This window comes from Nerophis lumbriciformis, linkage group LG29 (assembly GCF_033978685.3).
Source record: "Nerophis lumbriciformis linkage group LG29, RoL_Nlum_v2.1, whole genome shotgun sequence".
NCBI classification, from domain to species: domain Eukaryota; kingdom Metazoa; phylum Chordata; class Actinopteri; order Syngnathiformes; family Syngnathidae; genus Nerophis; species Nerophis lumbriciformis.
The window spans coordinates 5,915,001-6,140,000 of NC_084576.2; the positions used below are offsets into that span (position 1 = coordinate 5,915,001).

General features: G+C 41.7%; 3 protein-coding genes across 3 annotated transcripts in view; all 3 read right to left on the reverse strand.

The window, feature by feature from the left end:
• Positions 1 to 65,009, reverse strand: part of atrn (attractin) — a 323,662-nt gene extending 258,653 nt beyond the window's left edge. Inside the window, exons 1-7 of the mRNA XM_061925143.1 lie at positions 64,550 to 65,009; positions 41,509 to 41,592; positions 33,343 to 33,456; positions 33,151 to 33,279; positions 9,177 to 9,373; positions 6,042 to 6,210; positions 5,874 to 5,964 (exon numbers count right to left, since the gene is read on the reverse strand). Coding sequence (XP_061781127.1) covers positions 5,874 to 5,964; positions 6,042 to 6,210; positions 9,177 to 9,373; positions 33,151 to 33,279; positions 33,343 to 33,456; positions 41,509 to 41,592; positions 64,550 to 64,779 — 1,014 coding nt within the window. The 5' untranslated portion in view covers positions 64,780 to 65,009. The remainder of the gene's footprint in view (positions 1 to 5,873; positions 5,965 to 6,041; positions 6,211 to 9,176; positions 9,374 to 33,150; positions 33,280 to 33,342; positions 33,457 to 41,508; positions 41,593 to 64,549) is intronic.
• A 10,486-nt stretch (positions 65,010 to 75,495) lies between these two features.
• Positions 75,496 to 176,659, reverse strand: eif2ak3 (eukaryotic translation initiation factor 2-alpha kinase 3). Its single transcript, XM_061925144.2, has 18 exons — positions 176,098 to 176,659; positions 129,295 to 129,424; positions 100,565 to 100,759; positions 100,352 to 100,482; positions 95,242 to 95,503; positions 95,012 to 95,177; positions 94,815 to 94,940; positions 93,105 to 93,227; positions 92,805 to 93,034; positions 91,433 to 91,545; positions 90,981 to 91,103; positions 90,706 to 90,855; positions 82,498 to 83,050; positions 82,252 to 82,425; positions 80,062 to 80,235; positions 79,899 to 80,000; positions 79,764 to 79,826; positions 75,496 to 77,321 (listed from the first exon to the last, which is right to left on the reverse strand). The coding sequence occupies exons 1-18, from the start codon at positions 176,481 to 176,483 to the stop codon at positions 77,139 to 77,141; spliced, it is 3,384 nt and encodes a 1,127-aa protein (XP_061781128.1). The 5' UTR covers positions 176,484 to 176,659; the 3' UTR covers positions 75,496 to 77,138.
• A 3,113-nt stretch (positions 176,660 to 179,772) lies between these two features.
• On the reverse strand, positions 179,773 to 200,767 carry rpia (ribose 5-phosphate isomerase A (ribose 5-phosphate epimerase)). Its single transcript, XM_061925142.1, has 9 exons — positions 200,509 to 200,767; positions 188,513 to 188,573; positions 188,355 to 188,410; positions 188,218 to 188,277; positions 183,390 to 183,454; positions 183,254 to 183,322; positions 183,033 to 183,174; positions 180,623 to 180,722; positions 179,773 to 180,562 (listed from the first exon to the last, which is right to left on the reverse strand). The coding sequence occupies exons 1-9, from the start codon at positions 200,701 to 200,703 to the stop codon at positions 180,465 to 180,467; spliced, it is 846 nt and encodes a 281-aa protein (XP_061781126.1). The 5' UTR covers positions 200,704 to 200,767; the 3' UTR covers positions 179,773 to 180,464.
• Between the last annotated feature and the right edge of the window lie 24,233 nt (positions 200,768 to 225,000).

The window sequence follows — 225,000 nt, forward strand, 5'->3', positions numbered from 1 at the left end:
CAGCTAAAAGCAACTGCGTGAGAATCCACAGACCTGTGGATGTGTTGAAGGTGTGCTGAAAAATGCGGAACGGAAATTAGGGAGCAGCAGAAAAGTGGAATGTATTATTTAAATCGGTGTGTTGGAAAACACGGAGCGGAGTTTTTTTTTTTAACCGGATCTGGATCGGCATTTTCCCATGCCTTGCCGATACGCATTTTTTTGCAAATATCGGCGGCCGATCCGATCCAAATATCGGATCGGGACATCCCTACCTTATAATATGGTGCGCCTTATAATGCGGTGCGCCTTATATATGAACACAGTTTTAAAATATGCCATTCTTTGAAGGTGTGCCTTATAATCCAGTGCGCCTTATAGTGTGGAAAATACGGTGTATAATATATATATTATATATATATATATATATATATATCAAATCAAATCAACTTTATTTATAGAGCACATTTAAAATTTACCACAGGGGTAGCCAAAGTGCTGTACAATGAGCAGGTTAAAAGATAAAACGAGTACCGAGCAAACACAACACAACACAAACAGAACACGATAAAAAATAAATAATTAAAATAGAATTAATAAAAACATAAAAACAGGATCACAGCAGGTGTATTATGGGGCGCCATTGCAGGATGGATATCACTCAGTGTTAAAAGCCATGGAATAAAAGTATGTTTTTAAGAGAGATTTAAAAACAGGAAGAGAGGAGGCTTGTCTAACACTCAGGGGTAGGTCGTTCCAGAGCTTGGGAGCAGCAACGGCGAAAGCTCTGTCACCTCTAAGCTTCAGCCTTGTGTCAGGGACCGTCAACATATATTATATATATATATATATAATCTAGTATCTTCTACATATATATACACATATATTCATAAACATATAGACATATATATTAACATATACATATATACACATATATACATACAGCATATACATATATATATATACACATATATATACACATATATATATACAGTATACACATATATACAGTGTACATATACACACACACATTATATAGACAGACAGACAGACAGACAGACAGACAGACAGACAGACAGACAGACAGATAGATAGATAGATAGATAGATAGATAGATAGATAGATAGATAGATAGATAGATAGATAGATAGATAGATAGATAGATAGATAGATAGATAGATAGATAGATAGATAGATAGATAGATAGATTGATAGATACATACAGTCGTGGTCAAAAGTTTACATACACTTGTAAAGAACATAATGTCATGGCTGTTTTGAGTTTCCAATAATTTCTACAACGCTTATTTTTTTGTGATAGAGTGATTGGAGCACATACTTGTTGGTCTCAAAAAACATTCATGAAGTTTGGTTCTTTTATGAATTTATTATGGGTCTACTGAAAATGTGACCAAATCTGCTGGGTCAAAAGTATACATACAGCAATGTTAATATTTGCTTACATGTCCCTTGGCAAGTTTCACTGCAATAAGGCGCTTTTGGTAGCCATCCACAAGCTTCTGGTTTCATTTTTGACCACTCCTCTTGACAAAATTGGTGCAGTTCAGCTAAATGTGTTGGTTTTCTGACATTGACTTGTTTCTTCAGCATTGTCCACATGTTTAAGTAAGGACTTTGGGAAGGTTATTCTAAAACCTTAATTCTCGCCTGATTTAGCCATTCCTTTACCACTTTTGACGTGTGTTTAGGGTCATTGTCCTGTTGGAACACAGGTTTTTTGATTTTAAGTTGTCCTGAAGAATTTAGAGGTAATCCTCCTTTTTCATTGTCCCATTTACTCTCTGTAAAGCACCAGTTCCATTGGCAGCAAAACAGGCCCATAGCATAATACTACCACCACCATGCTTGACGGTTAGGCCTGGTGTTCCTGGGATTAAAAGCCTCACCTTTTCTCCTCCAAACATATTGCTGGGTATTGTGGCCAAGTCTTGTTAATCTATCTGTGGTGGTGGGTTGAGGAGGGCGTAATAATGAGATTATACGATTTGCATAATTGGCCATAACGCATATGCAGGTGTCCTTTTTATGGCTGCTGCGAGAGAGACAAAAATTGGGCAAAAAGCTCGCCAAGCAGAACAATACGTTTAGGAATTCAGTGAACTTCCCTCTTTCGTTTTTTTAATGCAACCAACATGCTTCTCGTAGAGAAGAGCGAAACGTGCCTTCATGTTAGAGAGTCTCCAAAAGTCTTCTGAAGGTTAGAAAAAACTAGAAAAAGACTCTCTTGGAAAAGCAGTGCTGCACCTGCCTCTATACCTCTCTACATTAATCATGATCAATCATCTCCTCTTCCCGCTTGATTGGAATTTTTTCATTGTACCAACATGGCACATTTGTGCTATGGCGCCATGTTTTGGACGAGTTTGCTCACTTTAGGTGCAGCTGTGCATCTGTTTAGACTGAGCCTTGAACTGGAAGTAGAAGTGCAAGCAATTCCGTCTTCAAGCCATCCATAGCGTTTTTACTTGTATGGATTCTTCATTCATCACTCCAAGCAACGTTTGTAAGTTTTACAATATAACTAAAACAATTCTTACTTACTAAAGCGTCCCATGAGTGATGTCAGTAGGAGTGTTTTCATGCATATTTGTACCTGCTATCGTAATGTAATGAAGCTAGCGTCGTTAGCATTAGCTAACATGTTAACCCGTTTACGAGTCTCTGTGTTAGTATTATCTTACAATGGCATTCTTTTTGTATTGTTTCAGTTTCATAAATTCACCCAAACGTCACTGTGGAGTCATTGAGTCTGTTTCGCTGATTCCTAGCTTCCGCAGCTAGTGGGTCCATGACGATGACTTCTGTTTTGTTTGAGCATCCCGTTTTACTGCCGTGTTACAGACACCCGTTTGGAAACAACTAAGGTACCGTATTTTCCGCACCATTAGCCGCACCTAAAAACCACAAATTTACTCAAAAGCTGACAGTGCGGCTTTTAACCCGGTGCGCTTTATATATGGATAAATATTAAGATTCATTTTCATAAAGTTTCGTTCTCGCAACTTCGGTAAACAGCCGCCATCTTTTTTCCCGGTAGAGCAGGAAGCGCTTCTTCTTCTACGCAAGCAACCGCCAAGGTAAGCACCCGCCCCCATAGAACAGGAAGCGCTTCTTCTTGTACTGTAAGCAACCACCCGCCCCCGGAAGAAGAAGAAGCGCGCGGTGCATGCTGGGATATGTGACGTTTCATTTCCATTTGTGTGTTTATGTAAAGACCCCAAAATGGCTCCTATTAAGTGTGTTGTCTGTCTAATTATAAATAATGCAGACGAGGCGTGTTAACTGAGTTCTCAACGTTTACTCACAGCGTGCTCATAACCACATTCTAACTGCCAGCATACAACAACGCTTCTCAGGGCTACCGCGCATGCTCGTAACTATCGTTGCATGCTGGGTAGTGTAGTTGTTATATTTGCTAGCTCATAACATCAGATTAAGAGACACGCTTACGCGCTTAATTCAATACTCGCCGTCATTCCGGGTGGATTGACAAAAGACCTCCAGCCGCTAGATATTGGTGTCAACAGGGCATTCGAAGCTAGACTGCTAACTGCGTGGGAACAATGGATGACAGAAGGCGAACACACCTTCACTAAGACAGGGAGGCAGCGCCAGACGACGCCAACATCTGCCAGTGGATCGTAAATGCCTGGGCAGATATTTCGGTCACAACTGTGGTCCGAGCTTTCCGGAAGGCAGGATTCACAGAACTGCTGGATAACAGTGACACTGACTCCGATGACTTCGACGAGACGGAACCGGCCATTTTGGATCTCACATTTGCCCAACTTTTCACTTCGGACACCGAAGACGAAGGATTTACGAATGAAGAATAACTTCAGAAAGTGAGCGCTATGTTTATTTTGTGTGTTGTGACATTAACGTTCGAGCAACATTATGTTGCTATTGCTCTGCACTATTTTGAATTTTACTATGTTTGTGATTGCACATTTGCGTACATTTTGGGACAGAGTTGTTAGAACGCTGGTTTTTAATATATTATTAAAGTTTGACTGACCTATCTGACTGTTTTTTTGACATTCCCTTTAGCGCAGCGTAGGCGCGGCTTATAGTCCGGGGCGGCTTATTGGTGGACAAAGTTATGAAATATGCCATTCATTGAAGGTGCGGCTAATAATCCGGTGCGCCTTATAGTGCGGAAAATACGGTATGTAAATAAACATCTACAGACTATTACCGTATTTTCCGCACTATAAGGCGCACCGGATTATTAGCCGCACCTTCTATGAATTACATATTTCATAATTTTGTCCACCAATAAGCCGCCCCGGACTATAAGCCGCGCCTACGCTGCGCTAAAGTGAATGTCAAAAAAACGCTGCGCTAAAGTGAATGTCAAAAAAACAGTCAGATAGTTCAGTCAAACTTTAATAATATATTGAAAACCAGCGTTCTAACAACTCTGTCCCAAAATGTACGCAAATGTGCAATCACAAACATAGTAAAATTCAAAATGGTGTAGAGCAATAAATAGCAACATAATGTTGCTCGAACGTTAATGTCACAACACACAAAATAAACATAGCGCTCACCTTCTGAAGTTATTCTTCATTCGTAAATCCTTCGAATTCTTCGTCTTCGGTGTCCGAATTGAAAAGTTGCGCAAGCGTGGGATCCAAAAATGGCCGGCTCCGCCTCGTCGAAGTCATCGGATTCAGTGTCGCTGTTGTTGTGCAGCAGTTCTGTGAATCCTGCCTTCCGGAAAGCTCGGACCACAGTTGTGACCGAAACTATCTGCCCAGGCATTTACGATCCACTGGCAAATGTTGGCGTATGTCGACCGGCGCTATCTGCCCGTCTTAGTGAAGGTGTGTTCGCCTTCGGAGCTGTGTGAAAAAAGCCACCCGGCCTCTTCGCGTAAACTTCCCTTAACCACTCGCTCATCTTTTCTTCATCCATCCATCCCTTCGAGTTAGCTTTTATGATGACGCCGGCTGGAAAGGTCTCTTTTGGCAAGGTCTTCCTTTTGAATATCACCATGGGTGGAAGTTAGCATGGCAAGCTAGAACCACAGTGAAGGATGACTTCTCATTCCCTGTGGTGCGAATATTCACCGTACGTGCTCCCGTTCCACAGGAATATCAGTTGCTGTGAAATACGGTAGTAATCCGTGTGCGGATGGAGAGATTGCGTCTTTTTATGAACCGGATCCTTGTCCTTTGTAGGAGCCATTTTGTGGTCTTTACAGATGTAAACAGGAAATGAAACGTACGGTGATATCCGCGCGTTTTTTCTTCTTCTTCCGGGGGCGGGTGGTTGCTTAAAGCGCTTCCTGTTCTATGGGGGCGGGTGCTTTCCTTGGCGGTTGCTTGCGTAGAAGAAGAAGCGCTTCCTGTTCTACCGGGAAAAAAGATGGCGGCTGTTTACCGAAGTTGCGAGATCGAAACTTTATGAAAATTAATCGTAATAAAGCGCACCGGGTTATAAGGCGCACTGTTAGCTTTTGAGAAAATTTGTGGTTTTTAGGTGCGCCTTATAGTGCGGAAAATACGGTACTGTGTAAATAACTCATTTCACAACATATATATCTGCGGTAAATAGTTTGGTGCGGCTAATATAAGGACAAATATATATTTTCCCGAACATTTAGTGGGTGCGGCTTATATCCCGGTGCGCTCTATAGTCCGTAAAATATGATAACTCTATTACCATCTACATACCAGATAATATATCCTGATATTACGCAAAAGGCTGCAATATACATCGCGATATAGGTTTTAGGCCATATTGCCTATCTCTAATTTGAAAAATGTTTTTTTGTAAAATACACATTGAGGCTATAAAGTGTGTTTTCGATCCGATTAATCCAACAAATTAATCGATAGATTACTCTTGGACAAGTACCCACGTACCTCATGGAGGGCCAAAGAGTGTCCATATCGCGGCGTGACTGTGTTGACAGAGGGGTCAAGGGTCATCCAGGTTTTGCTGCTTAGGTTGTACCTTAACCATGGCGGAGAAGACAAGTCAGACATCACTGAGAGGAAAGCCCTCTCGGTAAGACTGAGAAGTTGACTCACGCTTTGACCATGTGGTAGTCGGAGGCGTTGAAGACGTAGCCTCCGATGACCCACATGACGTCCTGCTCCACCACCGCCTTGTGGGACGCCCTGGCGAGGCCGGGATCGCTGAACGCCTCGCGGCTCCAGAAGGCCGAGTCGGCGGGGACAGAGACGGAGCAGTCTGGACCTGAAGGTCAAAAATGATAAGCAGGAAAATATGTGAGCAATGATTAGTTATGTAGTATTTTGATCATGAAGAACTCCACAATGTGAAGACGTGCAAATGTATCTTTGTGTGCACAATTACTATATTTAAATATTCTTCTGTTAAATTGACAAAACATTTATTTGACTAACCACAGTCTCCTAAAGTTGTCGGGTGCTTGGTTTGCAAAAGCAAATAACTGCAAGGGTCTCTCCATTTTTGAAAAAAAAAAATCATTGTTCTTAACAGCTGTAAGTAGCAGAGGTGTGGACTCGAGTCACATGACTTGGACTCGAGTCAGAATCGAGTCATGAATTTGATGACTTTAGACTCGACTTGACAAAATGTAAAAAGACTTGCAACTCGACTTAGACTTTAACATCAATGACTTGTGACTTCACTTGGACTTGAGCCTTTTGAATTGACATGACTTGACATGACTTGCTACTTTCCCCAAAACCCAAAGATGAAAAAGTTATTCGGGAGCGCTCCGTATTTTTCATTGTGTACTTGTCTATCAGCGTTGCGTGTGTCAGCTGGTGTGGTCTCAGTACAACAGCCAATCAAATTAGATCTACTTTGTTTTCATCACACAGCATTCATCCAATCAAATTGCAGGACAACCAACGAAGAAGACATGTCCAAACCACACGCCAGTGAACAAAAAATGATACCTAAAATAATTTCGTTTGGGTATAAAAATTACGAGGTGGTCAACACAAAACGGTTTGCAGTATGCAACACATGCGGTTCGAAAATGACTGATGGAGAGGCAACAACTTCCAACTTCGTCCGGCATTTGAAGTTGCACAAAGAACGGTAAGTTTTGAATGTAAGATAACGTTTATTGTCTAAGTAACGTGACTTTTATTTGCTGTGTAGTTAAATCAGTGAGGCTGTAAACTCACCGCTAACGTTATAACGTTATTGCAAACACGGGAATCTGTTGCAGTTCACTACCTTATTCATACTTTTTGTTCAGTGATTTTTTTTAAGCAGGGTTACGTTAGTCAATATATCACACGTAACGTTAGACGGCGGTCAGCAGCACCGCGTATTTTAGCCACCTAAAAAAAGACAAAAATAGTAAAATAAAGGTCAGTTAAAATGTATACTATATTATGAATATGTGTACCGTTTTAGCTAGCTTTCTGACATACTGTTGGTTGTTGACCTCAGTGGTCCCCAACCACCGGGCCGTGGCCCGGTACTGGTCCGTGGATCGATTGGTATCGGGCCGCACAAGAAATAATTTTTTTTTTCTTTCTTTTTTTAATTAAATCAACATAAAAACACAAGATACACTTACAAGTAGTGCACCAACCCAAAACAACTCTCTCCCCCCTTTTGTTCTGGGCATTGAACATGAAGACTCTTCCTTCACTGTTCCGAGTGGCCATGAGAGTCTTGGCAGTGCCTGCCTCCAGTGCTCCAGTGGAGCGAGTTTTCAGCCATGGTGGCATCATACTACGCCCCCATCGTGCACAAATGACTGACAGACTCTTGGCTAATTTGGTCTTTTGCAAATGCAATGCAGCATAGGGCCCTGACATATAAAAAGTACAACTTTTTTGTTATGTTCACGTATATGTCATGTTTTTTCAATGTTAACACTTTTGTACAAATAAGTACATTTGCACTTTATTTTTCAATGTGTTTGTTCTGTAAAGGAATGAGTTAATGTTTAAAATGACTGGTTAATAGTGCTATTATAAAGTGCAATGTCAGCACAATTTTCTTTCCTGCAATTTAAAATGCACTTGTTTTAATAAATAAATACAGCGTTTGAAAAGCATACACAATCTGTGTTAATATATTAGTCTGTGGTTAAAAGGACTTGAAAGGACTCGAAACTCAAAATGCAGGACTTAGGACTTGACTTGAGACTTTCCAGTCTTGACTTTGGACTTGACTCGGGGCTTGCCTGTCTTGACTCGGGACTTGACTCGGACTTGAGGGCAAAGACTTGAGACTTACTTGTGACTTGCAAAACAATGACTTGGTCCCACCTCTGGTAAGTAGTCAATTGTGTTTATAAAGCGCTTTTCACAGATAGAAATCACAAAGCATTGGTGAATTAAAACGACAAATACTGTACATTCAAACAACAGCGGCAACATCATAAAAAATATGTTTTTCAAAATGTAAGTCCATAAAGTAAAAGTTGTACTAAAAAGCAAAGTCTTCTAATGTTTTTAGACAGGTTTTAAGAGTGAGTTTTTGGGCTCTTTAGCGGACCCTAGCCTGTAGGCACAACAAATCAGTAGCCGTGTGTACATGGTAGGGTTGTACAGTATACCGGTACTAGTATGGTATGGCGGCACTAACGAATAAAAAACGGTACAATACTGTTTGAAATGTACCGGTTCCCCGTTTTTTTTTTCATGACATTGCTGGTTATACGAGCAGAGGAGCATGTTCGGCAGCGCACATACACAGAGTACTTACAAGCAGACACAGTGTGTAGACAAAAGGGAGAAAAAGTAAAGATAAAGGTGAAGTTATAACACTGAAACGCCCTCAGGAAGAGGTGCTTTAAGACATGGCTAGCTAGCTAGGAGCAATCATCCATCCGCAGTCGGCAGTGTTTTAGCTACTTCTAAATCACTAATACTCGCCCCCATGGCGACGAATATAGTAAGTTTCTTACAAGTATTATTATCACAGGAGGACGAGAAATAGGTAAACATGCTTCACTACACACCCTAGGAGGATACAATAGCTCACCGCTACCAGCAAGCTAGCACCCCTGAATCTAACAAGGCTAACATTCTCTTCTTGGAAGCTAACAGGATGCTAACATTCACTTCTTGGAAGCTAACAGGATGCTAACATACTCGTCTTGGAAGCTAACATGATGCCAATATACTCTTCTTGGAAGCTAACAGGATGCTAATGCTAATATACTCTTCCAGTACTATAAATGTAGCAAGCCAATGGCGACCCACCTTGCCAGCCCACCCCGCAGACGCACGTCTTGTCCCTGCAGCGTCCTCTCTCAGAGTACCCGCAGTCGTCCAGGCAAGAAGGAACGTCACAGGCATCCCCTTTCCACTTGTCCTGACAGTCACAGTAGGGCTTCCCCGTGTCGTTGGACAGGCGGCACTCTCCACTGCCGGAACAGTTGTTAGGACATGTGTTCACCCTGTGGAAGAAGAACAAGTCCCTGAAAAGCAAACTCTACATAAATTAAAGCTGCAAGCAGCGTTGGTCGGGCCCGCGTATTTGGCAGGTGCTAGTCCTAAGTGTCCCAATACTTTTGTCCAGTTTTAGTCCCAAGTGTCCCAATACTTTTGGCAAGTTGTAGTCCTAAGTGTCCCAATACTTTTGTCCAGTTTTCGGCCTAAGTGTCCCAATACTTTTGTCCAGTTTTCGGCCTAAGTGTCCCAATACTTTTGTCCGGTGGTAGTCTGAAGTGTCCCAAGACTTTTGTCTAGTGTACCTACCTTGTCTGCATTGTGTGGGCACGCTGGTGCTTCCTGCTTTTAAGCAGCCATCTTAAAAAAAACAGCAGCGCAGCAGCATCAGCCCAGCGGGTCTTTGAAGGGTCATAAAATCAAAACCGGAGCAGGTATTAAAACGCTGTTCTGTTATTTTATACACAAGGGTTTAATCTCTCTTCTGTGTTAGTTTGAAGCCGAAACGACAAACGCGCTCAGAGGAGATAGATTTTGAAGAAAGGTGACCGTTTTTTACAAAAAAATTGTTTTGAGGGGGGAATAGCAAACTTCCTGTTGATTTTTGCTGGGGGTTGTCAATTTATGAAATGTAGGCCTAAGTGAGACCTACATAGAGGTTTTTGTTTCATGTCTCTCCGACCTTCCCAGTGGGAGTTACAGGCAGTTTTGTCAGTTTTTTCATCCGAGGAGCAGTTTTTTTGTGCGTTTTATTAAAAAATTGCGCTAGAGCACAATTTTGAGATTTGGGGTTAGGTTTTTTATTAGATCACAATTTTTGCCAGTCCTGATGTGTGCGTTCAGTTTGGTGAGTTTTGAAGCATGTTAAGGGGGTCAAATTACAGCTCAAAGAGGCAAAAGTGACTGTTTTTAGTACTTTTTTGTCTTGAAGGGGGAATTGCCAACTTCCTGTTGATTTTAGCCCGAGGATGTACTATTATGAAATGTAGGTCTAAGTCAGACCTACATAGAGGTTTTTGTTTCATGTCTCTCCGACCTTCCTAGTGGGAGTTACAGGCAGTCTAGTTTTTTTTTTCCCTAGGGGGCACTAGAGCGCAATTTTGAGTTTTGTGGTTCGTTTTTTTTTTTTAAAAGGCAATTTTCGCAGGTCCTGATGTGTGGGTCAAATATGGTGAGTTTTGAAGCATGTTAAGTGGGTCAAATTACAGTTTAATGTGGCGGCGGAAGAATAAAGAATAAAGAATAAAACCTTACAAATTCAATAGGTCCTTATGGCCCATTGCATAAGGAATCCCTGTGGGAGTCCTTATGCAATGGGCCATGCGGGCCCTAATAAAACATGTCTTTAATAATTGAAGTACACCTTTGCTCTTTTGGAATTTGTGGCCTGGTTGTCACTGGAACAAAAAACACTGCGGCGTGAATTCTGACTTATATGTGTTTAGACTGAACTCTGGACTTTCACAATACACCTTTGCGTTTTGAGGCAAAACGGTGTAAATCCCTTGTTGATCTATAAAGTGTATCTGGGTGTCAGGGAGTGCTATTTGAAATATGAAAGGTCAGGTTATCGTCCTCCGCTAGGCAGCAACATAAAAACAAACGCAGGAGACATAAGTCAATGATTGACAGCATGGCTGTACACTTTGTTCAATGTTTGCTTTCAAAACAAGGTCCACAAACCTCTCCTAAGCACCAATACCAACACGCTCTTCTGCAGTCTGATGGGCTCAGAGACACCACTTTTATCCAACCAACGTTGGTCCCCTTTGTGCATGTACTGTATACTGTAACTATCATCACATGCTACAACGTAACAATAAGGAGCGGGACACGCGTTATGGGGTCTACGCGCTAACAATTACATTCAACTTCATGCTAGGTCAGGGGTCGGCAACCTTTACCACTCAAAGAGTCATTTTGACCCGTTTCACAAATTAAAGAAAACAATGGGAGCCACAAAACTCTTTTGAAATTTAAAATGAAATTAAAGCTGCAAGCAGCGTTGGTCGGGCCCGCGTATTTGGCAGGTGCTAGTCCTAAGTGTCCCAAAACTTTTGTCTACTTTTAGTCTGAAGTGTCCCAAGACTTTTGTCTAGTGTACCTACCTTGTCTGCATTGTGTGGGCACGTTGGTGCTTCCTGCTTTTGAGCAGCCATCTTAAAAAAACAGCACCGCAGGAGCATCAGTGCAGCGGGTCTTTGAAGGGTCATAAAATCAAAACCGGAGCAGGTATCACAACTCTTCCGCCGACTTTTAATCAGAAGGGTTCAATCTCTCTCCTGTGTTAGTTTGAAGCCGAAACAACAAACACGCTCAGAGGAGATAATGTTTGAAGAAAGGGGACGGGTTTTTACAAAAATGTTGTGTTGAAGGGGGAATAGCAAACTTCCTGTATATTTTTGCTGGGGGTTGTCAATTTATGAAATGTAGGTCTAAGTGAGACCTACGGAGAGGATTTTGTTTCATGTCTCTCCGACCTTCCCAGTGGGAGTTACAGGCAGTTTTGTAATTTTTTTCTTCCGAGGAGCAGTTTTTTCTCCGTTTTATTCAAAAATTGCTGTAGAGCGCAATTTTTAAATTTGGGGTTAGGTTTTTTTACTAGATCTCAGTTTTTGCCAGTCCTGATGTGTGCGTTCAGTTCGGTGAGTTTTGAAGCATGTTAAGAGGGTCAAATTACAGCTCAAAGAGGCAAAAGTGACTTTTTTTAGTACTTTTTTGTCTTGAAGGGGGAATTGCCAACTTCCTGTTGATTTTAGCCCGAGGATATACAATTATGAAAAGTAGGTGTAAGTCAGACCTACATAGACGTTTTTGTTTCATGTCTCTCCGACCTTCCTAGTGGGAGTTAAAGGCAGTCTAGTTTTTTTTTTCCTAGGGGGCGCTAGAGCGCAATTTTGAGTTTTGGGGTTTGGTTGTTTTAAAAAAAAAGGTAATTTTCGCAGGTCCTGATGTGTGGGTCAAATTTGGTGAGTTTTGAAGCATGTTAAGTGGGTCAAATTACAGTTTAATCTGGCGGCGGAAGAAAAAAGAATAATAATAAAACCTTAGAATAACAATAGGTCCTTATGTCCCATTGCATAAGGACGAGTCCTTTTGCAATGGGCCATTGCGGGCCCTAATAATAACTAGTCCTAAGTGTCCCAATACTTTTGTCTACTTTTAGTCTGAAGTGTCCCAAGACTTTTGTCTAGTGTACCTACCTTGTCTGCATTGTGTGGGCACGTTGGTGCTTCCTGCTTTTAAGCAGCCATCTTAAAAAAACAGCACCGCAGGAGCATCAGTGCAGCGGGTCTTTGAAGGGTCATAAAATCAAAACCGGAGCAGGTATCACAACTCTTTCGCCGACTTTTAATCAGAAGGGTTAAATCTCTCTCCTGTGTTAGTTTGAAGCCGAAACAACAAACGCGCTCAGAGGAGATAAGTTTTGAAGAAAGGTGACCGGTTTTTACAAAAATGTTGTGTTGAAGGGGGAATAGCAAACTTCCTGTATATTTTTGCTGGGGGTTGTCAATTTATGAAATGTAGGTCTAAGTGAGACCTACGGAGAGGATTTTGTTTCATGTCTCTCCGACCTTCCCAGTGGGAGTTACAGGCAGTTTTGTCATTTTTTTCTTCCGAGGAGCAGTTTTTTCTCCGTTTTATTCAAAAATTGCTCTAGAGCGCAATTTTTAAATTTGGGGTTAGGTTTTTTTTATTAGATCACAATTTTTGCCAGTCCTGATGTGTGCGTTCAGTTTGGTGAGTTTTGAAGCGTGTTAAGGGGGTCAAATTACAGCTCAAAAAGGCAAAAGTGACTGTTTTTAGTACTTTTTTGTCTTGAAGGGGGAATTGCCAACTTCCTGTTGATTTTTGCCCGAGGATATACAATTATGAAAACTAGGTCTAAGTCAAACCTACATAGAGGTTTTTGTTTCATGTCTCTCCGACCTTCCTAGTGGGAGTTACAGGCAGTCTAGTTTTTTTTTCCCCCTAGGGGGCGCTAGAGCGCAATTTTGAGTTTTGGGGTTTGTTTTTTTATTAAAAGACAATTTTCGCAGGTCCTGATGTGTGGGTCAAATATGGTGAGTTTTGAAGCATGTTAAGTGGGTCAAATTAGTGCTCAAAGAGGCGGCGGAAGAATAAGAAAGAAAGAATAAAACCTTACAAATTCAATAGGTCCTTATGTCCTATTGCATAAGGACTCCCTTTGGGAGTCCTTATGCAATGGGCCATGCGGGCCCTAATAATAAAACCTTAGAAATTCAATAGGTCCTTATGTCCCATTGCATAAGGACTCCCTGTGGGAGTCCTTTTGCAATGGGCCATTGCGGGCCCTAATAATAATAAAACCTTAGAAATACAATAGGTCCTTATGTCCCATTGCATAAGGACTCCCTGTGGGAGTCCTTTTGCAATGGGCCATTGCGGGCCCTAATAAGAAAGAATAAAACGATCGAATAACAATAGATCCTTATGTCCCATTGCGGGCCCTAATAAAACCTTAGAAATTCAATAGGTCCTTATGTCCCATTGCATAAGGACTCCCTGTGGGAGTCCTTTTGCAATGGGCCATTGCGGGCCCTAATAACACTGCATGCAAAGTTTTTTTTTGCTTTGTGCTATGTATAAACCAGGGGTCTCAGACACGCGGCCCGCACCTTAATATGAAAATGTAATGTTAGTGCGGCCCGCGAGTTTTACATGAATGGCGCTTGACAGCGTCATTCCTGCCAACCCTCCCGATTTTTTCGGGAGACTCCCGTATTTCAGGGCAACTATTCTCTCGAATGTCTGCTGATTTTCACCTTAACAACAATAATAAGGGCGTGCTGTGTTGGCATTGCCTTTAGCGCCCTCTACAACCTGTACATACAGCGTGCCAGCCCAGTTACATGTTATGTGAGGCTTCTACAGACACACATGACTGACTGCAAGGCATACTTGGTCAACAGCCATACAGGTCACACTGAGGGTGGCCGTATAAACAACTTTAACACTCTTACTAATATGCGCCACACTGTGAACCCACACCAAACAAGAATGACAAACACATTTCGGGAGAACATCCGCACTGTAACACAACAAACACAACAGAACAAATACCCAGAATCCCATGTATCCCTAACTCTTCCGGGCTACATTATACACCCCCGCTACCACCAAACCCCGCGCCCTCCCAACCCTGCCCCCCCCACACATCTATCCGTGCGACGGCACGTAATCAATATTGTTGTCCGGGTGAAAATCTGAGAATATTTGCCCGGGGGGAGGTATTGAAATCCGGAAGTCTCCCGGAAAAATCGGGAGGGTCGGTAAGTATGCAGCTGAGCCGCATCAGAGTGGTCAAAGAGCCGCAGGTTGCTGACCCCTGTGCTAGGTCATAGGGCTGAAAACCCTATCACGATATAAGTGTTTTCCATAATAATGGATTTTTTTTTATGACCTGTGAAAAATACACTCTGATTATAATCGCCTCAGCTACCAAGGCAGAAAGGAAAGGAAAACAATGTCAATACAACTCAAAAATATTGATCAAGTCCAAGGTACAAAATTAAGAATATGTAAGAAATGCTTAATAAAGTGTAACAAAATAGTGTGGAAATGAAAACATAGAGAAACCTGAAAATATATATTTTTTTGCAGGTTTACTGCCAGGAAGTGGTTTGTGTAACATTTAATTTGGTCCCTTATTCATATTCGAGTATGGGAATACATTTATGATAAGCAGTAATTGTTATTAAAATATTCTTGGACCAAATTATTATTTTAAAATAGCACGTTTGTTAGGGGGGGGGGGGTTGGGGAGGAGATCTTGCCCCAAGTGGAGGAGTTCAAGTACCTCGGAGTCTTGTTCACGAGTGAGGGAAGAGTGGATCGTGAGATCGACAGGCGGATCGGTGCGGCGTCTTCAGTAATGCGGACGCTGTATCGATCCGTTGTGGTGAAGAAGGAGCTGAGCCAGAAGGCAAAGCTCTCAATTTACCGGTCGATCTACGTTCCCATCCTCACCTATGGTCTTGAGCTTTGGGTTATGACCGAAAGGACAAGATCACGGGTACAAGCGGCCGAAATGAGTTTCCTCCGCCGGGTGGCGGGGCTCTCCCTTAGAGATAGGGTGAGAAGCTCTGTCATCCGGGGGGAGCTCAAAGTAAAGCCGCTGCTCCTCCACATCGAGAGGAGCCAGATGAGGTGGTTCGGGCATCTGGTCAGGATGCCACCCGAGCGCCTCCCTAAGGAGGTGTTTAGGGCACGTCCGACCGGTAGGAGGCCGCGGGGAAGACCCAGGACACGCTGGGAAGACTATGTCTCCCGGCTGACCTGGGAACGCCTCGGGATCCCCCGGGAGGAGCTGGACGAAGTGGCTGGGGAGAGGGAAGTCTGGGCTTCCCGACCCGACCTCGGATAAGCAGAAGAAGATGGATGGATGGATGGATGGACGTTTGTTATTTATTTTAGTCATGCACTTTAGTTCCTACCTGTTTCCGTACATCCGAATAGGGAACGGACAAGGACTAAAAAGGAGTAAAAAAAAATGTTCAACTGCCATACTGTCGAGGTGATGTTTCCTGTTTTATTGAACAATTATTTTGACTTTCTCTTCTCACTCCGCGCAGAGAATCAACAGCAAGACGGCGCAACCAAACTTGATTGTTGACACAATACGTGATTGGCTCTTTAGCGTGTTCCTCCCATTGCTCACTGATCACTTCCTGTTTTGAGTGCCTTTGTTCATGTGACCAACCTTGCTCCATAACTTCCGGTTTCTTCCGACCAAAAAAACAATGGTAGATTCATCAATCGGTTAATCCAGGGCATTTTTTAATCTAATAGATTGTGTGTATATGGCGAAACATATTGATATCGTTTTATCGGCCCGGCCGGCCCTACTACGTTAGTAGAGACCTTTCACATTTGATCCGATACAGAATCAACTCCCGGTACCTGGGACCGCTCTCATTGAACCCCGTCAAATCATTGCCCTCGTGTAACCAGGTTCAGTCAGGGTGGTCGCAGCACCGAAGACCCAGGAGGATGTCACGTATACGGCTGCTACCCTGAGAATGTCTTAAGTTTTAATAATAAATTAAAGCTGCAAGCAGCGTTGGTCGGGCCCGCGTATTTGGCAGGTGCTAGTCCTAAGTGTCCCAAAACTTTTGTCTACTTTTAGTCTGAAGTGTCCCAAGACTTTTGTCTAGTGTACCTACCTTGTCTGCATTGTGTGGGCACGTTGGTGCTTCCTGCTTTTGAGCAGCCATCTTAAAAAAACAGCACCGCAGGAGCATCAGTGCAGCGGGTCTTTGAAGGGTCATAAAATCAAAACCGGAGCAGGTATCACAACTCTTTCACCAACTTTTAATCAGAAGGGTTAAATCTCTCTCCTGTGTTAGTTTGAAGCCGAAACAACAAACGCGCTCAGAGGAGATAATGTTTGAAGAAAGGTGACGGGTTTTTACAAAAATGTTGTGTTGAAGGGGGAATAGCAAACTTCCTGTTGATTTTTGCTGGGGGTTGTCAATTTATGAAATGTAGGTCTAAGTGAGACCTACGGAGAGGTATTTGTTCCATGTCTCTCCGACCTTCCCAATGGGAGTTACAGTCAGTTTTGTAATCTTTTCCTTCCGAGGAGCAGTTTTTTGTGCGTTTTATAAAAAAAATTGCTGTAGAGCACAATTTTTAGATTTGGGGTTAGGTTTTTTCATTAGATCACAGTATTAGCCAGTCCTGATGTGTGTGTTCAGTTTGGTGAGTTTTGAAGCATGTTAAGGGGGTCAAATTACAGCTCAAAGAGGCAAAAGTGACTGTTTTTAGTACTTTTTTGTCTTGAAGGGGGAATTGCCAACTTCCTGTTGATTTTAGCCCGAGAAAGTACCATTATGAACGTTAGGTCTGAGTCAGACCTACATAGAGGATTTTGTTTCATGTCTTTCCGACCTTCCTAGTGGGAGTTACAGGCAGTCTATTTTGTTTTTTTCCTAGGGGGCGCTAGAGCGCAATTTTGATTTTTGCAGTTTGTTTTTTTTATTAAAAGACCATTTTCGCAGGTCCTGATGTGTGGGTCAAATATGGTGAGTTTTGAAGTATGTTAAGTGGGTCAAATTAGTGCTCGAAGAGGCGGCCGGTATAATAATAATAATAATAATAATAATAAAACCTTAGAAATTCAATAGGTCCTTATGTCCCATTGCATAAGGACTCCCTGTGGGAGTCCTTTTGCAATGGGCCATTGCGGGCCCTAATTAAGTAATCCAATTATTTTGAATAATTTGACATATGCAGGCATTTTTAAATGTCAAAGATTTCAAACAAATCCATCCATCCATTTTTTTACCGCACGTATCCCTCTCACATGAAACTGTAATCTAGCTGTCAGCAGGCTACTGTATAAACACATTTTGTTGTAAGTTACACAAATGATATCAGGGTAACAGTCACCCACCTCTTCTAAACTTGTACTTATCATTGTAGCAACTGGATTTGAATTTGAACGTATGTCCATTTTTAGTAGTAATTACACGAGGCCCCTGGTGTTCCACTCGCTAGTTCTTTAGCCAACAGAATTTAGTTTTTCCAACCACGGGAATGAAAAAAGTGAGTCAGAACGACGTTGAATCCAAGAACAAAAGCATCGAAATCCATGACGAGGTGTGTTGGTCTGGCGAAACGGTCCATGGTTAGCATGGACTCTTGCTGAGGCTTTTAAATATCTACAACATGCATTTGACAGAGTACAAGAACAACTTTGCTATCTTCAACTGGTTTTAAATGCAGAGAAAACAAAGTGTATGCTCTTTACCACATCAAAAACTGTAAGATCATCACTGTGTGAGAACATTTTAACAAGAAATGGGCAACAAATTATGTTAGTATCTGCTTTTAAATATTTAGGATTTTTAATTGGGGCTGAGGTTGCTGAGGTAGTTAAAAAGCTCCTCGGTGGCAAGGCCCCGGGGGTGGATGAGATCCGCCCGGAGTTCCTTAAGGCTCTGGATGCTGTAGGGCTGTCTTGGTTGACAAGACTCTGCAGCATCGCGTGGACATCGGGGGCAGTACCTCTGGATTGGCAGACCGGGGTGGTGGTTCCTCTCTTTAAAAAGGGGAACCGGAGGGTGTGTTCTAACTATCATGGGATCACACTCCTCAGCCTTCCCGGTAAGGTCTATTCAGGTGTACTGGAGAGGAGGCTACGCCGGATAGTCGAACCTCGGATTCAGGAGGAACAGTGTGGTTTTCGTCCTGGTCGTGGAACTGTGGACCAGCTCTATACTCTCGGCAGGGTCCTTGAGGGTGCATGGGAGTTTGCCCAACCAGTCTACATGTGCTTTGTGGACTTGGAGAAGGCATTCGACCGTGTCCCTCGGGAAGTCCTGTGGGGAGTGCTCAGAGAGTATGGGGTTTCGGACTGTCTGATTGTGGCGGTCCGCTCCCTGTATGATCAGTGTCAGAGCTTGGATCGCATTGCCGGCAGTAAGTCGGACACGTTTCCGGTGAGGGTTGGACTCCGCCAAGGCTGCCCTTTGTCACCCATTCTGTTCATAACTTTTATGGACAGAATTTCTAGGCGCAGTCAAGGCGTTGAGGGGATCCGGTTTGGTGGCTGCAGGATTAGGTCTCTGCTTTTTGCAGATGATTTGGTCCTGATGGCTTCATCTGGCCAGGATCTTCAGCTCTCACTGGATCGGTTCGCAGCTGAGTGTGAAGCGACTGGGATGAGAATCAGCACCTCCAAGTCCGAGTCCATGGTTCTCGCCCGGAAAAGGGTGGAGTGCCATCTCCGGGTTGGGGAGGAGATCTTGCCCCAAGTGGAGGAGTTCAAGTACCTCGGAGTCTTGTTCACGAGTGAGGGAAGAGTGGATCGTGAGATCGACAGGCGGATGGGTGCGGCGTCTTCAGTAATGCGGACGCTGTATCGATCCGTTGTGGTGAAGAAGGAGCTGAGCCGGAAGGCAAAGCTCTCAATTTACCGGTCGATCTACGTTCCCATCCTCACCTATGGTCATGAGCTTTGGGTTATGACCGAAAGGACAAGATCACGGGTACAAGCGGCCGAAATGAGTTTCCTCCGCCGGGTGGCGGGGCTCTCCCTTAGAGATAGGGTGAGAAGCTCTGTCATCCGGGGGGAGCTCAAAGTAAAGCCGCTGCTCCTCCGCATCGAGAGGAGCCAGATGAGGTGGTTCGGGCATCTGGTCAGGATGCCACCCGAGCGCCTCCTTAAGGAGGTGTTTAGGGCACGTCCGACCGGTAGGAGGCCGCGGGGAAGACCCAGGACACGCTGGGAAGACTATGTCTCCCGGCTGGCCTGGGAACGCCTCGGGATCCCCCGGGAGGAGCTGGACGAAGTGGCTGGGGAGAGGGAAGTCTGGGCTTCCCTGCTTAGGCTGCTGCCCCCGCGACCCGACCTCGGATAAGCGGAAGAAGATGGATGGATGGATGGATGGATGGATGGACGTTTGTTATTTATTTTAGTCATGCACTTTAGTTCCTACCTGTTTCCGTACATCCGAATAGGGAACGGACAAGGACTAAAAAGGAGTAAAAAAAAATGTTCAACTGCCATACTGTCGAGGTGATGTTTCCTGTTTTATTGAACAATTATTTTGACTTTCTCTTCTCACTCCGCGCAGAGAATCAACAGCAAGACGGCGCAACCAATCTTGATTGTTGACACAATACGTGATTGGCTCTTTAGCGCGTTCCTCCCATTGCTCACTGATCACTTCCTGTTTTGAGTGCCTTTGTTCATGTGACCAACCTTGCTTCATAACTTCCGGTTTCTTCCGACCAAAAAAACAATGGTAGATTCATCAATCGGTTAATCCAGGGCATTTTTTAATCTAATAGATTGTGTGTATATGGCGAAACATATTGATATCGTTTTTATCGGCCCGGCCCTACTACGTTAGTAGAGACCTTTCACATTTGATCCGATACAGAATCAACTCCCGGTACCTGGGACCGCTCTCATTGAACCCCGTAAAATCATTGCCCTCGTGTAACCAGGTTCAGTCAGGGTGGTCGCAGCACCGAAGACCCAGGAGGATGTCACGTATACGGCTGCTACCCTGAGAATGTCTTAAGTTTTAATAATAAATTAAAGCTGCAAGCAGCGTTGGTCGGGCCCGCGTATTTGGCAGGTGCTAGTCCTAAGTGTCCCAAAACTTTTGTCTACTTTTAGTCTGAAGTGTCCCAAGACTTTTGTCTAGTGTACCTACCTTGTCTGCATTGTGTGGGCACGTTGGTGCTTCCTGCTTTTGAGCAGCCATCTTAAAAAAACAGCACCGCAGGAGCATCAGTGCAGCGGGTCTTTGAAGGGTCATAAAATCAAAACCGGAGCAGGTATCACAACTCTTTCACCAACTTTTAATCAGAAGGGTTCAATCTCTCTCCTGTGTTAGTTTGAAGCCGAAACAACAAACGCGCTCAGAGGAGATAATGTTTGAAGAAAGGGGACGGGTTTTTACAAAAATGTTGTGTTGAAGGGGGAATAGCAAACTTCCTGTTGATTTTTGCTGGGGGTTGTCAATTTATGAAATGTAGGTCTAAGTGAGACCTACATAGAGGTTTTTGTTTCATCTCTCTCCGACTTTCCCAGTGGAAGTTACAGGCAGTTTTGTCAGATTTTTCATCCGAGGTGCAGTTTTTTGTGCGTTTTATTAAAAAATTGCTGTAGAGCACAATTTTTAGATTTGGGGTTAGGTTTTTTCATTAGATCACAGTTTTAGCCAGTCCTGATGTGTGTGTTCAGTTCGGTGAGTTTTGAAGCATGTTAAGGGGGTCAAATTACAGCTCAAAAAGGCAAAAGTGACTGTTTTTAGTACTTTTTTGTCTTGAAGGGGGAATTGCCAACTTCCTGTTGATTTTAGCCCGAGAATGTACCATTATGAAAGTTAGGTCTGAGTCAGACCTACATAGAGGATTTTGTTTCATGTTTTTCCGACCTTCCTAGTGGGAGTTACAGGCAGTCTAGTTTTTTTTTTTCCTAGGGGGCGCTAGAGCGCAATTTTGAGTTTTGGGGTTTGGTTTTTTGATAAAACGTACTGGCGTTTATTACTGATGTGTGTGTAAAATTTGGTGAGTTTTGAAGCATGCTAAGGGGGTCAAATTATAGCGCAAAGAAGCGGAAGAATAATAATAATTAAAGCTGCAAGCTGCATTGGTCGGGCCCGCGTATTTGGCAGGTGCTAGTCCTAAGTGTCCCAATACTTTTGTCAACTTTTAGTCTGAAGTGTCCCAAGACTTTAGTCTCGTGTACCTACCTTGTCTGCATTGTGTGGGCACGTTGGTGCTTCCTGCTTTTGAGCAGCCATCTTAAAAAAACAGCACCGCAGGAGCATCAGTGCAGCGGGTCTTTGAAGGGTCATAAAATCAAAACCGGAGCAGGTATCACAACTCTTTCACCAACTTTTAATCAGAAGGGTTAAATCTCTCTCCTGTGTTAGTTTGAAGCCGAAACAACAAACGCGCTCAGAGGAGATAATGTTTGAAGAAAGGTGACGGGTTTTTACAAAAATGTTGTGTTGAAGGGGGAATAGCAAACTTCCTGTTGATTTTTGCTGGGGGTTGTCAATTTATGAAATGTAGGTCTAAGTGAGACCTACGGAGAGGTATTTGTTCCATGTCTCTCCGACCTTCCCAATGGGAGTTACAGTCAGTTTTGTAATCTTTTCCTTCCGAGGAGCAGTTTTTTGTGCGTTTTATAAAAAAAATTGCTGTAGAGCACAATTTTTAGATTTGGGGTTAGGTTTTTTCATTAGATCACAGTATTAGCCAGTCCTGATGTGTGTGTTCAGTTTGGTGAGTTTTGAAGCATGTTAAGGGGGTCAAATTACAGCTCAAAGAGGCAAAAGTGACTGTTTTTAGTACTTTTTTGTCTTGAAGGGGGAATTGTCAACTTCCTGTTGATTTTAGCCCGAGAATGTACCATTATGAACGTTAGGTCTGAGTCAGACCTACATAGAGGATTTTGTTTCATGTCTTTCCGACCTTCCTAGTGGGAGTTACAGGCAGTCTATTTTGTTTTTTTCCTAGGGGGCGCTAGAGCGCAATTTTGATTTTTGCAGTTTTTTTTTTTTTTATTAAAAGACAATTTTCGCAGGTCCTGATGTGTGGGTCAAATATGGTGAGTTTTGAAGTATGTTAAGTGGGTCAAATTAGTGCTCGAAGAGGCGGCCGGTATAATAATAATAATAATAATAATAATAAAACCTTAGAAATTCAATAGGTCCTTATGTCCCATTGCATAAGGACTCCCTGTGGGAGTCCTTTTGCAATGGGCCATTGCGGGCCCTAATTAAGTAATCCAATTATTTTGAATAATTTGACATATGCAGGCATTTTTAAATGTCAAAGATTTCAAACAAATCCATCCATCCATTTTTTTACCGCACGTATCCCTCTCACATGAAACTGTAATCTAGCTGTCAGCAGGCTACTGTATAAACACATTTTGTTGTAAGTTACACAAATGATATCAGGGTAACAGTCACCCACCTCTTCTAAACTTGTACTTATCATTGTAGCAACTGGATTTGAATTTGAACGTATGTCCATTTTTAGTAGTAATTACACGAGGCCCCTGGTGTTCCACTCGCTAGTTCTTTAGCCGACAGAATTTAGTTTTTCCCAACCACGGGAATGAAAAAAGTGAGTCAGAAGGACGTTGAATCCAAGAACAAAAGCATCGGAAACCATGACGAGGTGTGTTGGTCTGGCGAAACGGTCCATGGTTAGCATGGACTCTTGCTGAGGCTTTTAAATATCTACAACATGCATTTGACAGAGTACAAGAACAACTTTGCTATCTTCAACTGGTTTTAAATGCAGAGAAAACAAAGTGTATGCTCTTTACCACATCAAAAACTGTAAGATCATCACTGTGTGAGAACATTTTAACAAGAAATGGGCAACAAATTATGTTAGTATCTGCTTTTAAATATTTAGGATTTTTAATTGGGGCTGAGGTTGCTGAGGTAGTTAAAAAGCTCCTCGGTGGCAAGGCCCCGGGGGTGGATGAGATCCGCCCGGAGTTCCTTAAGGCTCTGGATGCTGTAGGGCTGTCTTGGTTGACAAGACTCTGCAGCATCGCGTGGACATCGGGGGCAGTACCTCTGGATTGGCAGACCGGGGTGGTGGTTCCTCTCTTTAAAAAGGGGAACCGGAGGGTGTGTTCTAACTATCGTGGGATCACACTCCTCAGCCTTCCCGGTAAGGTCTATTCAGGTGTACTGGAGAGGAGGCTACGCCGGATAGTCGAACCTCGGATTCAGGAGGAACAGTGTGGTTTTCGTCCTGGTCGTGGAACTGTGGACCAGCTCTATACTCTCGGCAGGGTCCTTGAGGGTGCATGGGAGTTTGCCCAACCAGTCTACATGTGCTTTGTGGACTTGGAGAAGGCATTCGACCGTGTCCCTCGGGAAGTCCTGTGGGGAGTGCTCAGAGAGTATGGGGTTTCGGACTGTCTGATTGTGGCGGTCCGCTCCCTGTATGATCAGTGTCAGAGCTTGGTTCGCATTGCCGGCAGTAAGTCGGACACGTTTCCGGTGAGGGTTGGACTCCGCCAAGGCTGCCCTTTGTCACCGATTCTGTTCATAACTTTTATGGACAGAATTTCTAGGCGCAGTCAAGGCGTTGAGGGGATCCGGTTTGGTGGCTGCAGGATTAGGTCTCTGCTTTTTGCAGATGATTTGGTCCTGATGGCTTCATCTGGCCAGGATCTTCAGCTCTCACTGGATCGGTTCGCAGCTGAGTGTGAAGCGACTGGGATGAGAATCAGCACCTCCAAGTCCGAGTCCATGGTTCTCGCCCGGAAAAGGGTGGAGTGCCATCTCCGGGTTGGGGAGGAGATCTTGCCCCAAGTGGAGGAGTTCAAGTACCTCGGAGTCTTGTTCACGAGTGAGGGAAGAGTGGATCGTGAGATCGACAGGCGGATCGGTGCGGCGTCTTCAGTAATGCGGACGCTGTATCGATCCGTTGTGGTGAAGAAGGAGCTGAGCCGGAAGGCAAAGCTCTCAATTTACCGGTCGATCTACGTTCCCATCCTCACCTATGGTCATGAGCTTTGGGTTATGACCGAAAGGACAAGATCACGGGTACAAGCGGCCGAAATGAGTTTCCTCCGCCGGGTGGCGGGGCTCTCCCTTAGAGATAGGGTGAGAAGCTCTGTCATCCGGGGGGAGCTCAAAGTAAAGCCGCTGCTCCTCCGCATCGAGAGGAGCCAGATGAGGTGGTTCGGGCATCTGGTCAGGATGCCACCCGAGCGCCTCCCTAAGGAGGTGTTTAGGGCATGTCCGACCGGTAGGAGGCCACGAGGAAGACCCAGGACACGTTGGGAAGACTATGTCTCCCGGCTGGCCTGGGAACGCCTCGGGATCCCCCGGGAGGAGCTGGACGAAGTGGCTGGGGAGAGGGAAGTCTGGGTTTCCCTGCTTAGGCTGCTGCCCCCGCGACCCGACCTCGGATAAGCGGAAGAAGATGGATGGATGGATGGAGGATTTTTAATTGATGACCACTTGAGTTTTAAGGAGCACATTCAGTATGTTGTAAAAAAAAACTGAAACTTTTACTGGGATTTTATTATAGAAACAAGTCTTGCTTTTCTTTTACTGTGAAACAGAAATTGGTGGAAACAACCTTTTTACCTGTTATTGACTATGGAGATGTGTTGTACATGAATGCTACTGCTGGTTGTCTCCACAAGCTGGATAGTGTGTACCACGGGGCACTGAGATTCATTACCAACTGCGCTCCCCTTACTCACCATTGTGTGTTATACTCAATGGTTAACTGGACATCTTTATGTGCTCGACGCCTCAATCATTGGTATGTTTTCATCTACAAAACCATTCTGGGTATCACTCCATCTTATCTGTCTTGTCTTTTAACAAAGAAACAAGGAAGTCACAATCTTCGTTCAATGAATGTTCGGCAATTTGTCGTCCCCAAAGTAAGAACTGAACTGGGCAAGAAAGCATTTAGGTTTTCAGCACCGAAGGCTTGGAATAACCTACAATCGAACATTAAACTTCAAACCCTAGTTACGTTGAATGAGTTTAAAGCTTCTGTGAAAGGATTGCAGTCTACCTTGTCTGTATGCACATGTGTCATGTGAGCAAGTTTTAATGTTGTAAATGTGATGTTTTATGTATTTGTTTACTGTTTTTAATGTAACCTTGCTGCTGCCCTCTTGGCCAGGTCTCCCTTGGAAAAGAGATCTTTGATCTCAATGGGATTTTACCTGGTTAAATAAAGGCTAATAATAATAATAATGTGTACAATAATACACATCGTACTGAAAGAATCAAATTACAATCACTTTTAAACAGAGGACACTTACATCCAAGCTGCTGATGGTGTGTTTGACAGAAATGCAGCTGGAAGGAGATAAGGATGTACTTTATTATTACATTTCTTTTTACTCTGATGTATTTTGAGGGCAGAGAAACGGAAAAATGGAAATGTAATTTATTTAATTGTGATGCAAGCTCCATATCAACTCAACTGGTGGGCAAAGGTAACATGTATGCAGTCCTTTCAGTTTGCTGTCGTAGTCAGGATGTAGTCTATATCGCCCTACATAGTGTTTATACTCTAAGTATTATGCTTATCATACATTAGCTGTTTGATAGAAACATGCATCTGAGGTATATTTTTGATTGCCAAATTTGGAGGCGTTGAAATTGCCAATGCTAATCAGTGCCATAATGGATATGGCATATCCAATGCAAATTAGCATTGAACAGCTTGAATAGTGGAGTGCTTTCTATCAAACATGCTAGCTTGGTTAGCATAGACCAGGGGTTCTTAAACTTTTCCACTCAAATATTATCACAAAAAATGTATACACCATTATGTTGTGCGAATATAAACCAACTAAATGTTACAATTAAAGTTTCAATGAAAATACAGCTTCACCACTTTAGTCATAATTTTTGCACGTAAGGAACTTCTCTATGACTTTAGCTCCAGACTGGAACTTAAGGGGAAAAAAATAAACCAGTGAAATGATCTGTACATGCAGCTAGAACCATTATTAATTAAGATTTGTTTATCTAGACATTAGCAAGACTCTTCAGATAGAAACACGTATTTTTTTCTGAAAACAGGCATTTTTTAACCTGCAATTCTTCAATTGAGCATCTATGGGATGTTGCAGAATCTTTAAACAAGATGTGGGGGGAAAAGCCATCCATCCATCCATCCATCCATCTTCCTCCGCTTATCCGAGGTCGGGTCGCGGGGGCAGCAGCCTAAGCAGGGAAGCCCAGACTTCCCTCTCCCCAGCCACTTCGTCCAGCTCCTCCCGAAGGATCCCGAGGCGTTCCCAGGCCAGCCGGGAGACATAGTCTTCCCAACGTGTCCTGGGTCTTCCTCGTGGCCTCCTACCGGTCGGACATGCCCTAAACACCTCCTTAGGGAGGCGCTCGGGTGGCATCCTGACCAGATGCCCGAACCACCTCATCTGGCTCCTCTCGATGTGGAGGAGCAGCGGCTTTACTTTGAGCTCCCCCCGGATGACAGAGCTTCTCACCCTATCTCTAAGGGAGAGCCCCGCCACCCGGCGGAGGAAACTCATTTCGGCCGCTTGTACCCGTGATCTTGTCCTTTCGGTCATAACCCAAAGCTCATGACCATAGGTGAGGATGGGAACGTAGATCGACCGGTAAATTGAGAGCTTTGCCTTCTGGCTCAGCTCCTTCTTCACCACAACGGATCGATACAGCGTCCGCATTACTGAAGACGCCGCACCGATCCGCCTGTCGATCTCACGATCCACTCTTCCCTCACTCGTGAACAAGACTCCGAGGTACTTGAACTCCTCCACTTGGGGCAAGATCTCCTCCCCAACCCGGAGATGGCACTCCACCCTTTTCCGAGCGAGAACCATGGACTCGGACTTGGAGGTGCTGATTCTCATCCCAGTCGCTTCACACTCAGCTGCGAACCGATCCAGTGAGAGCTGAAGATCCTGGCCAGATGAAGCCATCAGGACCACATCATCTGCAAAAAGCAGAGACCTAATCCTGCAGCCACCAAACCGGATCCCCTCAACGCCTTGACTGCGCCTAGAAATTCTGTCCATAAAAGTTATGAACAGAATCGGTGACAAAGGGCAGCCTTGGCGGAGTCCAACCCTCACCGGAAACGTGTCCGACTTACTGCCGGCAATGCGAACCAAGCTCTGACACTGATCATACAGGGAGCGGACCGCCACAATCAGACAGTCCGAAACCCCATACTCTCTGAGCACTCCCCACAGGACTTCCCGAGGGACACGGTCGAATGCCTTCTCCAAGTCCACAAAGCACATGTAGACTGGTTGGGCAAACTCCCATGCACCCTCAAGGACCCTGCCGAGAGTATAGAGCTGGTCCACAGTTCCACGACCAGGACGAAATTTTTTAACCTGCAATTCTTCAATTGAGCATCTATGGGATGTTGCAGAATCTTTAAACAAGATGTGGGGGGAAAAGCAAAATATCTTATTTGAATAGTTATTTTCTCAATTTGAACATGTTTAAACTAGAATATAATACAATTACTCTTGCTAAAATTGAGATGATGATGTAAAGTCAATAAATAGCTCTTAAAACTAGGGACATTTCTAGAAATACAATTTTAAATTTTAGCAAGTGGCAAAACATTTGCACTGTACTGCCACAAGTGGTGTAAAAGTGTATTGCAACGGACCACAGCTGAGAAACAGATATGTTTTGGCGGCCCCTGCCCTATGGTTAAGAACCCCTGGCATAGACTACTGCAGCATTACATAGAAGCAATCCACAAAAAAAACAAAACGCTTGTTTACCCGCCAAGCACTAGAGTCGGTTCCCCATCTTTGCTCAAATTCGCCCCATCTTATGACGTCTATCTTGTCACATGGTAAATGTTCCTCGGATGATGCATGTGTGAGTCCGCCATTTTTATTTCTCTAGAGTTTGTAGTCCAAATAAATATACAGGTAAAAGCCAGTAAATTAGAATATTTTGAAAAACTTGATTTATTTCAGTAATTGCATTCAAAAGGTGTAACTTGTACATTATATTTATTCATTGCACACAGACTGATGCATTCAAATGTTTATTTCATTTAATTTTGATGATTTGAAGTGGCAACAAATGAAAATCCAAAATTCCGTGTCTCACAAAATTAGAATATTACTTAAGGCTAATACAAAAAAGGGATTTTTAGAAATGTTGGCCAACTGAAAAGTATGAAAATGAAAAATATGAGCATGTACAATACTCAATACTTGGTTGGAGCTCCTTTTGCCTCAATTACTGCGTTAATGCGGCGTGGCATGGAGTTGATGAGTTTCTGGCACTGCTCAGGTGTTATGAGAGCCCAGGTTGCTCTGATAGTGGCCTTCAACTCTTCTGCGTTTTTGGGTCTGGCATTCTGCATCTTCCTTTTCACAATACCCCACAGATTTTCTATGGGGCTAAGGTCAGGGGAGTTGGCGGGCCAATTTAGAACAGAAATACCATAGTCGTAAACCAGGCACAGGTAGATTTTGCGCTGTGTGCAGGCGCCAAGTCCTGTTGGAACTTGAAATCTCCATCTCCATAGAGCAGGTCAGCAGCAGGAAGCATGAAGTGCTCTAAAACTTGCTGGTAGACGGCTGCGTTGACCCTGCATCTCAGGAAACAGAGTGGACCGACACCAGCAGATGACATGGCACCCCAAACCATCACTGATGGTGGAAACTTTACACTAGACTTCAGGCAACGTGGATCCTGTGCCTCTCCTGTCTTCCTCCAGACTCTGGGACCTCGATTTCCAAAGGAAATGCAAAATTTGCATGGTTGGGTGATGGTTTGGGGTGCCATGTCATCTGCTGGTGTCGGTCCACTCTGTTTCCTGAGATCCAGGGTCAACGCAGCCGTCTACCAGCAAGTTTTAGAGCACTTCATGCTTCCTGCTGCTGACCTGCTCTATGGAGATGGAGATTTCAAGTTCCAACAGGACTTGGCGCCTGCACACAGCGCAAAATCTACCCGTGCCTGGTTTACGGACCATGGTATTTCTGTTCTAAATTGGCCCGCCAACTCCCCTGACCTTAGCCCCATAGAAAATCTGTGGGGTATTGTGAAAAGGAAGATGCAGAATGCCAGACCCAAAAACGCAGAAGAGTTGAAGGCCACTATCAGAGCAACCTGGGCTCTCATAACACCTGAGCAGTGCCAGAAACTCATCGACTCCATGCCACGCCGCATTAACGCAGTAATTGAGGCAAAAGGAGCTCCAACCAAGTATTGAGTATTGTAAATGCTCATATTTTTCATTTTCATACTTTTCAGTTGGCCAACATTTCTAAAAATCCCTTTTTTGTATTAGCCTTAAGTAATATTCTAATTTTGTGACACACGGAATTTTGGATTTTCATTTGTTGCCACTTCAAATCATCAAAATTAAATGAAATAAACATTTGAATGCATCAGTCTGTGTGCAATGAATAAATATTATGTACAAGTTACACCTTTTGAATGCAATTACTGAAATAAATCAAGTTTTTCAAAATATTCTAATTTACTGGCTTTTACCTGTATGTCCAGGGTGCGACACGATGAATGCTCCGTGACTGGTTGAAGACGTTGAAAGAGAAAGCCAACAAACACACCTTTGAGATGCTTTCATAGAAAGGTGCGGTTTTTGTTTCTTCCTTTTGGCTTTCCTCTCGCTCCCCGTTACACAGGTTAGCAAAACTTTCCCCTTTCAAGTTGATTGGTGGTGGTGTACCAGTGTATGTTAGCAATTAGCCTGCAGTTAGCGGTTAAGAGCTGACGTCACGTTAAAGAAAAGATATAAAAATGACAATATTTACATGAACTCACATAAATGATGGTATCTGAAAAGTGTTATTTTCTCTTAAAGAACAGAAAAAAGTCACTATGAAACCTTCAAATATTGTAGTGGCTGTGATGACAATGTCAATTATGATTATAACATCCATCCATCCATTCATTTTCTACCGCTTGTCCCGTTCGGGGTTGCGGGGGGGTGCTGGAGCCTATCCCAGCTGCATTCGGGCGGAAGGCCGGGTGCACCCTGGACAAGTCACCACCTCATCACAGGGCCAACACAGAGACAACATCCACACTCACATTCACACACTAGGGACCATTTGATTTTTTTGTTTACATGTTTTTAATCACTGTAATGTTGGAATTCTTATTCATATTGATACATTCATTTTTGTTTGGCTCCCTTGGATCAATTGCTGTTAATTGCTATTCAGAGTGTTGCTGGGCTGAAATTGGAATTGTATGATGTGTTATTTTGTTGGACTGATTATAATAAAACAATATTGTTCAAATGTTTGCCATATCTTTGATCATCTGAAACTTGTTATCACAGATGCCCTTTTCTTTTCGCACTTTTTCTTAAGTTTATTTTGAACTCTTTTTCATTATTGAACCTTTTGTTGTGTTAATTGTTACATCGGGTTTTTTTTTGCCTTATTTCTTGTTAACAAAATTAATCTATTGAATTGTTTTCATCTCTATCGTATGGAAAACGGTATTGACAAGTATTGAATATTTGAGTATGTGTATGGATGTTAGTATTGTGACAACCCTAGTACAATTAGCTCATAACTTAAAACACTTGTATCTCAAGTCAAGGTCTCCCATGGACAGAATCCTATTCAATTACCGTATTTTCCGCACCATTAGCCGCACCTAAAAACCACAACTTTACTCAAAAGCTGACAGTGCGGCTTTTAACCCGGTGCGCTTTATATATGGATTAATATTAAGATTCATTTTCATAAAGTTTCGGTCTCGTAACTACGGTAAACAGCCGCCATCTTTTTTCCCTATAGAACAGGAAGCGCTTCTTCTTCTACGCAAGCAACCGCCAAGGTAAGCACCCGCCCCCATAGAACAGGAAGCGCTTCTTCTTCTACTGTAAGCAACCACCCGCCCGCGTAGAAGAAGAAAAAGCGCGCGGATATTACCGTACGTTTCATTTCCTGTTTACATCTGTAAAGACCACAAAATGGCTCCTACTAAGCGACAAGGATCCGGTTCATGAAAAGACGCAATCTCTCCATCCGCACACGGATTACTATTTCACAGCAACTGATATTCCTGTGAACCGCACTGTGGATACAACGGGAGCACGTACGGTGAATATTCGCACCACAGGGAATGAGAAGTCGTCCTTCACTGTGGTTCTAGCTTGCCATGCTAATGGCCTGAAACTTCCACCCATGGTGATATTCAAAAGGAAGACCTTGCCAAAAGAGACCTTTCCAGCCGGCGTCATCATAAAAGCTAACTCGAAGGGATGGATGGATGAAGAAAAGATGAGCGAGTGGTTAAGGGAAGTTTACGCGAAGAGGCCGGGTGGCTTTTTTCACACAGCTCCGTCCATGTTGATATACGACTCTATGCGCGCCCACATCACAGATGGTGTCAAAAAACAAGTGAAGCACACAAATACAACACTCGCCGTCATTCCGGGTGGATTAACCAAAGAACTCCAACCGCTGGATATTGGTGTCAACAGGGCATTCAAATCACGACTGCGAACGGCGTGGGAACAATGGATGACCGAAGGCGAACACACCTTCACTAAGACAGGCAGACAGCGCCGGACGACATACGCCAACATCTGCCAGTGGATCGTAAATGCCTGGGCAGATATTTCGGTCACAACTGTGGTCCGAGCTTTCCGGAAGGCAGGATTCACAGAACTGCTGAACAGTGACACTGACTCCGATGACTTCGACGAGACGGAACCGGCCATTTTGGATCCCGCATTTGCCCAACTTTTCAATTCGGACACCGAAGACGAAGAATTCGAAGGATTTACGAATGAAGAATAACTTCAGAAGGTGAGTGCTATGTTTATTTTGTGTGTTGTGACATTAACGTTCGAGCAACATTATGTTGCTATTGCTCTGCACTATTTTGAATTTTACTATGTTTGTGATTGCACATTTGCGTACATTTTGGGACAGAGTTGTTAGAACGCTGGTTTTTAATATATTATTAAAGTTTGACTGACCTATCTGACTGTTTTTTTGACATTCCCTTTAGCGCAGCGTAGGCGCGGCTTATAGTCCGGGGCGGCTTATAGGTGGACAAAGTTTTGAAATATGCCATTCATTGAAGGTGCGGCTAATAATCCGGTGCGCCTTATAGTGCGGAAAATACGGTAGTGCTTAGCCCGCAAAGCATCACAATTTTACCATGTCAAATGCCTTTTAAAAACATAAACAAACTTTTAGAGGAAACTAAAAACAACACAACAAGTACCGTAGAATCCATCCATTTTCTTTCGCTTATTCGAGGTGGGGTTGCGGGGGCAGCAGCCTAAGCAGAAAAGCCCAGACTTCCCTCTCCCCAGCCACTTACCGAGGATTTTGTCCTTTCGGTCACAACCCAAAGCTCATGACTATATGCCAGGATAGGAACCTTTTAATAGTTAATGTAAATAATAATGTACAGCGTTCCCCTTGGAGAGTAGATTTCTATGGTATCTCCTTTGAGCTGAAACTTCTTGATATTTTCATAGATACATGTCCGCCATTGAAATGTTATTTTAATGCCCTTGGCTAGTGGTATTTACTCATTCTACTTCAGTATGGTGCAGACTACACTCCAACTGCTTCTTCCTTCACACTCACGTTCTCCGTTCTAATGGTTGGAAAACAAACTTATGTCCGTCTCTAGCTATTGAGAGCTACCGCTAGCGAGAAAGAAAGGATGTTCTGGGCCGATCCAACTCAACTAACTCACAATCTTTGCTCACGACTTAGCCCAGAGACAACTGGTATCTCTAAGGTTCATAGCATGAATACCTGTATGAGATGTTGAATCCAGTCAGGTTGTAGGCGGCGTCGCTAAAAAAGTGCAGCAAAGCGTATCCGGACTGCGACACCACCTCGGGCACCGTTTCGTTCCCGTAGCTCTCAGGAATGATCAGACCGCTGCGACAAAAACTTACTGTAAGCATGTTGTTTTTAAATGACGCACACCAATGGAGGAAGTACCTGAAGGCGGCCAGCAGCGGGGCATATATGGAGTCTCCGTCATAGACGTAGAGGTGGTCCCAGCCGCACTCTGTGGCAAAGTGATTGAAGCGCAAGCGAAGGATGGAATTTGGCCTGGAAGACACAGACGACTAATATCAATCCAATCCAATCCACTTTATTTATATACAGGTAAAAGCCAGTAAATTAGAATATTTTGAAAAACTTGATTTATTTCAGTAATTGCATTCAAAAGGTGTAACTTGTACATTATATTTATTCATTGCACACAGACTGATGCATTCAAATGTTTATTTCATTTAATTTTGATGATTTGAAGTGGCAACAAATGAAAATCCAAAATTCCGTGTGTCACAAAATTAGAATATTACTTAAGGCTAATACAAAAAAGGGATTTTTAGAAATGTTGGCCAACTGAAAAGTATGAAAATGAAAAATATGAGCATGTACAATACTCAATACTTGGTTGGAGCTCCTTTTGCCTCAATTACTGCGTTAATGCGGCGTGGCATGGAGTCGATGAGTTTCTGGCACTGCTCAGGTGTTATGAGAGCCCAGGTTGCTCTGATAGTGGCCTTCAACTCTTCTGCGTTTTTGGGTCTGGCATTCTGCATCTTCCTTTTCACAATACCCCACAGATTTTCTATGGGGCTAAGGTCAGGGGAGTTGGCGGGCCAATTTAGAACAGAAATACCATGGTCCGTAAACCAGGCACGGGTAGATTTTGCGCTGTGTGCAGGTGCCAAGTCCTGTTGGAACTTGAAATCTCCATCTCCATAGAGCAGGTCAGCAGCAGGAAGCATGAAGTGCTCTAAAACTTGCTGGTAGACGGCTGCGTTGACCCTGGATCTCAGGAAACAGAGTGGACCGACACCAGCTGGACTGCTGCTGAGTGGTCCAAAGTCATGTTTTCTGACGAAAGCAAATTTTGCATTTCCTTTGGAAATCGAGGTCCCAGAGTCTGGAGGAAGACAGGAGAGGCACAGGATCCACGTTGCCTGAAGTCTAGTGTAAAGTTTCCACCATCAGTGATGGTTTGGGGTGCCATGTCATCTGCTGGTGTCGGTCCACTCTGTTTCCTGAGATCCAGGGTCAACGCAGCCGTCTACCAGCAAGTTTTAGAGCACTTCATGCTTCCTGCTGCTGACCTGCTCTATGGAGATGGAGATTTCAAGTTCCAACAGGACTTGGCGCCTGCACACAGCGCAAAATCTACCCGTGCCTGGTTTACGGACCATGGTATTTCTGTTCTAAATTGGCCCGCCAACTCCCCTGACCTTAGCCCCATAGAAAATCTGTGGGGTATTGTGAAAAGGAAGATGCAGAATGCCAGACCCAAAAACGCAGAAGAGTTGAAGGCCACTATCAGAGCAACCTGGGCTCTCATAACACCTGAGCAGTGCCAGAAACTCATCGACTCCATGCCACGCCGCATTAACGCAGTAATTGAGGCAAAAGGAGCTCCAACCAAGTATTGAGTATTGTACATGCTCATATTTTTCATTTTCATACTTTTCAGTTGGCCAACATTTCTAAAAATCCCTTTTTTGTATTAGCCTTAAGTAATATTCTAATTTTGTGACACACGGAATTTTGGATTTTCATTTGTTGCCACTTCAAATCATCAAAATTAAATGAAATAAACATTTGAATGCATCAGTCTGTGTGCAATGAATAAATATAATGTACAAGTTACACCTTTTGAATGCAATTACTGAAATAAATCAAGTTTTTCAAAATATTCTAATTTACTGGCTTTTACCTGTAGCACATTTAAACAACAAAATGTTTCCAAAGTGCTGCACAACAATATTAAAAACAATATTCAAATATTATCCTTAGCTCCACAAATGACTGAATAAAAACAAGAAATAAATACATATAAAACCAATATAAAAAAAACAATATAAAATAAATATGATTAAAAACGATTTTAAAGGGTAAAACCAATTAAAACAGTAAATAGAAATCAAATTTTTAAAAACACAGAGGACAACAGAGGACCACACAACTCACGTAGTGTTAAAAGCCAAAGAATAAAAGTGGGTCTTAAGACGAGACTTAAAACACTCCACTGTGGGAGCAGTTCGAACATGGAGGGGAAGAGTGTTCCAGAGCTTAGGGCCGACCACAGAGAAGGCCCTGTCTCCCCTGGTTTTAAGTCTGGTCTTGGGCACCACGAGCTGGAGCTGGCTCTCGGACCTCAATAGTTAGCTTGATGACATTAGCTTACGTTAACATTGAACTACAAACCCTACTATTAAAGTTCTAAGGTTACTTTATCAAAAGAGGTAAAAGCAGATGGGAAATAGATCTGGGATATCAACAGTTTGCTAGCTGTAAATTAGCTAACATAACATGTTAACTTTGTGTTCACGTGCTAGCATCCTGTTAGCTCCAATTCTCTAACTTTGTGGCAAAGAAGAACAGCTTCTGTTTAAAAACAAAAGGCCCTGTTTTGCGTATATTTACTTAGAGGCAGAAATCTGTCACGAATTAGGATTAAGCGCTTCCGGTCCGTCTACGCTCGTAAACAAATTGCAATGGCAGTGTGGCATAATTCAGACTTGTTTAGCAACATTTGTTTGTTGCTGTATTTAGCAAGTAGAGATACATATTAAAAGTGAAAGAGAGATGTATCTTGCCTCATGCATTTATGTCATTATCAAATACAAGCGTTCGCAAAAGTAATCACTGAGCAGGTAAGCGGGGATCCGCCACCACAAGCCCGGCGAGTGTGTATTACCACAGTATAGACAAAACCCAACCTTTATCACTTCTATAAGAGCCAAGTTAGAAAAGTATGTTAGCGTCCTGGTAATCCAAAAAAGATGTTACGTTTGTGTGACCTACTAGAAAAGGATGTTAGGTTTGAGTAAGCTACCAAGAAAAGTTTTTGGCTTTGGAAGAGTATGATAGCTTCTTATTGGCGCCCTTAAAGTAGATGATCTTCCTGCTAGCGCATAATAAGAGTGTGTTAACTTCCTGTTATCTCGCAAAAAAGAAGGTAATTGGCATTGACAGAATGATTGCTCTTTTGCATGCCTCCTTGTGTTGGAGTATAATTAGTTGGGGTGTCGGCACCACCTACTAGACTCGATGTGACCAATCTAAGTCTAAGACTAGATGTGACTAATCCAAGTCTAAAACTAGATGTGACCAATCCAAGTCTAAGACGAGATGTGACCAATCTAAGTCTAAGACTAGATGTGACTAATCCAAGTCTAAGACTAGATGTGACCAATCCAAGTCTAAGACTAGATGTGACCAATCTACTACTACGGCTTATTAGTGATTCCCAGAGCCCAAAAAAAGTCTGCGGGCTATAGAGCGTTTTCTATTCGGGCTCCAGTACTATGGAATGCCCTCCCGGTAACAATTAGAGATGCTACCTCAGTAGAAGCATTTAAGTCCCATCTTAAAACTCATTTGTATACTCTAGCCTTTAAATAGCCCCCCTGTTGGACCAGTTGATCTGCCGTTTCTTTTCTTTTCTCCTCTGCTCCCCTTTTCCTTGAGGGGGGGGCACAGGTCCGGTGGCCATGGATGAAGTGCTGGCTGTCCAGAGTCGGGACCCGGGGTGGACCGCTCGCCTGTGCATCGGCAGGGAACATCTCTGCGCTGCTGACCCGTCTCCGCTCGGGATGGTGTCCTGCTGGCCCCACTATGGACTGGACTCTTACTATTATGTTGGATCCACTATGGACTGGACTCTCACAATATTATGTCAGACCCACTCGACATCCATTGCTTTCGGTCTCCCCTAGAGGGGGGGGGTTACCCACATATGCGGTCCTCCCCAAGGTTTCTCATAGTCATTCACATCGACGTCCCACTGGGGTGAGTTTTTCCTTGCCCGTATGTGGGCTTTGTACCGAGGATGTCGTTGTGGCTTGTGCAGCCCTTTGAGACACTTGTGATTTAGGGCTATATAAATAAAGATTGATTGATTGATTGATTGAATCTACGTCTAAGACTAGATGTGACCAATCTACGTCTAAGACGAGATGTGACCAATCTACGTCTAAGACTAGATGTGACCAATCTAAGTCGAAAACTAGATGTGCCCAATCTAAGTCGAGGACTAGATGTGACCAATCTAAGTCAAAGACTAGATGTGACCAATCCAAGTCTAAAACTAGATGTGACCAATCCAAGTCTAAAACTAGATGTGACCAATCCAAGTCTAAGACTAGATGTGACCAATCTACGTCTAAGACTAGATGTGACCAATCTACGTCTAAGACTAGATGTGACCAATCTACGTCCAAGACGAGATGTGACCAATCTACGTCTAAGACTAGATGTGACCAATCTACGTCTAAGACTAGATGTGACCAATCTAAGTCGAAAACTAGATGTGACCAATCTAAGTCGAGGACTAGATGTGACCAATCTAAGTCAAAGACTAGATGTGACCAATCCAAGTCTAAGACTAGATGTGACCAATCTACGTCTAAGACTAGATGTGACCAATCTAAGACTAGATGTGACCAATCTACGTCTAAGACTAGATGTGACCAATCTAAGTCGAAAACTAGATGTGACCAATCTAAGTCGAGGACTAGATGTGACCAATCCAAGTCTAAAACTAGATGTGACCAATCCAAGTCTAAGACTAGATGTGACCAATCTACGTCTAAGACTAGATGTGACCAATCTACGTCTAAAACTAGATGTGACCAATCCAAGTCTAAGACTAGATGTGACCAATCTACGTCTAAGACTAGATGTGACCAATCTACGTTTAAGACTAGATGTGACCAATCTACGTCTAAGACGAGATGTGACCAATCTACGTCTAAGACTAGATGTGACCAATCTACGTCTAAGACTAGATGTGACCAATCTACGTCTAAGACGAGATGTGACCAATCTACGTCTAAGACTAGATGTGACCAATCTACGTCTAAGACTAGATGTGACCAATCTAAGTCTAAGACTAGATGTGACTAATCCAAGTCTAAAACTAGATGTGACCAATCCAAGTCTAAAACGAGATGTGACCAATCTACGTCTAAGACTAGATGTGACCAATCTACGTCTAAGACGAGATGTGACCAATCTACGTCTAAGACTAGATGTGACCAATCTAAGTCTAAGACTAGATGTGACTAATCCAAGTCTAAAACTAGATGTGACCAATCCAAGTCTAAAACGAGATGTGACCAATCTAAGTCTAGGACTAGATGTGACTAATCCAAGTCTAAGACTAGATGTGACCAATCCAAGTCTAAGACTAGATGTGACCAATCTACGTCTAAGACTAGATGTGACCAATCTACGTCTAAGACTAGATGTGACCAATCTACGTCTAAGACTAGATGTGACCAATCTAAGTCGAAAACTAGATGTGACCAATCTAAGTCGAGGACTAGATGTGACCAATCTAAGTCAAAGACTAGATGTGACCAATCCAAGTCTAAAACTAGATGTGACCAATCCAAGTCTAAGACTAGATGTGACCAATCTACGTCTAAGACTAGATGTGACCAATCTACGTCTAAGACTAGATGTGACCAATCTACGTCTAAGACGAGATGTGACCAATCTACGTCTAAGACTAGATGTGACCAATCTAAGTCGAAAACTAGATGTGACCAATCTAAGTCGAGGACTAGATGTGACCAATCTAAGTCAAAGACTAGATGTGACCAATCCAAGTCTAAAACTAGATGTGACCAATCCAAGTCTAAAACTAGATGTGACCAATCCAAGTCTAAGACTAGATGTGACCAATCTACGTCTAAGACTAGATGTGACCAATCTAAGTCTAAGACTAGATGTGACCAATCCAAGTCTAAAACGAGATGTGACCAATCTACGTCTAAGACTAGATGTGACCAATCTACGTCTAAGACGAGATGTGACCAATCTACGTCTAAGACTAGATGTGACCAATCTAAGTTTAAGACTAGATGTGACTAATCTAAGTCTAAAACTAGATGTGACCAATCCAAGTCTAAAATGAGATGTGACCAATCTAAGTCTAGGACTAGATGTGACTAATCCAAGTCTAAGACTAGATGTGACCAATCCAAGTCTAAGACTAGATGTGACCAATCTACGTCTAAGACTAGATGTGACCAATCTACGTCTAAGACTAGATGTGACCAATCTAAGTCTAAGACTAGATGTGACCAATCTACGTCTAAGACTAGATGTGACCAATCTAAGTCGAGGACTAGATGTGACCAATCTAAGTCAAAGACTAGATGTGACCAATCCAAGTCTAAAACTAGATGTGACCAATCCAAGTCTAAAACTAGATGTGACCAATCCAAGTCTAAGACTAGATGTGACCAATCTACGTCTAAGACTAGATGTGACCAATCTACGTCTAAGACTAGATGTGACCAATCTACGTCTAAGACGAGATGTGACCAATCTACGTCTAAGACGAGATGTGACCAATCTACGTCTAAGACTAGATGTGACCAATCTAAGACTAGATGTGACCAATCTAAGTCTAAGACTAGATGTGACCAATCTAAGTCGAAAACTAGATGTGACCAATCTAAGTCGAGGACTAGATGTGACCAATCCAAGTCTAAAACTAGATGTGACCAATCCAAGTCTAAGACTAGATGTGACCAATCTACGTCTAAGACTAGATGTGACCAATCTACGTCTAAGACTAGATGTGACCAATCTACGTCTAAGACGAGATGTGACCAATCTACGTCTAAAACGAGATGTGACCAATCTACGTCTAAGACTAGATGTGACCAATCTACGTCTAAGACTAGATGTGACCAATCTACGTCTAAGACTAGATGTGACCAATCTACGTCTAAGACGAGATGTGACCAATCTACGTCTAAGACTAGATGTGACCAATCTAAGTCTAAGACTAGATGTGACTAATCCAAGTCTAAAACTAGATGTGACCAATCCAAGTCTAAAACGAGATGTGACCAATCTACGTCTAAGACTAGATGTGACCAATCTACGTCTAAGACGAGATGTGACCAATCTACGTCTAAGACTAGATGTGACCAATCTAAGTCTAAGACTAGATGTGACCAATCCAAGTCTAAAACTAGATGTGACCAATCCAAGTCTAAAACGAGATGTGACCAATCTAAGTCTAGGACTAGATGTGACTAATCCAAGTCTAAGACTAGATGTGACCAATCCAAGTCCAAGACTAGATGTGACCAATCTACGTCTAAGACTAGATGTGACCAATCTACGTCTAAGACTAGATGTGACCAATCTACGTCTAAGACTAGATGTGACCAATCTAAGTCGAAAACTAGATGTGACCAATCTAAGTCAAGGACTAGATGTGACCAATCTAAGTCAAAGACTAGATGTGACCAATCCAAGTCTAAAACTAGATGTGACCAATCCAAGTCTAAAACTAGATGTGACCAATCCAAGTCTAAGACTAGATGTGACCAATCTACGTCTAAGACTAGATGTGACCAATCTACGTCTAAGACGAGATGTGACCAATCTACGTCTAAGACGAGATGTGACCAATCTACGTCTAAGACTAGATGTGTCCAATCTAAGTCTAAGACTAGATGTGACTAATCCAAGTCTAAGACGAGATGTGACCAATCTACGTCTAAGACTAGATGTGACCAATCTAAGTCTAAGACTAGATGTGACCAATCTAAGTCTAAGACTAGATGTGACTAATCCAAGTCTAAGACTAGATGTGACCAATCTACGTCTAAGACTAGATGTGACCAATCTAAGACTAGATGTGACCAATCTACGTCTAAGACTAGATGTGACCAATCCAAGCCTATGATCATGAACTGAAGAAGACTACTCAGATGAGAGACCAAACATCTTTTCAGACAAACCAACAGTTCAGTGACCTATTGAAGGCCCTGAGAACACAACGACCTGATGAATGACAACATCCACAGACCAAGTTGTGGGCAGGATGTCAGACATTCATTGTACACAGAGGATCTGCTAAGTCTTGTAAGGAAACAGGTGAGAAATAATCAACAATTGTTAGTGACGAGTAGGAAGGGAGAGGTGGAATAATATTAGCCTTGACACTTTGTTTACTTGTTTACTGACAGAAAATCACTCCAAAAAAAACAAAGAGTTATGAATTCCTCTCGGTTGCTTTTTAATTGACTAATGGGTGGAGCTCCGGCGACAACTGGCGATCACAAACTGGCAACTTCTCCAACTTACTGTCCTTCGATGAGCCACGTGCACTTGGTCTTGAATTTGTAGTTCCCGGGTCCATCGGACAGGATGCCAGAGGGTGCCGTTAGTCTGGACGAGAGGAAGGCAAAAACATGATCAGTGTAACATGAATTGGAACACCTTTAACGTCCTAGCTTCCTGTTAGCTCACTGGAAGAGTATGTTAGCTTTGTTTAACTCTATGACAGACAGCTCGGTTGGTATAGTGGCCGTGCCAGCAACTTGAGGGTTCCAGGTTCGATCCCCGCTTCCGCCATCCTAGTCACTGCCGTTGTGTCATTGGGCAAGACACTTTACCCACCTGCTCCCAGTGCCACCCACACAGGTTTAAATGTAACTTAGATAATGGGTTTCACTATGTAAAAGCGCTTTGAGTCACTAGAGAAAAGCACTATATAAATATAATTCGCTTCACATAGCTAGCTAGGTGTGGCTTATATACCGGTGTGCTCTACAGTCCAGAAAATGTGGTAAGTGTTAGCTTCCTGTTAGATCACTGGTAAAGAATGTTAGCTTCCTGATAAGTTTTCAGAGAACTTCACCCTAGGGCTGGGCGATATGGCCTTTAATTAATATCTCGATATTTTTAGGCCATGTCACGATACATGATATACAGGTAAAAGCCAGTAAATTAGAATATTTTGAAAAACTTGATTTATTTCAGTAATTGCATTCAAAAGGTGTAACTTGTACATTATATTTATTCATTGCACACAAACTGATGCATTCAAATGTTTATTTCATTTAATTTTGATGATTTGAAGTGGCAACAAATGAAAATCCAAAATTCCGTGTGTCACAAAATTTGAATATTGTGTAAGGCTAATACAAAAAAGGGATTTTTAGAAATGTTGGCCAACTGAAAAGTATGAAAATGAAAAATATGAGCATGTACAATACTCAATACTTGGTTGGAGCTCCTTTTGCCTCAATTACTGCGTTAATGCGGCGTGGCATGGAGTCGATGAGTTTCTGGCACTGCTCAGGTGTTATGAGAGCCCAGGTTGCTCTGATAGTGGCCTTCAACTCTTCTGCGTTTTTGGGTCTGGCATTCTGCATCTTCCTTTTCACAATACCCCACAGATTTTCTATGGGGCTAAGGTCAGGGGAGTTGGCGGGCCAATTTAGAACAGAAATACCATGGTCCGTAAACCAGGCACGGGTAGATTTTGCGCTGTGTGCAGGCGCCAAGTCCTGTTGGAACTTGAAATCTCCATCTCCATAGAGCAGGTCAGCAGCAGGAAGCATGAAGTGCTCTAAAACTTGCTGGTAGATGGCTGCGTTGACCCTGGATCTCAGGAAACAGAGTGGACCGACACCAGCAGATGACATGGCACCCCAAACCATCACTGATGGTGGAAACTTTACACTAGACTTCAGGCAACGTGGATCCTGTGCCTCTCCTGTCTTCCTCCAGACTCTGGGACCTCGATTTCCAAAGGAAATGCAAAATTTGCATGGTTGGGTGATGGTTTGGGGTGCCATGTCATCTGCTGGTGTCGATTCACTCTGTTTCCTGAGATCCAGGGTCAACGCAGCCGTCTACCAGCAAGTTTTAGAGCACTTCATGCTTCCTGCTGCTGACCTGCTCTATGGAGATGGAGATTTCAAGTTCCAACAGGACTTGGCGCCTGCACACAGCGCAAAATCTACCTGTGCCTGGTTTACGGACCATGGTATTTCTGTTCTAAATTGGCCCGCCAACTCCCCTGACCTTAGCCCCATAGAAAATCTGTGGGGTATTGCGAAAAGGAAGATGCAGAATGCCAGACCCAAAAACGCAGAAGAGTTGAAGGCCACTATCAGAGCAACCTGGGCTCTCATAATACCTGAGCAGTGCCAGAAACTCATCGACTCCATGCCACGCCGCATTAACGCAGTAATTGAGGCAAAAGGAGCTCCAACCAAGTATTGAGTATTGTACATGCTCATATTTTTCATTTTCATACTTTTCAGTTGGCCAACATTTCTAAAAATCCCTTTTTTGTATTAGCCTTAAGTAATATTCTAATTTTGTGACACACGGAATTTTGGATTTTCATTTGTTGCCACTTCAAATCATCCATCCATCCATCCATCTTCTTCCGCTTATCCGAGGTCGGGTCGCGGGGGCAGCAGCCTAAGCAGGGAAGCCCAGACTTCCCTCTCCCCAGCCACTTCGTCCAGCTCCTCCCGGTGGATCCCGAGGCGTTCCCAGGCCAGCCGGGAGACATAGTCTTCCCAACGTGTCCTGGGTCTTCCCCGTGGCCTCCTACCGGTCGGACGTGCCCGAAACACCTCCCGAGGGAGGCGTTCGGGTGGCATCCTGACCAGATGCCCGAACCACCTCATCTGGCTCCTCTCGATATGGAGGAGCAGCGGCTTTACTTTGAGCTCCCCCTGGATGGCAGAGCTTCTCACCCTATCTCTAAGGGAGAGCCCCGCCACCCGGCGGAGGAAACTCATTTCGGCCGCTTGTACCCGTGATCTTGTCCTTTCGGTCATGACCCAAAGCTCATGACCATAGGTGAGGATGGGAACGTAGATCGACCGGTAAATCGAGAGCTTTGCCTTCTGGCTCAGCTCCTTCTTCACCACAACGGATCGATACAGCGTCCGCATTACTGAAGATGCCGCACCGATCCGCCTGTCGATCTCACGATCCACTCTTCCCTCACTCGTGAACAAGACTCCTCTCTGAGCTGCCACCTTAACGTGGTAGAGGAGTTTGCGTGTCCCAATGATCCTAGGAGCTATGTTGTCCGGGGGCTTCTATGCCCCCTGGTAGGGTCTCCCAAGGCAAACTGGTCCTAGGTGAGGGATCAGACAAAGAGCAGCTCGAAGACCTCTATGAAGAACACGAACAAGGAACCCAGATTTCCCTCGCCCGGACGCGGGTCACCGGGGCCCTCCTCTGGAGCCAGGCCCGGAGGTGTGGCACGATGGCGAGCGCCTGGTGGCCGGGCCTGTCCCCATGGGGCCCGGCCGGGCACAGCCCGAAGAGGCAACGTGGGTCCCCCCTCCAATGGGCTCACCACCCATAGCAGGGGTCATAGAGGTCGGGTGCGATGTGAGCTGGGCGGAAGCCGAAGGCAGGGCACTTGGCGGTCCGATCCTCGGCTACAGAAGCTAGCTCTTGGGACGTGGAACGTCACCTCGCTGGGGGGGAAGGAGCCTGAGCTAGTGCGTGAGGTAGAGAAGTTCCAGCTAGATATAGTCGGACTCACTTCGACGCACAGCAAGGGCTCTGGAACCAGTTCTCTTGACAGGGGCTGGACTCTCTTCCACTCTGGCGTTGCCAGCAATGAGAGGCGACGGGCTGGGGTGGCAATTCTTGTTTCCCCTCGGCTCAAAGCCTGCACGTTGGAGTTCAACCCGGTGGACGAGAGGGTAGCCTCCCTCCGCCTTCGGGTGGGGGGACGGGTCCTGACTGTTGTTTGCGCTTACGCGCCCAACGGCAGTTCAGATTACCCACCCTTTTTGGATTCACTCGAGGGAGTACTGGAGAGTGCTCCCCCGGGTGATTCCCTCGTTCTACTGGGGGACTTCAACGCTCATGTTGGCAACGACAGTGAAACCTGGAGAGGCGTGATTGGGAAGAATGGCCGCCCGGATCTGAACCCGAGTGGTGTTTTGTTATTGGACTTTTGTGCTCGTCACGGATTGTCAATAACAAACACCATGTTCAAACATAAGGGTGTCCATATGTGCACTTGGCACCAGGACACCCTAGGCCGCAGTTCCATGATCGACTTTGTAGTTGTGTCATCGGATTTGCGGCCTCATGTTTTGGACACTCGGGTGAAGAGAGGGGCGGAGCTTTCTACCGATCACCACCTGGTGGTGAGTTGGCTGCGATGGTGGGGGAGGATGCCGGACAGACCTGGCAGGCCCAAACGCATTGTGAGGGTTTGCTGGGAACGTCTAGCAGAGTCTCCTGTCAGAGAGAGTTTCAATTCCCACCTCCGGAAGAACTTTGAACATGTCACGAGGGAGGCGCTGGACATTGAGTCCGAGTGGACGATGTTCCGTACCTCTGTTGTCGGGGCGGCCGATTGGAGCTGTGGCCGCAGGGTAGTTGGTGCCTGTCGTGGCGGTAATCCTAGAACCCGTTGGTGGACACCGGCGGTGAGGGATGCCGTCAAGCTGAAGAAGGAGTCCTATCGGGTTCTTTTGGCTCATGGGACTCCTGACGCAGCAGACAGGTACCGACAGGCCAAGCGGTGTGCGGCTTCAGCGGTCGCGGAGGCAAAAACTCGGACATGGGAGGAGTTCAGTGAGGCCATGGAAAAAGACTTCCGGACGGCTTCGAAGCAATTCTGGACCACCATCCGCCGCCTCAGGAAGGGGAAGCAGTGCAGTGTCAACACCGTGTATGGTGGGGATGGTGCTCTGTTGACCTCGACTGCGGATGTTGTGGATCGGTGGAGAGAATACTTCGAAGACCTCCTCAATCCTACCAGCACGTCTTCCTATGAGGAAGCAGGGCCTGGGGAATCTGTGGTGGGCTCTCCTATTTCTGGGGCTGAGGTTGCCGAGGTAGTTAAAAAGCTCCTCGGTGGCAAGGCCCCGGGGGTGGATGAGATCCGCCCGGAGTTCCTTAAGGCTCTGGATGTTGTGGGGCTGTCTTGGTTGACAAGACTCTGCAACATCGCGTGGACATCGGGGGCGGTACCTCTGGATTGGCAGACCGGGGTGGTGGTTCCTCTCTTTAAGAAGGGGAACCGGAGGGTGTGTTCCAACTATCGTGGGATCACACTCCTCAGCCTTCCCGGTAAGGTCTATTCAGGTGTACTGGAGAGGAGGCTACGCCGGATAGTCGAACCTCGGATTCAGGAGGAACAGTGTGGTTTTCGTCCTGGTCGTGGAACTGTGGACCAGCTCTATACTCTCGGCAGGGTCCTTGAGGGTGCATGGGAGTTTGCCCAACCAGTCTACATGTGCTTTGTGGACTTGGAGAAGGCATTCGACCGTGTACCCCGGGAAGTCCTGTGGGGAGTGCTCAGAGAGTATGGGGTAACGGACTGTCTTATTGTGGCGGTTCGCTCCCTGTATAATCGGTGTCAGAGCTTGGTCCGCATTGCCGGCAGTAAGTCGGACACGTTTCCAGTGAGGGTTGGACTCCGCCAGGGCTGCCCTTTGTCACCGATTCTGTTCATAACCTTTATGGACAGAATTTCTAGGGGCAGTCAGGGCGTTGAGGGTATCTGGTTTGGTGGCTGCAGGATTAGGTCTCTGCTTTTTGCAGATGATGTGGTCCTGATGGCTTCATCTGGCCAAGATCTTCAGCTCTCACTGGATCGGTTCGCAGCCGAGTGTGAAGCGACTGGGATGAGAATCAGCACCTCCAAATCCGAGTCCATGGTTCTCGCCCGGAAAAGGGTGGAGTGCCATCTCCGGGTTGGGGAGGAGATCTTGCCCCAAGTGGAGGAGTTCAAGTACCTCGGAGTCTTGTTCACTTCAAATCATCAAAATTAAATGAAATAAACATTTGAATGCATCAGTCTGTGTGCAATGAATAAATATAATGTACAAGTTACACCTTTTGAATGCAATTACTGAAATAAATCAAGTTTTTCAAAATATTCTAATTTACTGGCTTTTACCTGTATATTCCTTTCTTTCATGAAGACAAGAATATAAGTTGGTGTATTACCCATTCTGACGACTTGCATTGATTGGAATTAGACAGTAGTGCTGACAACGTCCACATTTTTTTAAAGGAGGAGAAAAAAAGTTCTCCTTTCTGTCTAACACCACATGAAAGTGGTTGCTTTTTGCCATCTTATTTGTCCAGCTTCCATACTACTTTTTATACACTTTACAAGAAATACATTGGTGGCAAACTCCATGGCTTGCGGGTTTGTGCGTGGCAGCTTTCTGAGACTCTTATTTTGTTAGCGCAGGCAGGATAGAGCAGCGCTTTTATTGTGAAGACAGGAACTATGCGGTCAGTCTTTAGGCTTTTGACAGGAATTATGGTTGAAATAAAAACTGTTTCTCGCCTCCCTGACGGTCTTTTTTTTCCCTTCACACTGAGCTCGCAGCAGCCAGCGTCATCTCACAAGACCCTCGGGTGCCGTGAATGTCAATCAAGTGACGAAAGTGATGTTATAGTGAAGATTTCTGATCGCTAATTTTTACAACTATTTTTTCAACACGTAGTTGGCGATCGACTGACACCCTCCGCGATCGACTGGTAGCTCGCGATCGACGTAATGGGCACCCCTGTCCTACGGTGTTAATGTGGAAATAGTTGCTTCTGCATTTTGTTGGTGTGGCACCGAACAGAGATGTTGACATGCACAGTTTGCAGCACTCTCATTCTCTAGCGGGTGATTTTTCAACTGATGCTACATATTAGCAGTAATGCTACTTTTTGTATCAACGCCTTTGCTGCATAAATGTTCGACATATTCCCGCTTGAAGCCAAACCACCGTCAGACGATGGACCCCGTGCTGTTTTTCTTGGGAATTCTACAGTTCTTGTTACCAGATTCGCACCTTCTCTCTCTCGTATTACCACTCGCACCTCACCGTTAGCATCACAGCTAGAGTTACCATGTCGCTACCTCTCTGCTCCGTGGGAGCGTGTGACGTTGCTCACGTTGGCGTGTGTAAGAAGGTGCGCCTGTTTTTAAGTCTCTGTGAGACAAGAAAGAGTGGGAAACGCATGCAGTGTAATGCCCGCAACTAAAAGCAACTGCGTGAGAATGTATACTCGAATTAGGGCTGGGCGATATGGCCTTTTTTTAATATCGCGATATTTTAAGGCCATGTCGTGATACACGATATACTGTATATCTCGATATTTTGCCTTAGCCTTGAATGAACACTTGATGCATATAATCACAGCAGTATGATGATTCTATGTGTCTACATTAAAACATTCTTCTTCATACTGCATTAATATATGCTACTTTTAAACTTTCATGCAGAGAAGGAAATCACAACTAAAAAAAATCACTATTTTTTTCATACGGTGTTGATCTGGAAATGTTTGCCTCGACATTTTGATGGTGTGGACGTGTGGCACAGAACGGAGATGTTGACTGCGGAGTAAGCACTGTTCATTCTCTAGCTAGTGTGTGTGTGACAATCATTGGTACTTTAACTTTAACAGGTGACTTTTCAAATGATGCTACATATTAGCAGTAATGCTACTTTTTATAGCAACGCTTTCGCCCCACAATTGACAAATTACGGTTGTCTGTTCGACATATTCCCACTTGAAGCCAAACCACCGCCAGACGATGGACCCCCAGCTGTTTTTTGGGGGAATTACCGTATTTTCCGCACCATAAGGCGCCCTGGGTTAAAAGCCGCGCCTTCAATGAACGGCATATTTCAAAACTTTGTCCACCTATAAGCCGCCCGGTGTTGTAAGCCGCATCTAACTGCGCTAAAGGAATGTCAAAAAAACAGTCTGATAGGTCAGTCAAACTTTAATAATATATTAAAAACCAGCGTTCTAACAACTCTGTTCACTCCCAAAATGTACGCAAATGTGCAATCACAAACATACGTATATCAACATGGACAGAGCTGCGTGAAAAAAGCCACCCGGCCTCTTCGCGTAAACTTAAACTTACCTTAACCACTCGCTCATCTTTTCTTCATCCATCCCTTCGAGTTAGCTTTTTATGATGACGCCGGCTGGAAAGGTCTCTTTTGGCAAGGTCTTCCTTTTGAATATCACCATGGGTGGAAGTTTCATTAGCATGGCAAGCTAGAACCACAGTGAAGGATGACTTCTCATTCCCTGTGGTGCGAATATTCACCGTACGTGCTCCCGTTGTATCCACGGTGCGTTTCACAGGAATATCAGTTGCTGTGAAATAGTAATCCGTGTGTGGATGGAGAGATTGCGTCTTTTCATGAACCGGATCCCTGACGCTTAGTAGGAGCCATTTTGTGGTCTTTACAGATGTAAACACACAAAGGAAATGAAACGTACGGTGATATCCGCGCGCTTTTTCTTCTTCTACGCGAGCGGGTGGTTGCTTACAGTAGAAGAAGAAGCGGTTCCTGTTCTATGGGGGCGGGTGCTTACCTTGGCGGTTGCTTGCGTAGAAGAAGAAGCGCTTCCTGTTCTACCGGGAAAAAAGATGGCGGCTGTTTACCGAAGTTGCGAGATCGAAACTTTATGAAAATGAATCTTAATATTTATCCATATATAAAGCGCACCGGGTTAAAAGGCGCACTGTCAGCTTTTGAGAAAATTTGTGGTTTTTAGGTGCGGCTAATAGTGCGGAAAATACGGTAATTATTCCTTCATTTGTTACCAGATTTGCACCTTCTTTCGCTCGTATTACCGCTAGCATCACAGCTAACGTTACCCATGCTGCTACCTCTCTGCTGCGCGAGGGCGTATACGTATGTGACGTATGACGTGACAGTATGTGACGTGTGTAGAAGCTGCGCTTGCTGTCTGTGAGAAGGAGAGACAGGAAAGAGCGAGTAGAGCCTGTAGTTTAATGCCCGCACTTAAAAGCAACTGCGTGAGAACGCATACTCGATTATCATGATATAGTCATTTTCTATATCGCACGGAGACCAACCCGCGATATATCAAGTATATTCGATATATCGCCCAGCCCCACATCACCCCTTTAGGAAATTAATGATAGCTGCCTGTTAGCCAGAAAGCAAGTTCGCTTGTAGCGGAAGGAATGTAAACAGGAAGGACAAGGGAGTCTAAGAGCGCTAACAAACACAACAGAAACAACTTTAAGCTACAGCACAGCAACAAGTAGCAGAGGTGGGACCAAGTCATTGTTTTGCAAGTCACAAGTAAGTCTCAAGTCTTTGCCCTCAAGTCCGAGTCAAGTCCCGAGTCAAGACAGGCAAGCCCCGAGTCAAGTCCAAAGTCAAGACTGGAAAGTCTCAAGTCAAGTCCTAAGTCCTGCATTTTGAGTTTCGAGTCCTTTCAAGTCCTTTTAACCACAGACTAATATATTAACACAGATTGTGTATGCTTTTCAAACGCTGTATTTATTTATTAAAACAAGTGCATTTTAAATTGCAGGAAAGAAAATTGTGCTGAAATTGCACTTTATAATAGCACTATTAACCAGTCATTTTAAACATTAACTCATTCCTTTACAGAACAAACACATTGAAAAATAAAGTGCAAATGTACTTATTTGTACAAAAGTGTTAACATTGAAAAAACATGACATATACGTGAACATAACAAAAAAGTTGTACTTTTTATATGTCAGGGCCCTATGCTGCATTGCATTTGCAAAAGACCAAATTAGCCACGAGTCTGTCAGTCATTTGTGCACGATGGGGGCGTAGTATGATGCCACCATGGCTGAAAACTCGCTCCACTGGAGCACTGGAGGCAGGCACTGCCAAGACTCTCATGGCCACTCGGAACAGTGAAGGAAGAGTCTTCATGTTCAATGCCCAGAACAAAAGGGGAGAGAGAGTTGTTTTGGGTTGGTGCACTACTTGTAAGTGTATCTTGTGTTTTTTATGTTGATTTAATTAAAAAAAGAAAAAAAAAGAAAAAAATTCTTGTGCGGCCCGATACCAATCGATCCACGGACCAGTACCGGGCCGCGGCCCGGTGGTTGGGGACCACTGAGGTAAACAACCAACAGTATGTCAGAAAGCTAGCTAAAACGGGACACATATTCATAATATAGTATACATTTTAACTGACCTTTATTTTACTATTTTTGTCTTTTTTTAGGTGGCTAAAATACGCGGTGCTGCTGACCGCCGTCTAACGTTACGTGTGATATATTGACTACGTAACCCTGCTTAAAAAAAATCACTGAACAAAAAGTATGAATAAGGTAGTGAACTGCAACAGATTCCCGTGTTTGCAATAACGTTATAACGTTAGCAGTGAGTTTACAGCCTCACTGATTTAACTACACAGCAAATAAAAGTCACGTTACTTAGCCAATAAACGTTATCTTACATTCAAAACTTACCGTTCTTTGTGCAACTTCAAATGCCGGACGAAGTTGGAAGTTGTTGCCTCTCCATCAGTCATTTTCGAACCGCATGTGTTGCATACTGCAAACCGTTTTGTGTTGACCACCTCGTAATTTTTATACCCAAACAAAATTATTTTAGGTATAATTTTTTGTTCACTGGCGTGTGGTTTGGACATGTCTTCTTCGTTGGTTGTCCTGCAATTTGATTGGATGAATGCTGTGTGATGAAAACAAAGTAGATCTAATTTGATTGGCTGTTGTACTGACAGCACACCAGCTGACACACGCAACGCTGATAGACAAGTACACAATGAAAAATACGGAGCGCTCCCGAATAACTTTTTCATCTTTGGGTTTTGGGGAAAGTAGCAAGTCATGTCAAGTCATGTCAATTCAAAAGGCTCAAGTCCAAGTGAAGTCACAAGTCATTGATGTTAAAGTCTAAGTCGAGTTGCAAGTCTTTTTACATTTTGTCAAGTCGAGTCTAAAGTCATCAAATTCATGACTCGAGTCTGACTCGAGTCCAAGTCATGTGACTCGAGTCCACACCTCTGACAAGTAGGCAAGCGCACTTCAAGAGGATGCCCCATGCTAACTGTATACGTGCTAACTGTATACTTGCTAACTCAAAGCACTAAGTTGTATTGCTCTTTATGGTCATCATCATAATAGTCAGGTGAATGGTTGCGCAACCAGAGGCTGTAAACATGCTGCAAAACAACACAGGTTTTTATTAACAAGGTCCAAAAAAAAACCTTCAGAGTCCTCTAACAAACCTGGAGGATGGCGATAGCTACAACTCACTAAGGGGACTGAGGTCCACAAGGTCTACACGTTTCAAGAACCTTCTGTAGTCAGCCTGATCTGCGCCACTTTTTGGCAGCCCAGCGGAGGGTACCCAAAAGGAGCGGAACTTGACACCGTGTGGCGTGTTGATTGGTAGAGTCAGACGCTGGTCGTTTGAAAACAGAAGACGCTTGAGTTGATGAATAATTGATTGGCTTTACACACACGTTGGAACGTTGACATTAGCCTCGGTGGTCACCTAGCGACTCCACGCCTTCAGGGACACAAAAACAGCAAACAAGATGAACCAAGAAACTCTCTGAGGGTGCACCACCCAGACTAACATGGCTGCCTAGCACACAATCATACATTGACTGTATATGAGGTCATACATTACAACACCAACCATTTGTTAAGTCAAACATCGTCTTTTTCATGCCAATATCCTCCTGCTGTTTGTAAAGAACATATTCCGAGTCAAAGATCCTTTATATGAAAAGAGCTCTTTGCTGTTTTTAAGTATTTACTGCAAGTCCAGTGGTTGGCAAACTCAGAAAACACCTGGCTCTCCAAGTACCACCACAATGTTAAAATACAGTAGCATAGCAGACCTAAGTCTTTTCAATAAAAACAAGGCAGAGCTCTTATTCAGGAACTATATTTCATATTTTGAACAGTAACACTGTCTTGGAATATTTAATCAAGGGGTTCTTTGGCAAACCACAGTTTACTCTATACGACAGGAGTGCTCTACTGTTTTATAATCAAAGATCAACTATATGACAACTGTGCTTTGCATGCTTTTAGAACAGATTAATGTCATAGATCTAAATAAGGACTAACAGCAAAAACACTCCTCAAAGATCCTCTATTTTACAGTAGCCCTCTGCTGTTTTTCAGGACCGAGTGCTAACCAAAGATCCTCTATATCACAAGAACTTACAACTGTTTTTTTTTACTGTATTTTATCATCTATAAAAAACGAGCTTTACTGAGTTTTTAGGTATTTACTGCAAAAACTCTACAATGATCATCAGATAACAGGACTGCTCTGCCGTTTTTGAGAACTGGCTGCTCGTCAATAGGACAGCAGTGTTCTGCTGTTTTTAAGGATCCACTGTTAGTCAAAGATCATCTATATGACAGTGTTCTGCTGTTTTTAAGGATCCACTGTTAGTCAAAGATCATCTATATGACAATGTTCTGCTGTTTTTAAGGATCCACTGTTAGTCAAATATCTTCTATATGACAATACTCTGCTGTTTTTAAGGATTTACTGTTAGTCAAAGATCTTCTATATGACAGTGTTATGCTGTTTTAAAGGATCCACTGTTTTAAAGGATCCACTGTTAGTCAACGATATTCTAAATTGTGCTAGATGTAAATATAAACGGAATACAATGATTTGCAAATCATTTTCAACCCATATTCAGTTGAATATGCTCAAAGACAACATATTTGATGTTCAAACTGATAAACTTTCTTTTTTTTTTTTTGCAAATAATCATTAACTTTAGAATTTGATGCCAGTAACACGTGACAAAGAAGTTGGGAAAGGTGGCAATAAATACTGATAAAAGTTGAGGAATGCTCATCAAACACTTATTTGGAACATCCCACAGGTGTGCAGGCTAATTGGGAACAGGTGGGTGCCATGATTGGGTATAAAAGTAGATTCCATGAAATGCTCAGTCATTCACAAACAAGGATTGGGCGAGGGTCACCACTTTGTCAACAAATGCGTGAGCAAATTGTTGAACAGTCTAAGAAAAACCTTTCTCACCCAGCTATTGCAAGGAATTTAGGGATTTCACCATCTACGGTCCGCAATATCATCAAAGGGTTCAGAGAATCTGGAGAAATCACTGCATGTAAGCAGCTAAGCCCGTGATCTTCGATTCTTCAGGCTGTACTGCATCAACAAGCGACATCAGTGTGTAAAGGATATCACCACATGGGCTCAGGAACACTTCAGAAACCCACTGTCAGTAACTACAGTTGGTCACGACATCTGTAAGTGCAAGTTAAAACTCTCCTATGCAAGGCGAAAACCGTTTATTAACAACACCCAGAAACGCAGTGACGTGCGGTCACTAGAGGCAGGTGAGGCGGGGCCACACCTGCCATCATGGAAAGAAAAAAAAAGTAAAAAGAAAAAAAATTAATTAAATTGTTATATGTATCCAGTGATTATACTATAAAGTTATTTTCCATTTAACTTCACCAGTTTTAGATTATTTTTATTCAAAATCGCTGAATTTTCACATTTGCCGTTCAAATACTGAAAAGAGACGGTGCGGTGAACAGCAGCCAGTTGAGGCACGTCACTCAATTGTGCCTCACCATGGATTGTGGACTCGGCTAACTGCTGGCCTGCTGTGCAGTGAGACCGTATTGCTATATGAATTATATTATACATTTCCATAGTTTAGTTAGCTGAGGTATATAATGTACAGTGTATTTTGTCAACAACTGTATGTGTGTAACGTATTTCTTGTGCTGAGCGATCATAAAACTGCTGCGAAGACGCACTGGCTGAGGCTCGCGTAACCCCGCCTCCTGGTGCCGGTTAAGGCACCTTCGCCGCAGAGTGCACCCCCCCGACGGGAGCGCCACACCAACCAAAGCCCACACCCAAACCCTCCACGTGCAAGACCGAATCCACCCAAAAAAAGTCACTTAACAAGAAGCTAAAAAGTGCAAAAACAACAATGCTCGCGCCGGAGGAGCCGTGAACGACTGCAGGGACACAATATTAGGTACACTTGCAGACTGCAGCACGGATTTCATATTTCATTCATTCACAACTCCTCCAACACGAACACCACTGTTCCCGCACTTATAAGTAAAGGTAAGACCATAATAACGTTTTTTTTAATTAAATGTGCTTTTTTGTGTGCTACAGTTTGTATGTGTAAAGTTAAAGTTAAGTTAAAGTACCGATGATTGTCACACACACACTAGGTGTGGTGAAATGTGTCCTCTGCATTTGACCCATCCTCTTCTTCACCCCCTGGGATGTGAGGGGAGCAGTGGGCAGCAGCGGCGCCGCGCCCGGGAATAATTGTTGGTGATTTGACTCCCAATTCCAACCCTTGATGCTGAGTGCCAAGCAGGGAAGAATGCTGGTATGAGCTTTTAAACATAACCCGTTAACTGCTGCCAATCAAATGGTGAATAAGATACTCTTTAGGGTTCATATGTTTGTAAATCTGACTGTGATGAAGTCAGTGCCTCACCAGCCATGAACCTCACCGCACGTCACTGCAGAAACGCCTTCGGCTTCGCTGGGCCTGAGCTCATCTAAGATGTACTGATACAAATTAGAAAAGTGTTCTGTGGTCTGACGAGTCCACATTTCAAATTGTTTTTGGAAACTGTGGACGTCGTGTCTTCCGGACCAAAGAGGAAAAGAACCATCCGGATTGTTATAGGCGCAAAGTTGAAAAGCCAGCATCTGTGATGGTATGGGGGTGTATTAGTGCCCAAGACATGGGTAACTTACACATCTGTGAAGGCACCATTAATGCTGAAAGGTACATACAGGTTTTGGCGCAACATATGTTGCCATCCAAGCAACGTTACCATGGACGCCCCTGCTTATTTCAGCAAGACAAAGCCAAGCCACGTGTTACATCAACGTGGCTTCATAGTAAAAGAGTGCGGGTACTAGACTGGCCTGCCTGTAGTCCAGACCTGTCTCCCATTGAAAATGTGTGGCGCATTATGAAGCCTAAAATAGCACTACGGAGACCCCCGGACTGTTGAACAACTTAAGCTGTACATCAAGCAAGAATGGGAAAGAATTCCACCTGAGAAGCTTAAAAAATGTGTCTCCTCAGTTCCCAAACGTTTACTGAGTGTTGTTAAAAGGAAAGGCCATGTAACACAGTGGTGAACATGCCCTTTCCCAACTACTTTGGCACGCGTTGCAGCCATGAAATTGTAAGTTAAATATTATTTGCAAAAAAAAATAAAGTTTATGAGTTTGAATATCAAATATCTTGTCTTTGTAGTGCATTCAACTGAATATGGGTTGAAAATGATTTTCAAATCATTCTATTCCGTTTATATTTACATCTAACACAATTTCCCAACTCATATGGAAACGGGGTTTGTACATGGCCTTTCCTTTTAACAACACTCAGTAAACGTTTGGGAACTGAGGAGACCAATTTTTGAAGCTTTTCAGGTGGAATTATTTTCCATTCTTGCTTGATGTCCGGGGTCTCCGTTGTGGTCTTTTACGCTTCATAATGCGCCACACATTTTCAAAGGGAGACAGGTCTGGACTACAGGCAGGCCAGTCTAGTACCCGCACTCTTTTACTATGAAGCCACGCTGTTGTAACACGTGGCTTGGCATTGTCTTGCTGAAATAAGCAGGGGCGTCCATGGTAACGTTGCTTGGATGTCAACATATGTTGCTCCAAGACCTGTATGTACCTTTCAGCATTAATGGTGCATTCACAGATGTGTAAGTTACCCATGTCTTGGGCACTAATACACCCCCATACCATCACAGATGCTGCCTTTTCAACTTTGCACCTAGAACAATCCGGATGGTTCTTTTCCTCTTTGGTTCAGAGGACACAACATCCACAGTTTCCAAAAACTATTTGAAATGTGGACTCGTCAGACTACAGAACACTTTTACACTTTGCATCAGTCCATCTTACATGACCTTGGGCCCAGTGAAGCAGGCGGCGTTTCTGGGTGTTGTTAATAAATGGCTTTGGCTTTGCATAGTAGAGTTTTAACTTGCATTTACAGATGTAGCGACAAACTGTAGTTAAAGTTAAAGTAGCAATGATTGTCACACATACACTAGGTGTGGTGAAATTTGTCCTCTGCATTTGACCCATCCCCTTGTTCACCCCCTGGGAGGTGAGGAGAGCAGTGGTGAGCAGCGGTGGCTGCGCCCGGGAATCATTTTTGGTGATTTAACCCCCAATTCCAACCCTTGATGCTGAGTGCCAAGCAGGGAGGTAATAGGTCCCATTTTTATAGTCTTTGGTATGACTTGGCCGGGGTTTGAACTCACAAACTACCGATCTCAGGGCGGACACTCTAACCACTGAGTAGGCCCAGTAGTAGTTACTGACAGTGGTTTTCTGAAGCCCATGTGGTGATATCCTTTACACACTGATGTCACTTTTTGATGCAGTACCGCCTGAGGGATTGAAGGTCTGTAATATCATCGCTTACGTGCAGTGATTTCTCCAGATTATCTGAACCTTTTGATGATATTACGGACCGTAGATGGTGAAATCCCTAAATTCCTTGCAATAGCTGGTTGAGAAATTGTGTTCTTAAAATGTTGGACGATTTGCTCACGCATTTGTTGACAAAGTGGTGACCCTCGCCCCATCCTTGTTTGTGAATGACTGAGCATTTCACGGAAGCTACTTTTATACCCAATCATAGCACCCACCTGTTCCCAATTAGCCTGTTCACCTGTGGGATGTTCCAAATAAGTGTTTGAGCATTCCTCAACTTTATCAGTATGTTTGGTCACTTGTGCCACCTTTTCTGAAACATGTTGCAGGCATGAAATTCCAAATGAGCTAATATTTGCAAAAAATAACAAAGTTTTCCAGTTCGAACGTTAAATATCTCGTCTTTGCAGTCTATTCAATTGAATATAAGTTGAAAAAGATTTACAAATCATTGTATTCTGTTTTTACCAGTTACACAACGTGACAACTTCACTGGTTTTGGGTTTTGTATATAACAGTGTTCTGCTGTTTTTAAGGATCCACTGTTAGTCAAAGATCATCTATACGATGACAGTTTTCTGATGTTTTTATAGTCAAAAGATCATCTATATCAGACCTGGGCAAATTAAGGCCCGGGGGCCACATGCGGCCCGTTGAGCTTTTCAATCTGGCTCGCCGGACATTCCCAAATAATGTTTTTAGATCTTTAAGATGGAAAGTGTAGCTGCCATTATGATGTGCAGTGATGTTTTCAAATGACCGTAAGTCTTCAACTATACAAAGTATTTCAATGGTTGGAATCTGCATGATATACTAGTTACTATGGTAATCTAATTAGTTACTATGGTAAACTAATTAGTTACTATGGTAATCTAAGTCACAGCAGCTCAGACGAGGCACCAAGCAGTGTGGGTGGGGAGCGTTTCCACAGAGTGTTTCCAGAGCCTGAAATGTGGGTGTCAGGGACAGATGCGGAAGGAGATTTTTACAACAAAGTTCTAAAGCTTAGTGATATATCAGATGTATCAGATTGTAGGTGTTGTTTTTTACCCTACGCGTTCAGTTTTTGCTGTGTTTGTTGCATTTTTGTTGCGTTTCGCGTGATTGTAAAATATGTGGATGGAGAGGGTGTGTGACGTTCATATGTTGTCGATATTCAATGTTTTATCCTTCATAGTTAATATTGTAAATGCCAGATTCTTTATTTTCATGTACATTCTGGGTGTCTCATTCAGTTCCATTCAGTTTTTTTGGGCGGTCTGTCATTACGTTTTTAGCATTCAGACATTATTGAAAGGTTTTGTATTACTGTTCCTAAAAATAGATATACCGGCCCCCAGACACATTTATGTCTCTAAATTTGGCCCCCGAGGCAAAATAATTGCCCAGACCTGATCTATATCATAAGAACTTAGTTGACCGATATAACAGGACAGCTCTACTGTTTTTAGGAATTGACTGCTAATCTAACATCCTCTCTCGGAGAGCAGCGCTCTGCTGTTTATAAGGATCTACTACTAGCCAAAGATCATCAAAATCACACGTGTCAAACTCTAAGTCCAGGGGCCAGATCTGGCGTACCACGTCATTAGGCCCTTTTCCACAGCAGGAATTTTATCAGGAAATTTCCCATTTAAATAAAGTTCCCTCTGTGTTCTACCAAAAACTACACAGGTAGATTTAGTGCTCCAGGCACTTTTTTTAGTCCCTGCCAGATAAATGAGACTTTTGGAAGGTTCCTTAACTGGGGTGGTCTGTGCTCTCGCACGCTGATTGAGTTCAGTTTGCTAAAACTTTTGTTTACTTCCTGTTCTCAATTTATTCACAATATACCGTATTTTTCGGAGTATAAGTCGCACTTGCCAAAAATGCATAATAAAAAAGGAAAAAAACATATATAAGTCGCACTGGAGATGAAAAAAACTGCGACTTATAGTCCGAAAAATACGGTACTCCATAAGTAATCACAATAAAAATAAATAAATAAATAATAATTGGTGAAGTAAGTTATATTTCATATTTTAATTTCCCCTCGGGGATTAATAAAGTATTTCTGATTCTGATTAATTCTGATTCTGATTCATATGATGAGATGAGCAAGATTATTTTGAGAATGAATGAATGGATGGATGAAATAAATTCAGAATGTTTATCATGGTTCTTCTTCTTTGTACTTTGTAAACACTTTTAAGTTTGAAGAGTTTCTTGAAGTGGATCATATTAGTACATTGCTTGATTACTTTGCTTAATCCATTCCATAATTTAATTCCACATACTGGTATACTGAAGGTCTTAAGTGTTGTACATGCATACAAATGTTTTAAATTACATTTTTCTCTAAGATTATATTTCTCCTCTTTTTTTGAGAAGAATTGTTGTATATTCTTGGGTAGCAGGTTATAGTTTGCTTTGTGTATAATTTTAGCTGTTTACAAATTCACTATGTCATGGAATTTCAGTATCTTTGATTCAATAAATAACGAATTTGTATGTTCTCTATATCCAACATTATGTATTATTCTAACTGATCTTTTTTGTAAGACCAAATGAAGTGTACTTTGGTAATTATTTCCCCATATTTCTACACAATAACTCAGATATGGTAACACTAGCGAGCAGTAGAGAATATGAAGTGATTTTTGGTCTAGAACAGGGGTCTCAGACATGTGGCCCGCGGGCCAATTGCGGCCCCCACCTCAATATGAAAGTTTAATGTTAGTGCGGCCCGCGAGTTTTAAATGAATGGCGCTTGACAGCGTTGTGTGCAGAGCTAAAGGAATCTACCAATCACGGTGTGGTATATAGCTCTCGACAACATTGAGAGCATGACGTGATGGCACTGCCTTGAGTGTCCTCTAGAACCTTGGAGTCCACATCTCTAATGACTTCTCCTGGACAGTCAACACCACATCAATCATCAAGAAGGCTCAGCAGCGGCTACACTTCCTTAGAGTCCTCGGGAAGTACAACCTGAAGCCTGACCTGCTGCTGACCTTCTACCGCTCGTCCATCGAGAGCCTGCTGACCTACTGTATTACGGTGTGGTACGGCAGCTGCACTGCAGCAGACAGGGAGAGGCTGCAAAGAGTGGTCAAGACGGCTCAGAAGATCATCGGCCGCCCTCTCCCCTCTCTGACGGACATCTACACCTCCCGCTGCCTCAACAGAGCCAGTGCCATCATCAAGGACAGCACCCACCCTGGCTCTGACCTGTTCCACCTGCTGCCCTCTGGGAAGCGCTACAGGTGCATTAAAACCAAAACAAACAGGCTAAAGAACAGCTTCTTCCCCAGGGCCATAACCATCCTGAACGGACTGCCCCATTGTCCCTCATAACTGCCTTCTCTTCGGTGCAATAACCCATTCCACCAACCACCCTGTTTTTGTTTTTGTTTTTTTCATGTATATATTCATTTCACACCATATTCATTGCACTTCTACATTTTTTACATTTTCATATATTTGCACATTGTTTTTCTAGCATGCACACATCGCACTGTATGGAATGGCCTCAATCTCGTTACCTTGCGTAATGACAATAAAGCTGATTCTGATTCTGATTCTGATTCTGAACCTGTCATCGCGCCGTCTTTTTCTCCATACAAACAGCGTGTCGGCCCAGTCACATGTTGTATGCGGCTTCTGCAGGCACACACAAGTGACTGCAAGACATACTTGAGCAACAGCCATACAGGTCACACTGAGGGTGGTCTTATAAACAACTTTAACACTGTTACAAATATGCGCCACACTGTGAACCCACACCAAACAAAAATGACAAACACATTTCGGGAGAACATCTGCACCGTAATACAACATAAACACAACAGAACAAATACCCAGAATCCTTTGCAGCCCTAACTCTTCCGGGCTACAAAAACACCCCCGCCCACCTACCACACACACACACCTCAAACCCCCCCATAACCCCCATCTCCCGAATTCGGAGGTCTCAAGGTTGGCAAGTATGCATTGACGTCACTTGCGTGATGCCAGCAGAGAAACATTTTTGCCGCTTTTCCACCAAACCCGCACACGGTCTTCCTCCCTCCCTCCCTGCTTCCCTCGCTCGCCCGCCTGCTCGCTCCCGCCCCCGCTGTAAACAGTCCGGGTGGGGAAAACGAGCGGTCCGGTAGCTTTCAAAGCACTACGCCGAAGGACCAAGCGACAATACAAAAGTGTGGTGCACTGGACCCCAGCGCTGATACTCCGACAGAGAGTCGCTGGGCGAATCGGACGTGTAACACGTTAGTCGTGATGCTAGCCCGTTCGGGGCTAATTGTGCTACCGTAACTGTAAACTCCACGGCGAGCTCCCCCCCCCCCCTACCCCCTCCCCCTCCCCCTCCCGTTGGCTCCAGACAGAGACGATTTTTGTTATTTGGGTCCAAAATACCCCTGCGTTAGTGGAACAGCGGCAAATGAGTGAAAGCGACAGAAACATTGCCATGGAGACGAGGGTTTTCTTACGTGCCTGGCTGCAGTCACACCGCGACACCTGTCCGTCAGTAATAAAGTCCCTGATAACCGGGACCAATTCAAACCGTTATTTGTTTTTTTATTGTTTAATTTGCATTGCCTCACACGATGAACACTACATATATTTTTATTCTGTTTTTGTTTACTTTGTAGCCAGTTCAGTTTTAGTTTTCTTCTGCATAGCCTTCCCTAAGCTTCAATGCCTTTTCTTAGGGGCACTCACCTTTTGTTTATTTTTGGTTTAAGCATTAGACCCCTTTTTACCTGCACGCTGCCTCCCGCTGTTCCCGACATCTACAAAGCAATTAGCTACCGGCTGCCACCTACTGATATGGAAGAGTATTACACGTTTACTCTGCCGAGCTCTAGACAGCCCCGACACTCAACAACAACACATAATGTGCAGACTATAATTACTGGTTTGCAAAAAATATTTTTAACCCAAATAAGTGAAACTAGATGATCTCCCACGGCACACTAGTGTGCCGCGGCACACTGGTTGAAAAACACTGTGCTAGTCCACATGATTTAACGCCATTTAATGTGACCCAGGACCCTAATCTAATGTGGTCCTTCACGTCATTTAATGTGGCCCTATGTGGGCGGCCATAATTTCGATGTGGCCCTCAACAAGTTTGACACCCCTGATCAAAATACGTTTTTGGTTGGTGAGAAAAACATACAAGTAAAAGCCAGTAAATTAGAATATTTTGAAAAACTTGATTTATTTCAGTAATTGCATTCAAAAGGTGTAACTTGTACATTATATTTATTCATTGCACACAGACTGATGCATTCAAATGTTTATTTCATTTAATTTTGATGATTTGAAGTGGCAACAAATGAAAATCCAAAATTCCGTGTGTCACAAAATTAGAATATTACTTAAGGCTAATACAAAAAAGGGATTTTTAGAAATGTTGGCCAACTGAAAAGTATGAAAATGAAAAATATGAGCATGTACAATACTCAATACTTGGTTGGAGCTCCTTTTGCCTCAATTACTGCGTTAACGCGGCGTGGCATGGAGTCGATGAGTTTCTGGCACTGCTCAGGTGTTATGAGAGCCCAGGTTGCTCTGATAGTGGCCTTCAACTCTTCTGCGTTTTTGGGTCTGGCATTCTGCATCTTCCTTTTCACAATACCCCACAGATTTTCTATGGGGCTAAGGTCAGGGGAGTTGGCGGGCCAATTTAGAACAGAAATACCATGGTCCGTAAACCAGGCACGGGTAGATTTTGCGCTGTGTGCAGGCGCCAAGTCCTGTTGGAACTTGAAATCTCCATCTCCATAGAGCAGGTCAGCAGCGGGAAGCATGAAGTGCTCTAAAACTTGCTGGTAGACGGCTGCGTTGACCCTGGATCTCAGGAAACAGAGTGGACCGACACCAGCTGGACTGCTGCTGAGTGGTCCAAAGTCATGTTTTCTGATGAAAGCAAATTTTGCATTTCCTTTGGAAATCGAGGTCCCAGAGTCTGGAGGAAGACAGGAGAGGCACAGGATCCACGTTGCCTGAAGTCTAGTGTAAAGTTTCCACCATCAGTGATGGTTTGGGGTGCCATGTCATCTGCTGGTGTCGGTCCACTCTGTTTCCTGAGATCCAGGGTCAACGCAGCCGTCTACCAGCAAGTTTTGGAGCACTTCATGCTTCCCGCTGCTGACCTGCTCTATGGAGATGGAGATTTCAAGTTCCAACAGGACTTGGCGCCTGCACACAGCGCAAAATCTACCCGTGCCTGGTTTACGGACCATGGTATTTCTGTTCTAAATTGGCCCGCCAACTCCCCTGACCTTAGCCCCATAGAAAATCTGTGGGGTATTGTGAAAAGGAAGATGCAGAATGCCAGACCCAAAAACGCAGAAGAGTTGAAGGCCACTATCAGAGCAACCTGGGCTCTCATAACACCTGAGCAGTGCCAGAAACTCATCGACTCCATGCCACGCCGCATTAACGCAGTAATTGAGGCAAAAGGAGCTCCAACCAAGTATTGAGTATTGTACATGCTCATATTTTTCATTTTCATACTTTTCAGTTGGCCAACATTTCTAAAAAATCCCTTTTTTGTATTAGCCTTAAGTAATATTCTAATTTTGTGACACACGGAATTTTGGATTTTCATTTGTTGCCACTTCAAATCATCAAAATTAAATGAAATAAACATTTGAATGCATCAGTCTGTGTGCAATGAATAAATATAATGTACAAGTTACACCTTTTGAATGCAATTACTGAAATAAATCAAGTTTTTCAAAATATTCTAAATTTACTGGCTTTTACCTGTATGCCAGTCAAAGATCCTCAATATGACAAAAGCGTTAAGAACCTTCTGCAAGACAAAGATCCTCCATAACCATTTTTAGGAAGTCTACAACTTTCAATGAAATGCTCTCCATAGCGTGTTTACAGTTTTATAGGCGCTAACGTCATTCATGAAACTAGAAATAAGATGTGACACAACACTGGAGCATGTTGTCTCCTCACTGGGTCCAAAGTCAAGACAATCTAAGAGTTCACTGCAGCAAATGCGAAGGTGAGAAGACGAGGGCGCCATATTGCTCAGGTAAGAGCTGAGTGTGACATGGAGGTTGCCAGGTGAGTGCGGTCCTTACCGCAAGCGTCCTCCGCAGTGCTGGCACTGGTCCCCGACCCAGCCGGGGGAGCACACGCAGCTGCCCGTCGCCGCGTTGCATTGGCCGTTTACGCACGGCTTGTCGCACTCCTTGGCCTCGGCGCCTCCGAGCTGCCCGGCTAGCAGCAACAGCAGCAGCCCGGTGACCGGCGTCAGGCTCCGGCCTCCGGTACCGGACACCGAGCTGGGCCGCCGCGTCGCCCCGGACATTGTGTCGCTAAAGATGGCTGCTGGAGCCCAGACGCTCCGCTCCTTCTCCCGCTGCTCGGTCGGTAAGCGAGCCTGCCTTGGCCGCTCCAACGACCCTGCCGAGGGCCCGCTTCGCTGGTTCTAGAGGTACCGGCTGTAGTGACGACTTGACGAGGCTAGGCCGAGCTCGGCGAGCCGCTTACATCTTTCCAGAGGTTCCGTTTCTCAGCGCCGCATATTGACGGCCAGAAGTGACGTCACGAAGGCGGAAGTGCGTAATAAGCCGGGGGAGGCGGGGCGGGGCGGGGGGGGACTCTGGCGCTTTACGTACCAGACACCGACAACAACCACAGGAGCACACTTTTGTGCGGACTGCGGCTGCGCGAACACAGGGGCGCGACTAGCGTCTCCCGGGCCTCTCACGTGAAGGCGTCATTTTTAAAACAACATATTTTAAATGTTCCTTTTACCTTCACTTAGTTGATTTAAATATGTTTGATATTTGCATGACGCTCACCTTAGAATAGAATGAAACCACACAGGTATTGGTCACGTGGGTATGAGCAGAGGTGTGGACTCGAGTCACATGACTTGGACTCGAGTCAGACTCGAGTCATGAATTTGATGACTTTAGACTCGACTTGACAAAATGTAAAAAGACTTGCAACTCGACTTAGACTTTAACATCAATGACTTGTGACTTCACTTGGACTTGAGCCTTTTGAATTGACATGACTTGACATGACTTGCTACTTTCCCCAAAACCCAAAGATGAAAAAGTTATTCGGGAGCGCTCCGTATTTTTCATTGTGTACTTGTCTATCAGCGTTGCGTGTGTCAGCTGGTGTGGTCTCAGTACAACAGCCAATCAAATTAGATCTACTTTGTTTTCATCACACAGCATTCATCCAATCAAATTGCAGGACAACCAACGAAGAAGACATGTCCAAACCACACGCCAGTGAACAAAAAATGATACCTAAAATAATTTTGTTTGGGTATAAAAATTACGAGGTGGTCAACACAAAACGGTTTGCAGTATGCAACACATGCGGTTCGAAAATGACTGATGGAGAGGCAACAACTTCCAACTTCGTCCGGCATTTGAAGTTGCACAAAGAACGGTAAGTTTTGAATGTAAGATAACGTTTATTGGCTAAGTAACGTGACTTTTATTTGCTGTGTAGTTAAATCAGTGAGGCTGTAAACTCACTGCTAACGTTATAACGTTATTGCAAACACGGGAATCTGTTGCAGTTCACTACCTTATTCATACTTTTTGTTCAGTGATTTTTTTTAAGCAGGGTTACGTTAGTCAATATATCACACGTAACGTTAGACGGCGGTCAGCAGCACCGCGTATTTTAGCCACCTAAAAAAAGACAAAAATAGTAAAATAAAGGTCAGTTAAAATGTATACTATATTATGAATATGTGTACCGTTTTAGCTAGCTTTCTGACATACTGTTGGTTGTTTACCTCAGCGGTCCCCAACCACCGGGCCGCGGCCCGGTACTGGTCCGTGGATCGATTGGTATCGGGCCGCACAAGAAATAATTTTTATTTTTTTATTTTTTTAATTAAATCAACATAAAAAACACAAGATACACTTACAAGTAGTGCACCAACCCAAAACAACTCTCTCCCCCTTTTGTTCTGGGCATTAAACATGAAGACTCTTCCTTCACTGTTCCGAGTGGCCATGAGAGTCTTGGCAGTGCCTGCCTCCAGTGCTCCAGTGGAGCGAGTTTTCAGCCATGGTGGCATCATACTACGCCCCCATCGTGCACAAATGACTGACAGACTCTTGGCTAATTTGGTCTTTTGCAAATGCAATGCAGCATAGGGCCCTGACATATAAAAAGTACAACTTTTTTGTTATGTTCACGTATATGTCATGTTTTTTCAATGTTAACACTTTTGTACAAATAAGTACATTTGAACTTTATTTTTCAATGTGTTTGTTCTGTAAAGGAATGAGTTAATGTTTAAAATGACTGGTTAGTAGTGCTATTATAAAGTGCAATGTCAGCACAATTTTCTTTCCTGCAATTTAAAATGCACTTGTTTTAATAAATAAATACAGCGTTTGAAAAGCATACACAATCTGTGTTAATATATTAGTCTGTGGTTAAAAGGACTTGAAAGGACTCGAAACTCAAAATGCAGGACTTAGGACTTGACTTGAGACTTTCCAGTCTTGACTTTGGACTTGACTCGGGGCTTGCCTGTCTTGACTCGGGACTTGACTCGGACTTGAGGGCAAAGACTTGAGACTTACTTGTGACTTGCAAAACAATGACTTGGTCCCACCTCTGGGTATGAGTGATGACGTACCAGGGTGTAAATATAAGGACGCCGTTCACAAAACAGGGGAGAGAGGACGCTGCATTTTTTGTTTTCATTATGCCATATCAGCAGTTAAATGCGAAAGAAGATAAGTCGCTTTTGCGGAAAATTCGATTTTACCTACCGGTAGACAATGGTGTAAACTAGGGGTTGTTCTCAATCTTAACCTTTTTGACCTCAGGGCCAAGCTTTTCCACTACAGAGGGGCCCACTTAAATATCACCACTAAATTAGTAATCTTACTCTTGAATTTAATCGTATTCTAAAATTGTATCTAGCATAGCATTAGTTTAACAGGATTAACCCTTTCAAATGATATGAAAGCATGTGTTCATCACAAATATTATTATCAATTCTTAGGTCAGGCCGATTGCAAAAATATATACTAATCAAGTAGACTGCAAGAGAAGGGACTCAAAAGAACTGGGGAAGAATTAATTTACATACAGTTAAGCAGTGCTAAAATAAATACATTTAAACTACGGTAAATGAATAATGAACAATAACATTAATATATTTTTAGAAAGGCAGCATGGTGCGAGAGGGGTTAGTGCGTCTGCCTCACAATACGAAGGTCCTGAGCAGTCCTGGGTTCAATCCCGGGCTCGGGATCTTTCTGTGTGGAGTTTGCATGTTCTCCCCGTGACTGCGTGGGTTCCCTCCGGGTACTCCGGCTTCCTCCCACCTCCAAAAACATGCACCTGTGGATAGGTTGATTGGCAACACTAAATTGGCCCTAGTGTGTGAATGTGAGTGTGAATGTTGTCTGTCTATCTGTGTTGGCCCTGTGATGAGGTGGCGACTTGCCCAGGGTGTACCCCGCCTTCCGCCCGATTGTAGCTGAGATAGGTTCCAGCGCCCCCCGCGACCCCGAAGGGATTAAGCGGTAGAAAATGGATGGATGGATGGATTATGCCATATCACTTTATAATAAAAACGCTGTGTCCGTTTAAAAAGTCTTAATAAATCCACCTTGTACTTATCGTATCTTTATCAACCTCTCAAACAAAAACACTTATATTTGTTATTATATCACTGTATTTTAATGGTCATATTACATACAGTATTAAATGCATTTTTTTTCATATCGTGCCATTAAATCTCTTCCTGTTGAGTTCGACAGAGCAGGTGCGGACTTACCTTCAGGCAAGCAGGCAGTCGCTTGGGGCCCCAAAATGTATCATAAAATACAATTAATAAAGTTTTCCTGACTATCCATCCATCCATCCATCTTCTTCCGCTTATCCGAGGTCGGGTCGCGGGGGCAGCAGACTAAGCAGGGAAGCCCAGACTTCCCTCTCCCCAGCCACTTCGTCCAGCTCCTCCCGGGGGATCCCGAGGCGTTCCCAGGCCAGCCGGGAGACATAGTCTTCCCAACGTGTCCTGGGTCTTCCTCGTGGCCTCCTACCGGTCGGACATGCCATAAACACCTCCTTAGGGAGGCGCTCGGGTGGCATCCTGACCAGATGCCCGAACCACCTCATCTGGCTCCTCTCGATGTGGAGGAGCAGCGGCTTTACTTTGAGCTCCCCCCCGGATGACAGAGCTTCTCACCCTATCTCTAAGGGAGAGCCCCGCCACCCGGCGGAGGAAACTCATTTCGGCCGCTTGTACCCGTGATCTTGTCCTTTCGGTCATAACCCAAAGCTCATGACCATAGGTGAGGATGGGAACGTAGATCGACCGGTAAATTGAGAGCTTTGCCTTCCGGCTCAGCTCCTTCTTCACCACAACGGATCGATACAGCGTCCGCATTACTGAAGACGCCGCACCGATCCGCCTGTCGATCTCACGATCCACTCTTCCCTCACTCGTGAACAAGACTCCGAGGTACTTGAACTCCTTCCACTTGGGGCAATATCTCCTCCCCAACCCGGAGATGGCACTCCACCCTTTTCCGGGCGAGAACCATGGACTCGGACCTCTCAAACAAAAACACTTGTTATTATATCACTGTATTTTAATGGTCATATTACATACAGTATTAAATGCATTTTTTTCATATCGTGCCATTAAATCTCTTCCTGTTGAGTTCGACAGAGCAGGTGCGGACTTACCTTCAGGCAAGCAGGCAGTCGCTTGGGGCCCCAAAATGTATCATAAAATACAATTAATAAAGTTTTCCTTACTATCCATCCATCCATCCATCCATCTTCTTCCGCTTATCCGAGGTCGGGTCACGGGGGCAGCAGCCTAAGCAGGGAAGCCCAGACTTCCCTCTCCCCAGCCACTTCGTCCAGCTCCTCCCGGGGGATCCCGAGGCGTTCCCAGGCCAGCCGGGAGACATAGTCTTCCCAACGTGTCCTGGGTCTTCCTCGTGGCCTCCTACCGGTCGGACATGCCCTAAACACCTCCTTAGGGAGGCGCTCAGGTGGCATCCTGACCAGATGCCCGAACCACCTCATCTGGCTCCTCTCAATGTGGAGGAGCAGCGGCTTTACTTTGAGCTCCCCCCGGATGACAGAGCTTCTCACCCTATCTCTAAGGGAGAGCCCCGCCACCCGGCGGAGGAAACTCATTTCGGCCGCTTGTACCCGTGATCTTGTCCTTTCGGTCATAACCCAAAGCTCATGACCATAGGTGAGGATGGGAACGTAGTTCGACCGGTAAATTGAGAGCTTTGCCTTCCGGCTCAGCTCCTTCTTCACCACAACGGATCGATACAGCGTCCGCATTACTGAAGACGCCGCACCGATCCGCCTGTCGATCTCACGATCGACTCTTCCCTCACTCGTGAACAAGACTCCGAGGTACTTGAACTCCTCCACTTGGGGCAAGATCTCCTCCCCAACCCGGAGATGGCACTCCACCCTTTTCCGGGCGAGAACCATGGACTCGGACCTCTCAAACAAAAACACTTATATTTGTTATTATATCACTGTATTTTAATGGTCATATTACATACAGTATTAAATGCATTTTTTTCATATCTTCCTGTTGAGTTCGACAGAGCAGGTGCGGACTTACCTTCAGGCAAGCAGGCAGTCGCTTGGGGCCCCAAAATGTATCATAAAATACAATTAATAAAGTTTTCCTGACTAAAAATGTTTTTTTTGTCTTTTATCTATACATATTAGTGCACAATATGTAGTATTAATTACAATGTTTTTCCATTACCTTTTACTTCCGCCAGTGTATGTAAAAACCTGCACTGCAACAACATCATTTCCCCATAGTCAATCAATCAATCAATCAATCTTTATTTATATAGCCCTAAATCACAAGTGTCTCAAAGGGCTGCACAAACCACAACGACATCCTCGGTACAAAGCCCACATACGGGCAAGGAAAAACTCACCCCAGTGGGACGTCGATGTGAATGACTATGAGAAACCTTGGAGAGGACCGCATATGTGGGTAACCCCCCCCCTCTAGGGGAGACCGAAAGCAATGGATGTCGAGTGGGTCTGACATAATATTGTGAGAGTCCAGTCCATAGTGGATCCAACATAATAGTAAGAGTCCAGTCCATAGTGGGGCCAGCAGGACACCATCCCGAGCGGAGACGGGTCAGCAGCGCAGAGATGTTCCCAGCCGATGCACAGGCGAGCGGTCCACCCCGGGTCCCGACTCTGGACAGCCAGCACTTCATCCATGGCCACCGGACCTGTGCCCCCCCCCCCTCAAGGAAAAGGGGAGCAGAGGAGAAAAGAAAAGAAACGGCAGATCAACTGGTCTAACAGGGGGGCTATTTAAAGGCTAGAGTATACAAATGAGTTTTAAGATGGGACTTAAATGCTTCTACTGAGGTAGCATCTCTAACTGTTACCGGGAGGGCATTCCATAGTACTGGAGCCCGAATAGAAAACGCTCTATAGCCCGCAGACTTTTTTTGGGCTCTGGGAATCACTAATAAGCCGGAGTTCTTTGAACGCAGATTTCTTGCCGGGACATATGGTACAATGCAATCGACAAGATAGGACGGAGCTAGACCGTGTAGTATTTTATACGTAAGTAGTAAAACCTTAAAGTCACATCTTAAGTGCACAGGAAGCCAGTGCAGGTGAGCCAGTATAGGCGTAATATGATCAAAATTTCTTGTTCTTGTCAAAAGTCTAGCAGCCGCATTTTGTACCAACTGTAATTTTTTAATGCTAGACATAGGGAGACCCGAAAATAATACGTTACAGTAATCGAGACGAGACGTAACGAACGCATGAATAATGATCTCAGCGTCGCTAGTGGATAAAATAGAACAAATTTTAGCGATATTACGGAGATGAAAGAAGGCCGTTTTAGTAACACTCTTAATGTGTGATTCAAACGAGAGAGTTGGGTCGAAGATAATACCCAGATTCTTTACTGATTCGCCTTGTGTAATTGTTTGGTTGTGGGATCAATAAAAGTCTATCCTATTGAAAACTGGTTCACTTTTGTACAAAAGGGGCCAATAGACCGGAACTCGAGAAACACTTTTTAAAAATATAAGTCTTGTCAAACACGGCCGCCGTCACAAAATTCCAGCCTTCACAATAATAGCGTTATGCGTGACATCCGGTCCAACTGTGCTAACAAAATAATTGGCTTAAACTTTGTTAAATATTGTTTAATATTCCTATCAATTAAAGTAAATAAAGTGTCTGGTAGATTCGAACAACTTTTTTCCTACGTTTATATAACGGTGAGGCTAATTTAGGGCTCTTTTTTTTTTCCCGCTGAAGGCCACAATACAAAAAGTTTTCTAAAAAAAAAAAAACAACAAGCAAATACATTGAGGTGTTTTATTGTTTGTGCTATGGTACCATCTTTTGGACGATTTGGCTTACTGCAGTGTACTTCCATTTAGTCCTTACGACCTGAAGAAGTCCTGTTCTGTCTTCTGGCCGTCCATAGCGTTTCTACTGGTATGGATCGCTCCAAGCAACGTTTGAAAGATTTTACAATATAACTAAAACAATTCTTACTTACTGAAGTGTGCCATGTGTGATGTCTGTAGGAGTGTTTTCATGCATGTGTACGTCCTGTCGTAATGTAAGCATGAGCTAATATGCTAACACGTTTACGAATGTCTGTTAGTATTATTATCTTACAACTGCAATTTTTTGTGTTGTTTTAGTTTCACAAATTCCTCAGTAAATTCACCAAAATGTCATTGTGGAGTTATTGAGTCTGTTTAGCTGATTGGAGAGCTAGCTTGCGCAGCTAGTGGGTCCATGACGATGACTTCTGTTTTGTTTGATCAGCCGTTTTACAGACACGTTTGGAAACAATTAAGGTGTGTGAATAAACATTTACAGAATATTTCTGTGTAAATAACTCATTTCACAAGGTATATCTGCGGCTAATAGACGGAAAAATATTCGTTTTAACCTTAAAATTTAGTGGGTGTGGCTTACAGGTAAAAGCCAGTAAATTAGAATATTTTGAAAAACTTGATTTATTTCAGTAATTGCATTCAAAAGGTGTAACTTGTACATTATATTTATTCATTGCACACAGACTGATGCATTCAAATGTTTATTTCATTTAATTTTGATGATTTGAAGTGGCAACAAATGAAAATCCAAAATTCCGTGTGTCACAAAATTAGATTACTTAAGGCTAATACAAAAAAGGGATTTTTAGAAATGTTGGCCAACTGAAAAGTATGAAAATGAAAAATATGAGCATGTACAATACTCAATACTTGGTTGGAGCTCCTTTTGCCTCAATTACTGCGTTAATGCGGCGTGGCATGGAGTCGATGAGTTTCTGGCACTGCTCAGGTGTTATGAGAGCCCAGGTTGCTCTGATAGTGGCCTTCAACTCTTCTGCGTTTTTGGGTCTGGCATTCTGCATCTTCCTTTTCACAATACCCCACAGATTTTCTATGGGGCTAAGGTCAGGGGAGTTGGCGGGCCAATTTAGAACAGAAATACCATGGTCCGTAAACCAGGCACGGGTAGATTTTGCGCTGTGTGCAGGCGCCAAGTCCTGTTGGAACTTGAAATCTCCATCTCCATAGAGCAGGTCAGCAGCAGGAAGCATGAAGTGCTCTAAAACTTGCTGGTAGACGGCTGCGTTGACCCTGGATCTCAGGAAACAGAGTGGACCGACACCAGCAGATGACACGGCACCCCAAACCATCACCCAACCATGCAAATTTTGCATTTCCTTTGGAAATCGAGGTCCCAGAGTCTGGAGGAAGACAGGAGAGGCACAGGATCCACGTTGCCTGAAGTCTAGTGTAAAGTTTCCACCATCAGTGATGGTTTGGGGTGCCATGTCATCTGCTGGTGTCGGTCCACTCTGTTTCCTGAGATCCAGGGTCAACGCAGCCGTCTACCAGCAAGTTTTAGAGCACTTCATGCTTCCTGCTGCTGACCTGCTCTATGGAGATGGAGATTTCAAGTTCCAACAGGACTTGGCGCCTGCACACAGCGCAAAATCTACCCGTGCCTGGTTTACGGACCATGGTATTTCTGTTCTAAATTGGCCCGCCAACTCCCCTGACCTTAGCCCCATAGAAAATCTGTGGGGTATTGTGAAAAGGAAGATGCAGAATGCCAGACCCAAAAACGCAGAAGAGTTGAAGGCCACTATCAGAGCAACCTGGGCTCTCATAACACCTGAGCAGTGCCAGAAACTCATCGACTCCATGCCACGCCGCATTAACGCAGTAATTGAGGCAAAAGGAGCTCCAACCAAGTATTGAGTATTGTACATGCTCATATTTTTCATTTTCATACTTTTCAGTTGGCCAACATTTCTAAAAATCCCTTTTTTGTATTAGCCTTAAGTAATATTCTAATTTTGTGACACACGGAATTTTGGATTTTCATTTGTTGCCACTTCAAATCATCAAAATTAAATGAAATAAACATTTGAATGCATCAGTCTGTGTGCAATGAATAAATATAATGTACAAGTTACACCTTTTGAATGCAATTACTGAAATAAATCAAGTTTTTCAAAATATTCTAATTTACTGGCTTTTACCTGTATATCTCAGTGTGCTCTATAGTCCCGAAAGTCCCTAAATGACAAAATACACCCCAGCTAGTGAGAAGTCTACCATAAACACCAGGTTTTACATGCGAAAAAGGTTATGACAAACATGAAAAACTGTGGTTCAAACCCCTTTAGTCCGTTTTTTCCTTGAATTTAAGTTAAGTTAAAGTAGCAATGATTGTCACACACACACTAGGTGTGGTGAAATTTGTCCTCTGCATTTGACCCATCCCCTTGTTCACCCCCTGGGAGGTGAGGGGAGAAGTGAGCAGCAGGGGTGCTGCGCCCGGGAATAATTTCTGGTGATTTAACCCCCAATTCCAACCTTTGATGCTGAGTGCCAAGCAGGGAGGTAATGGGTCCCATTTTTTATAGTCTTTGGTATGACTCGACCGGGGTTTGAACTCACAACCTACCGATCTCGGGGCGGACACTCTAACCACTAGGCCACTGAGTAGGTTAAGCATGTGTGCACATGAAGGAGGACACAATTCGGGCAAAGCACGAGTTTCCAACTGTTTTATTAAAGTCAGACTTGTAAGAAGTCAAAATTCCAACGCGCTCTGTAGCACGTTCTTGTTAAACGACAACCCAAAACGGATTGATCAGCGGCATAAATAAAACAAATGAACATATGTACAATTCAGTATGGACAGGAACGGGACGAGGAAAAGAGAACATTTAACAGAGCGGAATTGAACCTCCCGTCAGATCGTGTTTTTACGCTAGAGAGAAAGGCAGTGGGGAAAACGACTGACTTGTGGCGTGATTGTCCACGACCTTGTGCGACTGGAAGTCACCTTTACACAACCTCCCTGGGAACAACAAAAGCTCACTTCTTAACTCCGCCCATAACGGGAATAAAAAAAAAAAAAGGCTCTTATCTTTAGAAAATGACAATCATTGAGGGGTCATGTGACTCTCAGCGTTTGGATCACATGACCAACATCAGGTCCACACCTCACCTTGTCTACTAAAATGCAGACCTCAAGGCTTTACAGTCGGGGGGGGGAGGGGCTGACGGCCGGATGGGGCGGGGCTTATTATCACGCTTCAAGTGTAGTGAGAACCAGAATAAAAAGTAACACAACTGTGTTCGATGACCGCAATAATGTCAGAATTGAGGACACATTTCTTAATTTTTTCATAAAATAATTTTGGAATTTAGCGAGAAAAAAGTAGCACAGCAATGTCATACTAATAACTTGTTACATGGTGCCATGTTAAAAGTATGCAAGCGGTTCCACTGTATGTTAGCATGCTAACTTTTATGCTAGCATGTCAGCTAATTTTGCACTTTTTAACCTAATAAGGGTTCTGTTACTTGGCGCCATCTTAGAAGTAGGCTAGATGTTCCACTGGTAGTATGCTAATGTTAGCACCCAAGATAGTTTTAAACTAATCACAGATTTCACTACTTGGTTATATTTTAGAAGTATGCTAGCTGTTACCATGCTAATGTTAACATGCTAACATTTTCTAATATCATTTCAGCTAATTTCGTACTTTTTAAACCTTATTATCATCAAATCAGTTACTTTGCACCATCTTAGAAGTTAGCCAGCTGTTCCACTGTTAGTATGCTAATTTTAGCACGCTAACATTTTATGTTAGCATCTAAGATCGTTTTATACGTTTTAAAGTAATCGTCACAGATTTCATTACTTGGCTTTATTTTATATGTATGCTAGCTGTTCCCCCGTTGCCATGCTAATGTTAGCATGCTAACATCTTATGCTATCATTTCAGCTGGTTTTGTACTTTATAACCTTATAATCATGTATTTGGTTACTTTGCGCCATCTTAGAAGTAAGATAGCTGTTCCACTGCTGGTATGCTAATGTTAGGATGCTAATGTTTTATACTAACATTTAAGTTATATTTGGAGGATTATGTAATAAAAAAAATAATTAAAAAAAATAAAAATAAGTTTTATTTCAGGTAAATGAGGAGTTATATCACTGCAGTAAGGTGATATTATGATAAAACACTTGGAATTTTACAACCCAAGCAAATCTGTTATGTTTCAATAATTAAATCTGTAATTTAGAAAAAGTGAAGTATTATTATGAGGAAAAAAAGCTGCTGTTTTTGGATGGCTGCATTTGTAATATTGTTAGAAAACAGCTGTTTTCTTTTTATGAAGTTGAAATAACAACAATAAAAGTCATATGGGAATACAGTCAAAAATGTGCAGAAAGAGTGACAATTTTCCAAAAGTAAAGTAAGAATAATGTGGGAAATACATTTTTTCCTTCTTGATATGACTTTTTCTTGTGTTTTAGCGTGGCTCTGACACTCCTTGGTACTTTAGGACACATACATGACTGTATTAAAAATAATAATTGTAAAAAGAAAAAAAATAAAGGAACTTTGCTCAATAAAAAAAAAAAGAATCACAGATTGTCAAATGTATGCCGAGGCAGCAGGGGGTGCCATCACATGAAGCGTGAGGGTAGAGTTTATAAACAACATTTGCTGTTTGTGAACTCTCTCTACATTCTCGTGTGCCGTTTTAAACGGCCCCTTCCGGCCGCCGCGTGGACACGCTGAGGAGAAGCTGCTATGCAAAGGTGTGCTGGAGAGGTCCTGCTGGACATTCAGAGATGGTTTCCTATTGGCTCCTGTCTTACACTATTTATTTACAGCTTTCTTATGTACACCGAAGAAGAAAGAGGAAGGAGTGATGAAGCACCTGCGATTAAAAAAAGTGTGTGGAAAAAGTACTGGCTTGGAGATGCAGAAGCAAAGTTGTCCTCCATGAGGTTCGGTACAAAGGACTTGTACAGCAAGTTTTATACCAGGACATCTGCATCAATCTTGGGATCGCTTTTTGGTGTTCCACGTCAGACACGTGGGCTGTGCCTGCACCAGACTACGTGGTCAAGAGTCATCATCAGTGAAGGCCTCTCCTCGTGGTGGTCATACCTGAGGTGTAGCGCGGCGGGGTGCGTCAAAGGTGGCCTCAATTGGCAGAAAACCAAATTCCATTCATGGGAAACTCAGCTGGCGCACGTTGTTCTAACAATATTCACACGCTCTAAAGTGTGAGGAAACTTGCTTATGTGACTCTTGCGGGGGATGATGTCCACCTGAGGGGGTCAGGTGGCCGACCCCGGGCGGGCGGGGCGGCCCATGGACGAGGCGCTGTAGGTGCGGGAGCGCTGCCTGACGGCCAGCCGGCAGGGCAGTTCCAGCTCCTGGAAGAGCGGGGTGCCGGTGATGTCGGCCGCCTCGGGGCGCTCGCTGGGGCTCCGCGACAGCATGGAGCGCACCATGCTCAGCTGGGACGCACAGGAGAGCAGAAGACACGGTCAGGAGCGAGGCACGTGTACAGTACGGAGATGTAAAACTAGCACAGAAGAATGCTGGGATAGCAGGGCAAAGGTTCCTCATTACAGATTATCCAATGGGATTATTGTTAATCTCCTTGCCAAGTAAGCAGTCGCATGTTATGAATAGCCCCTCCCCCTTGTTCAATTTGTACATTCATCTATCTTCTTCCGCTTATCCGGGGTGGGCTCGTGGAGGCAGCAGCCGAAGCAGAGAAGCCCAAACCCTCTCCCCAGCTACTTCGTCCAGCTCCTCCCGGGGGATCCTGAGGCGTTCCCAGGCCAGCCGGAAGACAGTCTCTCCAACGTGTCCTGGGTCTTCCCCGTGGCCTCCTAAACACCTCCCCAGGGAGGAGTTCAGGGCGGGTATCCTGACCAGATGCCACCTCATCTGGCTCCTCTCCATGTGGAGGAGCAGCTCCTTCCGAATGACAGAGCCTCACCCTATCTCTAAGGGAGAGCACTTCAACCCGCTTGTACCCGTGATCTTGTCCTTTCGGTCACAACCCAAAGCTCAGGACCATAGGTGAGGATGGGAACGTAGGTCCACCGGTAAATTGAGAGCTTTGCCTTCCGGCTCAGCTCCTTCTTCACCACGACGGATCGGGCCAGAGTCCGCATCGCTGCAGACGCCGCACAATCCACTCCTCCCTCACTTGTGAAAAAGTATTTGAACTCCTCCACCTGGGGAAGGATCTCGTCCCTAACCCGGAGATGGCACTGCGCCCTTCTCCAGGCGAGAACCATGGACTACCGTATTTTCCGCACCATTAGCCGCACCTAAAAACCACAAATTTACTCAAAAGCTGACAGTGCGGCTTTTAACCCGGTGCGCTTTATATATGGATTAATATTAAGATTCATTTTCATAAAGTTTCGGTCTCGTAACTACGGTAAACAGCCGCCATCTTTTTTCCCGGTAGAACAGGAAGCGCTTCTTCTTCTACGCAAGCAACCGCCAAGGTAAGCACCCGCCCCCATAGAACAGGAAGCGCTTCTTCTTCTACTGTAAGCAACCACCCGCCCGCGTAGAAGAAGAAAAAGCGCGCGGATATTACCGTACGTTTCATTTCCTGTTTACATCTGTAAAGACCACAAAATGGCTCCTACTAAGCGACAAGGATCCGGTTCATGAAAAGACGCAATCTCTCCATCCGCACACGGATTACTATTTCACAGCAACTGATATTCCTGTGAACCGCACTGTGGATACTGTGGATACAACGGGAGCACGTACGGTGAATATTCGCACCACAGGGAATGAGAAGTCGTCCTTCACTGTGGTTCTAGCTTGCCATGCTAATGGCCAGAAACTTCCACCCATGGTGATATTCAAAAGGAAGACCTTGCCAAAAGAGACCTTTCCAGCCGGCGTCATCATAAAAGCTAACTCGAAGGGATGGATGGATGAAGAAAAGATGAGCGAGTGGTTAAGGGAAGTTTACGCGAAGAGGCCGGGTGGCTTTTTTCACACAGCTCCGTCCATGTTGATATACGACTCTATGCGCGCCCACATCACAGATGGTGTCAAAAAACAAGTGAAGCACACAAATACAACACTCGCCGTCATTCCGGGTGGATTAACCAAAGAACTCCAACCGCTGGATATTGGTGTCAACAGGGCATTCAAATCACGACTGCGAACGGCGTGGGAACAATGGATGACCGAAGGCGAACACACCTTCACTAAGACAGGCAGACAGCGCCGGACGACATACGCCAACATTTGCCAGTGGATCATAAATGCCTGGGCAGATATTTCGGTCACAACTGTGGTCCGAGCTTTCCGGAAGGCAGGATTCACAGAACTGCTGAACAGTGACACTGACTCCGATGACTTCGACGAGACGGAACCGGCCATTTTGGATCCCACATTTGCCCAACTTTTCAATTCGGACACCGAAGACGAAGAATTCGAAGGATTTACGAATGAAGAATAACTTCAGAAGGTGAGCGCTATGTTTATTTTGTGTGTTGTGACATTAACGTTCGAGCAACATTATGTTGCTATTGCTCTGCACTATTTTGAATTTTACTATGTTTGTGATTGCACATTTGCGTACATTTTGGGACAGAGTTGTTAGAACGCTGGTTTTTAATATATTATTAAAGTTTGACTGACCTATCTGACTGTTTTTTTGACATTCCCTTTAGCGCAACGTAGGCGCGGCTTATAGTCCGGGGCGGCTTATAGGTGGACAAAGTTTTGAAATATGCCATTCATTGAAGGTGCGGCTAATAATCCGGTGCGCCTTATAGTGCGGAAAATACGGTAATTTTGAATTTGTGTAGTTTTAAAACTTAAATGTGCTCATTTTAACCGGATCACATCATGACTGAGTGTGCTTGTAGTTCCCGCTCATAGCCACCAAGAGGCATCAGAGGGCCACTCACCTCCTGAACGTTGTTTTTGGAGAAGGTGTCTGGGAAGCGCAGAGCTCTCACCTCAGTCAGCGTCTGGTGAGGAGACAGAAGAACGCACTGATTGATCACATTCCTCCAATGGAGACAGAAGTGATGCCGACTCACCCGCACTCTCTCCATCTGGGTCCTAAAAGGGTGGAGCAGCTCAAACAGGATCAGACCCAGAGAATAAATGTCCACCTTGTGCGAGTACGAGTGTCCGGAGAGCTGTGGGAACAAAGATTTAGGACCGGTTTGGGAAGCGGCGAGCGCGTCTGTGGACCCTCACCTGTTCCGGACTCATGTAGAGCTTGGTGCCCACCTGACCCGTGTGGCGGGTGAGGAGCGGGGCGGGCGTCAAGGCGCTGTGCTCCTGCTCATCCTCCTCCTGCTCCATGGCCGTCACCAGGCCCAGGTCTCCAACTTTCACCACGTCGTCCATGGTGAAGAAGATGTTGGAGGGCTGCAGGAGAGAGCTCGCACATGAATACAGGTCACAGCCAAGGTGCATGGGCATCTATTTGTCTCAGGAACACTTTAGTCCCACACTTGGATCACTGCCAATCATTGTTGTCAATGATGACTTTGGACCAGCAGAGGGCGCCATTGATTGGACCTGCCCTAAAGCAAGGGTCTGTGTGAGATGCAAGGCAGCTGCATGAGCAAATTTACAGGAAAATTTGTAATCTTCACCGCATTTACAAAAAACTGTTGCCATTTCTAGTACTGTCGCCACTTTGCGCTTTGAATTTTGCAGTTTCACAAACACTTTTGTTTTAATTATAATGTGTACATATTTTGGCCTAAATCAAGTCTTAAATTAAGTATATATGTATCAGAACATTAATATTAATATTGGAGTGATCATGTTTTGTATATACAGTATGTGTATATACAGTCGTGGTCAAAAGTTTACATACACTTAAAGTAAAGTAAAGTAATAATTTCTAGAACTCTTATTTTTTTGTGATAGAGTGATTGGAGCACATATATTCATGAAGTTTGGTTCTTTTATGAATTATTATGGGTCTACTGAAAATGTGAGCAAATCTGCTGGGTCAAAAGTATACATACAGCAATGTTAATATTTGCTTACATGTCCCTTGGCAAGTTTCACTGCAATAAGGTGCTTTTGGTAGCCATCCACAAGCTTCTGGTTTCATTTTTGACCACTCCTCTTGACAAAATTGGTGCAGTTCAGCTAAATGTGTTGGTTTTCTGACATGGACTTGTTTCTTCAGCATTGTCCACACGTTTAAGTCAAGACTTTGGGAAGGCCGTTCTAAAACCCTAATTCTAGCCGGATTGAGCCATTCCTTTACCACTTTTGACGTGTGTTTGGGGTCATTGTCCTGTTGGAACACCCAACTGAGGGACGGCGTGGCGTGGCGCAGTGGGAGAGTGGCCGTGCGCAACCCAAGGGTCCCTGGTTCAATCCCCACCTAGTACCAACCTCGTCATGTCCGTTGTGTCCTGAGCAAGACACTTCACCCTTGCTCCTGATGGGTGCTGGTTAGCGCCTTGCATGGCAGCTCCCTCCATCAGTGTGTGAATGTGTGTGTGAATGGGTAAAATGTGGAAGTAGTGTCAAAGCGCTTTGAGTACCTTGAAGGTAGAAAAGCGCTATACAAGTACAACCCATTTATCATTTATCATTTATAACTGCGCCCAAGACCCAACCTTCGGGCTGATGATTTTAGGTTGTCCTGAAGAATTTGGAAGTAATGCTCCTTTTTCATTGTCCCATTTACTCTCTGTAAAGCACCAGTTCCATTAGCAGCAATACAGGCCCAGGTCATAATACTACCCTCACCATGCTTGACAGTAGGTATGGTGTTCTTGGGATTAAAGGCCATATTACTTGGTATTGTGGCCAAACAGCTCAATTTTTGTTTAATATGACCACAGAACTTTCCTCCAGAAGGTCTTATCTTTGTCGTAAAAAGCCTCATCAATAACCCATTTTGAACGTGAGCGATGTCGAACGACTACAACTGGAACACCGCAGCGGGACAATTAATGCTAACAACATAGCCAATGTCAGCACCATCTTTGCCGTGACAATCAAGAAGACCAACCTTTGCCAATACGACCTACGGTACGCCAGCGGTTTCAGTACATCCAAGGTCGGTTCAAACAGGATGTGACCAATTTTTTCCGTGTAGTGATCCTGCTGGAAGCCTGAGGCTACCAGTGAGTCTACTATATTGGCTACAACTAGTGTAAAGGTGACTATATGGGTGTTATTTCATGTTTAGGGGCTCTGATAAGACTAAAAACTGTATTTGCATCAGGGCAAGAAAAAACTCAACCCAAAGGGAACAACCAGAAACCTTGGAAGGGGGCCGCACATGTGGGAACCCACCCTTGGGTGACCGGTGCAATGGATGCCGAGTGGATACGCATAGTCCTTTTCGGACATACTACATCACGCAGCTTTTTTCTTCTTCTATTGACTGTGACATGGTGGTGTGTTCACCTTGAGGTCCCTGTGCATGAGCCCCTTGCTGTGCAGGAAGTCGACAGCCTCAGCGATCTGGAGAAAGATGTCCAGGCACTGGTTGTGCTCCCTCTGCTCAGGGAGGCAGCGCTGAGCCATCCAGTCCTTTAAGTTCTCCTTGCGGCACAGCTGCATCTGGATGTAAAGGTAGACCTGGAGACGAGAACCCTCCAGTTTAGCGTCTTTCCCAAAACCAAACCATCGGTGAGAAAATGGCGGACTAACCTTAGGAGAAGGTTGTGCTCGTTGGCTCAGAGGAGACGGCGGAAGCGCCAACACAAGCGAGGTGGGCCGAGGAGGCGAGGAAGAGGAGGGGTGGGAGTTTTCCGTCCGTCTGGTGTGTGAGGAAGATGAACCGTTCTTCCCCGCAGTAGCCGGGTCTGGATCTGCGGCATCGGAGGCCGAGTCGGTTTCCGCGTCCGCATCCCGGTCGCATCCCGAATCCTCGAAGACTATGTCAAAAGAGGAAGAGGTGCAATCGCTGGGGCCGCGCGGGGAGCACAGCTCAAAGGAGTCGGGCGTCTCGGAGGCCTCCGGGTCGGCGTGGCTGTCCCGCTCGGACATCAGGCTGTCGTGGCCCAGCAGGGGGTGGAAGGACAGGTCTCCATTCATGCTGAAGCCTCTGGAGCTGCCAGAGAGAAGCGGATGATGCCCGTTGACGGACGGCTCCAGAACGCCTCCTTCCGACCCGCTAGTGGGCGACACGGAACTGGACACTGGCACTTTGACTGAAAGCGCCTCCATGTGGTCCAGGAAGCTCATTGGCCAGTCAGTGGCACTAAAAGAGTAAAAAAAGTGTTGCGCTCGATGAAGAACTCACACCTTGTTGGATGAGCAGCAGACATTTCCAGTATACAATGCTTTTTGCCACATAGTACAGAATGGTGACTCAGTGTTTGTACTTTTTTGTTTTCACGGAGTACGATATGGAAGAATTATTGGAGCAAAACACTTTGTAAATGCGTATATCAATCTGTGTGTGTGTGTAATAAGATTCATGTGTCCATGTTCTAGTGTGTGTGTCTGTTTGGATGTGTGTGTGAAAAAAATCTGTCTGTTTTGCGATCTGTGTGTCTGTTTTTAGATTTGTGTGTGTGTAAAAAAAATGTGTCCGTTTTGAGATCGGTGTGTCTCTTTTTAGATTTATGTGTGTTTGTAAAAAAAAAAAAAAAAAAATCTGTCCGTTTTCCGATGTTTGTTTTTAGATGTGTGTGTAAAAAAATATGTCTGTTTTGCGATCTGTGTCCGTTTTTAGATTTGTGTGTATGTGTGTAAAAAAAAAAAATTGTCCATTTTGCCATGTGTCTGTTTTTAGATGTGTGTGAAAAAAATGTGTCCGTTTTGCGATCTGTGTGTCTGTTTTTAGATTAGTGTGTGTGTGTGTATGTAAAAAAATCTGTGTCTGTTAAACTCTTTGTGAAGCAGGAACCCTGACTTAGTTTTGTTTTCTTTTTAATACGACTTTGGCCACACTTCTACCGTGGCAGATCTGTGGGTGCGTGCCGCAATCTGTACATGTAGAACATTTTTCTGTGTCACTTTACCTTCCTTTGTTTATACTTACCAGTAGTCAGTGTCTAGCACTTATTGATGCTAACGAAACTGAAGTTAGCTTCCAATTTGAATGGCGAGAGATACTGTCATTGAATAATTTTGTCACTACTGCAGTAGAAAATCATGATAATAAAACAATGTTTTAACATGTTGATAAGGCAATATTTCTATTCTATATTTTAAATATATTATTCTATCAATAATACCCTGATCACATGGTTTTTTTCATGCAGTGACTGTTATTAGTTTGACACATTTCAGTTATACACTGCTGAAAATGCATTTCAGAGCAACTGTATTAAAAAAAACAACAACCTTCATTTCAAACAAACTAAAGGTTTTACAAAATCATAAATTGTGTTTTTTTATCTTCAAGGTCTGTGTGATAATCTAGATAAACCTGAGTATTAGCTACACGTTTTAGAAGCTGAGTTATAAGAAGATCAAGCAAGCAGCACTATTACTAAGTGCAAAACAAGAAATACAAACTATGAACATAATACAACAATCACTTACTAAAGCACAATTTTGGCTTGCAGACTATTTATAGTCTTGCACCCATCGCTGCTAGCTAACCATGGTTTCCCTCTCTCTCTTGTCGATAGCGCCTTTTTAAGATGGTGAAGTCTGGGGATCAGCAACATTAAAGATGTATACCGTATTTTCCGCACCATTAGCCGCACCTAAAAACCACAAATTTACTCAAAAGCTGACAGTGCGCCAGGTAAAGAAGACAAAACAGAGTTTCCGAGGGAACAAAGCAAGATGGCAACTGTTGGAGGACAAACTCGAACAGTGGGTTGTTGAGCAGAGAGCAGCAAGCAGAAGTGTCAGCACCATCACTATTCGAATGAAGGCAACAACGCTAGCAAGCGAACTTCACCTGGATGATTTTAAAGGTGGTGCTTCTTGGTGTTTCCGGTTCATGAAAAGACGCTTATAGACTACGGTGTCGTCACGGACTACAAAGGCGGACTCGCACAATTTTTCAGGATTTATAGAGATCCCAAATACAGATCAGCAGGTACCAGAAGGTAAGAAAAGTTGTGTTTGCATAATATTGCGAAACAAAGTGCCAGATAATATGTCTTACCTTATACACACACTTTTCAATTCGGACACCGAAGACGAAGAATTCGAAGGATTTACGAATGAAGAATAACTTCAGAAAGTGAGCGCTATGTTTATTTTGTGTGTTGTGACATTAACGTTCGAGCAACATTATGTTGCTATTGCTCTGCACTATTTTGAATTTTACTATGTTTGTGATTGCACATTTGCGTACATTTTGGGACAGAGTTGTTAGAACGCTGGTTTTTAATATATTATTAAAGTTTGACTGACCTATCTGACTGTTTTTTTGACATTACCTTTAGCGCAGCGTAGGCGCGGCTTATAGTCCGGGGCGGCTTATAGGTGGACAAAGTTTTGAAATATGCCATTCATTGAAGGTGCGGCTAATAACCCGGGGCGGCTTATAGTGCGGAAAATACGGTACATGGACAACAACTTTGTGATAAATCTTCACTCCTTAATCAACACTTTTTTTTTTAGATATCTACAGATCCGCAGTTTTGTTCGTAATACTTTTCCCAGCTTTCCAAACTTACCGACTGACACATTTTATATGCCTTTTTGACTTTTTCCGACTTTAAAAGAATCAATTACACATATTCAAAATCAAATTTGAATTCAATACAATTCAATTAGGAGTGACCCTGTCTGAGGAGAGCTGGACAGAGATGTTAAGTATAGTTCATAAGTCATCTATATGTATATATATATTCCGGTTCCGGTTCACCGTGCGTGACTGCTCGCTGACTGCTCGCTGTTTCGAAAAAGCTAAGTATCGTTCTATTTGTGTGCTTTTAATTGTTCTGCAGCTTTCTTTATTACTTTCTCAACATATTTAGTAGTACTATTTAACTTGCAAATCACCCGATCTCTGTCTCACCACCCCTCCCGCAGCTAGCTAGCAGCTAGCTGCTAAGCTAACGAAGCTAGCGCGGAGAAAGGCAGCGCCGGTCGCCGGTCAGAAGGAATCTACTCCTGCACACCGTGACCAGGACTTCTCAGAAGACAGCAGGAACTTCACTCGGTGACAGAAAACACTGTGAGTATGGCTTCCTGCGCGTCTTGCACCTTACTCACGGAGAGGCTGGCTCTGCTAGAGGGCCGTGTCCGCCAGTTAGAGCAGAGTAATCTCGTAATTTTAGATGTTGCGGACACATCTGCTAGCGTTAGCTGTAGCGAGCTAACTAGCCCAGCCTGTAGCAGTCCTAAGCGGCCTACAAGCTACGGTGTACCGGTTGAGACGCATAATAGATTTAGCTCTTTAGCTAGTCCTACACCCCAGTCTACCGGGCACCACACCTTGGTCATAAGGGACTCCATCACCCGAAACATAAAGCTTAGCAAACCAGCCACAATTAAGTGTATCCCTGGGGCTAGAGCACCTGACATTGAGGCTAATCTTAGGGAGCTAACTCGCAACAGGCCTAGTAAACACGTACAGGCTAATCGCACCACTAGTTATGCGAATATAGTTGTACACGTTGGCTCCAATGACACTAGAATGAGACAGTCAGAGATTACAAAGTGAAACATAGCCAGGACTTGTGATCTCGCTAGAAAGATGTCCAGGCATCGAGTAATTGTCTCTGGCCCCCTGCCTGCGAGAGGCAATGATGAGAGATATAGCAGATTAGTCTCGCTTAACAAGTGGCTGGCTAGCTTCTGTAGACAACAGGGACTAACGTTTATTGATAATTGGCCCTCTTTCTGGGGCAAACCAAGCTTGCTGATGAGAGACGGCCTTCACCCTAACCGGGAAGGCGCCATCATCCTGCCTAAAAACATAGACTACTGTTTAAGTCACATTTGACTAACTACACTAGAGCAAGCCCGGTCACAGGCAATTACAGAGCCTGCTAGTCCGGGTGAGGAGTCAGTTAAGCTAGAACTAGCCAGCGCCAGGCTGGATAATTCCTGTACGCATAGCAATTTTCTTAGAATAACACACAACTCACATAATGTGTTTTCTGTTGTGAATGTGTCAGGGGTAGATATGCATTCTACTGAGGTGGCAAATCATGATGCGTTCAGTCGATCGCAGCATCAAGCAAACAATCTGAAAATTCCCGTCGTATCAATTCCTAGATATGGTCGAAACTATTTAAAGTGCACTACGTATAATAAACGCAACATTATTAATATTGCTACTACGGATAATTTAAACAAAAACTCGTCAAAACAGCCCAATACTTATAATATGGGCTTTTTAAACATAAGATCATTGTCTCCCAAAACGTTATTAGTTAATGAGGTCATTAGAGACAACAATCTTAACGTCATTGGTCTTAGCGAAACCTGGCTCAAACCAGACGATTTTTTTGCGCTAAATGAGGCATCTCCTCCTAACTATACGAATGCGCATATTGCCCGTCCCCTTAAAAGGGGTGGGGGGGTCGCACTAATATACAATGAAAACTTTAACCTTACCCCTAACCTAAATAATAAATACAAATCGTTTGAGGTGCTTACTATGAGGTCTGTCGCACCGCTTCTCTCGATATGGCTGTTATCTACCGCCCCCCAGGGCCCTACTCGGACATTATCAATGAATTCTCAGAGTTCGTTGCTGATCTAGTGACGCACGCAGACAATATAATCATAATGGGGGACTTTAATATCCATATGAATACCCCATCGGACCCTCAGTGCGTGGCGCTCCAGACTATAATTGATAGCTGTGGTCTTACACAAATAATAAATGAACCTACGCATCGCAACGGTAATACGATAGATCTAGTGCTGGTCAGGGGTGTCACCACCTCCAAAGTTATGGTACTCCCGTATACTAAAGTAATGTCCGATCATTACCTTATAAAATTCGAAGTTCTGACTCATTGTCAACAAACTAATAATAATAATAACTGCTATAGCAGCCGCAACATTAATGCTGCCACAACGATGACTCTTGCTGACCTACTGCCTTCGGTAATGGCACCATTCCCAAATTATGTCGGCTCTATTGATAACCTAACTAACAACTTTGACAATGCCCTGCGCAAAACCATTGATAGTATAGCACCGCTAAAACAAAAAAGGGCCCCTAAAAGGCGCACCCCATGGTTTACAGAAGAAACCAGAGCTCATAAATTATCATGTAGAAAGTTGGAACGCAAATGGCGCGCGACCAAGCTTGAGGTTTTCCATCAAGCATGGAGTGATAGTTTAATATCGTATAAACGCATGCTTACCTTAGCTAAAGCTAAATATTACTCAAATCTCATCCGCCTCAACAAAAACGACCCTAAATTTTTGTTTAGTACAGTAGCATCGCTAACCCAACAAGGGACTCCTCCCAATAGCTCCACCCACTCGGCAGATGACTTTATGAATTTCTTTAATAAGAAAATTTAACTCATTAGAAAGGAGATTAAAGACAACGCATCCCAGCTACAACTGGGTTCTATTAACACATACAACTGTATCTATGACGGATACTGCAATACAAAATAGTCTCTCTCTTTTTGATGAAATAACATTAGAGGAACTATTACGGCGTGTAAGTGGGATAAAACAAACAACATGTTTACTTGACCCACTTCCTGGGAAACTTATCAAGGAGCTTTTTGTATTATTAGGTCCATCAGTGCTAAATATTATAAACTTATCACTTTCCTCTGGCACTGTTCCCCTAGCATTCAAGAAAGCGGTTATTCATCCTCTGCTCAAAAGACCTAACCTTGGTCCTGACCTCATGGTAAACTACCGACCGGTGTCCCACTTTCCCTTTATTTCGAAAATCCTCGAAAAAATTGTCGCACAGCAGCTAAATGAACACTTAGTGTCTAACAATCTCTGTGAACCTTTTCAATCCGCTTTCAGGGCAAATCACTCTACGGAGACAGCCCTCGCAAAAATGACTAATGATCTACTGCTAACGATGGATTCTGATGCGTCATCTATGTTGCTGCTTCTTGATCTTAGCGCTGCTTTCGATACCGTCGATCATAATATTTTATTAGAGTGTATCAAAACACGTATTGGTATGTCAGACTTAGCTTTGTCGTGGTTTAACTCTTATCTTACTGACAGGATGCAATGCGTCTCCCATAATAATGTGACCTCGGACTATGTTAAGGTAACGTGCGGAGTTCCTCAGGGTTCGGTTCTTGGCCCTGCACTCTTTAGCATTTACATGCTGCCGCTAGGCGACATCATACGCAAATACGGTGTTAGCTTTCATTGTTATGCTGATGACACCCAACTCTACATGCCCCTAAAGCTGACCAACACGCCGGATTGTAGTCAGCTGGAGGCGTGTCTTAATGAAATTAAACAATGGATGTCCGCTAACTTCTTGCAACTCAACGCCAAGAAAACGGAAATGCTGATTATCGGTCCTGCTAAACACCGACATTTATTTAATAATACCACCTTAACATTTGACAACCAAACAATTACACAAGGCGAATCAGTAAAGAATCTGGGTATTATCTTCGACCCAACTCTCTCGTTTGAATCACACATTAAGAGTGTTACTAAAACGGCCTTCTTTCATCTCCGTAATATCGCTAAAATTCGTTCTATTTTATCCACTAGCGACGCTGAGATCATTATTCATGCGTTCGTTACGTCTCGTCTCGACTACTGTAACGTATTATTTTCGGGTCTCCCTATGTCTAGCATTAAAAGACTACAATTGGTACAAAATGCGGCTGCTAGACTTTTGACAAGAACAAGAAAGTTTGATCATATTACGCCTATACTACTAGCTCACCTGCACTGGCTTCCTGTGCACTTAAGATGTGACTTTAAGGTTTTACTACTTACGTATAAAATACTACACGGTCTAGCTCCGTCCTATCTTGTCGATTGCATTGTACCATATGTCCCGGCAAGAAATCTGCGTTCAAAGAACTCCGGCTTATTAGTGATTCCCAGAGCCCAAAAAAAGTCTGCGGGCTATAGAGCGTTTTCTATTCGGGCTCCAGTACTATGGAATGCCCTCCCGGTAACAATTAGAGATGCTACCTCAGTAGAAGCATTTAAGTCCCATCTTAAAACTCATTTGTATACTCTAGCCTTTAAATAGCCCCCGTTAGACCAGTTGATCTGCCGTTTCTTTTCTTTTCTCCTCTGCTCCCCTCTTCCTTGTGGAGGGGGGGGGGGCTCAGGTCCGGTGGCCATGGATGAAGTGCTGGCTGTCCAGAGTCGGGACCCGGGGTGGACCGCTCGCCTGTGCATCGGCTGGGAACATCTCTGCGCTGCTGACCCGTCTCCGCTCGGGATGGTGTCCTGCTGGCCCCACTATGGACTGGACTCTTACTATTATGTTGGATCCACTATGGACTGGACTCTCACAATATTATGTCAGACCCACTCGACATCCATTGCATTCGGTCTCCCCTAGAGGGGGGGGGGGGGTTACCCACATATGCGGTCCTCTCCAAGGTTTCTCATAGTCATTCACATCGACGTCCCACTGGGGTGAGTTTTTCCTTGCCCTTATGTGGGCTTTGTACCGAGGATGTCGTTGTGGCTTGTGCAGCCCTTTGAGACACTTGTGATTTAGGGCTATATAAATAAACATTGATTGATTGATTGATTGATCTATTTGTGCTAGACACAGCCCTATTCAATGCAAGCTAATACATTGTCCCTATTACACCAGGGTCTGGCAGGCTAAAATGTATGACGGAATATCGGTATCAACAGTCTCCAGCTATCAGTCTGCTATTGACTATCCGAATCGTCGACACTTTCTAGATGGTGTCTTATTGAAATTATGGCTTCGGTTTTCGGAAAAGATGATTGACAAAATCCGAGGTGGTGTACTTTAATTTCAAAGGTTGAAGAGGCCTGACTCACCTGGCGTCTTTCAGCCACCTTTGGTCCAGCTCCTCCTGCCAGCCCTCAGGGGGGCTCTCCTGCCAGGCGTTGAAGTAGCGGATGATACCGGGATGCTCCAACTTGGCCAGCGCCTTCACCTCTCGCATCACCTTCTCACGGGCGAGCTCCCTGAAAGAACCAAGACCAAATGAGTTAGTCAGAGGTTTCTGACCATAATCACAGCAAGTCAAATGAGTTGAAATAAGCTTGAAGGACTTTGTTACAGAAAACAACAAAGATGTGAGAGGCACCACCATTTGGGTAGACGGATCCGTTTGATGGCGTAGTTGCAGTCGTCCACTTTGTTGCGAGCTTCAAACACGACACCGAATCCCCCGCGGCCGAGGCACTGCACCGGCTCAAAGTCAGTCAGGTACCTGCAGAGACCCCGGACACACGTCACACACACACACTCGACGGATCTAAAAAAACATCTGGAGGTCAACGATGAGATGATAAATTATGGGCACTAATCATTTTTGAGATGACAGCGCTGACAGTGACCTCATGGCCAGCGGGTAGGGCGGGCCTATTCTCAGCCCAGTTAGCCAATCACGGTGGCGTGGAAGAGAGGTGGTCACCATGGTAACAGGGCCAATCCTGTAACTACTGTACACTCTCGGTGACGCCACAACAACTCACAGTGGAAGTACCCTTGAAACTCTTAGGGGCGGTTCAAAGACATCCTTCACAGCGGAGGACGTACCTGGACACGTATTCGCTGGAACGCGTCTCCGCGGCGACCGGCTCTTTTGCTTCCACAACCTCGAGGTCAAACTTGCTGTCGGTCTGGCACTGCGTCTCGGACTCTTTTCGTTGCTTGGGAGACAAAGAAGGACAGAACTTACAGATAGCAAATATGAACTGATTTGGGCTAGTTTGCAAAACTTCTAAAATATGTGTGTCCAGAACGTAGAAACAATTTTTTTTGCTTCTCTTATTAATGGATTTGTTTTATTGTGTTGACTTTATACATAGACATAAGGACTAGCTCTACTTGGATGTGATATCAGTCCACATGATTCCTCCGTTGCCATTGTTATGTAGGGATGGGCCGATAAAACAATATGAATTAAAAATGTGTCCGATAAAACGTTCGATATATATTTTTTGGAAAATATGAAGCAAGGTTGGTTGCATGAAGAAAAACACTCGCGGCCTGGTAATCTAGCTAAACAGGAAGTGATCAGTGAGCAATGGGAGGGACACGCTAAACAGCCAATCATGTAACAGTATCAACTATCAAGTTTGCTTGTCTCGCTGTTGATTGAGTGAGAAGAGAAAGTAAAAATGAGTGCTGCAGAGAGTGAAGAAATTGTCACCTCGACACTATTTCTTCAAACGGACCATAGTCCTTCACCACACTCGTCTTCTCTTTTTAAGCCTCGTCAGTTCTCTATTCGGATGTACGGAAACAACAAGTAGGAACTAAAGTCCAGGACTGTATAACTACATTAAATAACACAAGACAACAAATCTGCTACTTTAAAATAATAATTTGAGCCAATAATATTTTAATAACAATTACTGCATAACATAAATTAATTTCCATACTTAAGTAAAAATAACACCAATTAAATGTTACAGACCATACGACTTCCTGGCAGTAAACCTGCAAAAAATAGTTCTTCTCAGGTTTCTCTATGTTTACCTTTTCACACTATTTTGTTACACTTTATTAAGCATTTCTTACATATTCTTTATTTTTGCACATTCATTTTAAGAGGTTATTGTTAAGTCTTTATTGGGATTTTAGACTTTTGTTTACATTGTTTATTTTCTACCTTGATGGCTGAGGGGAGTATAATCAAAGGAAGGTTACATAAATATTAACATGTATTATATTTTAGCCACGGTCCATATTTGCCATAGGTCATAAAAATATCAATAACTACCGATATCAAGCAATATAAAAAACTCATATCGTGATAGTTTTCAGCCATATGGCCCAGCCCTACGGTTACTTTTGTGCTGAAATTTTACATAAATAGTTGTCTTCACTTATTGGCTATGTTTTATATACAATAATGCAAATAATGTAGACTCCAGATATTTGGGTGTGTGCGAGTGTCACTTACCCGCACAAATGTCACAGGGGCTGGCGGGTGGAAAAACTTCCGTACGATGTAGGTGGTGGCGGCGATGCAGAAGACGATGGTGCCGAGGATCTCCTTCCACCATGGAAGCAGCAGCACGGGGTCTTTCTTTCTGCCGTTCACGGCACGCGACCCGCTTCTTTTAATCACGCTCACGGCGCTGTCCCGCTTCCCCCGGTAGCGCTTGCCGTAGGGGTAGTGGTAACCGTTGTCTGGCGTGGAGGGAGACATGGGTTATTTCTTTCAATCGCAGTCAAGTCGGATGACCTTCCAGAGTCTCACCATAAGGATACTGCAGGATCGACAGTGCTCCATTGCTGTACTCATCGTAGGAGAATTTGTCATTGTTCAGACACTTGTCGAACTCATCAGAGCCCACCAAGGCTGGAGTGCGAGACGGGGAATCTGCATCAACGACGAGACGAAAATCAAGTTGTTTTCACGGCGGACACACAGATCAATCATTTTTTCAACTTATCTGAAAGACATTGCCCGAATTTTCCTGACTTGGGGTGTGACGGTACGCCATAATCACCGTTTGGCACACACCGCAATTTTAAGTAGAGGTGCAGGGTATTCTTTTTCCAAGCGGATACTGATACAGATAACTTCCTGCCTCTCAAGACCGATACAGTCACACATAAGAGATACGTGTGGACTGCAAGATGACGCCAGTAAATAAAACCAAAACATTAAATGTTCCATTGAGAATAAAGAACATTACACACAGCGCTCAAAAATCTGTCAAAATGTTTTAGTACGACTTTGGTAAGCTATGACGCATCACCGCTTGATGGATTGTCGGAGCATTACGGCTACCGTAGTCAGACGTACTGTGCTTCAACATATGGTATTATTGTGGTGTGTGCATCTTTTAAGAGTCCTATTATCTGGTGCTTTGTTTCGCAATATTATGCAAAACCAACTTTTCTTAACTGCTGATGTGTATTTGGGATCTGCATAAGTCCTGAAAACTTGCGCGCATTCACCATTGTCGTGCGTGCCGATGCCCTAGTCGATAAGCTTCTTGTTGTTGCGGGACATTCATCCTCCGCTGTTGCCATTACTAATATAAAGTAGCATACAGTTCTAACTTACGTATATCTGTCAGTAGACTCGCTATGGAAGCGCTAAAAACTACCGGCGTAGTGGGTTTACTTAATTTCCCCACGGAACTTTAGTTATTAGAGCGTTCCGGTCGGACGGTTTTTCACGAGACACATTTCCGGCGTTGTTGTTGCACTAGTGAGCCACGAATGAGAAGATGCTGCTCCGTTATTGATTTAAGTCAAGTCTGAATGTCATTAAAACAGTTAGCTCCATCTTTTGACACTTCTTCAACTCCCCTCCATGCACGCTACACCGCTACAACAAAAATGACGCGGAGAAGACGCTGTCAAAGGTGAACCACATAAATAAGACCGCCCACAAAACGGCGACTCCTGAAGCGACTGTCAGAAAGCGACTTGAAGATGATCTGTAAAACATAATCTATGCAACATTTGGACCAAATAACCACCATTACATGTTATGTAGACCACAAGGAAGTGTTTTACATTTAGAAAAAAATCCTAAAATAACCCCTTTAATGTGCTTTATTATCCGGGGCGTCTTTTGTATCAAAATAAACCTGAATGGACCCGCTCATCGGCAGTGCGCCTTATAATCCGGTGCGCCCTATGGTCTGAAAAATAAGGTATGTTGTTTTTTTGAATTGAGGTTTATCTGTTTGTGCAAACCTTTCTCGGATCAGCATCTTCAGCAGCAGGCTGTCAAAACACCATTGTAACAATGCTAGTGTTTCGGGTGGCTGATAAGGTTTGATGTGTTGAAGTGTAATGTTTTTTGTTTATTTACAGTGAGCTCAGGGAAAGGTTACAACAGGCCGATTACAAATTTCTTATGGGATTTACAGGTGAAACTAAATAAATAAATCATGCAAAGGTTAATTTGTCCGTTTGAGTAGAACTAGGTCACTGCTTGTCAACTTACGGATAAGAGGCTTCCATTTGACGATGGGAAGCGGAATGATATCTTTCTCAGACCCGATGGCTTTGGAGGGGAACTTTTCAGCGATCCTGACAGAGGACTGGAGGTAGAGTTGTCCCTGGAACATCCCTGAAGAAGCACCACAGCCGCTCGTATGACAGACGACAAGCGCTGGGGATAAACAGCGCGCAATCACCTACCCAGGTAAACGCTGGACGCTGAAGCATCTTTGGATTTGTCCTGATTGTCGTCATCCTCCTCTTCGTCACTCTCTGACTGGTTGCTGTAGGCGGTGTCATCAAACAGACTTATTGGTGTGACTTTCCCTCCTCCCACCAGCCAGGCCGAAGCAATGGGTGTGCAGAACTATAAAATAGGATCCGCATTAGTCTTCAGCGCTCCGTTTTTTCATATTCTACAGTCTGATCACCTGATGCTCCCACACAAGCTGTCCGTCAGACTCTGTGCTGAAGGCCATGACCTTCCAATCAGGAACAGACACTTTGATGACCATGTCCAGGTTGTGGTTTTTCTTGTGCTCCGTCCGCTCCTTTTCTTTGGACTCCTCAATGATAACTCGCTGGTGTCCCCGCCAGGAATCGCCCTTGGCAACTTCTCCCTCCAGGAAGCTGATAGTGGACTTGGCCTGTGGAATCAGCTTCAGCTCAAAGTTTCCAACACTGAAGTTCCACCTGGTGGGACAGCACCGTGATCAGTGGGGGCCCAAGTCCAGTATGGGGGTCATTTGTTAATAAAACAAACATTAAATATGGCCTACTTCACATCATTACAAAGGAGTACTAGGCCCACAATGAAGAGAAAACTCTCACACAATTAACTAGATCCACCCGACGTCCATTGCACCGGTCGCCCGGTGGTCCCCTTCAAGGTTTCTCATTGTATCCCATTGGGTTGAGTTTTTTTCTTGCCCTGATGTGGGATCTGAGCCGAGGATGTCATTGTGGCTTGTGCAGCCCTTTGAGACACTCGTGATTTAGGGCTATATAAATAAACTTTGATTGATTGCCAGCGCCCCCCGCGACCCCGAAGGGAATAAGCGGTAGAAAATGGATGGATGGATGGATGATTGACTTTGAGAAAACAAGAACATAAATATAATGATGGTTTTAGCCTTCATTTGGATATTAAAAAACAATAAAAAAATAAAATGACAAATTAAACAATGGGGGGAAAAATAATCAACAATTTGAATTGCCTTTAATTAACTTTCAAAAATAAACATTAGCCTGGAATTATTTGGGTTATATTTTTTAGCTTGTAGTTGAAAAAACTGTTTAAAAGATATCCATCATTTATTACATTTACAATTTAATAAATAAATCACTGCCTATTCAGTATCATTTAGCATTTGGATGACGAGGAAATATATATCATATCAATATACAAAATAACATTTGAGATGAAATAACAAATTAAATATACTATACTTACTGTACAGTACTGTATTAGTCAACAACTGTAATTTCCAGGCTATATGTCGCTACTTTCTCCTACGATTTGAACCCTGCGGCTTATAAAACGGTACGGCTAATTTATGGATTTTTATTTGCTGATGACCAGAATGCAATAGTTGTCAAAACAAACCAACCCAAAAAAACAAGCAAACACACTGATATGGTGTGTTATTGTTTGTACTATTGTGCCATCTTTTGGACGAGTTCATTCACTGCAGGTAGGGATGTCCCGATCCAGGTTTTTGCACTTCCGATCCGATACCGATATTGTTTTTGCATTTCCGATCCGATACCGATACTGACCGATACCGATACTGGCCTATCCGAGCATGTATTAAAATTTAAAGTTATTTAGCCTACTTAGTTGTCAGAATCATGTTGAAAAGGGTTTTAGTACTCTTGATAACAACTAGCCAGCTGAATTAGGGGAGTTTGAATAATACACAAAGGTTGGTAACAAGAAACTGACATGTTTATTCAAGGATAAACACAAAATAGACAAAATTATACATGACAAACAGAAATGGCATCATTGAACTAGGGCTGGGCGATATGGCCTTTTTTTAATATTGCGATATTTTAAGGCCATATTGCGATACACAATATACAGGTAAAAGCCAGTAAATTAGAATATTTTTAAAAACTTGATTTATTTCAGTAATTGCATTCAAAAGGTGTAACTTGTACATTATATTTATTCATTGCACACAGACTGATGCATTCAAATGTTTATTTCATTTAATTTTGATGATTTAGGGACGGCGTGGCGCAGTGGAAGAATGGCCGTGCGCGACCCGAGGGTCCCTGGTTCAATCCCCACCTAGTACCAACCTCGTCATGTCCGTTGTGTCCTGAGCAAGACACTTCACCCTTGCTCCTGATGGGTGCTGGTTAGCGCCTTGCATGGCAGCTCCCTCCATCAGTGTGTGAATGGGTAAATGTGGAAGTAGTGTCAAAGCGCTTTGAGTACCTTGAAGGTAGAAAAGCGCTATACAAGTACAACCCATTTATCATTTATTAATTTGAAGTGGCAACAAATGAAAATCCAAAATTCCGTGTGTCACAAAATTAGAATATTACTTAAGGCTAATACAAAAAAGGGATTTTTAGAAATGTTGGCCAAACCATCACCCAACCATGCAAATTTTGCATTTCCTTTGGAAATCGAGGTCCCAGAGTCTGGAGGAAGACAGGAGAGGCACAGGATCCACGTTGCCTGAAGTCTAGTGTAAAGTTTCCACCATCAGTGATGGTTTGGGGTGCCATGTCATCTGCTGGTGTCGGTCCACTCTGTTTCCTGAGATCCAGGGTCAACGCAGCCGTCTACCAGCAAGTTTTAGAGCACTTCATGCTTCCTGCTGCTGACCTGCTCTATGGAGATGGAGATTTCAAGTTCCAACAGGACTTGGCGCCTGCACACAGCGCAAAATCTACCCGTGCCTGGTTTACGGACCATGGTATTTCTGTTCTAAATTGGCCCGCCAACTCCCCTGACCTTAGCCCCATAGAAAATCTGTGGGGTATTGTGAAAAGGAAGATGCAGAATGCCAGACCCAAAAACGCAGAAGAGTTGAAGGCCACTATCAGAGCAACCTGGGCTCTCATAACACCTGAGCAGTGCCAGAAACTCATCGACTCCATGCCACGCCGCATTAACGCAGTAATTGAGGCAAAAGGAGCTCCAACCAAGTATTGAGTATTGTACATGCTCATATTTTTCATTTTCATACTTTTCAGTTGGCCAACATTTCTAAAAATCCCTTTTTTGTATTAGCCTTAAGTAATATTCTAATTTTGTGACACACGGAATTTTGGATTTGCATTTGTTGCCACTTCAAATCATCAAAATTAAATGAAATAAACATTTGAATGCATCAGTCTGTGTGCAATGAATAAATATAATGTACAAGTTACACCTTTTGAATGCAATTACTGAAATAAATCAAGTTTTTCAAAATATTCTAATTTACTGGCTTTTACCTGTATATCTGGATATTTTGCCTTAGCCTTTAATGAACACTTGATGCATATAATCACAGCAGTATGATGATTCTATGTGTTTTGATTGATTGATTGAGACTTTTATTAGTAGGTTGCACAGTGAAGTACATATTCCGTACAATTGACCACTAAATAGTAACACCCCAATAAGTTTTTCAACTTGTTTAAGTCGGGGTCCACTTAAATTGATTCATGATACAGATATATACTATCAGATATATACTATCATCATAATACAGTCATCACACAAGATAATCACATTGAATTATTTACATTATTTATAATCCAGGGTGTGGAGGGGGGCGCCGGATGTAAGTGTCAAAAAGACAGCCAAAAGAGTTTGATATGCGAGCACCTTAGAGGGAGCGTTGCTCGCACGGCTGCGCTAGCATCACAGCTAACGTGAGCCATGCTGCTACCTATCTGCTGGGAGAGGACGTATACGTATGTGACGTATGACGTGACAGTATGTGACGTGTGTAAGAAGGTGCGCTTGTCTGTTTGTGAGAGGGAGACACAGGAAAGAGTGAGAAGAGCCTGTCGTGTAATGCCAGCAGCTAAAAGCAACTGCGTGAGATTCCACAGACGTGTGGATGTGTTGTAGGTGTGCTGGAAAAAGCGGAACGGAAATTACGGAGCAGCAGAAAAGTGGAATGTATTATTTAAATCGGTGCGTTGGAAAACACGGACCGGAGGTTTTTTTTAAACTGGATCTGGATCGGCATTTTCCCATGCCTTGCCGATACACAATTTTTGGCAAATATCGGCAGCCGATCCGATCCAAATATCGGATCGGGACATCCCTAACTGCAGGTGCTGCAGTGTCCTTCCATTTCGCCCTTTTAACCGGAAGCAGAATTGCCATTCAGGCTTCTAGCCATCCATAGCGTTTATACCATGTGTGATGTCTGTAGGAGTGTTTTCATGCATAATTGTATGTGCTATCGTAATGTAATGAAGCTAACGCCGTTAGCATGAGTTAATTGCCAACACGTTTACGAGTGTCTGTTAGTATTATTAACTTACAATGGCATTCTTTTTGTATCATTTCAGTTACGTAGATTCAGTAAATTCACCAAGACGTCACCGTGGAGTTACTGAGTCTGTTTAGCTCAGTGATGTCAAAGTCAAGGCCCGCGGGCCGGAATGAATTATCTATGGCCCCCGGGATGGTATTTAATTAGTATTAGAACCAGCCCACAGGCCACTTTGAAGGAAGTTTGTTTTGGTCAGTGAAAATGTTTTTCACTTGAAATTAGTGACAGAGCCATACAAAAATGTTGGATTATTCATTTAATCATTAAATAAAATACAGTACACTGTGTTAGGTCTTGGTTCAATAGGTTATGTGCAATCATTTTAATATGTTTTAATAAACATTGAACCACTTGTAGCAAATTTGTTTTTTGGCCCTCTGATGTATTTGACTTTGACATCCCTCGTTTAGCAGATTGGATAGTTAGCTTCCGCAGGTAGTGGGTCCATGACGGTGACTTCGGTTTAGTGTGATACACCGTTCTACAGGCACCGTTTGGAAACAAGATGTAAGCACAAGTTAACACTTGCAAGGCATTACTGCCTGACGCACCTCCGACAGTGCCATGTGGTGCTGGCTGCAGGGTCATCAGCCGGGAGCCACCTTTCACGGATGTTTCGCTCCTTTAATCCGGAACATCTCTGGGTGGTGGAGCAGCGACAGGGACGTCTCCCTGCCGCCCCCTGCAGCCAGCTGAAGGATCCATACTGTACCCACATTCTAACCCCGGTGTTATTGCTGTTGTGTATATGGAATGAGTCCTCTAGTGGGTGCGCTCTATAGTCCAGGAAATACGGTATATTTAACTGTTTAGCATATATTGACCTACATTGGAATGGTGTTAGCTTGTATTAATGAACACAAATGTGAAAATCAAAGTGGCCCCATGCATCCTTACTGTATAATATTAATATAATCATATTTATTGAACCCATTTAAGCCATCGTCCTGTATGTAGTCCTTGTTCTATGGAAATGGACAAGAATTCATAAATATTTTTCAAAATGAAAACGCAAGCTCAAACTCACTTCTCCATTCCTGAGCGGGGCCTGATGGCCCGGACAGTCTTTTGAGTCCTCTGCAGCAAGAGCACGTCTTCGCCTTCCACCTCGTCTTCGCACCAGCGGCTGCAGCCCACCGCAGAGCAGATGTACCGCAGCTGAGGAACACAGCTGGAGGTTAGTCTACCAAACAAGTGAGGGAAATAGTTCCGAACTTTAAAAAGCCATCAAGGAACTGACCTTGCCGCTGTAGGTCCCCAGACCGTAAGTAGTGAGGGACTTTCCCCCGACCAGGACAGTGTCGTCTCCGATGCGGTACGAGGACTCCAGCAGGGACTCCACGCTGAAAGGCACTGCCTCCATACTCTCCCTGTCACGGTTCCACTGGAACAAGGCGCCATCCAGTGACGGGATGACCATCTTATTGCCAAACACCTGTGGAGACAAACACCTTGTTTTGTCGTAAACACAATTTCTCCATCCTTTATCTGGACCAGAGTGTAAGGGTGTTTGCCTTTATTAGGCGTATTACATGACTTTGTGCACCAATATTGTTATGAGATCAAACTACCATGTCTCAATTTGGAACACTGTGTTCCACATGGAATATTTCCAACAGTACACCTCAATAAGTGTACCGAGCAGGGTTTACCCTAGATTGCCAAAATACCTGTACGGGGTTAGGGGCGTGGTCACCATGACATCATCGTTCAATTTGCTATGATTTTCTTTAAAAAGGCTAAAAAAAAATCCATACATTCAAACACAAATCTGTGTTTTATTCGGTAAATGGTAAATGGGTTGTACTTGTATAGCGCTTTTCTACCTTTTTTAAAAGGAACTCAAAGCGCTTTTGACACTATTTCCACATTCACCCACTGATGGCGGGAGCTGCCATGCATGGCGCTAACCAGGCCCATCAGGAGCAAGGGTGAAGTGTCTTGCTCAAGGACACAACGGACGTGACTAAGATGGTAGACGGTGGGGATTGAACCAGTAACCCTCAGATTGCTGGCACGGCCACTCTCCCAACTTCGCCACGCTGTCCCCCAATATAATAGGTAATTAGTATTAACATGTATTTTTCATGTTATATCCCTTTGCTTTATTTTCAATTGATGCAATGTACTTTGTTGAGAATTTTTCAAGTGTCTACATAATTTAATTGTTTCTGTATTAAAAATGAATCATGCATCTTTTTCTGATGTTATTATTGACTGTACTCGTGCTTAGAGACTTCTGTCCCGAGCTGCAGCGAGCATGACGTCACACTTGCAGTTGGACTTTCTCTCCTTAAAAGTCGCCACTGTCCTCTTAAAGCATCAGTAGAGTGGAAAAACAAGTTGCCTTTACATTGAAGCTATTATTATCTATATCTGATGTATGACACCGAAAGACTTACAAAGTTTGCGAGTAAATAGATATGATCAAAATAGTATCAATCTCACAGAGATTCCCGAGCCATTTTGAGAGATAATGAGCTAGCCAGACACGTGCTCGCGTGACGTAGAGAAGGAACCACAGATCCCTTCCCCACCAACAACAATGAAAATCATGCAGACTATGTGGGAGCTAACAATTACTTTGGAAAAAATTATGAACCAGAACCATATGTTGATAATCCTGAATATAAGTAGGATGAGCTACAAGTTTTAGAAGCTCTGCTAAACAGATCCAGCTTTAGTTAAACACTAAGCATCATGTAGCAGTGTGGCTGAGTGCTTAACAACAACTACAATATAAACAAACGATGACGACTGATAGGACGTCAATATCTTCCCGTTCAAATGAAGAATCAATTTTAATCCAGACGAAGGGTTAAAAAAGTTGCTGCTGACAGTCACGCTGTCTTCAGTTGTGTGTGTTTGTCTCCATCTCCGGGTACAAGCTGAATGTCACAAATGAACAACTTCTAGATTCATGGCTAAATCCTCCTAATATCCAGACGAGAGTCATGATTTATCATTTAGAATAACGTTGACAAGTCAAACGCGATGCAGTGCTTTATAAGTTTCTTTACAGTTTTACGGCAGTTTGCATCCATACATGTTGCGTTACTGTCCTCTTCAGTTTCATTTTATAATTACATTAAAGTCTCTCTTTGAGTCCTTTGCAGCATCAACTATAGTTAGCTCTCGGTTATCAATTATAAAAATAGTTTGTCTGAGTTAACACGAATAATAACAATATTATTAATATTTGGTTAATATTCAGGTCACGAGATGTAAATAGAGTATTGTTTGCGGGTTTTGGATGGTTATTTAAAGACCTTTGTGGGCAAAATAGAGAGCCCCTATGGACTCCATTGTTAGCGGACTTCTTATTTATTTACGACATAGAATGCAAAAAAAAAAAAAAAAAAAAAAAGTGTTCTTGTCTTACAAAGACAGCCAAAAGAGTTTGATATGCGAGCACCTTAGAGGGAGCGTTGCTCGCACGGCTGCGCTAGCATCACAGCTAACGTGAGCCATGCTGCTACCTATCTGCTGGGAGAGGACGTATACGTATGTGACGTATGACGTGACAGTATGTGACGTGTGTAAGAAGGTGCGCTTGTCTGTCTGTGAGAGGGAGACACAGGAAAGAGTGAGAAGAGCCTGTCGTGTAATGCCAGCAGCTAAAAGCAACTGCGTGAGATTCCACAGACGTGTGGATGTGTTGTAGGTGTGCTGGAAAAAGCGGAACGGAAATTACGGAGCAGCAGAAAAGTGGAATGTATTATTTAAATCAGTGCGTTGGAAAACACGGACCGGAGGTTTTTTTTAAACTGGATCTGGATCGGCATTTTCCCATGCCTTGCCGATACGCAATTTTTGGCAAATATCGGCAGCCGATCCGATCCAAATATCGGATCGGGACATCCCTAACTGCAGGTGCTGCAGTGTCCTTCCATTTCGCCCTTTTAACCGGAAGCAGAATTGCCATTCAGGCTTCTAGCCATCCATAGCGTTTATACCATGTGTGATGTCTGTAGGAGTGTTTTCATGCATAATTGTATGTGCTATCGTAATGTAATGAAGCTAACGCCGTTAGCATGAGTTAATTGCCAACACGTTTACGAGTGTCTGTTAGTATTATTAACTTACAATGGCATTCTTTTTGTATCATTTCAGTTACGTAGATTCAGTAAATTCACCAAGACGTCACCGTGGAGTTACTGAGTCTGTTTAGCTCAGTGATGTCAAAGTCAAGGCCCGCGGGCCGGAATGAATTATCTATGGCCCCCGGGATGGTATTTAATTAGTATTAGAACCAGCCCACAGGCCACTTTGAAGGAAGTTTGTTTTGGTCAGTGAGTCTGTTGAAAATGTTTTTCACTTGAAATTAGTGACAGAGCCATACAAAAATGTTGGATTATTCATTTAATCATTAAATAAAATACAGTACACTGTGTTAGGTCTTGGTTCAATAGGTTATGTGCAATCATTTTAATATGTTTTAATAAACATTGAACCATTTGTAGCAAATTTGTTTTTCGGCCCTCTGATGTATTTGACTTTGACATCCCTCGTTTAGCAGATTGGATAGTTAGCTTCCGCAGGTAGTGGGTCCATGACGGTGACTTCGGTTTAGTGTGATACACCGTTCTACAGGCATTTTGATTGATGGCACATCTCTTTCTAATGTTTGCGAATTTCCAGTATGACTGACCTGATAATATGGTCAGAGTGCAGAAGCGTAATACAGTGACGTCAATCTCCGGAAGTAGCCGAAGATATTTGGAGCGAAATGTTCAAAATGGCTGACAGAATTTGTGGCATTTTGTGATGCTTAAACGTTAATTTCACATACTTTGCGGATTCTAAATACAATTGGATATGGTTTAATGGATACGATGAAACACAATTAAGCATATTAAGTCAACTTGTTTTCCCACTCTATTTGTACCTTCACATTTTTGTAGATCAATGTCTACGTCTACATCCCAGACATGCTGACTATGCTCAAGTCAATCACGTGTATTGTTTTGTCTTTTTTTCGGCAGCCAAATATTCAGTGCATCATTAGTGCGCAAATAATAGGCTATATTTATCCATTCATACTGTAAAGACCTGCTGGTGGTAATGTTTTATATTTGTGTGGTTTCGATTTGTTAGTTTTTACCCATGATCTCAATCACACCGTCCGTGCCTGAAAGTGGATTGGCGGAGAATGAGGAAGTGTTGGTGTGTGTCCAGAGAAGCACAGAGACCAAAGTGTGTGCACGGTAAGTAAACCTGTTGGAATTGGGCCGGTTGTTATCATAAAATTGGCAATAAATGTTAAACATAGCGTCAGACTTTGTGGGATTTATTTTGGAGGCTACAATACAAATACTTTAATTAAGTTTCACGTAACTTTTTTTTCAAACTATAATTTTGCTGTGGCGGTGTGCTACTGTCAGTTACATTACTGCGTGTGTACACAGTGCAATTAGTTGAGTTTGACTTTATTTTGTACATCCCTATAAAAGGTAACACTGATCACATCTCGTGCTCACAATTACACAACATGTCAAGAAAGGAGTAGGAAGAAGCAGAGCTTTTATAATCCTACCTCTTCTACATATCACAACAATCAAAAATGTAATCATACGAGAAGTTGGGTGCTTCCGTACGACGGCTACACAATAAATCAACATCAAAGTTTTAATTTGTGCGATAAATAACCGCAAGACGCTGAGTTTTTTTTCCCCCCCTCCACTGTCACCGGCATTTGAGTGACAGACATGTTCGCCAAATAGAATTTTTGAGCCTCACGTTTTTCGTCTCTCGCTTCAAACAAGGACAAAGACGTCTCACTCTGTGCATCGCGCTCAGGTACATATTTAACAATAGAATTAACTGGACAAAGCGAGCCCTTTTTTCAGTCATTCACAATCCTTGTGTCGGTGGGCAGAGAGCCACTCAGCGAGACAGCACAGTCGACTCGCCAGTGAGAAGTTCTGCAAAGTAACAAGAATTAGGAGGAAAAACATATGATTACAAAGCCAAATGTCCCGTTGTGGTGACATTTCAGCTTTATATTGGATGGGCAATATGAGCCCATCAACACGGACGAACGAGCGAGAACGCCGTTTTCACGTGACGACAAACAAAAAGACTGGGAAAACTGGGAGCTGGGAAAAAAATGCACTTGTTTAAGTAAAAGTTTTGCTTGCAGAAATGAGTCCATTTTATAAGTTATTTACCTTCCAATGACAGTACAATGTTAAACAATTCTACAGTAATGAGAAATAAAAGTACATATCTTTTTAAATGGTTACTTGCATTAATATGTATTATGATTACATTACTTGACAAACTGTATACTTTTTATTGATTAATTCTTCAGTTCAAGAGCATGATGATGACAAGTTTTGAATTAAGCCAATTATTTTTGGAAGTAAATGGTTGCATATTGTTCTAATGTGTGGCACCTTGAGACCAGAATATGTTGAATAACAGTCTAAAAATAAAATGTCTTCCTTCCCTTGTTATTTTCACAATTTTATGCATTTTTATGTATAAAATATAAAAATCGCACATAGGTTTTTGTCTCAAAATTTGCCCACCCAAGCATCAAGTAGGCATTGTACACAGTATACTTACTGAAGTGTACCGGCAGAAGTATTCCACTTGAAACACCGCCTCAGTGAATTAAGATACAACATTGATCTCATAACACAAATACTACTATTTATGCCACATAGACAAATGGAAGGGCAAACAATATTGTTTATGACCTTATCTTGCAGCAAAAATGTGTCAAGTTAAAAACAAGCGCACACGTGCCACACTAGAAACCACTCTATAGCACACATCCGCCACAAGTAAATGCTGTGCACTCAGTTACACAAAGTAAAAGCCTCTGTCGTTGACCTGCATGCAATGGAGGACACGCTCTGCATGTGTGTGTGTGTTTCAGGAGGGTAGACAGGATGACACCGTTGCTAAAAATGTACCCTAATCCTCAACAGATCAACGTAAGTAACAAGAATCCATCCATCCATCCATTTTCTACCGCTTATTCCCTTTTGGGGTCGCGGGGGGCGCTGGAGCCTATCTCAGCTACAATCGGGCGGAAGGCGGGGTACACCCTGGACAAGTCGCCACCTCATCGCAGGGCCAACACAGATAGACAGACAACATTCACACTCACATCCACACACTAGGGCCAATTTAGTGTTGCCAATCAACCTATCCCCAGGTGCATGTCTTTGGAGGTGGGAGGAAGCCGGAGTACCCGGAGGGAACCCACGCAGTCACGGGGAGGACATGCAAACTCCACACAGAAAGATCCCGAGCCCGGGATTGAACCCAAGACTACTCAGGACCTTCGTATTGTGAGGCAGATGCACTAACCCCTCTGCCACCGTGAATAAAAGCACGTTTCACCACAATTATCAGACTAACTGGTGACATAAAAGAGCACTGAATCATTTCTGGTGTTTCTAGTGCGCCTGGGATCTTTTCAACCAAGACTTCTTTTTACTTTGGGACAGCTGGCACTTTGAAAAAGAGTGAGAGTAAAAGATTTATGGCGGATCCAAAGTGCCAGAAGGTCGATTTAGAGGAGAGCGCAGCTCCGGGCAGAGGTGATGTCATCTCCTCGGACGGAGGCGGCTTGAGACGATAAGATTTAGTAAGCTAATGAAGAGGGTGTTAAAGAAGAGAGCGGCTTGTTCAGATCACACATGGTGCCATGGGAGGCTGGATGGGGCCGCGGGTGAGTCATCCCGCCACTGTTGCCTTAATCCTTGTATCTGATCCAGAAGTGTGTTTGACCTGGATTGTCTCCACATGCGTGTCCGTCACAAAGAAAAAAAATGAAATTGTTTCAAATTGTTCAGTCCTTGTATACACAAAAGCAGAAAAGGCAAAACAATACAACACCAACAGGCAGGGGCTGAAGCTCAGAGATAAACGCCGTCACCCTGAAACAGATTGTATTCACTTGACGTTACGTCTTGCTCATTAAATAGGCGAGACTCGAAGTGGTGGGCCGGCAAGCGTCTGTTGTCATAGCGTACGGGCGGCATTATGCCTTTCTCAAAGAAAAATGCTTTGTTTTACGGAATAGAGTTTGCAGCGATCACGTTTGTTCGATATACTTTTGACATTTCCAATTTAAGCATTATCTTGATATTATTTGTATCTTATCTTCTTTCAAAGTTCTTGAAACGCATTTTGCGATGAATGTTTCGTAAAGCACCAACTCTACGAGTCTAACTAAAAGAAATTAAATATGAGCAAAATCTTAAAGAGTCAAATTTTTTACCAAAGGCAACAATCACAAATGAAGCTTTCAGCACATACACAACAATCAGTTGTATTTTGATAAACAGGGAAAAACATGTGTACTCGTAAGGGCACAACAAAAACATGGCTGAAAATGCAAAGTTAAATCATGAAATGCAACCTTACCTGAGCAAAAAGGAAGCATGATTTAACCGGGAGAGTCTTGACGCCAATGTCCTTAACCTAGCCACACACAAAGAAGTTGTAGACCTCCATGCTTTTCCAAGTTTTGTGTAGAATGATGTTAAAAGCAGCAGATTCAACATGTCTGGCAACGCCACCGACTGTTAATCCCTTGGGATGACTCAGCAAAATATTTATTTTGATAAAGTATAGGGATGGATTCCATTGCATAATTTGTATTTGATGCTTTTATTGGTAATATCTAAGCCCCTTGTGTAGGCAGACAGTTCGTACTCTGTTTGCTGCACAGTAGCCATGGTGGCCCACCACTTTATTTACTATCGTTCAAAATCACGTGACCAAATACAACCTATGCACTCAAGTAAAGTAACAACGATTTGTTGACGTTGTCAAAAAGCATGATTATTGTCGATAAGTGGAGGACGTCATCGCTTGTGTTTTTCCGTACAGAATCGAACAGGCGTGAAAACTAAACACACCAAAAACACGACTTGCTCAATTTGAAAAGCAGACCTTGCTTTTAAGGCTGAGAAGGCATGTCGAACACCAAGATAGTTAGCTTGTTGTCTAGCTAGCTAACAACTAAGACACAGAGTTGTACACACAATAGCTTTAACTAGCATTTTAGCCATTGTCCTCCAACTAAACTTTGTATACCTGTGAGCAGCTTTCTAGACACATGATCATCACAAAATATATTTTCTTTGTGAGAAGATAGATTTGGTGTTTTGATGTTTGCTATTGCTGCTATTTTGTTTACATCAACTATTTTTAATCAATCAACTATTTTTAAAGGCCTACTGAAACCCACTACTACCGACCACGCAGTCTGATAGTTTATATATCAATGATGAAATCTTAACATTGCAACACATGCCAATACGGCCGGGTTAGCTTACTAAAGTGCAATTTTAAATTTCGCGCAAAATATCCTGCTGAAAACGATGACGCCTGCGCGTGACGTCACGGATTGTAGAGGACATTTTGGGACAGCATGGTGGCCAGCTATTAAGTCGTCTGTTTTCATCGCAAAATTCCACAGTATTCTGGACATCTGTGTTGGTGAATCGTTTGCAATTTGTTCAATGAACAATGGAGACAGCAAAGAAGAAAGCTGTAGGTGGGAAGCGGTGTATTGCGGCAGGTGTTGTGCCGGATAACGCACCCCCGCCGTAGAATGCACCCCCTGACTGTTGTGCCGGATAACACAGCCGGTGTTTCATTGTTTACATTCCCGGAAGATGACAGTCAAGCTTTACCATTGGCCTGTGGAGAACTGCGACAACAGAGACTCTTACCAGGAGGACTTTGAGTTGGATGCGCAGACGCGGTACCGTGAGTACGCATGCAGCTGCGGTTTCTAAACATTTGATCGCTTGCTCGTACGTGCGTGCCGCTATGTGCATGTCACGTACGTAACTTTGGGGACTTCGGAGAAATATATGTGCTGTATGAACTTTGGGGAGGTGAACGGTACTTTGGGCTGTGGGATTGAGTGTGTTGTGCAGGTGTTGCAGTTGTATTGGCGGGTTATAGAGACGGGAAGGGGGAGGTGCTTGTTATGCGGGATTAATTTGTGGCATATTAAATATAAGCCTGGTTGTGTTGTGGCTAATAGAGTATGTCTTGTGTTTATTTACTGTTTTAGTCATTCCCAGCTGAATATCAGGTACTACCCGCCTCTCACAGCATCTTCCCTATCTGAATCGCTCCCAATGCCCTCTAGTCCTTCACTCTCACTTTCCTCATCCACAAATCTTTCATCCTCGCTCAAATTAATGGGGAAATCGTCGCTTTCTCGGTCCGAATCGCTCTCACTGCTGGTGGCCATTATTGTAAACAATGTGCGGATGTGAGGAGCTCCACAACCTATGACGTCACGCTACTCGTCTCTGCTACTTCCGGTACAGGCAAGGCTTTTTTTATCAGCAACCAAAAGTTGCGAACTTTATCGTCGATGTTCTCTACTAAATCCTTTCAGCAAAAATATGGCAATATCGCGAAATGATCAAGTATGACACATAGAATGGACCTGCTATCCCCGTTTAAATAAGAAAATCGCATTTCAGTAGGCCTTTATTATTCAACACTCTGCCTACCCTTGCTTATAAATGACAACAAGGCTTTACTGTCAGAAATACACATAGAGCTACAGTTATATTTCTCCAAGGTTTTTTCATTTGGTCAAAAGTTTAAATAGTCAATACTTTTGTAAGAGCCTAATTATCAACAATTTTCAATTTTTCCTAAAAATATATTTCAAGCTAAATTAGACCCACTGAAAAAGAGTCATAATGTGATTGGTCAACCAATCGCTAAGCAGGTCGATGACTTGTCGACTATCAAAATAGTAATTAGCCCCAAAGTAAAGTAATGATTCTTGTTGAGAATACAAGAGTATTTCAACTCCTCAGTCCAAGTTATTGATGTGCTAACTTCACCAGCCTGGGGAACTTCACACTTTATATTCAACTTCCAGCACATTCTGAAATTCTTCCTCTGATCAATGGTGTAGGAATATATTATCTTTGACCCCCTCCCCCATGTCCCTTTGATGCCTTTGTACTCAGTCTCTATTGTATATGAACGCTCTTTGTTTCACTGACTGCTCAGTAGGGGTTTCAAATGCTTTACCTTGTGCAATAACAACATATTCAATTGTCACACGGCAAGTGTAAGTATATTTGATCTCATACATTAGTAAACAAAATGAGTCCTTAATTCCTGGCCGCCACAATGAGTAGGAGAGCTTAATGATAATGTGATGTTAGTAACTGTTTCATTGTATCCTTGCCTAGGGGAATGTATATTATATCAGTGTGTGCTATTGTGGACAATTCAAACAGTCAAACAGGGTCAGCTGAGTGTGGACCAAAAGCCTTCTCTTTAAAAAGGGAAACTGTACTTTTTTGACACTTTGACAGCCAATTTATACCCGGAATTTGGTGAGAACAACACGAAAAGACGCTTGGTTCCACCCCCCTTTTCTTCGTGAGGATTATGAGTCATTCTTCATCTAAATGGGAAAATATGAACAACCCAGCAGTCGGCATCCTAATGACAACGGACATTGTACAGTAAGTGTTGTTACATTGTGTTTGCTGGCTCTCATAAAGTCTGCAGTGAGTAGAAATCGGTGATGTTGGAAAAAAAAAAAGTGAATGTTGGGATGCGTTTTTGAGATTAATCAAATTATCCAAATATTTAAATATAAAATATTATAAATGTTACTACATGACATATATACTTATATCATGTATATAAAACCTTAATGGAGGTGTTTGGATGTTTTTTAAGTGCTTTATATTTACTACATTACATACAGTATATACTTACATCATGTATATAAAACCATAATGAAGGTGTTTAAGCGCTTTATAGGCAGACTAGAGCAACTCCTATAGGATCCATTGTAAGTGAACTTTTGATTACATTTATTTCATATTTAGAATGCATTAAAAAAAAAACATGTGTTTTTGTCTTACATAAGGATTGTGAATGATAGGCAAAATTTAAAAAAAAATGCAGTTCCCCTTTAAAGGTAGCACGTAAATAAATAAATAACGAGTTAAATTGGAGCAAGAAAATTGACTTTCTGCTAAAAATATCACCCGTTTGGCCTTCTCTATTTCCTCCGCCCAGCGCAGGAAGACTTATTGCTTGCTGGCTAAGGTGCAATCAATCCTGACTGACAGTGTGGCGAGCCATCACATTTCCTCTTTCATTCATTTGCACTGTGCAAGTGAGCGATGACATCATCTCTGGTCAGAAGCATTACCTCACTTGCCCCTAATCGCACCAAGCCCCCCCCTCCTCATCTCTTTACGCTCGCCGGCGTGACTCACGCTGCTTTGACCTCTCAAAACGCACATAAACAAGTACACAAGTGAATCCTGCTTGGGTTTCTGCAGACAAAGCGGTTTGTGCACCAACAACAAAAAAAAGAAGACACATGCAGCAGGTGACTGGCTGCCTCCTCCCACGGCGTGTCGAGGGCCAGCCAATGGCACGGCGGCAGACCCCTCCCCGCCAAGACTCTAATCACCGAGCAGACTCCCTGCGCACCACAACACCATCACACGGCTAGCAGGTGTGCAACATGCCACCAGGGCAGGGGTAGCAGAGCCAGGTTAAAAAAAATGGCTTGAAAACCACCCACACACACTCCGGGGATCATAACAAGTGACGTCACATCAGGTTCATAACTGACAAGCATCCTTCCTTACGCATCACACCAGGTTCATAACTGACAAGCATCCTTCCTTACTGCCAAATGAAAACAAACAGGTGAAAAACAGAAGACACACAAACACAACAAGGCGACTGGCTAAGAAAGGACAGAACTGTCACGCCGTTTCCAGGATGACTGACCTCGATAAGTTGAACACACTCCGTTTCTCTTAGCTTTCAAAACATTTCCCTCCCATACGAAATAGAGAAACAAAACAGTACAATTCAGATTTGGAAGCAATGTTTCACCTAAAAAGAATATGTAATAAGAAACAATTTGTGCAGGGTCTAAAAACGATCTCACTCCAAGTTTTTTTATTACCGATTATAGTAGTCAAGTAGGCCGATAAGCCATATTTGGACCCGACATTCATTTGCAGTAAAATGTAGCTAAACATGGATAATATATGTCAGTAAATAGCAGGACAAGTCTTTAAGTTGTTGTTTTAACATTAGTTTTGAGGAAATGTCGGTCCAGTAGCGACATCAACTTTTATGTGGCACTAATGTTGTGGTTAATTTAGCAGCAAAAAACATCTAACACCTTTATTACGTGTGTCGAAGAGAAGTACTAACATTTGCATTTCAAAATATGGGAAATTTTCAGAAAATTGGTATAAAAAAAAAAAACGGGGCGGGGGATTTTTCTACATCACAATAACTTGGAAGCTAATCAATGTTTTAGCAGTTTATGGATTTAATACGTTGTCAAGTTTTCTCATGAGGAACCATGATATATTGGTTGGTTAAAGTTTATTTCGAACATGTACACACAGGGCCGGCCCGTGGCATAGGCCGTATAGGCAAATGCTAAGGGCGCCGTCCATCAGGGGGCGCCACGCCAGTGCCACAAATGTTGGAGAAAAAAAAAAAAAAAGAAAAAAAAGTTGTTACTATTATTTCTAAATACAAAAAATAATCTCACGTTAATTAAAATGCAAAGTAAAGCCTATTTAATAGAAATATTATTTGTTAGAACATTACGCCCCCCCTCCTCCCCCCGCACGGTGCGCCCCCTCCCTTCCCGTATCATGACTCTTTTTGGACGTCACCACATCAAAAAACCAACACAAGATGTCAAAACGGCCAAAACTGTCAGGTGCCCAGGGAAGAAAAAAGAGAAAAGAAGAGGAGAAACGAGAAAAGACAGGAGGTAGCAGGTAGGTAACGTTAGCCTACATGAAATTATTTGTCTGTTACAGAATGTGATAGTAGCCTGGCTTTTTAGCATTAAGCTAATGTTACATGATTCGGCAATTGCTAATCAATAAATAGCTAGTTCTGTTTTAACGTCGGGTTAATATTGTGGAGGGGGCTAAATTGTTATGGAAAATAATAATGTAACGTTAGGTAATTACAGTACTCCCACCTTACATTCCTCAGGGACATTTGTATTAGATCTTTTAAGCAGGTGTTTTTTGTTTACATTATTGCCTTCTGGTTAGCTAATGTTTGCCCTACAGGTAATAGTCACTTTTCCACCCCTTTATATATTAGGTATAGTTGTAAGTAAAAAAAAAGGTCAAAGACAAAGCTATTCGGGTTCTTGTGAGTATATACACTTCACTGCCGATGTGGGGGGGCGCCACCTAAAATCTTGCCTAGGGCGCCAGATTGGTTAGGGCCGGGCCTGTGTACACAGTTTCAATATTATACGTCACATAACATAATTCCCATTTCTCTTTACAACATGTCCGAAAAGGAATAGGAAGAAGCAAAGCTTATTTACCCCTTTTCCACTTCATAGCCGTTACTAACACATATGTTCACTTCTTGTTCTCAATTTGTAACACAATTTACATCAATGATTTCTAAATGGTATGATTGATATGAAATAAATGATTTATAAATATAGCAAACATTTAAATACAAGTAATTATGGGATGCTTCATGTAGCCTGTAAGTGCAGGGTTTCCCTTTAATGTAACTAACTGATCGTTGCGCACCACCACAGCAAAATCATAGCCGCCACACTTTGAATGTAAGGTTTTTTTGACATCAAAACAAATTAAATTAATACAATTAAATTGTATTGTAGTCTCCAGAAAAAGTCACACAGTCAGACACTATTTTTATCTTTTATTGCTAAAGGTAAAAATATAAATATACCTTATGCTGACAACCAGCCCAATTTCAATAGGTTTTACCCCCCGTAAAAACACGTTTGTCTCTGTGCTTCCCCAGACACTAGGGGTGTAACGGTACACAAAGATTTCGGTTCGGTACGTACCTCGGTTTGGGGTCACGGTTTGGTTCATTTTCGGTACAGTAAGAAAACAACAAAATATACATTTTTTGGTTATTTATTTACCAAATTTGTAAACAATGGCTTTATCCTTTTAACATTGGGAACACGTTAATCAACATTAAACTGCCTCAAGTTGTTGCTCAGATTAAATAAAATGACAAAACTTTTCTTCTACATATAAAAAGTGCAACATTAAACAGTTTCAAGTCAACTCCTCATGCTTAATTTATTACAGCATTTGGGAAGCCTGTAGTTGATTTTTATTATGTAAATGTTATAGCAGGGACCCTGCCTTTCAAAACTCGGCTGCTACATTACTAATGATTAATGTAACTATAGCTGAAAAAATAGTACAATAGCAATAGGAGAGACTATTCATCCCTGAACACCATGGAGTTCATGTAGGCTTAATGATGCAGTTACATTATTATATCAACTATCTGAGACAGAAACTCTTCATTTAACACAATGTCCTTTTTTGCTGCTTCAACACAGCTCAATCAACACAGAAAAAGGTAAAGTGAAATAACAGACAGGGCTTTGCTGTCCGTCACACACACACACACACACACAGCAAGCCCACATAGAATGAAAAGTTACATACTGTATATATTCTAGTGAAGCATACGATTGCATATTTAATACACACAAAATCCAAGATGAATTTAAACTACGGTAAATATTGGAAAAATAAAACAAATTATCTGTCCCTGCTTCTTAAAATATCCTGCCACAAATCATTAAAATAATTTTTTACATATATATTGCAACTATACTTGATTTTAAAGAAAGTTTGGCAGCCGAAAAAAAGACTATGATCACCGAAAACAGCAGACATCTAGGGCCAGAAGTAGAGTCTCTAAACACGGATACATTTTATAATAACACCAGAAAGAGATGGTAGATTTGTTGCTAGTCTTTTTTGAATAAAGTCACTAAATATCTCCAGATACTTAACAAAGTACTTTGTACAATAAGCAGCAAAAATTGAAATCCTGGCAAAACAATATGTAAAATATATGGTAATACTAATAAATAAAAACACAGATTTGGTTTAAACATGTTTAAATTTTTTGAGCCTTTTTAAAGAAAATCTTACCATCATACCAAATGTATGTTATTTATTTATTGTACCACCAAAACTCAACCCTAAATATAGTTTAATAAATTGATACAAATTAGTAACGAATAAACCACAACAAGTAAAATGATAATAGTAATAACAATAAATCTAATTAACAGCAATATAATTTTTAAAAAAAAACAGTTTTTCTCCATTTTAATAGTTTTTAATTCCTTTTTTTACCTTTTACACTTATTTTACCACCATAGTGTCTGCTATTTCTATAAATAAAAATAAAATGTTAATTAAATGCAAACATCCTCACATTCATTAATTTTTTCCCTGTATTTAACCAGGCAAAAACTCATTAAGATTGTTTTTACAAGAACAGGTTTCATCAATACATAGAACAACAAAAAACACACTATAGTTAAAATCTCAACTTACTTACAGCATAAACATAAATACAGGTAAAAAAATTAAATGATTCAATTAAAACAAATTTAAAAACAAGTACAGAGCCCAATATAAACAGCTTCTCGGTCTTTTAAAATGGCCTGAAATTCCCCCAAAGGGATCAGGTTCAGGTAGCCTCAGATCCTTTTGTAATTCATTCCATGACCAAGGAGCAGCAAATCTGAAGGGTTTTTTTTTTTTTACCAAGACTTGTGTCACAACAATTATTGGTGCGATTCATCTTTGGACATTTTTGACCAGTATTTTCGGTCAAAGCTAAATCATTTTGTATATGTATCAAATAAGTACATTATGCTTGTGCATAATTTAAAAAGGGGAACCGGAGGGTGTGTTCTAACTATCGTGGGATCACACTCCTCAGCCTTCCCGGTAAGGTCTATTCAGGTGTACTGGAGAGGAGGCTACGCCGGATAGTCGAACCTCGGATTCAGGAGGAACAGTGTGGTTTTCGTCCTGGTCGTGGAACTGTGGACCAGCTCTATACTCTCGGCAGGGTCCTTGAGGGTGCATGGGAGTTTGCCCAACCAGTCTACATGTGCTTTGTGGACTTGGAGAAGGCATTCGACCGTGTCCCTCGGGAAGTCCTGTGGGGAGTGCTCAGAGAGTATGGGGTTTCGGACTGTCTGATTGTGGCGGTCCGCTCCCTGTATGATCAGTGTCAGAGCTTGGTTCGCATTGCCGGCAGTAAGTCGGACACGTTTCCGGTGAGGGTTGGACTCCGCCAAGGCTGCCCTTTGTCACCGATTCTGTTCATAACTTTTATGGACAGAATTTCTAGGCGCAGTCAAGGCGTTGAGGGGATCCGGTTTGGTGGCTGCAGGATTAGGTCTCTGCTTTTTGCAGATGATTTGGTCCTGATGGCTTCATCTGGCCAGGATGTTCAGCTCTCACTGGATCGGTTCGCAGCTGAGTGTGAAGCGACTGGGATGAGAATCAGCACCTCCAAGTCCGAGTCCATGGTTCTCGCCCGGAAAAGGGTGGAGTGCCATCTCCGGGTTGGGGAGGAGATCTTGCCCCAAGTGGAGGAGTTCAAGTACCTCGGAGTCTTGTTCACGAGTGAGGGAAGAGTGGATCGTGAGATCGACAGGCGGATCGGTGCGGCGTCTTCAGTAATGCGGACGCTGTATCGATCCGTTGTGGTGAAGAAGGAGCTGAGCCGGAAGGCAAAGCTCTCAATTTACCGGTCGATCTACGTTCCCATCCTCACCTATGGTCATGAGCTTTGGGTTATGACCGAAAGGACAAGATCACGGGTACAAGCGGCCGAAATGAGTTTCCTCCGCCGGGTGGCGGGGCTCTCCCTTAGAGATAGGGTGAGAAGCTCTGTCATCCGGGGGGAGCTCAAAGTAAAGCCGCTGCTCCTCCGCATCGAGAGGAGCCAGATGAGGTGGTTCGGGCATCTGGTCAGGATGCCACCCGAGCGCCTCCCTAAGGAGGTGTTTAGGGCATGTCCGACCGGTAGGAGGCCACGGGGAAGACCCAGGACACGTTGGGAAGACTATGTCTCCCGGCTGGCCTGGGAACGCCTCGGGATCCCCCGGGAGGAGCTGGACGAAGTGGCTGGGGAGAGGGAAGTCTGGGCTTCCCTGCTTAGGCTGCTGCCCCCGCGACCCGACGTCGGATAAGCGGAAGAAGATTGATGGATGGATGGATGCTTGTGCAGGGTACATTTTTGTAGCCTTTATTTTGTTAGCGCAGTCAGTTATTACCTATTCTGTGTTACATGTGTTTTATGTTGCACGATTGCACCGAAAAAAATTCCTAGTTTGTGAACCCATTCTCAAACAATGGCAATAAAAACTATTCTGATTCTGATTCTGAGACTGGATTTGGTGCACCGTGCTAATATTGTGAAGGGGGAGGTGTGTCAAGCAGTTCTCAGCTTGACGAGTAAAGAGGCAATTAATTTGAGGCTTTTAAGTTTTAGTTGCGACCACGGTTTGTACCATAATCCTACATGGATTTTTTTTTTTTTGAATTATTTATTTCAAACCTGCACAGTACAACACACACTTTTTTTTAAAAAACATTTTGGCAGGGACATTTATGCAAGGCTTGAAAAGGGGTTGGATGAAGCAAATGCTTATAATATCCCAACCCCTCTCACTCATTCCACATTTAACATAAACAATATAATACAAGAACAATACTATACAAACAAAAACAAGAAAAGCTCCTGTACACTAACAATACAATAGTACCACTGTTACTATAAAACAAGACAAGACGAGACATGGATGATGTCGTTCACAACAGGACAAGCAGATAAGATGTGTTGTGGGCATTTGCATTTGTCTTGTTAGCTTTAGCTTCGCAGTTTAGTCGCAGTTTCAAGTGACCATCTCGACATTATTTAGTTGAGTGTTTTTCTGAGATAAATGAGGGTTATCGGACACATTATTTTCTCAAACAATGACAACATTTACCATCCATCCATCCATTTTCTACCGCTTGTCCCTTTTGGGGACGCGGGGGGTGCTGGAGCCTATCTCAGCTGCATTCGGGCGAAAGGCGGGGTACACCCTGGACAAGTCGCCACCTTTATGTCAATTACCCTAATATTCTGCGTTTAACAGCGGATTCGGTTTTATTGGCCAACTATGCGACTCTGTCCGTGGTTACATGAATGCAGAAATCATATGCCTTACTACTTTTGTTGAGTTGAGTGATGATTGATTAGGCATACTAGCGTTATCCATCCATCCATTTTCTACCGCTTATTCCCTTCGGGGTCGCGTGGGGCGCTGGAGCCTATCTGAGCTACAATCGGGCAGAAGGCGGGGTACGCCCTGGACAAGTCGCCACCTCATCGCAGGGCCAACACAGATAGACAGACAACATTCACACTCACACACTTGGGCCAATTTAGTGTTGCCAATCAACCTATCCCCAGGTGCATGTCTTTGGAGGTGGGAGGAAGCCGTAGTACCCGGAGGGAACCCACGCAGTCACGGGGAGGACATGCAAACTCCACACCACGGTGACATCCCAAACTTCTTGTAGACTCATTCACTCCTCACTTGTTTTACCGTCACAAGCTCCGAAATGTGCAAGACCTATTCATTGTTTTTTTCATTGTTATATTTTCATAATCTTGAGAAGCCATAAACAAAATCGAAATTTGATTCATTGCTTGGCCCCAGAGGTGGGTAGTAACGCGCTACATTTACTCCGTTACATCTACTTGAGTAACTTTTGGGATAAATTGTACTTCTAAGAGTAGTTTTAATGCAACATACTTTTACTTTTACTTGAGTATATTTATAGAGAAGAAACGCTACTTTTACTCCGCTCCATTTATCTACATTCAGCTCGCTACTGATTTTTATCGATCTGTTAATGCACGCTTTGTTTGTTTTGGTTTGTCAGACAGACCTTCAAAGTAGGATCTATCGCATGCTTGCGTTTCACCAATCAAATGTAGTCACTGGTGACGTTTGACTCAGTTTCACCAATCAAATGCAGTCACTGGTGACGTTTGACTCAGTTTCACCAATCAAATGCAGTCACTGGTGGCGTTTGACTCCGTTTCACCAATCAAACAGAGCCAGGCGGTCACATGATTAACCGCAAATAAAGTTTCAGCGGTAAACAACAAGCTTAAGCTTACATGAACTCAACAACAAATTTGAGGAAGCACATTGCGGTAAGTAACGTTAGTAGATATTTTGGCTGTCACTGTAGGCTGATGTTAGCTTCCCTGCTATGAATCACTGTCAAATGGTCATCGTGTGGGGACATTTATTAACGCACTGCAGCCTCATGTTACCATGAATTGATTACGTGGACCCCCGACTTAAACAAGTTGAAAAACTTAATCGGGTGTTACCATTTAGTGGTCAATTATACGGAATATGTACTGAACTGTGCAATCTACTAATAAAAGTTTCAATCAATCAATCAATCAATCAAAAACTCATAGACAGACAAAGACACACTCACACGCATGCATAGAAACACCAATCAGAAGTGCACAGTGTGTTCTCAGGTGATTGATTGATTGAAACTTTTATTAGTAGATTGCACAGTTCAGTACATATTCCGTACAATTGACCACTAAATGCCAACACCTGAATAAGTTTTTCAACTTGTTTAAGTCGGGGTCCACATAAATCAATTCATGCAGCCCACACCTATCAGTTTATGGTTTGCGTAAAGGCGAACATGTTATTTTCCTTTGTAATCTCTGCCTACTTAGCCTATGGTGCTGTTAAGTTATTGTGGCTCAATTTGCCTTAATTTTTTTTATGTTAATGTATTATTAGTGAATATATATTATTGTTTCAGTTGCTTAAGAGATATTCCTGGCTCTGAATTTGCTCATTGCTATTTTTATGTTTTTGTGCATTATTTGTTGCCGTCATCATTAAACGAACAGGTTACTCATCAGTTACTCAGTACTTGAGCAGTTTTTTCACAACATACTTTTTACTTTTACTCAAGTAAATATTTGGGTGACTACTCCTTACTTTTACTTGAGTAATAAATCTCTAAAGTAACAGTACTCTTACTTGAGTACAATTTCTGGCTACTCTACCCACCTCTGCTTGGCTCTGATAGATATTGTATCTGCTGATGTATTTCTGTTGTAGAAAACAAAACAAACGTCAAAATGTAAAATATCGGCGCGGCTGATAATTGGTTGATCCCTAATTCTAAGAAGTCCTACGAAAACTAATTTATAATGACAAATTATTATACTAACTTGTTTTGTCACTTATACCTCAAGGCTTAGATACGGATGTTTACTTCTGATAGCCTAGCATAGATTGAACTCGATTGGATTGACCTCCCTGGCTAAGTGGCTTAAAGCAATAATGACTTGAAATGAGAAGGTTTCTAATTCAGACGTTCACGTTGCTGAGGTGGCAGAAATCATCCCTCTGGTGTGATATTATTCTCATGCTGGGATTAAACAGAATCGCTGTGAAATCCTCTTTCCAATCCTCACATGATCATTTTAGGACCGTAGCAGCCTGTCCAAGCGGGAAGGCATTTATGTTCTTATATATCTTGTTCTCGGAGAAGACGGGGGCGAGAACAGACACGTTAAAATGAACAATGCCGGAACATATTTTTGTCAGTTATATGCAGTATATACTTGGAATGTTTTTGTGGGGTAGTGCAAGTGTTCTGCACGTGTCAGCCAGCAACTACATGAAAACAACACCCTGATATCTTTATATTCAAGGTCACATTTACATTAGACGACACATGAAAATATGATGGTGCTCCGAGGGTCCTGTAGGGGGATTGACACGTCACAATCTCCGAGGAGCACAGAGAGAAAATAAAAGGTCCCTTGACTTCCAAGTTGGAGTTTCACATCTCGAGCAACACAGGAGTCTCAAGCAGCGGCTTCTGATGGTTGGAAGGCTTTCATTCTAAATTTAACACCGCTGACTTTACAGGAGAAGCTCGTGAGACCTGCTCAAAGCTCAACACAAGTGCAGAGTGGGATTTATTGTAATACTTAATCGCAATTTATTAATTGTGATTATATTTTTTTTAATCGAGGTCAGAAACAAAGAGAAAAATGGTTTGGTTGAATTCTGATCAAAAGGATCAGCAAAAAGATGTGTTGGTTTACAGTCTTGGTTTTAGTACGATTAAACACACAGTGACTTTGTTTCAGTGCCTTTTTATTGACCAACCCTAAATAACCCATGGAGGATGGAGTAGGCGGAATTAGTGTTGCTAACTTAACAACTTACCGTATTTTCCGCACTATTAGCCGCACCTAAAAACCACAAATTTACTCAAAAGCTGACAGTGCGGCTTTTAACCCGGTGCGCTTTATATATGGATAAATATTAAGATTCATTTTCATAAAGTTTCGGTCTCGCAACTTCGGTAAACAGCCGCCATCTTTTTTCCCGGTAGAACAGGAAGCGCTTCTTCTTCTACGCAAGCAACCGCCAAGGTAAGCACCCGCCCCCATAGAACAGGAAGCGCTTCTTCTTCTACTGTAAGCAACCACCCGCCCGCGTAGAAGAAGAAAAAGCGCGCGGATATCACCGTACGTTTCATTTCCTTTGTGTGTTTACATCTGTAAAGACCACAAAATGGCTCCTACAAAGCGACAAGGATCCGGTTCATGAAAAGACGCAATCTCTCCATCCGCACACGGATTACTACCGTATTTCACAGCAACTGATATTCCTGTGAAACGCACTGTGGAACGGGAGCACGTACGGTGAATATTCGCACCACAGGGAATGAGAAGTCATCCTTCACTGTGGTTCTAGCTTGCCATGCTAATGAAACTTCCACCCATGGTGATATTCAAAAGGAAGACCTTGCCAAAAGAGACCTTTCCAGCCGGCGTCATCATAAAAGCTAACTCGAAGGGATGGATGAAGAAAAGATGAGCGAGTGGTTAAGGTAAGTTTAAGTTTACGCGAAGAGGCCGGGTGGCTTTTTTCACGCAGCTCTGTCCATGTTGATATACGTATGTTTGTGATTGCACATTTGCGTAGATTTTGGGAGTGAACAGAGTTGTTAGAACGCTGGTTTTTAATATATTATTAAAGTTTGACTGACCTATCTGACTGTTTTTTTTGACATTCCTTTAGCGCAGTTAGATGCGGCTTACAACACCGGGCGGCTTATAGGTGGACAAAGTTTTGAAATATGCCGTTCATTGAAGGCGCGGCTTTTAACCCAGGGCGCCTTATGGTGCGGAAAATACGGTAGTCATGACATTCAGCGAGTTATCTGACCCCTCCGACTGATCTAGATTAACGACGAACATGAAAGCACAACAGAAAACGACAAGAAAGAAGCAACAATCATTTGTAATTATAATATGGCTGTCAAAGTTAAGGCATGTGATTCATCACAAAGAACGATCACTTTAATCATGTATGAATGCGGATTCATCGCATCATTTGTATTGAACGCACATGCACCTTTACAGATGGTAACCTGAAAGGTGGCAAGGTGGCAAATTTCACTTCCAAATACTCCCCGATGGGACTTTAGGTCAAATTGGTACCAAGCTTTGAGCAAATAAAGGACGTGCATTTGAGTCAAACATTTTTAAAATGTTCCTGCGTGACATTGACAATAAAACTCTAAAAAAGGTATTTTTTATAGTTAATCTAAATGATTCAATCAAGTTACTGTGATTATGCAGAATTAATCAAAAGTATAGAAGTTTGATTCATCTAAATTGAATCATTTCTAAACATATTTGTGTTGCTATTTTACAGTTTTTTCCATCACGTTATGCAAACGCATCATGGATATTAATGCAAATTAAAACAATTATGCCATTGCATCATCACGCCTCAGCCACCACAGATAGATTGCTGTCCTGCAAGTACGTTCCATGTCATCCCGCAGTTTGACTGTCAAAATTAAAATAAATATGTTAACTGGGGCTGCAACTAATGACTATTTTGATAGTCAACTAGTCATCGACATGCTCATCGACTAGTTGGATTATAAAGTGTACACATATTTAACTTCTAAAGTTATTTTAGGCATGTGCTTACAAACAACAAAGGTGACTAATTCATTCATAAATATTGATTTGTACTGTAATTGTGCTGCTCATTCAGCTGTATGAAAATTTAAATGACTAATAAAATGTATATTAAAAAAAATAAAAATAAATAACCTTGTTTATGGATAAAAAAAAAAGAAGTTAAAATAGCAGCAATTAAAAAAAAAACACCAAATCTAATTTCTTCAAAAAGAGAAGACGCATTTTGTGATGTGGTTAAAAAGTGGCAGACTGATATATTGACTATTGATTAATTCCTGGTAGTTTTAGTACTAATGGACTCAATGCATAAATATGTATCATTGATTAATTCTCAACAAGTTATCTATTTGATATATTGTATGTTTAATCTTAGGTGTTTGGTATTGTGCCTTTTTTTTTTTTTTTTTTTTTTTTTTTTTTTTTTTTAAATTGCATTGCAAATTGACGCTGCTTTAAAACATACTTGAATTGATGTCGTGTGGCTAAATTGATAGTTAAAGCTAATTTCCACACAACTTTCACTAACACGTGTTAGCTAGCAAGGTACAAGCCAACACTCTTAGAGAGTTGAGACCGAATCCTCCCTTCAGACGTCCGCTTCCGCTTTAGATGCTGGTGTGTCACAGATGTACGGCCATAAAAAAACAAGGTATTAAAGTTTTGAGCAAAAAACAGGAGGAAACGTTTTCACAAGCGATGTTTTTGTGAGTGGCGGCACGGGCCACTTCCACCCGTAAAAACATTAGTCAGGACATCACGACTATTGTCGACAAATATGATTGTCAACGACAATACTCAGTGGCCTAGTGGTTAGAGTGTCCGCCCTGAGATCGGTAGGTTGTGAGTTCAAACCCCGGCCGAGTCATACCAAAGACTATAAAAATGGGACCCATTACCTCCCTGCTTGGCACTCAGCATCAAGGGTTGGAATTGGGGGTTAAATCACCAAAATGATTCCCGGGCGCGGCCACCGCTGCTGCCCACTGCTCCCCTCACCTCCCAGGGGGTGATCAAGGGTGATGGGTCAAATGCAGAGAATAATCTCGCCACACCTAGTGTGTGTGTGACAATCATTGGTACTTTAACTTTAACTTTAAATTTGATTGTCGAATAATGGTTGCACTCCTAATGCTAAAGCACAATAATTCTCCACTTGTATTATTTCCGACTTAAAGCTATAATAACGCTTTAACTTGCCTCGCCCTAAAAATAACCAATCCAGCTCATACCAGATTCTAGCTCTCTTTGGTTGGGGCGCCAGGCACAGTGGTGGGGTGGAGCTTGACAAGATGCAAAGGGTTAGTGTGGAAAGAAACGAACGACATTTCCTCCATCATTGTCCTTTTTTTCATACTATGTTGAGTACACACACGCACACAAGGGTTGTACGGTATACCGGTACTAGTATAGTATCGCGGTACTAATGAATCAAAAACGGTACTATACTTTGAAAAGTACCGGTTCCCCTCAGGAAGAGGTGCTTTAAGACATGGCTAGCTAGCTAGCGGCTAACATCCGTCCGCAGTCGGCAGTGTTTAACTACTTCTAAACACTAACCCTGGCCTCCATGGCGACAAATAAAGTAAGTTTCTTACAAGTCTCATTAAAGGCCTACTGAAACCCACTACTACCGACCACGCAGTCTGATAGTTTATATATCAATGATGAAATCTTAACATTGCAACACATGCCAATACGGCCGGGTTAGCTTACTAAAGTGCAATTTTAAATTTTGCGCGAAATATCCTGCTGAAAACGTCTCGGTTTGATGACGCCTGCGCGTGACGTCACGGATTGTAGAGGACATTTTGGGACAGCATGGTGGCCAGCTATTAAGTTGTCTGTTTTCATCGCAAAATTCCACAGTATTCTGGACATCTGTGTTGGTGAATCTTTTGCAATTTGTTCAATGAACAATGGAGACAGCAAAGAAGAAAGCTGTAGGTGGGAAGCGGTGTATTGCGGCAGGTGTTGTGCCGGATAACGCACCCCCGCCGTAGAATGCACCCCCTGACTGTTGTGCCGGATAACACAGCCGGTGTTTCATTGTTTACACTCCCGGAAGATGACAGTCAAGCTTTACCATTGGCCTGTGGAGAACTGGGACAACAGAGACTCTTACCAGGAGGACTTTGAGTTGGATGCGCAGACGCGGTACCGTGAGTACGCGTGCAGCTCCGGCTACCAAACATTTGATCGCTTGCCCGTACTTGCGTGCCGCTATGTGCATGTCACGTACGTAACTTTGGGGACTTTGAGGAAAAAGATGTGCTGTATGAACTTTGGGGAGGTGAACAGTACTTTGGGCTGTGGGATTGAGTGTGTTGTGCAGGTGTTTGAGTTGTATTGGCGGGTTATATGGATTAATTTGTGGCATATTAAATATAAGCCTGGTTGTGTTGTGGCTAATGGAGTATATATATGCCTTGTGTTTATTTACTGTTTTAGTCATTCCCAGCTGAATATCAGGTCCCACCCGCCTCTCACAGCATCTTCCCTATCTGAATCGCTCCCACTGCCCTCTAGTCCTTCACTCTCACTTTCCTCATCCACAAATCTTTCATCCTCACTCAAATTAATGGGGAAATCGTCGCTTTCTCGGTCCGAATCGCTCTCGCTGCTGGTGGCCATGATTGTAAACAATGTGCAGATGTGAGGAGCTCCACAACCTGTGACGTCACGCGCATATCGTCTGCTACTTCCGGTACAGGCAAGTCTTTTTTATCAGCGACCAAAAGTTGCAAACTTTATCGTCGATGTTCTCTACTAAATCCTTTCAGCAAAAATATGGCAATATCGCAAAATGATCAAGTATGACACATAGAATGGACCTGCTATCCCCGTTTAAATAAGAAAATCGCATTTCAGTAGGCCTTTAACAATGGAGGAAGAAAAATAGCTAAACATGCTTCACTACACACCGTAGTTCACCGGCGTCACCGCTAATGACTCCGTTCCTGAATGTAAACAAATGCCATGGGTGGATCTACACCTTACATTCACTGTAATAATATCAAGTACATGAGCGTATTTAGTCGATACTATTGGAATTGGGGGTTAAATCACCAAAAATTATTCCCGGGTGCGGCCACCGCTGCTGCTCACTGCTCCCCTCACCTCCAGGGGGTGAGGGTGATGGGTCAAATGCAGAGGATAATCTCACCACACATAGTGTGTGAGTGACAATTATTTGTACTTTACTATGATTACATCGATATTTTTTATCATCACAAAATATTTTCTTCTTTTTTTTAAATGTATAATATGTTTACAAAGTCAGTAAATACGTCCCTGGACACATGAGGACTTTGAAAATTATCAATGTATGATCCTGTAACTACTTTGTATCGGATCGATACCTAAATTTGTGGTATCATCCAAAACTAATGTAAAGTATCAAACAACAGAAGAATAAGTGATTATTACATTTTAACAGAAGAGTAGATTGAACAAGTTAAAACAGAAAGTAAGCAGATATTAACAAGAAATGAACAAGTAGAGTAATATTTCATTTTCTACCACTTGTCCTTAATAATGTTGACAAAATAATGTTTCTGCATATTTCAGCAGACTAATTAGGAGTCTTTGTTTGTTTACTTACTACTAAAAGACTAGTTGTTTAGTATGTTCACTATGTTATTCAAGGACAAAATTGTTCTTCCATTGCTATAAGAAACATATGTTTAAAGTACCGTAAGATTTTTTGCTAAAAAAAAAAAGCCAATGGACATTTTTTTTAAGGTCCCCTTTATTTAGAAAAGTATCGAAATACATTTTGGTACCAGGACCAAAATATTGGTATTGGGACAACCCTAACACATATACACACACACATACATACATATGTATTCCTCCATAAAATAAACAGCTCTAATAATGATTTATATTACTTCAAAGAAAACTGTTTATTTTTAACAAAATTCTACCAAAACTTTATTAACCTACTCAGTGGCCTAGTGGTTAGAGTGTCCGCCCTGAGATCGGTAGGTTGTGAGTTCAAACCCCGGCCGAGTCATACCAAAGACTATAAAAATGGGACCCATTACCTCCCTGCTTGGCACTCAGCATCAAGGGTTGGAATTGGGGGTTAAATCACCAAAAATGATTCCCGGGCGCGGCAACCGCTGCTGCCCACTGCTCCCCTCACCTCCCAGGGGGTGATCAAGGGTGATGGGTCAAATGCAGAGAATAATCTCGCCACACCTAGAGTGTGTGTGTGACAATCATTGGTACTTTAACTTTAACTTTAAATGTTTGGGTAGAATTTTGAACAAGAAAATTATCCAACACTTATCTTTTTTTAAAGTAAATCTGTACAGCAGATATGATCATCAACAATAGAATTTGTGTCTGGACGGGACAGATAAAAAAAATCATGTTTGTTTTGAATCGATGAAGAATAGTTACAAATAAGAATTTCGATTTATTTTAAGTTTGACTTTTTTTTCACAGCCCTAACATCTAGGATATCTGCCCTATGGTGTCCTGTGGACTGGACAATTTCATGCAAAGATGTCTCCAGAGAAAGACCGACATTAAACGGATCTCTGCCACCATCCAGACCCTCGTTAATGCGACGGGCCGGCTCCCCTGAGGAGGAATCCTCACATTGAGCGAGTCCACATCAAAAAAGATGTGTGTTATGTATGAAGTGTCGGGCAGCTGAGGGAACTCTTGTTCATTTATTGTGGGATTGCGAATACAGCTGAGATAGGCTCCAGCACCCCCCGCGACCCCGAAAAGGACAAGCGGTAGAAAATGCATGGATGGATGGATGTCTGAGAATATGAAAACAACAAAAGAAAATCACATCCCTAAATATAAACATCCCAATGACACTGCAAACTTGTATTCTTGGTGATCTGCATCCATTTAGTAACGTGTCATCGAAGAGTAAAAATGCATTTCTTTCAATATGCGTCATAACAAAAACGGTAATGTTAAAAAATGAATAGATGTTGATAGTCCGACTCATACTGACTGGTATACACACATAATAAATACTGACTGGTATACACAAGCTATGAAGATGATATCAGTAGAAAAAAATGCATTTAGTTTAGATAATAAAGAGTCATACATTGGAATATGGGATCCATTATTTAATTTTTTAATTTATTTTTTATTTGTCCTGTCCAGCTTCTCAGGCAAATCATATAGTTGATGTAGATGCCCATATCGGCTGTTCAGATTCGGATCCATTATTTAAATTTGTTTTAACTATTAAATGAACCTGAAATATGACTTCTTTGATATTTGTGGTCAATATTGGACACAATGCGTTAAGCTTATGAGATGCGATGCAAGTGTTAGCCACTGTGACACTATTGTTCGTTTTTTTAATGTTTTTATTTTGTTTTTTATATAATGTCTGTGATGATCATGTCAATGAGGGATTTCTAATAATATATTGATACTGTTGTTGATATTATTCATTTTTGTTTGACTACTTTTGGATTGTTTTGTGTCATCTTTGTGTGTCCTCTCAATTGCTATTCTGAATGTTGTTTGGTTTTGGAATTGTATTATTATTGTATATTATTTTGTTGGACTGATTAATAAAAAAATAAAAAATAATAAAAAAGGCGTGTGTGTGTGAAAGTGCTTGCTGCGGTCCCGCTTAGTGCGCCACTTGGCTTTTCAGCGTGTCGATGTGGGCGATTTAAGCTGCCGTGTGCGTGTTCATCCCGCGGTCTTGCAGCGTCTGTATGTATAAACCTCGGCAGCGAACAAAAGAGACTAATCCTTCAGGCGAAACGGCGACTCTTAGCGTTGGGCGCGGGAACACGCGGTTTGGTGCACATTGTGGGCGGGTGTACATGTCAACAATTGGCTGAGACTTCTCCCTGTTCAAAGTGCAGCGAGTTCATCGCTGGAGCCATGGGACTCCCGGGTCCTTTGAGGGAACGATGAAGGCATAGATGCACCCTTGACCTCCAAATGGAGATCTTTTTATCTTCCAACACTGAATCAATAAACCCGATACCCTGTTAAATCTACATGCGTACGACATGTTCACTTCTATAGAAGAATATGCGCTAGATGGTGTTGGCGTACCTCAGGTTTGCTGAGGCTGGAGGACACGAGGCACCCTGAGCCGACGTCCAGGTCCCACTGCTTCTGACCTTGATTGTGAGGATCCAGAGCAGCTATGCGGCCGTCCAGGGTGCTGATGATCACAAGAGACCTGCGGGATGAAGGCAGGCCATTAGAACCCACTATTTGTGTTATTGTAGTTTCCAGTGGTGTACAACTGTATCCTGTTTGATACTCTTTAGCTGCAAGAGATGAGCAAAAAAATAACGCAAACAGGAAACATTTACCGTATTTTCCGCACTATTAGCCGCACCTAAAAACCACAAATTTACTCAAAAGCTGACAGTGCGGCTTATAACCCGGTGCGCTTTATATATGGATTAATATTAAGATTCATTTTCATAAAGTTTAGGTCTCGCAACTACGGTAAACAGCCGCCATCTTTTTTCCCCGTAGAAGAGGAAGCGCTTCTTCTTCTACGGTAAGCAACCGCCAAGGTAAGCACCCGCCCCCATAGAAGAGGAAGCGCTTCTTCTTCTACTGTAAGCAACCACCCGCCCCCGTAGAAGAAGAAGCGCGCGGATATTACGTTTCAATTCATTTGTGTGTTTACATCTGTAAAGACCACAAAATGGCTCCTATTAAGAGACACGCGTACAACGCAGAATTCAAACTCAAGGCAATAAGTCACGCAGTAGAACACGGAAATAGAGCAGCAGCAAGAGAATTGAACATAAATGGTGCGTAGGTAGAGGAAGCAACAAGATGACCTGCGCCACTAAGACAGGGAGACAGTGCCGGACGACATACGCCAACATCTGCCAGTGGATTGTAAATGCCTGGGCGGATATATCGGTCTCAACTGTGGTCCGAACTTTCCGGAAGGCAGGATTCACGGAACTGCTGGACAACAATAGCAACATTGACTCTGATGACTTCGACGAGATGGAGCCGGCCATTTTGGATCCCGTATTCGCCCAACTTTTTAATTCGGACACCGAAGGAGAAGAATTCGAGGGATTTATGAATGAAGAATAACTTCAGAAAGTGAGCGTTATGTTTATTTTGTGTGTTGTGACATTGCTATTGCTCTGCACTATTTTGAATTTTACTATGTTTGTGATTGCACATTTGCACATTACCGTACATTTTGGGAGTGAACAGAGTTGTTAGAACGCTGGTTTTTAATATATTATTAAAGTTTGACTGACCTATCTGACTGTTTTTTTGACATTCCCTTTAGCGCAGTTAGATGCGGCTTATAACACGGGGCGGCTTATAGGTGGACAAAGTTTTGAAATATGCCGTTCATTGAAGGCGCGGCTTATAACCCAGGGCGGCTTATGGTGCGGAAAATACGGTAATTTCAAACATAAATTCCGGACGATAAGCCACTACCGTATTTTTCGGATTATAAATCGCAATTTTTTTTCATAGTTTTGCCGTGCGACATATACCGTATTTTCCGCACCATTAGCCGCACCTAAAAACCACAAATTTACTCAAAAGCTGACAGTGCGGCTTTTAAGCCGGTGCGCTTTATATATGGCTAAATATTAAGATTCATTTTCATAAAGTTTCGGTCTCGCAACTTCGGTAAACAGCCGCCATCTTTTTTCCCGGTAGAACAGGAAGCGCTTCTTCTTCTACGCAAGCAACCGCCAAGGTAAGCACCCGCCCCCATAGAACAGGAAGCGCTTCTTCTTCTACTGTAAGCAACCACCCGCCCCCGGAAGAAGAAGAAGCGCGCGGATTTTCGTTTCATTTCCTTTGTGTGTTTACATCTGTAAAGACCAGACCACAAAATGGCTCCTACTAAGCGACACGCGTATAACGCAGAATTTAAACTTAAGGCAATAAGTCATGCCGAAGAACACGGAAATAGAGCAGCAGCAAGAGAATATAACATAAATGAATCAATGGTGCGTAGGTGGAGGAAGCAAGAAGATGACCTGCGCCAGGTAAAGAAGACAAAACAGAGTTTCCGAGGGAACAAAGCAAGATGGCAACTGTTGGAGGACAAACTCGAACAGTGGGTTGTTGAGCAGAGAGCAGCAAGCAGAAGTGTCAGCACCATCACTATTCGAATGAAGGCAACAACGCTAGCAAGCGAACTTCACCTGGATGATTTTAAAGGTGGTGCTTCTTGGTGTTTCCGGTTCATGAAAAGACGCTTATAGACTACGGTGTCGTCACGGACTACAAAGGCGGACTCGCACAATTTTTCAGGATTTATAGAGATCCCAAATACAGATCAGCAGGTACCAGAAGGTAAGAAAAGTTGTGTTTGCATAATATTGCGAAACAAAGTGCCAGATAATATGTCTTACCTTATACACACACTTTTCAATTCGGACACCGAAGACAAAGAATTCGAAGGATTTACAAATGAAGAATAACTTCAGAAAGTGAGCGCTATGTTTATTTTGTGTGTTGTGACATTAACGTTCGAGCAACATTATGTTGCTATTGCTCTGCACTATTTTGAATTTTACTATGTTTGTGATTGCACATTTGCGTACATTTTGGGACAGAGTTGTTAGAACGCTGGTTTTTAATATATTATTAAAGTTTGACTGACCTATCTGACTGTTTTTTTGACATTCCCTTTAGCGCAGCGTAGGCGCGGCTTATAGTCCGGGGCGGCTTATAGGTGGACAGAGTTTTGAAATATGCCATTCATTGAAGGTGCGGCTAATAACCCGGGGCGGCTTATAGTGCGGAAAATACGGTACTCCGCAACGACTTATGTGTGGAATTATTAACACATTACTGTAAAATATCAAATAATATTATTTATCTCATTCGCGTAAGAGACGAAGTAAATGGCAGCAATCGTCACACACACGTCAACCAATAAGAATTTGGCGGGGGAGGGTCATGGCAGAAGTGCATTGTGGGTCATATTATTTATCTCATTCGCGTAAGAGACGAAGCAAATGGCAGCAATCGTCACACACTTGTCAGCAATCGTCACTCACACGTCAACCAATAAAAATTTGGCGGGAGCGGGTCATGGCAGAAGTGCATTGTGGGTCATGGTATGCTAACTGCTATATGCTATACCAGGGGTAGGGAACCTATGGCTCGCGAGCCAGATGTGGCTCTTTTGATGACTGCATCTGGCTCCGAGATAAATCTTAGCTTACATTGCTTAACACGATAAGTAATGAATAATTCACATTGGAAATCCATCCATCCATCCATTTTCTACCGCTTATTCCCTTTGGGGTCGCGGGGGGTGCTGGAGTGTTAAAAATAACGTTCAAAATATAAAACATTCTCATGAATTTTAATCCATCCATCCATTTCCTTCCGCACCTGTTCAAAGTTGCGGATGGCTCAGCCAATCCCAATGTTGGTCTTAATTAAAAATGCACGCATTTAGTTGTATTCAGTGTTAAAAAATATTATATGGCTCGCATGGAAATACATTTTAATATATTTGGCTTTCCTGGCTCTCTCGGCCAAAAAGGTTCCCGACCCCTGTGCTATACGCTACTGCCGTAGCTATTAAAATTGATCACATCAACATTGGCGGTAACTTATAAAAACTGAGAAGGGCTGAACTAAAATGGCACCGGAAAGGAAATCATATACTGCAGATTACAAGCTGGACGTAGTGAAATATGCGGCAGAGAACGGCGATCGAGCAGCAGAAAGAAAGGACATACCAGAGGCAACACTGGGGAGGCAGATTTCATGGGATTTAGCGATTAGGAGTGACAGATTGTTAGTTATTTGAATGACTCTTACCATAATATGTTACGTTAACATACCAGGCACGTTCTCAGTTGGTTATTTGTGCGTCATATGGAGTACACTTATTCAGCCTGTTGTTCACTATTCTTTATTTATTTTAAATTGCCTTTCAAATGTCTATTCTTGGTGTTGGATTTTATCAAATAAATTTCCCCCAAAAATGCGACTTATACTCCAGTGTGAGGTATACTGTATGTTTTTTTCCTTCTTTATTGTGCATTTTCGGCCGGTGCGACGTATACTACGGAGCGACTTATAGTTCGAAAAATACGGTACTTTTTTCCTACACTTTGAAACCTGTGGCTTATAAAACGGTGCGGCTAATTTATGGATTTTGTTTTCCACTTACGGCCGTAATACAAAATGTTTTCCAAAAAAAAAAAAGCAAATACACCGGGAAGGTGTTTTATGGTTTATGCTATGGTGTCATCTTTTGGATGAATTCGTTCACTGCAGGTGCTGCAGTTTCCTTCCATTTACTGCTTTCAACCGGAAGTAAAAGTGCCGTTCAGTCTTCGAGCCGTCCACAGCCTTTCTACCTGCAAGGATTCATCATTCGTAACTCCAAGCAACCAGTGTCTGTGTTAGTATTGTATTGTTTCAGTTTCACAAGTTCCTCAGTAAATACACCAAAACGTCACCGTGGAGTTATTGAGTGTGTTTAGCTGATTGGAGAGCTAGCTTCGGCAACGACGATGCTACGATGACTTCTGTTTTGTTTAATCAGCCGTTTTACTGCCGTGTTACGGACACCGTTTACAAACAATTAAGGTATGTAAATAAACATTTACAGAATCTTTCTGTGTAAATAACTAATTTCACAACGTATATATATCTGCGGCTTATATAGTCCGGGGCGGCTAATGTATGGAAAAATATTTATTTTCCCTAAAATTTAGTGGGTGTGGCTTATATACTGGAGGCGTTCCATAGTATGAAAAATATGGTACTTTTAAATACTCTTTGCTTTGTGTCATAAGAAATAAACGCCGTGATGTAACATTTTTATACCTTAGTTATTGACTTACGAGGGTTTGTTTTATTTTGTGCAGCAAAAACAAAAAACATTCATGTTTCCTGGTCTCTGTTTAAGTCTGCGCTGATTTTAAAGACAATGAACTTCAGTGTACACCTGATATATCACTGTTTTGACGTACATAGGCATTTTTTTGCCACTAAGACAGCTGTGGCTGCTTTTCGGGCCTGGGATTGGACAAAATGTGTTTTGACAACTGATGAATGTGCTTCAGTGTGGACAGAGATTGTTTGGAAACTACACTTAAGTGGTTGAAAATAGGCACAGGTACCAAATTCGGTCCTTTATAGGTATTGACTGAATCCTGTCGGTAGTACAGACTACCGATACAGGTAAACTCAACGATACATTTGTGGCACATAATGTCACATCCAGTTGCAGACTCAGCACCAGCTCAGGAACTTGGCGAGCATACAGGCGTATTCATAGCGGACTGCCTTTAGGTAATGTTGCATATGCCAACAAAACAAACATGCCTGATAGAAAGCGATCAAACATAAGGTTCCACTTTTCAGAAAGCACTAGCTTGATGCTAACTTACATTGGCTATACCATATACAGTACATGCTACTGATGAGCATTATAAAACACACCTCCAAATTTGGTAATCAAAACTACAACTATGATGCATGTTTCAAACAGCTATAAGTACAATACTTACAGTATAAACACATTGTAGGGCTCAAAACTGGACATTCAACTCAATGGCAAATAATATTTCCCCACGACGGCAACAAATCTACAACAAACTAAAATGAATGCAAACTTGCAAATGAGACGGAGAAGTGTATGAAAACTAAATACTGTATAACAAGTGTACAGGAGAGTTATTGGCAGCTCAGTGTAGTATTTTCCATTCATTCATATACTTGTGGCAGCCCAGTAACACATTTGTTACTGGATACTTTCCAACACACTTCTGCCTTGGAGACGTATCTGTAAGTAGTAGTATGCAACTGTAATAATTTGATTATTATTCATTAGACTGCAATATTGTTCAATGTGCTATTTTGTGCATATTAGGACATTTATCTGTGAACTGACTTGTTGAGCTTTGTACAAGTCAACGCGGTGCAGGACTGCTTGTTGGAAATTTTAGATACAAACCGATTTAATCCCATACTAGTTTGTTTTCGGATCGGGACACCCATTAGCACTGTTTCAGCTAATATTTTGACTAAATCAAAGCTAGTAGAGGTGCAACAGTACATCATCACGGTTCAGTACGTCCCTCGGTTTGGTTAAATTATTTGGTACAGTAAGGTAACAAAATGCAAATGAGACTAGTGAAGGTATTTGAAAAGTGTAAAAAAGTTTTTTTTTGTTTTTTTTTTATTTAACCAGGGAAAACAATCCCATTGAGATTAAAAAACTCTTTCAAGAGAGTCCTGGCCAAGAGGCAGCAGAGTTTCACATAAAATGACATTCACATTACACATTAAAAAGACAGTATGGACATCAAGTTAAGTTAAGTTAAAGTTAGAGTACCAATGATTGTCACACACACTAGGTGTGGTTAAATTTGTCCTTTGCATTTGACCCATCCCCTTGTTCACCCCCTGGGAGGTGAGGGGAGCAGTGGGCAGCAGCGGGCAGCAACGGTGGCCACTTCCGGAAATCATTTTTGGTGATTTAACCCCCAATTCCAACCCTTGATGCTTAGTGCCAAGCAGGGAGGTAATGGCTCCCATTTTTATAGTCTTTGGTATGACTCGGCCGGGGTTTGAACTCACAACTAGGGCTGGGCGATATATCGAATATACCCGATATATCGCGGGTTTGTCTTGTGCGATGTAGAAAATGACTATATCGTGAGTATTCGAGTATACGTTCTCACACAGTTGCTTTTAGCTGTGGGCATTACACTGCAGGCTTTTGTCCCACTCTCTCTCTTTTCTCTCCTTCTCACAGAGACAAACAAGTGCACCTTGTTACATACATCACATACGCTCTCGCGGAGCAGAGAGGTAGCAGAGAGGAATGTACCATAGGAAAAGTTAGCTGTGGCAGCTAACTTCTGTGGCAGGTGCAAGTGGAGCGGTGTGAGTGGTAATACGAGAGAGAGAGAAGGTGCAAATCTGGTAACAAATGGAGGATTTAATTCCCAATAAAAACAGAAGGGGGTCCATCGTCTGGCGGTGGTTTGGCTTCAAGCAGGAAGATGTTGAACAGACAACCGTAATATGTCAAGTATGCGGCAAAAGCGTTGCTACAAAAACTAACTACTAATTTGTACCATCATTTGAAAAGTCACCCGCTAGAGAATGAAGAGTGCTTTAAACTCTGCATGTCAACATCTCGGCCGGTGCCACACCAACAAAATGCCGAAGCAACCAGCACTGACCCAATTGAGCCTGGCGTCTTCCATTACCACATCAACACCGTATGAAAACAATAGTCAAAAACAGAAGGAGCTAACGTCCACAGTAACCTACCACATAGCGAAGGACATACACTATTTGATTTCCTATTATGCAGCTCATTTTTATTTGACACTTATTGAAATATCTTGTGACATCATGCACAAAAGTGCACTTCATTTGTTTTAAACTATTGGAGTGGTGTTCTGTACAAAAAGTGCACTTTAATTTAGTGTTGTTTTGATATGTCATCTTAGTGACATCATGCACAAAAGTGCACTAATTGCTTGTTTTAAAATGTCTCTGACAATCTTGCACTTTCTGTTTTGGAAATTACATGAATGTTTGTGCCTCTGCCTAATAACTGTTTAATAAATACAGTTTTGGTAAATTGACTTAGTTGCGATTTCCCTCTGCATGAAAGTTTAAAATTAGTGCATTAATTAATGCAGTGTGAAAAATAATCTTTTAATGTAGACACATAGAATCATCATACTGCTGTGATTATATGCATCAAGTGTTAATTCAAGGCTAAGGCAAAATATCGAGATATATATTGTGTATCGTGACATGGCCTAAAAATATCGAGATATTAATAAAAGGCCATATCGCCCAGCCCTACTCACAACCTACCGATCTCAGGGCGGACACTCTAACCACTAGGCCACTGAATAGGTAAAACAGTTACAGATAACTGAGGCTCTTTCAAATAAATAAATGATAAATGGGTTATACTTGTGTAGCGCTTTTCTACCTTCAAGGTACTCAAAGCGCTTTGACAGTATTTCCACATTCACACACACATTCACACACTGATGGCGGGAGCTGCCATGCAAGGCGCTAACCAGCAGCCATCAGGAGCAAGGGGTGAAGTGTCTTGCCCAAGGACACAACGGACGTGACTAGGATGGTAGAAGGTGGGGATTGAACCCCAGTAACCAGCAACCCTCCAATTGCTGGCACGGCCACTCTACCAACTTCGCCACGCCGTCACGTCTCAGTTTACATTTGAAAGCATTTAAGGATACAAATTCAGTCTCTTTGTAAGATGTTCCAAGCACAAGGAGCTGCATAGAGGACAGAAAGCAATAGCTTTTGGATCTCAGTGCATAAGAGTTCGTACTTCTCTGTGAAATAATGTACAAATATAATCGCGGCAATAGTCCCAGAAGTACAAAATACAGGAATAACATGCACTCTCAAAAAAAACTTAAAACAAAAATAAAGAGGTGCAAAAAGTGTACCTAAAGAAAAAGCAAGGCCAAACTGTGCAGGCGCTACCAAACACAGACCGGTTTCGACAATGTCTTCGTCAGTGTGCAATTTTCAATAGGAAGTGATACGCTTAAATAGTCACAGCTGTGGTCAATCAATTGACATAACAATAAATCAAGAACAACTTCAAAAATGAAAGTGCACAAATAGACAAAATGGAAAATTGTACAAAATAAATTAAAGACTCAGTACAGTATCATTTGAAAATAAATAAAGCAATACAAAAATGTGTGGGCAACCACTATAATATAAGGAGACATAGCTCATCAACACAGTGAAAAGAATAAAGCACTAGAATAGCTATAGCTCCCTCTCTATATAATATAATACTAATTAAGTACCAAAATGAAGCAACAACCTGAAGCCCTACATCAAAACATCTATATAAAATACATGATATGCATATAGACAACTTCATGGAAAACCATTATAAAAAACATCCCAAAAGCAACTCCTCGTTCATACCTTTAGGGTACTCCGTTTGCATTGTGTGTATCCAAAATGCTTCACGTTGCAGCAAAACTTTTTCTCTATCTCCCCCTCTCCTCAAAGGTTTCACTTCTTCCAAACCCTGAGACCTCAATGAACATATATCGTGTCCAGCACTATTAAAGTGTCTTGCTACAGACGATTTTATATCACAATTCTTAATGCTACTTTTATGTTCTGAAATGTGAATTTTGAGCTCTCTCTTAGTCCCAGAAGAGCCTTATAAATAAAAGTGTACCACTGACACTGTCTCCTAGTGGACAGAGAAGGCCATCCCACCCCAGAGTACAAGTCACAGTGGTGTGTCATGGCTCCAGAGTTTGGGATGAACCTCAAAGAAGCATGGTCAACACAGTCCATCTGAAAAAAGGAATGACAGTGTTTCCCACAGGACAGGCATCTATTTGTGGTGGTGTGGTCGGGGGGCGGGGGTGACGGCGGCAGCGGCGATGACCAAGAAGAACGCAGAGTTGGAATATAAATACAACACTTTATGTACATATTTAGCTCATTAAAATTACCGACAGGAAGGCGAGAAACACTTTATTTCAACAGACTCTGGCGCCGTACCTGTCGTCAAAACTCCAAAGACCGACTGCACAGTTGCGCTAACAAAATAAGAGTCTCAGAAAGCTGGCGTGCACAAGCTAGCAAGCTACGGAGTTTGCCGACAATGTATTTCTTGTAAAGTGTATACAAAGGAGTACAGAAGCTGGACAAATAAGATGCCAAAAACCAACCACTTTCATGTGGTATTGGACAGAAAGGAGGACTTTTTTTCTCCTCCATTCGAAAATGCGGACGTTATCAGCACCACTGTCTGATTCCATTCAATGCAAGTCATCAGAATCAGGTAATACACCAACTTATATTCTTGTCTTCATGAAAGAAAGGAATCTATATGTGTTAAACATGCTTGTATTATCTTTAAACACCTTTAACTTGTTAACAATATTAACTATATGTGTTAAACATGCTTGTATTATCTTTAAACACCTTTAACTTGTTAACAATATTAACTATATGTGTTAAACATGCTTGTATTGTCATTAAACACCTTTAACTTGTTAACAATATTAACTATATGTATTAAACATACTTGTATTATCATTAAACACCTTTAATTTATTAACAATATGTGTTAAACATGCTTGTATTGTCATTAAACACCTTTAACTTGTTAACAATATTAACTATATGTATTAAACATACTTGTATTATCATTAAACACCTTTAATTTATTAACAATATTAACTATATGTATTAAACATGCTTGCATTATCATTAAACACCTTTAACTTGTTAACAAAAACATATATTTCATAAATAAGTAAATATAAATTATATATATGAATGAGGTAGATCCCCACGACTTGATCAATTGAAAAGTAGCTCGCCTGCAGAAAAAGTGTGAGCACCCCTGAGTTACACCCATCTGAACAGGTCAGCCACCTGTTTAAAGCCCGATCACAGTTGAAATCTTGAAATGAAGGGCCTTTAATGGCCAAAACATTAACCTGGACAACATTTTAACAGCTGGTTGGCTCAGATTTTATTCTTTTCATTGCATTCACATGCTGCAGTGGACAGTGGACAATTTAGCTTAATTATTAATGCAGTATCTGAAGCACCGTCTCCACGTGTGTTTATTGACAACAGGGTTATAACCTGGACACGTTAGCTCGTCGGTATTGTAACACGTGACGTGACAACAGCGGCGGTGTTAATGAAGCACCGTCAGTGAAACGCTCGGTGAAATCGCGGATTAACGTTAAATATATGACGAGCCGCGAGCGATGCAGCTATAACTTACAACCTATATTACCCTCGTATTTTGATCCGGTCGGTCCGTTCTTTTACTCCGCAGTCTTCTTCTTCTTCTTCTTCCTCTGGCCCACCATGTGAATTAAGTGTTATTGGCGGAGTTACAATGCATAATAGGCTACCGCCACCTACTGCACCGGAGTTGTAACTACAAGGTACATTCACAGACAGAGTCCCATTGCTTTTATGAGCGGTCGAGCGAGTCAAAAGCCGAAAAATCCATTTGTGGCGGACGTAATTCTTTCGTGGCGGGCCGCCACAAATAAATGAATGTGTGGGAAACACTGAATGAGTAGCATTCATTTAAAAAAAGATGCCTCCGTCCCTAACCGATGGCTGCACTCCTTGAACATACTGGTCTTGACATTTGGCAACTCTCATCTTGTTGGTAGGCAGGACTTTGCAGCCCCTCAGGGACGAGGAGATCACAGATGGCGGCAGTGTGAGTTGAGTGCACACATTGCAACTTTCCACAGGCCATTACTGACATGAAAAAAACAGGCTCATTTACATTTAAACTCTCAAATAAATGCTTAACACCAAGACGACGCCAAGTGTTTTCGTCTGGTAACTGCATGCGGAAACGGAATGAATGGAGGCGTCAGCCCCACCCTTTTTGCCGCACTGCTTCTTGTCAATCAAGCATGGAGCTGCGTGGACGGCCTATTGATTGGAACGAGGCTGGCAGCGATGCTTTCAGCTCTATTCAACACCTCCCACTGAGGAGGGTCAATTGCAGTTGTTGTAGGTCACAAATGTTTAAGCATATGTTAACAATAGTAGCTTAAAGAACAAATTCATGTATTTATGCTCATAATAACTTAAGAAGTTAAACTAGTAAAAAATTGCCGGTATGCCCGAATAAGCTGTCAATCGGGGATGTCTCAAGCGCACACCAGAAACCTTTGACAACTAAACGATTTAAAAAAGGGTTGCAATATTTTGGTCTACAATCCCGAACTAATTTTTTTTGGCTTTGTCTAAACCTAACCTTAATAAGACATTTTCATAAAGCTTAACTTAAAAATACGTACCGTATTTTTCGGATTATAAATCGCAGTTTTTTTATACTCTGGAGCTACTTATGTGTGAAATTATTAACACATTACCGTAAAATATCAAATAATATTATTTATCTCATTCACGTAAGAGACTAGACGTACCGCATTGTCTACCTTTGGAGTTGGCAGAGTTGTTTAGAAGCGACACCGAGGAAGAAGATTTCATCGGATTTAACGATTAGGAGTGACAGATTGTTTAGTAAACGTATAGCATGTTCTATATGTTACAGTTATTTGAATGACTCTTACCATAATATGTTACGTTAACATACCAGGCACGTTCTCAGTTCGTTATTTATGCGTCATATAACGTACACTTATTCAGCCTGTTGTTCACTATTCTTTATTTATTTTAAATTGCCTTTCAAATGTCTATTCTTGGTGATAGATTTTATCAAATAAATTCCCCCCAAAATGCGACATATACTCTAGTGCGACTTACCGTATTTTCCGCACTATAAGGCGCACCTAAAAACCACAAATTTTCTCAAAAGCTAACAGTGCGCCTTATAACCCGGTGCGCTTTATTACGATTAATTTTCATAAAGTTTCGATCTCGCAACTTCGGTAAACAGCCGCCATCTTTTTTCCCGGTAGAACAGGAAGCGCTTCTTCTTCTACGCAAGCAACCGCCAAGGAAAGCACCCGCCCCCATAGAACAGGAAGCGCTTCACCCGCCCCCGGAAGAAGAAGAAAAAACGCGCGGATATCACCGTACGTTTCATTTCCTGTTTACATCTGTAAAGACCACAAAATGGCTCCTACTACGCGACAAGGATCCGGATCATAAAAAGACGCAATCTCTCCATCCGCACACGGATTACTACCGTATTTCACAGCAACTGATATTCCTGTGAACTGCACTGTGGAACGGGAGCACGTACGGTGAATATTCGCACCACAGGGAATGAGGAGTCATCCTTCACTGTGGTTCTAGCTTGCCATGCTAACTTCCACCCATCCAAAAGAGACCTTTCCAGCCGGCGTCATCATAAAAGCTAACTCGAAGGGATGGATGGATGAAGAAAAGATGAGCGAGTGGTTAAGGGAAGTTTACGCGAAGAGGCCGGGTGGCTTTTTTCACACAGCTCCGAAGGCGAACACACCTTCACTAAGACGGGCAGATAGCGCCGGTCGACATACGCCAACATCTGCCAGTGGATCGTAAATGCCTGGGCAGATAGTTTCGGTCACAACTGTGGTCCGAGCTTTACGGAAGGCAGGATTCACAGAACTGCTGCACAACAACAGCGACACTGAATCCGATGACTTCGACGAGGCGGAGCCGGCCATTTTTGGATCCCACGCTTGCGCAACTTTTCAATTCGGACACCGAAGACGAAGAATTCGAAGGATTTACGAATGAAGAATAACTTCAGAAGGTGAGCGCTATGTTTATTTTGTGTGTTGTGACATTAACGTTCGAGCAACATTATGTTGCTATTTATTGCTCTACACCATTTTGAATTTTACTATGTTTGTGATTGCACATTTGCGTACATTTTGGGACAGAGTTGTTAGAACGCTGGTTTTCAATATATTATTAAAGTTTGACTGAACTATCTGACTGTTTTTTTGACATTCACTTTAGCGCAGCGTTTTTTTTGACATTCACTTTAGCGCAGCGTAGGCGCGGCTTATAGTCCGGGGCGGCTTATTGGTGGACAAAATTATGAAATATGTAATTCATAGAAGGTGCGGCTAATAATCCGGTGCGCCTTATAGTGCGGAAAATACGGTAAATGTTTTTTTTTTCCATCTTTATTATGCATTTTCGGCCGGTGCGACTTATACTCCGGAGCGACTTATACTCCGAAAAATACGGTATGTTTAAAAATTTATTAAATGTGTGAAATTGAATGAAATGTGGCTTGTGTGTCACTAAACAAAAGCTCACCTAAGTAAATAATGCATGGTGTCATTATTTAAACGTACAAACTCATTTTGATTTACTACCTACCTACCACATTGAAACATGTGGCAGTACATATTAAAAGGCCATGGTGGGCCACATTGAACATTGCATGATGTGACAGACAACATTACATGATGTGATAGACCACATTGAATGACATGGCGAGTAAAATTACATGATGCGACGGACAACAATAAATGATGTGAACGACCATATTGAATGACATAGCGGGCAACATTACATGATGTGATAGACCACATTGAATTATGTGATAGACCACATTGAATGACATGGCGGGCAACATTACATGATGTGACGGACAACATTACATGATGTGATAGACCACATTGAATTATATGGAGGGCAACATTTAAAGAGAAACTGCACTTTTTGGGGAATGTTACCTATTGTTCACAATCAATATGAAAAACATGACGATGGATGGATTTTTTTTTAATGCATTCTAAATATTAAAAACAAATGAAAGTCCGCTTACAGCAGGGCCAGTGGGAGGTCCTCTAATCCGCCCATCAAATCCAATAAATAACCATTCATAAAGTGCCAACAATGGTAAATGGGTTATACTTGTATAGCGCTTTTCTACCTTCGAGGTACTCAAAGCGCTTTGACACTATTTCAAAGCGCAATACAACCGTTGGCCAACAAAAAAGTAACCACAGAACACTATACGCCTATACGGTATAGTGTTCTGTGGTTACTTTTTGGTTGGCCAAGCGGACGTGATGACAGGCTGTCCCCACTCAGATCCGCACAGACCGGGAGGGGGCGTGCCTTAAGTCCGGCTGGAAATCGGCAGAAATTTGGAGAATGGTTGTCCCAGGGAGAGGCAGTGAAATTCGGGAGGGTTGGCAAGTATGAGATATTCTCACTTCTTTTCTTTTGTCGAGCACAAAGAAAAGAACATTTGAGTTAAATGTAAGTTGTGTCTTGGATCAAAGATCCCGTCTACTGCCCAAAACAACAATTCAAATCTGCCTGGTTAGGCTCTGTGTATGTCACGTGTGCCTTCCTTAGGTGAAGCCAGCTTTACAGCTATGTTGTTGATTGAAACTTTTATTAGTAGATTGCACAGTACAGTAAGGCTGCAGCTAACGATTATTTTTCTATCGATTAATCTATAGATTATTTTTTCGATTAATCGGTTAATCTATAGATTATCATATATATACATATATACACACACACACACACACACACACACACACACACACACACACACACACACACACACACACACACACACATATATATACATACATTGATATATACAGTATATAATTTATATTTATTTATTTTGCCGTTTTTGTTTACATGTTAAAGGTGTTTTAATAATTATACATGCATGTTTAACATATAGATTCCTTTTTTTCATGAAGACAAGAATATAAGTTGGTGTATTACCTGATTCTGATGACTTGCATTGATTGTAATCAGGAAGCAGTGCTGGTAACGTCCACGTTTTCAAATGGAGGAGAAAAAAAGTTCCTCCTTTCTGTCTAATACCACATGAAAGTGGTTGTTATTTGGCATCTTATTTGTCCACCTTCCATATTCGTTTTTATACCCTTTACAAGAAATACATTGGCGGCAAACTCCGTAGCTTGCTAGCTTGTTTGCGCTGGCTTTCGGAGACTCTTATTTTGAAAGCGCAGGCGCGATGGAGCGGGACTTTTATTGTGAAGACAGGAACTGTGCAGTCAGTCTTTACGGTTGAAATAAAAAAAGGGTCTTTTTTCCTTCACACTTTTGATTGATTGATTGGAACTTTTATTAGTAGATTGCACAGTACAGTACATATTCCGTACAATTGACCACTAAATGGTAACACCCGAAGTTAGCTCGGAGCCAGTCAGGTCATGTGACCCCTGGCTCTGTTTGATTGGTCCAACGTCACCAGTGACTGCATCTGATTGGTGGAACGAAGTGAAACGTCACCAGTAAGGCAGGCACTTTGAAGGTCTGTCTGACAGACCAAAACAAACAAAGCGTGCATTAACAGATCGATAAAAATTAGTAGCGAGTAGCGAGCTGAATGTAGATAAAAGTAGCGGAGTAAAAGTAGCGTTTCTTCTTAGGCCGTTTATTGAAATACTCCCACACTTTTGACGACTTTTGGCGTGCTTTTTTCCCCTCGCTCGCACCGCTCGCATCGTCTGCTTTGCGCTCCGCCATGACGGTAGTGTGACGTAAATATGCGACGCGTCGACGAACAAAAACGTCCTCGACGTATTTACGTAACCGATGACGTCGACTACGTCGACGCGTCATTTCAGCCCTACAGTACAGTACATATTCCGTACAATTGACCACTAAATGGTAACACCCAAATACGTTTTTTAACTTGTTTAAGTCGGGGTCCAGATACAGATATATACTATCAAATATATACTAACATCATAATACAGTCATCACACAAGATAATCATCAGGGTATATACATTGAATTATTTACATTATTTACAATCCGGGGTGTGGGATATGGAGGGGGGGGGGGGGGGGGGGGGGGTTAGGTTTGGTTGGTATCAACACTTCAGTCATCAATTGCATCATCAGAGAAATGGACATTGAAACAGTGTAGGACTGACTTGGTAGGATATGTACAGCAAGTAGTGGACACAGAGAGAGAGATCAGAAAGTATAAGAAAAAGTGTCTACATTTGATTATTTACAATCCGAAGAGGTATTATGTGGAAGGGAGGGTGTTAGTTTAGGGTTGTAGTTGCCTGGAGCTGTTCTTTTAGTGCGGTTTTGAAGGAGGATAGAGATGCCCTTTCTTTTACACCTGTTGGGAGTGCATTCCATATTGAAGTGGCATAGAAAGAGAATGAGTTAAGACCTTTATTAGTTCGGAATCTGGGTTTAACGTGGTTAGTGTTAGTGTTATTAAGCTGTTTGTTACTTATGTATGTTATGTTGCAGCTATTTAAAATAGTTTTGTCAATTTGTTCTGGCTTGAAATAAATTGGCCCTTTGAAACATATCTTTGTCTTTGTGTGTTGTATGTAGAGCACATTGCTTAGCAGAGTTCAGTGATGCAAATGTATGTCAAGTTGATCAACAGATTGTATTATTCTCCAGTGCAATAACAGTACTAAAATGAAGGCTAAAAGGGCATTAATGGGAGCTTTAAAAAAAAAAAAGTAGAAGAAGTAACTAAGTAGTTACTTTTCACAGTAACGCATTACTTTTTGGTGTAAGTAACTGAGTTACTTTTGAAATAAAGTAACTAGTAACTGTAACTAGTTACTGTTTTTCAGTAACTAACCCAACACTGCCGATAGGTAACCAATGTCAAAGCACATAACCCATATTGATTTGCAAATCCTTTTTAACCTATATTCAATTGAATAGACTGCAAAGACAAGATACCTAACATTCGAACTGGAACACTTTGGTTTTTTTTGCAAATATTAGCTCATTTGGAATTTGATACCTGCAACATGTTTCAAAAAAGCTGGGACGAGTGGCAAAAAAGACTGAGAAAGTTGAGGAATGCTCATCAAACACTTATTTACAGGTGAACAGGCTAATTGGGAACAGGTGGTTGCCATGATTGGGTATAAAAGCAGCTTCCATGAAATGCTCAGTCATTCACAAAACAAGGATGGGGCGAGCGTCACCACTTTGTCAACAAATGCGTGAGCAAATTGTCTAACAGTTTAAGAACAACATTTCTCAACCAGCTATTGCAAGGAATTTAGGGATTTCACCATCTACAGTCCGTAATATCATCAAAAGGTTCAGAGAATCTGGAGAAATCACTGCAAGGCCGAAAACCAACATTGAATGCGCGTGACCTTCGATCCCTCAGGCGGGACTGCATCAAAAAGTGACATCAGGATATCACCACATGGGCTCAGGAACACTTAAAAAACACTGTCAGTAACTACAGTTGGTCGCTACATCTGTAAGTGCAAGTTAAAACTCTACTATGCAAAGCCAAAGCCATCCATCAACAACACTCAGAAACGACGCCGGCTTTGCTGGGCCCGAGCTCATCTAAGATGGACTGATGCAAAGTGTATAAGTGTTCTGTGGTCTGACGAGTCCACATTTCAAATTGCTTTTGGAAACTGTGGATGTCGTGTTCTCCGGAACAAAGAGGAAAAGAACCATCCGAATTGGTATAGGCGCAAAGTTCAAAAGCCAGCATCTGTGATGGTATGGGGGTGTATTAGTGCCCAAAGCATGGGTAACTTACACATCTGTGAATGCACCATTAATGCTGAAAGGTACATACAGGTTTTGGAGCAACATATGTTGCCATCCAAGTAACGTTATCATGGACGCCCTTGCTTTTTTCAGCAAGACAATGCCAAGCCATGTGTTACAGTGTGGCTTCATAGTAAAAGAGTGCGGGTACTAGACTGACCGGCCTGTAGTCCAGACCTGGCGCATTATGAAGCCTAATATACGACAACGGGGAGCCCAGACTATTGAACAACTTAAACTGTACATCAAGCAAGAATGGGGAAAAATTCCACCTGAAAAGCTTCAAAAATTGGTCTCCTCAGTTCCCAAACGTTTACGGAGTCTTGTTAGAAGGAAGAGCCATGTAACACAGTGGTAAAAATGTCCCTTTTTTGCAATGTATTGCTGCCATTAAATTCTTAGTTAATGATTATTTGCAAATAAAAATTTAGTTTCTCATTTCCAACATTAAATATCTTGTCTTTGCAGTCTATTCAATTGAATATGAATTGAACAGGATTTGCAAATCATTGTATTCTGTTTTTATTTACGAATTACACAACGTGCCAGGGCAGCACGGTGATACAGGGGTTAGTGTGTCTGCCTCACAATACGAAGGTCCTGGGTTCGATCCTGCGCTCGGGATCTTTCTGTGTGGAGTTTGCATGTTCTCCCTGTGACTGCGTGGGTTCCCTCCGGGTACTCTGGCTTTCTCCCACCTCCAAAGACATGCACCTGGGGATAGGTTGATTGGCAACACTAAATTGGCCCTAGTGTGTGAATGTGAGTGTGAATGTTGTCCGTCTATCTGTGTTGGCCCTGCGATGAGGTGGCGACTTGTCCAGGGTGTACCCCGCCTTCCGCCCGATTGTAGCTGAGATAGGCTCCAGCACACCCCGCAACCCCGAAAGGGATAAGCGGTAGAAAAAGGATGGATGGATGGGCAATGTGCCAACTTCATTGGTTTTGGGGTTTGCACATAGGACTTCAAGCCACAGGCTAATTTGCAATCCTCGTCCCTGGTTAGACTTTTAGAGCAAAATTGAGAAAAATGAAAATCACATACAAAACAAGTACAAAATAAAAATACATTAAAATAATTGGCCCCATTTGTCCATATTATACCCAGTTTTAGTGCTCACACTTCTGATTTTCCTTAAGCCACTTTTTCAGCTTGTGGAGAAAAGTTTAATGTCCGACAGTGACTTTAACTCCAGTGGCAAAGAGTTCCACAGATGTGAGGCCTTCACTGAGAACGCAGACTGACCCAGAGTGGTCCGGCACATTTTCACTCTACAGCTCTCACCGACTGCAGCTGCAGTCTGCACACCTTCACTACTGTATCTTTGTCTTTCTTTACACATCACATCAGGGGCTAATCCATTAAGACACTTAAAAATAGCTTTTAAAATGAGAAGTTTATAAAATTATTAAAACTCATCATGATATATTTTTGGGTAATATGGCAGTGATGATGCTTCATTGGTTTTTGGTCAAATATCTTTAGTGTTTGTTTATATAATGACAACAGGGGCTTTCACTACACATTTTGTGACCTGTCCCCAGACCATGGCACAATAAGACGTATGGGATAAAATCATTGCATGCATGTAAACTTGTGCAGCTTGAACAGATAAACAAGGTCTAATACGCCTGAAACAGTTTATATTTATTTGTATAGTCTTAGTCATTTTTATAATATGGCCATCAAATTTTTGCTTAGGGTCCAAAATAACACCCAATAATCTGTGTGGAGTTTGCATGTTCTCCCCGTGACTGCGTGGATTCCCTCCGGGTACTCCAGCTTCCTCCCACCTCCAAAGACATGCACCTGGGAATAGGCTGATTGGCAACACTAAATTGGCCCTAGTGTGTGAATGTGAATGTTGTCTGTCTGTGTTGGCCCTGCGATGAAGTGGCGACTTGTCCAGGGTGTACCCCGCCTTCCGCCCGTGTGCAGCTGGGATAGGATCCAGCACCCCCCGCGACCCCGTAAGGGACAAGCAGTAGAAAATGGATGGATGGGTATTTAAATTCCTTTACCTACTCTATTTCATGTTGACCTGAATTTCATTTAATGATTGTTTCTTCAAAGAGAAACACATTGAGACTGTTTTGTTTATACTTTAGGGTTAAACAGTTATTTTGAAGCCATGTTGCTATTTCAGCAAGCTGTCTGTTTAATATCCCTGTAGCCTGTTGAGGGGTGTAAATTATTGTATCATCTGAATACATTTGGCATATGGTATTTGTGCAAATATTGTGGAGGTCATTTATACATATATTGAAAAGCAGCGGGCCCAAAATAGATCCTTGTGGCACACCCAAATCACAATTTTATTACGTCTGATTTTACACCATTTATTTGAACACATTGTTGCCGCAATTCAAAATATGATTTAAACCAATTTATAGTTTGTTTTGATACATTAAATTGTTTTAATTTTGTCATCAAAACTGTGATTCACAGTGTCCTCTAAATGGGCCATTAGTTGTTCAGCCACCATTCTTCACTTAAGTGGGAATATATAAACATCCCAGCAGTCCGCGTCTTAATGACAGCAGACATTGTACGGTAAGTGATGTTTTATTATGTTTGCTGGCTCTCATAAAGTCTGCAGTGTGTAGAAATCAGAGATGATTACACATATACTTGCAACATGTTTGGATGTTTTTAAGGGCTTTATAGACATAAATGAACCTCTCATTAGCTCCATTGTAAGCAGACTTTTATTACATTTATTTAATATTTAGAATGCATTAAAAATATTCCATCTGTCATAATGATTGTGAACAATAGGCAACATTTCCCCCAAAAAGTGCAGTTCCAATTTAAATAACATGGCAGGCCTGATCTGGCCCCTGGGCCTCGGGTTTGACATCTGTGCAGTAAAGGATGCATTGTAGGAGCATCAGTCCATGAGGAGAAATAATGGTATTGAACACCTTTTAGCCATCAAGGAGAGGAAGCATGTTCGCTTGTAGACAAAAGCAGCAGGGATTATTCCAAATCAATATTAGGAAGTTCTGTCTTGAGAGAGCAACAACTTGCTAGTGTCCAAAAGGCAAACAGTCTTTCTGCGCCATCAAAGCCCAGATGATCTCCACAAATCTGCTCCTGGCAGTATCAGGAGTGCTAGCAAAAAAAAAAGACATTGTTTTTGGTCGCTCAGCTACCAATAAAAAAAAGGGAGAGAAAAAAAGAACTACGCTCTTCCTATTGGCTGTCCGAGCCTGCCAAAAATATTGGCGGTGATTGGTTGTTGCTAAGCAGTCGCCTCTGTGAGAGGGCGTCGGCTTAGGGGCCACGCCCACTTCAAGTCACACTGAGAAGGAAGAAGTCTGTGCAGGGAGCACCGAGTACAAGTTGAGATGGAGATGAAAAAAGATGTGAGGGTGGCGTGATGGTAATGGAGTAAATAAGCGGCGTCAGAGCGGAGCCAAACAATAGAAGACTACTGAACCAGAAAGGCCCCCAAAGCAGCGTTTACAAATGCAGGCACTTTATTTTCTTGTCGCCACAGGGACAGACCAGCCGAAGAAGACGTGGGAAGGCAGGGAAGAGGAGCGAGGGGGGGGGGGGGCCCAGACGGCGGGCTCGTTAGCGTAACGCCGTCAACGTGTCATAATAGCGGCGAGCACATCTTCAATCACATAGCACATGCCCGAGCAGGGAGCCAATTAGCCTCGCTCTCACCACTCCTTGGAGACACACACACACACACACACACACATGCACGCACAGAGGTGTTCAAGTGAGCTGTAAACACACTCCATTGAAAGAAACAAGCAAGATGTTTACACACGGTCTCTAAGGTGCCCACGGGCCCAACCAATTGCAGTCGTCTGCCACTTTCCAGGCATCCAACAGAGCCCGTGTTGTTCCCCGCGCTCGGCCAATGGGCAGGCTGCTATGTGCGCCACCGGCCAATGGCGGCGCAGGGCTGCCTGTAACCATGCGACAGCGAGCAGCGGCCAAGATGCAACAAAAATACGAGCGCATGGGGAGCACGTGGCGGGGAGAAAGTTATAGATGCAGCGCTCAGCCGGCCACACCCAGCATCAAAGAATCACATAATCACAATATCACAATATCACAGAATCACAATATCAATCAGGTAGCGTTGCACAAACTCACCTGCATTTACTTCTTTAAAAAGTGTAACAAAAACAGAGACTGCACAAAGACAATCAACTTGGGAGGCAAAAGGGGTCATAAATCCCATGGTGCATTGCAGATTTATAAAAAGCCTCTGGAGTAACAGCAGCGTTATAAATGTTCTTATGTTGTTCTAAAATTACGTTTTATGATATACTTCGATACAATATAAAATCTCCTAAAAAAATATAAATAAAAAATATACTATAACTACATATATACTATAAACTATATCGTTTTAAACATTAGGAAAATATTTTGGAAACTCTTGTAATAAGTTAAAATAATTGTCCTTAGAATGTTTTGCTTGAATGTAAAAGATAATCTTGTTATGACAGTAAAAGTATTTCCTAATAGACTACAGAATGTCTCTTATGTCTGCACACAAAGGAAAGTTAAGTGATGTGCGGATCGATACTGAAATATCGATACCGCCAATACCAGATCTTTATGCTCTAATGTCAACTCTCAGATCAAAATATCGATGCTTTTCATATTTAGTTCAAGGGGTCCAAACTTTTTCCACAAAAGTCGTAGTATGCGGGGGCTAATTTGATATTTTGTTTTTTATTTAAAAACTGCTAAAAACCTATGTGTCAGCTTTGTATCAGTATAAGTAAATTGTTAATTATAACATTTCAGCTTTTGCTCAGTACATACTGATTTTTAAATACTTTTTCTTACATTTTACTGTCATTTTTCCCCCCCGATGTAAGAATAGAATAAAAATATCATTGTGTAACTGCATAACCTAGTGGCAGAAATTCTGCCTGTAAGAAAATAGTCATGTTTAACATTTAACAGTGTTTATGCAACAAAAAAAACAACAACAAAAAAATGCTATATATATATATATATATTTTAGCATTTTTTTAAAAACTGTTCAGTATGTGGCCCTTGGTAGAAAAAAGTTTAGACTCCCCTGATCTAAAATAGAAGTTCTCAAAATAAAGTTAAAATGTAATCCAAACAAAATGTAGTTGGTTAATAAAAAAATAAAATGAAATAATTAGAAAAATCAAATCAACCATCATATACACTGTCAAATGTGTAACTGAACATTACTATTTTCTTACAGGCAGAATTTCTGACACTATGTTATGCAGTTACACAATCATATTGTTATTCTATTCTTAAATTGGGGGGTAAAAAGACAGTAAAAATGTAAGAACATTTGTTTTAAATTTGTATTATTATCATTATCAGTTTAAACATTCTCAGCTTTTTTCCCCATTACATTCCAATTTTTTGCTCTTTTTTCTTACATTTTTACTGTTGTTTTTTTAAGAGATATGTTGTTACATGGAAATACATAACTTCGTATCGATATCGGATGGGTATCGCCGATACCAGCCTGAATTGTACTGGTATCGGATCAGTGGTATTGCACATCACCAGTGGAGTTAAGAATCCTGCCTTCTTAAAGGAATGAATAAAGAGCATTTGGTCTGATACAAACACACAGACTTGTAGTTGAAATCTACCAGACATTGCTTTGTCTGAAAAGGACTCCAGAAGACCACCTCTCATCCAGCAGGGTCACTGCAGAGGGAAGGGTGTGGTTTTTAAGTAGAAAACAGTCTCTCTCCCTCCTTGCGGAAGTCTTCATCCCATGCCTGCTCACACGTGGTCAAATCCAAACTGCGTGGCGCCACACTCTTGGTTGCTGATTGGCAGAGCCGTGGCCCGGTGCCTGGATGCAATTGGTTGTTGCTAAGCAGTGAGGGGAGCGAAAACAAGACAGCGTGGTCCTCCTCGCTACCGGCTAACTCCTTGTTTTTCTTCCCCGACGCTCTTCACTCCCTCCCTCTCTGAGAGCGTCCCACCTTTTTTTTTTGCCTTTGCCCCACCCAGATTGCTGCAGTGCAGCGGGATGTGTCCTGCCGACTTGTCAAACTAGCCCCTGACCTCATAAATCCACTTTGCTGCATTGATAGCAACTTTTGAAACAATGCGAGGACAGTTTTGAGTCAGGAAGTGGACAACAACTCCCCAAATATTCTCCAACTGGTAACAAAATACCTGACAGAAGAGTTTAAAAGCAGGGGTGCCCAAGGTGGGGCTCATGGGCCAAATTTGGTCTGCTGAAATGATTTGTTTGGCCCGCCAAAGGGTGGCAACTTTATCATTTACATTTAGGTTATTTGGGTGTTCACACTTAAAATCAGAGTCATCACCAATATCCTATATCAATATTGGGTAAGGATACACAATATTAATATAGGATATTGGTGTGATAACAACAAAAACAAGTATTGGATGATATCAGTTTGCAAGTAAAATCTCCAATACAAGCAGTCCTGCAGCACGTTTACCGTATTTTCCGCACCATTAGCCGCACCTAAAAACCACAAATTTACTCAAAAGCTGACAGTGCGGCTTTTAACCCGGTGCGCTTTATATATGGATAAATATTAAGATTAATTTTCATAAAGTTTCGATCTCGCAAACTACGGTAAACAGCCGCCATCTTTTTTCCCGGTAGAACAGGAAGCGCTTCTTCTTCTACGCAAGCAACCGCCAAGGTAAGCACCCGCCCCCATAGAACAGGAAGCGCTTCTTCTTCTACTGTAAGCAACCACCCGCCCCCGAAAGAAGAAGAAGCGCGCGGATTTTCGTTTCATTTCCTTTGTGTGTTTACATCTGTAAAGACCAGACCACAAAATGGCTCCTACTAAGCGACACGCGTATAACGCAGAATTTAAACTTAAGGCAATAAGTCATGCCGAAGAACACGGAAATAGAGCAGCAGCAAGAGAATATAACATAAATGCGTAGGTGGAGGAAGCAAGAAGATGACCTGCGCCAGGTAAAGAAGACAAAACAGAGTTTCCGAGGGAACAAAGCAAGATGGCTACTGTTGGAGGACAAACTCGAACAGTGGGTTGTTGAGCAGAGAGCAGCAAGCAGAAGTGTCAGCACCATCACTATTCGAATGAAGGCAACAACGCTAGCAAGCGAACTTCACCTGGATGATTTTAAAGGTGGTGCTTCTTGGGGTTTCCGGTTCATGAAAAGACGCAATCTCTCCATCCGCACACGGACCACTATTTCACAGCAACTGCTGGACAACAGTGACACTGACTCCGATGACTTCGACGAGACGGAACCGGCCATTTTGGATCCCACATTTGCCCAACTTTTCAATTCGGACACCGAAGACGAAGAATTCGAAGGATTTACGAATGAAGAATAACTTCAGAAGGTGAGCGCTATGTTTATTTTGTGTGTTGTGACATTAACGTTCGAGCAACATTATGTTGCTATTGCTCTGCACTATTTTGAATTTTACTATGTTTGTGATTGCACATTTGCATACATTTTGGGACAGAGTTGTTAGAACGCTGGTTTTTAATATATTATTAAAGTTTGACTGACCTATCTGACTGTTTTTTTGACATTCCCTTTAGCGCAGCGTAGGCGCGGCTTATAGTTTTGAAATATGCTATTCATTGAAGGTGCGGCTAATAACCCGGGGCGGCTTATAGTGCGGAAAATAAGGTACTTGTGCAAAGCTGAACAGCCAGTTAACATCTAAATGTCCTCCAATAAGCACACAAGGTTGGTCTTTTAGTCAAACATGGTCAAACTAAAAAGCTACTAGGAGCTACACAACAGCTAAGCACACAATAGCACACAAGCTAAACATAAGTGTTTTTATTGAGCAATATTGCAGTCTAAAACAGCATTTGTCAATATAAACAAATAATTATAGTTGCATATTACTTACACATACCCTATTTTCTGGACTGTAGAGCGCACCAAGATATAAGCCGCACCCACTAAATTTTAGACTAAAAATATATTTTCCATACATTAGCCGCACCGCAGTCGCAGCTATATACAGTACAGGCCAAAAGTTTGGACAGACCTTCTCATTTCAATGTGTTTTCTTTATTTTCATGACTATTTACATTGTAGATTGTCACAGAAGGCATCAAAACTATGACACCTGTGAAGTGAAAACCCTTTCAGGTGACTACCTCTTGAAGCTCATCGAGAGAATGCCAAGAGTGTGCAAAACAGTAATCGGAGCAAAGGGTGGCTATTTTGAAGAAACTAGAATATAAAATATGTTTTTAGTTATTTCACCTTTTATGTTACGAACATAACTCCACATGTGTTCATTCATAGTTTTGATGCTTTCAGTGACATTCTACAATGTAAATAGTCATGAAAATAAAGAAAACACATTGAATGAGAAGGTGTGTCCAAACTTTTGGCCTGTACTGAACGATGTAAAATGAGTTATTTACACAGAAAGATTCTGTAAATGTTTGTTTTCATACCTTAAAGGGGAACATTATCACCAGACCTATGTAAGCGTCAATATATACCTTGATGTTGCAGAAAAAAGACCATATATTTTTTTAACCGATTTCCGAATTCTAAATGGGTGAATTTTGGCGAATTAAACGCCTTTCTAGTATTCGCCCTCGGAGCGATGACGTCACAATGTGACGTCACATCGGGAAGCAATCCGCCATTTTCTCAAACACAGAGTCAAATCAGCTCTGTTATTTTCCGTTTTTTCGACTGTTTTCCGTACCTTGGAGACATCATGCGTCGTCGGTGTGTTGTCGGAGGGTGTAACAACACGAACAGGGACGGATTCAAGTTGCACCAGTGGCCCAAAGAGGCGAAAGTGGCAAGAAATTGGACGTTTGTTCCGCACACTTTACCGACGAAAGCTATGCTACGACAGAGATGGCAAGAATGTGTGGATATCCTGCGACACTCAAAGCAGATGCATTTCCAACGATAAAGTCAAAGAAATCTTCCGCCAGACTCCCATTGAATCTGCCGGAGTGTGTGAGCAATTCAGGGACAAAAGACCTCGGTAGCACGGCAAGCAATGGCGGCAGTTTGTTTCCGCAGACGAGCGAGCTAAACCCCCTGGATGTCTTGGCTCACACCGTCCCTTATGCCACCGAAGATGATCAAGAGAAGAATATCGACCCTAGCTTCCCTGGCTGCTGACATCAACTCCAAAACTGGACAGATCAGCTTTCAGGAAAAGAGCGCGGATGAGGGTATGTCTACAGAATATATTAATTGATGAAAATTGGGCTGTCTGCACTCTCAAAGTGCATGTTGTTGCCAAATGTATTTCATATGCTGTAAACCTAGTTCATAGTTGTTAGTTTCCTTTAATGCCAAACAAACACATACCAATCGTTGGTTAGAAGGCGATCGCCAAATTCGTCCTCGCTTTCTCCCGTGTCGCCGGCTGTCGTGTCGTTTTCGTCGTTTTCGCTTGCATACGGTTCAAACCGATATGGCTCAATAGCTTCAGTTTCTTCTTCAATTTCGTTTTCGCTACCTGCCTCCACACTACAACCATCCGTTTCAATACATGCGTAATCTGTTGAATCGCTTAAACCGCTGAAATCCGAGTCTGAATCCGAGCTAATGTCGCTCTAGCTTGCTGTTCTATTCTTTGTTTGAGTTGGCTTCACTATGTGACGTCACAGGAAAATGGACGGGTGTATATAACGATGGTTAAAATCAGGCACTTTGAAGCTTTTTTAGGGATATTGCGTGATGGGTAAAATTTTGAAAAAAACTTCGAAAAATAAAATAAGCCACTGGGAACTGATTTGTATTGGTTTTAACCCTTCTGAAATTGTGATAATGTTCCCCTTTAATTGTTTCCAAACGGTGCCTGTAACACGGCAGTAAAACGGCTGATCAAACAAAACAGAAGTCTTCGTAGTTGCCAAAGCTAGCTCTCCAATCAGCTAAACAGACTCAATAACTCCACGGTGACGTTTTGGTGAAATTACTCAGGAATTTGTGAAACTGAAACAATACAAAAAGAATGCCATTGTAAGTTAATACTAACACAGACACTTGTCGACGTGTTAGCATATTAGCTAATGCTAACAGCGCCATCGTCTTTACATTACGATAGCAAATACAAATATGCATGAAAACACTCCTACAGATATCACACATGGGACGCTCTAGTAAGTAAGAATTGTTTTACTTATATTGTAAAATCTTTCGAACGTCGCTTGGAGCGATGGAAGAAGAATTATTTCAAGCAGAAACGTTACGGACGGTTTTACTTTCAGTTTGAGGCAAAACAAGAAGTACATTTTTAACTTGCAGCACCTGCAGTGAGCGAACTAGTCCAAAAGATGGCGCCATAGCACGAACTATAACACACCGTTTCAGTCTCGTGTTTGGGTTTAATACAAACTTTTTTTTGTCCTGTCCGGCTTCTCAGGCAAATCATATAGTTGATGTAGATGCCCATATCGGCTGTTCAGATTTACTTTACAAAAGAGAAGTGTAGGATACTTCTCTTGTTGCCTTATTTGTATTTGACTTTATTAAATGTATTTATATTATCATTTGATGCAGCCGGGCCGCAGCAGGAGAGGATAGAAAGAGAGGAAAAAAGAAGACAGAGGGGGAAATTGTGGGGACAAGAGGGGGATTAGACAGAGAGACAAAAACAACAACAACAACAACAATAGAGCAACATCAGCAAACACGATATGTACAAATATGATGGTAAAAGTGATAGCAAAGAAGCAGTTAGCAAAATAAATAATACAGAAATGACAATGAGCATTATTACACTACAAATAGAGCAATACAAATACCAATAGAAATAGCGCTATTGATAATGAACAATACCCATAATTTACCTTTATTATCAACAATACAATTGTTCAAATGCAACAATACATATACGTAATGATAACTAGAGATACAAAATAATGCAGAAAAATGTAGGGGAAGAAAGAGAAGCAACCTATATTAACCTTGGAGATTGTTATAGTAACAATAGCTTAAGCTTTGTCAGTGTGCCATGTGTTACCCAGTTTACCCTAGGGCAACAACGTTAATATATGTTTGATGAAACGTGATTATGTGCATGAGAGTATGTATGTTTATGTACAGAATGTGTATATGTATGTTTGTACAGTGAATGTATATGTACAGTATGTGTATATGTATGTTTGTACAGTGAATGTATATGTACAGTATGTGTAAGTGTATGTACAAACTATTGAACACAAAACATTATGGCAATTACCGTGAAAAAAATCCAGTAACTAGCCGCATTGTTTTATAAGCCGCACGGTTCAAGTGTAGGAAAAATGTAACAGCTTATAGTCTGGAATTTCCAAGGCATATTAGAAAGTATCCTGGAACAAACGTGTCCACATCATTTAACTTATTGCATCAGAAGCTTAACTTTATGAATTACTATGGTGTTGCCAAAAGAAAAATGCCACTCCACTTCAACTTAAAAGACATCCATATGTCCATTCAGACGGTTAATAATAAATCGGTAAGTGTTTTTCATACCTACCACTGTTCTCTGATTAATTTCACTTTACCAAACCTTTTGGAATATGCCAAACTAAAAAAGAATACATGTACCGGTATGTATGATCCCTGCTGGTTTTTTGACAACCAAACAATTACACAAGGCGAATCAGTAAAGAATCTGGGTATTATCTTCGACCCAACTCTCTCGTTTGAATCACACATTAAGAGTGTTACTAAAACGGCCTTCTTTCATCTCCGTAATATCGCTAAAATTCGTTCTATTTTATCCACTAGCGACGCTGAGATCATTATTCATGCGTTCGTTACGTCTCGTCTCGACTACTGTAACGTATTATTTTCGGGTCTCCCTATGTCTAGCATTAAAAAATTACAGTTGGTACAAAATGCGGCTGCTAGACTTTTGACAAGAACAAGAAAGTTTGATCATATTACGCCTATACTGGCTCACCTGCACTGGCTTCCTGTGCACTTAAGATGTGACTTTAAGGTTTTACTACTTACGTATAAAATACTACACGGTCTAGCTCCGTCCTATCTTGTCGATTGCATTGTACCATATGTCCCGGCAAGAAATCTGCGTTCAAAGAACTCCGGCTTATTAGTGATTCCCAGAGCCCAAAAAAAGTCTGCGGGCTATAGAGCGTTTTCTATTCGGGCTCCAGTACTATGGAATGCCCTCCCGGTAACAATTAGAGATGCTACCTCAGTAGAAGCATTTAAGTCCCATCTTAAAACTCATTTGTATACTCTAGCCTTTAAATAGCCCCCCTGTTAGACCAGTTGATCTGCCGTTTCTTTTCTTTTCTCCTCTGCTCCCCTTTTCCTTGAGGGGGGGGGGGGGCACAGGTCCGGTGGCCATGGATGAAGTGCTGGCTGTCCAGAGTCGGGACTCGGGGTGGACCGCTCGCCTGTGCATCGGCTGGGAACATCTCTACGCTGCTGACCCGTCTCCGCTCGGGATGGTGTCCTGCTGGCCCCACTATGGACTGGACTCTTACTATTATGTTGGATCCACTATGGACTGGACTCTCACAATATTATGTCAGACCCACTCGACATCCATTGCTTTCGGTCTCCCCTAGAGGGGGGGGGGTTACCCACATATGCGGTCCTCTCCAAGGTTTCTCATAGTCATTCACATCGACGTCCCACTGGGGTGAGTTTTTCCTTGCCCGTATGTGGGCTTTGTACAGAGGATGTCGTTGTGGCTTGTGCAGCCCTTTGAGACACTTGTGATTTAGGGCTATATAAATAAAGATTGATTGATTGATTGATTGATATTGTACTGGATTAATATTAGTATTGGCCAATTCCCAAGGCTCCGAAGTGAAAAAGTTGTATCGGGACACCCCTACTTAAAATGGCCGTCTTTGGCCCGCCGCCCATTGTCTTATGTTCACTTTGGCCCTTGGAGGCAAAAGGTCTGGGCACCCCTGGCTTAAAGAATAGAATCGGAGGAGGATAAAAACAAGATGACATAACAAAGGCACAATGAGGACACAGCTGATTAGATAAGAAAACATTATGTAAAGTAGCATGTCCGCTACGTGTGTACCAGAAAACTTTATTTCACACTTGACTTCGGCCATTTTGGGGACAGCAGCTATTAATAACAACCGCGGTTACAGCGGGACGATGACTGGAACTAAGGCAGGCAGACAAAATAAAAAGAGGAAAAAAGGCCAACGTCAACTCCTCCTCCTCCTCCTCTCCAGACTAACTATAGCCAGACCCATGTGGCCCTCACTCTCAAATGCCGAGGAGCAGCCCCATCTCTGTCATGCAATTGGCCGACCAGGCGCCCGGCTCGGCTTATTGGCTGTTGCTAAGCAGTAGGCTGCCGGGAGCCGGGGTGAAGAGCACGGAGCCTCACCAGAGCTGTTGCCGCCACGGGCCCCCGAGGGCTGGGGGGGGGGCGAGCAGGTTCAAATGACACTGCTGTCCTCTCACCTCCCAGTACTCCCGTAGGTGCTGCTGGGCCCCCACGGAGTGCCTGCTGGCAGCGGCACATGCATGATTCACGCACACACACCTGCACATGTAAACACATGGTCTCCGGGGTGGCGTTTGTAACACGCAGAGAAGCGTTTACAGGTGAGGTGACAGCAGCTGGCGTCACAGAGCGATGCTGGATCAAAGCAAACATCTGCAATATTTATAGATGACAGGAAACACATGATGGATGGGGGTGTAGAGGGGGTTAAAAACAACAGAAATATATACAAGCTTGTTTGTTTTCTACTCCAAACACTAACAATAACAGACCAAACACGACAATATGACCCCGAGAGCGCAGACCTCCTCTTCCTCCGGGAAATCAATAGCCTGCACATCAGAGCCAATATTATGGTGGACCTGTTGACGTCGACTCACATTCAAAGCATCACCTTACGCTACCTCACTTGTTAGCAACCTTCCCTTTAAGGTGCGCACAGCAAATCTATGCCGCGCACAAAATCAAATCCCATCTGGACTGTAAACTAAATAAACACATAACTATTTATTGTCCAGGACTTTGCAATGCAACTGTGAGTGACAGGTGACAAGTGGTCACAAGACATAAACCATGTTAGTTCAATTGTTGTAACGTTTGTCCAGACGCTTTAAGCAGGTCATGGATGCCATCGATCGCATTATTGAGCAAAACGGTTCATATTCGGCCGTAACCATACCAAAAACATTTGTAAAAAACTTCTATCTAGCAAAACAGGTCATTGGTCAAAACCAACTCCTTGTCATCTGTCATATCAACAGCAGCCGTCCGCTCGCTCGCTCTCTCTCATTCACTTGCACATACAGACAGCCACTGATGCGTTTATGGCCACACAAAAAGTCGGACAACTCAACACCACACTATGACTCCTGAATTAGATGTGTGCTTATTCTACTGTCATTTATTAAGAATGTTCATTTACGGATATTAATCATGAAATGCAGTTACTAGGTCAAAGAAATGCTAATAAAAATATATTTTACAGACAGAGTGATATAGGAATGTACACTTTATTCCATGGTTACATCTCATTGTGCAACTTGCGAATGTTTGAGAGAACTTAATGTGCTCTCTGAAAGGGGTACACATTATTTTCAAAGCTGGACCCCATCCAGACATACAATACTATAGCTCATGAAAACAATATTTTTTAATTATTTTAAACGCAAGTGGGCCAAATCACCTATGTTAGAAAATAATCTCATGGAAATGACTGCTATCATTTCATTATAACAAGGCATTTAAATTGTTATGATGTCAGGTATGGCAGCAGTGTGCAAGTCTGACGTTGCGCACATGTGCTCCACTGAATGCTCAGGGAGTTTTTGCATTTGCACAGACATGAAAAATTAGAGGGAACATTGCTTGTTAGTAAATACACTACCTTGTATTATCAACACTGCTCAACGTTTTTGTTAAAATGTTGCATAAAACCCCTGTCTGTAAAACTTGAAAAACGTTGTCATTTGATCGTGGAACAGATTATTTGTATGATCACGATTTCCTATGGCATGAGACTTTTTCAGTGAGAGCCACATACAGAAAAAAACTAAAGATGGCAAATTTGGGGCATTTTGATACATTTCGTACATTTAAGATGCTAAAAGCAATCATCGTAAGTCACTATAAGCTCAACTAGGCCTGAATCGATTGTATCGATAAATACTAGGTTTTTTTGCAGACGATTTAAAAAAAATAACAAATTGGGGTTTTTTCTCCTAATGCTCCGGTCTTTTTTTGTACCCGGGAGCTTCCTGCCTTTCCCTTATTTCCTTAGCGGAGATTATCACGACTAGCAAAACATGGCTAATGCTAATGCAAACGAGGGCGAGACGTTTCTTCCAAAGAAAAGAACATTGTTGTCAGTGATTTAGATTTGCAGCAACAGACATGACTGCACGCTGCAAAGTTTGTTTAAAACAGGCAGCAGTACAACAAACTTATTCCAGCATCTGATATGGAAGAGTTAAACTGAGTGCGAGAAATGCAATTTATTACGAGGCGAATAAGAATGTACGCACAGTAGGGGTGTAACGGTACGTGTATTTGTATTGAACCTTTTCGGTACGGGGGTTACGGTTCGGAGGTGTACCGAACGAGTTTCCACACAGACGTAACGCAAGTTGTGTAAACAATGCACACCGAGGCACAACACACGGCATGCTAGCAGCTAACGGGCGACGATAGACTGACCATACGTCCTCTTTTCACCGGACATGTCCTCTTTTGCGGAGCTGTCAGGGCGGAGTTTCTTAAATGCCTCAAATGTCCGGCATTTTGAGTTAGGGTTGCGTGGATTTTCAATGTACGTTCAGGGTTAAGAAGGGATTAAAAACAAAACAAATTGTGCACGCAGCAGCATTCGTGAGGGAGGGGCAGAGACAGAGAGAGCGAGAGAGTTATGATAAATGCGCATGCGTCGCCAGGCTCTGCTTTTTATCCATAGATTTATCAGATTTAATTTTTTATTATCTATAGCAGGGGTGTCAAAAGTGTGCCCCGGAGGCCATTTGCGGCCCACAGCTAATGTTTTAAAGGCCCACGGCACATTCTAAAAATTACTATTAAAATAAACAAAAACATAACAAAAGTGAAATAAAAAAGCTTAAAGGTTCAATGTAATTTAGAAAAAGTTGCGATGTTGACTAATAAAACATAGCTGTTTTTTTTCTTTCAAACTGTCATTGCTCAAAACATAATATTGAATCAAAATCTATGCTATTATGAATTATTGATCTATCCAAGGTTCTGATTACTTCACATCAAATATTCCACTAAGAAAAATATTTTTGGTGGAAGATTTTGCAAATTTGGTAAATAAATAACCCAAAAATGTATATTTTGTTGCTTTCTTACTGTACCGAAAATTAACCGAACCGTGACCTCTAAACCAAGGTACGTACCGAACCGAAATTTGTGTGTACCGTTACACCCCTAACGAACAGACAACAAACGCCCACTAAAAAACAGCTGAGGTGGAATCATTTACACAAGGTACCATGTATGGTGAAACAGAAGCACTGTGGAAAACAATCACTAATATCTATATAACGTTATCGCAAGAGGCTGCAATATACAGTACATGGCGAGATAGACTTCATGCTATATCGCCTGCCCCTAATTTCAGTAATTATTAGTTTACTTCGGCTTTCGTAACGCATCGGGTTTTGACAAAAATGTGATTATCGTACATACGGCTCAACATTGCTTGTAACAATCTAGTATCTTTGCCTGTGTATATTCCTATAATCCAGTCTCCAGGCAAAGAATCCCAGCCTGTTTTCTTGAGGTCTGCATAATAATCCAGCATGATGGGGCCAAAGAAAGTTGCTCCTTTGAAGGTGAGAAACAAGACTCAATTCATGAAAAAACTTACAGCAAAAGTATACATTTCACATTCTTTCTGCATGAAAAACTATCTTTTTTTTTGTAAAAAAAATAAAATAAAATTTGGGGTTCTGGAAAGATTACCTGGATTTACATGATGTTTTATGGGGAACATGACTTTGTTTTTCGTCAGATCATCGGAACGAATTACTATTGAAAACTAGTGTAAAGCTAAAGAAAAACATTGTGTGTATATATTGAATCTTTGAACTTCAAAAAAAGGTAGTTCAGGAAGATTTGTGCGCTTTGATACTTAAAACGGAGTGGAGAGCATGTTGGAAATGTTTAAAGGGGCCCTTTTACGTAAAACCAACCTTTCTAACCTGATGGTACCTGCTTATGTGTATTTGGGACCTGCATAAGTCCCACAAATACATTCCTCCAAACAGTCCGTTTGGAATTCGTCAGCCCTGTGACGTCTGCGGATATATCGATATATGGTAGAGGCTTACTAAGAGGTCTTTTTGCATGAGTTCGCAAATGTATTTAATTTTCGAGCATTTGTAGTCTGAACACCCTGTTGTTGTTTTAACCAGCACAAGTCACTACACAAACATTCAGCCTCATCTGAAGTAAGAAAAGTGTCTTACTTCTAACTTTTATGAGTCGTGGCAATGCACCTTCAACTCGGCAGAAGTCTCTCTTTGCGTGTGCAAAGCACTTTAAAAGAGTCCTGCGCCAATATAAAGATGGATTTTCCAATATATTACTTTTAATGGTGGACTCAGTGACTACTATTTATGGCAATGGAGGAGACAATGAAACAGGGAGTAAGAACAATAGGTGAGAAATGTGTTAGACACTTTAGCAATGTTAGCTCGGTTTGTTGTGTAGCTAGCTTAGCCTTATAATGTAAGTCAACTGTGTCACCGTTACATGTTATGAAGACCACAGTGAAGTGTTTTAAATGTAGAAAATATAACCCCTTTAAGTAAAGCCTGTTTGGGCCGTGCCGTGATTTTATTTTTTTTTTATATTTACATGGCATTACCAAAGTTCAATGCCAATCCTCAGATGGCAGATGGATGGAAAGCACGTCCACTCCCATGTAAACCTCAGAGGACAACATGAGGTAGCAACATGCATGTGAAGGTAAGACTGTGGGGGAGGCGAAGCAGGAGTAAATATCACAATGAGACACAAAAGAGTGAGCACACACACACACACACACATATTCAGGAAGTGTATGTCCTCATGCAGTATTGATGGGAAAACGACGCACCGCAAAAAGAACATCTCTTGTCAAGTTGTCATCGTGTTCATTAAAACAGAAAAATCTGTCATCTTCTTCGTGGTTGTTGTTGTTCAACATGTTTTTTTTATTTAAATTATTCACACCTTCTACATGGTTTGATCTCAATCATGGATAAGCTTACCTTTTTTGACTTTTACATGTTGACTACATATATCACTGTTAGCATGCTTCTTGTTGTTGTGGGAGACTTTCTTCCAAATCAAATCACTTGTTTACGGAATCTGTGGACTTTTGAGGGATCTTACAACGTATTGATGTTTTGTAGCTTTTGTAACATTTTCAAGCAATGTAGGCACCACAAACTTTACAAAAAGGCAACAGAGGGCAAATCAAGTTTGCTTCCTTATATAAAGGGCTGCAGCAGAAGTGAAAAACAAAGCAAACTTTGCTTCAGAACCGTTTAACCGAAAGCAAAACAGAGTTTGTTGTAAATATCACATTACGACGACAACACAAAGTAGTGTAATGTGAAAGGGGTGATGTTCCTACTGCTGCTGCTCAAGTTAGCACGTTAAAAACTTTGGTGGAGTTTTTTTACATGTTGATACCACCCTTTCCTCTATGAGAATCTTTATTTTCTTGTGTGCATTTAATTGCAAAACCATTAGGTTACAGGTAACCTTTGACACATATGCGAAATACATCATTGGTAGTGTGTAACAACAAAACCTTGTCACTTTTTCTCCCCAATCAAGACTGTCTTACGTGTAGAGGGAATGGGCAGGTGTGCTAAATTGATTGCTGATCATGTTGATCCTGTGGACTTTTATTGATCTAGCAATCCCAACAATGCATTTTAGTGGTGTGCGACGCCTCAGAATTTATTTCCAATCCCATACAGAGTAAAATTCAGGCTGGTATTGGCCATACCGATACAAATATGCAGTACCGAATGTGTCAAAAAACTGTGTGTTTGCAAATAACATTTATTTTTTTTTTTTTTTTAAACCACAGGAAGAATGTAAGAAAAAGAGCAAAAAAATCGAAATGTACCGTATTTTCCACACTATAAGGCGCACCTAAAAACCACAATTTTTCTCAAAAGCTGACAGTGCGCCTAATAACCCGGTGCGCTTTATTACGATTCATTTTCATAAAGTTTCGGTCTCGCAACTTCGGTAAACAGCCGCCATCTTTTTTCCCGGTAGAACAGGAAGCGCTTCTTCTTCTACGCAAGCAACCGCCAAGGAAAGCACCCGCCCCCATAGAACAGGAAGCGCTTCACCCGCCCCCATAGAACAGGAAGCGCTTCACCCGCCCCCGGAAGAAGAAGAAAAAACGCGCGGATATCACCGTACGTTTCATTTCCTGTTTACATCTGTAAAGACCACAAAATGGCTCCTACAAAGGACAAGGATCCGGTTCATAAAAAGACGCAATCTCTCCATCCGCACACGGATTACTACCGTATTTCACAGCAACTGATATTCCTGTGAACTGCACTGTGGAACGGGAGCACGTACGGTGAATATTCGCACCACAGAGAATGAGGAGTCATCCTTCACTGTGGTTCTAGCTTGCCATGCTAACTTCCACCCATCCAAAAGAGACCTTTCCAGCCGGCGTCATCATAAAAGCTAACTCGAAGGGATGGATGGATGAAGAAAAGATGAGCGAGTGGTTAAGGGAAGTTTACGCGAAGAGGCCGGGTGGCTTTTTTCACACAGCTCCGAAGGCGAACACACCTTCACTAAGACGGGCAGATAGCGCCGGTCGACATACGCCAACATCTGCCAGTGGATCGTAAATGCCTGGGCAGATAGTTTCGGTCACAACTGTGGTCCGAGCTTTCCGGAAGGCAGGATTCACAGAACTGCTGCACAACAACAGCGACACTGAATCCGATGACTTCTACGAGGCGGAGCCGGCCATTTTTGGATCCCACGCTAACTTTTCAATTCGGACACCGAAGACGAAGAATTCGAAGGATTTACGAATGAAGAATAACTTCGGAAGGTGAGCGCTATGTTTATTTTGTGTGTTGTGACATTAACGTTCGAGCAACATTATGTTGCTATTTATTGCTCTACACCATTTTGAATTTTACTATGTTTGTGATTGCACATTTGCGTACATTTTGGGACAGAGTTGTTAGAACGCTGGTTTTCAATATATTATTAAAGTTTGACTGAACTATCTGACTGTTTTTTTGACATTCACTTTAGCGCAGCGTTTTTTTGACATTCACTTTAGCGCAGCGTAGGCGCGGCTTTTAGTCCGGGGCGGCTTATTGGTGGACAAAATTATGAAATATGTAATTCATAGAAGGTGCGGCTAATAATCCGGTGCGCCTTATAGTGCGGAAAATACGGTAATGAGTAAAAAAATTTAACTTTTAAACTAATAATAATATACTTAGTCACCTATAACATGGTTTACACACACACACACACACACACACACACACACACACACACACACACACACACACACACACACAATTATTTTCATGACTATTTACATTGTAGATGTAGGACAAGCGGTAGAAAATGGATGGATGGATTGTCATTAAAGGCATCAAAACTATGAACACATGTGGAGTTATGTATTTATAAAAAAAGGTGAAATAACTGAAAACATGTTTTATATTCTATCCATCCATCCATGAAAGGGTTTTCACTTCACAGGTGTGCTTGAAGCTCATCGAGAGAATGCCAAGAGTGTGCAAAGCAGTAATCAGAGGAAAGGGTGGCTATTTTGAAGAAACTACAATATAAAACATGTTTTCAGTTATTTCACATTTTTTTTGTTAAGTACATAACTCCACATGTGTTCATTCAATGACAATCTACAATGTAAATAGTCATGAAAATAAAGAAAATGCATTGAATGAGGAGGTGTGTCCAAACTTTTGGCCAGTAGGGCAAGTATTCACACCCCTTTAAATTTTTTCCATTTGCAAAAATCAAAAAAGTTCATCTTTTTCTCATTAATCTACACTCAGCACCCCATTGTGACAGAAAAAACAGAAATGTAGAAATTAACAATAAAAATCACATGTACATAAATATACGGACCCTTTGTTCAATACTTAGTTGATGCACCGTTGACAGCAATTACAGCCTCAAGTCTTTTGAAAATACAATACCACAAACTTGGCACACCTATCTTTGCAGCACCTCTCAAGCTCCATCGTTTTTGACCTTTTGGAACAGATTACCAGTGAAGCACTACTTTTAAAAGTATTTTCTGCTCCATAAAACAGATCCCGTTCCCACTCATCAATCAAAGATGCACTAATAAAACATACATCAGAAAGTCGGCGGCAGAAGCGAGCTCAGCGTCGAGGCGTGACCGCTGACAGGATGAACGCTGCCGAGGAGCCCGTGGGGGAATTAGTTGCTTCTATCAGTGCTAACTGCCTGCCTAATGACTTCTGATTTCCTCTTGATGCCGACGTAGAAGCCACTGGCAGGTGTGCGCTTGTGTGGAGGGAAAACAATGCTTGGCATCCGTGTGAGACAAATATTTACCACTCCAAAATACCCTTGTATAGGATCTATAGATTAAAGCTCATAAAACCTGGCAGTGTTAAGTGGTTGAAGTGTGGCTCCTGGGGCCTGTAAGCACAACTGACATCTTCTCTTTTGAGCGAGAACCTCATCAATAAAAAGTTGGACAGGAAACTGATTCATCATCAAGAATAAGGAGCAGCGAGTTCATGTCAGAAAAGATTTTGAGCTGTGTGCTGGTGGGAAAAGACGGACAAGCGTGTTTAGAGTACTACACACGGAATAATTGAGCAGTGAGGGAAGAATACTTGAAGTATCAGTACTAGGGACGGCGTGGCGCAGTGGAAGAATGGCCGTGCGCGACCCGAGGGTCCCTGGTTCAATCCCCACCTAGTACCAACCTCGTCATGTCCGTTGTGTCCTGAGCAAGACACTTCACCCTTGCTCCTGATGGGTGCTGGTTAGCGCCTTGCATGGCAGCTCCCTCCATCAGTGTGTGAATGTGTGTGTGAATGGGTAAATGTGGAAGTACCGTATTTTCCGCACCATTAGCCGCACCTAAAAACCACAAATTTACTCAAAAGCTGACAGTGCGGCTTTTAACCCGGTGCGCTTTATATATGGATAAATATTAAGATTCATTTTCATAAAGTTTCGGTCTCGTAACTACGGTAAACAGCCGCCATCTTTTTTCCCGGTAGAACAGGAAGCGCTTCTTCTTCTACGCAAGCAACCGGCAAGGTAAGCACCCGTCCCCATAGAACAGGAAGCGCTTCTTCTTCTACTGTAAGCAACCACCCGCCCGCGTAGAAGAAGAAAAAGCGCGCGGATATTACCGTACGTTTCATTTCCTGTTTACATCTGTAAAGACCACAAAATGGCTCCTACTAAGCGACAAGGATCCGGTTCATGAAAAGACGCAATCTCTCCATCCTCACACGGATTACTATTTCACAGCAACTGATATTCCTGTGAACCGCACTGTGGATACTGTGGATACAACGGGAGCACGTACGGTGAATATTCGCACCACAGGGAATGAGAAGTCGTCCTTCACTGTGGTTCTAGCTTGCCATGCTAATGGCCTGAAACTTCCACCCATGGTGATATTCAAAAGGAAGACCTTGCCAAAAGAGACCTTTCCAGCCGGCGTCATCATAAAAGCTAACTCGAAGGGATGGATGGATGAAGAAAAGATGAGCGAGTGGTTAAGGGAAGTTTACGCGAAGAGGCCGGGTGGCTTTTTTCACACAGCTCCGTCCATGTTGATATACGACTCTATGCGCGCCCACATCACAGATGGTGTCAAAAAACAAGTGAAGCACACAAATACAACACTCGCCGTCATTCCGGGTGGATTAACCAAAGAACTCCAACCGCTGGATATTGGTGTCAACAGGGCATTCAAATCACGACTGTGAACGGCGTGGGAACAATGGATGACCGAAGGCGAACACACCTTCACTAAGACAGGCAGACAGCGCCGGACGACATACGCCAACATTTGCCAGTGGATCGTAAATGCCTGGGCAGATATTTCGGTCACAACTGTGGTCCGAGCTTTCCGGAAGGCAGGATTCACAGAACTGCTGAACAGTGACACTGACTCCGATGACTTCGACGAGACGGAACCGGCCATTTTGGATCCCACATTTGCCCAACTTTTCAATTCGGACACCGAAGACGAAGAATTCGAAGGATTTACGAATGAAGAATAACTTCAGAAGGTGAGCTCTATGTTTATTTTGTGTGTTGTGACATTAACGTTCGAGCAACATTATGTTGCTATTGCTCTGCACTATTTTGAATTTTACTATGTTTGTGATTGCACATTTGCGTACATTTTGGGACAGAGTTGTTAGAACGCTGGTTTTTAATATATTATTAAAGTTTGACTGACCTATCTGACTGTTTTTTTGACATTCCCTTTAGCGCAGCGTAGGCGCGGCTTATAGTCCGGGGCGGCTTATAGGTGGACAAAGTTTTGAAATATGCCATTCATTGAAGGTGCGGCTAATAATCCGGTGCGCCTTATAGTGCGGAAAATACGGTAGTGTCAAAGCGCTTTGAGTACCTTGAAGGTAGAAAAGCGCTATACAAGTACAACCCATTTATCATTTATCATTTACTCGTGGCGGGCCATGAGGGAGGGGAAGCAGGCGATGGAGGCATGAAACACACACTGCAGCAAACATTCAAATGAGGACAAAATCAACGTCCGAGTTTTGGTTGCGAATAAAAGAGAGTTCAACAGGTTTAACGCAAAAGTTACAAATATCAAACAGTAATTGATTGGGCCAGGCCCGCCACAGCAAAATAAAAGCCACTACACCTCAAAAACTAGGTTGTTTCTCAGTGAAAACAAATGAAAGTAATATAATGTATGAATGGCTATATATAATCAAATCAAATCAACTTTATTTATAGAGCACATTTAAAATTTACCACAGGGGTAGCCAAAGTGCTGTACAATGAACAGGTTAAAAGATAAAACGAGTACCGAGCAAACACAACACAACACAAACAGAACACGATAAAAAAATAATAATAATTAAAATAGAATTAATAAAAACATAAAAACATAAAAACAGGATCACAGCAGGTGTATTATGGGGCGCCATTGCAGGATGGATATCACTCAGTGTTAAAAGCCATGGAATAAAAGTATGTTTTTAAGAGAGATTTAAAAACAGGAAGAGAGGAGGCTTGTCTAACACTCAGGGGTAGGTCGTTCCAGAGCTTGGGAGCAGCAACGGCGAAAGCTCTGTCACCTCTAAGCTTCAGCCTTGTGTCGGGGACCGTCAACAGCAGCTGATCGGCTGATCTTAAGGATCGGGTGGGGCAGTAAGGCTGAAGGAGGTCGGAGAGTTAGGTTGGCGCGAGGTTGTTTAGACATTTAAAAACAAATAAAAGGAGTTTAAAATGTATTCGGTAACGCACAGGGAGCCAGTGAAGGGACGCTAAAATAGGGGTGATGTGCTCACGTCTGCGGGTCTGTGTTAGCAGACGAGCAGCAGAGTTCTGCACGAGCTGCAGGCGGGCGAGGGAGGCCTGGCTAATGCCAACATACAGGGCATTGCAGTAGTCAAGACGAGTCGAGATAAAAGCGTGGATTAATTTCTCAAGATCATGTCTTGATAGAAGCGGTTTCACTTTCGCTATTTGGCGTAATTGATAAAAGCTTTTTTGAACGACGCTGCTGATTTGTTTTTCGAATTTAAAATCTGAGTCAAACTTTACCCCCAGGTTTGTGACACAGTCGCTGAGATACGGGGTCAGAGTGCCGAGGTCAACGTTGGGGGAGGGAGAGCGACTTGGACCGAACAACATAACTTCTGTTTTATCTTCATTTAGGCTCAGGAAGTTAGCTGAAAGCCAGACTTTGATGTCGTGCAGGCAGTCAATAAGACGTTGAACCGTGTTATTTTGTGCCATGGGAAAATAAATCTGGCAATCATCGGCATAAAAATGAAATGCAATACTGTACTTCCTAAAAATAGAACCAAGGGGGAGAAGGTAAAGCGCAAATAAAATTGGGGCAAGGATTGAGCCCTGGGGGACCCCATGTGGTAAAGGAGCTGTGGACGACATAAAACTGTCTACTTTTACACAAAAACTCCTGTCGGTTAGGTACGACCGGAACCAGTTGAGGGCGGCGCCCTTAATGCCCACACAGTTCTCAAGACGAGTGATTAAGGTGGCGTGGTCGACGGTGTCGAACGCAGCAGACAGATCTAAAAGCACCAGGACAACATATTTACCAGAATCAGTGGACAGGAGGATATCGTTAAAAACTTTTAGAAGCGCTGAAGCGCTTCTAAAAGTATAAATATATAGGCCCCACTATGGACTGGACTCTCACATTGTTGACCGTATCCACTCAGCATCCATTGCACCGGCCACCCAAGGAGGGGCAGGGGGGTTCCCTTCCAGGGTTTCACGTTGTTCCCATTGGGTTGAGTTTTTTCAGAGAAAAGGATGTTGTTGTCGCTTGTGCAGCCCTTTGAGACGTTTGTAATTAAGGGCTGTATAATTAAACTTAGATTGAATGATTGCCTTTTATTTGCATACAACGGACTAGTGATGCACCGAAAAAAAGACTGATTACCAAAAGAACATTGCCAAAACCGGTTGCAAAATGATTACACACACACACACACACACACACACATGTTAATTCTAATTAGCTATAACACATTTATTTTAAATGTATGTATAACTTTGTATTTAGCTTTTTAAAATATATATATATGAATCATCACAGGTTCTGCAAATTATATGACAACATCATATTGACCACGCCCCCACCGATGTAGGTATGTTGGCAATCTGGGGGAAACCTTGTCAAATTAAATATAGCCCTTTAAAATGTTTTGGTGGTGTCCAGCATTCATTCATGTCTTAATAGTACCAACAGGTCCAGACCGTAGATCGACTCAGTTAAGTGGTTGACAACAAGGCAGCAACGATTTATCAATTCAATCAATTAATTGGATTAGAAAAACGCTTTGATTTATATTGTGGTGGATAGATTATTCATTTAATGTGTCACGGATAAACTGATTAGTGCAACTAATGAAAATATATAAAATCCGGACCGCATTGAGTGCCCGAAACCTTGAATAGGCAAACATAGTTTCTGCATGGCTGCTGCAATAGAGTGTACATGAGAGCGGTGGTGTGTGGTGGCAAACAGGGAATAGTTTGTTTTTTTTATTAGGAAAAAAAGGTTATGGCAAACAGAAAAGCCCTTGTTCATTTCAAATATCATATACGTCATTTTTTTAGGGTGTTTTTAATAATATCGATTTGCTTCACATTGTGATTATGGGGTATTTACTGCAGAATTTTGAGGACAAAAAGTAATGTATTCCATTTTGGAATAAGGCTGTAACAAAATGTGGAAGAAAGTGAAGCGGATGCACTGTAAATGCATACATTCCATTAAGTATGCAGCTATCAATTAGTTTGTTCGTTTAATCGAGTAATCTGATAAAACGCACTTTATAGCCGCAATGCACCTTTTAGGGAAAACAAACGATATGAACTATTTATTTTCTGCTTGCCATAACCTTCATTTATTTCCTAATAAATCACCTTGCAATGTGTACATGAACAAAAAAACGCGTGGCCAATTGTGCGGGTGTACCTAATGAAGTGACCGCCGGGGCTATTGTGAGGGTAGGGTGGATCACAGTGCAGCTATGACAGACACTAGATGGGCCCAAAGAAGTTCTTTAATGGCCCTAAAATAGACAACCATGAGACATTTATAGCACATAATAGTCCACTTTGTAAGCAAACTAAGTTTCATAAGAAAAATTAAGTATAGCACCAAAAAAAAAAAAAAAACATGCTCAGAATAACATTATGACTTTAAATATGAATTACAAGTTCCAAAAGCTTTACCGTTTAATAATGTTTTGCTTATTTGTTGTTGTTTAAGTCCCAGTCCTTTCTCGGGTGATTTCAGACAAATGATGGCATATTTAAAAGAACATAAAAGGTAAAGGTAAAACAATGGATGTCCGCTAACTTCTTGCAACTCAACACTAAGAAAACGGAAATGCTGATTATCGGTCCTGCTAAACACCGACATTTATTTGATAATACCACCTTAACATTTGACAACCAAACAATTACACAAAGCGACTCAGTAAAGAATCTGGGTATTATCTTCGACCCAACTCTCTCCTTTGAGTCACACATTAAGAGTGTTACTAAAACGGCCTTCTTTCATCTCCGTAATATCGCTAAAATTCGTTCCATTTTGTCCACTAGCGACGCTGAGATCATTATTCATGCGTTCGTTACGTCTCGTCTCGACTACTGTAACGTATTATTTTCGGGTCTCCCTATGTCTAGCATTAAAAGATTACAGTTGGTACAAAATGCGGCTGCTAGACTTTTGACAAGAACAAGAAAGTTTGATCATATTACGCCTATACTGGCTCACCTGCACTGGCTTCCTGTGCACTTAAGATGTGACTTTAAGGTTTTACTACTTACGTATAAAATACTACACGGTCTAGCTCCGTCCTATCTTACCGATTGTATTGTACCATATGTCCCGGCAAGAAATCTGCGTTCAAAGAACTCCGGCTTATTAGTGATTCCCAGAGCCCAAAAAAAGTCTGCGGGCTGTAGAGCGTTTTCTATTCGGGCTCCAGCACTATGGAATGCCCTCCCGGTAACAGTTAGAGATGCTACCTCAGTAGAAACATTTAAGTCCCATCTCAAAACTCATTTGTATACTCTAGCCTTTGAATACCCCCCCCTTTTTAGACCAGTTGATCTGCTGTTTCTTTTCTTTTCTCCTCTGCTCCCCCCTATCCCTTGTGGGGAGACACACAGATCCGGTGGCCATGGATGGGGTGCTGGCTGTCCGGGGTCGGGACCCGGGGTGGACCGCTCGCCTGTATATCGGTTGGGAACATCTCTGCGCTGCTGACCCGTCTCCGCTCGGGATGGTTTCCTGCTGACCCCACTATGGACTGGACTCTTACTGTTATGCTGGATCCACTATGGACTGGACTCTCACAATATTATGTTAGACCCACTCGACATCCATTGCATTCGGTCTCCCTGGGGGGGGGTTACCCACATATAATAAATAAATAAATGGGTTGTACTTGTATAGCGCTTTTCTACCTTCAAGGTACTCAAAGCGCTTTGACACTACTTCCACATTTACCCATTCACACACACATTCACACACTGATGGAGGGAGCTGCCATGCAAGGCGCTACCAGCACCCATCAGGAGCAAGGGTGAAGTGTCTTGCTCAGGACACAACGGACATGACGAGGTTGGTACTAGGTGGGGATTGAACCAGGGACCCTCGGGTCGCGCACGGCCACTCTTCCACTGCGCCACGCCGTCCCAAAATATGCGGTCCTCTCCAAGGTTTCTCATAGTCATTCACATCGACGTCCCACTGGGGTGAGTTTTTCCTTGCCCTTATGTGGGCTATACCGAGGATGTCGTTGTGGCTTGTGCAGCCCTTTGAGACACTTGTGATTTAGGGCTATATAAATAAACATTGATTGATTGATTGATTGATTGAAATAATGAGATTTAATCAACAAACATGTCTGATGGTACACGTGCAGACTTGTTCGGCTAGCTTAAACGTTACATTTAGCTTGTTTCGACGACATTAGAATACAAGCAATTATACCGTGGGTTTAAAAGTGACAATAAATGTAAATATTGTGGGATTTGTTGACAGTTTAGCAATTTGGGCCACTTTGTTGTTAGTTTGGGAGGCAGCTTTGAATGAAAAGTGACGTGGAGTGTTTACTAGCTAAACATGACATTAGCCGAGTCCTTACCTTCCCACCGGGACTTCTCCGTGACTTCCTCCCGACGCCTCGTCGCCCTCTCCGGCATCGTCATCCTCCACCGTCACGTCTGCCGCCGCTATGGCTGGAGCACCGACCACATTCTCCAGATGGAGCTTCATGACTTCGTCTCCATCGTCCACCGGGGTCGATCCCAAGCCCCGGCCGGCGAGCTGGGGCTCCCTCCTGGCGGCGGCGGCGGCGGCTGCGGAGCTCGGGGTGTGCGAGGACCCGAGCCCGGTGGGCACTTCGAGCAGCAGGAGGACCAGCAAGGAAATGCTCACCTTTCCAAAGTGAAGCCCCCTTTCCATTTGTAAGACTGGCACATTAGTGAACCATGATATTTTACATGCCACTGGCCGTGTGAATGTTAACATACATAATAAATCATAAAACACGCTGAGGTACAAATGTACAAAAAATAAAAGGACGCGGTGTGCCCTAAAGTTACCTTGTGTTCAGTTGGCTAAGTAAACACACACCGTTCACTCGCCGTAACGCACTGTTATTGCCTTTATAGTTGACGCAAGACTTGTCGCCGTTACGCTTTTAAACCCCGCCTTATTTCTAACACACAATTGGACGATAAAAACACGCGTGCCTTAAAAAAGTAATTCGGCACTTTTCATTGGTCGACAAAATGTCGGTCTTGCTGGGTCGCATACTAAGCACAACGCAATTGGACCGCCTCCTTGTCACTCTCGGTGAAGCCCGCCGAAACTGCCGTCCTCAACAACAGTGCGCTTCATTCGCCGAGTTACCCGTCAGTCAAACTGACGCATGCGCACAGAGGCGATTTGCAGGGGCAGTAAAGTCATCCAAGCTCCAGTCTGTCCAATCAAATTGACGATGGGGGTGATTCGCAACGTGATTGGCCGACAGTTACGACAAGCGCTAACTTAATAGGTGTGTGCTGCTGTCAATCATCGGTGGTCGTCAAGTCCGTCGACAAAAAAAAAGCACCAACGTGGCTGCATTGAAGACTGCTTTTCCTCTTCCTGGTCACGAGTTATGTTGACAACTTTGACGAGACGAAACCCAAAATACAAGGACCTGATAATTGCTTCCTTATTTTGAAATAAATATGAAGAAATGTTAATGACACAAAGCAAACAAACTTGTATACAAAATAGAGATGCGCGGATAGGCAATTTATTTCATCCGCAACCGCGTCAGAAAGTCGTCAACCATCCGCCATCCACCCGATGTAACGTTTGATCAGAACTGCACCCGCCCGCCATCCGCCCGTTTGTTATATATCTAATATTAATTAAAAAAAAAAAAAAAAAGGGTGAAAACTACGCGAATTGCACCTTGTGCAGACAAGATTTTTCGATCGGACACGGAGGAATTAGCGATGTAAAAGACCACGTTGGGACAAAAAAACACAAGTCTAATGCCGTTGCTAGCGATACAAGTGGAAAACTTTCAACGTTTTTCGTCGCCCAAACAGATTCTTTGGATGTGATAAATGCCGAAGTTTTATTTACGGAGGCAATAATTGAGCATGGACTTCCAATCGCACTGGCTGATCACATGGGACAGTTAATAATGTAATGCAACCTTTAAAAATCATTACGCGGTGATCGCGATCCCAAAAATAAACTTTTCTTGCATGATAATGTCCAGAAAAATTTGCTTTATATTACTATAGAGTCCTTTTAACGAATGAGTTTGATGGTTTATCACAAACCTTAAATTAAATTCCATGGCCACCGTCCTGCTCTCTATATCAACCAGGGTGAGCCCCACCCCTTTCGTGAGCGCACTGCGAAAGCGGACGAGGCGGGGTGTCGGTGCGGTGGGCGCGGTAGTGACCCTGGACGTGCGTCGGGCCCTTCTCGCGGATCGCCTCAGCTACGGCTCCCGGTGGGGCCCTCTCGGGGGAAGGGGCCTCGGTCGCGGACCCCGGCGAGGCGTCCCTTCTCCGCTCCGTAAAAGTGTCCATCTCTTTTCTTTTTTTTTTCTTCTGTTGTGGCATATGCAGCAGGTGCCTGCTCGTTTTTCGTATGTGGGTAACAACATTTAACTATGTATATATATTTCCGAATTGGTTTAACTGCCACCCGCAAAAAAAAAATAAAAAAATATCTAATTAATCCGCCCGACCCGACCCGCGAGCGGATAAAATCTTATTGTTTTTAATTTCATCCGCCCGATCCGCGGATAATCCGCGGACTCCGCGGTTGTGTCCGCAAACCGCGCATCTCTAATACAAAAATATTTTTACTGACATTTTGATGAGGGGAAACTCAGTTTTGGGATTAGGCTAAACGCATTGAACAGATGACTTCATTGTTTATAACAATAATGACGTTTTCTCTTTAAAGCGCCATCATGTGGCAAGATAGGTAAATGGCAATCAAATCATTCCTTCGAATTTAAATCCACATTTCAGTACTACGCCGGATAGTCGAACCTCGGATCCAGGAGGAACAGTGTGGTTTTCGTCCTGGTCGTGGAACTGTGGACCAGCTCTATACTCTCGGCAGGGTCCTTGAGGGTGCATGGGAGTTTGCCCAACCAGTCTACATGTGCTTTGTGGACTTGGAGAAGGCATTCGACCGTGTCCCTCGGGAAGTCCTGTGGGGAGTGCTCAGAGAGTATGGGGTTTCGGACTGTCTGATTGTGGCGGTCCGCTCCCTGTATGATCAGTGTCAGAGCTTGGTTCGCATTGCCGGCAGTAAGTCGGACACGTTTCCGGTGAGGGTTGGACTCCGCCAAGGCTGCCCTTTGTCACCGATTCTGTTCATAACTTTTATGGACAGAATTTCTAGGCGCAGTCAGGGCGTTGAGGGGATCCAGGTTTGGTGGCTGCAGGATTAGGTCTCTGCTTTTTGCAGATGATTTGGTCCTGATGGCTTCATCTGGCCGGGATCTTCAGCTCTCACTGGATCGGTTCGCAGCTGAGTGTGAAGCGACTGGGATGAGAATCAGCACCTCCAAGTCCGAGTCCATGGTTCTCGCCCGGAAAAGGGTGGAGTGCCATCTCCGGGTTGGGGAGGAGATCTTGCCCCAAGTGGAGGAGTTCAAGTACCTCGGAGTCTTGTTCACGAGTGAGGGAAGAGTGGATCGTGAGATCGACAGGCGGATCGGTGCGGCGTCTTCAGTAATGCGGACGCTGTATCGATCCGTTGTGGTGAAGAAGGAGCTGAGCCGGAAGGCAAAGCTCTCAATTTACCGGTCGATCTACGTTCCCATCCTCACCTATGGTCATGAGCTTTGGGTTATGACCGAAAGGACAAGATCACGGGTACAAGCGGCCGAAATGAGTTTCCTCCGCCGGGTGGCAGGGCTCTCCCTTAGAGATAGGGTGAGAAGCTCTGTCATCCGGGGGGAGCTCAAAGTAAAGCCGCTGCTCCTCCACATCGAGAGGAGCCAGATGAGGTGGTTCGGGCATCTGGTCCGGATGCCACCCGAGCGCCTCCCTAAGGAGGTGTTTAGGGCATGTCCGACCGGTAGGAGGCCACGAGGAAGACCCAGGACACGTTGGGAAGACTATGTCTCCCGGCTGGCCTGGGAACGCCTCGGGATCCTTCGGGAGGAGCTGGACGAAGTGGCTGGGGAGAGGGAAGTCTGGGCTTCCCTGCTTAGGCTGCTGCCCCCGCGACCCGACCTCGGATAAGCGGAAGAAGATGGATGGATTTCAGTACACAAAACACGAGATAGCAACACTGATTTGTTTATTTTCAAGATAAATGGAACAAACAGCATTGAATTGAAACAGAGGCACGTGCATTGTTTTGGTCTTGTTTTGTTTCAATAGCAAAAAAAAACAAACATAAGTGTACCCATCAAACAGTCACTTTGTTTAAGAATGAATGAATTCAAATGCTGGTGCAAACAAAACATGGCATGTATGCAAAGAGGGACATATCTGAAACACCTTGCAGACTGCATTGTTGTACAGTACTTTAAGATATACAACAGTCATGCAACAATCAAGTCAAAACACCTCTAAAATATCCACCTGAAAGACAAAGTGATGTAGTCGCTTCTTTGAAATTAGCATGTAAACGTGGACTTGACAGGCACTAATTGAGGGAGGCATGTGTAAGAACACAGGAAGCTACTTACTCCATCCTGTGAATTATTCTAACCTTCATTCTATTACAGACAAAAATGATCTGTTTTCCATCCATATCGTTTCTACTTAGCACAAGAAATAACACGATTGTGTGTTTGTTTAATTCTGAACACAAACAGCAGCTTGTGTCAAGGCTGCTTTGCAAGCATTCTGGCAATAATAACTCACAACTTTCCACGTAAAGTGGAAAATACCAATAAGACACACTTGCAAGGTGAGTAAAATCATGAGATGTGTCTACTTCCAAGGAGGGCACGCCGGGTACAACTCCTCAGTTGACGGGGGCATCCCGCATCAGAACGTTTCCGTCCTCCATTCCAAAGTAGGCTCGCTCGGCCATGCCGACAAAGAACCCTGTCTCCACAACCCCTGGGGGGAGAATGTGCTTAAGCACACTGAGCACGGACAACAACGTGTGGGGCGTCTCACCTGGAATCATCTTGATGGCACAGTTTATGTCCTTCCACTTCTGAGCGCCCACAAACTTCCAGTCCAAAATGAAATTGCTGTTGTCTGTCACCACGGGACCCTGACGCCCACAAATACGCAGATATCAGCGAGAGACTGGCACAATATTTCCCATATACTGTAAACCATGGGTGTCCAAAGTGCGGCCCAATAATAAAAGGGATCTGTTCAACGGGGCACCCCCAATTACATTTTGAATATCTGATGGTTTAATTGCTGCAACTTTGCCACCACACTGTGGACATTGTGAGTAATTCAGGTTAATGACCGTGAATTGCATTTTGAAAAGCACTCAGCACAGCAATATTATACAAACTCCGTTGCCATATGAGTTGGGAAATTGTGTTAGATGTAAATATAAACGGAATACAATGATTTGCAAATAATTTCCAACCCATATTCAGTTGAATATGCTACAAAGACAACATATTTGATGTTCAAACTGATAAACATTTTTTTCTTCTTCAAATAATCATTAACTTTAGAATTTGATGCCCGCAACACGTGACAAAGTTGGGAAAGGTGGCAATAAATACTGATAAAGCTGAGGAATGCTCATCAAACACTTATTTGGAACATCCCACAGGTGTGCAGGCTAATTGGGAACAGGTGGGTGCCATGATTGGGTATAAAAACAGCTTCCCATAAAATGCTCAGTCTTTCACAAGAAAGGATGGGGCGAGGTACACCCCTTTGTCCACAACTGCGTGAGCAAATAGTCGAACAGTTTCAGAACAACGTTTCTCAAAGTGCAATTGCAAGAAATTTAGGGATTTCAACATATACGGTCCATAATATCATCAAAAGGTTCAGAGAATCTGGAGAAATCACTCCACGTAAGCGGCATGGCCGGAAACCAACATTGAATGACCGTGACCTTCGATCCCTCAGACGGCACTGTATCAAAAACCGACATCAATCTCTAAAGGATATCACCACATGGTCGATTCATCTGTAAGTGCAAGTTAAAGCTGTACTATGCACAGCGAAAGCCATTTGTCAACAACATCCAGAAACGCCACCGGCTTCTCTGGGCCCTAGATCATCTAAGATGGACTCATGCAAAGTGGAAAAGTGTTCTGTGGTCTGACGAGTCCACATTTCAAATTGTTTTTGGAAATATTCGACATCGTGTCATCTGGACCAAAGGGGAAGCGAACCATCCAGACTGTTATCGACGCAAAGTTCAAAAGCCAGCATCTGTGATGGTATGGGGGTGCATTAGTGCCCAAGGCATGGGTAACTTACACATCTGTGAAGGCACCATTAATGCTGAAAGGTACATACAGGTTTTGGAACAACATATGCTGCCATCTAAGCGCCGTCTTTTTCATGGACGCCCCTGCTTATAAAGTTAAAAGTTAAAGTTAAAGTACCAATGATTGTCACACACACACTAGGTGTGGCGAAATTATTCTCTGCATTTGACCCATCACCCTTGATCACCCCCTGGGAGGTGAGGGGAGCAGTGGGCAGCAGCAGTGGCCGCGCCCGGGTCAGCAAGACAATGCCAAGCCACATTCAGCACGTGTTATAACAGCGTGGCTTCGTAAAAAAAAGAGTGCGGGTACTTTCCTGGCCCGCCTGCAGTCCAGACCTGTCTCCCATCGAAAATGTGTGGCGCATTATGACGCGTAAAATACGACAGCGGAGATCCCGGACTGTTGAACGACTGAAGCTCTACATAAAAAAAGAATGGGAAAGAATTCCACTTTCAAAGCTTCAACAATTAGTTTCCTCAGTTCCCAATCGTTTATTGAGTGTTGTTAAAAGAAAAGGTGATGTAACACAGTGGTGAACATGCCCTTTCCCAACTACTTTGGCACGTGTTGCAGCCATGAAATTCTAAGTTAATTATTATTTGCAAAAATAAAATAAAGTTTATGAGTTTGAACATCAACTATCTTGTCTTTGTAGTGCATTCAAGTGAATATGGGTTGAAAAGGATTTGCAAATCATTGTATTCCGTTTATATTTACATCTAACACAATTTCCCAACTCATATGGAAACGGGGTTTGTATATGACCCAATACAGACAGCCTTCTTTAATCATGTTGCAAATAAAAAGACACAAAAAGTCGGCACACCACTGAACTTTGTGGGTATTATAATACATGTCCAAGCACAACACATAATTAAAAAAATACACCCATTTAAATCTCCTGCAATGCATGATGGGAACAATGCAAACCACTCCACATGTATTCATGTTTGGCGCATTTTAGCTGCTTGGTATGTCTGATTGATTACAACATTTTAAGGAGGTCGTCATGGAAATAAACAAGGTACATCCAATTATATCAATTATTAATTACATATCCATGATATGCGGCCCCAAGTCAAAATGTTTGTAAATATAATTAAACTTACAGCTTTACTGACAGCCATTCTTAAATTGGCTTCCCCTCCAAAGAGTTGGACGATTTTCCTGGAGATGGGGACATAGGCCATCGGGACCACCTCAATGGGAACCCCCTTTTTCCACTGCTGGCCCAGAGCCTTGGAGTCCTTCCTGAGAGTGGATGGAGAATTTTTGGTGAGTAACCCGCGATTTCAGCTCCCATCACACTTGGTTAACGCAAGACACAAACCTGTAATCCGCGATGACAATGAAATGTTTTGCGCAGCCAGCTACAATCTTCTCCTGAGTCAAACAGCCGCTGAGATAAATAAATAAAATCTAAGTGATGGGGTAGAGCTTTACGGTCGGCAAGAAGGCAAACTCACCCTCCACCTTTAATTAATGTCAGATCTGCATCTACTTCGTCTGCTCCATCGATGGCAACATCCAGCTGGTGGAAGTTGAGCAGAAGTGACATCAAACTTTGTTCATTTCAATTCTTTCATTACAGAGTTCTTAATTGTCCTTCTCCTAGTGTAGCGCGTACCCGGACACACAACACTTCCTCATTCTCCGCAAATCACCTTTGCGGCACGGACGGTGTGTTTGTAAACATGGGGAAAAACTGACATCAAATCCAAACCACACGGACATAAAACATTAACATTAGCTGGTCGTTACAGTATGAATTGATATATATATATATATATATATATATAGCCTATTATTTGCGCACTATCTACAAGTAATGTACCAAAAACTTCACCACCAAAAAAAATCTCCAAAACCGGATGTAAAGAAAAACGCAAGCCATTGTGACTGTCTGGAGTGTTGTCAGCATGTCTGTGATGTAGACGTTAGTTTAATATATCCCAAATATACCCGCGGACAGCTATCTACAAAATGTGCAAATATTCAGAGGAGTGGCGGCTTTTAAGAAGAGAAACTGAAACTAGTGCAACAGCGTGATGTGTTCCGAGTTGTTTTTAATCTTTAAAAAAAAGTCATTAAAAGTCTGTAAACACTCAAAAAGAATCTTAACAAATTAGATTGTACAAAAAGCAGCAACAATTGAAAATATCACAAAACAGGTTAAAAAAAACAGATATGTTAATACTAATTAATAATAACAAAATTGTTTTAAATGTATGTACACATTTTTTGAGCCTTTTTTTTAAAGAAAATCATATCATCATAGCAAGTTATGCAAACTACTCAATGATGTTATGGTGACCACGCCCATAACCACGCCCCCCACCGCCACAGGTGTCTTGGCAGTTCTTACTTTTTCGGAAGTGAACCAGTAATTGTACGGGTACCAATACAATTTGCGTCAAAATATTTCAGATCAGCAAATGACCTTGCTTTTTAATTTTTAATTACAATAACAATAAAAACACATGAAGGCATTTTAACAATGTCAACTAAATATTTAAACTATGTCATTATTCTGTTTTATTTCATACAATTGTTGAACCAATATAAAGTCAAAGTCCACAGAATTATTCACTGAATTTTTAAACTAACAAAAACAAAAAACTGTTTTTATGAAAACAATACCGATCTAATCGTACAGTGTATCACTCATACACTTTACTACCCTGGGGATCAACAGCATCAGTTTATGGACCAGTCCAACCCTCTCCGTGATCGCCTGGCAGTCTGACACACGATAGAAACAGGAACGGAGCACTTCAGTTGCATATGATCCTCTCTCTGGACTTTTATTAATCTACTTAATTTCCTGGTAATATCTGTAAGGCGGTTAAACCTTCATGTTTGCTAAAGTGAACTAATCACCTATTTTTCTGTTGTTTCAAGCTAGCTTGGCATGTTTGCTTGTCATCTGCTGCTCTCTTACTCCATGTGTTACATTTTTAGCCCGTTTCTCCAGTTCCACAGTGATATTAAAACTTGTGACAAATGCAGTTTGTGTGCCGCAATGGAAGGGATAATAACATAAAGGTGCTGCTCTACATTGAACTAAGACTTGGCCAAAAAATCTGATTCCTACATAAACAAACCGTTAGCAGTGGCTGCTAGCAGTCAACACAAAGGACCAAGCTGCAAGGTATGAGCTTAAAGTGATATTTTTTGTGATCATCAATAAAAAGCACTGTTTGGGATCCGGCAATTTTTCACAGAATTTGGCCAGTAATGATCAGTGGCCGATCGATTGGAACGCAGTGGCATCTTTTTCTTGCATAGACGCAAGTTACATGACATAATCGCCACATTTCTACTAGTTAAAAGTTTTTTTTAAATGTTTCTAAACTTTCTTGTCTAAAGTTTAAAATAGTTGGTAAACTTGTTTGTTAACTAGTTCTGTTAATAAAGCAGGGCTTCCCTTACATGTATTTGATTATGGGGCACTGCCATGGCAAAATAAAAGCCAGCGCACCTTAAAAATGAGGGTTTTTAATGTGACAACAAATTTAAGTAATATATTGTATGAATGGAAGTATATAGCTTACTATTTACGCACGATCGACACACCAAAAACGCAGTCACAGGAAAACGACTGATCACTTAAACATTATGTTGTGATGACGTAAGCAAGATGCACACGATTGTCTGTAGCACAGGCAGCATGTCTGCGATGTGGACACATTGGCAGTGCATGCCAAAAGCAACAGATGGCACCGTAATAACCAATTGTCAGAAGAAAAAGTCACTCCCGGAAAAGACAATGAAATCAGGGAACCAAACTTTTTGTATAACATGTTTGTTAACTTCCATCCATCCATTTTCTACCGCTTATTCCCTTTGGGGTCGCGGGGGGCGCTGGAGCCTATCTCAGCTACAATCGGGCGGAAGGCGGGGTACACCCTGGACAAGTCGCCACCTCATCGCAGGGCCAACACAGATAGACAGACAACATTCACACTCACATCCACACACTAGGGCCAATTTAGTGTTGCCAATCAACTTATCCCCAGGTGCATGTCTTTGGAGGTGGGAGGAAGCCGGAGTACCCGGAGGGAACCCACGCAGTCACGGGTAGAACATGCAAACTCCACACAGAAAGATCCCGAGCCCGGGATTGAACCCAAGACTACTCAGGACCTTCGTATTGTGAGGCAGATGCACTAACCCCTCTGCCACCGTGAAGCCCTATATGTATACACATACATATATATATATATATATATGTATGTGTGGGGAAAAAAATCACAAGACTATTTCATCTCTACAGGCCTGTTTCATGAGGGGGGTACCCTCAATCGTCAGGAGATTTTAATGGGAGCATTCACATACCATGGTTTATATAGGGCAGAGTGGGTGGGTACAGGCTGGCCTAGGGGCGTGGTGATTGGTTCATGTGTTACCTAGGAGGTGTTTCCGTCTATGACGGCATGTTGTTACAATTTCGCTGCGCTTGTTGAGGGATGACAGGTCTGGACGGTAGATAATAAACAGTTTCTCTTTCAAGCATAGGTTGCATCTTTTATTACCACTATTGTAAGGTGTGCTGGATGCAAGAATTTGCCATGTTATTGAATATTCAACATTATTGTCTTTGAGGTCCCAAATGTGTTTGCTGAGTTCTGTGGTATTTCGCAGGTTTTTGTTCCTGAAAGAAGCCTTGTGGTTGTTCCATCTGGTTTTGAATTCACCCTCGGTTAATCCTACATATGTGTCGGATGTGTTAATGTCCTTGCGTATTACCTTAGATTGGTAGACAACTGATGTTTGTAAGCATCCCCCGTTGAGGGGGCAATCAGGTTTCTTTCGACAGTTACATGCTTTGTTGGTTTTGGAGTCGTTCTGACTGGGGGTCGACGGCTCATTTGCAATTGTTTTGTTGTGGTTTGAGATGATTTGTCGTATATTGTTCATGCAGCTGTAGCTCAATTTGATGTTGTTCTTGTTGAATACTTTTCTTAGGTTGTTGTCTTTGGGAAAGTGTTTGTCAATCAGATTGAGGAATTTGTGTCCAATGTTCGTTGAGCCGTTTTTGCTGTATGGGGGGTTGTACCAGATGATGCTGTTTCGTTTTCTGTTCTTTTTTGGCTGGTTTCCTGGCGTGGGTTCATAGGTGAGGGTGAAATTGTATCCGCTTTCATCAAGGGCTTTTTGGTACGGGGGGGTTGCTTGGTCAAATTCAGCTTTGCTAGATGACAGCATCGATAGCCTTTTATTGATTCCGGTAGGTATTCCTTTCGTGGTGGTGGGTGGATGGTTGCTGTCATGGTGCACGTATTGGAGTGTTGTGTTGGGTTTCGTGAATGGTTGGTAGCTGTTATTTCTCAGGTTGAAAGTGACGTCAAGAAAGTTGACGGTTTGCTTGTTGGCTTCAATTGTGATCCGTAGGCCGTTCTCTTTGAAAATTTGGCATATGCGCTTCTTGGTATTCTCGCTGCTCCTTGGCGAGGCGCGACACACTGCCAGTCCGTCATCACGGTAAATACCAAGGTTCAGATTGAGGCTATATATATATATATATATATATATATATATATATATATATATATATATATATATATATATATATATATATATATATATATATATATATATATATATATATATATATACATACATACATATATATACATACATATATATATATATTTTAATAATTTAACTTGTTAACAAAAACCTCTATTTCATAAATAAATAAATATTAATCATATATATGAATGAGGTAGATCCCTTCAACTTGGTCAATTGAAAAGTAGCTCGCCTGCAGAAAAAGTGTGGGCATCGCGGTTCTACAACATTTTTGCCCCAAATGATAAAACTGGTTAAATAAACTAAAATATTAATATTGCAGTATTGGCCACAAGAGGGGACCAAACCAATCAAAGCATGCTGTTCAGTGTCACAGCCACTGATTGGCTCAGCCTAAGGCAACATTACTATATTGGCTTAAAAGAGTGTAAAAGTGACTAAAGGGTGTTATTTCATATGTGTATTATCAATATTATTATAGATGGCTCCGATAATGTTGAAAATGTACCTAAACAGGATTTGTATGCTCTACCAATGAAAATATTTGATGTATAATTTAGGATTCCTACTTCAGTCATGTTCAGAATCAATTAACAGCGATAAACGAGGGATTACTGTACTCAAGTACTACTTTAGTACATTTTGTATTATGCAGGGTAACTTTACCACTTGGTTTCAGTATAACACAGCTTCACTGTTAAGTCCCAAATAACTGAGGCGCTCTCCTTTCGATTGCACCGATGAAGGAGCGCGTCATACCTCAGGGTGTCTGTCCAGGTCAGACAGCACCAAACCGTGCTGCAGAATCAGCTGGCGTGCCTGAGGGAGTGCATAGAAACAGAGTTATAAACCGACTGTGGGCAAAAAATGGATTCATTACAAAACGTGAACATGACCTGGAAGGAGGTGGGAACACACACGATGTTCAGCTTCTCCTGGCGCACTCTCTCCGCTGCAACATACACACGACAGAGTTGTTGAACACACGCTTCAAAATTTAAAGCATGCATCCTTAGTGGGAGACAAAATATGTCCCCATTAATAAGCTGCTCACCCAGTCTGTCCACTGCGTAAACAATGGTGGAGCCACTGCCCACTCCGACCACCTGGTTGTTCTGTGGGACAGCAAACAAATGGGGTTCAAGTTCGCTGTAACCATTATGTTACCAAATGTCAAACTTGCACATTTGGCTATGGTGCATTTGCAAAAAGTGTGGGAAAAAAACAAAGTTTGAATGAAAGCAAATCAAATAAGTTTAGAACTACAGTGTTTTATTCAAAAATAATACGACGTATCAACAAAGTAAACAAAAATAAGTCTAAATTGTAAGTCATAAATAAGTTTCTTAATGGGGTCACATGTTTTTTTCTACATTTAAAACACTTCATTGTACATAACATGTAATGGTGGTTCTTTTGTCAACATGTTGCATCGATTGTTTTATAGACCATCTTCAAACCGCTTTCGTATTGACGTGCCTCCACTTCGACAGTGTCTTCTCCCCGCCATCTTTGTTGGGAGTTCTTAGCGCTTCCATATCAAGACGACTATGGCAACAATAATAATGATTATTTTGGTTGATATTGAAATCACGATGAATGAAAACACAATTAATTGCACCTCCAAAACTCAACTTTAAAATATAATTCAAAATGACAATGCATATAAATTAGTAATGAATAAACAGCAAGTAAATTAATAATAGTAACAGCAATTAATTAACATAAGAGCAATATAGAAAAAAATACAATTCAGTTTTTAACTCCATTTTCTACCTTTTACACTTATTTCACCACCATAGATTGTGTGCTTATTGTGTCAGAAAATGACACAATGTTTGTTAATCAAATGCAAACTCTCTCACATGTATTAGTATTTGGTGCAATACATCTTTGGACAATTTAGACCAGTATTTTAAGTCATGTAAATGTATCATCCATCCATCCATTTTCTACCGCTTGTCCCTTTTTCAATAAGTGCTTATAAGGTACTTTAAAAAAAACAAAACATTTATTTTGTTAGCACAAGTGGCGCACCACGCTGTTATTGTGAAAGGGGGGAAGTGTGGTGTTGTTCTACGCTTGACATATGGAAGCGACTTGAGGCTGTTAAAAAAGAAAAGAAAAAAAGAACGCCTCTAAAGTTGCGCCTGCAGTCTTGTTTGTACATTGATCTTACATGGATGATGTCGTTCACAACAACACAAGCAGATGAGATGTGTTGTGGATGTATGGATTATTCTCGCTAACTTTAGTATCACAGTTCAGTCGCTGTTTCAAGTGGCCATATCCACATTGTTTAGTTCAGGACGGGGCAGTTGATTGTTTCGGGGATAAATGAGCGGTACTAATCATTATTTTTCCTAACAAATGTTTCTTCTCTTCACAATGACAACATTTCACTCACAATTATGTCAATTTCTGTGATATTCTGCGTTTAACAGCGAATTCCTTTTTATTGGCCAATTATTTGACTATGTTAACGCGGAAATCATATGCCTTACCTTTTTTGTTGAGTTTAGTGATTATGCATATTAGCGCTGTGTCAAATAAAAAAGTAGCAACTATATGGAAGTAGAATTGTCTCACATCAACTTATACAGGGTTTCCCGCAGCGTTTTGTTGTTAAAGCGGCCGCCTTAACAACAAAGAGCCACCGCCTAAACCAGTGGTTCTTAACCTGGGTTCGATCGAACCCTAGGGGTTCGGTAAGTCGGCCTCAGGTGTTCGGCAGAGCCTCCGCGGAGGTCAAAACACACCCGACTCATCGTGTAAATAAAAACTTCTCCCTATCGGTGTATTATGGATACCCCCAAACAACGTTCCCTCTAAGGTGCGCACCTGCGCAATTGCGCACTGCTCACGAGTACTCTGCGCACAGCAAATCTATGCCGCGCACAAAATCAAATCCCACTCTAAACAAAATAAACAAATAATTTGTTTTGTATGATTTTGCAATGCAACTGTGAGTAACAGGTGACAAAAGGCGGCCACAACAGATAAAACTATGTTTGTCAACACTTAAATTATTGTAACGTCTGTGGGGACACTTTAAGGAGGACAGGAATTCCATCGGCCCCTTTATTTAGCGAAATTGTTTGTCGGCCATAACCACACCAAAACAATGCATAAAATACTTCTATCTAGCAAAACTGGTCATTGTCTACCGTACAAACCAAGCCAAAAGCAACTCTTTGTCATCTGTTATATCAACAGCAGCCGCTTGCTCTCTCTCTCTCTCACCTGCACCAACACATACACTATGGCAATTAGCCACTGGTGCGTCTATGGCCACACACAATGTTGGACAACTCCAACACTACACGTAAAGTGTACATTTCAGGTCGTTTTACGATGACTCCTCAATCAGTGTGCTTATTCTACTGTCATTTGTTAAGAATTTTATTTTTTTAATATTAATCATGAAATGATGTTACAGCACTACAGAATTGCTAATAAAAATGTTTATTTTACAGACAGAAAGTTAATAAACACTTCATCTCATGCAACATGTGAATGTTTAAAGGGGAACTAAATGTGATCTCTGAAAGGGGTACACAATCTTTCCAAAGCAGGACCCCCACCCAGGCATAAAATACTATAGTGCATAGCTGATATATATCTAATATCTAAGTGGGCCAAATCACATATATTAGAAAATAATCTCTTGAAAAAGACTACTGTCACTTGATTATAATAATAAGACATTTAAATTGTTATGTCAGGTTTGAGACAAATGTGCTGCTGGTATGGCCACAGTGTGCACGTCTGTATTCCACTGAATGCTCAGAGTGTTTGTGTGTTTTCTCACACACATGAAAAATTATAGGGAACATTGCCAATAGGCCTACCTTGGTAAAATGTCTCCTTTTTAGTTTTGGGCGTACATTAGGCTGCTAAGCATGATCTACTTATTTTCACCAGTATAACCATTGCTAGCGTTGATTGTAGTTTGTTTTAGTCTTTGTTTTCTGATACAACTGACAATAACTGTTGGACAATTTGCTCACGCATTTGTTCACAAAGTGGTGATCCTCGCCCCATCCTTGTTTGTGAATGACTGAGCATTTCATGGAAGCTGCTTTTATACCCAATCATGGCACCCACCTGTTCCCAGTTAGCCTGTTCACCTGAGGGATGTTTCAAATAAGTCTTTGATGAGCATTCCTCAACTTTCTCACTCTTTTTACCACTTGTGCCAGCTTTTTTGAAACATGTTGCAGGCATTAAATTACAAATGAGCTAATATTTGCAAAAAATAACAACGTTTTCCAGTTCGAACATTAAGTATCTTGTCTTTGCAGTCTATTCAATTGAATATAGGTTGAAAAAGATTTGCAAATCATTGTATTCTGTTTTATTTACCATTTACACAACACGTTTGTGCTATAGCCCACATCTCATTGTGCTAAATGTGAATATTTCAAGGGGAACAAATCGTGATCTCTGAAGGGGTACATGTCTTAAATTATTTTACAGCAACCCCCAAGACATACAACATACAGCTCCTGAAAACTTTTTTTTAAATTTCCATTTAGATTAATTCATCATTTAGATTACAAAATAGTATAATGGAAATAACTGCTGTTATTTGATTAATAAAACATTTAACTTGTTATGATGTTAGCTTTGGGACAGGTGTGATGCTGGGGTGGCGACAGCGTGCATGTCTGATGTTGCTCACATGTCGTCCAAGGAATGCTCAGGGAGTTTGAGCGTTTGCTCAGACACATGAAAAATTAGAGGGAACATTGCCCCCAAACAATGTTCCCTCTAATTTTCCATATGCGTGAGCCAACGCAAAAAGTCCTTGAGCATTCAGTGGAGCACAAGTGAGCGACGTTAGACATGCACATGCACTACGGCCACACCAGCAGCACACCTGTCTCAAACCTGACTAAATACCAAGTTAAATGTTTTATTATTATAATCAAATGACAGCAGTCATTTCCATGAGATTATTTTCTAATATACCGTATTTTCCGCACCATTAGCCGCACCTAAAAACCACAAATTTACTCAAAAGCTGACAGTGCGGCTTTTAACCCGGTGCGCTTTATATATGGATAAATATTAAGATTCATTTTCATAAAGTTTCGGTCTCGTAACTACGGTAAACAGCCGCCATCTTTTTTCCCGGTAGAACAGGAAGCGCTTCTTCTTCTACGCAAGCAACCGCCAAGGTAAGCACCCGCCCCCATAGAACAGGAAGCGCTTCTTCTTCTACTGTAAGCAACCACCCGCCCGCGTAGAAGAAGAAAAAGCGCGCGGATATTACCGTACGTTTCATTTCCTGTTTACATCTGTAAAGACCACAAAATGGCTCCTACTAAGCGACAAGGATCCGGTTCATGAAAAGACGCAATCTCTCCATCCTCACACGGATTACTATTTCACAGCAACTGATATTCCTGTGAACTGCACTGTGGATACTGTGGATACAACGGGAGCACGTACGGTGAATATTCGCACCACAGGGAATGAGAAGTCGTCCTTCACTGTGGTTCTAGCTTGCCATGCTAATGGCCTGAAACTTCCACCCATGGTGATATTCAAAAGGAAGACCTTGCCAAAAGAGACCTTTCCAGCCGGCGTCATCATAAAAGCTAACTCGAAGGGATGGATGGATGAAGAAAAGATGAGCGAGTGGTTAAGGGAAGTTTACGCGAAGAGGCCGGGTGGCTTTTTTCACACAGCTCCGTCCATGTTGATATACGACTCTATGCGCGCCCACATCACAGATGGTGTCAAAAAACAAGTGAAGCACACAAATACAACACTCGCCGTCATTCCGGGTGGATTAACCAAAGAACTCCAACCGCTGGATATTGGTGTCAACAGGGCATTCAAATCACGACTGCGAACGGCGTGGGAACAATGGATGACCGAAGGCGAACACACCTTCACTAAGACAGGCAGACAGCGCCGGACGACATACGCCAACATTTGCCAGTGGATCGTAAATGCCTGGGCAGATATTTCGGTCACAACTGTGGTCCGAGCTTTCCGGAAGGCAGGATTCACAGAACTGCTGAACAGTGACACTGACTCCGATGACTTCGACGAGACGGAACCGGCCATTTTGGATCCCACATTTGCCCAACTTTTCAATTCGGACACCGAAGACGAAGAATTCGAAGGATTTACGAATGAAGAATAACTTCAGAAGGTGAGCGCTATGTTTATTTTGTGTGTTGTGACATTAACGTTCGAGCAACATTATGTTGCTATTGCTCTGCACTATTTTGAATTTTACTATGTTTGTGATTGCACATTTGCGTACATTTTGGGACAGAGTCGTTAGAACGCTGGTTTTTAATATATTATTAAAGTTTGACTGACCTATCTGACTGTTTTTTTGACATTCCCTTTAGCGCAGCGTAGGCGCGGCTTATAGTCCGGGGCGGCTTATAGGTGGACAAAGTTTTGAAATATGCCATTCATTGAAGGTGCGGCTAATAATCCGGTGCGCCTTATAGTGCGGAAAATACAGTAAGTATTTTGGCCCAATTACAATGACAATAACAAAAAATATTGTTTTTCATGAGCTGTGTACTAGAATTGTATGTCTGGGTGGGGGTCCTGCTTTGGAAATAATTTGTACCCCTTTCAGATATCGCATTTAGTTCCCACTAAAACATTCACATGTTACACAATAAGACGCATTCCTGTAACTTTGTTTGTCAAATATATCTTTATTAGTATTTCTTTAATGTAATAACATAATTTCATGATTAATATTTATAAATTAAGATAAAATTAAGAAAAAAAACATCTTATTGTTCACTAAAGAAGGGTTCGGTGAATGCGCATATGAAACTGGTGGGGTTCGGTACCCCCAACAAGGTTAAGAACCACTGGCCTAAACTAACGTCTTAACAAGCTCTCCAGCCACACGTGCGCATTTAAAAACTATCTCTGTCCCCAAGCAAACGCATACACTGAGTGTCATATGCATGCCAAAATACTGGGGGCGCTGTAGCATAGGACTTAAGACCATTTTATCTAATCAAAAACGTAATTTCTGGAGCCGGCATATAGCAAAAATGGTAAGTCATGGCAAGAAATAATTATATATGTGGACTGACAGAGGAGTAAAGCTACTTTTAAGCATCGTTTTGGAGTTTAAAGTTAACAAAACTCAAAGTGTTGACTGGGAAACTTGCCAGTCCAAGTATGGTGACATTCTTACCCTATTTTGGCGCGGTACGGACTTGGAGGGACATCTGAGGAATTTCCACATCGGAAAGAGGAAATCACAAAAACAACTATCGGCACTAAACTGAAAGCGATTTGTGGAAAGTACAGACAAGCAGTCGACGCAGGTGGAAGAAGTAGTTACGGTAGAGTTGTTTTGCTGTACTTTCAACTATGCGAGCAGATCTGGGGCGGTTCTCCATCAACTACATAGAATAGAATGGACTTTATTGCCATTATATTTGTATATAATGAGATTAAGGACTCCAACTTAAGGTGCGGTAGTGGGAACAAATATGGGATAAAAATAAATTACACAAGAGGTAATAAAGATAAAACTAAGAATTGAAATAAACAGACTACTATCCAATAAAAAATAATAAGCAATCCTGTACAATATACAAAACACTATACAAATACTGTACAATATACAGAACAAGACAAGAGCACCGGAGTAAAAAATAACAATCAGGATGTATTGTACCGTATTTTCCGCACTATAAGGCGCACCGGATTATTAGCCGCACCTTCAATGAATTGCATATTTCATAACTTTGTCCACCAATAAACCGCCCCGGATTATAAGCCGCGCCTACGCTGCGCTAAAGGGAATGTCAAAAAAACAGTCAGATAGTTCAGTCAAACTTTAATAATATATTGAAAACCAGCGTTCTAACAACTCTGTCCCAAAATGTACGCAAATGTGCAATCACAAACATAGTAAAATTCAAAATGGTGTAGAGCAATAGCAACATAATGTTGCTCGAACGTTAATGTCACAACACACAAAATAAACATAGCGCTCACTTTCTGAAGTTATTCTTCATTCGTAAATCCTTCGAATTCTTCGTCTTCGGTGTCCGAATTGAAAAGTTGCGCAAGCGTGGGATCCAAAATGGCCGGTTCCGTCTCGTCGAAGTCATCGGAGTCAGTGTCGCTGTTGTTGTCCAGTAGTTCTGTGAATCCTGCCTTCCGGAAAGCTCGGACCACAGTTGTGACCGAAATATCTGCCCAGGCATTTACGATCCACTGGCAAATGTTGGCGTATGTCGTCCGGCGCTGTCTGCCTGTTTTAGTGAAGGTGTGTTCGCCTTCGGTCATCCATTGTTCCCACGCCGTTCGCAGTCGTGATTTGAATGCCCTGTTGACACCAATATCCAGCGGTTGGAGTTCTTTGGTTAATCCACCCGGAATGACGGCGAGTGTTGTATTTGTGTGCTTCACTTGTTTTTTGACACCATCTGTGATGTGGGCGCGCATAGAGTCGTATATCAACATGGACGGAGCTGTGTGAAAAAAGCCACCCGGCCTCTTCGCGTAAACTTCCCTTAACCACTCGCTCATCTTTTCTTCATCCATCCATCCCTTCGAGTTAGCTTTTATGATGACGCCGGCTGGAAAGGTCTCTTTTGGCAAGGTCTTCCTTTTGAATATCACCATGGGAGGAAGTTTCTGGCCATTAGCATGGCAAGCTAGAACCACAGTGAAGGACGACTTCTCATTCCCTGTGGTGCGAATATTCACCGTACGTGCATTTTGTAGTCTGGTCTTTACAGATGTAAACACACAAAGGAAATGAAACGAAATATCCGCGCGCTTATTTTTCTTCCGGGGGCGGGTGGTAGCTTACAGTAGAAGAAGAAGCGCTTCCTGTTCTATGGGGGCGGGTGCTTACCTTGGCGGTTGCTTGCGTAGAAGAAGAAGCGCTTCCTGTTCTACCGGGAAAAAAGATGGCGGCTGTTTACCGAAGTTGCGAGATCGAAACTTTATGAAAATGAATCGTAATATTAATCCATATATAAAGCGCACCGGGTTATAAGGCGCACTGTCAGCTTTTGAGAAAATTTGTGGTTTTTAGGTGCGCCTTATAGTGCGGAAAATACGGTACTCGAAGGGTAATATTGCACAGTAGGGTATTAGGGTAGGATATTGTATAGGGGTGAATTATTTATTATAAGTTAGAGTTCAACATTGTGACAGCTCTGGGAAAGAAGCTGTCTCTGAGCCTGTTTGTTCTGAGCCTGTTAGTTCTAGCTCTGATGCACCTGTAGCGCCTGCCCGATGGTAGCAGGTAGAACAGGTGGAAGCCAGGGTGTGTGCATCCATTCAATTTGGAATAGAAACATCAGATATTGACACAAGCTCTCACAGGAGTTGGGATTCTCCATTTACCCTTGACAGCCTGGTCACAGACAAAGATATGCCGAATGATGTACAAGACCAGCAAGATTCCAGTAGGAGCAATCCACAATCTTCTGTGGTATAAGAGAGATGAGCTCTACTTCAGGTATGTGGGCGCTAACTTCATTGTTAGGAAGTAATATTGTTAAAAGGCAGATAGATGTTGTATATCTTGGGCATCAAAACATTTTTATATGAACTGCACTGCAATTACAAATGCTCTCAGATGACCACTTTCAACAATGTGGAATCATACTTTGCCCATTTGTTTTAATATTATCATTGTTTGACAACAGTGTGACAAAAATACTTGCTTTGGAATCAGAAGTCAAGATGGCAAGCATATATTGAAGTTCAGCTGTTTTAGATGTATTTAAATAAGGTTGAATACAAGGGTGATTTTTTTTTTAATAAAGAAATACAATCATGTGTGCTTATGGACTGTATCCCTGCAGACTGTATTGATATACAGTGTATATATTGGGTTTTTATGTTGATTTAATACAAAAAGAAAAAAGAAAAAAAAAAGTTTTCTTTTCTTGTGCGGCCCGGTACCAATCGGTCCGCGGACCGGTACCGGGCCGCAGCCCGGTGGTTGGGGACCACTGTTCTGGGGGAAACACTGTTATATATATCATTATGATATTAATACATATGCATATATTAATAAATATACAAATATGATATACAAATAAATAAATAATTTGTACAAATAAATACGTATTTGTAAATATATTTTTGAGATTTGAAAATATATACAAATAAAATGTATGAATATAAAGATGTGACGTACAAATAAATCAAGAATTTGTATAAACAAACGTGTATTTGTAAATATATTTTTGAGATTTGAATATAAATATGCTTGATTTTGTATTTGCGGATCGCTTTTTTGCTTTTGTGTCGATGAGACATTCCTCCCACAAACCAGATGCACAAATAAATGTGACCTACACACTCCCCTGAACAACCAGCAGAGGGCACTGCAGCCTGATAAGAGATCAGTATCTACATCGGGACAAGGTCATTAAACAAGGTCATTTATTGATACAATAAAATAAGCAGCTAGCACAGTCTTTCAGATGAACTGGATAAATGAGCATTAACTAATACAACGCTAACTCAGGCCCGTTGTGCGTTCTCTCTGTAAAGACGTGGATTGTTTTTGTGCAGAGAACTCCGGGAATTTTGCATATAATGCATACAGGTAAAAGCCAGTAAATTAGAATATTTTGAAAAACTTGATTTATTTCAGTAATTGCATTCAAAAGGTGTAACTTGTACATTATATTTATTCATTGCACACAGACTGATGCATTCAAATGTTTATTTCATTTAATTTTGATGATTTGAAGTGGCAACAAATGAAAATCCAAAATTCCGTGTGTCACAAAATTAGAATATTACTTAAGGCTAATACAAAAAAGGGATTTTTAGAAATATTGGCCAACTGAAAAGTATGAAAATGAAAAATATGAGCATGTACAATACTCAATACTTGGTTGGAGCTCCTTTTGCCTCAATTACTGCGTTAATGCGGCGTGGCATGGAGTCGATGAGTTTCTGGCACTGCTCAGGTGTTATGAGAGCCCAGGTTGCTCTGATAGTGGCCTTCAACTCTTCTGCGTTTTTGGGTCTGGCATTCTGCATCTTCCTTTTCACAATTACCCCACAGATTTTCTATGGGGCTAAGGTCAGGGGAGTTGGCGGGCCAATTTAGAACAGAAATACCATGGTCCGTAAACCAGGCACGGGTAGATTTTGCGCTGTGTGCAGGCGCCAAGTCCTGTTGGAACTTGAAATCTCCATCTCCATAGAGCAGGTCAGCAGCAGGAAGCATGAAGTGCTCTAAAACTTGCTGGTAGACGGCTGCGTTGACCCTGGATCTCAGGAAACAGAGTGGACCGACACCAGCAGATGACATGGCACCCCAAACCATCACTGATGGTGGAAACTTTACACTAGACTTCAGGCAACGTGGATCCTGTGTCTCTCCTGTCTTCCTCCAGACTCTGGGACCTCGATTTCCAAAGGAAATGCAAAATTTGCATGGTTGGGTGATGGTTTGGGGTGCCATGTCATCTGCTGGTGTCGGTCCACTCTGTTTCCTGAGATCCAGGGTCAACGCAGCCGTCTACCAGCAAGTTTTAGAGCACTTCATGCTTCCTGCTGCTGACCTGCTCTATGGAGATGGAGATTTCAAGTTCCAACAGGACTTGGCGCCTGCACACAGCGCAAAATCTACCCGTGCCTGGTTTACGGACCATGGTATTTCTGTTCTAAATTGGCCCGCCAACTCCTCTGACCTTAGCCCCATAGATACCCCATCTGTGGGGTATTGTGAAAATGAAGATGCAGAATGCCAGACCCAAAAACGCAGAAGAGTTGAAGGCCACTATCAGAGCAACCTGGGCTCTCATAACACCTGAGCAGTGCCAGAAACTCATCGACTCCATGCCACGCCGCATTAACGCAGTAATTGAGGCAAAAGGAGCTCCAACCAAGTATTGAGTATTGTACATGCTCATATTTTTCATTTTCATACTTTTCAGTTGGCCAACATTTCTAAAAATCCCTTTTTTGTATTAGCCTTAAGTAATATTCTAATTTTGTGACACACGGAATTTTGGATTTTCATTTGTTGCCACTTCAAATCATCAAAATTAAATGAAATAAACATTTGAATGCATCAGTCTGTGTGCAATGAATAAATATAATGTACAAGTTACACCTTTTGAATGCAATTACTGAAATAAATCAAGTTTTTCAAAATATTCTAATTTACTGGCTTTTACCTGTATAATGCTCTGTGACGCAGACCACTCAAGATGATCTGGTCCCACTATGGACTGGACTCTCCCACATCTGCGGTCCCCTCCAAGGTTTCTCATTGTATCCCATTGGGTTGAGTTTTTTTCTTGCCCTGATGTGGGATCTGAGCCGAGGATGTCGTTGTGGCTTGTGCAGCCCTTTGAGACACTTGTGATTTAGGGCTATATAAATACAACTTTGTTTGATTGATTGATAATAGGTAGATTTTACATAAATAATAACCTTTGGGATGAACACATGGTTTCGCAACATTTGACAAGGTTGTAAACTGTATGTAAGTAGGTTAGTAATATTATCAATTCAGTGTTAATATTTGAGCCCCCTTTGTAGTGGAAAAGTTGGGCCCCTGCTCTCCATCCATCCATTTTTCTACCGCTTGTCCCTTTTGGGGTCACGTTGGGTGCTGGAGCCTATCTCAGCTGCATTCGGGCGGAAGGCAGGGTACACCCTGGACAAGTCGCCACCTCATCACAGGGCCTCGTGTGTGTTCATTTGTTAGAACTTAAATGGAGAACAAAAAAACGACACACTTTGACGTGCTGTTTGTGTCCGAAAGGCCATTGAGTGAGTGAATGTGCCGCTTTAACCAAGTCACCTTAATTTCAAAATAAAGCTTCGGCTTTCATCGACAAGTCGACGTGTTGTCACTGTTAATCTTAGAGGACGCCAGTCTGCATTGCTAATAATTAACCTTTAAAACAAACTAGCAGTAGCGAAGTAGCACAGCATGGCGTTTAGCTAACTTTACTAGCGGTTTAATGTCAGAAACACCGTGACGTGAACTAAACTGTCCAGCTGCGGACACGAATGGAGAAACAATTATTTTGAAAAACATCCTACCTGGACGTGGTTGTCCACCGCGGCGTAGGCGGCGAGCTTCTTCGCCTCTTCGGCCATGCTACGTGCACTATTAGCGGCACACCGGACCGACGTAAGTGTGTTATGGTGGCTTCTGGGAGCCACGGAGAAAAGTGTGGATGCTCCGCGTGATCCGGGAGGGAGTTTAGAGAATGCGACCCACCCCGGAAGCCTCATGGCCCATCACACCAACACTCGCCAAAAAGCCCGCCTTCCCTACCCGGAAGCAGGAAGTGATGTGTCATGTGACCTAAGAGTCCGCGCAGGCGTAGGAGAGCAGCCAGAAGTGGCGATTATATCTGTTGACAACAAACGATAATGGATACGTCTATTCATTTTCACCATGAGCGGCTGTAAATGCACATATATCTATGAACTTATTGGAAGCATCGACACAAATATATGTCCACATATACAGCGAGGGGAGGGCAACATGCTGTCCTGAGGGTGGCGCACGAGGACAACTTCAGCCAGAGAGTATCCCCATTTCAGGCAATCTCCTCAATGATTATTTTTGCCGCTATGATTACAGGTAAAAGCCAGTAAATTAGAATATTTTGAAAAACTTGATTTATTTCAGTAATTGCATTCAAAAGGTGTAACTTGTACATTATATTTATTCATTGCACACAGACTGATGCATTCAAATGTTTATTTCATTTAATTTTGATGATTTGAAGTGGCAACAAATGAAAATCCAAAATTCCGTGTGTCACAAAATTAGAATATTACTTAAGGCTAATACAAAAAAGGGATTTTTAGAAATGTTGGCCAACTGAAAAGTATGAAAATGAAAAATATGAGCATGTACAATACTCAATACTTGGTTGGAGCTCCTTTTGCCTCAATTACTGCGTTAATGCGGCGTGGCATGGAGTCGACGAGTTTCTGGCACTGCTCAGGTGTTATGAGAGCCCAGGTTGCTCTGATAGTGGCCTTCAACTCTTTTGCGTTTTTGGGTCTGGCATTCTGCATCTTCCTTTTCACAATACCCCACAGATTTTCTATGGGGCTAAGGTCAGGGGAGTTGGCGGGCCAATTTAGAACAGAAATACCATGGTCCGTAAACCAGGCACGGGTAGATTTTGCGCTGTGTGCAGGCGCCAAGTCCTGTTGGAACTTGAAATCTCCATCTCCATAGAGCAGGTCAGCAGCAGGAAGCATGAAGTGCTCTAAAACTTGCTGGTAGACGGCTGCGTTGACCCTGGATCTCAGGAAACAGAGTGGACCGACACCAGCAGATGACATGGCACCCCAAACCATCACCCAACCATGCAAATTTTGCATTTCCTTTGGAAATCGAGGTCCCAGAGTCTGGAGGAAGACAGGAGAGGCACAGGATCCACGTTGCCTGAAGTCTAGTGTAAAGTTTCCACCATCAGTGATGGTTTGGGGTGCCATGTCATCTGCTGGTGTCGGTCCACTCTGTTTCCTGAGATCCAGGGTCAACGCAGCCGTCTACCAGCAAGTTTTAGAGCACTTCATGCTTCCTGCTGCTGACCTGCTCTATGGAGATGGAGATTTCAAGTTCCAACAGGACTTGGCGCCTGCACACAGCGCAAAATCTACCCGTGCCTGGTTTACGGACCATGGTATTTCTGTTCTAAATTGGCCCGCCAACTCCCCTGACCTTAGCCCCATAGAAAATCTGTGGGGTATTGTGAAAAGGAAGATGCAGAATGCCAGACCCAAAAACGCAGAAGAGTTGAAGGCCACTATCAGAGCAACCTGGGCTCTCATAACACCTGAGCAGTGCCAGAAACTCATCGACTCCATGCCACGCCGCATTAACGCAGTAATTGAGGCAAAAGGAGCTCCAACCAAGTATTGAGTATTGTACATGCTCATATTTTTCATTTTCATACTTTTCAGTTGGCCAACATTTCTAAAAATCCCTTTTTTGTATTAGCCTTAAGTAATATTCTAATTTTGTGACACACGGAATTTTGGATTTTCATTTGTTGCCACTTCAAATCATCAAAATTAAATGAAATAAACATTTGAATGCATCAGTCTGTGTGCAATGAATAAATATAATGTACAAGTTACACCTTTTGAATGCAATTACTGAAATAAATCACATTTTTCAAAATATTCTAATTTACTGGCTTTTACCTGTATATTTGTGTCGATGCTTCCAAAAAGGCACTCACGTGACTACAGGGCGCCAAGACTGCTCCCAAAGTTTGAGTGGACGCTGTGTCTGCCGCGCTTTCGTCCTTAGTTTTTCGGCGTGTAAAAACGCGTTGTTCTGCATGAGGAGAAACTTCCACATCGCTTTCCCAACAACCCGGAAAGAAGACAAGTATGGGAAGGGAAGGTTCGCCATCAACACTCGGAGAGCCACCGATTACGACGTCTTTCGCAAGGCAAACACACGACACAATGTCTGCGTTTTGTTCAGGACAGAGCACACAAAAGCTAATACAAATAATAGCAGAATAAATTACCAAATGAAAGAGAGGCTTTGACGAAACAGACTATTTTATTTTATTTTATTTTTTTTATTTTTTTTTATTTTGGCCTGTCCAGCTTCTCAGGCAAATCATATAGTTGATGTAGATGCCCATATCATATCGGCTGTTCAGATTTACTTTACAAAAGAGAAGTGTAGGATACTTCTCTTGTTGCCTTATTTGTATTTGACTTTATTAAATGTATTTATATTATCATTTGGTGTAGCCAGGAGGGGATAGAAAGAGAAAAAGGAAGAATTGTGGGGACAAGAGGGGGATTAGACAGAGAGACAAAAAGCAAACACAACAATAACAACAACAATAGAGCAGCATCAGCAAATATGACATGTACAAATATCATCAATCAATCAATCAATCTTTATTTATATAGCCCTAAATCACAAGTGTCTCAAAGGGCTGCACAAGCCACAACGACATCCTCGGTACAAAGCCCACATACGGGCAAGGAAAAACTCACCCCAGTGGGACGTCGATGTGAATGACTATGAGAAACCTTGGAGAGGACCGCATATGTGGGTAACCCCCCCCCCTCTAGGGGAGACCGAAAGCAATGGATGTCGAGTGGGTCTGACATAATATTGTGAGAGTCCAGTCCATAGTGGATCCAACATAATAGTAAGAGTCCAGTCCATAGTGGGGCCAGCAGGACACCATCCCGAGCGGAGACGGGTCAGCAGCGCAGAGATGTTCCCAGCCGATGCACAGGCGAGCGGTCCACCCCGGGTCCCGACTCTGGACAGCCAGCACTTCATCCATGGCCACCGGACCTGTGCCCCCCCCCCAAGGAAAAGGGGAGCAGAGGAGAAAAGAAAAGAAACGGCAGATCAACTGGTCTAACAGGGGGGCTATTTAAAGGCTAGAGTATACAAATGAGTTTTAAGATGGGACTTAAATGCTTCTACTGAGGTAGCATCTCTAATTGTTACCGGGAGGGCATTCCATAGTACTGGAGCCCGAATAGAAAACGCTCTATAGCCCGCAGACTTTTTTTGGGCTCTGGGAATCACTAATAAGCCGGAGTTCTTTGAACGCAGATTTCTTGCCGGGACATATGGTACAATGCAATCGACAAGATAGGACGGAGCTAGACCGTGTAGTATTTTATACGTATGATGATGGTAAATATGATGGTAAAAGTGATAGCAAATAAGCAGTTAGCGAAAATAAAAAATAATACAGAAATGACAATGAGCATTATTACACTACAACTGGAGCAATACAAATACCAATAGAAATAGCGCTATTGATAATGAACAATACCAATAATTTACCTCTATTATCAACAATACTATTGTTCAAATGCAGCAATACATATACGTAATGATAACTAGAGATACGAAAGAATGCAGAAAAATGGAGGGGAAGAAAGAGACGCAACCTGCATTAACCTTGTAGATTGTTATAGTAAAATAGGTTAAGCTTTGTCAGTGTGCCATGTGTTACCCAGTTTACCCTAGGGCAACAACGTTAATATATGTTTGATGAAACGTGATTATGTGCATGAGTGTATGTACAAACGTTTGTAGTTTAGAGTCTGCGACTGAGTGAAAACACTGCAAGATAGTTCCACTGATCAGTGTTCTTCAGCACACAAAAGTTCCTGCATTTTGAAAGCTTCTTTCGTTCTTTTTCTCTCTCCATTGTCATGTTTGTTGTAATAATAAATACACAAGAAATAGGAAAAATACAAGTCGCCGCGTATATTCCTATGGCGGTCATGGGTTTGAAAAATAAGTTTTAGGAACACCCCCGACTGTGTTCAACCAATCAGAGTTCGACAGCACAGCCCGTCCCCGAAAAGGTTCCTGGTCGCTTGAAAAAGTCCAACCCAGCTAGGAAGAACTTTGAAAGGTTCCTATAAGAACTAAATCTTCACAGGGGGAACTTTATTTACCCGGGTAAGTGGGGAAGTTCCTGTAAATATTCCTGCGATGGAAAAGGGCTTGATGCTGATTATTAGTAGCATTCCAGAAATTCATATGATGATGCACTTTATGGGTAAAATCAGAGCCGTGTATAGAGAAGGTAGGCATAACTTGGTTTCAGACGATCTCCGAAATGATTGGTCAAAAGCCCTCTCTCTTGGCTCTTGGCAAAGACGGTCGCACTCCCTCCCCTCTCCATGTCTGCCCTGCTTGCTGCTTTGTTTTGTCATAACTTTCCTGTTGCCTCTTTTAACACTGTTTTCCAAATATAAACAATGGAATTGATCAACTTACCTCTAAACAAAATTGACAAGACCTTTGGTTCAGAGAAACCTGTCTGCCTTGTTGGAGCGGTTGTTGCTGGACACATGACGGACTCTTGGGAGAAGAGGAGCGTCACGTGTCTAGCGACCCTTTCAGTCAAGGACGCTGACGATATCTACCTGTTTGGAATCATCATAACAGGACATCTGCTGATTGGAGTAAGCGTTGCTCTGGTGTATGGACAAATTGTATGATGCTGGCAGTTGTTCAAAACACCCCAAAGCTGCCACAAATGATTGGAGGACGCGGAAAGAGCTGTTGACACCCACTTTTATGATTTTGGATGACATCAGACCGTCTGCTCTGCAGGATGAATTTGAGGACCAGAAATAGACAATTAAGAGTCAAGAAGTATAAATTTGTTCTCGCTCTCAAACACAAACAAGAGGTTGTTCAAAATAATAGTGCTTACAAAGTACAAAGAAGAAGAATTATGAGAAATACTTTCAACCTTATTGAAAATAAGATATTCTTCATCTCAGTATGTTAATAATGACTGAATTAATTAATTGCATATTACAAAACTGTTGTGTATACTAATTCACAGATGTTATTTTATTATATAAAAAGGTCAGTAAATGATTGTATATACAGTATTTGTAAACGCTCTGAAGTGGGAAAGGGGTAGGATTAAATAAGCTTTGCTTCTTCCTACTCCTTTTCGGACATGACGTAAAGTGAAATGATATGAAATTGTGTGATGTATTACACTGTAAGTGTGTTCATGTTCGAAATAAACTAAAGAAAGAAAAGAAAGAAACATTCTCGTCTTGATTGTTTTCCCTGGCTGCGACTTGGCAAAGTTGTTGCTTCGAAGATTCCTCTCGAGGACAGTGCAGTGAAGACGAAACAAAGTCCTTCCTGTCAAAAACACGTGGAAAGGTATTGACGGACGGAGCAGTGCCCCTCGTGGCTGGCAGCTTCAGCCCGGATGCCTGCGCCCTCCGCCCTCCTGTTGCAAGTCTAGTGGTTTCTGTGTATCCAATCTTTGCATAACAGGACTCCTGTTATTCATTTTCTTGTGACAGCAAGCTGTTCATAGAAAGGTTCATATGCACGGTAACTAAATGAAAATATTCATAGAAATGTATTTGATTCCACAAATATTGATCATCCATATAAATGTTTTAGAAAATTCTCAAGTTGTCTATAACAATCTGACTGTCACGATCAGCTTAGCATTTAAAAAGGAGTGAGGGAAAAAAAACTAAGTATGCACACTTAAGGTGTGAAAACGTAAACGGCACACAGAAGGTGTAGAGAAAAACACGTAAAAAAAACATACACGGAATGACCGAAAACATAACTTATTACCCTCATTTTGCCAAAATCTTCATGAGTTTTGGCTCAACAATCACGGAGAAATTATGACTTTTGTGTGAACTACGTCAACGTGGTAGCTGCCTCCAATGTATTGTTTTTAATCATTGACTGTGCTTTTCAACTTATTAGACAAACTTTATTGATCCACAATCATCTATTGTTACACGGTAGTTTGGACACAATTGATACATACAGTATAATATGTGTTATATACAGAATATATAATATGTAATAAACAGTATTTATAATATGTGATATACACTATATTTGATGTGTGATAAACAGTATATATATTGTGTGATAAACAGTATATATTATATGCGATATACAGCATATATAATGTGTGATAAACAGTATATATAATGTGTGATAAACAGTATATATAATGTGTGATAAACAGTATATATTATATGAGGTATACAGTATATATAATGTGTGATAAACATTATGTGTGATATACACTATATAAAATGTGTGATATACACTCTATATGATGTGTGATAAACAGTATATATAATGTGTTATATACAGTTTATATAATGTGTGATAAACAGTATATATAATATGTGATATACACTACAGTATATAATGTGTGATATACAGTATAGATAATGTGCGATATACAGTATATACAATGTGTGATTTACAGTATGTATAATGTGTGATATACAGTATATATAATGTGTGATATACAGTATATATAATATGTGATATACAGTAAATATGTGTGATTTACAGTATATATGTGTGATATACAGTAAATGTGTGATAAACAGTATATATAGTGTGTGATTTACAGTATATACAATATGTGTGATATACAGTATATATGTGTGTGATTTACAGTATATATGTGTGATTTACAGTATATATAATGTGATATATAGTATATATAATAAGTGATATACAGCATATAATGTGTGGTATACAGTATATAATGTGTGATTTACAGTTAATTTACACCCAAAATGTGGTTTATTTTACCGTTTCATTGTCTACTCCGTCTATTTGTATTTGACTTTCTCTTCTACTGTTACCAAATAGCATTATTTTATTTTTACTGAGATTAAAAAATAGTCTGTTTATATATGTATATATATATGTATGTGTATATATATATATATATATATATATATATATATATATATATATATATATATATATATATATATATATATATATATATATATATATACATACATAGGCCTCAGGCTACTGCATCCGTACTGCGTGTCTTGAGCTCCTGGGTCCCACTGTCCATCCCCTCCGGGTGCCTGTCTTGGTTGGGGCCTGCTGGGTCTAGTCCCCGCGTCTATTGTGGTAGCTTGGTGCTGAAAGGTATTACGAGGTGCTGCGAGTCGGCCAGCTGCTGGGGTAGTGACTTTGTGTGTCAGCATGTCTATGATCTTCTTTTAATACTTAAAAAAAAAATTTAATAGATATATAATAATAATTAATTATTATTAATTATTATTTTTTAAATATATTTTATTAATATTATTTTTTATTGTTCCCCTCCCTCAGGGGGGAACTCGACTGGGCGGTTGCTGGTTGTTCCATCTCCATCGTTGGGGTCCCTGCGGGTGGAGTGGGTAGTTCCCGTGGCCCCGTGCTGGGCGGTCCTGCGGCGGCCGACTTGGGTGGGGTGGCCGGGGGAAGGCCGCACCGCGCTCTCCGGGGGTGGGGAGTGGGCTCGTGGGGGACCGGTTCCTGGTGGGGCGGGGGCGGTCTTCCCGCCCGGTTGCGGGGAGTCTCTGGGCCCCCCGGGCGGGGCGTCCCGCCTTACTACCCGTGTGGGGTGTGGTCTCTCGCTGGCTTGAGGTCTGGCTGTCCCCTGCTTCTCTCGTGCCTTGTCCTCTGCCGGGTGCTCCTGTCTGCGGCCTGCTGCTGGCTCTTACAGGCGGCACGGTGGGCCTGGCTCTGGGGTTCCTGTCACTGGCCGGCCTGGCTGCGTGGGGCCAGTGGTCCCTGGTTCCCTGGGCGCCTCACATACATACATAGGTACCTACACTCCCACATACATACACAAATACAGTACATACCTACATACTCAAAGTTCGTACATCCACACGCACATTCACTGTACAAACACATACACACATTCTGTACATATACAAGTACATATACATAAAAACCCTGTTTCCATATGAGTTGGGAAATTGTGTTAGATGTAAATATAAACGGAATACAATGATTTGCAAATCATTTTCAACCCATATTCAGTTGAATATGCTACAAAGACAACATATTTGATGTTCAAACTGATAAAGGTTTTTTTTTGTGCAAATAATCATTAACTTTAGAATTTGATGCCAGCAACACGTGACAAAGAAGTTGGCAAAGGTGGCAATAAATACTGATAAAGTTGAGGAATGCTCATCAAACACTTATTTGGAACATCCCACAGGTGAACTGGCAAATTGGGAACAGGTGGGTGCCATGATTGGGTATAAAAACAGCTTCCCAAAAAATGCTCAGTTTTCACAAGAGAGGATGGGGCGAGGTACACCCCTTTGTCCACAACTGCGTGAGCAAATAGTCAAACAGTTTAAGAACAACGTTTCTCAAAGTGCAATTGCAAGAACTTTAGGAATTTCAACATCTACGGTCCATAATATCATCAAAAGGTTCAGAGAATCTGGAGAAATCACTCCACGTAAGCGGCATGGCCGGAAACCAACATTGAATGACCGTGACCTTCGATCCCTCAGACGGCACTGTATCAAAAACCGACATACTGTAAATCTCTAAAGGATATCACCACATGAGCTCAGGAACACTTCAGAAAACCACTGTCACTAAATACAGTTTGTCGCGACATCTGTAAGTGCAAGTTAAAGCTCTACTATGCAAAGCCAAAGCCATTGATCAACAACATCCAGAAACGCCGCCGGCTTCTCTGGGCCCGAGATCATCTAAGATGGACTCATGCAAAGTGAAAAAGTGTTCTGTGGTCTGACGAGTCCACATTTCAAATTGTTTTTGGAAATATTCAACATTGTGTCATCCGGACCAAAGGGGAAGCGAACCATCCAGACTGTTATCGATGCAAAGTTGAAAAGCCAGCATCTGTGATGGTATGGGGGTGCATTGGTGCCCAAGGCATGGGTAACTTACACATCTGTGAAGGCACCATTAATGCTGAAAGGTACATACAGGTTTTGGAACAACATATGCTGCCATCTAAGCGCCGTCTTTTTCATGGACGCCCCTGCTTATTTCAGCAAGACAATGCCAAGCCACATTCAGCACGTGTTACAACAGCGTGGCTTCGTAAAAAAAGAGTGCGGGTACTTTCCTGGCCCGCCCGCAGTCCAGACCTGTCTCCCATCGAAAATGTGTGGCGCATTATGAAGCGTAAAATACGACAGCGGAGACCCCGGACTGTTGAACGACTGAAGTTCTACATAAAACAAGAATGGGAAAGAATTCCACTTTCAAAGCTTCAACAATTAGTTTCCTCAGTTCCCAATCGTTTATTGAGTGTTGTTAAAAGAAAAGGTGATGTAACACAGTGTTGAACATGCCCTTTCCCAACTACTTTGGCACGTGTTGCAGCCATGAAATTCTAAGTTAATTATTTGCAAAAAAAAAAAAAAGTTTGAGTTTGAACATCAAATATCTTGTCTTTGTAGTGCATTCAATTGAATATGGGTTGAAAAGGATTTGCAAATCATTGTATTCCGTTTGTATTTACATCTAACACAATTTCCCAACTCATATGAAAATGGGGTTTGTACTTGCAGTTTATTGTTGTTTATTATTTTTACAAACATAATTTCGTTACGAGAAGTGGACGGACTCTTTTAAACGTAATTACAGAGAAGTATGAAGCCGGACTTAAGAAACCACCTCAGCTGCTTACTACTCTGACTTTGTTGGATAAATGTGAAATAAAAGGAGGCAGTAAAGGTAAATAACATTAAATATTAACTATTTACTTTATTACATGTAGTAAAAGTAGTCAGTGACACTCCATTTGTGTAGTTATTAGCCTCAACCCCAGTCAACAGAATGCTAACGCTAGCAAGCTAACGCTAAAGCTGATGTGTTTGTGCTGTCGGCGTGAGATAAACACTGACATTTATTATTTACATATTGTTATTTACAGATAAACACTGACATTATTGATATATTGTTATTTACAGATAAACACTGACATTTATTATTTACATATTGTTATTTACAGATAAACACTGACATTATTGATATATTGTTATTTACAGATAAACACTGACATTTATTATTTATATATTGTTATTTACAGATAAACACTGACATGTATTTTTTATATATTTTTATTTACTGATAAACACTGACATTTTTTTTATTTATATATATTGTTATTTACAGATAAACACTGACATTATTGATATATTGTTATTTACAGATAAACACTGACATTATTGATATATTGTTATTTACAGATAAACACTGACATTTGTTATTTATATAATGTTATTTACAGATAAACACTGACATTTATTATTTATATATGTTATTTACAGATAAACACTGACATTTATAATTGATATATTGTTATTTACAGATAAATACTGACATTTGTTATATATATTGTTATTTACAGATAAGCACTGACATTTGTTATTTGAATATTGTTGTTTACATATAAACACTGACATTTATAATTTATATATTGTTATTTACAGATAAACACTGACATTTATTATTTATATATTGTTATTTACAGATAAACACTGACATTTATTATTTACATATTGTTATTTACAGATAAACACTGACATTTATTATTTACATATTGTTATTTACAGATAAACACTGACATTATTGATATATTGTTATTTACAGATAAACACTGACATTTATTATTTATATATTGTTATTTACAGATAAACACTGACATGTATTTTTTATATATTTTTATTTACTGATAAACACTGACATTTTTTTATTTATATATATTGTTATTTACAGATAAACACTGACATTATTGATATATTGTTATTTACAGATAAACACTGACATTATTGATATATTGTTATTTACAGATAAACACTGACATTTGTTATTTATATAATGTTATTTACAGATAAACACTGACATTTATTATTTATATATGTTATTTACAGATAAACACTGACATTTATAATTGATATATTGTTATTTACAGATAAATACTGACATTTGTTATATATATTGTTATTTACAGATAAGCACTGACATTTGTTATTTGAATATTGTTGTTTACATATAAACACTGACATTTATAATTTATATATTGTTATTTACAGATAAACACTGACATTTATTATTTATATATTGTTATTTACAGATAAACACTGACATTTATTATTTACATATTGTTATTTACAGATAAACACTGACATTTATTATTTACATATTGTTATTTACAGATAAACACTGACATTTATTATTTATATATGGTTATTTACAGATAAACACTGACATTTATTATTTACATATTGTTATTTACAGATAAACACTGACATTATTGATATATTGTTATTTACAGATAAACACTGACATTTATTATTTATATATTGTTATTTACAGATAAACACTGACATGTATTTTTTATATATTTTTATTTACTGATAAACACTGACATTTTTTTATTTATATATATTATTTACAGATAAACACTGACATTATTGATGTATTGTTATTTACAGATAAACACTGACATTTATTATTTACATATTGTTATTTACAGATAAACACTGACATTATTGATATATTGTTATTTACAGATAAACACTGACATTTATTATTTATATATTGTTATTTACGGATAAACACTGACATGTATTTTTTATATATTTTTATTTACTGATAAACACTGACATTTTTTATTTATATATATATTGTTATTTACAGATAAACACTGACATTATTGATATATTGTTATTTACAGATAAACACTGACATTATTGATATATTGTTATTTACAGATAAACACTGACATTATTGATATATTGTTATTTACAGATAAACACTGACATTTGTTATTTATATAATGTTATTTACAGATAAACACTGACATTTATTATTTATATATGTTATTTACAGATAAACACTGACATTTATAATTGATATATTGTTATTTACAGATAAATACTGACATTTGTTATATATATTGTTATTTACAGATAAGCACTGACATTTGTTATTTGAATATTGTTGTTTACATATAAACACTGACATTTATAATTTATATATTGTTATTTACAGATAAACACTGACATTTATTATTTATATATTGTTATTTACAGATAAACACTGACATGTATTTTTTATATATTTTTATTTACTGATAAACACTGACATTTTTTTATTTATATATATTGTTATTTACAGATAAACACTGACATTATTGATATATTGTTATTTACAGATAAACACTGACATTATTGATATATTGTTATTTACAGATAAACACTGACATTATTGATATATTGTTATTTACAGATAAACACTGACATTATTGATATATTGTTATTTACAGATAAACACTGACATTTATTATTTACATATTGTTATTTACAGATAAACACTGACATTATTGATATATTGTTATTTACAGATAAACACTGACATTTATTATTTATATATTGTTATTTACGGATAAACACTGACATGTATTTTTTATATATTTTTATTTACTGATAAACACTGACATTTTTTATTTATATATATATTGTTATTTAAAGATAAACACTGACATTATTGATATATTGTTATTTACAGATAAACACTGACATTATTGATATATTGTTATTTACAGATAAACACTGACATTATTGATATATTGTTATTTACAGATAAACACTGACATTTGTTATTTATATAATGTTATTTACAGATAAACACTGACATTTATTATTTATATATGTTATTTACAGATAAACACTGACATTTATAATTGATATATTGTTATTTACAGATAAATACTGACATTTGTTATATATATTGTTATTTACAGATAAGCACTGACATTTGTTATTTGAATATTGTTGTTTACATATAAACACTGACATTTATAATTTATATATTGTTATTTACAGATAAACACTGACATGTATTTTTTATATATTGTTATTTACAGATAAACACTGACATTATTGATATATTGTTATTTACAGATAAACACTGACATTTATTATTTATATATTGTTATTTACAGATAAACACTGACATGTATTTTTTATATATTTTTATTTACAGATAAACACTGACATTATTGATATATTGTTATTTACAGATAAACACTGACATTATTGATATATTATTTACAGATAAACACTGACATTATTGATATATTGTTATTTACAGATAAACACTGACATTTATTATTTATATATTGTTATTTACAGATAAACACTGACATGTATTTTTTATATATTTTTATTTACTGATAAACACTGACATTTTTTTATTTATATATATTATTTACAGATAAACACTGACATTATTGATGTATTGTTATTTACAGATAAACACTGACATTTGTTATTTATATAATGTTATTTACAGATAAACACTGACATTTATTATTTATATATGTTATTTACAGATAAACACTGACATTTATAATTGATATATTGTTATTTACAGATAAATACTGACATTTGTTATATATATTGTTATTTACAGATAAGCACTGACATTTGTTATTTGAATATTGTTGTTTACATATAAACACTGACATTTATAATTTATATATTGTTATTTACAGATAAACACTGACATTTATTATTTATATATTGTTATTTACAGATAAACACTGACATTATTTATATATTGTTATTTACAGATAAACACTGACATTTATTATTTATATATTGTTATTTACAGATAAACACTGACATGTATTTTTTATATATTTTTATTTACTGATAAACACTGACATTTTTTTATTTATATATATTGTTATTTACAGATAAACACTGACATTATTGATATATTGTTATTTACAGATAAACACTGACATTTATTATTTATATATTGTTATTTACAGATAAACACTGACATGTATTTTTTATATATTTTTATTTACTGATAAACACTGACATTTTTTTATTTATATATATTGTTATTTACAGATAAACACTGACATTATTGATATATTGTTATTTACAGATAAACACTGACATTATTGATATATTGTTATTTACAGATAAACACTGACATTTGTTATTTATATAATGTTATTTACAGATAAACACTGACATTTATTATTTATATATGTTATTTACAGATAAACACTGACATTTATAATTGATATATTGTTATTTACAGATAAATACTGACATTTGTTATATATATTGTTATTTACAGATAAGCACTGACATTTGTTATTTGAATATTGTTGTTTACATATAAACACTGACATTTATAATTTATATATTGTTATTTACAGATAAACACTGACATTATTGATATATTGTTATTTACAGATAAACACTGACATTATTGATATATTGTTATTTACAGATAAACACTGACATTATTGATATATTGTTATTTACAGATAAACACTGACATTTATTATTTACATATTGTTATTTACAGATAAACACTGACATTATTGATATATTGTTATTTACAGATAAACACTGACATTTATTATTTATATATTGTTATTTACAGATAAACACTGACATGTATTTTTTATATATTTTTATTTACTGATAAACACTGACATTTTTTTATTTATATATATTGTTATTTACAGATAAACACTGACATTATTGATATATTGTTATTTACAGATAAACACTGACATTATTGATATATTGTTATTTACAGATAAACACTGACATTATTGATATATTGTTATTTACAGATAAACACTGACATTATTGATATATTGTTATTTACAGATAAACACTGACATTTATTATTTACATATTGTTATTTACAGATAAACACTGACATTATTGATATATTGTTATTTACAGATAAACACTGACATTTATTATTTATATATTGTTATTTACGGATAAACACTGACATGTATTTTTTATATATTTTTATTTACTGATAAACACTGACATTTTTTATTTATATATATATTGTTATTTACAGATAAACACTGACATTATTGATATATTGTTATTTACAGATAAACACTGACATTATTGATATATTGTTATTTACAGATAAACACTGACATTATTGATATATTGTTATTTACAGATAAACACTGACATTTGTTATTTATATAATGTTATTTACAGATAAACACTGACATTTATTATTTATATATGTTATTTACAGATAAACACTGACATTTATAATTGATATATTGTTATTTACAGATAAATACTGACATTTGTTATATATATTGTTATTTACAGATAAGCACTGACATTTGTTATTTGAATATTGTTGTTTACATATAAACACTGACATTTATAATTTATATATTGTTATTTACAGATAAACACTGACATTTATTATTTATATATTGTTATTTACAGATAAACACTGACATGTATTTTTTATATATTTTTATTTACTGATAAACACTGACATTTTTTTATTTATATATATTGTTATTTACAGATAAACACTGACATTATTGATATATTGTTATTTACAGATAAACACTGACATTATTGATATATTGTTATTTACAGATAAACACTGACATTATTGATATATTGTTATTTACAGATAAACACTGACATTATTGATATATTGTTATTTACAGATAAACACTGACATTTATTATTTACATATTGTTATTTACAGATAAACACTGACATTATTGATATATTGTTATTTACAGATAAACACTGACATTTATTATTTATATATTGTTATTTACAGATAAACACTGACATGTATTTTTTATATATTTTTATTTACTGATAAACACTGACATTTTTTTATTTATATATATTGTTATTTACAGATAAACACTGACATTATTGATATATTGTTATTTACAGATAAACACTGACATTATTGATATATTGTTATTTACAGATAAACACTGACATTATTGATATATTGTTATTTACAGATAAACACTGACATTTGTTATTTATATAATGTTATTTACAGATAAACACTGACATTTATTATTTATATATGTTATTTACAGATAAACACTGACATTTATAATTGATATATTGTTATTTACAGATAAATACTGACATTTGTTATATATATTGTTATTTACAGATAAGCACTGACATTTGTTATTTGAATATTGTTGTTTACATATAAACACTGACATTTATAATTTATATATTGTTATTTACAGATAAACACTGACATTATTGATATATTGTTATTTACAGATAAACACTGACATTATTGATATATTGTTATTTACAGATAAACACTGACATTATTGATATATTGTTATTTACAGATAAACACTGACATTTATTATTTACATATTGTTATTTACAGATAAACACTGACATTATTGATATATTGTTATTTACAGATAAACACTGACATTTATTATTTATATATTGTTATTTACAGATAAACACTGACATGTATTTTTTATATATTTTTATTTACTGATAAACACTGACATTTTTTTATTTATATATATTGTTATTTACAGATAAACACTGACATTATTGATATATTGTTATTTACAGATAAACACTGACATTATTGATATATTGTTATTTACAGATAAACACTGACATTTGTTATTTATATAATGTTATTTACAGATAAACACTGACATTTATTATTTATATATGTTATTTACAGATAAACACTGACATTTATAATTGATATATTGTTATTTACAGATAAATACTGACATTTGTTATTTGAATATTGTTGTTTACATATAAACACTGACATTTATAATTTATATATTGTTATTTACAGATAAACACAGACATTTATTACTTATATATTGTTATTTACAGATGAACACTGACATTTATTATTTATATATTGTTATTTACAGATAAACACTGACATGTATTATTTATGTATTGTTAATTACAGCTGAAATGGACCAAAATGAATCCCCTGACCTTCATGCATTCATCATTTATCAAGAGGACACCTTTTTGACTGTTGGACGTTGCGGACAAAAGCCTGACTTTTTATGAACAATTCAGTAGACTTAATTTTTTCAATCATATGTATATTATTGCTTTGTATTCCATTTATTTACTTCTTAGTAAAATAACGTGACATAATATTGTCTGTTTATTTACATGGTATCAGTGTAGAAATATAGTAAACCACTCCCCCACAAGCCATCACCCTGATTTGTAGAAACTACCTCAACTGTGAAATACGGTGGAAACCAGGGCCGGCCCGTGGCATAGGCCGTATAGGCAAATGCTAAGGGCGCCGTCCATCAGGGGGCGCCACGCCAGTGCCACAAATGTTGGAGAAAAAAAAAAAAAAAAAAAAAAAAAAAAAAAGTTGGTACTATGATTTCTAAATACAAAAAATAATCCCACGTTAATTAAAATGCAAAGTAAAGCCTATTTATTAGAAATATTATTTGTTACAACATTACCCCCCCCCCCCCCCCTCCCTTCCGGTATCATGACTCTTTTTGGACGTCACCACATCAAAAAATCAACACAAGATGTCAAAACGGCCAAAACTGTCAGGTGCCCAGGGCAGAAAAAAGAGAAAAGAAGAGGAGGAGAAACGAGAAAAGACAGAGGTAGCAGGTAGGTAACGTTAGCCTACATGAAATTATTTGTCTGTTACAGAATGTGATAGTAGCCTGGCTTTTTAGCATTAAGCTAATGTTACATGATTCGGCAATTGCTAATCAATAAATAGCTAGTTCTGTTTTAACGTCGGGTTAATATTGTGGAGGGGGCTAAATTGTTATGGAAAATAATAATGTAACGTTGGGTAATTACAGTACTCCCACCTTACATTCCTCAGGGACATTTGTATTAGATCTTTTAAGCCGGTGTTTTTTGTTTACATTGTTATTGCCTTCTGGTTAGCTAATGTTTGCCCTGCAGGTAATAGTCACTTTTCCACCCCTTTATATATTAGGTATAGTTGTATGTAAAAAAAAAAAAGGTCAAAGACAAAGCTATTCAGTTTCTTGTGAGTATATACACTTCACTGCCGATGTGGGGGGGGCGCCACCTAAAATCTTGCCTAGGGCGCCAGATTGGTTAGGAAACACAAACCACACTTCTACAGGAACACATATTTTCAGGACCGAGAGGTTCTAGGAACCAAAAGTTCCCGATCTTTTGGTGGAAAGGGGCCTGTTGAGCCAACAGCCAAGCAGGACCAAGCAGAGCAGGGCTGAGGTCCTGGGGCTCCCAGCTGATTAGCCCAATGAGGTGTAGGAGCTGCAAACATACACAAGGGCGAGGGAGAGAGGAAGAGGAGATAACAATCCTCATTCGTGTTCCTTGATTTTTCACTCTTGTTTTCATGTGTTTTGGCCACTTTGGGACTGTGCAACAAGGGGTTGCACGTGACTTCTGCGCTGCTTTTTGGTGCTTTTCTGTAGACTTTTGGATCTGCCTCGGGGAAGCTTTTTAGCCACGGCTCGGTTGTTTGTACCGAGACCAGCTGCTGGCTCTCTCCCACACCGGAGCCCGCGGAGAGAGACTGGAGTTTCCAGTGGGCTGCAGAACTAGCGTGGAGCGTCAGGAGAAGAGGGCGGAGGTTTGGGCCGAGTATGCCATCAGTTCTCATGGGGGATGTTCGCTCTCTCTGCGGCAGGTTGGCCAAGTATCAAGCACTTTGTTCTCCCTGGCTAGTGGGCTGCCTAGGGCATAGTCGGCTTTCTTAGTCACACCCACCCCAGGTCACCGCGGTGTACGTGGGTGTTGAAATTGTGTTTTTGTGTATACTTCAACCGCAATATGTACCGTATTTTCCGCACCATAAGGCGCCCTGGGTTATAAGCCGCGCCTTCAATGAACGGCATATTTCAAAACTTTGTCCACCTATAAGCCGCCCCGTGTTGTAAGCCGCATCTAACTGCGCTAAAGGAATGTCAAAAAAACAGTCAAATAGGTCAGTCAAACTTTAATAATATATTAAAACCAGCGTGATGTGGGCGCGCATGGAATCGTATATCAACATGGACGAAGCTGCGTGAAAAAAGCCACCCGGCCTCTTCGCGTAAACTTAAACTTCCCTTAACCACTCGCTCATCTTTTCTTCATCCATCCCTTCGAGTTAGCTTTTATGATGACGCCGGCTGGAAAGGTCTCTTTTGGCAAGGTCTTCCTTTTGAATATCACCATGGGTGGAAGTTTCTGGCCATTAGCATGGCAAGCTAGAACCACAGTGAAGGATGACTTCTCATTCCCTGTGGTGCGAATATTCACCGTACGTGCTCCCGTTGTATCCACAGTGCGGTTCACAGGAATATCAGTTGCTGTGAAATAGTAATCCGTGTGCGGATGGAGAGATTGCGTCTTTTCATGAACCGGATCCCTGTCGTTTAGTAGGAGCCATTTTGTGGTCGTTACAGATGTAAACACACAAAGGAAATGAAACGTACCGTACGGTAATATCCGCGCTCTTTTTCTTCTTCTACGCGGGCGGGTGGTTGCTTACAGTAGAAGAAGAAGCGCTTCCTGTTCTATGGGGGCGGGTGCTTACCTTGGCGGTTGCTTGCGTAGAAGAAGCGCTTCCTGTTCTACCGGGAAAAAAGATGGCGGCTGTTTACCGTAGTTACGAGACCGAAACTTTATGAAAATAAATCTTAATATTTATCCATATATAAAGCGCACCGGGTTATAAGGCGCACTGTCAGCTTTTGAGAAAATTTGTGGTTTTTAGGTGCGCCTTATAGTGCGGAAAATACGGTATTATATTTTTTGCTGCGTTTTATTTTTGTAGCTGTATGTAGAAATGTTACAGCTAAAGTGGCAGCTAGTTGCATCAGCTCTGTGCTCTTCTATTGTCTTTTATTTTCCTTTTGTGTTCTTCAAGGTTTGCCTCATGTCTTCATGCTTTATTTTTGTGGACTTTTTATAATCTGCACTGCCACTTCAACATTTCCCCAGAGTTTGACTCCTACCTTGTTTACTTCCGTGACGACCTCCTTAAAGTTTTGCAATCAATCAGAAATATCCAGCAGCTAAAAGTGTGGAGAGTGTTTTGCATTTTTCCCCATCATGCTTTGTAATGGATTTAAATACAAACCCCGTTTCCATATGAGTTGGGAAATTGTGTTGGATGTAAATATAAACGGAATACAATGATTTGCAAATCCTTTTCAACCCATATTCAATTGAATGCACTACAAAGACAAGATATTTGATGTTCAAACTCATTAACTTTATTTTTTTTTTTTGCAAATAATAATTAACTTAGAATTTCATGGCTGCAACACGTGCCAAAGTAGTTGTGAAAGGGCATGTTCACCACTGTGTTACATGGCCTTTCCTTTTAACAACACTCAGTAAACGTTCGGGAACTGAGGAGACATTTTTTAAGCTTTCAGGTGGAATTCTTTCCCATTCTTGCTTGATGTACAGCTTAAGTTGTTCAACAGTCCGGGGGTCTCTGTTGTGGTATTTTAGGCTTCATAATGCGCCACACATTTTCAATGGGAGACAGGTCTGGACTACAGGCAGGCCAGTCTAGTTCCCGCACTCTTTTACTATGAAGCCACATTGATGTAACACGTGGCTTGGCATTGTCTTGCTGAAATAAGCAGGGGCGTCCATGGTAACGTTGCTTGGATGGCAACATATGTTGCGCCAAAACCTGTATGTACCTTTCACCATTAATGGCGCCTTCACAGATGTGTAAGTTACCCATGTCTTGGGCACTAATACACCCCCATACCATCACAGATGCTGGCTTTTACACTTTGCTCCTATAACAATCCGGATGGTTCTTTTCCTCTTTGGTCCGGAGGACACGACGTCCACAGTTTCCAAAAACAATTTGAAATGTGGACTCGTCAGACCACAGAACACTTTTCCACTTTGTATCAGTCCATCTTAGATGAGCTCAGGCCCAGCGAAGCCGACGCCGTTTCTGGGTGTTGTTGATAAACGGTTTTCGCCTTGCATAGGAGAGTTTTAACTTCCACTTACAGATGTAGCGACCAACTGTAGTTACTAACAGTGGGTTTCTGAAGTGTTTCTATATATATATATATATATATTATATATATATTTATACATACATACATATATACATACATATATAAATATATATATATATATACACATACATATACCGTATTTTCCGCACTATTAGCCGCACCTAAAAACCACAAATTTACTCAAAAGCTGACAGTGCGGCTTATAACCCGGTGCGCTTTATATATGGATTAATATTAAGATTCATTTTCATAAAGTTTCGGTCTCGCAACTACGGTAAACAGCCGCCATCTTTTTTCCCCGTAGAAGAGGAAGTGCTTCTTCTTCTACGCAAGCAACCGCCAAGGTAAGCACCCGCCCCCATAGAACAGGAAGCGCTTCTTCTTCTACTGTAAGCAACCACCCGCCCGCGTAGAAGAAGAAGAAGAAGCGCGCTGATATTACGTTTCATTTCCTTTGTGTGTTTACATCTGTAAAGACCACAAAATGGCTCCTACTAAGCGACAGGTTTCCGGTTCATGAAAAGACGCAATCTCTCCATCCGCACACGGACTACTATTTCACAGCAACTGCCTAAAGACTTTCAAGAAAAGCTGGCTACTTTCCGTGCATATTGTAAAAACAAGATAGCTGAAAAAAAGATCCGGCCAGAGCACATTATCAACATGGACGAGGTTCCACTGACTTTTGATATTCCTGTGAACCGCACTGTGGATACAACGGGAGCACGTACGGTGAATATTCGCACCACAGGGAATGAGAAGTCATCCTTCACTGTGGTTCTAGCTTGCCATGCTAATGGCCAGAAACTTCCACCCATGGTGATATTCAAAAGGAAGACCTTGCCAAAAGAGACCTTTCCAGCCGGCGTCATCATAAAAGCTAACTCGAAGGGATGGATGGATGAAGAAAAGATGAGCGAGTGGTTAAGGGAAGTTTACGCGAAGAGGCCGGGTGGCTTTTTTCACGCAGCTCCGTCCATGTTGATATACGACTCCATGCGCGCCCACATCACGCTGGTTTTTAATATATTATTAAAGTTTGACTGACCTATCTGACTGTTTTTTTGACATTCCTTTAGCGCAGTTAGATGCGGCTTATAACACGGGGCGGCTTATAGGTGGACAAAGTTTTGAAATATGCCGTTCATTGAAGGCACGGCTTATAACCCAGGGCGCCTTATGGTGCGGAAAATACGGTATATATATATACATACATATATATATATATATGCATATATATAATATTTATGTATATATATACATATATATATATACAATACATACATACATATTATATATATATATATATATGTATGTGTGGGAAAAAATCACAAGACTATTTCATCTCTACAGGCCTGTTTCATGAGGGGGGGTACCCTCAATCGTCAGGAGATTTTAATGGGAGCATTCGCATACCATGGTTTATATAGGGCACAGAGTGGGTGGGTACAGGCTGGCCTAGGGGCGTGGTGATTGGCTCATGTGTTACCTAGGAGGTGTTTCCGTCTATGGCGGCATGCTGTTACAATTTCGCTGCGCTTGTTGAGGGATGACAGGTCTGGACGGTAAATAATAAACAGCTTCTCTTTCAAGCATAGGTTGCATCTTTTATTACCACTATTGTAAGGTGTGCTGGATGCAAGAATTTGCCATGTTATTGAATATTCAACATTATTGTCTTTGAGGTCCCAAATGTGTTTGCTGAGTTCTGTGGTATTTCGCAGGTTTTTGTTCCTGAAAGAAGCCTTGTGATTGTTCCATCTGGTTTTGAATTCTCCCTCGGTTAATCCTACATATGTGTCGGATGTGTTAATGTCCTTGCGTATTACCTTAGATTGGTAGACAACTGATGTTTGTAAGCACCCCCCGTTGAGAGGGCAATCAGGTTTCTTTCGACAATTACATCCTTTGTTGGTTTTGGAGTCGTTCTGTCCGGGGGCCGACGGCTCATTTGCAATTGTTTTGTTGTGGTTTGAGATGATTTGTCGTATATTGTTCATGCAGCTGTAGCTCAATTTAATGTTGTTCTTGTTGAATACTTTTCTTAGGATGTTGTCTTTGGGAAAGTGTTTGTCAATCAGATTGAGGAATTTGTGTCCAATGTTCGTTGAGACGTTTGAGACGTTTTTATATATTATATATATATATATATATATATATATATATATTCATAACTCTCGACAAGATACGAGAGTTGTGGCAGAACACATGGCCGAGAAGAACATGGCCGAGTTGAGAAGCATCCTTACTTACCCCACTTGGCTCCGTCTGATTGTTTCCAACTCTACAGTGTGTTGTGCTGACAGCAAAAACATGTTTTTTTTTTGTTTTTGTTTGTTTTTTGACAACACTACTACTTTTTATTTGGCAAACAGCTTGAGACAGTCTCTCTTTTTCAGTGTACATTATATATATATATATATTTATTTATTTATTTATATACTCTAATAAACCAACACATTCTGTTTTTTTTTTGTTGTTTTTACATCTTACAGCTTACAAATATAGCTGATCTTTTCGACAAAATGACAGCTTCTGTTTGACACCGAAATGAATACGCTATATAAAAACCCACACGTCTTACATTCATGGTTAGAAAAGTAGGCTAGACCAAAGAAAAATCAAACAAACAGCACGTTACGGAATGTTCCAACTAAGTCATATAAACAAGAGTGTCTGAGTGGGAGTGTCCTCCGGCTGCGAGTCCAGGATACAGAGAAAAGTACCGACAACAACAATACAGTCACATTAGTGAAGTCCAAACTAACACTCAGGATAAGGATGGAGACGTTAAAAAAGGTTTGCATCTCAAACTGTACATTTCGTCTCCTCTGCTACAAAGTAAGGAGGGGACTCATAAGGCCCCATTCGTCGCGGTTTACCTGACGCATGAAACGTGACAAATGGGGGGGGTGCACAATTCACTTTAGCTACCGGATGGCAGCGGAGTGTTGAATATCTTAAAACGTGATTGGCGCTTTCCATCATTTTCAGCAAACTGCATTGCAAAATACCTCTTCCTCTCACACGAGATCCCCCACAGGAATGGGGCCGTACGAGTCCCTTCCCGACTGTAGCAAGCGAGGCCTTGAGATTGAAGGTTAATGCAAATGTCTTCGAAGACATCAGCTTAAGCTGGGACATCTTTTTTCGCATCTGAGCTGCCTTTTTTTCCCCTTTCCCTCTCTCGTCTGTGAAAAAGTTGTGTGTCCAAAAATAGTTTTCCCCTTGACAAACAAAACAAAACCAACAACTCACAAATCCGTTTTGTGTGTGTCAATAATCCAATGGGACATTCTGAAATCATAGCAAATAGACTGGACTTTAAAAGTGTTGATTGTGGGCGTTTGTGTTGTGAAGTGGAACACAC

Bases quoted from the DNA above. Each gene is read 5' to 3' on its own strand.
- eif2ak3 (XM_061925144.2), bottom strand. From the start codon at position 176,483: ATGTTAACATTCACACGGCCAGTGGCATGTAAAATATCATGGTTCACT. The intron at 91,546-92,804 runs GTAAGTGACACT...TTGTCTCCCAAG, and splicing joins CCCCTGTGACATTTGTGCGG to CAACGAAAAGAGTCCGAGAC. The intron at 79,827-79,898 runs GTGAGTCGGCAT...TCTCCTCACCAG, and splicing joins CCCAGATGGAGAGAGTGCGG to ACGCTGACTGAGGTGAGAGC.
- rpia (XM_061925142.1), bottom strand. From the start codon at position 200,703: ATGAGGCTTCCGGGGTGGGTCGCATTCTCTAAACTCCCTCCCGGATCA. The intron at 183,455-188,217 runs GTATGACGCGCT...AACTTCCACCAG, and splicing joins ACCTGGACAGACACCCTGAG to CTGGATGTTGCCATCGATGG. The intron at 180,723-183,032 runs GTAAGTTTAATT...TGTGGGCGTCAG, and splicing joins GAATGGCTGTCAGTAAAGCT to GGTCCCGTGGTGACAGACAA.